The sequence below is a fragment of the Nyctibius grandis genome, chromosome 1 (genome assembly GCF_013368605.1).
Source record: "Nyctibius grandis isolate bNycGra1 chromosome 1, bNycGra1.pri, whole genome shotgun sequence".
Classification (NCBI taxonomy): Eukaryota; Metazoa; Chordata; class Aves; order Nyctibiiformes; family Nyctibiidae; genus Nyctibius; species Nyctibius grandis.
In genome coordinates, this window is record NC_090658.1 from 53,979,169 (window position 1) to 54,223,989 (window position 244,821).

Sequence of the window (244,821 nt, forward strand, 5' to 3'; positions counted from 1 at the left end):
GCTTCTCAAATCCTTTCAGCCAGTGAGGAACACTAGTGATACCTGAGCACAAACAGACAAAGCTGACAAAATATGCTCAGGGTCATTTTGCAGTGGGAAATTATTTCATACTGTGTTGTGCTCAGAAAGGTCTGACGAAAAGTCTACCACAAGAAACTTCTCTGCCTGCTGTCTTACGCAGCTTACTAGCTAACCAAAGGGACACAAATACTTTAAACATGAAATAATTCCAAATATTTTTGTTCAAGAGGTTTTATTCAGCCTTATATGAAAGACTTAAGACATCTGAATACCTGTCTTTTTATTGACAAAAAAGTCTGTTCAGTCTAATATTTGGACTGGAGACAGCCAGCTGTTAGATTGCTCTTGAAGTATCATCCTGTGACTGTACTCCAGTGTCTTGCAGTCATGTCCTCAGGCTGGAGCACCATGCCTGCACCGTTATCCCAGCTCCATAGGCTCTGTGAGAGCTCTGTGGCTTTGCCTGCACGACATGTGGATATGAGGGATGGCTGCTTATCCCTGCAGCTCTTGCAGAGTGAGGTGGCGCCTTGTGTATCCCCATGACTCCCCACAGACATCTACAAACCTTCCTAAGCCTGGGGTCACCAGCACTCACCAGACACAAGCTGTGGTGGGGAGGGGAGCAGGGAGGGACCCGCTCAGGGGCAACTGGGAGATGAGACACACAGGCGCAGCCATATGCTTTAGTGCTGGCAGGAATCAACACAAGGTTTTTTAGCCTAGCACAAAACCTCTTCTATCATCTCCTGCTTGAGAAATGTGATACAGGCAAAGAATCAGCATTGCCACGGGCGCAATGGCCAGGCGCTGCAAAATTCACCTTCTGGCCCCGACTGGAGTGTGCTGAGACAGTCACTTGACCAGAAATGAATCCTGCTTCAGCAAACTCCTGCCTAGGATCTCCCTTGGGGGTCCATCGGGGCAAGGTCTGGCAGCCAGGGCCCTTCCCACCCCCAGGGAGGAGCAGGCAGACAGGGGCACCGGGGCAGCCCCAGCCCCAGGCACCTCCCTGGGGATGGGTTGGGACATGGGCCTGGCTCTGCAGGAGCCATGGCTGGGCCAGGCAGGGCTGTGGGGAGCTGGAGACGACCCTGCCGCGGCATCGCTGGGGCAGGGGCTGATGGCCCTGGGGGCTGATGTGGGGTCCTGGGCTGTGGGGAGCCCGGGGGGGGGCAGGCAGGGACAGTCAGGGCTGGCGGTGTTGCCAGGCACCAGTTTTTTTGTATCAAATTGCTGTTCTCGGAGACTTTTCCCCATCTGGACATTCCATTGGTCTTTTACTGTGTCTTCCTCAGCCCTCCCTGACCACGCTTGGTCATACTTGCTCACTGTGGATCACACTCAATCACTGGTGACACTAAAGCAGCCACCTCTCCAAGACTTAACATGTCTTGATCCCTTATTGCACAGCTACCCAGCCCTACCGTCGGTCAGTGAGGTTGGTGCTGCAGTGAGGAGGTGTGCTGCGTCACACCTGCCTGCAGCTCCAGTAACAGGAATTCCTCGCCTCTCCCTCTCACTGGGTTTCCAGCTTTCTTCTGACTACCTCCCTTGTCACCAGCAGCTTCTCTGAATGAAAAAATCCTTATTTCCTGGGCTCAGAAGCAGTAGTCACTGCTTTGCCTCTCTGAGCTGCACCCGAGGGACCATTTCTGTGTCTCCTTGTCTACCCTGGCAGTATTGGCTACAGCCACCCCTGAGCTGCCATGCCCCGGGAGGCTATTTCACACCACTGCCTCGGCACTGGAGGTGTGTCTGCTTGAGTATCCGCCTTTCAGCCATCGAGTTTTATTTGAAGCTTTCTACTACAGGTTACAGAGGCTTCTTGCCAGACGCCTGCTCATTTACAAGTAATGGGTTAGCCTTCACCTGCCTTACTCACTGTTAACCCTCCCTGACTCACACTCTGGTTCAGAGAGTGCAATCCTGTTGTGCTCTGGTGATATTTTATTTTACATGCGTCCACATTTTGAGGGGAGTGACCTACTTGAAGTTAGACAGAAAGAGGGGTGGAACTAAGGTTCTTCCCTGCAAAAGGCCAACTTTGATAAACCAGGGGAACTAAGAGATGAAGGCCATTTAGCCAAGGATCAGAGCAAGAACTGAATGCTCACTGTGCTCCACAGTTTTTGAAGTAAAAGGTGAAAACTTATATAGAACTTTTCTTTTTCAAAAAAAGGAAAAAAGACACCAAAAAGGGATATAGACTTTAGTGGATGAATAGGCATACCAAAAAGGGTATTAGGACTAGGCAGGGAGACATGGGGGATGGATGGGAATTACAACTAGAGAAAGCTGTTTTGCAATATCAGTAGCAGAGTTGAAAAGACAGACCTGTCACCAGGCAAGCTAATTTAGCCCACACTAGATCTGAGCTCTGATGAAATCATCATTTCAGCAATATCTTGTAGCAATGACTCCTATGTGACAGTTATGCATTTACCCTTTACTTTCACAATTCAGTATTTTAAAATATATTTTGTTGCTATTAGTTTGACCGCCCCTAACATTAAATCACTGCTGCTCTGGCATTCAGTGCAGAACTGCCTTCTGAAATGTCTCACTTGGTAATTGCCTCCACTGCCCTTTCTTCCCAAGGCCATCGTTACTCTTTTACTCCCAGGTTTGCAAATCTGCCAGTGGCTTCCACAGTTGTCTCCCAACCGCACATTTCAGTGACCTCATCTCTGCAGGCCACAGTCTCCCTCACACTTGACATCAACTCAGATCAACAAATCCACGCCCCAAAGTACAGCTAATTATATTCCTCTACCACCAGGATCCTCCAGCACATCCCAGTGAACCGCAAATCAAACATGAAGCAAACCTAGATCTTTGCGAACGGATAAAAGTCAGTGGAGGAAGATCGCCAGTGGATTCCCACAGGAATACACTGATTGATCTAGTCCTAAGTGACCTGGAAAGTGGGACAAGATGAGGTAACAAAATTTGCTGGCAATACTAAGTTATTCAAAGAAGTAAATTTAAAGCCAACTGCTAAGAGCTGCAGAGGGATGTCGTAATACAGAATGACTTGGAAATAAAAAGGCAGCTGAATTCAATATTGACAAATGTAAAGTAATGCACATGGGAGAAAAAAGCCCAACTATACATATGCAATGATAGGCTCCAAAATAGCTGTTACCACTCTGGAAAGCAATCTTGAGGTTATTATAGAGAGGTCTATGAAAATGTCAGCTCAGTGCTCAGTAGCATTTAAAAAAGCAAATCAAATGTTAGGAAAGAAATGAAGACCAAACCAGAAAATATGATGTCACTGTACAGATTCACAGTGTGAATGCATTTGAATAGTGTGTGCTGTTCTGTCCCTAACCTCCCAGCTCAAAAAAGTGGATGGGAAAAACCAAAGATGGTCCAAAGTCTGAAATGCTTTTGGTGTGAGAAATGGTCAACGAGACCAGTAGCCTTTGTCTGGGAGAACAGAAAACCAGGAAGTGCACATGATAAAAGTCTAAACAATCTTAAGTGGCTAGAAGGATGCAAATGGTGAATAACTGTTCACTGTCTTCCAATATAACATCAAGTGAAATCAATAGTGATAGTTTCAAATAAAACAAAAGGAGGCAATTCTTCAAACTACAGTTCAGCTGTGTAACTCCTTGTCATACGAGGCTGCGGCACAAAAAGTCTCTGTGGGCTTAAAAGCTACATGGACAGGGAATCCATTTGAGAGTTACTGAATACAAAGACTCAAGAGTTTCCCAAAGATGCAGATCTTGGGAGTGTGAGAGAGGGGTCTGGCAGCGTGGCTGTGTCCTTGCTGTGTTTCTGTATCCCTTTTCTTGCTGGGCATCCATTATTGCCCAGTGCTGATGAGCTGTGGTGGGACCCGCTACAGAAGTTCTGGTGTTTTAAGGTTGTCCCCTTAGGGGATCAGAGTCAGCTCCAAAGCTCACCCTCTCCTCCTCGGAAGTGAGTGAGGCAAACTTAGATCTGATGTCTATTTTATGCTGGAATAAAATACAGTTTGGTCTAAGTCAGAAGGGAGGTGAGGTGTAAGCTGTGTGACTTGGATTAATTTGGCATTCAGTGGGTGTGCGAACGATGACATACCCACCAATGGAACAGATGGTCTGGGCAGCAGAAAAAATAACTAGATAGCTATAAAAGAAAGCAAGCTCCCTCCAGGCAAGTTCTGATCTTCAATTCACCGGGATGAACTTGGAACAATTTCATTGAAGGGACTGAGCTGTTTACCTCTTTCACTTGAGGTATATCTTAGGTCTTTGCCTAATTTGTCCCCTTACTGGAATTTACTTGCTGGAAATTAATCTCCTTCCTTCAGGCTGAATTTGTCTTCTTATGTTATTATCTCTCTTGTTGAATTTCTTATACCATGTCTAAGGAGCAGCATTTAGACTGATCTCCAGAAAGGTGAAATCAGCCTTACATACATACACCTCTCCTCAGCCTTGCGCATCTTGGGGGTGGCAGCTGGGGTGAAGAGGTCCCAAGGCCGAGAGGGCAGCGTAACACTCATGTCTCTGCAGGCATTGCTCAGCACCATGGGCAAGCAAAAACCCCTGAAACCTCTTTCACTTGAGCTAAATCAATCTTGAAGTGGTTGAAAGCCAGCTAAGGTATCAGTCCTTAAATAAAACCACAACCCTAGACTGCAGTAAAAATATATCCCTAACAGACGCATCCACTGTCTCTCCTTTTCTTCTCTTGCCCTTTCCATGCACTCCACATATTTCTTTGTGCTGTGGCTGCTTTGGTGTCAGAGGCAGCGACAGGGAGCACACAGGTAACACCCAGTATTGCACAAGGAATTTATCAGGTGGGTCCCAAAGCAAAAAACTTTTTACCTGCCCTAAAGTGACAGCAAGATAAATAATGACAATGTGATAAACAGAAGTATTCAGATTTTAAACATAATACTAAAAGGGAGAGCTCAGTGACAGAGCTTTACCCTAGAACAGTATTTTGCACGTTGTAGAATGCAGTTTTCTCTATTTTTGTGTAATCTGATAAACACAGTTTCTGCTATCCTAAGCATGAATGTTTGTCAATACCAACTTTAAGTAATAAGAGGCTGATTTGATTGCAGGAAAAAAGAATGAGTCATCCAGCTGCACATAAAAGACTTGATTCTTGTAAACGTATCCTGTATATCTGTATACTTAAACAAGCTTAAGATATGATGATGCTGTATTGTTTCCAAGTAGAAACAGTATCCAGATCTGTGTGTGGGTGGATAGGCAGTGGGTGGATATAATAAAAACCTCTATGACGTATTGTACATATCCCTCTGTTGTTTTCAAATATGGTTCTGAATTATTAATACCTAAAAATGGAATTGTCCGGTTCTGCCTTTATGCATCATTGTTTACTTCAATAAACCTAAATTTAGCAGGAAATGCTGAACATTTAATTGTGCAGCATAAGTAAAGAAGACTCCCAACCTTTCTGGAAAGTCCCTGTTTCAGAGATGGGAACAGTCTTGGAGTGAAGTGCTTAATTTTATTTTTTATTGCTATAATCTGCTGCTGAAGTCTTCTGATTCATGACTCAGCCACCTGATATGCTGTGATGATGTCCTCACTTTCACAAAGCAGGGGGAGAAAACAGAGGGGTCTCTGACTTCATCCTTCATATCCAGGGCATCATTTATCAAGCAGATGCAAACAAATACTCGTCTGCATCAGGCATCCTAATTTAACTTTGGCTTACCTTTTCCTTTGGGACCCACTAGTGGAAGATGCTGAGTCTTCTGCTTATTTTCCTTGGCTGGTTTTTGCAAACCAGGCCTCAGTGCCTGCCCCATCTGTGTTTTTCCCTTTGTGTGCTGCCTAGAAGGAAAGCTGCATGCCTGTCCACTGGGGAGGCCCCGTGCATTTTTGCCTGGCACCCTGGACAGTGGAGCCATGGCTGTGCTGGGAAGGCACCCTCAGAGCCAGCCATGAAGTGCCTGAGGTCGTTTGTAGAGCACAATCTGCCCAGCTTGTGATGGCAGGAGGTGTGTACTGATAGGAGAGGCACTGACAGAGGCGATGTTGATCTCCTTCCGTTTTTGTCTGTAATTCTTACACAGGCTTTTTTCCCCTTTGTTTTGGCACTAGCACCTGTCTAGTGCCTCTCCATCACTGCCTTTGATCTACACCTGAGTGCTTTACAGTTATGAAAAGTCTGTGGTTAAGGCATAACTGGGCTGTTTCCTTACCCTAGATCTCCAGGAAGTCCATGGCCTGTTCAAAAATCCAAGCGGGATTCATACGACTAGATAACTCAAGAAAAACGTACAAACAGGGCACATCTTGTTGTGAGCCAGCATGCAAATGCACAGTTGTATGCAGCGGGGCTGTGCTGGGGGCAATTAGATTTGTTAAAATCACAGAAGCATCCTGGAAGAGTTGCTAAACACCTCCAGCAAGCTCTGCTCTCCCCTGCCCCACAGCAGCCCTGCCCATCCCTAACGCAAGGGTGTTCTGGGCTAGTCGGAGGCTGCACAGCTCCTGTCTGTCCCCACATGCACCCCTAAAAACATCAGGATCCCTTGCCACCTGCTCACACAGGAACCAGTGCCGTGTCTGCCCCTTCAGTGCCGCAGCCTAAACCCCCCTCTGCACACTCAGGGCCTCCCCCACTGTACACACAGACATGCCCAGGGGGACAGTGTCGCCCGATCACACACAATCATGGCCACCCATTTAAATAAAACAGGAGGCTGAAGTTGGCCTCAGACTCCAGCATGCCGCTGCCCCGTCTGGAATACTAAATAAAGTCTGTATTTTGTGGGTCTGAGGAGATTGATCCCTGTGTATGAAAGGGCTTCACCGCTCATCTGCTCCCTATTCTGTATACACCCTCATCTACCTCACTGACTTTAGCCCTTTATTCACTACCATACAGCTTTTCTTCACTAGCAATGGATAGGTAGAACCAGAGAAAACTGCACATTTATTAGTCTTTTTAAGAAATTACCTGTGTGTCTTTGTACAAGTCAGTTGGCTGGCTCTGGATGCAACCTCCCCTTCCCAAAACCCATCAGCCACAGGGCAGTGCGCAGTTCGGCAACATGTTTGCGTGGGGCTCGTGAGTATGGCTTGGAGTTTCAGGGAGGTGGTGTCAGGAAAAGGATTCTACAGAAGGATGGATAAGCAGATACAAAGGCATGCTGCATGTTTCTTACACAGCAGATTGTATCTTAATAAGACTATCTAGGCAATTGTGAAACTTCCCCAAGCTAGCAGAGCTTTCTGCATATTATTTCTCTCCAGAACTTGAGAGATGTACAGATGACACCTTTTGATTTTCATTCACTTGTCCAAAACACGGCATACAAAATGGCCTACCTAAAAGTAAAACTATTTCTAAAACATATTTCTTAAGCACAAAGGAAAAAACCCTATTGATTATTTCTCATTACACTTACACTCACTTTATATGTCCTGCCAGTGCAATGCAAATTATGAATCCTGTAATTTCACACTTCCATTTGTAGATAATGATAAGCAATTTCAACATTATAGTTAGCGCACACAGTCTGTGTCAGATCTGCAGCTTCATCTCCAGTGAAGATAAAAGTGTTACATGTACATATTGTATCACAGAATCATATGCACAAAATATAACTTCCAGAGGGAGCAGATTGAAAGCAGTGCCCAAGTCAGGAGTTATGAAAATGTCTCTGAGTGTGATTGCAAAGCTAGAGATTGACAGAGAAAAAAACTGGAAATGAGTAGAGAACATTATTAATACCAGAAGATGCAGGAACTACTACTATATGATTTGGAAGGCACTTTCTAGGACCTGTTCAATCTTTTTCTATATAAAGAAAGGGAGCAGGGAGTGCTTGCTAACCTGGTAACAAGGCATATTATTGTGCTGAAGAAGGGTGAAGCAACAATAAATGAAACATGTTTGAATTATTCTTTCAGAGCCCACTGAGGAACGAGCAGTCACAAGGGTAATACAGAGTATGGTAAAGAGAGTTCACAGCAGTACTTTGCAATTACAGACCACACAACTATTGTTTGAAATGAAGGGCTTTAAAGTCTATACTCAGAGGTGCTGCACTAGGTGCTGCATGACTACTTGTAAAGTAGATGAGTTGCCTAGTCCTCAAATAGCTTGGATGCTCTCCACTCATTTATAGCACATAGTTCTGGCCTTGTACAGGTTAATTGCAATGTCTGAGGGCAGATAGGAAACACTTCTTTTAAAATATTACAGTAATCTTTTCTCACTCTCAGGTAGCTTACGCCTCAAATGCAAACCTGCCTTGTTTTTTAGGAACTCATTCAACCTATATTGGCGTTGTTATATTTGTCACAGCGGTCAAATAAAGACAGGAGACAGAAGGATAGTTCCAAGCAGGCAGCAAAGCAAAAGCAAAAGCAAAAGCTCCCGCGTTTATTTTGCTCCATTTTTTATATCTTCCCCTCTCACTGGCTAGCTTTGTGATTGGTTGCGCTCGCTGCTCACGCGCCCGACCACAGCCGCTGATTGGCCGTCACGCACCGGCCACGAGTCCATGGTTGGCAGCTGCAATGTCACTCCGTATCTTGTTTTTCTCACATCCTGTTTTCTTGCTAAATTCCTCTTCACTCCCAGGTTTAACCTTTTCAAGGACATCATAGCTCCATTCTTTCAAGGTCAGGGCCACCAGCAGCCCAGTCCAATCCCTCAATTCCTCCTTTTTGTTTTTCAACCAAAAAGGCCGTGTTTATCATCCGTTGCAGGGCCCTTTGCAAACAAGAAAACAAACACAGTAACACGAGCATGATGATACAAACTACAAACAATCCCATAAGTCCCATCTTTATCAATCCTGTCAGCCATCCCCCGAATCCTATGTGACCCAGCCAGTCATCTAAGAACCCATGACCCTCTCGTATTTTCTGCGTTGTGTCCATTAGTTCTTTGATTTGCTTATGAATTGATTTGGAGTGATCTTTCATATCCACACAACACATTCCATCAAAATCCTGACATCCATGACCATGCGCTAACAATAAAAAGTCTATAGCAGCTCTATTTTGCAAGGTAGCATATCAGATACTATCTACATTGTTGGTTAATGCTTCTAAAACTCTAGAAGTGTGGTTAGCTCTTTTTGCAACCCAGCAAGCTAAATTTTGCAGTTGCATCAACCCTTGGGCAGCATCGTTACATTCTATCCCTATGGTAGTGACACTTCTTTTTTGCCTGGCCTTATGTAGGTTAGTATGGTTTAGTATGACTTTTTGCGTAGGCATTAGTAGACTTAATTTACCTATGGTACACGGACCTCCCACCTTCTTACTGGGCAGCCCTGGCCAAGCCCTATTCCCCACAAATTAGGAATAAACCCTTTGGTAATTTTTGCTTTCAGATCCGTTTAAGGGGACCCCCACTAGACATGTATGAAAGGGTTGTTCAGGCTGAGCTAAGGAGGCACAAAACTGTGTCTGGTTCAGGCTCCGCATCAGTCACTCAAATGTCGTGACTCCCCTCCCAAGGTGTCGGTGGAAGGACTGTTGGCTGGTGTCCTCTTGTCAGCTCCAGGATCCAAAGCAGGCTTAACACACCTGGTGGGAAACCACCGTGGCCCTGCATCTGTGGAGACACAAGCATACCCACGTCCCCAGGTAATTAAATCCCACAGGCCTGTCCACTTTCCCGTTTGCAGGTCTCGTGCTAAAACCTTTGCCCTGACAAGAGGATCATCTCCCTGCAAAGACAAAAAATGAGAGATAACTACAGGACACTCTTTCCCGGTTGGCACAGTTAAATGATTCAATGTGTACACAGACTTCCATAGGTGAGCGTGCAGGGTCTCAGAGCTCATTCCCCCTTTTTGTTTTTCATGGCACCGGGCCTGCTTATGCTGGATGGGGAACAGCTGAATCAGAAGGGGAAAAGGGTTATGGCCCAGAAGTTGGCAGGGCTGGTTAAGAGGTCTTTAAACTAGGTTCGATGGGGGAGGGGGATAAGACCAGGGCAGCCACAAATGAACCTAGGGGTGACAGGCCTGCGTCGGGGGCAAGGCCGCTAGCCCAGCTGAAGTGCGTTTACACCAATGCACGCAGTATGGGCAACAAACAGGAAAAGCTAGAAGCCACTGTACAGCAGGAAGGTTATGATGTGGTTGCCATCACAGAAACGTGGTGGGATGACTCTCATGACTGGAGTGCTGCTATGGATGGCTATAAGCTCTTTAAGAGGGACAGGCGAAGCAGGAAAGGCAGTGGGGTAGCGCTGTATGTTAGGGAGTGCTTGGACTGTGTCAAAATTGAGGAAGATGGTGAGGATGACAAATTGAATGTTTATGGGTGAAGATCAGGGGGAAGGTCGGCAGGGCGGACATTACGGTGGGAGTCTGTTATAGACCACCCAACCAGGATGAGCAGGCAGACGAGGAGTTTTACAAGCGGCTGTCAGAAGCCGCCCAGTTGCCGGCCCTTGTACTCGTGGGCGACTTCAACTTGCCGGATGTCTGCTGGAAATACAACATGGCAGAGAGGAAGCAATCTAGGAGGTTCTTCGAATGTGTGGAGGACAACTTCCTCATGCAAGTGGTAAATGAGCCCACTAGAGGAGGGGCCCTGCTTGACCTGTTGTTTGTGAACAGAGAAGGACTAGTGGGAGATGTGAGGGTTGGTGTCCATCTTGGGAATAGCGACCACAAAATGTTAGAGTTTTCAAAAGTGGGGGAAGTAAGGAGGGGCAAGAGCAGAACTTCTGCCTTAGATTTCCGGCGGGCAGACTTTAGCCTGTTTAAGAGGCTGGTGGACCGAGTCCCTTGGGAGTCAGTCCTGAAGGGCAAAGGAGTCCAGGAAGGCTGGACATGCTTCAAAAGGGAATTGCTAAATATTCAGGAGCAGGCTGTCCCGGTGTGTAGGAAGACAAGCCGTCGGGGAAAAAGACCGGCCTGGTTAAACAGAGAACTTAGGCTAGAACTTAAGGAAAAAAAGAGAGCCTATTTGCACTGGAAGAAGGGTCGGGTAACTTGGGAGGTCTATAGGGACGTTGACAGGTCGTGTAGGGAGAAGATTAGAAGGGCCAAAGCTCAATTAGAGCTTGATTTGGCTGCTACGGTCAAAGATAACAAAAAAAGCTTCTACAAATACATTAACAGCAAAAGGAGGGTCAAGGAGAGCCTCCACCACTTGCTGAATGAGGAGGGTAGTGTAGTGTCAGGGGATGAGGAAAAGACAGAGGTGCTCAATGCCTTCTTTGCCTCAGTCTTTAATGACAGAACCGGTTGTCCTCAGGAGACTCGGCCCCCAGAGCCTGAAGTTAGGGACGGGCGGCTGTGTGAACCCCCCATAATCCAGGAGGAGACGGTTAGTGACCTGCTGTGCCAATTGGACACCCACAAGGCTATGGGCCCGGATGGGATTCACCCCAGAGTAATGAAGAAACTGGCAAATGAACTTGCCAAACCACTCTCTATTATCTACCGGCAGTCCTGGTTAACTGGAGAAGTTCCAGCTGACTGGAAATTAGCAAATGTAATGCCCATCTACAAGAAGGGACAGAAGGATGATCCAGGGAACTATAGGCCTGTCAGCCTGACCTCGGTGCCAGGCAAGGGGATAGAACAGATCATCCTGAGTGCCATTACACGGCACATGCAGGACAATTGGGGCATCGGGGCCAGCCAACATGGATTCATGAAAGGCAGGTCCTGCTTGACCAACCTGGTCTCCTTCTATGGCAAAGTGACCTGCTTAGTAGATGAGGGCAGGGCTGTGGATGTAGTCTATCTAGACTTCAGTAAGGCTTTCGACACTGTCTCCAACAGCATCCTCCTAGACAAACTGTCTGCCCGGGGCTTGGATGGGTGGACTCTTCAATGGGTTAAAAACTGGCTGGATGGCCGAGCCCAGAGAGTGGTGGTGAATGGGGCAAAGTCCAACTGGCGGCTGGTCACTAGCGGTGTTCCCCAGGGCTCAGTTCTGGGGCCGGTGCTGTTCAATATCCTTATAGATGATTTAGACATAGGGATTGAGTGCACCCTCAGCAAATTTGCCGATGACACCAAGCTGGGTGGGAGTGTCGATCTGCTGGAGGGTAGGAGGGCCCTACAGAGGGATCTGGACAGGTTAGATAGATGGGCTGAGACCAATGGCATGAGATTCAACAAGAACAAGTGCCGGGTCTTACACTTTGGCCACAACAACCCCATGCAGCGCTACAGGCTGGGGGAAGAGTGGTTAGAAAGCGGCCCGGTGGAAAGAGACCTCGGGGTGCTGATCGACAGCCAGCTAAACATGAGCCAGCAGTGTGCCCAGGTGGCCAAGAAGGCCAATGGCATCCTGGCCTCTATTAGGAATAGTGTAGCCAGCCGGTCTAGGGAAGCGATCGTCCCTCTCTACTCGGCACTGGTGAGGCCGCACCCTGAATACTGTGTCCAGTTCTGGGCCCCGCACTTCAAGAAAGATGTTGAGGTGTTGGAGCGAGTCCAGAGGAGGGTGACCAAGCTGGTGAAGGGTCTGGAGGGTCTGACGTATGAGGAACGACTGAGGGAGCTGGGGTTGTTTAGCCTGGAGAAGAGGAGGCTCACTGGTGACCTTATTGCAGTCTACAACTACCTGAAGGGAGGTTGTAGTGAAGTGGGAGTTGGCCTCTTCTCCCAGGCAACTAGCGATAGGACAAGAGGACACAGCCTCAAGCTTCGCCAGGGGAGGTTCAGGTTGGACATTAGGAAGAATTTCTTTTCAGAAAGGGTTATTAGACATTGGAATGGGCTGCCCAGGGAGGTGGTGGAGTCACCATCTCTGGATGTGTTTAAGAAAAGACTGGACATGGCACTTAGTGCCATGATCTAGTTGACAGGGTGGTGTCAGGGCAACGGTTGGACTCGATGATCCCTGAGGTCTCTTCCAACCTGATTGATTCTGTGATTCTGTGATTCAAGAAGTTGCTTCAGAGTGTGGTGCACTCGTTCCACAATGGCCTGGCCAGTCAGGGAATGAGGAATGCCAGTAACATGTTCCACCCGTGAGGAGGCGAGAAATTGGGTCATGCGTGCAGATACATACGCCGGCCCGTTGTCCGTCTTAATACGTTTCGGAATCCCAAGGGCAGCCCAGGCTTGTCGAAGATGTGAGATGGCGTCGATTGCTTTCTCGCCAGCATGGGCAGATGAACGTGAACATATTGTAGGTGACCAAAAGAAGGAATATGTGTTACATCCGTTTGCCACAGGTCCAAGGCTTGGCAGCCACGCGGGTTAACCCCGCGTGGAAACACCAGTCGGGTCCTAGGCGTTGACACTCTGGACAAGTGGTGGTGATAGATTTTGCATCTGCAAAAGAGATCTTGAATTGACGGACTAATGCTCGAGCCCCTTGGTGAAAAAACTGGTGAGACAGAAACGCTTGATGAACTAGGTCTGGCACTGGAGGGGTCCAAGCAGGGGCTGCGAGGGCGTCTGCATGCGCGTTCCCTTCATTAATGAATATATTGAATAGTACTGGTCCCAGTACCGACCCTTGAGGGACTCCGCTAGACACAGGCCTCCAACTGGACTCTGTCCCATTGACCACCACTCTCTGGCTTCTTTCCTTCAGCCAGTTCACAATCCACCTCACTATCCGATCATCCAGATCACACTTCCTCAGTTTAGCTGCGAGGATGCTGTGGGAGACTGTGTCAAAAGCTTTACTGAAATCGAGACAGACCACATCCACAGCTTTACCATCATCTGTCCACCGGGTAACATCCTCATAAAAGGCTATCAAGTTGGTTAAGCACGACTTCCCCTTGGTGAAGCCATATTGACTGCCCCTAATGATCCCCCTATCCTTGATGTGCCTAGAGACAGCACCAAGGACAAGTTGTTCCATTACCTTTCCAGGGATAGAGGTGAGGCTGACTGGTCTATAGTTACCCGGGTCCTCCTTCTTGCCCTTTTTGAAGACTGGCGTGACATTCGCTTTCCTCCAGTCCTCAGGCACCTCTCCCATTGCCCACGACTTAGCAAAGATAATGGAGAGTGGCCTAGCAATGACTTCCGCCAGCTCCCTCAGCACCAGTGGGTGCATCCCATCAGGGCCCATGGATTTATGGACGTCCAGATTGCTTAATTGGTCCCTGACCCAGCCCTCATCAACCAAGACAGACTCCTCCTCTATCCTGTCAGCAAGTTCGCTGATGACACCAAACTGGGAGGAGTGGCTGACACACTGTTAGGCTGCGCAGCCATTCAGAGAGACCTAGACAGGCTGGAGAGTTGGGCGGGGAGAAATTTAATGAAATATAACAAGGGCAAGTGTAGAGTCCTGCATCTGGGCAAGAACAACCCCATGTATGAGTACAAGTTGGGGGCAGACCTGTTGGAGACCAGCGTAAGGGAAAGGGACCTGGGGGTCCTAGTGGACAGCAGGATGACCATGAGCCAGCAGTGTGCCCTTGTGGCCAAGAAGGCCAATGGCATCCTGGGGTGTATTAGAAGGGGTGTGGTTAGCAGGTCGAGAGAGGTTCTCCTCCCCCTCTACTCTGCCCTGGTGAGGCCGCATCTGGAATATTGTGTCCAGTTCTGGGCCCCTCAGTTCAAGAAGGACAGGGAACTGCTCGAGAGAGTCCAGCGCAAAGCCACGAAGATGATTAAGGGGGTGGAACATCTCCCTTATGAGGAGAGGCTGAGGGAGCTGGGTCTCTTCTGCTTGGAGAAGAGGAGACTGAGGGATGACCTCATGAATGTTTATAAATATGTAAAGGGCAAGTGTCATGAGGATGGAGCCAGGCTCTTCTCAGTGACATCCATTGACAGGACAAGGGGCAATGGGTGCAAGCTGGAACACAGGAGGTTCCACATAAATATGAGGAAAAACTTCTTTACGGTGAGGGTAACTGAACACTGGAACAGGCTGCCCAGAGAGGTTGTGGAGTCTCCTTCTCTGGAGACATTCAAAACCCGCCTGGACGCGTTTCTGTGTGATATGGTCTAGGTAATCCTGCTCCGGCGGGGGGATTGGACTAGATGATCTTTCGGGGTCCCTTCCAATCCCTAATATTCTGTGATTCTGTGATTCCCTTCACATATGAATCCTGGCAGACCGGTGTGGCTGCGAATATGCAAGATATAATACCTATGCATACGTCGGTTCACTACAGTCCGTAGCACTTTTAGCAACAAAAATAATTGTTCTGAGTTTACCTCTTTGAGTAGCGCACGATCAACACGCTGCGCAATATCTGCTACATAAGCAGAGTCTGTAACGATGTTTACAGCACGATGCGAAAATGTTTTAAAAGCAACAATGGCAGCACTAAGTTCAACAAATTGAGGTGATCCCTGTACTAAATGCACCAATTCCTGCCATTGCCTTCTGTCATACCAGGTAACTACTGCTTTTCCCAATTTTCCAGAGCCGTCAGTAAAGACCGTGGGACCTTGTACTGGGCTATCTGCTGCCAGCGGCTTGTAACTCTTTTAACTTGAATCTCTTGTAACTCTGAATGAGCTTGTAATAATTTGTGACTGGGAAGATGATAAGATACCTGCCCTTCAAATCCTTCCAGGGCCAATTAAAATGGTAAAATGTTTGCCATACACCAGCTTACATAATCATGTTCAATGGGAATTATCAGTTGACCGGGGTCTCGGCCTGTGAGTTGAACGCATCGTGTGCGTCCTTTTGTGGTTATTTTCAATATCAGCTCAATCTGAGTGCTCACTGTTTTTTGTGGTTGAACGGATAAAAACAGCCACTCTAGAATGTGTAGCGGATCCTGCCAGCGTTCATTCCACTGGCCCAGTAATCCCATGGGATGATAGTTGTCAATGGCTACATATAAACTTACTGGCGTCTCTAAATCCACACGATGTACCTTTTTCTGCCGCATACCATTGGCCACTTCCTCTAAAGCCAAGGTGGCTTCCACTGTCAATGACCAGGGAGACATCAAATCAGTGTCTCCCTTCAATAGGTCAAAGAGCGGCTTCAATTGAGCAGTCGGGAGGCCCAAGTGTGGCCTTACCCAATAGATGATCCCCAATAATTTCTGCACATCATTCAGGGTTTTTACGTTTACTCGGAATTGGATGGATTGTGGCTCAATTGCCTGATCCAAGACCTTAACTCCCAAGTACTTCCGTGGGTCCTGCTGCTGAACTTTTTCCAGTGCTATACACAGCCCAAAAGTGGCCAATGATTGCCGCAGAACTGGATATACTCGTTGAAGTTCTTCTTTATCTGCAGCTGACACAAGAATATCGTCCATGTAATGATAACAGTATACCTGTGGAAATTGCTCCTGTACTGGTGTCAACACCTTTGCTACATACCATTGACATATTGTGGGACAGTTTTTCATGCCTTGTGGTAATACCGTCCACTGATATCGCTGACAAGGCGCCATGTTGTTCCTACTAGGTATTGAAAAAGCAAATTTGCATTTGTCAGTTTCATGTAAAGGGATGGTGAAAAAACAGTCTTTCAGATCAATAACCAAAATGTCCCAGTTTCGTGGGGTCATAGTCAGAGAGGGCATGCCTGGTTGTAAGGCTCCCATCCCCTCCATCACATCATTTACTTTCCGCAGATCCTGCAGTAGTCGCCATTTACCTGACTTTTTCTTAATTACAAACACAGGGGTGCTCCAGGGGCTATGGGAAGGTTCTAAGTGACTTTGTGCTACTTGTTCTTCCACTAATTGTCGGAGGGCTACACACTTTTCTTCAGGAAGAGGCCACTGCTCCACCCAAACAGGGGTGTTTGTTAGTCAAGTTAGAGGCAGAGTTGGTCTCTGTGCACCCTTCACAACAGCAGCCCCTATTAAAAATCCTTTTGTGCACCAATGACCACTCCCCATTGTCCCGTAACATCCTGTCCCCACAAATTCAAGGGGACATCAATCACGTAGGGTTGCACTGTCGCCGTCTGACCCTCAGGGCTTCGAACTTGCACCATAAATCGGCTCTGGACTCTCTGTGTCGTACCACCTACTCCTGCCAGCGTGGAGCCAGCCGAGCAGGTGGGCCAGGATCGAGGCCATATACATGCAGATATGATAGTCACATCTGCTCCCGTATCAATCATCCCAGTCACCTGTATTGTCGAGGGGGTTCCTTTGGCGAAGGTGGGTTCCTTGGCTGGGCTTCGCAAAATGCCCCAACTTCCCACAGCGATGACACATGAAAACAGAGTTACCTCCCCCACTCAGCTTCGACTTCTTAGGGCAATTTTTCTTAAAGTGACCTTCTTGCCCGCATGTACAACAACGATGAATTACCTTAACTGCTGCCGCGAATGTTTTTGCTAAATGCTCCATCTGAAACGTGGTGGTTCCCACTTTCCCGCAAGCATCCATTAGCTTCGGTTAAGGTGCGGTTGCGATTTGCCATCCCTGCAATAACTTTCCTGCAATCCTCATTTGCGTTGTCCTTTGCTAACTGTAGTAACAACGCTTCTTTAGCAGCCCCGTTTTGTATTTGTTTTTCTAAGGCATCTCTCAACCTATCTAAAAACGACACGTATCCCTCACCTGGTTCTTGTTTTATTGTGGTCCAAGATTGTTGAGGAGCACCGTTATCTGGGACCTGTAACAGGGCCTGGAGGGCCAGATTTTTTCCCTGTTGCAGGACTAAAGGATGCAAGTGAGCTTGTAATTGGGGAGAATTCATCGGAGGATCTCCCATCAACTGCGGTATCCCGGCCTCAAAACAGGGATCATCTTGTGGATATTCCAAATTCATTACTGCCTGTTCGTTAGCCAATTGCCTCCAGTTTGCCTCAAAAAGAAACATTTGCATAGGGGTCAGTATCACTTGAGCAATCGCATGGCAGTCATGGGCTGTCAAGTCTCCCGTAAAAATACTACGTAATAACGATTGAGCATAGGGCGAGCCCAGACCATGTTGCATACATGTAGCTCTTAACTCCTTAATCACTCCCCAGTTGAATGGCTCCCATTCGGATGGGCCGCTCCCATCCCCTCGATATACCGGGCGAGCCAATACCCCACCACCCATAGCAGCTGCGGCCCCGAAATCACCGTCCACAAGTGCGTGTTCTCTTAATTTTCTCCAGAACCTGGCCGGGTCCGGGCCAGACACAGTAACCCGGACTGGCTGCAGCGTGAATAACTCCTCCACGCTACCACCTGACTTTCCCGACCCTCGGGCTCTGCAGCAACTATGTCCCGCTTCCATCTCTTCAGAAAGGTCTATTAAGGGTGGCTCAGCCTCAGATTCGGGCAACGGGACGGTAGAAGGATCAATGTCCCGCTGCTGTTCTCTGGGAGGTGGGGGGGGCTCTGGCAGCGCGGAGGGCGGTGGGTGGGGCTCTGACGGCGCGGAGGGCGGTGGCGGGGGGGGGGGTCTGGCGGCCCGGAGGGTGATGGAGGAAGGGGGGGCTCTGGTGGCGCGGAGGGCAAAAGCACTGTGAAAGGAGCTGTAGCCGCCTCAGCCGCCGCCTTTGCCTCTCTGTCCGCCTTCAATTGCTCCAGTGAGTCTAAGACTAATCTCCACGTCGTCAACGACGCAGTGGCGATCTTGTCCCCTTTTGAGGCAGCCTCAAAGAGAGAAGTTCCAGCGCTTTGCCACGTACTAACTTTGAAAGCAGTCTGTGCCGTAGCTGGCAAATCATTCTTTTTACACCACACCAGCAATGTTCTCAGGGCATTCTCCTCATATTTGATGCCCCTCCTTTCTACGTCGGGCACCGCCGTCACGGCGCGTCGTCCGCGGTCTCTCAGCAACTCTAATTGCTCCGGTCGCGCCTCACACAGGGCACCATTTGTCGTTATATTTGTCACGGCGGTCAAATAAAGACAGGAGACAGAAGGATAGTTCCAAGCAGGCAGCAAAGCAAAAGCAAAAGCAAAAGCTCCCGCGTTTATTTTGCTCCATTTTTTATATCTCCCCCTCTCGCTGGCTAGCTTTGTGATTGGTTGCGCTCGCTGCTCACGCGCCCGACCGCAACCGCTGATTGGCCGTCACGCACCGGCCACGAGTCCGTGGTTGGCAGCTGCAATGTCACTCCGTATCTTGTTTTTCTCACATCCTGTTTTCTTGCTAAATTCCTCTTCACTCCCAGGTTTAACCTTTTCAAGGACATCATAGCTCCATTCCTTCAAGGTCAGGGCTGCCAGCAGCCCAGTCCAATCCCTCATACTGGAGTCAAAAGTCAGCCTGCCAACGGAGGTAGCTCATGATAACTTTTTGACCACTGGCAGCATCCCCGCTGATGATGGTTAACAAGACTTTTTAACAATAATTTCGGGTTTTCTGTTGTTCTTTAAAAGCAGGTGGGAGGGATAGCATAGTTTCTCATGCATTTGTATAAGATATAAAGACTGCAGTTAACAGCTCCATTCCTGAAATAAAGTTACAATTTCCACTGTAAGGATAAAGCCCACCTGTTAATATCATTTTCAGGACAGAGCCTGAGGCTAAAGAATGAACTCGTGCAGCCACCAAGAACCACCTTAAATATTACCATGTTCCACTTTTCAAAAGACATTCCTTTTGAGCCTTGCCTTCTCTGAAAAAAAAAAAAAAGTAAGTACGTTTACATAGATCTATACATACAAATATATGTATGTTTGGTTTATATATATATAAAACAAAACCAAGACGCTATTAAACGAGAAACAAAACCCTATTAAAACAAAGCATTACTCCAAACGCACAATTTTCCCCAAGAGAGTGATGCAGCAGAGCTGTTAGTGGCAAATAGCAGATCCATCACTTCAGGCTTGTGCTTGGATATTACTAAGAAGAAAGTAAAATGAAAAGCCACATTTAGCATAATGGAGCACTCAGTCTCCTTGTGCCAGAACCGCTGGCTGTGGAGGACACCCTCGTAAGAAAGTAGAGGTTGGCACAACTCCGAGCTGGACTTCCAGGCTGCCTGTGGGATTCAGGTAACCATGCACTGGGGTAATGATCATGAGGTGCTTAACCCTGTCACAAACCTGGAGGTTTTTTGCAGCACCCAAACTGACGAAGAATCAAGGGGACCACAAGATGTTACCCAGCAATACAGAGGCTGCTCCTTTCCCTCATCTTCAGAGAACAGAAGGGCAGCTTCTCTCTCTGTGTCTCTAATCAGGTCCTGTAACTGCACTTCTTCGAATGAGAACCTGTGCTGTGCAGGCAACTGTAACACTGCCCCAGCTCTTGGAGTGTTTGGCTGCCTGGAAGACAGGGTGGCTTTGTGTGAAGGTAGTGCTAGGTGGCATCTGGGGGACAGTGTGCAGGTTTGCATGTACGAGTTTGCTGGTGGGGCTGAGGACGAAGGTCAGGCGTATTTGTAGGGGTCTGTTAAGTGCAGGCTAAGGGGCAGAGCTGGGGTAACCTGTGTGGTGCAGGTGGTTTGGTGCAAAAAAGTGAATTTGGGGTGCAGAGGGAAGACTCAAGACCTGTCTAGCTGCTTCAGCCCCTTTCCTTCAGCTTGACTGAGCTGAGGATGGTCAGGCTTAACTGAAGTCTTCCCAGAGATGACTGGGAAGAGGTGGCGTGTGCCATGGGAGACAGTGGAAGGGAGGGCAGGGTGAAAAGGGAATAAAATGGTTGTGTCCTACTTGGCAGAGGTGAGGTGTGATATTGCCTGGGGTAGTGAAGGAGAGAAGATGCAGAAGGGTTGTGCCGTGCTTAAGAGAGATAGGGTGTGTAGCTAGGGAGCGGGGAAAAGAGCACAATGATATGAGGACTTCGGGTGTGAGGAATACACATTTATTTCTAGTATAAATTAAAGCTACATAATGAAGTGCAGGACCAGACTTTTCCAACAGAAAAGTCTTCACTTACACAGTCTCCTGATCTGGAACCAGAATATCCTAGGAGAATAGTTGCAACAACTGCACTGAGGATTTCCTTCAGGATGTGAAAGGTACCCAGGAATTCACTTGGAGAAAAAGTCATGCTGATAAACTGTTGAAGTGGAAGTTGTTTAAGCAGGTGTTTGCTTTATGCTTATTGTCTAATAAGTGCAAAATCCTGTAACTGAAAAAAAATACCCCAGATAAATAAACAAAAAAACAGCATGATATTTCTCAAATTCTAAAGATGAAGGGTTGTGCAGACATGTTCACAGTGTCTCCAGGTTTGTAAAGGCAACCTAGATTAGCGTGGCTACATGGATGTTGAAAGGCCATGAGCTAGCTGGGGCACAGCAGGGTGAAGGTTGGGCAATCTATTGCAAGGATTTGGCAGCTTTGTTACAGGAGAAAATTATACTGGGTATTCATGCAAGGCTATTGCTAAGCTGTTTAAAGCAATAGAAGATTAATAAATAATTGAAATAGCTTAAAGGGATAGGGGAATAAATTCATTGCAATCAAGTAACAAATGATGCAAAATATGGCAGGATCCCAAACTCCATTAAGAGCAGAGGTGCGTGACTAAGTGGCATCTCGACCAAATGCAACGCCAGCCTATGAATAGATGTGCTATTTTCACTGAACAGCCTCCAGATACTTAAGCAATACTTAAATGTATAATATGTCTATCATTCCCTTCCATGTCAGACCACTGGAGAGACAAAGGGTAAATATCCAGAGCCTTGTAGGAGGCCATGGAAGACCCAGACATCACTGAGTCAAATACCAGATTTTAAAAAGTCTTTACCTTGAGATGATATTCCGTCTCAGGACATACTGAATAGTGAGTAATACCAGTGAAATGATCCTCAGACTTGAAATTTCAGCAACAGCTCATGAAGAGTGAGTAAGCAAAGCTGAAATGCCCTATTAATATCATAGCTGACAAAACAACAAGCAAGTCATTCGCTCTTTGTCATGCATGCTGTAACCAAAACATGAACTGGCTAATGGCACCATTCTTGAAAAAATATTACATTAGTATTTTCCAGGAGGATGCCCACTCATAAAAATGTTATTTCCACTAAGGAGAGGAGAGTTTTGCTGCAGGAGCTGAGAGAATTTTCTACAAAGTACGGAAACTACCTTAATATATTTCACCTATTTTCTTCCTCAAAATAGGAGCTGAGTAACAGTTGTATAAATTAAATGTTATTAAAATATAGTTAAAATACTAATTCATATAAGCATTACATTACATGATTCTCCTGCCCCTTTTCTTGGAAAAAGGAAAAGGTAAACTCATTCTTGCCTCCTCTGGTTTAAAAAAGTTGCTGAAAATGCTAAGGAATGAGAGGAGAGATTTTTTTTTAACAACATTAAACAAAGCACATAATCTTTACTGAGAGATGCTCAAAGATACCAGAAAACCCTACAGCACATAACATTATCACTTTAATCTCTCTCTCAAGTAAACTGCCAATCCCACACACTATCCAAACTTTCCATACCATCTGGCAGGAAGTTTATACAGAACCTGAGAAAATTCCTCTGATTTCAGTCTGGATGGAGCTAACTGTGATTTGTGAGGTTGATCTAACTAAGCAATACATTTGGATACTTGTCCCACGCATAGCCAAATTTCTTGGCCCAGAAGACATTCAGTTTTTATTGAGAGAATGGAGGATGGAAAACAAAAAGTACGCATTCAAGTATTTATTCAAGTATTAGGAACCTGAACACTTGTAGACTATTTATCAGCAGAGAGCAAGAGGTTGAAGTTTGGCCCTGCTGGAAGAGATCCATCAAGATCTCTTCTGCAAGACTTACTTAGATTAGAAGAACAAATAAATTCAGTAGTTTTATCAGAACGAGCTATCGCACTGTATGCATGCTTTATAATCAAGCAATAACAATAATAATGTTCTACAATCAAGTAACTCCACATCCTATAGCAACACCTCAGTAACTCTTCTGGAGATGAACTGACTTCCACTCAGGAATATGAGTTACCAGCAACACACATCTCGGAGAGCGAACTTATTACATTGGTGATACAGTCTCAGGATTAGTCCTTTGGCTTTTCTGTAGCTGCTGGACATGTAAAAATATGGGTAGGCTTTCAACTCCAGAAGTGCCAAGCACCACACAGTAACCTGACTGTACAGGGAAAGCCTTTTAAAATGGCTTCATGATACAAATTGAATACATTCTTATTGTGAATTTTACTGCTTCTAATCAGTTACCAAGTTTCACACGCAAATAACTTCTGTACAATATTAGCAACAAGAAAAACACCTGAGTGAAAAGTATACTCCATAATGCATATAAACGGCATTCATTCACAGCCCCTTATGCTGACGGAAGCACTATCTGTCTAGTTAAGTAGGAATATAGTATCTTGATCAAATATATATACAAAAAGTTAGTATTGCTGAAGTCCAAGTATTTTCTTTTTCTCTCTCTAAAAGAAACACAAGAAGGGACAAACTGGTTTGGCCAAACCATGAACCTGCTGGAATCTTCACCTCCTGCCAGAACGGAGCTTCAGGGGAGTTGCTCCTGAGGGTCTGAAATAAATGGTTTTTCACTGCTAGTTTCCAGATTAGCCCAGATAAGAAGTGCAGAAACACCAAGAAAATGGTTGCTACCACAATATTTCCAGGGCACATTTGAAGCAAGAAAAAAAACCCTCTAATTTTAAAACTTTTTTTCAAGAATATTACCAGACAGTTCGGAAATTCGTAATCTGCAATAGCTCAGATCGATATGTATTCAGGGTCTGTGTGCTTATTAAATAATAATGCAGTCTGAAGTCTTGGGAACAATTGGAAACTTACACTCCTTGAAACAAAATCTATATCATATTTAGGACGTTTTTTGGTTAATGCAACCAGTGCACCTTCATTGCACAGTTACCCTGAGTAATCTGTATCTGAGCCTAACCAAAATCCAGATATTCTCCCATCACAGTTTATATACTGTGACGGTATTTAAATTATAGGCGACTGAGACACAATGGCTGGGTTTTTTTATGCTGACACCCTCTGTGGTATTTGCTTAGCCAAGTTTGTCACCTGTGAGGAAACATATGTGTCCTCTGAGACACACATGGGAGAACACTGGGAACAACATCGGAGGATTATCTGCACTCAAGTCATTTTGCCTCAAACTTCACTACAAAATGTGTGATTTGCAGCCTAATTTAAAGAAAATCCCACTCCCTCATCTGTCTAAGTTAATTTAACAGCCCTCCTGCTTTGAAGTCCAGAAAGACTTTTTAAATGAGGATAGAAGCAAAATGCTTGGGATAAAACTCATATAAGAGCTCCAATTAACAGGCCAGTTATGACACACCTAAAACCAATTTCTCCACCATTAGCGAAGCAGGGACACCACTAAACCACACCACTGATTTCACCTGGAGACATTTGTGCGTGTGACCTACACTGCAACGGTGACGGCAGGTCTAACATGGCAGCGGCCAGAAATACAAGGAAACTGCTAGAATTGTACAGAGTGCTTCAAAAAAACCCACACAGGTGCAAATATAGTAATCTAAGGCAAACACAGTCAGCTTAACATGCAAAAGAGGAATCAGATTGTACCAAGTGAAAAAACAGACGAATATTTTTAATTGCATCATCTATTCAATGCAATGACCTCAAAGTGTGTTATTAACATTAATTAATTTTCCTATTGCAGCTCTCCTTTTGTACATATCTATTAGTATTTCCAATGTGCACATAAGAGATGCAGATTATGAATCTGACCCAAAGCCTACTAAAGCCAGCAAAAGTCTTTTCTGAGAGCTGGGAGGGCAAGCTATGTGACCTGCTCTGCAATACAGAGAGAGGACCTACCGATCTTGTTTGTACACCTTCAGACTAAGAAAAAATGTTGTGCTTCCAGCTATCCTGAGTTCATTTTTTATGCCTACAACAGAAAAATACATCAGGTCCTAATTCTTTGACAAAATAATAGCTAGGCAAGCCAATGTGGTAAGGCCATAAGCTATCACTTTTAGAATTAAAAATTATGTGAAGACCTAAGAACAGTCTTTGGCTATTTTTGAACATTGTGGTTCGGAATTAAAACAATCCTTTACGTGAATTTTATTGTCTTTCCACCCAATCATGGCTGCATGCACTTAAGACAGTAGAAGAATATGAAAGTAGCAACTCAGGCTGCTGACTGAACTGAACCGAGCTGCACATTTTCCCCACATCAGCTGATTTATTAAACAAGCCAATGCATTCTCAGCATTAAGAGACAAAGCTTTATCCAAGAAATCGCTTTAGAAAACTCACTGGGAGATCTATCAGCCGTAACATAATGGGTTAAAACTACCCATAATGGTTGCTACACTCATTTCTATGGTTTAACATCCCCAAGAAAAAAAACAGAGAACAGAAGTGTCTGGGAAGAAAATGGAAGTAGATTTGAGTTTACGATGAGTTTTGTATTTTGCAATGGAGGTTAAAATGAAGCCTTAAAAAGAATGAAGTGAAGAAGGCTGATGTCTTCCACTGAAGGTCAAGCTGTCCAGTCAGCTCATGATTTCTACTGTTACCAGTAAATTAAACATTACCATTGTTATATTTCTGTTTTCCTGTAGAATCAATAAAGAAGCAAAGGGTTTGCTGCCCTTGCAAACATCCCTGAAGCCCTGTATTTTCTGAAGAGTTTGGAAATTGCCAAAAAGAAAGAAGAGCCAAGATGTTCAAAACTGTTCATTTAAGAGCAGCGTACTAAATGCAGAGAGTATAAATGAAGAATTCCATACAAAACCGCTCCAAATTACCAACCAATTGGCTTCCTTTTGCCCTTTGTATGAAAAATCACAAGGAGTTACTAACAGAAAAAGGAGTGCTGGTGGTCACGTCCAGTTTATTCACTAATTCAGCAGCATCTGCAGAGCCTGCTATTATTTTGTAACCAGTTACAAAATCTTGACATTGTTGATCAACATCAAGGCTGCCACCAGCTTCCATTGACTCACTATTCATGAGCTTATTACCCAACTGATTTTTATCAACATACCATACCACAGAAGAATGTATGGCTGAAATAGCCATGAGTAATTTTTTCAGCTAGATATTTTCCTTCTGGAAAGCGATCCTTTGTAGTTTTACGCATATCAAAGCTTTGTATATTTCAAAAAACTCAAGCATAAAGGCTTTAGGCTGTCAGTTATGTACTTTCAGCCAGTACATGAAACAGTTTTCCACATTTTCAATATTCAATAGGAAATTTTTTCATTGACTGGTGGACACAGATTATACAAATCTTTGCTGAGTTAACACCTGGGAGCACAAGTTGTTCTGCTCCAGTACAAATATAGGCAGGGTCAGTGTCTTCAAAGGTTATAACTGACTGTAAAAAAAATATATACTATTGACCCATACTTTCAACCATTCCCCTATTAATGGTGCTGTTTACAAGCAAAACGACTTTTTCTACTCCTAGCTTAACCTGGGCTCTGGCTGTTAAATTAGTTTTTTATTGTTTGTAAATCAGTGGTAACTTATTTCTACAGAACTGGCTGAAATTCTAGTTACAAATCTACTGCTCTCATATTGCCTTTCCCAGAGAGGTATTTTAATCATTTTTTTAAATAAAATCACAGCTGTCCTTCACCTCTCAGACTGCAGTTTTACAGCCTTCATGCCTGAAGAAGCAGCTGTCAGTGCTATTGCACTGACCAGAAGGATGCTGAAGGAGCATTTTGTGGATTCCAAGTTGAAAAGAAATGTTGTGTTTTTACTAGATCCAGCTAAGAAATGTGGTAAGAGTGGTACTATTCTGTCAGCAGTATTAGGATTTCTTTGCTTAGCTTTACTGTACCTCTTTTTTCCCTGTTCACATCCATGCATGATTTTGATGAAACAGTCAGTTCACCCTAGTAGTGCCTATTCCTTAGCAGCAATGAGCACAATTATTATGTGACCTCTCCTCTCACGGTGAATTTCACCTTACACTGGATAATAAACACAATTAATAAATTCACTTTACAGAAATGGCTCCCCACTTCTCACCCCTACCCATCCTCGTTCTTTGCAAGGAGGGGTTTTTTTAAAAAAAGATTTATCTCAGTACTAGAGCCTCGGTGCTTTTTCCATCAGAGTATCTGTGCTCATACCACGTGGTGCCTGGCTAATGCTGTGCAGTCAATTATGCAGTATCTGGGCAGAGAAGCAATCACACCACGTATGAACGTTATGTTAAAGTAATCACCCAATGTCTCTTTCTTAGTCTGATCCTTACCACTGCTGCTAGTGGGAAAGGGTCTCTAAGAAACAGTATCTCATGCCTTTTTTTTTTCTGTTCTCCGTCTCCTTCCCTGTTTTAGTAAAATACTTATTTTGTGTTAGGCACAATTACAGTCAGACATATAGAAAGAGGAGGGGTTTGTTCGTAATATTCTGCTTTATCAACTAGTAGAGCTCTCACTTTTTGTACACTGATATTTAATATGGTAGTAGAAAGACAAGCACAGTTATACACACTCACACACATTGCCAAAATTGGGCTTGGCTGTTTTTCTCTTCTTAAAGAGGGCAAGGAAACTGTTTTACCATATTTGGACTAACACCATCTCGAGCTGTAACTGGTCGTACCTTTTTAATTTGCATCACCGTGTGATGTACATATAATCAATACTATTTGAAACATTTTCATGATTACATTACATTTTTCATTTAGGAGTTTGAAAAATTATTCCTCTTGCTGCTTTCATAATACCGGTACCATGGCATTACACAATTTTGCTTGGGAGAGACAGGAAATACTAAAAAATGACAAAACACAAGAGCTGGGTTATATACCTGTAATTCATCCACTCCCACTGCTATCATTTACCACCCTACCCTCTGTAATTTCTGCTGAACACCTTGGCTCTCACTCTCATGGTCAGAAACCTGAATCTTCAAGCTGCAAAGAAAAGGTTATCACTTCAATTCATTTGTGGGCAAATTGCTTAAACTCAGCTGTCAATCAACAGTCCACTCCAGCATCCAAGCTGATATGTATCTATCATGGGTGTTTACTTGACAGATTCTCACAAGCAAGCTGGTGCAGAGAAAATGTGTTTAATGACAGCATCATGCCAATGACACAGTTTCTGCAGATAACATTGTGTGTTTACCGTTTGCAGAGCATCTGGAGGGCACCAAATGAAAAGGAAGAGATATTTCTTTTTCTTCATACTCCAAAAAAAAGAAAACACGAGTCCATAGGAAAGCACTTCAGATGGGGAAGCCTGGATGTACTTTGCCTTTTCTTCCCTCTCCCTTTCTGCCTTCTCCATTTCTTTCCATCCTACTCCATTACCTGTCTGTCCCCCGATTTTTTTATCCCTGTTCTTCTCTTTGGAAAAAAATATCTAAAGGAAGAGAAAAGCAGATGCACTCATATCTTATTCCCATAGTTTCAGTGATTTATGAATTTTGAATATGAATAGAGATTGAAACTAATCAACAGATGGTTGGAAACGTGAATATTCATGAATTCCAAATCCCTATATTACTCTGCCAGGTATTGTTTAGATGTAAAGAATATACGTGTTGACTAATCATCACTTTTGGAAAGGAAATCTAGCAGTCTCTTCAACTGTGCCATGGCTTATGAAGTGCTCATTTTGGACAATAAACTGTGGTACATGCATGTATCCTTTGAAAAGGGAAAAAGAACTAAAACTAGACAAATATCTTTATGAATCTCTAATGCCCTCTGCTTGAAAATCAAACTGTCCCAAAATTTCACTTTGATGATAGGCAGGAATAAAATATTTAGAGTATTACTATAAACTAAATATTAATTCAGATTTGCAACTCCACAACCTAAAGAAAATCTAAGGCATTCACAACAATGAACCACTTAGACGGACATAACATCTAGCAGCAATCTATTGCATACAAGTAATAAGCTGCTGCCACCTTCTGAATGAAGCTTAGCATGACTACCAATGTCATCTTTCTCACAAGGCCAAAGCAACATGAGACACGCGTTCTGAGCCAAGAAAATTCGGCAACAAAACAGGTTCTGCTCCAGCATCAATACAAAAAAATCTGCTGCACTTACACATTCTTGCTCAAGAAGCTAATCTGAGGGTGGGCTCAACACTTCCAGGCACAAATGTAAGCATGTCATCCTTATCCCAACTCAGGAAAAGACACATTGACATCTACTAACCATCAAACAGGCAAAAGTGCCACTGAAGCAAGCCAACAATACAGTTACCTCTTTAGCTGTACACTTCTTTACCTCTTAAATGCTCACCTGCTTGAAGAAGTGTCTACTCTCCTTGGGGACACCTTCCAACCATGTCTTCCTCATTATAAAACAACAGAAAGTCAACATTTCTCTCAGTGGTTTCTGCAAGGACAACCTGCCTCTCCAGAGGTGCTGTCACCATTGCTGACAACTAGGGGCTACCTTTCTGGTAGAACTGGGTACTGCAAGGGTGGTGGCATGAGTGACCCTCTATGCCCCATAAATGGGCCCCCTCTAATCCATGCTGGCTGTGTGCTGATCCAGAACTGGGAGCTTCTGCTCAGAGGGCCCCAGATCTTTGGTGGCTATGAGGAAGTGATGAACTGGTGCATTTGCTCCCTCTGCCAACTTCAACCGCCATAATGGTGGTACAAGTTTTATTTATTTTTCACATTCTGGCAGCACAAATAGTATCAGAAGGTACAACGGCAGAGCAATAGCAAAGCAGTGTCACTGCTGGCAAATCAGTGCTTCACAGTCAGTATCTGTTATGAATAGATGGATCACCTCTCCAAAATTTTCCTAAAGAATAAAATCAGGGCATTTTAGCCTGATTTTCAAAGCAAATGAGGATTATATCATCTTATTGTCTAGCTGCTCCATCTTCCTATAACATTTGAATGCATTGACCAGTTTCAACTAAATTTGATAGGAAATTGAAAGTCTCAAAAATATAGTTTCTAGAAATTTAGAGAACCTTTAGAGGACGTAGCCAGGGAAAAGCAATCTTCAAAAGCTGCACTGCTGATTGGCCAACCTGCTTCAAAGAATCACTGAACTACAGTCCTGTGATTTGGGGGAGGAGGAGGAAAAATCATAATCCGAACCACAAACTGCACGTGAATTTCCTGGGCAACACCCCACAATGGCAGAATATTAAAACAGATTTGTCTTAGAAGCAATTCTAAGTTATGCTGGGAACATGGCGTAAACCAACCCAAAAGTGCGAAGGACATTCAAAATGCCCTGCCATAATGATCATTTTTTTTGGATGCAGCTATTAAGACTTTTCCAGTAATTCAAGAAATCTATGAGTCTATACTTGAAGATGCTTGTAAGAATGAAACAGACCAATATGGAAACACAGAGCTACCGCTTGACCTCTTATTGCTAAAGAAAAAATACATACACCACCCCTTTGTATGCAGTACAAAGCCCATCACCATCTCTATATATTTACTGGCATGTTTATGTTTCTCAATGCTAGTAGATCGTTCTCCATGTGCCATTTGAAAGCTTTGAGGCTCCATTCATCTGACAAAAAAAAATAAGGCAGATGTTTTGAGGGTTGCTGACTTTCAGGGTGGTCTTACTGTTATTAATTTGTGTCATAGAATCAGCAAGGCCTTAATCTTGTGATAAAATTAAAACAAAAGTTATGACAGATGTAAAACTGATGATTTTTAATTTGAAGCATTTCTCTGAAACTCATTTAGCCTTTACTTCAAAAACTTGTGTGAGCAGCTCTTTACCACCATTCTGGGTTGTTAAGATCCCATGTGGGATGTTTTGCTAAAACTGGAGAAGTCACCGCTTTGCTCATTGGATCTTCGACTATTGGGCTTTTTGTCTTCATTTCTGAGCAACAACGCTACACCTGGGATGGAGCCTTCTGCAATTTCTTTTTTTCTGTGTTTCCTTATGTTCACACAACCACCAACAGTTTCAGTGACCACCTACCCCAGTTATCAGTAGGTGTTACCTCGCTGTATGGAGTCCCTTCCAAATATTTAAGCCCGGTGGCTTGCGCAAGTGGCAAATGACACGCGCAGAACTTGCCCCGACGCGTTCGCCAAAGGAGCGGTGTGCACTTCAGAGAATCACAGAATCACAGCATCAACCAGGTTGGAAGAGACCTCTGGGATCATCGAGTCCAACCGTTGCCCTGACACCACCCTGTCAACCAGACCATGGCACTAAGTACCATGTCCAGTCTTTTCTTAAACACATCCAGAGATGGTGACTCCACCACCTCCCTGGGCAGCCCATTCCAATGTCTAATAACCCTTTCTGAAAAGAAATTCTTCCTAATGTCCAACCTGAACCTCCCCTGGCGAAGCTTGAGGCTGTGTCCTCTTGTCCTATCGCTAGTTGCCTGGGAGAAGAGGCCAGCTCCCACTTCACTACAACCTCCCTTCAGGTAGTTGTAGACTGCAATAAGGTCACCAGTGAGCCTCCTCTTCTCCAGGCTAAACAACCCCAGCTCCCTCAGTCGTTCCTCATACGTCAGACCCTCCAGACCCTTCACCAGCTTGGTCACCCTCCTCTGGACTCGCTCCAACACCTCAACATCTTTCTTGAAGTGCGGGGCCCAGAACTGGACACAGTATTCAGGGTGCGGCCTCACCAGTGCCGAGTAGAGAGGGACGATCGCTTCCCTAGACCGGCTGGCTACACTATTCCTAATAGAGGCCAGGATGCCATTGGCCTTCTTGGCCACCTGGGCACACTGCTGGCTCATGTTTAGCCGGCTGTCGATCAGCACCCCCAGGTCTCTTTCCACCGGGCCGCTTTCTAACCACTCTTCCCCCAGCCTGTAGCGCTGCATGGGGTTGTTGTGGCCGAAGTGTAAGACCCGGCACTTGTTCTTGTTGAATCTCATGCCATTGGTCTCGGCCCATCTATCTAACCTGTCCAGATCCCTCTGTAGGGCCTTCCTACCCTCCAGCAGATCGACACTCCCACCCAGCTTGGTGTCATCTGCAAATTTACTGAGGGTGCACTCAATCCCTACGTCTAGATCATCTATAAAGATATTGAACAGCACCGGCCCCAGAACTGAGCCCTGGGGAACACCGCTAGTGACCGGCCGCCAGTTGGACTTTGCCCCATTCACCACCACTCTCTGGGCTCGGCCATCCAGCTCGGCCATTCAGAGAAACCCGCTGCTCTGTGGCGCTGGGAAGCGCCGGCGCGGAAGGGGGGCCGTGGCACGCCACCCCCCGCCCCTTGCCGAGGGGCTCGGCGCCGGAGCCGGGCGGGGCGGCCCGCGGGAGGGCGGGGACGGGGCGGGGCGGCCCCGCCCGGCGGAGCTGTTCAGGGCGGCGGGTGCTGAGCGCAGCCGCGCCGCCCCGTGCAGCCGGGCGGGGCCGGCGCCTCTCCGCGCCGCGCTCGCGGGTGCCGGCGGGGGGAGCCGGTCCCGCCGCTCCCGCCCTCGCCGCTCCCGCTCCGGCCTGCGCGTCGCCGCCGCCTGGGGCCATGGCGGCGCTGGTGCTGGTGCTGCTGGCGGCGCTGGGCGGGCGGGCCGTGCTGCCCGGCGGGCGGTGCGCGGCGCCGCTGGCCGACCTGCGCTCGCAGATCTCGGGCGTGGAGTCTCTGCTGGAGGAGTTCCGCCGGCAGCTGCAGCAGGAGGAGCCGGGGCCGCCGGCGGCGGCGGCGGGCGGCAGCGGCGGTGGGGAGCGGTGCGGCGGCAGCAGCGGCTTCTCCGCCAGGCCCGACTCCATTATCCGCACCAAGGACTCCATTGCTGCCGGCGCCACCTTCCTGCGGGCCCCCGCCGCCGTGGCGGGCTGGCGGCAGTGCCTGGACGCCTGCTGCGCCGAGCCGCGCTGCACGCTGGCCGTGGTGCAGGGGCCCGGCCGGCCGCGGGGGGCGGCGGCGGTGGAACTGGGCTGCTACCTCTTCAACTGCACGCACCGCGGCCGCCCCGTCTGCCGCTTCGCCCCGCACCGCGGCTACAGCACCTACAGCCGCCGGCCCGCCGGCCTCGCCCCGCCGCCGCCCGCCGCGCCGCCGGGTAAGGGCCGCCGCGGGCTTTGGGGCGCGGGGCCCGGCCCAAGACGGCTTCGGGCGGTGTCGGGCCCGGGGAGAGAGGGAGGGAAATGGCGGCAGCCGGGCCCGCTCGCCGCGGCGCCGCCGCCATTTGCCACCCCGCGCCGTGGGGCCGCTGGCGAGGAGGGGGAACCGTCCGTGCGGCTTCCCCGGCGCCGGGAACGGGCACCCGGGTCGTGAGGCATCGCCCACGGGAGGGGAGGAGGAGGAGGAGTGCCGGGGGCCGCCCTGAGCCGGGACAGGCGGCCCAGCCATGCGGAGGGTGCGGGGGCTTTGCGGGATGTGCGAGTTTGGGAAAACCTGGCGCTCGCACCTGTGCCTCCGCAGGAACCTCGGGAGTGACCGTGCCCGCCGGCCGGTAGTGGGGAGCCGGCCGGTAGTGGGGAGCCGGCCGGTGGGATGAGCGCGTCCACGGACCCCACAGCCCGGGGGGAGCAGACGGGCCCGGCTGCGCCGATCCGGTTCCCCAGGGGAGCTGCGGGTGCTGGGCACCCTGGGCTGTGTGAAACGCTGGTGCCCGCTGCGCCAGAACCTGGTGCAGTAGCTTGAGAGCAAGTACACACCCTTCTTGGGGTGCTGTCCAGATGTGATCACCTAAGCGGGTCTCACTCATTTAATTTAGAATTTTTCCTTCTTGAGAACTTGAGAGCCAGACTGAAGAAGAGAAAGTTATCTCACAGTAGTCCAGAAGCAGCATGGAGACTCTGTATAATCACCTCTGGAGTCTGGACCACATCAAAAGCAGCAATTTTTTCAGCCCTGAAGCGTATTTAAGAACAACATAATCCAGAGCAAGCAGCTGTAGATGAGAACAAGTCTGGATTTCTGAATTTGAAGTCTGTTTCCTAGCATCTGATCCAAAGAACTTACTCGCACTCCCCCACCTCCTGTTGTTAAACAGTTGCATCTTAATTCGTTTTGTGTTAATTTCATTACCTTCTGTTGACAGTACTTGCCTAAATGTCCTCCTCTTCACCTTCTTCAGCGACATATCTCAACTTAAGTGATTTAGTCACTGCATGCAACATGAAGAAGACCTAGTGGTGGTGGTGTGAATGAAAGCAGTGTGTCCAGATGGCACCTGCTATTACTACTCCCTTGGCAGGGGAGACCTCAGGCTTCATCCTCTGTCCAGTCCTGCCCGTCTCATGAGAATGCCAACGTGAACCCCCTGGAGATAAGAGAGAACAGGGGCTTAACTGTTAGAGGAGTTGCAATGCCTAAATATTTTTTGCAAAGTGCATGGGCAGGTAAACCAGAGAGCATAAGGAGGAACTTGTGGCAGTAAAGATGATTTTAAGATGCCAGAAAAACCCAGGGTATGATTTTCAATGGTGAAAGTATTAGATCCACAGTACTATTTATGTAGCAACTTTTGGGTAATTACGTTTTATAACCCTATATGCACTTGCAAGATAGAAGGCTTAAGACTGGATTTTGCATCAAAGTCACAGAGAATTAGGCTTCTTTGAAAACCTTTGAAAATATTTTAACATGTCTTTCATAATTTTGAACTGCCTTAATTCCATTATAACCTGGCCCTAATGTAGAGTGAAATTATAGCACGTTATAAATAATACTATTGTTCTGATGATTACCTATTAGAAATCTTGAATTTCTTGAGTTCTTTGAGTTCTTGAATTCTGGAATTCTTGAATGCCTTGCCTTTTTGGCAGCTCTCATGACTCTCAGCACTGGGCTTGCAAGGCAATTTCAGTTCTTAATCTGCAAATTGCTCTGTATCCTGTTGGGTTTATTTAAAAGTTTGCTCTGTGGGTGATGGGGGTGTCAGAAACAGGGGATTATGACTTCTTAACGCAATTACACTGGAGCTGCAGCAGAGTCACAAAGGAGAGTGAACTTTTATTCAAACATCTGTCAGCCGTGACATAGACCAGGAGAGATGAAATTAAGATTGAATTATTTTGCTGTCTGATGTTGTGTTACCACTGCATTCTTGAATTACATTCAAAAATTAGTCTGGACATCAGTGCATCATCACAGGACCATGAAGGAACATCTCTTTTCCCTTATGTCACCCCATGATTGAATTTAGGAAATTTAGGAAACAGCTTTTCACTTCAAGATTTTCTTTCACAAGGGGATCACATTTTACCCCTTCTTTTTTTTTTTTTTTTTTTCCCAGAGTCCTGTGGTGTTGAGTCTTCTGCTGTTTTCCTTTTGGTAATCCCAAACCAACATTTATCCATAAACATGGTGTCCTCATAATACCAAAATATTTCTGAGCATTAGTATACAGTGATCTCTAGGGTGTTGTGGTTTCATTTATGTTAAGGATCTTCAGTAAACCTAAACCAATTGCTTATTAATCCTGGGAGCAATTAATGACAGATATGTGTTCTTCAGATCAAGTGTATCTCTCTGTACTTCCAGAACAGTCAGCAGTGGGATGAATTTTTGAAACTGAACATTTCAGTGTAAATCCGAGTCCTTCACTTTACACCCGGTTTGTGCTGGTTTGGCTGTGGATTTACTTTGCGCTTCCAGGCAGTTTGTGCTGTGTTAACAATGAAACGCCATATGCCTATACTGAAAGAAGAGGTAGTTGGTTTTGTCTTTGTTAGGCAAATTTTAAAATTTTTGAGGTAGAAAGAAAGAGAACTTGTGTGCCTCGCAAGAAATGTCTGGCTTTCCTTTTGTGCTTCTCAGTAGTGGTGAGCAATGGGAGGATTCAATGTTAGGGTAAACTAATATCAAAGACATTTCTGTGACCTGCCCCAATGTGAAGTGGTGCTGCCGTTGCAACTCAGGCTGCTGCTGGAGTATAAAGTTAGTCCAGGAAGAGAATATCCTTATTAGTTAGGGCCCAAGGGAAAAGGGGCATTGATCGGATCAGGTGACATGAAAGCACTTTCCAAGGTAGAAGTGGAAGAATGGGCTGTGCTGTTTCAGACAGACCCAGGTCGGTCTCTTTTTGACAGCGATCGGTAAAGTAAAGTAAATAATCATGTGAAGACTGTACATAACTCATGTATATCAAATAAAAGTTGCCCTGGCACCGTAATGATGGTGTTTATTAACAATGAGTATTTGTTTTTGCACCTAAATGTTGCTTTTTAAACATAGTTGGTTTTGAGAACTGACTGTATACAAATTAGGCAAAGCTTCCTGTGCATTCCTGTTGGATGAGCAAGAACTGTTTCATAGTTTGTATTATTAGACCCTGTTTGCATTTATTTGTACGTTTTCCTAACTTAAGGCATTTACCTTGAAATTTTCTATGCCTTACCTACTTCTGAGAAAAACAAGAAATAAGAAGTTTGCTGTTTAGTCAGTGAAAAAAATTGTACCACTGCTGGGATGAGCTCCATGCCTTTGAGCAAGTCCTTGAAACTGGAGAGGAGCACGTGCAGGGGAGAATCCCCACACTGATGGGGAAGCGCCTTTTCTTCCCTTGTGCAGCTCTGCCCACACTGGGTGAAGTTACAGCCTTGTGTTCAGGAAATGATTTTCTGAGCTTCACATCAATATCCTTTCCAGGATGTCCTTTGCAGAGGTCAAAGAGCAGAAAGCACCCTGGCACTTCAGGGTGCCGGGAACATCCCATGCTCAGAGAAGGAATGAAACTTGAGCAGGGAACTGCAGAAAGATACGATCTTGTGGCTAAAGTTGTCAAATGATGACTTGTAGAACCAGATTTTATCCATCTATCTTCCCTGCACTGCGTGAAGGTTGCAGAGCAAATGACTTAAACGACTTCTCACAGGCCACATCACTTAACGTACCATGGGTTTTGTTAGTCTAACCTGAAAAACTTGGGGTCTGATTGGCAAAAGTACTTAGTACTCACAATTTTAATCAAGAAGAATTATACTTTGAATATAGCAAAATGCTACAAATCCTAAATAGTCTGAAAATCAAGATTTGAATGTCTTAAATTAGGCATTTAAAATCAGTGGTAATTTCTGGTGATTTTTAATCATTATGTGCACTGCTTCACCAGGATGCCAGCTTATGTTAAACAAGTCTTTCACTCCTGCAATGATGTATTATAGAAGAGAATAAAAGCATATTAGGTTATGCAGAGTGCTATGAAAGGTGTGCAGTAACTGCCATCTGAATATGTATGTAATTCGTATTTAAATCCATTTTCCTTAGTTCAGATTAAAAAACTACACTGATGCTAACAAACCTGTTGTTTGGTTGTATTAGTGAAACATCCATGTACATAGAGAGGTTTTCTATGCAATGTGCTTCTCATGTAGCCATTATTTCCTGAAGACATCATTGAATATGGAACGATTAACTAAAATTTAAGTAGGTACTACTTCATGTAACAAAATGTGCCCTAATGAACATGTCCTGTCTTTCAGTGGTGAATCAATATCTTGACCAAGAAAAAATATGTTTTATATAAATAATCACTCAGTTTCCCCTGATAAATAACTGAGCTTCTCTTTTTTTATTGAAGAAGAGGAAGAATACGACGAGCCTCCACGGTGCAAAGCGGGACAAGATATTGTGCTGCAGTCACCTGTTGACTGGGTGCTTTTGGATGGCCGAGAAAGCTCAGATGACCGTGGAATTGTGCAATACGAGTGGACGTTGCTGCAAGGTGACTCCTCAGTTGAAATGAAGGTACACGTGCAGTCTCGCACATGGCCAGTCATTCGCAGATTGTTGTGTTCATTATAGCGTAGTTTTAAATGTAGAGCTAAAAATATTAAATGTATTCAATTGATAAGGCTACCAGGCACCAAAATTAGGATGACTGTACAACTTGAGCATTTATTTCATAGAACCATAGAGCAGCCCAGGTTGGAAGGGATCTCAAAATATCATCTGGTCCAACATTTTGTGAGTCAGGGAGCCTAGGTGAGATTACCTAGTGCCCTGTCCAGTCACATCTTGAAAACCTCCATTGATGGGGACTCTACCGTGTCCCTGGGGAGGTTGTTCCAATGATTATTTCTGGTGTTTTATACAGTTCAGCTTATCCAGGATGGCATGAGATAGCCAGTAGCAAACAAGTAGATTCTAATACTTTACTGTATTTCAGCTCTGCTTTCTTCTGCTGTTGTTCGTGCTCACTGCACTCGGTTTTCGGCTTCTGTGATCCAGGTTAGAGACACCTCAGTAAATCAGTTACTAAAAATAATAAGGTATTTTCACCAACAGTCTTCTGTCAATGCTTATGGAGAAACTGCAGAGAAATCTGTGATGTAGACCTTATATCTTGGGATACTATTTTTTACATCCATACAATTTCTGCTGCATTTGGGTTTCAACTTAAAATTAACGATCAAGAGAGGGATTCTCCATCCTGCCCTTCTTTGTGAATGCTCAAGGAGCAGCAGAAAAGGAAAGGAAAAATGTCTCAAACCCATAGACTCTACTCACAGTCTGTTCACAGCCCACAATATTCGGGGCATGCTGGGAACTCCACCTAGATCAGGAGACAGTGTGGACCATAGACCTTACTGTTGCTGAGATGCTGACAATGGATAGGAAGAGTTTAAACAGGACAGGATCAGCAACAGGAACAGTCCGAAACCCAAGAGGCCATGTGTGCCAGTGCCACCATGAGCAGTACCTGACAGTTGCTGCTTATGTCTGTTCAGCTCGGTAATATCGAAGACAAAATACCAGTATCAGCAAAGTTACTCAAGGTGTGTAATGACGGAACAAACCAGAGTTTCGCCTAATACAAAGAGCTAGCTAAATGTATTGAAACCTAAAATTGTCGTCCATGGAAAAACCCAATGGAGCAATTGGTTATTCCTTAGTCTCCTGGAGGGCAGAGTAGATAATGTGTAGGTAACTGAAGATCACCATGTCACAGTTAGGAAACATGCCGCTGGATGAACCCTAAGAAGACAATTGGGTTTCTCTGGTGAATAGTTACTGAAATTTATGCACAAGTAACTTTTATAAACATACTCCTCACAGAAAACACAGCAGGGGTATTTAAAAGTATTAGTTAAGTCAGTACTGCGTGCTTTTGGAAGTTCTGTCTTCTACTGCAAGATCCACATCTTTGGAAGGGTGACTGCAGTCAGCCAGTTATGAATGACTTGAGGCTGTATTGCATTTTGAAGCTGTTTATCTTCATTTATTATTTTATTGGCTTGAAAATTAAAAGGTCAAAAGGATTTGATAAGAAGTGTGAACCATATAATACATAGAAAAGACTGAAGGAAGCTTTAAGAATGCTAGACATCATCTGGATAAAATGAACATTTTATTATCAAGAGTTGTTAATCTGACCCTTTGCAGCATTATTTTCTTTAAATATCAATTAAATACTCTTTCAATTAATCTGTGATGTAATAATATATCTAGAGTAAGACAAAAATTAGAAGTTAATTAAAAAATTTAAAGTTCATGTTTTTACTTTTACTAAAAGTCACTCCATAAAATAGAGACAAATCTTATATCCATTTAAACTTGCAAAATTGACATTAATCTCGGTGATTTCTTTATATTTGATAATGGAAAACAAATTTGACACACATTCATGCTTAAATAAATACTTGTCCATTGTGTTCAAATGAGCAGGGATTTCTCCTACAGATATGTACCCTGATGATTGTCCATGATAATTTAATTTTTAGAGTTGAATTAATAATTGTGATATTTTTTCATACAATCTTCAGTTGCTGTCTTTAGCGCTTTAGTTGCTGTCCTGAAGTTACTGGATTTCATGTCATTTATGCTTAGAAAGTGATATATGAATCCATAGCTACAAGGGAGCATGGGACTGTGTTTAAATAAGATGAAAGGCAGCTGTTGCATTGCACTTACGTACCAAAGAATAAATAGAAGGCAGGGGAGGGGGAAGGACTGCTTTAAAGAGATCTTATCATACTGTGGAAGGATGCCAGTGGAAAATTTTTATTCTGTTGTGACCGATTATTGCTTCTTAGATAATTTGCTGCTTCGATTGCTACCCACATGCTGTAGCTGCGCAGCTCCATGACACTTAGGGGCAATTATGGGTTGTTTCTTTTAAAATGCTGATTATCTGGAAATTTACTGTCTGGTTTGAGCCAAAGTCTGTCAGAAAGCAGGTACAATCCGGCATTCTTCAGGGCAGGATGGAGACAAAAAAAAAGGAAAGCAGAGAGGTCACCAGGAGGAGTGGCAGCGTATTCACAAGTCAGTGGCATTTCTCCGGCTCTGCACTGAGAAGAGAGTTGGACCCACGGCTCATGAGTTTCAAATACCGTATTTGCTCTCCCAGCAGTCAGGGTGAACAGCAGCAGGTGTTTTTTAGAGCATATTTGTTTCTGTAATATACTAAAGAATAAAATTCTAAGGCATCATATACTCCGTCAGGAGGTAATCGGATAACTGAGTACATTCGCATAAATAGAAAAGGAAAAAAATTTCAGTTAGGAAATCCACTTACCAGAAGAGAAAAATGCATTTATCAGTACACTCTGCTATAAAGCTAGATCTAGGACTCTATTATCATATTAATCGAAAATTCCTGTTCTCTTTTAGACATGAAAAGCAACTTTAAATAAGCAAACCAAAGATCTTTATTGAATGTTGTTAATAATAAAGATAATCTCAGAGGATTTTAATGTACCTTTCAATTACTTATGAAAATAGCCCTGTGTGCTTCATTTGTAAAAACGCACTACATGTCCAACAAACCTGCAGCGCTTTTTTGTAGTTACTGAAGTATATGTTACTGAATTCTCAGACAGCTGGATTTATTTGTGACTGGTAATTGTCACAAGGTTGAAAAACATTTACAAATATCACACTGATTTTATATAAACTTACTTCTAAATGACTATTGTACTAGTAATGCCAGTTTAGTACCTGTTTTAAGTTATCATAAAGTAAATTATTTTATTAATTTCTTAATGATCTAATCCAATTTAAGTTGTTTCTGTATTTCTATCACATGACTTTCTGAAACCTAATGTTTAGGTCACTCACTATAGATGAACTTATTTGTGGTTCAGAGCAAGGCACGGAAATGCAGCGTGGGGTGTGGAAAAACTCAGTCCAGCAATTTGTAGAAGTTGTAAGTAAGTGACTACATCAAATGTCATACCGGACAGAGGTGGGCAGTCTTATTAATAAAGCAATGCTATTGGTCACCTTATCGTAAATCAATATATAGCAAAAGTAACGTCTGTGGATACATGTACATTATCTACAAACTGACACGATAGAGAGCAAAGTACTCTAATGTTTTATTGTCTACCCTCTTAAAATTACAGTTCTAATTACTGAAAAATTGAGTTAAATGTATGTTTCCATTTATTCTCCAGGGCTAAGATCCACAGCTTCAGGTAACTGAGTGTACCGTGAAAAACAGTACATAAATGTTAAGTGTGTTTATTTTTACAAATGGATGCAAAAAAAATATCAAAACATTACATGTTGATACACATGCTTGAGTAGGCTGGCTAGGCTTAAGAGAAGTGTTAAATCTGTGTGAAAAGCATTGTATAGAAATGAGGTCCCTGTTCCTAGAAGGTTATGGACAGTTCCTTTGTACCAATATGGTTTTTTCTCTGTGTTTGTTTAATCAGGTACCACAACCAGGAACACTGAGACTATCTCACATCCAGGAAGGTGGGTACATTTTCCAGCTAACTGTGACAGACACTGCAGGTCAGCGGAGCTCTGACAACGTCTCTGTGACCATTCTGCCCATGGTTCATTCTGCAATAGGTGAGAAAATGACTGGAGCTGTTGCTTGTGTGACACCCAGGGTATGATATTCAGAGTAAGGGTCTTAGTGGAGGCAGAAATCTTATTCTCCATTTCTAGTGTTTTATTTTGCCCTTATTCATTACATAATGACATCTCTTTCAGTTTTGAATTGCTGTTTCAAAGTGTGCAAGCAAGCAAGCATCGCTTGTTTGTTAGAGCAATAATACTTTCAAGCATTTAAAGGTTCGTCCTTGTATTGCTAATAAGCATGCAGGGTTGGAAAAATGAAATACTGCCATATGTATCAGGCACATCCTAACAGTCCATTGTTTAGTCAGACGGTGTGTGGAACGTGACAAGGCTTGTACTATAGGGAAGACCCAGTTAAAAGCAGTTAATAGCAGGTGTGACACACAGACTAATAATAATATTGGCCTGCATCTGTAGTCTAAAAGATGGGATGGTTTCTTGTTTTCATGCATTTAAGCTTTTCTGTGTAATGGTTGTTATTGAAGTCTTGTCTTACTGTGGAAAGTGAAACTGGAATTGACCCATCGTTTTAAAACTCTGACCTCAAGAAACGTGTAAAAAGCATAAAAGGTAGAAAGTAAATTAGATTTCAATGGCTGTCAATTCTATGCTTTTACTGTAGTAACTTCTAATTACATTGTAATTAGCAAGTTGCTAATACGGATCTTATGCTCTGGCACAAAGTAAAGGTTAAATAGCCTCGTCACTATGTTCAGCTGAACCAGTGAAAGCTTTGCTCTGTGCCAGTGCAATATTTCTACATGAGAGGGTAGTCCCAGTGGCAATAAATTAGTGTTACAAAAAAAAGGTTGTGAATCTGTTTAGTAACACCTGTATTCCAATAATGGATGACAGAGTTGTATTCATTAATGTTGAATTCAGCTAAAGCAGCCAGAGAGGTTTGCTGATTTATTTATTTACTGCTGTGGGTGTCTGTGGTATCTTTTGGGTGGAGCACATAGAGGATTTGCTGCCTTTTTCTAATTCCCCACGTCCGTTTGCAATTCAGGTGCTACTGCTATAGTTAAAACAGTCCACAGTGCCTTAATGCATGCAAGACCAGTGCTATTATTAGTACTGAAATTTGGAAGATGCATTTTCTAAGCATGATTTTAGGGTTTTTAAACAGGCGCCTGTGTTCCTGCCATACTTTCCTTCACATTGCTCAGCTTTTTGGTACATAGCAGGATGAAGATCAAAGGCTGTGACTTGCTTGTGCAAATCGGGTTTCTATTACAACGTTAACCAAACACTGAATTTGATAGTGCTTTACAGATCGATGAACTACACCGCTGTTGGGAAGACAAAAGCATAGATGTAAACACTTGATAATTAGAAGGTCAGAATGGATTTCAGGAAAGCTTTGAGTATGCAAAATGAAATGTCCAGGGAAACTCTCCATTTCCAGGGGAATCTAAATCTAAAGCAGGCATCAATCAGTTCTTTCTGGTGCAGGTCACTTGTAAGACTTTGTGTTCACTCCTGTTCTGGCATGTGTTGTATTGGAGTCAATGGATTGCTCATGTGAATAAATGATGAGCATTCTTTCAGTATTTAATGATGTTGCAGAAAACATGCCACAAAAGATCCCATATTGTCCATATGCCTGCACGTAAAATAACATATTGTCAGAAATACAGAATGGGTATGTAGTAGGAACTATGTGTTGGAGAAATGCACTTACAACAATAGAGGTGTCATTTATTTATTTTCAGGATGGTTTTAGGTCTTTTAAGCCTGGGAAGATCTCCTTTCAGCTTAGGCCAGCAGAGTTTAAAGTGCTGTAGGGGGTGCTGCAAAAGGTGTAAGGTGCTACCACCTCCAGGTTGAGTATTCCTGTAATAAAGAGATTGCCGGGATAGTGATGAGGTGCAAGGGACACGAAGTTCACCATGAGCCAGCAATGTGCCCTTGTGGCCAGGAAGGCCAATGGTATCCTGGGGTGCATTAGGAAGAGTGTGGCCAGCAGGTCAAGGGAGGTTATCCTGCCCCTCTACACAGCCCTGGTGAGGCCACATCTGGAGTACTGTGTCCAGTTCTGGGCCCTCCAGTTCAAGAAAGATAAGGAATTACTGGAGAGAGTCCAGCAAAGGGCTACAAAGATGATCAGAGGACTGGACCATCTCTCTTATGAGGAGAGGCTGAGAGAGCTGGGTCTCTTCAGCTTGAAGAAGAGAAGACTGAGAGGGGATCTTATCAACACTTACAAATACCTTAGGGGCGGGTGTCAAGAGGATGGGGCCAGACTCTTCTCAGTGGTGCCCAGTGACAGGACAAGGGGCAATGGGCACAAGCTGAGACATAGGAAGTTCCATCTGAATATGAGGAGGAACTTCTTTACTTTGAGGGTGACAGAGCACTGGAACAGGCTGCCCAGGGAGGCTGTGGAGTCTCCTTCTCTAGAGATACTCAAAACCCGCCTGGACGCGACCCTGTGCAACCTGCTCTAGGTGAACCTGCTTTGGCAGGGGGTTGGACTAGATGATCTCCAGAGGTCCCTTCCAACCCTTAACCATTCTGTGATTCTGTGACAGCTATGAGCTGTATTAGCTTCTATGTCAATATAGCATCATATAGCTGAGCCTGGCCTTTCTTCAGCTTTCTACCTTGTTCGTGGTCCTTCTTGACATAGTGTGGTTTTGCTTTTTCTTTGGTACTGCTGACTTTAGTCAGTGATTCAGTATTTACTGCTTGGATTTTGGTAATTTGAGAATTGTTTCTCAACAGCCTGTGTCGGGGTTTGCTCTCGCTACCAGTTCCTCTGCGATGATGGCTGCTGCACTGACATCACATTTGCTTGCGATGGCGTGAGACAGTGCCCTGATGGATCGGATGAATCTTTCTGCCAGAACCGTAAGTGCACCGGGTCACAGTGTAGATGGTGAAAGTAACCGCAGCCTGAGTGACCGAAGGGAAATGATGCCCCTTCTGTGGTCTCTCTCCCTGTGAGGAAGCAGCTTGCGCCCACCATAGAGCCTTTCATTGGAAATAGTATGTGGGAAGGTTTCATGTCCACATACAGCAGATGCTCAGAAATTAACTCCCTTTTCCTCAAAGCAGATCAAAACTGTCCAAGGTCCCCAAATGACGGATTTTCTGTTAGAGTTCTCAACATTTAAAAGATTAGTTCTTTACTTGCATGATGATTCTGGAAACAAGGACCCTGGTCTTGATCGGAAAGGGTGTCTCAGAGATATGCTTCAAAGTGCAGTTACACACCTTGCAAGAATCTGAAACGCTGGAAATGTGAGCACGTAGGAGAACCAGTTGATTCACCATAACTCTGTTTGCTTTCATTAGTCATCCTCAATATGGGCTCATGCTCGGCTAAGTGAACAAAAAACATCAGCAGATGAATTGGCATGATGGCTCACCACTCTTTCATTGGTATTTCAGTTTCTGGATTTCACTTTAGGGTTCATGTGTACATTCTTGCTTAAGAACTGATAGCGGGCAACTGTTAGCTTGCTATGTATCTGGAACTCACATTTCATCATATGTCTGAACCTGATGAACTTGTTTAGCCTGCATCAAGGCCCACATCGCAGGGTCTTCCATCAGAACACTCCCATTCTCTCCAATTTTATATAAAAGTTATTATTTTTGTTTCTGTTAACATAGTCAGCCCGGGCCGGAAGACAGTGACTCACATGGCCCTTGGCACTACCCAGCAAAGGACTGTAGGACTGACAGAAAACACAGTTGAAAACTTCTCTGCAGAAAACACCCTGAAAGCCACTGCCAGAAATCAACCGCTCCTTTCAGTGGATGCAGACATGTCTAACCAATCGCTTTCTCAGGGACCAAAGAAACAAATCAGTGGATTTGTGCCAGGTAAGAATTGAAATGAACCAGTTTCAATAAATCTTTCTCTCTCAAGGAAGAAAATGTCTTGCACCTTAAATTTAACTAAATTGTCTTTTGGTGCCTGGCTAAGAGTAAAAATTGGCAAATGTACAAAATGCAAAACCAGCTTGTAATAATTAAGTTACAACGAGGTATTGCTTTATAAAGTTAAGTCTGGTTCATACCAGGTGCAGAAAGAAAGTTAAAATGTGGAAGGGACAAAACATGCAGTGAGATAAATAGAAATTCTGCCACAGGTTCATCTGTGTAAGCTAGTGTATAAGGCTCTTTAAATCTGTAGGGGGGTACCTTTAGCAGAACATAACAAAGTACCATTCAACTTGGGTGAGAGTAATTGCATCTCTCCTGGTGCTAACCAGTGACTTTTTTCCCCTCCGCGAAGTGCTATTTTGATTATTACGGGCACTTTTTTTTCTGAAGTGTGGCTCCAGGGCAGGAGAAATCTTTTCTCACTATAGGGAAGTCTCAGTCTTTGGTAAGAAACAACCCCAGGTCCCCAGTAGTATTCTCCGTAGTGGCTGCAAGCCTGTTGTGAGTCAGTCTGTAGTGATGTTAAGTCAGAGTCACCAACCCTTGCCTGGATAAAACTCCAGAAGCTGCAATGAAACTGGTGTGTCTTTTAAGGTTCTTGCTGGTGAATTAAAATGATCTGAAATGGCAAATGAATGAAAGCCAAACTGCGCCTAAAATGCATGCAAGACCTCCCACTTTTATTTCTTCAGAGTTCAGACTGATTCTTGCTGCCCAAGATGCAGCTAATTATAAACAGCTTTATTTTCTTGTTACAACAGAGCGGCGTTCAGTGCCCTCTGCTGCTGGCTCTTGTAAAAGGCACTTCCCTGGTTGGCACTTTAATGTTTCTTCAGATGCTTGTACTTCATCTGTGGAGACCGCAAAGGGAGTGAAAACAGCATTCTTCAAGGATTTAAATGCCTCGGTGAATGTGTAGGAACTGATAGCAAAACCCTCTCTCAAATGTTTCCCCCTTTTCTGGCAGTGTAGAGGACCTTGGTGCTCCTTATTGGAATGACTTAAAATTCTGAAGTCTGCCCCAAACCCTTCTCGCTCACGTAGTCCTGACTGACACCTGTTAAGGGGCCACCCAAACTAAACATCAAATTGCCAAAGGGCATTGCAGGCTCCAGTGGAAAGTCAGCTGCTAAGTAGGTCTCAAAAACCATTGAGCTTGTGAATCCAGAAGTAAAACCAGAACTGAGGTCACCAACTTTGGCAACCTATCATCAGAGGTTATAATTGGAAGTGCATGTAAAAGCATGGCACTTTTGCATAATCAGTTTCTCTGTTTACTGGTTGCACGGTGACTTACTTGCACTTTTTTGCTCTCAAGGTAGTCTTTTGCACAGCAATAGACAATAAAAGAAAAAAGTTATTATAAACCTAAAAAAAATGTGATGGGGCTTCAGTGATTAGTGTACTACCAGAAGCTGTTGTAATCTTTTTAATTTTAAATAGGCGAGATTTCCAGCTGACCATGTCTGGTTTTAATTCTTGTGGTTTTAATATTGGTCTTTTGACAAGGTTCAGCCAGAATTTAATTTCGGTTATATGATACTGAAGGATTTCCTTGTCGAATAGAAGGACCCAGTCCTTACTGACCCAGAAGCCCAATACTTTTAACCAAAAAAGCAGCAAACAGCTCAGCGAGTTTTTAAATCACCTACGGATCAGTTCCTAAGAGGGTGCACGTAGTGGGACATGAAGAGGTGCTAGGTACCTGGGTCCTAAGGGCAACTGCCAAAATCTGCTCTGAGTTGCTGTCTTCTCATGCAGACACTTAAGCTCCACAGGAGTCACATGCTGTACGTTAATGATTCCCAGAGGTCTAGAGAGGTTCAAGACCTACCCCATGGGCAAACACCACAGTCTTTATGGAGTTGAGGAGACAGACGTCTAACCTATTCCTAAAAAAAAAATCCACCCAGATCCATTAATTAGATTTCTCCCCATCACTGCTATCTCAAGGATGTTACAGACCAAATCTAATAATTAGATACTACAAAAATGAGAGAGACAGAAACACTGGAGCAGCTCCCTGAAGCCTGTCTGGAAAAGTATTCAGGAGGGCAGTAATTGCTAGACGCATTTTTGAGGAGAGGTAAGCAGCACTGAGCAGGAATCATACCAACAGCCTTAAAAGTTCAGCAATTACACTGGCAGAAATCCTGTTCTGGGATGGACTCTCTCCTGGAGACAGTGCTGGACCCGCTGCTGGTGCCAAGGCAGAACCTGTGCCTCTGAGTCGCACTGTAAAGGTCTTTGTTGGACCAAGACAATAATGTTGTATGTTGGCCTAGAGTTGACTTTGCAAGCATCCAGGCTCCTGATATACTATTATAAATAATTTTTTTAAATAAGCTGTAACGATTTTAATGTCAACGTGGTGAAAAGCTGTCTACTTAAGATACATATTAAGGGATATGGCTTTACAGCAGCAGCGTAGGTTCCAGCTTTTCACTTGAGAGCACTCCATTTAGGGCTACATTTGTCTTATTTCTTAGTTGGCATTTGCAGATCATAATGGAAATTCAAGCCAGGAAGGAAAACGTGATGCTCTTAGATCCAGTGACTGCAAGGCAGAGCAAGACAAGGTGTTAATATTAAGGGTAATTTACTTAGCAGAGGCAGCATGTGGCACATTCTAGGCAGCTGCTAGACATGATGCTTGATACAGGAGCTTTCAGCTGACTTTTAAAGAACAGAAGTTTTTCCCAAGAAGTTGCAGGACTTGGGAGTTGCTTTGTTTTCTTTCTTGCATTTTTTTTTATTACAGTGGTGGTTACAGTGCCAATACAGGCAGTTCCCTTCTGCTACCTAACTCCCCATAAGCAGCTTTCATCTCTGAGAACCCAATAAAGATGTCCAATAAAGGGACCTCCTTGTCAAGGACCACCATATTTGTCTTTTCTCCATTTTAAAAGGAGCTGGGCTAATCTGTAATGTTTTGGGCTGTAGGGTAGTTCCTCACAGCAGGAATATGAGCTTTCTGCCTATGAGAGTAATACTAGGGGAAATTTGTCCCAGAATCCATTTTCTCCTAACAGTTTCTCTGTTCCAAATTTCCCTTAACCTGCTTTCTTTACTCCAGTAGCCCCTCATGTTTGGCTCTGACTTGATACAAGCTTTTTAAGGCTTTATACTTAAATAGGAAAATGTGAAAATATGCAAGTCCAAGCTAAGGACTGTTTAAAACTTCTACCTGACCTAGCAGTATTCACAGTATTCACAGTAAAGAGGGGAAAAAAAAAAAACACAACCAAAAAACCGGAAGTCTTTCATTGTTGACAATGGGTGAATCTTGTTCTGCACTCCTGCCTTTCCAGTGGGATTCCTCTACAGCAGGGTGACTCCAGGGGAACACCGATTCCTTTACAGCAGGGTGACTCCAGGGGAACACCAAGTCCAACTTAGAGGTAACCTCCTGAGGCACTCAGGGCATGGAGTCTTCTGCAACAGACTCATGGTTTACTTTTGCCCAAGCTGGAAGGCCAAACATTTTCTTCCGTAGTTGGGAGTGGATACAGGAAGAGGCATTCGATGTCAATAAAGAAGTCCTTTCCCTTTGCAGACGTATCTCCAGAGTGAATTAACCCAGACTGCAGCTCCTCCAAAGGCCAGCACAGCGTTTCTGCATGGCTGTCCCCAAAGTGCCCCGGCATCCCTTTCCAGGGAAGTGCTCTCAAGCCCAGCTGCATGTTCTGGCACTGCTGCACTTGTAAATGAATACAGCAAAAATACAGTTGCAGCAAAGCACACTGGAGTGAGCAATGGGCTGGTTTCTAAGCAGCAATAGCCAGTCTAGCAAACATGGTCATGCAGACGGGTTGAATTCACAAGCAGCCTGAAGATTTGCACTCCCCAGCATAGCCAACTCGAGTGTATAAATCACCATAACAGCTTTGCATTCCCCTGGCACAGGATCTCTGCCTCTCCCCAGGCTGCCCGCGCCAGCCGTTGCACAGGGCTGTTCAGGGCTGGGATTACAACGTTTGACTGAGTGCCCAAGCCTTAGTCATGTCTTTGCTGTGGAGGCATCAACAGCGGTAGCCATAACCTAGATCTCTAATTAGGGCAACTGGAAAGGGCTATAAATTGCAATTTCCTAGGCACGGACTAGAAAATGAAGAGAAAGTGAAAACAAAACGAAACCCACATAACATGCTTTATGTCAGGCTCCTAAATCTGTTTGGGGAAATCTCTTTTTTTTTCTAGTTGATAACAGATAAGGTGCTGAGCAGTATTGACTCTGATAGCCCCTGCAGTCCTGTAAGAACAGCCACAGGTCTTAACAAAACCCTACAAGCTTTATTGAAAGGATTCTGTTATTCTTCTACCCTTCCAAAATTTTCCCGCTAAACTTCTCTCCATATTCAGATATATTTGCCAAAGTCTTTACAAACAGTTGACTTAAATATTCCCTTTACTCAAATGGCAGGGAAACAAATTTATAGAAGAGGCATTCAGATCTAGCCATGTCATACAGGCTGGAGCAGCTCTGAGAAGAGCCGGTATCTTTTGGGTATTTCCAAAATAAAGACAAATATTCATTTCATTTAGGGAAGATAGAAGCAGAAAACACCTGCTGTGTTTGGTCTCAGTTACATTTAGGTTATTTTGCACAGCTCTGATACCATACAGGTACCTTAAAGCCAGTAGAGTTTACATTTAGGATTTCCTTAAATCCCCTTTACATGCCAGAACAACTTAAAGAGCCCGAATGAGAAGGAGGGCTGCGGCTTGTTTCTAAGGCATTTCCTAGCAGGTGAAGTTAGTGTTTATGCCCCCTAGCCATAATGGCAGGGCAATAAAGCCAGAGCCTGGGAGGCTGTGTTGTGCCTTAGAGCGGGGACATGAGCACTAACCTCACGCCAGCATCAATGAAATAATTTAAGCTTTGATTAACAGTCGTGTATTTGCTGCTTCCACTGACAGGGACGCCTTCTACAGCGCTTCAGAGCTGGTGGTGGTGGGTGGGAGTTACGCGTGGTGCATGTTCCAAGCTAATTGACATAAACACTTCCTTAACACTCACCACTATATGTAATTCAAATTACAACATTTCACATTCAGAGTTTGCAGATCTTGTAGCATAGTATGTTTCCACTGGCATTGTCACAGTTCCGAGGGCTGCCAGCAAATATATCACAGCACAGTCAAAGCATTCTTCAATATTTATCAGTCAGTAAAAAACAAATATAGTCATTACATTTAAAAACATAGGCATATCTCTGATTTTTGCGAGGGTGTGTTGGTGGATTAATCTGTCACTCTTACACGAAGTGTCCCTGTAGCTCTTGGTGTAGGACTTCAGTAGGAGGGCAGGAGGAGGGAGTCCCAGCTCAGTTACTCTTTGCTCCTGTGAAGCAAAACTGCAGCCGCCTGCACTCCCAAGATGAACGCTTCTTGGGAGCAAACTACGCGTTGTCTCTTCTAGTGCAGTTACAATGCTCTGCTATTCTTCTTCAAAGCTGAAGTGACTCCAAGTCATCCTCTGTGAAACGTTTTCCCTACGTATTTTTATGTCTTCCAAGTGTGTAAGTTCTACATCTGTATGTGTCAGGTAACAGGCAAAATTAAGGTCATTTGTGTAGCCAGCCTATGTGTTTCCCACTTCACACGTTCCAAGGGTGGAGATCAACGTAATTTGAAATGGCCTCATGTTCACCTATATATAACTGCTTTAGTAATGTTTTAGCTCACATTGATCTATACCCCATTATAGAAGTTTGTAAAAGAGAATTTATATCCATCTTCTTTTCAGTGGAAAATGACCCACTTGGGTTTGGTTGAGATGCATTGTGGTTTGCAATGCAAAATTGAATTTCCATTTTAGCTTTAGTTTCACATTATTTCAAAAATTCAAGTTATACAATAGGAGTCAGAAGTTCCTAAACTTTTTTTTTTCTAAATTTAAGTGCTTTCACATTATTTTAGTGTCCTGTGGATAAGACTTCCTGAGTCACTGACCTGCAATATTCATTTATCTTGCCTGACTTTGTACAGATAACAGTTCCTCAGGGAAAAGAACAGATGATAAAAATGAGAACGGCATAACTGTGCCAAAGAGAGATCAGCTTGGAGGTGGTCGTCCAGTCCCAGAAACAGGTAAGACCGACCCTGTGAATTCATTTTTAATTGTATTAGTTTTTCAGTCAGGTGCTATAGATCCAGATACGATAGTCAAGAATTGAATAATGTACTTCCATATTCTGAACTGTTCCTAACTGGTATGCTTATACAGTTTAGTTTCTCAGCATGAGTTGCTCCAAATACTAGCACCTAAGTGATAGACTAGCTATATTTTTAAGGAAAAATGTCGGGTTTTCTCTACCAGTTTCTCACTGTATTAAATAAAGTGTAATTTCTCTTAACCTTGTAGGTGCTGTGTTACCCTTAGCCTTAGGCTTGGCCATCACTGCTTTACTGCTGCTTATGGTTGCTTGCAGACTGCGTTTAGTGAGACAGAAGCTTAAAAAAGCTCGACCCATTACATCTGAAGAGTCCGATTACCTCATCAATGGGATGTATCTCTAAAAATTGGATTTAGGTCAGATGTTTGCCCCCCTTTCGCCTGTGTCCACGAACCTCTGCCTCTATAAAAGGACCAAAACCTTTAGTTAAGTTTCAAGTGTAGAAGAAGCCTACGAGATGAGGATCATGTTCTTCCCCTTCGGTGATAAAGTACAAAAGTGGGTAGAAGCCCATGTTCAGAAAATAAGAATTGTTCAGACTCCAGAGAGTAGTTCTAGTTGGCTCTTGTGCAGAAGACTCTGCAAGGTGTGGACACCCCAAACTGGATGCGGGGTGCCCTTACCCTCCCTGCAGCAGTCAGGGTCCCGGCTGTGGCAGAGCGTGCCTTGGGGCCAGGGCATCAGCGCAACCAAGGCCCAGGAGCCCCAGCTGCACTGGCCGAGGCGTAGAGGGAAGCCTGTGCCACCTTGCTCTTCTCAGTGCTGCCACTGCTGTGCTTCGCTCTGGGGACCGAGACGCTTCAGACCAATGCATTACTTCACTGTCCAGCAGAGACTGATTTGTGTACTTTCCACCTGATGCACTGGGAGTATTTTCATTAAAGAATTTGTCTTGCTTTGTTGATTAAAAGCAGTCACTATCTAAGTACCAGCTTTTGTAACTAAATTTGTGATTTAAGGAACAAAGCATCTTTTTTTCATTCATAGTTTAAACCTCTGTGCAGCTAACAGAGTCATGCTTACTAAATGCTCAAATGAAAAAGTCCTCAGTGGATGAGTTTGGACTTACCAGTGCTCAACAGCGGCCATGTGCGATCCCAGAGCTATGTCTCTCCCCGGAGCTCAGGGCTTGTTCAGCCTTTTCCACCCCTAGCTCAACACCCTCGACGGCGTGAGAGAGCAGCACGCAGCAGCTTTTACCTGAGGCGCCGGAGCGTAGGATTCCTGCTGGTTATCCCATAGCTCCCTGCAAAGCTTGAAAGCTTCGGCGACCTGCCCTCACCCCAGCAAAATTCTCATAGAGTTAGAGCAAGTAATTGATATGTGTGAGTGAACTTCAGATGTGTTAACAGTAAAATGTGTACAGTACCCGTTATATATACACACATATATATACACACACCGTGCTGTCTGTCTTGTTTGACCATCCAAGGATGTCACATTCATCACGGGCCCCAATAAAAACAGAGGCAAATGAGGCATGCATCTTTTTGTTTGTGGTCTTTTGTACTTCAGTAACTTCAAGTCAGCAAGAATATTGCCATGGTATACAAATAGTTCTTCTAGTCACTCGGTCTTGATTACTTTATGTAAAATAGCTCTAATAAACCTATTTTATTCTTATATTTCTTGCATTGCCTTTATTTTCAGCTACCAGCTAAATTTCGTGCTACAAGACCATAGCATGAGAGCAGACAGAAGTACATTTCTCCTATCTGTGAAACGGCCTTAAAAGAAACTGAAACACATATGGTGGGGGGAGTTGTTGAGATATTTTGTTGTAGAAAGACTGAGAAGAACAGGTCGTCTGCCTCTATGACCTGTCTCTCGAGCAGTACTTGAGCTGGGCAGGACATCACTTAAATTTGTTTGGGATTTTAATTAAGTATCTAATTCTTCACCATCTTACCATAACAGCAAGAAAATTACTCTCTTCTCACTGTGCCCCTAGTGCTCCTATTACCAAAACCCATCACTCCGGCACGCAGCCAGCAGGAGAACAAAAGGTTTGGTTTTGTTCTCCCAGGCAGGACAACAGCGAGATCCCGCACGGAGCACAAGCCAGTCAGTATAGCCATGGTGCGAGAAGCTGCTCAGCTTTCCAGTCAGTTCACCCAACAGCAGGCTTTGTTGCTGTGCTGCTGCGAGTGGAATCAACCTTGATGGATTTCGCATATGACAGCCAAGAAGAAACACCTCCAAGCAGAGCTGGAGTGAAAGCAGCAGAGAGCAAGCGTGGCACAGGAGTCTAGCTATTGCTACGTTACAGTTGCCACAGTCTTCCCAGGGGCTGTTCTTTCTAGGAGGGGAGATGGTGACAGTTGCTGCTGTGCAGCCACCAGCCTGAGGCCTGTTACTTCTCGGGTAACTGCAAACTCCACAGCTGGACTGAAACAATAAGAAGTTTGCACCCTACCAGAGAGCCTGGGCATCGTCAGCTAGATGAAGAGCAAGACAAAGTTAGCAAAATAACAGATTGGCTTGGCAGCTCCTGCAATTAATACACACTGGTCTTAATAACGCATGTTTTCATTAAATAGCTTTTCATGCTATTTGACTTTAAATAAGTGATACTGAACTACTGAGCCAGAGCACATATGAGCACTAGCAGAAAAACCTGTGGCAAGACACCCTTGTCACTATGCTGGGGGTGCTGCCCATTTCTCCCCAGGCTGCTCCCAGCCGTTGCCTCCTGCTGACACCACTTCTGTAGCCCCTTCCCAGCCACTCCCAAGGTTGGGGCTCACTCTTGAATCGCAAAGGAGCGCTCAGAGACGGCACTGCTTCTACCCCAGCTTCATGGTTGCATTGCTAACTGCTTTCATGGCTTCTCATGCAAACTTCAGGAGCTAGGGAGTTTTACATAGTGTTTATACTGCAGCAGAAGTCAGATATTCTGTGAGAAAATCATCGCTATTTGAAGTCTGTCAGATCTGTTTTTCCTGTCCTAAACACTGATGTGTCTATCCACACACCTGGGAATGTGCTCAGTCCACCTATTTTTACTACCAGCATGCTTTAGACAGATAAGCAGAGAATATTGATTGCTCTGAGAGCATCTACCTGTGGATATTACTCCTTTGTGTATTAGGAGAGGTCATTAGAGTTTGTTTTGTCAGTGTATTTTAATGTTGATCAAGATGCGTATTTCGGTTAGGTCGCTTTTTTTTTTTTCAATTGTTTTGCCCTTTAGACCAATTTATGTACACTTAAGGGTACAAATTATTTCAAAGTAACAAATGATACTTACCTGAGTTTTATCCATAATTAGAAGTCAGGTTTTTTCCATAACGTGGGTTGCTCGCTGCCCACTTCTGCAGGGGATCCTTGCCTGAACAGCCCCGCTGTAGTCTTTCCATAGCGCTGCAGGATTATAGCAGGGGCAGTTCCAAAATCACATTTGCAAAACAAAAAGGCTGAAATAGGTCAGCGTGATGCTCCATTTGCTTTTTAAATCCTAGATAAAGCATAAGAGTTTCAACCGCAAACTCCACAGAGCGAGTCAGCAGCACGAACCAATAGCAACACAAACACACCACCCCAAAACAAAGAGAGCGCCATTCTAGTAAGCCCCAACAGAATTCACAGTCATGCATCACTGAGGTCTACGCCTGCTGCTTTCATGAGCATCAGGAATTGGGATTTTTTGGTTTCTAATGGCAAAAGCTAAAAGATTAAAAGCGAAGGGAAAAGCTAGAAAAGATTCAGAGAGAGCTGATGGGCATAAAGACCAGTCAGAGGCAATAAACATGTAGTAATTAGTACGAAAGAAAAGAGCACATGAAACAGTCAGCTTGACCTGAGTGAGAAAAGGGAAACATGTTGTAAACAGAAAAAAAAAAAAGGTCGTAGTGCCTTTGTTCTATATTTTCCAGCCAATAGTTACTTAAAACAAGTCAGAAAGTGAGACTGTAAGGTTACAAAAACAGAAACACTTGCTGAACGCTGCACTCTGCACTGGAGCTCTTGAAACACAAACGAAGAGAAGTCTAGGAGTGAATCAGCACAAGAAGCCAGTTCAGAAACAAGTTTTTAAAGATACCTGCTAGAATTCTGATTTTTGCATTTGCAAGGCTCCTGGCTGACAGTTACAAACCACTCAAAAATCAATGAAAAGTGTATTTTGAGCACGCTGAGAAAAAACAGACAAGGCAGAAAGGTTCAGTCCTGTGAAGGATTGAGAGTCACAGCTTGCAAGGATGTCATCAGCTGCTCGGCCAACAGAAGCATTTAATCCTGTTTTAAAGAGGGCAAAGTAAGAAATGTTAACATAGTTCTTCACAACTAGCAGATCTAATGCAGAAAAGAGATGCATTGAAGATATCTACATTCAAATGACTGAACAACACAGATACAGAGGGAGCAGGAAATTTGAATGGGTGCAGGACTGGAAAGGACTTGAAAGCAGGCAGAACAATGGACATTTGGGACTATGGGGAAAGCATCCCTGAAAGCTAATTCCATGCACAAGAGGACTTTCCTGAGGCTGCCTCTATAGCCAGAGGAGACGAGCTTCTCCAGAGCTCTGATCAGTGCATTAGCATAGGCAGATGCTCTGAATCACCCATTTCCCTAACCAGAGGCCTTTGAGAGCATCCTCCTAGTCTATAAGGCACCTGAAACAAAAGTTACTGATTAACCTCAGATTCCCTTTCTCCATTACAGCAAAAAAGAGGATCTAGCAGAACATGGTAAACAAGATACTTAATCTGTTCATAATAAAGACACATAAGATGCAAACATATGCCTAAACATGGCTGAAAATAGGACTTCAGCTTCTCAGTAGCTTCAGGGAACATTTTCAAGAATACATAGCAGGTCAGTTCCTCAGAAGCATATGATGAAAATGGCTGGACTACAAAGAAACATGAAAAGAAACATCCGAGATCGACGTGAGATCTCAGAGAAAGTCCGTCAACAATCTTTATGAAAATACGGGATTAAGTCTTCCCCGTTTTCAAGTTTGGTGAAAGTGAGCCCTTTCCGTTTCTCCTTCCTGAAGCTTTCAAGCAATTTTCAATGGGCAGCTGGAGCTCCTCCATACATGTTTCAGCAATAACTATGTCCATTCAATTCATGATTTAAAGAAATATGATTTTAGTTCCTGAGCACATTCTGCTGAGCGTCTCATTAACACCCTGCCAAGAGCGCGAGAGAACAATAACAGCCTTTCATAGGAAAACTCAGAATGCATCAGCTGCACTACGAATTTGTGCTGCCACCTGGAACAGAAAGCAGCCCTGTATGTCAAGGATGAAATGTGGGAGATAAGCAGGACACGTATAAGAAAGTTTATAGCAAGCTGATTTCCTCAGACCTGGCTGAGGCATGGAAACCCAAACCTGGCCACTGGGTGCTCTGAGCACACAAGTGCACAGCGATTATAGTAAAGGCAAAAGAGGTTATGATACCACAACTGGTCCTCAACCTTTCACAGTCACAAGCAGACAGACAAAAATCTCAAACAGAGACAACAAAAGCAAACTCTCTGAGCCTACAAAACCAACTTAAACCCCATGCTTGAACCCATCTATTGTACACCACAGCGTTTAAACTCTTAATTTACACTTCCTGATGTGTAAAGTCTGGACATCCTGAAATGCAAAAGACCAATTTCAGACCTCATCCTCTCCTGCATCCCCCTGCATACATGCTGCCTTTTGGGAAAACTTCCCCTCTGTGTTTTTTTTGTTTGGTTGTCGTTTTGTTCTGCACAATGTGCTTGCATGACCTCATCGTGCGTTTTTGCTGAGCCAGGACCACTGCTCACTCACTTGAGCAGAATACCTCTTCCACATTGTTTGGGACAAAGAACAAGGGTTCCACAAAGGTAATTAGTATTATTGATCTTTCTAACTGCATCATAACGTGTTCCACCTCAAAAATCAGCTAAATGGAACCCGAGATACAAATCATGAGCTTGGTTTGCATTACTCATCCTTTGCATCATGTCAAAAACAAGAAGGAATTGCAATCATACCCTCTTTCTGTGAACTTCATTTAAATCAAATGCAGCATGTCCTAGGGCACATTAATGAGTAAGAGGAAGAAAACATTGCTGTTGTAAGAATGGGTTGACACCCTTCTTTCTGGCAGGAATGGCACTATTAGTTCAGAATTTTCCTCTGGGCATTTTTTTTTACCTCTTTGTGCTGATGGTTAATTCTGCAGTCCCTCAACACTTGAAAACCCTGGAGCTTGTCACCCTGTCACAAAAACACTGCACAAATGAAGAGAACTGCTGCCAGCTGGATGCTCCGGAGCCTACCACACAGAGCCCCCTGCTCCAGGCGTTACTGCCCATTTCAAACTCGCTGACTACAAAACATTTCAGGAATCATCTAGGTGGCCTCGATCAGCAGTGCTGGTGCACACCCTATGTGTGCTAGTTTCCCTCCGAAAAAAAAAAAAAAAAAAAAATCATGTTATGGTCTCTATGCCCTCAAGTTAGCTGGCTAGTTTGAATGGAAATAGTAAATAAACAGGTAATTCCTGCTACATAAACAGAAAGCATCCATACAGCACACCAGACTGCTCTTCTCTGCCTGCAGAGCACTCACAGCTGTGTCTCTGTTTAGCCCACACCCAGGGCTAAACAATAAGCAGTGTTTCTCTCACCCAATCTCCCCTCCCCAGCTGAGGAAGGGGATTGGGAAAAGGAGGGAGACTCGTGGGTCAAAATTTAAACAGATTTAATAAAATAAGGAAAACAATATCAATGCTAATACAAAATATATAGAAAAATATAAGCTTTAATCCTTGCAAGTGGCAGATGACACACTCCTAGCTAGCTGTATTCAACCACAGACAGCAGGCAGAACGCATACACTGCACATGGAGCCTGTTCCCCCAAACACACAGATATGAACTAAAAGAAATTCCAAACAGCCAAGTAAAACTCCACTTATATCCCATATGGTATTACCAGGCTTGGTTACTGCTGCAATACATTGAAAATGGACACATAGTTCTGGTCATTTAGTAAACCAGTATTTTTAGACATGCTTGCTTGCTTTTTGGGCATGTGAAGTCCTGTGAAGATTAAAAAAAACAGACACCTATATACAGCTTCCTCTCAATTTGTTTTATTTGGCAAAGTAGCAATTCAGACAGTTCACACAGCATTTATTCAAGCTCTTCAAATCTTCTGCATTTCAACTTGTCCTCTTCTCCAAGAAGTTTTTACTTCAGAACCATTGCTCCATCATGGAGGGGTTTTCATTTTCCAATTCCTAAATGCTACTCCTGGATACTCCTTTCTGTCTGAGTACCTGGACTATCACCAACCCCTTCAGTGGAATGGGTGCACTAATCCCAACAGCCTTGGTCCCTGAAGTCTTACACCTCCTGAAGTGGTTCTCCCCAAAAAAGTTGTCACCGGGTCTCAGCTTTATCGCCTCTTCCAAGTTAGGCTAGCTTATTACACTGTGTCCAGAGACAAAAATTTGGATACAGTTGAGCTCATATCTTTCATTTAACTGATTAAATTAGTGAGAAGATGTAACTAAAGCTGAACTCAAATTGAATGATACAGTGACCAAAAGGTTGAACATTAGCATGCATCATTAAAGATATTTCACTTCAACACCAAGAACTAGATTCACAGTTGATTGTGGGTTAGCACAAATTTGTCAGACGCACGTCGGTTTTTCTGAATTGTATTTTCTAGAATACACGCTATATTAATTCCTTTATAAGAGTGATCTTTGTGTATGTGCTCCCAGGCTGCAATCACATCAGGAGGTGGTACATTAACTTCCAAACATCTAAATAAATTGATACATATCTTTTACACAGGAACAGGATGGGGCTGACCTTCAAAAGGAAGGTTATTTAAAATGTTCCTCTTTCATATTCAGAGGCCTTTGAATTTTAACCTTTATGCTTTCAGGGATTAATCCTATCACAAAATTATTGCTGTTCCATCACAAGAAGTCAAATATATTTTTGCAATAATCACTATGCGTTGTTTTATACAAGTTATTTTACTCTCCAATCCTTTTTACTATAAAAGAAGAAGATAATGACAACATGCTGTTTACTTTAATTCCTGGTTGCTCAAATCCAAGCAAGATGACTCAAGACACACTTCCCCCCTTTTCCAAAGCAGCTCACCTTACTGTACTGCTTTGCAATTTGATGTTGACATTTTACAGTACCAAAACAGAAAACCTGAGGCAGAAAAAAGGTTTATCACCTTCCAACTGTTCTTCTATATGAAAATTGAACAACTGCATCTCTCTTTGTGCTCAGGAGTCCAGGATTCCTTATCCCTTCTGCATGTATCATGCTTTCCTTGTATAGCAATTAACAATTCACCTTCTAAAAAGCCACAATTTTTCCTGGGTGCCCACAGTTAGAAAAATGAGAACATAATGCAGCAAATGGCTTTGCCAAAAGCAACTTTCTTTCAGAACCAAACTAGATCTTTTTTTCGTAAAGAATCTAGCAATCCGTATCTCAGTAGTCTACTACATACTGACCCTAATCTTCCACACAAGCACACAACCCCGCTTTTGCTTTTAACTTTATTTGGCAAAGCAGCATTGCATGAACTGTTCAGTGACTGGGACACAGCTTGTATCATATTTACGGAGTTAAATCCACGTGCATCACATCAGTAGTGACCTATAAACCAAAACAGAATTTCAAGACTCCATTAATTAATTTTAGAAAGAAAAGGAAACCCATGTCTGTTATGTCCAACTTGAATAGCAATGCTTGATAAGAGCAGCCACCCACCTCTGACGACTTCAAGTTTAATATATACAAATGCCTGGTTTTAAGGTAATAAAGCAGCTGATTGTATCTACTACATGCTAGTCTATGAGACCATGTCAAAAGCTTAAAAACGAAGTTCATCTCCTTTTAGTAGCATCTAGCAGACATTGGAACACAGAAAACCTGGTATTACCTATGTAGTGTCATAAGGTGCACAGAAGCAGTTTTACCAAGGGACACAGGAGCTGAGAGAAGTGAGTGTTCAAGTACTCCCATCAAAATTAGAGTTCACAAGCCATAGGTCTTTATCTGCAGTTTTGCAGAAATTCACTTCGAACAGATGAAAGTAAAATAAAGGCATGTTAAATAAAACAGTGCCCACATAAAACTTTCCACCATTTCTTTATCAGATTTGCCTTAGCATCTAAAAAAATAAAATAAACACCACGCTTTTCCATGCTGATAACAACAGTATAACAAAGTCCAAAACAAGCTGCAATGCTGTTGGTTTTCAAAAAGCTTTTAGAACTGGAGATGAGCAGTCCACTGTAACACTATGTTTGGGTCAAGATGATGTAGCTTTTACAATTCATCCCTGTAGAAAGAAAACACATGTAGTTATGTTTCTCCTCCCCTTGGAAATCATATCTGAAAAGTTTTAATACTGAATCAGATTACATTTAAGTGCTCAAGCACATTAGCAAAACCTCAGAAGTCACTTTAAGCATTTAAGACAAAAAAAAAAAAAGGAAAGGCAACAGCAATCCCATATCATCTCATACTATTATGTGATGTATTGTGAAATATGAGTCCCTCTATTTTACATTTAATGAATCATTTGCTTTAATGAACATCCCCCGCACCAGACAGCTAGTTACACAGCTACCTGTCATCCATACCCTGTTGGCTACATGCTGGCAAGAGACTGAGCCAACTTACTAGACAGAGTATTGGCAAAAAAAATTCTCTGTAGCTGCCAAAAAGGCAAGGTTAGCTTCATCAGCTGCAGTCTCTTAAGAAAGCTAGGAACACGATCTCACCTCAGCGTCATGCCGTTTGTACCATCTATTTTATTTATTTCACAGAGGAGCTCGATTAGCTCCTGAAGGAACTATGTTAAATCAGGACTAAGTTATGGAAAGGGTGTGGGGGGTGTGCACGTTAAAAGGAGCTTCAGGTAGGAGAAAAGATGCATCAAGAAGTCTCTCTAAATCACTATGAGGAATCTAGAAAATGCAGGCTTTTGTTCCTGCAGGACATTTAAAACACCTTGAAACAGGAAAGCCATGGAACCCATATTCCAACAGTGAAATTACAGAAATATTTAAACAAATCACTATTATATTCAAGCATTAACTTTAATGCAAAATGTCCTTCAACTGAAAGCTGCACACTGTGCCATTATGAATGTTGGAAAATTCAAACAGAAGAGTTTACTTTTTTTTCCCCCCAAGGCACAAGCAATCTATAAACTCACGAGGAGTTTGCTGCAATTTTTCTTTTAGTAGGTGCATCACCCTCATTAGCTAAAGCAAACGCTGTCTGAATTAAGAAAAACTTCACTAATGTGATTGCTGGCTCAATACACACTAGTATTTCCAGCTATCATGCAAACTAACCCACAAAAATATCGTGCTACATGCACACAAGCAAAAGCTTTAAAGCTACAAAGGCATTATCCTTCAGGAATCATAGAGCATGGAATGACAGCGTGCAAAACATTTGAAAAGCAACTGAAAAGGCTGTTGCAACTAGTGCTTAAATGACTAGTTTTCTGTCTAATGCAGCTGGGATGCAAACCCTGTGATTTGTTACTGGTAAATATTTGCATTCTTTGCACTTTGCACTGCCTTCTAATAGCGAGGTACTAATCATACAGCTTCAGTGTTGCAGTAATTACAGAAAGCAGAAAAAAGCAGAAGGAGGAAGAACACATCTTGGCAGGGATAAAGAAAAATTTGTTTCTAGCCAAAGGTTTGGAAGTTCTCCATATTTGCCTATTTCACAGAATGGGTATTTGCTTACTTTAAACAGATAAAAATAAATGAACATCTGATACTCAGTTTAAAATGCAGTGCTGGTGAACTTATGACAAGTACTTCATTCATCCTTAATGCTTCCAGGAGCTGCATCATCAGTTAATATTTACAACTTCAAAAAGCATATGCAAGTAATGACTACTGCTATTGCTGGTTGAGTCTCATACGCCTAATTGCTGATGTGATTTGCATCCTGATTCCTACTATATATTCTTCATAGCTTTGTAAAAGCCTGGCCTTTTACTGTGACAAATAATTGTTAATCCTTTAAACACAAGCTAGAATCTCAAGAAATTGTAAGCCTAACAAAAATTCCGTATTTACTCTGAAACTATTGAACATTTACCCAGCCACAGACGTTGCATAATGTTGCTAACGCACTTAATGTTTTAAGCGGGGTTGTTTAACCCCAGTTAAGTGTGGGGTTTTTTTCTTTTACAAAATGGTATTTGCACTTAGAATTCAAGTAAGTGATACTAATATGACGTTGGTATTTTGCATTGCTTTAAGCTACTCCTGACCACATAATAATGTAAGTTCAGTGACATCTGGGATATACTTTCAAAATAAACATTTTCATGTTCTGCTTATTAAACATTTACTGTATTAAGGGTATCAGCTTCCCTCAAGAGATTTTTCACTTGCTCTTCACTACTCGTTAATCTAACAACAGCTTGTCAGCCCAAAACAATCCATGATGTATGTGTTAAAATTATGCAGCATTTAATTTCTACTGTTATGAGAAGCTGAGCTTATATGTGCACAATTGGATTATATACGTTAGAAAGTTACAGAAAAGTCTTAGATCATCAGGTAGGTAACGCTTCTCAGCTTTCCACCTAATGTGAACAGCTTGCAGACTTAAATACATATTGCAAAACAGCATCAGTTGATCTGAACTTCAGCTGTATGGATCAGAAGCTGCCAAGCCATTAAATCTACCAGGTTTCAACTACTGGTAAAAAACAGGATACTTGCCTATCCTCCCAGCAGTAAAAAATATATCCTCCTACAAAGCTTAAAAGGAGACTCTGAAGATGACTGCTATTTCCTTCTTAAAAATATCCTGTTGTCCTCTAGAGCCACAGGAAAGATCTACTAATTAATTTGTATTTTTCTCCCTTTTTCTGGCTGCAACTATTTGCTGTGATTCTTACACAACTCATGTAATTTCCTCTCCACCTTCTTACAGGCACCCTTTCCAATCTGCTTACTAGCTCCTGCTCAGTAAGCAATATATATATATTTAGGTTTTAAGTCATCATAACAGTCCTTCTCAGGCCCTTGGAATTCTAGCAAGAGAATCACTCATCTAATATTGTCCATTGAGGCATCAAAGCAACTTTATAAGCTCAAGTTAAAGCAAATTTCAGAAGTCATTAGCTCAAAATTACTATTCTAAAAATAAATTTAAGAAAGTGTGAAAAATTTTGGCTTACTAGTAGGGAAAACATATACAAGAATATTCCATACTTCCCATTGGGAGTGTCCAACAACAAACTAAAAAACATTCTCAGAAAAATCGAATAGGTAGCGTTTCAAGTAAATGTCAGAGTTTATGATGAAAAAAAAAATCACAAATCTTATCAACAGTAAGAAATAACAGAAGTTTGGGATACAGGTAAGTCATGAAGTTCTGTGATCTGTCTCCACCTCTTTGATAGAAGGCACTCAAATCAAATATTTGAACAAGCATTTATAAGTTTATCTGAAAACTGTAACTCACTCTTTTTGATCCACTTCAATTTTCTTGTCATTAGGCAGCATTTGATGTTCCCTTTTTGACACATCATTCATCTATGAAGAATATGCTGTCATTACTGATACTGTATTTCTAATTCATATTAGGCTACACTCTGAATTTCAGTATCTAGTCAGTGTTTCAGCAGCCAATTATTTCTCTCTTTGTAATTCTAAAGGTAACTAGATGCAATATTTGGACTTGCAGTATTTTAATCTGGAAAGGTGCAGTTATAAAGTGTTTATTATTTGCTATTATCAATCATCAAATTGAGAGAGTAGGTTGAAATGACAAAGAAAAGGAATTTTCCCTGCAACCTATAATATCAGTTACACCACATGTATTTTTGCATAATACATAAATCTTAAAATTTAACCTAAAATATTTTGTGCAGAGATTGTTTTTGCCAAAGTAAAATAAAAACTTCAACTATAATGATCACTCTGCATAGCCTAAGGAATTCTGGGCAAACAGTTCCTGCTAATTTCAATTGAAATTAGACAACTAGCTCGTCAGGGGCATTTGAAACACTGAATAAGAAATTCTAAGCAGAAACATATTTAAAAATTTCCTAATAAATTTTTTCCAAAAGGGTGCTTAATCATCTTGTATGTACAGATAAGTGGGGTACAGTAACAGCCCCAGTCTAGTCACTGTAGTTTTTGCTCAGAAAGCTTATACTGTCATTATAATTTTGTATTTTATCAGCAAATACGAATTTAGCATGACATTTATAAAATATTTCATCAGTAGAAGTTATTTAAGTTAAAGAAAGTAGTTTGTTAACTTTTTAAAACAGCTCCCTGTTTGGAAATAAAACCCAAGATTGCAACAGAGACTCATTGCTAAGCGTTCCTTACATTGTCATTCTCTTTAAATTTTCTCTGCATATAAGTAGTAAGTGAACTCTCACAGAGAAGTAAAACCAGAGAGATCCTAATTTACACAAGAACTGCCAATAAGGTAGTCAATAAGCTGTGTTCTCAACTTTGCAGCACAAGAGGTCTTCTCTCCTCCCTACTTACCAGTAAGAAAAAAAACAATTAGTAATTGGGAAGTTTTATGTGAACATATAGACATCCTTACCAGCATAACCACATCAGTGGGCACCTACTGCTGGATCTCTGGTACACTAATGCATTTCATTTTGTACCAGAGGCAGGGTTCCTGTGTATATGCTACTTCCAAATGTCCCACGGAGTCACATTTGAGAAGATTCCCACTAAGATTTGGAACTTAAAAATACTACTGCAGCTGAACCCCAACTAGAAAATTACGGATGAACTTTAAAGAAATCCAATGATGTCCACAAAATAAGATTCTTTATTTAGCACCACAACATCAATTTATCAAAATCCACGGAGTCTTTTCTTTCCAGCTAGTCCAGATTTTCTTGTGCTAAAAGTTCCAGTTTTACATAGTCAAGAATGATGCAAAACATCTGAAGGTAGGTTTGACCTCAAACACCACTTAGAGATCAAGTCACTGTTGTGCTCCTTTGTAAAGAGCACCTTGCAGCCCTAGTAAGGAACTGTACTAACTTCTTCAACACGTGAATGGCTAAGCAAAAATTCAAGTGGCTTCTTTTTTGCCAACGGGAAGGTCTGCTAGCCTAGGAAAATGCTGCTGGCCTATCGATTGTATTTTGTGAAGGAACACCAATTCTTAACTTGATGAAACAGTTACCTGCATTAGGAATGAAACTGGATAACATAACAAACTAAGAGAACAACAAGCTAAACACATAGGATTCTTGAGCTACTCTAAAAAATGAAAGTTCAATGAATTTTAAATTTACAACAACTAGAGTCTCTCATACACTACAGCTCTTTATTACAGAAAGACTTAAAGATGGTCTTTCAGAGGAGTCACTGATCTCTGCTCTCAAGCCTTCAACAATTTAGGAAACAGACTGAAACCTAGGAAGCACAGAAAAATACCTCTTTCACCCTTGATGCTCACATAGATAATAAATACTGATTTATAATTAGAAGTGTCCTTAGCAGCAGCTGGCTGACCATACACTTAGGACTCATCAATAAGGAAAAACAACAAAAAAGGCAGATGTGACATCTTGTAAGGTCAGGAGTGCACTGTCAGTTACCCTTGAGAAGGGAATGGGAATTTTCTTCAGATCACAAAAAGGATAATTAAAGAAAAAACAAACATTATAAGAAGTGGACTTCTGAGATTTCCTTTAACAGAGATTTCCAAGTCTGAACCAAATTTAAATGTACGTAGCAAGAAACAGCCTCTATGCCACTGTAGTAATCAAGGTAACCCTTCAGGCTAAGCACTTACCTCTTCTGGTAACACCAACTTATGTTCTTAACACTTAAATTCAAAATAAATAAATAAAAATCAAGAAGTATTTCAGAAAAGAATAGAAACTGGTAAGAAACCCTGGGGAAAAGAACCCCACAATACTCATGACCAAAGGCGGCCCAAAGACAATCTATTACTTCTTCCTGAGCTAGCAGAGAAAATGCCGTACAAAACTGTACAGAACAGATGCAAAGACCTCAGAATCCTAGTCCTTGATACACTACACCACCTTCACTAGCAGCAAAGGATAACTACTGTCATTCCAGAAACCCTTCAATAAACACTATCTATAACAACAGGCACTGCTGCTACAAAAAAAAACAATTGCTACTATAATCAGATCAGGTGGAAATGCAGAAAAATCTAGAAAACCTCTCTGGGAAAAGGAAGGCTTAAGAATACTACTTCTCTTTTCTAGAGTAAGCAGAGCATAGACTCCAAACTTGAATAGAGTCCACTACATTTGCCAGAGGAGGAAACCGACCACAAAGCAAGACTTCCAAAGCCTTACAAGAGGCAGGAAACCCCTGAGTACCACGCTGAGGGAATACTGGCAATATTTGAGGACAAAGTATTAATTTGCATAACAAATACAAAACATCTGAATAGCGAGCACATCTTACAAGCTTTGAACTAAGCAGTAACTCATTAAAGTTGTTCTAGGAGTAATTTGTACATGGTGGCTCTACAGTAATCCAAGAAACACTGAAATGAGGTTTCAGTAAGCAGCAGTAGTGCAAACCGCTTTATTTGTACTTTTTATGGACAGTTTGATAGCTTAAACTCTAAGTATTCATGTATCAAAATCACAAGCTATACTCCAGAGTATCAGGGGGAAAAAAAAAACCCAAAAATCTAAAGTTAGGAGTTACAAAGCTCAAAAGTTGTTTTCAGAACGCAATACACATCCATGCACTTCATTAACGCAGATAATACATTCAAAAGCGTTTTCTGCCAGGAGGCAAAACAGGACTGCTGCTTTGTTCATTCGCATAACTAATGCCTTGTATGGTTTGAGCTGACAGCTGTGTTATGTCTATGTTACTGGCCATTCAATTCAGCAAATTGAAAGGTTTACCACCTCTAGAAAGGCCTTTAGAGTTTGCTGTGTTGGCGAACACAAATACGTCCCCATCAGAGACAGATGACAGACTTTTCTCTGACATGTTATTAAAATTTTCTGAACACTACTCAACTACATTTATACTTCAGGGAAGAAGGGATTACCTTCTCCACTCTCTGCTACTTGGAGGCTGAGCGAAAAGTGCTCGCAAGAATATCTGTATTTCCAACACAGGATTTTACAAAGATTTTTCTTAATTTGTGACATTTCAGAAAAATAAAAAATGAACACCCAATTACCACTAACTTACAGGACAAAACAATATTTATTCTTAAGTAGTATTTTACACTTTACCCCAATTACTGGGCAAGCTAGTTGTAAGAAGTTCATTAGAAGGGAAATTCAAATTTAGAAAATACTGTGTTCAAAACAACAAATAAGAAACTTCAACACACCAAAGACTAAAGAAAACATGTTTGAAAGAGGCAAAGTGCAACCCATGCAATATTTTTCTTCTGCTTTTAATTTAAACTCAAACTTAGCATAACCTCCTTTTGGTGATGTAGTAATGCAAACTGAGTCACTTTTCATGGTATGGAGGAGCAGAAAGCAATGACAGCAGCAAAGGCAGGCCTTGCAGTCTATCTGCTTAAAATTCACACCCTTTCACCTTGCGTGTGTGTGGAAGAAGTAAGTGGAACAGAAAATCACTTCCACCTGGACCACTGCTTCTCTTTATCTGTTAAAGGCACATATATCACTCCCATGAGAGGCTTCATTTTGACACTGCCATCTTCTAGTTTGTCATACTGTTCGAGCATCTGGTTTCCCCCTGCAGGACCAACTGGTAATATCAATCTTCCGCCAGGTTTTAACTGATCTATAAGCTAGAACACAACACAGAAATTAGAATGTAACCAGCCACTTCAGAGAAGCTGGATACAAAGTTTGTTACGTTAGATTAATAGCTTTGCCACAATTTAGTTATCTACTGCATAATAGTAGATAGATACTTCAGTTAGGAAAAATAAAAAATGCACTGAAAATAAGAGTATCACAACAACATGGTACAACAACTGGTATAACAGAAACATTCACAATAATTTCACATCATTCCAAAAGAAGGTAAAATAGTAATTGAATTAACTGGGTTGGTTGCAGTTTTCATTTCTACATAAGAGGGGAAAAATATGTAAATCAAATTATTTTTACAGTAGATTCAATCTTTTTAAACTGCCAGTTTTAACTGTTTGATACTTATTGTGCATCAGTACAGGCCCATCGTCTAACATTTTTGGGGTTACTGATCTCCCCTTAAGTCCTCAGAATCAGATTTGAGATTTGTGACTCTTTTTTTGTTTATCTTCCTGGAATAATTTTAAGTTCTCTATAATACACTTACTATCCCACAGCTCCTCTTTCATTCTGTGCATAGAACAGCATTTTATGAAACTAGTCCAAAATGAGTAATAATTAAAGGAGGAGTCTAATCACAGTAGTCTCAAGGAAAATTCAGTACTTCCCAAATGCCATGAAAAAAAATCTTAATCCCTGTTACTAACAAAAGTTATAATTAAGAACTGTTTCATTCACTAATAAGATTTAAATCACCTTTTTAATTGTAATCTGTCAACACTTTGCTGGGAACACCAACCCACACACCCACCCCAAAATAAAAAAAAAAACCAAAACCAAACACCAAAACACACCACAAAGAAAACAACAGCCAATGTCTGGAAATGTCTAACCTGTCTACAGCACCTCAAACCTCCAGTCCTTCACTATCTCTCATTAAAATTGAGATTTAAAAACAACTTAACTGGTATCTAGCATATCAAAATCATGCTATATATTCCCATTCACCTGATGAAAGGAAGAGGGGAAAAAAAAAAAAAACCTTATCTGCAAGAATGGACTTCATGTATGTACACTCTAAAGTCCCTAGTTACTCTTTAGCTTCTCTAGCAAGAACTGCCCCGTATCCAACTCTCAAAGCTACGAACACACATAGCAATTCCAGCTGAGCACAATACTTTTCCAAAAGGCTCAATGCCTTGGAACCTGGAAAACAAATACTTAAATGTTGTAATTCAATGTTTTATAAAACCAAATTAAATAAAATGCTCCAGTTCATTGTTGTAATAGAGGGCTGTGCACAAGTAATTTTAAAATATTATTATTTAGAGGAGAGTTATTAGAACATACAGCTTTTGCAAACCAATAGGAAGCCCAATTATAACAGACACAAAAAACCCACAACACACAGTAATAGCACCCTGCACACTGATATTCCCAGCAGTGCAAGTCTACCAAGTATTTTACATATATATGTACGTAAAGTGTTCTTTATAGCTAAGAGATTACTGAATCACATGCATAAAACATAAAAGCTTACTGCTTGGGGCACAACTGGTGCTGCAGCTCCTACATGAATTGCATCATAGGGAGCTTCTTCTGCATATCCCATTCTTCCATCTCCCACTGCAAGAAAACACTTTTTTTAAAAAAAAAACATTTTTAAAAGGAGTGGAGAAAATAGCTGATCTGCCATATCTATATGTAGATAAAAAGCTACGCTCAGTTTTCAACTAAAATTCTGCTGAGCAGTAATAACACGATGAAGCCAGTTTAAAAATGTTAACACAATTTTAAAATAGATGCAACAAAACACCCTCACATGTACGTACACACACTTACAAGAGAAATTAAATACTAGTGAAGCACCTGAAATTAGAAAGCATGGATTTATAATGAAAGTTCTGGGAGACACGTGGTCCACTCAGAAAAGATACTTAAGTATTTATGTGCCCTATCATTCCAATGCAGGTGACTTTTCCCCTCATTTACCCTCTTAGAATATACGCTTTGCTTTGCCTTGCCTTCATGTGTACCGTTCCTAAATATAATGCAAATCATAAGTCTTAAGCACAAATCAGAAGACTCCAAAGGTGAGGAAAAGACGAAGCAAGTATTCACATGGACTAGACATCTATAACTGCATACTGGTTGTAATGAAAGTCCACACCTACATTCATACATTAATGCAGTACCAGACTAATGCCCACACATCCCTCTTTGCCAGCAGATGGGTCTTACTATCCTTCCTGCAGACAACTGCTGGAGTAACAATGATAGCCAGGTCAGGCCTGTGGCTAAAGGTCCAGGTGGCTGCTTGGAAGATCTTAGGAGTAATTAATGTTAGGAGTTACAGGCTACCCAGGGAGGTTGTGGAGTCTCCTTCTCTGGAGATATTCAAAACCCGCCTGGACGCGACCCTGTGCAACCTGCTCTTGGTGAACCTGCTTTGGCAGGGGGTTGGACTAGGTGATCTCCAGAGGTTCCTTCCAACCCTTAACCATTCTGTGATTCTGTGAAGTTATTCAGAGGGATACCAATGAACCTTCAGCTCCAGTGGAGAACTCATGGAGGAGCACTCTATCACAGATGTCTCATACCATCCCAGTTATGCAGGATGAAAGGGGAACAGATTGGGTTTTTTAATCCACTGAATTGTAGCAAGCTAAACTAGACCCTGAGCTAAGTTTTGAAAGAAGATGATGTGAATGTGGCATCCACAGCATTTACAGGAAACCAACAGGAAATTCAGAGCAAGTTAGGCAAGCTCTCTCTGGAGTTATTTAGGAACTAAAGAAGTAAATGAGGCTAAACCATTTATAAATTCACACTCAGTGAGTGCAGAAGTCCCAGTAAACAGTCAAGAAGAAATAGCAAGGAGTTAATGAACATAACCCTCTGTTCAGCACAAGTAGTCGTTTGGGGTTTCCTGTCTTCAGACTGAGCTTCAACTTCTGTGCAATCACTATTATCACAGGTTTAATTAAAGGCTGAATGAGTCAAAAGAAGTTCTAAGCCCCTGCCAGAGATGAAAATTTGTCAACTTTTTGCCTTCCAACAACTCACAAGGCACGAAAAGTACATGGTGACCATAGCAGATTTCATTTTGATGTCAGTGATAGACAAGGCCATCTGGACAGTAACAACACCCTTAAGTACCCAAGAGTATACAGGAAGATCTGGACAGCTCCTTGAAACAATTAAAATTGGGAAGTTTGTCATCTTTCATATTAGGTCCTGAAACAAGACCCTGCAAGGACCTTTTACACCCAAAGCTTATGAACTATAAGAAGAGAGCACATTTCCTCAGTAGCTGAGAAGCACCTTAAAGCTCAGTGACTTATTTCCTCCAACCAAGGGCCACAGCCAGAAGCTGCCAAGCAAGAACTACCAATGCTTCAGGAGAACTCATGCCTATCCATCACCAGTTCCACTAAGTTAGCTTTTATTACTGTTGCCAGTAATGAAAGTTCCCATATTTCCAGGGCTTAATCTGACTCTGCCGAAGTGGGTTCTACTGGAACAACTACCTCAATGCAGTCAAATATATAATTTATATTTGCTTATATCTTGGTAGCACTGTACACCTCCTCTAAAGAGGAAGTAGTGATGTGTTACTGTATCAAGCTGCTGTTCCATCAGAGAAGGCAATGGAGAGAGACTTCTTTAGCTCAAACATACAGATACTGCTTTGAATGATGTTAGTTACACACAGAGACAGACCCTCATTCCCTAAGATGCAGCAGTAGGCATTGGAAGCAGTGATCTCCAGTACTGATGGCAAAAGAAGAGATTGCTAAGTTGAAGAAACAGCTGTGAAAGAAACTGCTAAGTTGTCTTCTGAAGAACAACGCACATATTCTGAGACTTAAATGCACCCTGTGCGCTGTCCAAAGAAGTCTGAATGTGACTTCTGCACATTTTGTCACTCCACTGACTGGTAAAAAGGACCCAAAACATCTAAATCCTTGGCTTTTAGAATCAATAGTCCAAACCAAAGCTACCACCTTCAGAATCAGCACACATCCACATAAAAAAAAAAAACAACCCAAAAACATGCTCCTTTATATGTATCAAGCACAGCATGGCTCATCCCTTTTAACATCCACAAACATTCTCCTGGCTATAGCAGTCAGGTATATATCCATGCACAATGGGAACACACATTTAGATATCCAGAAGTTTTTTTTAAAAAAAAAGTTGTCATTCATATATTCAATGTGATACAAATTATATTATTCAATGTCCAAGGGGAAATAGCAGCCCAAATTTTGAGCTTGTGCTTACATCCTGAATAACATCACCTATCCTACTCAGATCTCCAGTTACATGCAGCTGGTTAATAAAGTAATCACGGTGGTGGGTGGCGGGTGGTGATGAGGGGGGAAGTAGTGTCAGGACTTTCTGACATAAAAGGGTTTTGTACCTTGTTTTTGAACCTAGACCTGATTTGGTGATTATGGTACTCAAGACCTCAGTGTGCCTATGCAGACCTGTTTCACACAAAATTGTAGCATGAGCACAGAAACAGAAGAAAACTACTTCACTGTGGTTAGAATACCCTCACATCCCCTCTGGCTATGTCCACATCAGCAAATAGTGCAGTACAATAGAAGCAGATCTGTAGAGCAAAACACTTTTTGCTGAGAACCTGATGTCCATGCAACATATGCATTTCTGAATGATCACTCTGGTCTAGTTCAAGTCTTATTGGCTTAATATCCATTAATATATCAAACATATTTGGTTGCTTCTCAGATCACAAAACCCAGTCTAGTTTCATTCAAAAGGAATCAAAGATTTTGCTCTCCAGGAGTACTCTCATGTGAGCCAAAGTGTGGTAAGTGGAAGCAGTTGAGAGATTCACCTCAAAGGCACCTCCCTGATTTTAAGAAAAAACAAAAAACAAACCACACAAAAAAACACCCCCACAAACTAATATACACATACCCTAAGTATATCTATTCCCAAGTTCTCAGTGCAGTTCTATTACTGGGACACCCCAAAATAACGCTGACGCTTCTGAAATGCACTTACGGCATATCTGAGGTGTGACAAAGCAATTGAGAATGTCTGAAGCATAATTGTGAAGAGCCAGCAACTGACTTACCTAGTCTTAATTCATACAGTTCCCATCACCAGTCAACCCTGGGTTTTCAGGGGTTTTTTTGTTTGTGTGTTGGGGAGGAATGTGTTTGGGGGTTTAAGACATAAGTGTTCTCAGGGAAGGACTCTGCATTTTATACACGTGTATGAGTACGTGTGTTGATTGGCTTATTAAAAAAAGATTTTAAAAAGTCCCTCAGTTACAAAAAAGACCAAGAATCAAAATGGTAATTAAGGTAAGAGACAAACATCACATAATAGTAATTTTTCCAAGTGCTCTTGTAAGAAGCCTCAAAATAATACAGGCCTTCAACTTCTTTTTTAAGCTTAACTAATAGAATGATAATGAAGGGAATGCTTTCCTCCTGTCAGCTTTGCATCTTCTTAAAAAAAAAAAAAAAAAAGCATGTTTTTCTTTTTAGTCAAAAAAGTACTATCTAAAACAATTCACTGTCCTTGTATAATTTTAGCTTTATTTCCTCTCAGTAACTCTGATTGAATTAAAGTAGTTTGGTGTCAATTAATCACTTCCCTAACATACAAATACTGTTAATTTTAAAAATAAGTGAAATAAACTTGTGATACATACTGCCAGTCTAGTACTTTTTCCACTCGACTCTTTGCTTGCAGCTTTCTCAATTACTATATCAGAAGTACGAAGGCTTCCTTAAAACGCTCAAATTTAGATGACAGTACATTTATTCAAGAAAAGTTGTGAATTCAAACTCAATTTTAAATAGCAAATTTAACATGACAGACCCTCAGCATGTAAAGTATCTCCACCAGAAAACACTTCCCTGTCAAGCTTCTCTAATAGCATGTTTACATATTCTTTAAGATTACCAGAAGCCATATTCTCAAAACTGTGTGAAGATTATATTTTTCCAAAGCCTAAAGACAACTTGGATTTTAAAATCTTCATTTGTCTCTTCTTTCTCTGGTTTAACTTCTTAAATCAGAATTTTTAATCACATCCAATTCCAGTCATTTTCAACCAGCTGCTAGAAAGAATATCAGTTTAATTAGTAAGTATATCAGTCTGATGCTCACCAATCAGTTTCACTCTTCCTGAAGACAGCAATGTGGGATCATCTTTTTTGACATTATTTATTGAGTCATCTACTAGTTCTTTGATATGATCAATTCCTACAACTTGTCCTTTGGGACCAACCTGGAATAAAAATATACAGTTGAATAATTTCTGCTAGTTTTGCTTTATTTATAGAATGAGTATTTCTATCTCCTGAGCCCATTTACCTAAAATAAAAACAAAACCAGTAAAGTGGTAGTATATTCTCCCAATGTTATTAAAACTACTGCTTGGAATGACATATCCTGACTGCTAGAAGCAACTAGTAATTAAAGTTTGTCAGTACAGTCTTATAAATGCTTGTTATAGTCATCTTTTTGAGATGTGATTCAGTTAAGTTATACTATTAGTGGAGATTTCTTCTCTGAATTTTTGGAAGTTAAATTTGATCATGAGTGTCGGCATGACCTGCAATAGAAAGTAACAACTTCAAGGACGAAGACTAGAACTGATCTCCTTTCATGTTGAATAAACTTACTTAAAGATTAAGGTTTTTCTGGAGAAGACCTTACTTCAAGAAAAATAGTAAGACGTGCATTTTATTCTACGTTATCTCAAGAGTCCTATTCTTTCAGAAGCAAATGCAGCAATTAACAGTCAGGGACAAACTACCTTCCACCTACCCTTGCTTTCACGAATCTACTTTAAGATTTAAAGCTCTCTTCCACATGAAGAGTGGAACTTTTGAGAGCTCATAATTCACAAAAGGTCACAAAAGATCTGTGTATTCTGAGGGGAAAAAAGGCCTACTAACAAAAACTTCTCCATTACAGGTATTTCTTCTGGAATTGTGTCTTTATTCCAGAAAAATTATTCCGATTTTGGAGAGAGGAGAAAAAGAATCCAAATCTTAAAATCTGACCATTTTTAAAAGGATCCAGCTCAAAGAACACAATGGCAGAGTACGTCCTAGCAGCCCATGTCATCATACAGCTTTGTCTTTGGATACATTTGAATGCATTGGTTATGTTTCTGTATCTTACATTTTAATGTTGCTAAGACATGGAAAATTAATAACTCATTATCGATATCACAGGGATATTTTCTGGTTTATTATGGACAAGTCCTATGTTAAAAAACAACAAAAGAGCAGTGTTATCTCTTCTTATTCAAGTGGAAGACCACCAGCCTAGCCTTTGAAACAGAGCAAGATACACGGCAAGTTTTCACTATGACAACCACAGGTTGCTATTTGGAGGAATGCCTGGCAGTCAGTTGTTACCGGAAGCTGGCAAAAGATCCAGTGTAGTCCAACAAAGGGTAACGTCACAGAAATTAAAATTTAGCAAAATGGTCATAGCATGAAATAGCCTGATATAAAGTAAGAGAACCTCCTGCTGCACGTCACAGTCCGCTATGCTATTTCTGAGTCCTCATCAATTACCTCTATTGCCCTGGAACTTTGAAGTGCGTGCAATCGAGCCAATAGCAAAACGGCACAATTTTTGGGATCTCCATAGTCTCTTTGGAATAAAAATATACTCCACACTTTTTATAATTCCAGTACTAACAGGATGAAAACTACAATTCATTTGATTTGCCAGCAACCTTTAAAAGCAAATAAACTTAAGTTTGTATGCTGTGTAGATAAGTTTAATGTGAAAACTCAAGCAAAAATCTTAAAGGTGCTTTACTAGTCTAAGTAAACATAAAGCTTTCCCAGAAGTACCACAAATGAGTGGTACTCATCATCACAGGAGTAAAGCTGTCACGACATCAATGAGCACTCAGGTACTTGTGCCACAAATGCGAGCTATTCATTCCAGATCTCAAGTAGACTGAAAAGCAACACCCACATGATCCGATAAGCACATCCCCAATTGAATTTTGATAGCAAAACACTTTACCATCATTCCCTATAACATACTTCTTTCAAGCTTTTGTCACTGTTAGAAAGAACTTTGCAGAGAAAGTCAGAGCAGTACATATTGTCTTATCTACATTCATTCAAGTGACTGAAGTGAGATCCATATTGCACAGTGGTAATGCTATCAAACAGAACAAAAGCATTTATCCAATGTTTCACAAAACAGATGTCTGCAAGGCATTCCACAGCATACCACCAAGGAGGATTCAGAAGAGGAACATGACATTCATATGGCAATAAAAAGATAGTGTGATTAACCTCAGCAAAATTGGAAAGATATTTCTTTTTTTGTGGTAATTCTGACTTTTCTGAAGATGTTTTCAGCTTTTCTTATACAGCTGTTTTAAGAGAAAAAAGTGCACAATCACAACTTATCATGTTTTATTGAAAATGGCTATTCCTCTATGCTTTCATGACTTTTTAGTGAGAAATACACATAACTGACAAAAGTTTTAACACTTGTAGGATTGGAGTTCCCATGCATGCTACTAGCACTTGATTATTGACTACAAAGTTAGATCAAAAATAACAGGTAGAAAGTTGAATAAGTGACATTTAAGATTTCCTCTAAACTGCCGTTTGGTTAACTTACTTAAACTACAATTTTTTTTTTTAAATTTTGCAGCTAGCACTTAAAAAACCTCAATACTTTTGCTAGTGCATTGCCCAGTCCTAAACATTCTTATCTAATTCGTAACACAGGAAACCAGAATTGATTGCAGAGTCAACAGATCAGTGCTTGAAAACAGAAAACTAAGTAGCAAAAAACCCATATGAGAATTTATCATAGGCATCATCATACTCCAAATTAACTTCTCAGAAAGACAAAAAAAAAAAAATTAGTTGGCAGTTTAATGAAGGTCTCTGCTAGTTATAAAGGAATGATAAAGTCCTGAAATGGAGAAAAACTGATTATATTCCACTACATAAATCAGTCTAACAGTACTGTAGTCATAGCCGTCATAAAACAAGTTTTTTCATCTTTTTTTCCTGATGTAAGTAAGATAGGGTGGAACCACAGAGAATTCCTTACGTACAGGTTGAACAACCCAGAGATTAAGTTAGTTGGAGAAGATGTAAAAAGAATATAAATTAATATCTAACTTAGAAAAGATTAAATGGATACTTATAGTGATGCTCACACAACATAGTAACAAGAAAAAAAAAGAAGTTAAATTCAAAGACAATTTATATACATACAATATATTTTCCCGTGGAAATAGGATTCTTTTTGGTCTCACTAAGCTCTCATCATAGCAGGAAGACATGAGAATTGATCACAACAAGAACATTCATAGCCATACAAAATAACGTGAAAATTTGTCTGGACAAGACAAACACCTCCTTTCTTCAAGCTATAATGCAACCACTAAAATGTAATCAAGAAAAAAAGCCTTCCCCTCTAGGCAGTTTCTTCATCACACGATTTACTGGTCTCAACCATCTAGTATCAGCTAGGGTAAGAAATGGGTATTAATTACACCACTGTATGAAGGATGCTTTTTTACCCCTTTAATTCAGAGTTATGCTGCAGTTCAAGCAGTTCTGATGGTCAAGTGATTAAAGTATCTCACCATTCGTGAAAAGCACGCTGTAAGGATTCCACTTCCAGACCCCACATCAAGGGCTTTGGCTCCTTCATGTAACTGATCAGACAGAAGTTCAAGAGCATATGCATGCTAAGAGAAGAAGACAGAGACAGAAAATTTCAAAATATTTTAAGTGTCTGTTTTACCCAATGCATGCTCATTTCTTTAGTGATTTTGGGCAATGCACTGAGGATTCGTGTAAGAAATTTCAGAATTATTTTCTGTTACAAAAAAGCAGGGGGGAGTTAACTACATGATATAATCATTGTTATTTCATTGACTTCAACAAATTTTGTGTGTGTGTATATACATATATATTTTTTTTTAGTCTATATATACTCATCTGACCATTCAAGCTTCTAGCACACACTGAATTTCTATAAAGTTATTGAGAGAGACAACATAAATCAATTTAATTCTCTTCAGGTCTGGTAGCTCTTACTGTTCCAGCAGTATATGGCCCATAAAGAATTTAGCTTATCATTATGCTATATACATTGGAATAAGCTGGAACAAAGGCTAGCTAGGAAGGTGGCAGCTCTGGAGCATCAAGGAAAATGGCTGTTAAAACTACCTCTTGTATTACCTGCACACTTGTTGAACCAGAGTAGGAAAAAGAAATTGTCTTTTACTAAGGCAGATTGCCAGGCTCATATATGAAATGCAGTAGTCTACAGACACATTTCATGAGTTTTGTTCTCCTACATGGTGGACCAGTATGCAAACTAAGCTTAGGTCACAGACTAAAAAAACAATTTGTTCTTTAATGTTTCAGAGACAGCCATTACCACACACTTACATCTCAATCCGTCACACCCAGAAACCAGAAATAATTAGAACGTTTATTGTTAGAACATTTATTGTTAACATTTGCTTAGAGGATACCTTTCCTTTTTGCTCTAACACTTCATATACTACTAGTGCTAAGCACAGGATAATTCAAAGATAATGACTGAGGTGAATTAAAATTTTGAAAACATAATTAATACTTATTTTTTCCCTTAGCCACAATACTTTTTTCTCTGTCTTTCCCTGAATAAAATCATTAACATTTCTATATGAAATTAATGATTTTTTAATATTGATAACTAAGTAAATTCTAGTAGTATTTAGTTTTTAGTCAAGAGGAGCAGACTTTTACTATGTTTCGACACTTTCCAAACATTGCAAGGACAAAATATATGCTTCTATTTATCCTTCATCTCAAATAAAAAAACACAGAAAAATTATGTCTGTGCTAGCTCTACGTACTGAAATCCCTTCTTAGCGCTCAGTCATGAATGTCCTGGTCTCAAACCACTTGGTAAAAAATCTGTATGTATTTCAGTATAATGTATTTTTTTTCCTGTCCAAAGCATTGAAGGCATTACAGAAATACCATACCATAGAAATCACTGTTATCCACTCCTGAATTCTTACATTTTAATAAATTCCAGAGTCAGAGTAATTTAGGTTGGAAAGGATCTCTGCAAATCCTGCAGTCCAATCCTGTTTCAACACAGGGGCAACTTAAATTAGGCTGCTTAGAGCCCTGTCCAGTCAGCTTCTTTGTATATCGAAGAACAGAATTTCTACAGTCTGCAAAACCTGTTCCAGTGCTTAACTACCCTCAATGGGATTTCTTTTTTCACCCTAGAAACTAATCAGAATTTCCCATTTTTTTGTCCACTCATCCTATCACTGTGGACCTCCAAGAAAAGTCTGGTTCAATCTTCTCTGTGCCCTCCTACAAGGCAGTTCACAATGGCACCACTGCAATCATCTGTTCATTAAATTTGCTAGGATGAATATTTTATTTCAGAAGCATTTGGATGTTTATAAAATCACCTATACTAATCACATAACTTTAAAGCTTACCATATGTGGAGCACTGATTGTTGCTTGGAAACCTGTAAAACAAGAGAATGGAAGAACATGTTGATCGTTGTTCAGACAGCAACCCTACAATCTTTGTTACCTTGACTGAAAAATGCAATACCTTAACTGTTGCTCTCATTCAGGGCACTACACACCCATCGCCCCCCCCCCCCCCAGCCCTGCCGCCACCAACAGCTACATAGGCACTCTACTTCAGAAGTGGGTTAAGGTACATCATCTGAAAGCTATGCTATGTCAACTCTGGACAGGAAAAAAAAAGGTTCTATTCTTGATCTCAGTTACAATCTCCGTTTTGTCACTATATTGCCTTAGCTTGATCAAGTATGTTGAATTCAGAAGAGTAATGTCTCCCAGAATAACGTAATGTCTTTTTCATTCAGTCCGTATGTAAAAACCTGAATTTGTTAGCTTGAGTTTGATGGGGTGGGGATTGTAGAACTTCTGGAGACAATGACCTCATCTATTTTGTAAAGATATATAAGCTTTTGAGTATGTACGTATCTTAAAAGATTTTTGAGTTTTCTTATATAACTAGTAAAATCCTAACACAATTTATAATTTTCACCACCCACTATTAAAGAAAAAAATTAAAGAAAGAATTTTCCTATACAAATAATAAAATCCCATTACAATTCATAGTTCTCACCACCCACTATTAAAGGAATAAAAAAAAACAATAAAGAAAAAAAAAATTAGTACATTCACATAATTCATTCTCCTGCCTTGGAAAGATAAAACTGGGATTTGGATGGGAAACAACTGTCCTAAAAAACTGTCCTATCAGTAGATGCTCCCATTTAAAGCCTATTTCTGTATTAAAAAGTTATCATGTAAAGGTTTAAGAAACTCTGCATTGACCTCAACTGAATCACTTCTGTGAAGAGAGAGACTGTTTCTGACATAAACTGGATACAAATGATTTTTAAGTATTTAATCATCAGCTGCACCACCACACATTGCTGTGGTTTAAAAAATACATATTTACACATATTAATATTGACTAAAGAACATCTATCTACTTGATGTATCCAAGTACGCCAATTGCATTCCATAACAAATTGAAACTTTGTTAAAAGGTATTGAATAAACTGATAAAGAAGTAAACAAGCTTTCAAATTAAAAAAATTATGTTCACATTCTTAACATATATATGACAAAGGCAGTCACAGTTATGCATATTAGAACAATCTCAATCATTTTTACAAGATGCTCTTACCTATAGACTGTGGAGAATCCATATAAGGGTTGTATTTTGCATAGTGGCAACGGTCTGTAGCCAGCATTACTTCAAATACCTTGTCTGATTTGATTATTCCATTTTCTGTAAATAAACAGACAAATAAAAATTGAAGGCGTTGTTTCCCTTCTGCAACACAAGAGCGTATGAAATACATTAATATATTCCTAATATTGTGAGAAATCACGCTACCTTACCCTCTCTAACACTCTAATCCTCATCATACCAGAATTTAAGCTGTGGTCCATAGATCAAACAATACTTAAGTCAGTGAACTTTGAACAAGACTTTCACAGCAGTTACAGATGCTTTTCTGAAACAGCAGAGACCACTTGCAAAGATCTATGCCCTAGAAAAATTCAACTTCATGCACACCTTTGGTATTCGTAAAAATGTCATCAGTAAGAAACTGGCATTACTCTGCATACCAAACAAGACATACTTCACATTTCTAAGATATATAAGTGAGTAGTTATTAAAAAATGTACAAACGCAGGTTCGAAATGTGAAGCTGCAGCATCCTTGCTCAGTATTTTATTTTCAAGATCTGTTTCTCTTTTGTGTTGCCAAAAGAAAAAAAAAAATCCTTTTGTAAAGAAACTCCTACAGAATTTTGAATCTTTGAATCTTTGCTCACTTTTCAAAATAAAATGTAAATTCACATGCATGTATAATGTCATAAGCACTGTGCAGCGCAGCCATTTTTCCTTTCAATTTTATTGAAGTTTTTTAACATTGATAATTCTTTTTTTAAAGTTCTGAAGAGACATTTCTGAGTAACAGAAAACTTCAGAAAATGAATGGAATAAATTAATCACTTGCATTAAAATGCACAGTATAAACTACAAATAACTGAAATTTCAATAATGGATTGCTTCATTAGTGCCATGGTCTAGTTGACAGGGGGGTGTCATGGCAACGGTTGGACTCGATGATCCCAGAGGTCTCTTCCAACCTGGTTGATTCTGTGATTCTGTGATTGAACTACTTAAACAAGGAAAATTTATTTGGAAAATTATTCTTAACAGGAAAAAAAAAATAGGTATTTTGAGTACCTTTAAAATCTAACCCAAATGCAGTAACATCAAAATCAGATTAAGGAGCTATTATAACATTGTCCTAACTGAAGTCGCACCAGTGTTTTTTTTAAAGTACTACCAATACTGACACACCTGTGCCCAGGCCTGAGCTAACTTCTGCAGAGGCTTCCCCGACTGTTTACAGTGTGCTCCCAACTACCCTTATCAATCATGTTTTTTCTTATCCACTACCTGCGTCCAGGGTTTAATTACCCTATATAACAGAGGCTTGAATTCAGAGAGCAAAATAATCCCCCCAAAACATTTTGCTTTTTGGTCTGAAGACAAAGTATCAAATAGAACTGCAATAGGAATATACTACCAAATTATTAAGGAAAAGAACAATTATTTTGAAAAAATATATTATTTTTTAGAATTATTGCTATACCTGATAAGTCCCAGAAAAAGCATATACTCCCCTCACAGACCACACACATTACACATATCCTGTGCTTTGACTTCATTTAGAACTGTATACTACAGTTCCAGTTAGAGGAAACTCCTCATTTCAATGCAAGTTTTTTAGTCTGAGACAGCAGGCATTTGCAGCAGTTCATAAGTCTACTTACTGAGCAAAATTGTACCCCAAAAGAAAACAAATAAATCAATCCATTAACACACTGGCACTGACAATGTAGGACAGTAAGGAAAAAAAAAAATTTGTTTTCCTCTAATCACTCAAAATTAGTTGTATATCAGTTCTGTGAACAAAGCATAGAAACAACAAAAACAAACAAACAAAAGTCAAACTTTTACCGTTAGATTCTTATTAGGTATCACCAAGAAATTAGTATCTCTAAAACAAATGTACTTTAAAAAAAAAAAAAAAGAGAGAGGCAGAAGAATAAGCAAAGCTGATTATAACAGGAGTGAAGAGATAAAGGTTCTGGGGGACAGAAGGGAGGTCAAAAAGCAGCAGCTGAAAAGCACTCAGGAAAGGTCTAAAATAGCAATTTATTCACTGAGATTGTGTCTTGTGCAGATGAATGCATATATTCTAGAAGCTATAGATAGCCATCTACTCTTTCCTTTTGTGCCTTGGGGAAAAAAAACATTCAGAGAATGCACAGATCAAGCTTCCAGCTTGAAAGAGCACCTGCAGGGCCCTATGGTAAGGCAGAGAACCTCCCCTAGTTTTCAGGGGACCTCCTCTGTCCTGCTGTGACTGCAGGCTTCTTCCAAACTTCTTCTTTCACACTACCCATAATCCGTTTCCCCTTTTTACAAAAATCCCTGCCTGACACCTCTCTCATCTACTCCTGTCATCTCTCTACTTAGAGTATCAGTAAGTAAATTAACCTCTCAGCATTTACAAATCGTATTCTGCCTCCATTCTATTATTTTACTTATATATTTTACCCATTCTTCCCCCAACTTGTTTAATCAGAGTATAAGAGCTCTATGGAAGAGATTGTGGATGTCTGTACAAAACAAATGACAAAACTTTGTTTCAGCCAAAGTACGTACATTTTTATCAAGTGTGATGCTTACACTGACAGGCATGTGACCAAAAATATTTGAAAACAGTAGCTACTAATATTCTACAAATTCTGAGCATTCAAGATGCTCTCATTCAGCAAACACTCGCAAGATTTGCTGACTGCTGGACTGTCTTTGATTAGTGTCATCTTTTTCATCGGTAAATAAGAAGTTAAGCAAGTAACCCACACTCAGAGTCCCCAGCAGAACCAGTGGGAGAAGCTGGATCTTGTCTCAGCCACGTACTTCAATTATTGAATAATGCTCCCTCTTCATAAAAAAAACATCCTCTCAGCGATGAATGTGGAATTACAGGGCATCACATTATCCCCTCATAGATTAAGTCTGCTTTTCAAATTTGCTTATTATACAATGGAGACAACAACAAATTTTAGGTGGGAATTAAGAACAACAATCAAGCCCTAAACAGTAAAGTCAGTATTGACTTCATAGCAATTTTTTCTGTGCTTATAACAAAAAGAATTTTTCTTAATCTCATGGTTGAATATAGAGAAACACAGCAACTGCAAGGTACTGAACTCCAATGAAAGCCCTTTCCTTCCCATAGCAGTCAGTCCCAAGATGACCAACTCCCAGGATCTTAATTCTACCTGGAACAAATCTCTGTCAGATTCTGAATTAAGTCCAGAAAACAAGTATATACCCTAAAAAAGCCAATAATAAAAGTTCATATTGTAAAGACGACATTCTAATTTCATGCCATCTCTAAGTGCCAAAAAAACAAGACAATCAACAGTAAATCATTTAGTAATAAAATGCCGATGCAAATTATTTTCTAAATTTTAAAAGGAAGCAATATATAGCAGGCAAATAATCCGTAATAAAATATATATAGGTCAATTATCCTTTCCAGTGATAACACGCACAGAAGACTCTCCTTGAGGAGGCTGATGAGTTTCAAGACTCTGATAATCAGTACCGCAAACAAATCAGATATTAAAGTGTTTACAAGCAAAGGCTAATACACAAACACACTAGCTTACAGCTTAAAATCAAAAGTAAACTCTGTTCATTAGCATTATATCAGCACAACTCCTAAGCTTCAAAGGGCTGAACTCGAAAAGTAACCACTTCAGAGTGGAGCACAGCCTGCAGAGTGCAAGAGTTACTCTGTGCAGAGGCTGCGTCAACAGACAACTTGACATAATTGGAGCATGTTTTGAAAACTCACTCTGGTCTGCTGCTTTTCCACAAATAACACCATGAAAACAGGAAAAGAGCTCACAGAGCAGTCCTTGGATTGGAAGGTGGAAATATACCAACTGTTGAATGTAACCTGGGAAACTGGGCAGTTGGCTGTCAGAGAGCATGGAAAAAAGAGCTAAAGTCTGAAAAGACACCATGGACCTGCAACAAGTAAACAACCTATCTTCTTATTTAGCAAGAAATGCATTACTGAAGTGCTTATCTTTCAAAGAACTGCCTACATCACTGATGGTATCCTGACTGTTAATCAAACAAGTTTCCAACCAGACCATAAAATACTAGCAGTCAACATTTACGCCAACACTAGCTTCCAGATCAGAAAAAGGATGTCTCATTGCCACATGATAAAATCCAGCACACAAGCTTACTATACAAACTATAAACAGCTACTCAAACACCTCCTGTTGCCGGCCTTACATAAACAAGATGCTCATGCAGATCCCAAAACCATTTACTGTGGGACTATCTCAGCATCCATATAGTTCAGTTTCTCCCCAGATGAGTTTCTCCATAACCACTGCAGAGCACTTCACTTATGAAGATGACTTTTCAGCAAAACAGTGTTATTTTTAAATCATATAGGGTCTTAAAGCATGATGCAAAGCACATACAGCTCTATATTACAAAAGATTAAATCAAGTAGATTAAAGTTACTCAAGTGACAAATAATGGTTTCCAGATGTCTCCATCTGACCCAGGCAAACCAGCTAGCAACTTTCAAGAGGGAAGTGGGCTGGAACAGAACCACATCTTGATTTTCAAGCAATGTGAATTTAGTTGGTTTTAAGCAACTGATCAACCAATGCTTTTAAGGTTGGGGTCTTTTTGTGTTGGGAGAGGAAGGAAAAAGATGGGAAAGCAAGCAATTCAGTTAATCGAATTTTACTTAAGTAATGAGCATAAGAAGATTTCACTGTAAACCACGAACACAAAGAAAGCACTTTGAACAAGAAGTGATGGGTCAGCATCCCAGGATCTGATAAAGGACACTGACTCCAAAACATACAAAGCTCTTTGTGCTAAAGAAACTGAAAGTAGGTGTTTGCAAACAAGTGTTTTTTAAACCACTAATACATACAAACCTCTTGTGCTTTGCTGATAATTTAAGAGTATCTGCCTCAAACATACAGCTGCACTTCTGTTATCACTACGATTTAGATTCACAATAACATGTTATTCAAACACAATATTGCATACGGTTAACTGGAAGGAATCAGTTGAGAGTCTGTCGTTCAGAGACACGATGACAGAAAGATTGAGGAAAGTAAGGGTCCATCAGAACTAATCTTAGAATTCAGAAATTAAACACAAAGATCAAATCCCATGACAATCCCAAAGAGGCAGAAATTAAAAATAAAATAAAAATTTTTAAAAATATATATTAAGGTAGCATGTAAATGCTACTCAACACATGCAGGGGTAAAACCACATGGGAACCAAAAGCTAGGTTCAACACAACAAACTACAGGGCATATCTTTATCACAAAAGCCATCCGTAACATACTCACATTTATCAAAATGGTTATGTTGATTTCGTCTACATCTATATCAGCAGCTGATTAAGGAAACTTTTGGGAGTACGTGAAAGAAAAAAAGTGACTCTAAGGTTGGGTTCAGCCTGCGAGAACACAGAACTGCACTTTCCAATAAACTTTAACGCCTGTGTGCAGATGAGGGAGGCTTCACATCTGAGCACACCTTGATCCCTCTACATTTGAGAGGGCTGAACTGCACTTACCAGTCACATGGAATGTCAAAACTGAAGAGTTCAATACAAAGTGGCAACCACCATCAGTAATAACTAAAAGCTGTTGCAGAGATTAAGATAAACTTAGCTGGATAGGGCAGATAGATAAGGAACTCTCTTCACAGTAAGGCTTGAGGAAAGACTACTTCAACAGCTTTAGTAGATCTTAAAGAAAGGCAGATGCTGCACATCTTACACCTTACTGAGCAGATTCCATGCAACCACTTTGCTGATCTGTTTTCAGAAAAACCAATGCTATCAAGACCAGCAGCCAGACCACATGAACAGTCTGTTATTATGCAGGCGGTTTCATTAAAACAGGCACTAGTACTATACAAAAGCTGAGGAAGATCAAAAGATCAGCAAAACACAACCCTGACTCTTAGGACAAACTGACACAAAGCTGTCATACTAGCAGAAATAAGGAACAATTTCTAAAGTTGTGTTTGTCCGACCACCTCTTTTACATTTCAACAGTGCGAGCATTTAAAACTATTTTGTGCTCAAGCCCAATGTTGCAGTATTCAGGTTCTGAAGTCTCAAAACATAACTCACAAGTCAACCAGACCAGGAGAGATGTTATTCCAAAAGTTTACTGGTCTCAAGCTCTGAAGGAGTTTACTCTGTTTTTGCCAAAATTTGGTAATTTAAATCAAAATTAAAAACATTAATAAAATGAACCTCAGCTTATAACAGTCATAAGAAAAATTTTTACTTAAAAAAGTGTTATCATAACACTAACAAACATGACTTTGAGGTATTAGAATCACAGAAACAATCATTCAAAAGAACACGAACATTACTCATTTCTTTCCAAACTTACTAATAGCTCTTAGAGAGTTCTTGATACTACTTCAGGATGAAAGAAACAGTAGCATTAAAAGAAAAGCTTGGAGTTACACTGAAACTAAAATATACAAGATTCCCTCTTTTTAACATGCCCACAAGCAATGGTAATCACCTGTAAGGGACAGATTTGCAAAATTATTTCCATTTTACTATAGATTATTAGGCTGCTTCAGACTACTACAAAAATAGTATTATGCTATTAAACTCAGAGGCAAAAAAAAAAATATATCTTCAAGTAAAAGAACTAAACATTTTTAAATTAAAATGACTCATTATAAAGTGTTGTGATATAAATAAGAGCCAAAAATATGCTCTCTTCTTCTCCTGGATGACTGAGGACTTGGACTTCGTTGCACTGAATTTTGGGGTTGTTGTGGGAAAGAATTGGTATGTTTTTAACGTTACATCAACACCTTGTCTAACATTAAGGGAAAAAAATGCCAATAAAAAAGAACCAGTTAAGAACACAATCCTGATTTACACACAGATAAAGTGTCATTAATGGTTTTGAAGTTATTTTTCCTTTCTGTTAACATTTCTTATTTTCTGGGATGTTAAGTTGTCTTGATTTATTTGAAGGCCACCCTCTTAGAAGGTCAAGGGTGTAGAAGTTTCTTCAAAACATTTTACAGACATGGGCAAATCACTAACAAATACTTAAATAGCTAATAAAAATGTCTTGTGGTGACTCTTTTAGGCAATTACTCGCTAACAAAATAAAAAAAAAAAATCTCAATGTTCCAAAAAATAGCATCACAGATTTCAACTCTATGCCACCTGAGACATTAACTAAATTTAAGAAATTTCAGATATTCTTAAACTAACATATCAGTGGATGTGTTAATTTTTAATTTAAAAAAGCAGTTTCATTTTCAACTGTTTCACTCTCCGGCCATGAGTTACAATGCTTAGTCACTCAAGGTTCAATACAACATACATGTTGAAGGAAAGCTTGTTCACTGAATGTACACAACAGGCTGCATAACTGCTTGTACAGGGGAGGTACTAAATTTGGGTTAAGCAGGTCTTATTGGTCTAATTTTCCATTTCTATTTCCCTTCTTCATGTTCATCCAAGTTACATTACTCTTCCTTGAGCAAAATTAGACAGATGTAGAAGAGACTTGGATAAACCAAGGGAAGTGACATGGCAGAGGAAAAACAATGTTTAGTTCTTGCTGAACCTAGCTTAGGCTTAGCAATGCCATATTCAATGCCTTCACATTCATGGCAGTTCCCAAAGAGATTTGTCCTCAGCAATCAGAAACCTGCAACAAAGGTGCAGGTTCATTGCAGATAAGCCTTCACACTGATGAAACTTGTTGAGATGTCATTTTTAATTATTTAACATCTAAACAACAAAACGCTCAGAGAAATATCTTGAGCATGTCTAAGTGTAGAATTTGCAAAGCATGGCAATATTTGAATACATACTGATTCAAAATACCATTCACACTGAAAAAATAGGAATCTGGTCTCAAGTGAAGCACAAAATTCTATGGAGTTTGTGGTATCTCACAAGTTACAGTTGTTAACTTTTGTGATACAAGTTTATTAGATGAGGAAGAGAAAAGAATGTAGCAGGAAACAAACCCATAGATGGTTAACAACATTATGCAGCACTTTAGCCACAGTCCTGTTAATTCACCTTTACTTTCACCTGGAAATGTGGATTCAAAAGCATGTATACCTGGTTACAACACCATTGGCACAACATGATCAGAGGAATCAGCAAAGAAATATTGTCATGTGGCAGCATACCACATCAATTGGAGGAGAGAAAGAGAGGTGCGAAAAGGAGACTTAATTAACTTTGATGGATTGTGAATTGGACAGGGACCAATTTTTCAAATCTGCAGGTGGGGAAGAAAAGCTGATTTCTAAGATGTTGGCGTGTAAAGTAACAGGACTTGGCAAGAGCCCAAGTATGAAAGACAGAAGGAGATTAAAATAACCAAATAATGAGACAAGAGAACAGTGGATAACTGAAGATAGAGAGGGGGAAAAAATGATACAGATTTAGAATACAAAGATTTTCAACCAAGCAAGGTAACAGTAAATAAGTCACTAATTACCCAGTCTTTTCCTGTTTTCTCAGCATCCCTGTACAGTAGGTTCACAACAAAAAGAAAGTCAATTATTTCTACATTTAGCATTATTTCTAACCCTACTGTAACCTGCGTTTAGTTTCCTAGAAGTGTTGTCTGCTAAAAGATTTTCATTTTAATATTTTTAGGGGGAAAGTTTGCTCAAGTTTTAAGGCACATGTTCAATTATTTTCCATTAGAAAGAAGGAAAGATTGAAATAATTACTCTGTAAAGGTGAAAAATGTTGGTTTTTATAGCTTTAATGCTGGAAGAACTAAACATTAGAGAAAAAAAAGCATTTTTTAAAATGAGCAGTAGTTTCGAGAATCACTGGAAAACAAAACAGCTGAACACGTCATGGAAACAGCACATTCAAGGACAGCATTTTTGTTGTGAAGAGTGCATTTTAAGCAAGTTTATTTTGTGTATGTGACAAATTGTGCATCTATGATGCCTCAAATGAACAGTGCAAGAACCTGCTTACAGTGCAACAAGCAGCTAAAAAATCAAAACAACAGAACAAAGTCATGCAACATTGTTCAGTCAGTTGTCTCTAAGCATGCACTGAAAAATACGCAGAGTTCCAGGGCCTTCTTCGTTAGTTTGTCCCTTTTAAAACATGAAAGCAAATAGAAGGCTTATAAAGAATACTCGTCTAAATCTGCATGCAAATACAGAAAAGCACTTACCACTGCTCTAACACAATGATCATTACCATTATAGAAAAGTTAATTCTATAGTTAAGGCAACAGTGAAATGAGCAATGAGCATACGTTAATATAGTTCCATGAAATTAGAGCACTTTATTGTCACAAAATAGAAGCATTAGTAACTGTCAATAACAACTTGTAATAAAGAATAATCTTTATAGCTGTTTTAAAGGAAAAGAATAAGTAGCCTACAGGAGTTTTCCACTGATGTTTTTATTCGGAAACAAAACCAGCTTAAGAAGTTCCCATTTGCCCCAGCTCACATCCATAACAAAATTCACTGCTTCTCTAACCACAATAGTACAACAGCTTACAGATACTGAGTTTAAACCTCAATGTTTCACAAGAGGAATAATGAGAAAGTGACCCAATCTTACAACACAGCCTCCCTCACAAGCAGTTCTATAAGCACAGTGAAGAGAAGACTTGTGGCATAAGGGCAGGAGCACAGGCTTTGCTGCAGAAGAAAACATATTGTGTCACTACAACCCGCATTATTGCCATTATTTTAAGTTATGCAAATTACACACTAAATTACACAGTTACTAAGGTACACACCATATAAACACTCGGACAACATCAAATTAACCTCATCTGCCTTGCATTCTTACTTCTAGCATAAAAATGCTAGAAATGCTATGCTGTTTTTAGAGAAAAAAAGTTAAATACGTTGAGGGATCTACTGCTCAAAAGGAATTCTCTAGAACATTTTCGTTTTTCTGTAACCAACGATTTTTACATTTGTTAAAAACGTATCAGAGAGAATTACATATCACATGAAGCCATACTTTCTTCTAAACTTGTTCCCAACTTTAGCAACAAGGTATCATCTTATCTGGGGAACTCTTACTTAAAAATTACAGTCTTAATCCTACAACTGCTCTGCACTGATAAAGCCCTGCGCCATCGCTGGAGTCCCACCGAGGTCAACAACATAATCTCGCTACAAGATCAAAAACCTCTGTGCCTCTACAACATTTCCAATACACTATTTAACACCCCTCAAAATATTCTGGCATACATATGCAAAATGGGGAGGAGGGGAATTACAGACTGCAATTTTCCAGGTAAATACCATCAATGTATATTTTGAGACTACACTATTAAATATTTTTAGTTTACTTTCCTCTTCCTATACAAGCTGTTATTGTGGTGTACTAACTATAATGATTCTTAGCTTTTTTAAAAATTATTATTATCTGCAAAGCCCTAAGCAGTTTCCACGTGTTGAGAAACACTGTCATTGTTTTCTTCAACAAAGAAATCAGTTCTGCCTTCAGATTCTCAGAGCCATAAACAATTCTGGCAATAACCCCTCTTTGAATATATTTTGGAGCTTGACATTTATTTTTACGTCAGAAAGTTTTCCCCTGCTGCGTAAGGGAACAGAACTTCACTAAAACACTATTTCTTGCCCTTACAGTTGCAAAACAAAACAAAACAAAAAAGCACTCCAACTCTCATAACTAGATAAGTTATTATTTATTTGTTAAACAGGCAGTTTTTACAGTGAAACTGAAAGTCACTTCAGCATACATTGCTCTATTGGATGCAAGAGTTCTCAAAAGACTGGCAAAAGAAAACGCTGGAAAGGACCACAGGATCAGAGGATCTAACGTAAGCAGACTGGAGAAAACAACAAGGATGATTCTCCGACGTCTCCAAAATAACAAGAAGGCCAAACAGGTGAAGTTGCCTGTGCTCTTGCAGCATCACTAAAATAGGAGACAACTGCCATAATACAGGCTCCAAATCTACATCCTTTTATGTCTAGGACACGGACTTGATGAGAGGAAGGGAAAGACCAGGAGTAAAGAGAAGACACACTACAAGTGTATCTAATACAGCTTAATCCGAGGCTAATATGAAAAACTGAAGCTCTGAATGTGGCAGGTGTTATCTTACTACCCTGTCCTCTGAGCCTGAATCACATATATTGACCCTGCAGACTTGTCCTGAAGAACATCCGTGAAGAGCACCCCCTCGATAGCTTCCACATGCAACACAGGGACAGCACAAACCTTCGGCAGGGACAAGGAACGCCAAGTCCCGGGCAGTCACCGGAAAGCTCGGTGACAGCATGAGCCTGTAACCCCGACTGCTCCTCTCCTCCCTCCCAGCGCCCCAGCCCACCTCCTCGAAAGGAGCAACTCGGGGCTGGGGCCAAACGCGAGCATGTCGGACCTCACGAATGGACTGCTGCCCCACGCCCCTTTCACCCAACAAAAACCTCGGCCTCTTCGGTGCGTTTCCCAAACCCGGGCAGCTCCCACCGCGTTTAGCCGGGGACTGAAAGACCGAAGGACGGTCACTGCGCGCCCGCCGACACCACCGTTCCCCTGCCCGCCCTGCGAGGGGCCCCGGGGCGCCGCTCCCCACCGCCCGGCGGCCGTGCTGACCCGGCTGAGGCGGCCGGAGCGCAGCCGGAGGGACGCCGAGCCCCGTGCGCGCGGCGGGTCACGGGCCGCCGGAGCCGCCGCCGCGGCCCCGCCTCAGCTCGCACACGAGCGTTACGGGCAGGCGGGGAAGAGGCGGCGGGAACGGGGACGGGCAGGGGGGGGAGGCGGCGGGCTGACAACAGCCAAAGCCGCCGCACAGCGCTTCCCCTTCGGGCCCGCCATCGGCGCCGCCCCTCCCGCCGCATCTCCTCCCGCAACAGCCCGGGCCCGCCCTGCGCCAGCGGCCGCCGCCCTCCGCCCGGCTGCGGGACGGCGGCGGCGCTCGCTGCGCCCTCCCGGGAGGGACCCGGACGGACACCCAGACACACACCCCCCGGCTGGGCGCCGCCTTCGCCTCCTCCCCCCGCCGGCGCTGCTCCTTGACAGTTGGCGGCGGGGCGGGCGCCGCGGGAATGCGAAGTGCGTGCGGCCGGTAACGGTCACCCCGCGGCTGAGGCGAGAGGGGGCCCCGCCCGCGCCCTCGCCCTCGCCCCGGACTCACTGCGGAGGTTGTGGATGAGCTCGGAGTGGCTGGCGCCGCCCGACTTCCAGGCCATGGCTAGGCACACTCTGCGGAGCAGGTACAGAGCCGCCTTCAGCGCCGCGACTGCGCACAGCAGCTTCCCCAGGAAGGACACAACCTCCAGCGCCGACACAGGCGCCGCCTCCTCGCCTCCTCCCACCCCCCCCGCCGCCACCGCCGCTGCGGCTGCCGCGCGCCCGCCGGGGGGAGGGGCCACGCGCCCACTGCCCCGCGCGCCTGACATTCTCCGGCCGCCGCCGCCGCTCAGCCGGCCCGCGCTGGCCTCCGCGCATGCGCGCCCGTCGCCCCCGGGGGCGCGCGTGGGGAGATCCTCGCGCGCGGGCGGTTTGGTAGGGTGGGGTTCCCCTGCCGCCGCCCGTCAGGGGCCGGTACCCACCCCCCCCTCCCCGCCGATGTCCGGGACCTGCAGGCGAGGGGAGCGCGGCCGGACCGCCCCTCCGCTACTCCAACAGCCCGCGCGGGGGAGCCGGCCGTGCCCCCCCCGCGGTGGCAGTGCCACGGTGAGCGCCCGGTAACACATGAGCGCGCTTACCGCCGCAGCGCGTCGTGGCCACGCGCACGGCGCTGGGGGTGAGGAAAGGCCTCGGGACGTGCCTGGGGTGGCGGAGCACACGGGTGGCCCGAGCCGCGGTGCCGGTAGCGCCCTCCGGAGCCCAGCCGCCCGGAGCCGGGGCCCGAGCCCGCCTCCTCCCACAACCGCAGCCTGCGGCGCTAGTTGCGCGGGCTCAGCGGCGGTTCCCGGTTCGCGGGTTTGGTTGGAGGGGCCGCGCTGGCGGCGAGTACGCGGCGCTGCCCTCGGCCCAGAAGCGGCAGGGCTGCGGGCGCCGGGAGGGGACGGGTCTGTGGGCGCGGGTCCGTGATCTTAGGAGCTCCGTTAATGAATGAGTTAGCGAAACGGCACGTCGGTACTGCCCGCCCCGGCTTTGGCCGCTCTCGTGAAATGAGCCGGTACACGCCGTGCACTAGAAGCGGGGGCGGTGAGCCCCGGCCCCGGTCCCGGTCCCCCGCCCCCGCCTGCCGGCCACGGCGGTGCCGCCAGGCCTCCGCAGCGGCCCAGCGCGCGCCCCACCGCCCTTGCGACAGAGCCAATTACCGCCGTCCCGCGGCGCGGTGCTTTGCATGGGGTGCGCCTATTGGCCGCGGCCAGTCTGCGCGGGCCAGGCCTGCGTGTTGGAGGCTGCCATTGGTCAGGTGCCGCGGGCGCGTCGGCGGCCCCACCGCCCCTGCCCCGGCGGCGGCCGGTGTCAGCGGGGAGCAGGGGGGTGTGAGGCTGCCGGGGCAGGCAGGTGTGACCGAACACCTGGGAAACAGCACGGCAAATGGGGAGGGATGGAAGGTGGTGAGAGCTGGCACCTTCAGCGTGTGCGGCTGAAGGCTGCCCGAGCACCGGTAAGCTACAGCAGCGCGGTGCTGTGGTAGGACAAAGTTACGAACTAAAATTCCTTTTAAAAGGTGTCCAGGTCACAGAATCACAAACTCGGAATTTAATAAACGCCACACGGATGCTGCCGATGTGGCCTTCGCTCTGTCCCAGCGTAGGCACGCGACGCAGTAGCAATCTGGAGGGAGAAGCAGCACCTCGGGTTCCTCCCGCAGCCTGTAGCATAGTGCAGAAAAACAGAGAATCAACCTCCTACAGTCATGCGGTGTTCCTGGGTACTCCCCAACTCCTTAATGATTAATTTAGCCACCAATATTCATTTGCCACCTGTTCTTTATATGTGTTTCTATTGTTTTTAAGGGAAAGCAAATTCCATTATTGCAGACAATTTTGGGGAACCTACTGTCAGTGCTGTGACTTTCGCAGTCGAGCCCCCTTCTGGTCGCTGTGAAGGAGCTGCCACACGCCGGGAACTGCAATTTTACAGCGCTTCCTCTTAACCAGGTGCAAGAGCTCAGGTATACCTGCTTGGTACCAGGCAGCACAGTTTTCAGTTCTTTGCTTTTGAAACATGAGAATAGTGATACATAACTATGAATAGGTAGGCCCTATCAGTAGTACGTTGTATAAACATTAGAGAAAATAAGGTATCATGCAGCAGATATAATTTCAGGTATTACATTGTTTCTTAAAAGCATTCCTGATACAAGGACACACACAGCCTAACATACCACCATGGCAGATACAGATAACATCATCTTCTGTGCGAGAACCCATCCTGGGAGGGATGAGCCTGTTCCAGCTCCACACAACACATATACTCCATCCCATCATTGCCAGTTCAGGTGAAGAAACTGAGGTGAAGGCGGGAATCTGCTTTTCTGGCTAGCAGTCAGTCCAGGGCAAATCTGGCAGTTGCCCAATGCATACACCAGGTCCTATCCATAGACTTCCCAGACCTTTCCCATCTGATTCTTTTAATCTTGGAGACAGATCCACTGCTTCATTCTGATTTCTCCATCTAACTTCTAACCGCTCTACAGTTTGTGAGAGACTCCCAGCCTGCCCCAGAATATAAAAGGTCTCCCTGTTACATCCAGTGGGCTGGGAGAGAAGGAAAGAAGCCATGGAGTTAGAGGAATTCCCAGAGGGCAGCAAGTACAGAGAACAGACTGACATTGTAAAAATACACACACAAAAATACTTCATTGTTTTAAATGCAAAAGACATTCTCTGTTGTAGGATGCAAGCAAACAGCATTGCTCTCACATAGAGAGGTTGTTGGCAAGAAACTAGCTGGCCCATGTTTAAAAGCATTCCAGGGATACTTACCCCCTTGGGAGACCAGAAACACAAGAGAAACCATTTACATACAAACTGATGCTGCTTACCAAGACCAGCTTGAATTAGGGTTAACCTTGTCACAGAGCACAGAGAAAGAGCCCACCTTTATCTCCTAGGAACTTGCAGACTTGCCCAGGAGCTTTCAGACTGAATGTACCTATTGGCCATCTCTTGGCTATGTTCTTGGCATGACTATTCAGAGAATGACAACGACATAAGTGTGAGCCTTCCTAAGCGATATCTGGGGTGTCTTAGATGGATACCAGGCATGTGTGAAGGAAAGAGCATTTGGCTCTGCAGGTTTCCAGGAGCTTTAAGACAAGCCAAGTTGCCTCAAAGGGCCCAGAGAAACTAACATGCACCAATAGCAGCAGGATGCACCCGTTTGTGCAGTAAACAAACATGAAGGTCCCTTGCTCTTTCTGCTCTATAACCCCAGGCCATGAGCCCACTTTTTAAAATTTACTAAGAGCTCATCCATTAAGATAAAACTAAAAGGAACATAGACATTCTACACTAGAGTAAAAGACAAGCAGAAATTAAAAAAAAAATATGTTTTCTGGCAATCAGCATTCACATGGAACCACTCCATCTGCTCTGACACACAGCATTCCTGTACCCTCTTCCCCCTCACTTGTCCAAACCAGTGTGAGCATCTTGGTCCCTGGATGCCCACTGTCAGTTGCAGGCAACTCCATCTTCCACAGGTACAACCATCTCCCTAGACTCTCCAGGGAGCTGGTGCATGGACGGCCCTGTTAGGGAAGAGACACGCGAATGCCAGCAGTCAGAGTGGGCCATCACTTGATTGTTCTGACATGGAGGAGATTCCACTAATTTTAAGCACGTCGGATCTCTCTCCTTTTCCGCATGTTCACCCACATCTCAATCCCTTAGCTGTACTTACATACATATATATATAAACCTCTCCGTGTTACTATTTCTGTTTCATCTTTTCCCTCCTACTTCATGAACCCATTAGTTTTTTTAAATTCTCTGAATTTAAAAAGCATATGAAAAGTTGATCATCACTGTCTGATCCCATCTGCTTCTGCATATACATACCACAAGCAGAAATTTCCTTGTGAAATGTTCCTGCTGAATATTTCCGCAGTTATGTCCCAAACCTCACACTAATTGGCTTCTACACCTACACTCACTCTTTTCCCTGTCTCCATTCTGTTTTTAACTTAATCACTCTCCTTCATCTAATTTCTTTTCCTGTAACCTCAAGCCAGTTTGGTGGGTACCTTTGTTTTGTATTTCCATTTCAGAAGTCTACATTATTTTGAACTAAGCATCCTTCTTTTCCTAGCCCTGCACTCAAAGAGGAGGTGAGAAGGACCCAGGCACATCAGTGACTTTCCACATTAGGGAGCAGCAGGGCTGGGACCCCTCCGTGAGGGAAGATGAGCCTGGAGCCAGGGATGGCAACACCACACAGCAGGACACCATCCCACGGTGTCCGAGCAAGGCAAGCAGAGCAGGGCTGGGGACGGTAATGGTTTTGCCATCAAGCAAAAGAAAAGTGACAAGTCAGGCCCCAAGTCAAGCCACTCACCGAGTCAGGGTCATGGCCCAGCACAGGCCTTTCTACAGCACAGCTCAGGCCAGGAGTGGGTGCCCCAGCCCAGGCAGGAGCCCCAGGTGAGGGCAAGTAAGGCTCATGAATGCACTCAGGGCCCTGGCACTCTGCTCTTAAATCTGCTCTGCAGTACCCTGCGTAGTGACTGCGCTTGATTAAGAGATCAAACTGGGCACAACTCCAGGAATTGTGACCCGCAGTAAATATTATTTTGGCATCTCCAAATAACTTTCTTAAAAATATTGTTCAGTGGTAATTGGAGGAAAGCAGATTAGCTTTATCCTGCCCTAGTACATCCACTGATCTAGTAAGTGGCTACGTTCCCAGGCCCCCTAACCTCTGGCACAGACACAGGCATGCTTTCAGTTTTCTTCCCTTTCACTCACACTCCTAGCTTTAGCCACATTTAAGGATAATCCATAGATGCTCCTTGTTGTCTCAGCTAATGTGTTTGGACCCAATGCCCAGAGTCAGCTTCATCTAGACTTAGCATCCTTTTTGACAACCTCAGAAATATTTGATGAGGCATATTTTCTTCCGGTGTTTGTCGCCTCCTTTTATTTGTTTATTTAAATCTGCTATTACACTGAAACAACATACTGACACAGTACACATCTTTCATAGTGATCAAACACAGAGAATATATTTAAAGGTTTACTGAGCAGCCCTAAATCCATCACAGCTCTCACCTCCATCACATAACATGCTGCCAACATTTTCTTAAAAAAAAGTAAGATGGGGAAGAAAAATTGTGAAACTTATTTCCCTCTTAATGAAAATAAGCCTCTATGTCCAACCTACTCCCCTTAATACTTCCCAAATGCCTTTGAATAAGCAATCCTGAGCAAAGAAAAAAACGTCCTAGAACAGGAGATAAAAAATACACACAGAAATCACAAAGTAACCAACAAAAATATTTGCCTGATAAAACATTACAATAATCCCAAAGTGTTACCTCTTCCACTTTTAGCTGTCTGGTCTGTAGCTGTATTCTGAGGCTGCCTATTGACCTTTCTCACAAGTGTTACTAGAATTCGCTGAAAATACCCTTGGAGTTGACAGTGACTTGCAGGATTGCTGTTGGCAGCTTAATACAAGGCGCCAGAGGTATTGGCTAGTGTAGAATAATAGTGCTACTGCAACAGAGCTGTTGTAAGGCTTGCAGTATGGTAGACTACAACAGCATCCAGCTTTTTGAATATGTTCAGTGTTGGATTCTGATGTACATAATTATTAAAAAAAAGTTCCACACAATTGAAGTTCAAATGGTGCATAAAGCATATAAAATATCACTGATTTGGTATTGCATCTGGAGGATTACAAAATGGCATAGCAGACTTGATGAGGAACTTAAGAATGCTGTATAGAAAAAATCTGACAGAGGGCTTTAGCAGGAAAGCTGCAGTAACACAGGTGAAATTTTGACCAAGCCACTGCTGCTAATGCTGGTAAATCCACCTGGCAGAACTTCAGAGAGCTGGTAGGGGCAGCTTTGAAAAAAAAAATGCATCAGAAAATTAGGTTGTAAAAGTAGGAAGGTGCTTGTGAGAAAGTCCCTGATTGCACTGCAGTGACTGGACAGATGGTCCCATTCCCTGAAATCACAACGTAGCTATGTCAGCCTTCAGCTCATTTTACAACTAACCTCTGAACTTTTTACTGCACAGTTGTTCAGGTCTCACGTGCAATACGACAAAGGAAGTACACGTGTGCTCGTTTGATTTAATGTGCTGTTTGGGGAAAAAAAAAAAAATCATTGTACTTCTGAAGAGGTAGGAATCTGACAGAGGCAGGAGAGTATCACTCGCAGATATTTAAAAGCAAATATAGACCAGAGACGATTCGTTGGTGTAAAAGTCATTGATTTGAGAAAATAAAAGCTGGCGGCCTTGCAAAGATGATATACGTGGGTACCCTCCGCGGGGAGGCGGGCCCAGCGGAGCGGCCAGGTAAGAACCCCGGGGAATTCACCTCGCCCTTTATTTCTCCCTCCCCCGGACCCGATTCTGCACCTAACGCCTGGGCGATACGCGCGGGTTTAGCGGCTGGCTGGCTTTGCCGGCGGGGCTGAACGTGCAGCGGCACGGCGGGGCGGGGCAGGGCAGGGCAAGGCACGGCGGGGCAGGGCGGGGCAGGGCAGGGCAAGGCACGGCGGGGCAGGGCGGGGCAGGGCAGGCCAGGCCACCCCGCTGCGGCCGCCCCCCGGCCTCTGCAGGGCCTCGCGTCGTTACCGCAAGACGGGCACACGGCCCCCGCGCGCGCTTCCCTCGGCTGCCGGTTAAAGAACGGCCGGGGCTGGTGGGGCGCGGCCCACCCCGGCCTGTCCGTCTCGGTAAACGCCGGCAGCTGGTGCCGTGCGGCTGCTACATACGGCGGGGCCGGGCAGGCCACCGCCCCGCTCCCCCGCCATGACTAGCCCCGGCCCCAGCGCGCCCGGACGCGCTTGCCGCCGCGCCCCAAGCCTGTCCCTCCGTGCTCGCCGTCGCGCCGCAGCCAATCAGCAGGCGCGCGGCGGGGCGGGCGGCAGCGGCGGGAGTCGGCGCGCGGCGGGGCAGGCCATGGAGGCCGTGTGCGCCAGGTTCGTGTCGCAGAAGATCAGCAAGACGCGCTGGCGTCCCCTGCCCGCCGCCGCGCTCCAGCCGCCCGACCTCTTCGCCACCGGCTCCTGGGACAATGAGGTAGCGGGCGGGCGGGCAGGCCCGGAGGTGCGTCGCGTCGCGTCCTTCCCGCCGGGGCGTGGGACCGGCGGCGGCGCTCCCTTCCCGCTTGCCCCCCTCAAGCGTCCGCCGCCTCGTGTGGGAGAGCGGGGCCGGAGCTTGCCGTGGGCGCTGCCCGTCCCGGCGATCCCTTCACTATAGCTTGCTCGCGTCCCTGAGGAAGGCGGGGGCCGTCCCGCTGCTCGGCAGGGTTATCCCGCCGGGAGAGCGCTTCCCTCCGGAGCGGTGCGCGGCCTGCGGCCTGTCGCTTTCCCTGGCCGTAGCGAAGAGGCCGTGACATCTAGTCTGGCTTATTGTTAGATACTTTCAAAGACATTTGCGAGTAAAACTGGTGGTGTCGTTTTCATACAGGATAACAGGATCTCCATTTGGTCTGTCGGAGATCTTGGAAATGTGGGCCTCAGTGGTGAATATCAAGGAGAACCTCAGCTGCTGTGTGACATCCGGCACAACGGTGATGTTATGGACATGCAGGTAAAATAGATGTGTTGAATAGATCCGAGTTTTTTTAGGACTTGTCACTTAGGATAAATGAAGTGATAGTGAACTGTCAAAATGCTGAGATTCACCAAAAAAAAATTCTTATGAAGAAGAAGGGCAAAACCAACCAGTATCAGTTTGTGGATTTGTTTTATTTAGTTCTTTTTACTATACCTACCAATAATTTAGGTTACTCTGAAATCAAGACAGTCATCTTGCTATTGACATAAACTAATAGCACGTTTATTATCTCCCTTTAGTTTTTGGATCAAGAGAGAATTGTGGTTGCTTCATCAACAGGAACTGTAACTGTATTCCGTCATCATCAAAATAACCAGGTAAGTAACTTGCACTAGCTTTAAGCTGCTATTCTGTGTAATACATGTCACTTTGATCTTAGCATAAGACTTCTCAAAACTACTAGAGCAAGAAACATCTGCATACCAAAATCAAAGTTTTGAAGTCTGTTAGAAAAAGCTTTGGCTTTATACATACAAAGAAAGAAAAAAGCATTTTGCACACATACTACATAAATTAGATTTCAGAGCCACATAGACTGGGGTATATGTTAGTATATATCTGCAACCAAATAGTCAATTTACTGAAAACATACTTTAAGAGTTTAGATTATTTTGGGGGATTGAGTATTAATGGACTTGCACCTGCCTTATTAGAGTTTTTGCATTCTTGAGCTAAATGACTCATGTTGAATTTCTTCTCATAAGTGTCATGTGAGGGAAGATATGTAAACTCTGTAATCTTTTGCTTTGGTTATAAATTACTGAAAATAAATGCATAGTGACTTTTTTATATATTCATAATGACACAATAGACTAATATCTATTAGTAGTTTGAAGTGGTACCTAAAATAAAATAAATTCCTTGCAATCTAAAACTGACCTCATATTTTGTAAAGGCCTCAGCTCTTTTCCCTTGGCCTGGGGAAAGAGTGAAGGGATAAGTCTAGTGAAAGGCATTTCACAGTTCATAAATAGATTGTGTTCTTTCTGATTTGTAGCTCATGTGAAAAAGGTCGTTCAGAGAAGAAATAATCAGTGTTTCATTGAAGGGTTGTGTACTCAAGAGTTGAGGAAAATTTAGATTCCTGATTCTTATTTGTACCGGAAAGTCTTGTTCCTGTGAGGTAGTGTGGCTTTCCTGGAGCTTGTTTCTGGTTTCATGAGTATTCTGGAAGCTTTGGTCTATCGGGATCATTATTTAACAGCAGAATTTCATGTCTGGTTACTACTTAGACTTTATCAGCCAACCAGCGGTGGGAGAAAGCCCATTATCATGTAGATCAAGACACATCTTGTGGTGGAGCAGCATGTACTGGAGTCATCTGCAACAACACAGAAATTGTCACTGTTGGAGAAGATGGTAGAATAAATCTCTTCAGAGCTGACCAAAAGGATGCAGTACGGACTATAAGTATGTCAAATAACTGTTCAGATTAGTTTGGAGTGGTTTGTTTGCTTTTTAACTTCTCAAATGATAACCAACAAAAAAAAGGGAAGTCAGTTGAGAATGGAATTAAATATTCCAGGCTGGGTGTGTTTGCTCCAGATTATTCCTGTATTCCTCCAAACTTCAGATACTTGAAGTGTATTTCAGATGTATTTCTATATTCATTCAGATATTTGCAAGTTAATGTTTTAACTGATGGAGAAGTTTCAAGCCTAACATTCTCTGTAGGCTTCATCTAGAATTGTTAAATGCTATGACAGTATACATGAAATATGGTTAGATTTCACAAAGTATTTTGTCCCAAGTTCTTCATAACTGAAGTCAGTGAAATCGTCATTTCAATTTGCTATTTGTACTAAGATTAACCCTCATAGCGTCCATATTCAAAACCATCTATTTCTCTGTCTAAGGGAACACCAAGACAGAAACCACTTTACCCTGTTCTTCTGCCAGATATCATGGCTTGCAGTGATCATTTCTCCCTTAATGAAAAAGCTCCATATTTCCTAGAATAAGAGATCATGTGATAGAGTAAGATGTTTGTGAAAGTTAACAAAACTTGGTTATTCTCAACTCTTCTATCATGCTAGTCCCACTGAAATAGAATACAAGTTTGTAGCATCTGTTGGAAATGAAACTTAAAAGCATAAATAACTTAAAGGACAGTAACACCATGTTTGATAGTGGCATTACTAAACTGGGACTTTCTCCCTGAAACTTCAGTTTGACACAGCATCTGTGTTTCTCCTCAAGGAATATCTTGCCTCTAACGGATGAAGGAATTTGCACAGTGATAAGCCAATTAAGGAAGGAAGTGCTCTGGGATTTCTAGAGGAGGTACTTGTGTGTGCACGGCTGTATATACACACACAAGGTAAATCCTATTAATTGCATACACTCCTTTACTGATCCTAGAGAATTCCTGTAGGAAACCTTTCTATGCTTAAAAAAAAAAAAAAAACGTCTTAGGGCATGAGGCAGATTTTATTAGCACATGCGCACAAAACACAGTAACTTCCCCTTTGAAGGGTGAGAACAGTAACTAGTTTAAAAGGATTATTTTATTTTTAAATTTTTACTTGTATACAGATATTAACACGGAGTGTTCTGGTACAGTTTAATAGAGTAGAATGTTTTGCTGACTCACAGGAAACAGATGTCCACAAAAAAAAAATCCATATTTTTCTCTGGGCAATTGCTCAGATGCTTACAGATTTAATAAGGTGCAGGATGCAAGTTGTTAGTTTTCTTAGTGCTCACTTGATAGTACTGTGTAAAAATGCTTGCTTTGTAGTGGTAGCATCAGCCAGTGTTACGCTGCAGTAAGACTTTGCATTGAGATTTGCTGGCACATAAACATTTAAGAAATCACATGTGAATTAATCGAGAAATGTCCTTTTGGAAATGGGAAGGGAAATGTTAAAATAGGAATGGTCTGTAAATAAGTCAGTCATACCCATGACCTGGTAAGTGAAGCTTACCTGGAGTTATGTGGAAGGGACTAGCACAAACTCATTGACTAGAGATTGTTTTACAGTGAAAGCTGGAGAGGGGGGAGAGAACATAGAATCATAGAACATCTTGGAAGATGCTTTCAAGTTCTTCAGGATGGAGTTCTATAGTGTAAGCAATCCTTTGTACTGGTTCCCAGTTCAATGACGTCTTGACATTTCCCAGGCACTGAGCTGAATCCTCAACATGTTTTAACATGAAGACAGAACTCTTGTATCTTATGAAATATTTGTAAAGGAGTACCTTGCCATTTTGTTATTGTTTAATGGATTTAAGAGTATAACACAAAGGTGATATGTTTATAGTCAGTCGTGCTAGGAAAAAATCTCCAAAGTTAGAGATGATGTAAAAAATCTTTTGAAGCCATAAAGATGTATCATTGCTAAATCACTTACTGTTGTTCTGTCACAAAATTATAAATCCTTTAGAACTTCAGTGTTCAGTAATCTGACATTTCTTTTTGAAGGTGTTTTGGTGTTTGGTTGGTTTTTTGTTTTTTTTTTTTTTTCCTTCCCCTCAGCTTTCATTTAAATAGTAGGCAGCAAAGAAAACTCATTCAAATATCTGTAACCAGGCATCAATGTAACTTGTCTGTCCCAATATCGGAAATGGTGTGCATCTTTATGCAGTAAAAAACTCACCTATATTTTCAATATAGACTCACACAAAGAATTTTAAAATACTTGAGATGAAAATAGACTTAACAATGTTACCCCATCAGAATCAAGATGAAAAGTTTATATACAGTAACAGAATAGAAATAAAAGAATTACGGTGTCTGTTATTCTCTCCTAAAGCCTCAAAAATTTCACCTCAATGCTGTGAAGTGTTTAACATTGTAAACTATTCTGATCAAAAGAAGCACTCAAGAAAAGGACCTGAAAAAAGAGCTTTTCCATTTAGTTATTAAGACTAACAAGCAAAGCATAATTCTGGTTTGGCTTTAGGGACAGGGATGGATATCACACTGACAGTTCTTGGAAAAGGTCTAAAAAAGTTGCTGAGTTAAGTGCTGCTGTATACAACTGCTTAATGTTCTCAGCCAGAGGTACTGTTTCTTGTGTTCAAAAGAAGAGCTGCATTATAAACAGCTCCATAGCTTGCCTCCTGTCAGTAGATGCAGAGCATATAAAGAAAACTCTTATGAAAACCATGGACCTGGCTAAATTGCTTCTTCTACTTAGGAACTATAGAAAGAAATCTTATGGATCAACAAGTAGTTCTGTAAGCACCGTAGCTAATTAAATATAGCTTCTTACAGATTTCTCTTGGTAATATTTGATATAGGAAGCAGGACTCCTTTTTCATAGGGTACCCCTGCAGCACTTAAAATTTCACATGACACTGGTCTGTCTCTGCCCCTGAAAATGCAGAGAGGTTGTAACCATGTTTAAGCAGCTATGTTCTGTTTTGTAAAAAGAGTTATTTTGTCATAATTAAATCAAGACTAGCATTCTGTAGGTTTACCTGAATGCTTTCCTCATCTTTCTTGCAGACAATGCAGATAGCAGTACGCTCCATGCAGTGACTTTCCTTCGCACAACTGAGATCTTGACAGTAAATTCAATTGGACAGTTAAAAATATGGGACCTCAAACAGCAAAGAAATGAGCCATCGCAAATATTTTCTCTGTAAGACCTTCATTTTTTTACATATTTACTGAGAAGCATGTGCTACTTTATATAATCTTATTTAAATCTTTCTTGATACCTTGGCAATGGGATGATAAATGATTGATATATTTTTTTAAAAGGTTTTAAACTTCTTTGGAATTTAAATAATCAAAAGCAGACTCTGCTTAATGGCTGAATTACTATTCTGTCTGAGCATTGTATTTAGGTGGTCTGGTTTATGATTTAACTCTTGAAGGACTATTGTACCTGTATGCTTGATCTTTTTTTTGAGGGAAAAAAACCCACAACCCTCAACCCAAAACTCTTTCTCTTTCCCTAATTAAATATACTTTACATCTGTTTTTTCTCCACAGGCCTAATATAAAGTTTCTGGCATTTGAAATGTATTTGAATGATAACTTTGTGCCTTATAAGGCATTGTGAGAAAACAAACTGAGCTGGATTCAAACCCTCTTGTTGTCTGTGGAATAATTCCCATTGTCAATAGGCTGTGGTTTAGGTACCTGGTTTTGTTAGTGCCCAGTCTCCCTTTGTAACTCTTAGTATATGTTGAAACTGTAATTATAACATGAATTTCAGAGTAACCTTCTTCTGATTGTAGGTATACTTAGAGTATTATCTATATGCAGGGTTTTCTCACTCCTATAAAGCTGTCAGATACCTTGTGGATGCCTGTATACCATAGGGCACAGAACCTGACGTTCATTCAATTGTAGCTTCATGTTATTGCCATACGTCTGATGTCCAGTAGATGTCATGCAGCTTCAGCCTGTAGTGACCAGATGTTGCAGGAATTGAAGCTGCAGTCGATACAGTTACCTTGTTCATCAATGCTCCTAGGGATTAAGAAGGAGAAAATAGAAGCTGAATGAAGAATTCATGTTCAGTTTGGGTTTGAGGTTTGTCTTTGGTTTTTTTTTTTTTCCTTCTCCTTGGCAGGACAGGTGACAGAGTTCCACTGCACTGTGTGGACAGGCATCCCAATCAGCAGCATATTGTGGCCACAGGCGGCCAGGATGGGATGCTGAGTATATGGGACATCAGGCAGGGTACTATGCCAGTGTCCCTGCTAAATGCTCATGAAGCAGAAAGTAAGTATCTGAAATGGAGGAGGGAGAAGAAGGTGGCATTTTAGAAAAGATTCTAATTTCTGTAAGTCCTGATTAAAAAATTAAGTGTTGTAGCTATGATAGAAAGCAATCACATAGTTGCTACTTAAATCTGTTGTCATCCAGTTAGCTTCAGTTTGTTCCTTCTCTGTATATGAGACTGTTCTTACCTAAAAGCCAACTCTGTCTAAACGAAAGCTAGAATTAGTAAACAGGTCTTTAATGACTCATTAGATGCATTTAATCAGAATGGCTGTGTTTTTAGAAGGGTAGGTATATTAATAGTCATAGAAATTGATGCTATGGTATGCAGGCAGAGTAAAGCAAGAATGCAGTTACTAACAAACTTGAGAATGTGAGGTAGGAGGGGTAACTGAAGATAGTACAGATCCATTTGGTGCCTCCACGATGCTGAAACAGCTCACTTTCCTGGTAACTTTGTATGAACAAAATAGCAACTCATATTGTGCTGAAAATTTCTTGACTTGATGCCACAATTATATTTAAGAAGTAAAAATATTTATTGAGTTGTAAGTTTTACTGACTTAAGTATCTTTTCTACAGTTGTGGTATTTAGACACAAGATAATGATGTGTGTGCTGGGAAGGAATGCATGCTGCGTGCAGATTTCAACTTAATAGTAGGGAAGATGCCATGAAAAAGTATTCAGAATGCCTGAATTCAGATAAGACTTTAACCTTAAACAATTTTCACAGTACTGAAAATGCTCTCTGTTTTTTGTTGGTTTTGTTTTTTTTTGTTGTGTTTTTTTTTTTTTGCCCCCCCCTCCCAGGGGAGGGAAAACTGTAGTAAACAACTAAGGGTGGGTTTTAGGTCTTCTACCCACACACACTTAAGAATAGAAGGTCTTCGTGGGGGCCTGGGTTCTTTTAAGTGCATGTCCACATCATAGTAGCCAAAGTGCACTGAGTGAAGTACTTGATACTTGTTCTGAAGTGGTTTTGGTTTGATACTTCCAGTGTGGGAAGTTCACTTCCATCCCTCCAATCCCGATCACTTATTTACGTGTTCTGAAGATGGATCTCTTTGGCACTGGGATACTTCCACAGACATATCTGAAAAAACATCTTTTCTTCATCAAGGTAAGGATGTTTAAAGTCAATCTGCACTGAATTTGTCAGTTGGCAATATAATTAAAGTCGATGTTCTCACATGACCCAACTAATAACACAATCCTAATACAGAAAATTAAAAGCTGGTTTCTTTTCTTAGAAAGAAAGCCCTGATAGGCACTTCAGGAAAACTACTTATAAGGCTAACAGTTGTGTGAGTTTTTTGTGGTCTGTGTTTTTTTTTAAATCTGCTGTACTCTGTCCAGTGTGTGAAGGGGCATATCTAGTATTTCAAAGATAGATCACGTTCACTTAAAAATCATCTGCATATAGAAAAGACATGAAGGCAGCCTAAATGACACGTTGCTATCTAGTCTGAGGGAGATACACAAAATGTTACAATACCAAAATAATTGATATGCTAATAGGATAGTGGAATTACAAATTTACTATTCAAAGTCATAATTGGAACTTTTGGAGAATGAAACTGAATCCCTTTGTATCGTAGCAGGATTTTAATTAAAGATATGATACTGACTTAATATAAACATTTCTTTTCACATTCTAGTCACAAAGACTGCTTAATTGCTTGCCATTTCAGACTGTAAACAGCAGAGAAACTTTCAGATGTCATCTACTGCCTTTGGCCTTAGAGTTGCCATTCAAAGCTCAATTCTATGTAGGGAAATAATAGGATAAGGAATTCAAGTTGCATTTTACATGTTTTCAGGTATATTAAATATAAGCCCTTTAGCATCGCTTCAGCCACATGTTAATTTTATGCTGAATGATGTTTCTCAAACTGTGAGACTTCAGTTTGAATGTAAAATGTTATGTGGAAAAAATTCAAAGTCAAATCCAGGTATATCAGATGTTGCAGAATAAGTAGGGAGAAGGGACGGTAGGGAATAAGTGTTATTAAAGCAAAGCCAGTGCCCCAAATATAGCAACACACTGTATAAACAGACTTTTGTTCTTAGGTCTGTCCTTGCTTTAGTCCCTGGCTAGAAAGGCTTGTAGATACTTACACTGTTCAGCAAGATGAGTTCATAGCTGTACCAACCTATTTGTCTTAACTGAGGATAGAGCTGGTAACAGGTTTCTGTAATCACTTCAAGTACTTGATTTTTTTTTTTTTAAGCTATTTTTTCCTTCTTTAACCAAAGAGACGACAACATCTGTTAACTAATCTGAAAACTGACTTAAATGTAAAATGATATTCCCATTATGTCTGTCCCATACCTCCTATGTTTCTCCAAATTCTGAGAATATATGAACTAAATTGGAATTTACTTCCCTCTCTTCCCTCTTTCCCTCTCTTTCTTTTAGGAGGAAGAAGTACTACCTATTTTTCCCACAATACCATTAACCAGTCTGTAGTAAGTGCCTGGCTAAGCAACGATCCTACCAAAGACCGCATGGAAATCACCAACTTAATTTCAAATCAGACTTTGTCTGTGAATAGTTTAGATATTTTAGGACCATGCCTAGTATATGGTACTGATGCAGAGGCTATTTACGTGAACAGACAACTTTTTGCGTGAAACGACTCCAGTATCCCTTTGAAGTACTGATCACCTTGAACTGCTGGGAGATGTCAGGTTCATTCTTAATGATACTCATTAGTCTGTTATCAGCGTGTGGGGGAGAGGCCTACAGCTTGGTCCTGGTACTGCAGAAGAAATGTAAGGTACCTCAGGTTCTGAAAGCTGTCAGTCATTACTGATGCTTCAGGATGGGTAACTGAGCCAGCTTACGTGTAAGCTTGCTCTCATTTCTTCCCCGATGCCCATTTGGTTTTGGTAAGCAGGAAGGTGGTCACTAGGGCAAGATATTTGCTGTAAACCGATGTCGATAATACACACATGCATACAAAGTGACAAAAAGGTAAATCCTCAATTTTTATTTTTTTTTTTAAACTTTTTCCCAGTAAAGATATTTTTCAGATATTAATTCTAAGGCCAGACTATATGGTTCTTTTGAAATTCTTTTCATGTCACCTGAGAGAGATGGGGTTTTTTAATCTGAGGGGTTTTTTATATATTTAGGGGACATAACTTTTTATGTTAGTTCATGAGAATTGGAAAGGAAAACTGTTAAAGCTGTGAAATGTTAAAGGTTCTGGAAGAATCTTAGCATTTTAATAACATTATTTTGGATTATTTACAGTCTCATCATGGATGCTGCATGTTAAAACTTGATCTTGATAATGTGCTGGTAACTCTCTCAACAAAGTGTTTTTTATAGTTAAGACGTCATAATTGCCAGATGTGTTGGCTGTGGTTTCAGGTGTTAGAATAAGACTTTCTAAACTTGTGACATAGTCTTTGTCACAATCAAAATTTCACATCTGGTCTGTTGCAATCTTTGAAAAGTTACATTTTATGATTAGTGTTGTACCTACCTTTTGTTGCAGAGGACCCTTTCTCTTTTTAATAAAAAGTTTTGCGCAACAATACTGGTCTGACTTACCACATTATTTCGGATGGATGTACTTGTAGCCATCTTTGCAGGAAGGTAAATAATGATAAGTTATTTGGACTGATCTGAAGGAGGGAGGGGAAACCTCAGGATTTGGGCAGCAGCAGATTAAGTTACAAGGTTTTACATGGCATTTTCCATCAAAACACTGCTTTAGAGCGTGCTTTAATTCCAGCGAGAACAGCGCTTTTGATCTCTTGTGATAAGAATACCTTACCTGATCCGAATGCCTTGTGTCTGGCCCGAGGAGGTGGCTGGTGCGCTGGGGACAGGGCTGTTCGCCCTTCGTACAGGAATGGACGGAGCTGCCAAGAGGCGCCTTAGAGCATCTTAAATTTTGCTTCGCCCTTTGTTTGAAAGGCAACGGTCAAGATGAGTCTCTGAGTGATAATTTATGGGTTTTCCTTCCTGGCGACTTGGTCCGTAACGGGGGCTTCGTTCAGGCGTTAACGATCACTTTTTTTTTTTTCCCATTAGAAACCGCTGTTTATCCCTCCGCCTCGGTACTGCCACGGAAGAAAAAAGCAGTGCCTGAAGCCTGGCAGGGGCTCTGTCTGGTTTCTGTGGGGCTCCTCCGGGCAGGTCAGCACCCCGCCGCCGTACCCGGGGCAGGGCAGGCGGTGTGAGCTCTTTCCCTCCCCGCCGGGGCGGGCGGCGGCCGCCGCGCTCAGCCGGGCCGCGGCCGCGGGGGGAACGCCAGATGCGCAAAGCAGGCCGGGAGCTGACCATATCCGGGAAGCCCTCCGCGGCGGAGGCACCGACAAAATGGCGGCGCCGAACTGAGAGGCCCGTGGCGGCGGCGGCTGGCGGAGGGACCGAGGAGCCGCTGCCGGCATCGCGGAAGGCCGTGGCGGTCGTCGCCGCGGGGGCGGGGCCGAGGCCGAGCTCCGTGCGCACACGCCCGGGCCCGGGGCGCTGCTGCTACTGCTGCCGCCGCCGCCGCCTTCTCGCCGCAGGTAGGTCCGCTGTGTCGTGGTGGCGGAGGGGGGGCGGCGGCGGGTTGCGGGCGGGAGGCCGAGGCGCGGCCGCAGTGCGGGGGCGATAACGAGCCCTCTCGTCACGGCCGGCCGGGGGGGTCGTGGGCTCTTTTCTCCCCGCCGGGAGCGGGTGCCTCCGAAGGCGGTTCCTTGCTCGCCAGGGAACGGCTCCTCGGGAGGGGCGGCAGGGCCCGCGCCACCCGCTCCCCCGGCGCGGCGGGTTGGGCCCGTGTGCCGCCGCCGGTGAGGGTCCCGCCGCCCCCGCGGTGGTGCTTGGCTGCGCTCGCCCCGCCGGCCTGCGCGGGGAGGAGCGGCGGTGCGGGGAGACAGCGCTGCACCGGACCGACCGCGGGTCATGGCCTGGGTCTGGCCGGGCGGCAGCAGCGCAGGTGTCCCCGTGCCTTGGGACAGAGTCGGGATAATCGTGGTTGTCGTATGCCTGGCACTCAACCCGGCGCTGGGACTCGCCTGAGATGGTTGGTCCTTGTAGCGCTGGGTCCTGCTGAGCTGTAGGAATTACCTCTGTGCCTGTCTGTGCCAACGCACCTTACACTTTGGTCCTCGGTGGCTGTCCTGCTGGTAGCCATAAAGATCACTCCTATGTGCGCTCGAAATTACTGCTACTGCTACCGAGAATAACTAAGAATACATTTGTACGTACAAGAGCTGTATCCTGTTAAAGGAGATAGCAGAGCGTGAGAATGGAAACAAGCAGAGCGAATGCAAAATGTTCCCAGTGTTCAGCTAGCCTCTGGTCATTTCCAGCTCAGTCTTCCCTGGCCGTATGTAGTTGTATTTACTAATTTCAGGGTCCACTTTTCTCCTCATCCTGTGGAAACTTTTAGCATTGGAAATGCATCCTTTGGCAAATTACTTAATGGCTCAGTGATCTGTTATCTGAAGAACAGCTTCCTTTTGTTGGTTTGAACCAAGTCCCTACAAACTCAATTTTATGTCTCCCAAATTCTTGATTATTTTTTTTTTTAATCCATAGCAATAAAATGTTGTGATTACATGTAAAATAAGTTACTAGAATAGGTACATGAGAGAGACAACCAAAACAGATTAATGTGGCATTGGATATTTAATTGGAAATATGAGTATTTAAAAGTATGTTCAGAACTTTTGGAGATAAGAAATGTTACAGATCTATTAAAAACCTGTGTATTTTTTCCCCAGAAAAACTTGGAAGTCATTGACAGTTGCATGCAGCCATTATGTGTTTTCATTCAAATGCCTATTTTTAAGTCAGTCTTTCATGATTTATAAAGACAAGGAGGTTTTTTTGTCCTTATAGTTTGACCTGTAGAGGAAAATACTTTATCTTCATATTTTGAAAAGAAATGAAAAATTATTTTTTTAACTCCTATAAGGAAGAGGAGAACTTAATCAGTGGAAAGAGCTGCTTTAACAGACAGATCTATGATTTACATTTAGTGACACAAAACTGCAAGGGGGAATAGACATCAGTTCCCTTGGATACAATTAGTGTTTGCTACTTAGAAGTACAACATTGAGATAGGTTTCTTACTGAGCACTCGAAACTTTCTGGCTTCAAAATGCGTGCAGATGTCTGTAAGAGGAGTGGCTTCTGAATTTTGAGGTTTGTATGTAAAGCAAGGTGAACTGTAGTCAATGGTAATACTTGCTTTCTTGTACTTCATTAAACTGGAGGACCAAATTAATTGGGTTTCTGAGCAATTAAGACTGTAGTTTCAAGTATACATCAAACTGCTATTACCCAACACTGCTGCCAAAAGAAACAACCCACCAAAAAAATGTTACTATTTATCTGGGTAAGTTCCTTAGCTTGATTCGTTCAGTGTGGCCTTACAAACAATTATGCTGCTGCTAGTAAGTGGTGGGAGGTAAGTGGACAGGCTGGTTTACACTGGTAAAGTTCTGCTTCTGCTAAAAGTTTATGTGAAAGTGCAGCCTTATTTTCCAAGACTGCTAGTCCATATCCTGTTAGGCTGCAGTTACTAGCAAAATAATAGTTATCAAACGCTTAGAGCATCCCTTGTCTTAAAGTTCTCAAAGCACTGTAAAAAGAAATACAGTTCTTTCAGTTTTGCACCTAAAGAAATTGGAGGACAAGTTGATTTTTTTCCCCCTAGGTGGTAGACTCTAGGTCTCCTGAGTTATGGTTTAAGTGTCCTGTTAATTTAACCTTGATTTCTCTGAGGCGTTACCTTTGTTTATCTCAGCTACCCATGGTGTAACCATAAAGTGAATATTGAAATACCAGATGAAATTATGGTAAAATACATAGGTACAAAACAACTTTTCTCCTGAATTCTAGGCCTTTGGGACTTGTTAAAAGGAATAACTCGTGTATGGACATTTCTTTCTTCTCTCATTGGTATTTGTGTGACACAAGATCAATACCAACTGTTTTATCCAGATTACCCTGGCAATGGTGAACTAGGCATTACTCCTAATTTTGACTGAATTTGAACAAGTAATCTAGATTACTAAGCCTCTAAGATATTTAGCCTTGTTGTCCTATGTTTTGGGATGAGTTTATGCTAGAGGTTTCGCTTTGCTGGAGGTGGTGATTCTGTCAAGTGTTGTTAGCGTATCTCCTTGCACTTGGGTATCCAACGTGTGTTTTTTTGAAGCAGGTCTCTTGGAAAGAACAGGAACATCCATAGCAAAACTAAATTCTAGTAAAATGGTCTAAATATAGTTACTCCCCTTTCTTTGGAAAAGGTGTTTTTGACAAAGTATTTTCAACGTGGTCTTAAATATGGCGTGTTTTGAATATGATTTTGAAAGCAGCCAAAATTAAATTACAGTTTAATTGCTCTCATGATGTACTTCTTGCCGAATCTAGATTTCTTAGTACCTTGAGCAAAACTTGATTGTTTATTATTAAAGTTCACTTACATGTCTGATGATCAGTGAGCACTGAAGAATTGTATGCTACCAGACTGCAGGAAAAAGCTTTAATATAACTACCAAATTACATTTATTTAAGGTTTCAAACCCATCACAGGGCAAAGAAAGCTTGTGGCTGCAGTTACAGCACCTAAGATTTAGGTAGTTCCATTAGAGAAATATTATTTCTTAAGTGGTTTCCAAGGACAACGAGATTTAGTGGGTGTCCCTTGTGTTTCTTTTCACAGGCCTTATTTATGTATTACTTCAGGCTTTCAGGTTTTATTCATATATGGGTAGCATGAGTATTTAATTAGTATAATTTGCATATGTATTAGAGGGCTCTTTTTCCTATGAACTTCTTGCCATATTCTTCCTCAGTCACTGAATCATTAATTGGTTTATGATAGTGCAAATATTGTAGAAGTGAAACCTGGATGAAGAAAGAGTGACTTTTATGTAGACTGTGTAAAACTTAGACACCTGTTTACTTCATGTCTAATATGAGAAACACTTATCTGCACAATACTTACTTTAAGAGACAAAAGAGACATCTGAATCCTTCAGAAAACTAGGAATGCAAATTTTTGACACTTTGAGAAACAGAAACAAGAAAATAAGAACGTTTCAGTATTGCTACTGTTAGACATTGCATTATAATAGAGGAACAGTGTGAGTTGAGCTTCACCATTCTTCTAGTTGCCTGTGAATAAAAGAGTGCTAAAATATGTAATTTTTGTGTTTTGCACTATCTTAGTAACTGATCTTCCTCTGTGGAGCAGTAGAGACTGCAAAAGTTTTATTGCATTATACTCTGAAGAGGCAAATGCTTTGTAACTTCTTCCAAGTTTCACCTTGGTTGCTCTGTCCTTTGCCATACCAGTTACTAGTTACAGTACTAACTAGTGCGTAGCACGAATGCAGAGATTTGAGTTCTTTGCAGAGACAGGGTTCTTTCCCTGATGAGTCAGCACCTTCAGAATGCAAAACGTATTTATTTGTTTTTTGGCAGAAAGTTCAAATGTCACAGCTATGCTCTCAGTGGATTTGATACTTGAGTTGTTAAAAAATTTTGCAGTAAAAAAGTTTGATTAAATATTCTTTGTTTTCTTTTCCCCCCTGCTCTCATCTTCATTTATATAAAATAAATTTAAAAATTACTTAACTATTGACGAAGACTGGTTCAAGGAGTCTTGAGCTAAGAGACTGTGACAGCCTTAGAAAACTGAACCCTTAAACAGGTCTAAATGGCAGATGGTAGAAGAAATCATAAAGTTGCATGTGATGAGCTGGGCAAGTGTTTACTTTTTACGTATGTGACTGCTAAAGAATGGATAAAAACATGGTAATTGTATGCTTTCACTGATGTACTTTGTACTTCTCACTTCCATCTGTTTGTGGAGCTTGATGTCAGAGTTGTTGAACGACTAGGGTGTTTGGTCCATATCCTAGCTAACTGGATAGTAGAGTTGGCACCTTCAGCAATGGAAGTGTTGGTGGCAAGAATGTGGGTGATGAACGGAGACAGCACCTGGCAGAGAGGGAAGGCAAAGCAGCAGTGATGGGGTAGCACACACAGCAGTTTGTATCTGCCCTTGAAAGCTTTGTCCACCACACTGAGTTCCTCTCTACTCTCTTCACACCCTTTGCAATTCAGGACAGTTTGGACTTGAGGCACCTAAAACATTTTTTTGTTAATGGACTGTTAGAAGCCCAACACAGTTTTTAATTGAGGTTGAGTAAAGACTTCCTGAAGAAGTTGCTTAGCATGCTTTTAATAACTGTGAAGGCAGTGCTGCCTGTGAACATTTCACTGCCACCAATGCTGCATTGTGAACATTGTCACTGTTGGACATGTAATGGGATGTTTTTTTGTTTTGTTAACAGGATAGCAGTTTTGGGTTGTGACAAACTCCAGCAGTACAGGAACCAGGATTTCACAGTGAAGAGCCACTGCTGTCACAAGTTCTGAAACTACCAGCCAGTTTTCCTTGCATTTTGGTGTGTGCGAGTCCTTGGTGGAGGTTGCATATATACATGTTTTCATGAAGAGAAGCGAGAAGCCAGAAGGTTATAGACAAATGAGGCCTAAGACTTTTCCTGCCAGTAACTATACTGGCAGCAGCCAGCAGATGCTACAGGAAATACGAGAGAGCCTCAGGAATTTACCTAAACCCTCAGATGCTGCTAAAGCTGATCACAGCATGGGCAAAATGTTATCTGAAGAACCTAGACAAGGCCGGAATCCCCCCAAATTTGTAACATATCATAAAGTTTTGCAGGAGATAAGAAATTCACTTCTGCCTTTTGCAAATGAAACAACCTCAGCTGTCAAAGGAACATCAGAAGTTAATCGACAAATGCTGCAAGACTTACAAGCTGCTGGCTTTGATGAGGTGAAATATTTTATTTTCAAGATTTATGTTCTGCTAACTATAAACTATTAGTACATGTCAAAGGTGGTGTTGATCATGGAATATTTGAACAGCATATGATAAGCAAAATATCATCTTCAAAATCTGGTAGGTTTCTAATTAGGACATAGTGAAATGTAATAATGGACGATGAAGAAGAGGAATAGAAGGATTTAGAGAGGCTTGGCTTTTGGTTTTTTTTTTCTTTTTTTTAAGGATCTTGCACCATTTGTTCTTATGTGGTAGTGTTATGTTGTTTTAATTATTTATATCATTTTAGGCAGAGAGAACTGGACTCTAGAACATGGATTTTGCCTCTGATACTCAAGGGAATTTTGGATTGTGCTCAATTAAAATATGTTGATACAATATGGCCATTCTAAATTGAAAGGCAGTACCAAATATTTCAGGAATTAATTTAATGAGCTTTTTATATCTGTGGCTTATAGAAACTCAGACTTCGTGGAGAAAGAAATTTGCCTATCCTTACTTTATGCACTTTGTCAGATACAGATAAAATAACAAGGTACATGACAAAACCAGTCGCAGAGTGTCTTCTCTGCAGTATACTCTCAAGACAGAAATGTCAAGTCTCTTGAAAATCTTGGACATAAGTAATTATTCTGCTGTTATTTTCGTTATAAGAACAGGGAACTAAATAATTGTTCAATTTATTTATTTTTTACATTATTGAATAAACTTATTTTAATTCATTCATTTTCATAAGTAAAAGGAGTCTGAAAAGTGGTTTCCAGGAATAAAAAAACAATGCACTTATAGCTCCCCTGTTTTTACTGGGATTTGCACACAAAATTACACTTTTTTTTTTTTTTTTTTTTTACAAAAAAGCTAGCAAACCACTCATCTTTCCAAAGGAAAAAGGCACAGTACCACAACAGGGATTGCCTTTACAGGAGTGCCCTACTTGCAGTAGTGACCAGCTCACGAGTTCTGCTGGCTGCGATGCTTCGGTATTTACAGAGAGATCTATCTCTACCAAGAGTGAGCTTCTCCAAAACTATCAACTGGCTTTTCCTCAACAATGTCCCAGTGTCAGGTGCTGATAGTGGTTTTTCATATTCCTTTTGCTTGCTCAGACACAGTCCAGGCTGTGTTTTCAGTAAGAATGGAAGGATTTTATAATGATAAATTATTTTGTAATGATTTGTTCCTGCTCTGTGGTTTGTTGCTGAGGTTGGTTGTGTTTTTTTTTTTGTTTGGGTTTGTTTTTTTTTTTTTCTAAAGTAGATCAGTTCTCAGATTCATTTTTACGGATTGAACCTGCAGTCATTTTTGCAACCTGAAGAATAAACTAGAAAGGTATCTTAAGTTGGTATTTTTATTGGAGCCTTTTGCTCCTACCCTTTGTTCTTGGGTACAGCTGAGAATTCCCAGGACACTTACCGTTATGTGGACCTTTTTTCAGGCACAGTGCCAGCATAAGCCATTTCTGCCATGTGTTAACTCACAGTTGTGTTGCCACAATAGTCCATATGGCTTTGGCCTGTGAACACCACTGGGAACAGATACAGCTGAAGTAGGAAAGCATTTTTCTTGGTGGAGGGTATTTGCCACAGCAAGTAGGAATGAAATGAGAATGTATTTTGAGCTGGGGCTGTTTTATGGACTGGATCATAGCTGGGGTGTGTTGGCCAGCTGTAAGCGGCTGATTTTTACTGGTGGTTTTTTTTGTTTTTTCTTTTTTTAATGAATGTCACAATCGTTTTGGTTGTTCCTCCCACCCCTGAAGTAGTAGGTAGTGTTCAGGGTTAAAACTGAACAGATAGATATCTGTCAATATCAGGTGTGTGTGTATATATATAGTGTGTATATAGATAGAAATATGTATATGTATAGTAATTATGGGAGAATGCAGTTCGTTATGTTTTGTTTTTTTTTGTTTTTTTGTTTTTTTTTTTTTAAAAAAAAAACAACCTAAATAGCTTACAGGAAATCTCTCTTGCTTATTAGGATTCAGGTGCAGTCCTCATATGTTTTGTGTAAGGTGGTACTCTTCAAGACATTGAATACTTCATGTCATGTAGGTGACCAAGGTTTTTGTTCTTTAGCTACAGGGGAGAGAGATCCTTTGGCTTTTACTCAGGTCCTCTGGTTAGTGGAGAGCAAACTAAAGAGAGACTATTTTGTCTTTCAAAATATTTCTGATTCTGTACTTTGAGATTCTGTGTGTCTTTATGGCTTGCTGATGTGAACTTGTGCGTTTAGGTTTATATATTGTAGAATTACTTGGCTAAAAGACAGTAAATTATGTTTTGAAACTGATTAAGAAGAAAATGGAAGTCGATAGGTAGAAATGAATGACAGGTCCTATAAAAGTATATTCAAATTGGAAATTAAATACTCTGGACAGCTTAGCCTTCTGTTTGCACAATGATCAGATAGCATATGGGTGCTAAAAATGCACTTCTTTGCAACAAATCAGTCTTGCCTATAATAGTAGAAGCATTGCAGACATAACTGTCTGGTGAAGGAGCTATGAGAGCAAAGTTGTATCTGCTTTTTCCAACAATGTCAGCTGGTCTGTAAACATTGTGACAACATTATTATATGTATTTTTTAATTTTAAAATCTGTTTTAAAGGTTCTGCTTGTTCACTGAATTTAATTATTGTTTCTGAAGGCTTTATGTAGTTTTGAATGTTTGTAGTGTTAAAAATGTACACAGGCATGGTGAAATTAAAAATGTGTTTGAATTTGAAATTGATACTGACTACTTCCCTTCTGAGCCATAATACATTTTCCATTGACAGAGCTGGGATTGGCCACCAGATCAAAACTTGTGTTTGGATCTCTAAGAACACAGAGCCCAAATCTACGGCAAAAATAATAGAATTTCTGGCAATAATGTCTTCTTCAGGAAGAATTCTTAGGGAGAAACTAAGGGATATTTGTTGACAAGAAGTCATGCTGAGTTGAAGGAAAAAGAGCAAAAATCCAAAGTTCCGAGTTTCACGTTAGGGTATCTTTCATAGAACAACCTGGGTTAGGAGAGACCTCTGGTCATCCTGTAACTACCTGTTGCCTGGGTAGCGCGTATCAGTGCGTATAAGCAAACTGTTTGTACAGATAGCGATGTGACACGATTTACATCAAACTACAGTGCTTCAACAAGTTAACTTTTTTTTCCTGAAGATCCAGACTGTATTAGTATTTTAGAGGATCTGTTGTGGAGAAAATATTTTAAAATTAGTTTTAAATCGATAGAAATCAGTTATGTACTTTGGCAAAATTACTGGAGGGTATCTGGCTATATAACCATGATTTTTGGTATTTTTGCCATTTTCTTGTAATTTATTTTTTGTATATAATTTTCTCTTTAGGATATGGTTATACAAGCTCTTAGACAAACTAACAACCGTAGTATAGAAGCCGCCATTGAGTTTATAAGTAAAATGAGCTACCAGGATCCTCGTCGGGAACAGATGGTTGCAGCAGCAGCAAGACCTGTAAACACAGGTATGAAACCACCAGGTAGGTGTATCCATGGTAACTCAGTAACTCATTGAGTGTATTCTTATAGATGAAAAATATAAAATAGCAAATTCCTCCTTCGTGTGCTCACAATGGAACAGAGATGTTGAGATACAGTTTTTTGCTTTTAAAAATAGCATGTAAAGTATATAATGTAATTTTTCTGAGAGATAGGTGCATTTGACAAGAATTTCTTAAACATTTCTTTTTATAACTGCATGGTTTTAGTATTGAATGTAAGTATTTTATACAAGGAATGGCATTCAGATCTCATTATAGTAATCTTTGTCCCTCATTGGTGTGATGCACATATTTTGTTCTCGGTGTCAGGTGCCATTTAGAAGTCAGTGGTGAGCACTGAATTCTTATTTTAGTTTTTTGTTTCTCTTTCCACACATTCTTCCACACAGCAGCACTACATATGTGTACTTTTGTGTATATATGGGGGTTTTGTGTGTATATACATATATTTATATATCATATGGCTACAATATTTTTATTTTAGTATGTCCTGTTTCAGGATCCCGCTCTCTACCTCTGCGTGGTTCCAGATTTCGTTTGTGTGGTTTTTAAGGCAGACTTCATGTTTTTATAGAAGTTAGGGGGCACACTATAGCTTTAGTAGCAACAGAGTCAGAATTTTGCTACTTGCTCTCTTAACACATGCAAGCGCATTTTTGATTCATCTTGATGTTTTTCTTTTTTTACCAGGTTTTAGTAGCATGTACCTAAACAAACAATAACTTTCAGATGCAGCAGAAATACTGAACTTCTGTTTGACTGAAGTTGGGTGCTGAGCTGCTAGCTCTGTAAAGTTACATTTTAAATCGACCATATAGGTATGAGGAAAAATCAGTAGTCAAGAGTAGCAAAGTACAGTATTATTTTCATTTAGTCTGTGAGGCAGGCTTAGTCAGTGCTTGTATGAAGCTGCTGGCTAAATGCCACCATTTACCCATGATTTTCATTGTTACTTGGAAAGATACCGTAACTAACACGTTCTTCTACTGAAGATATAGTGACTTTCAGCAGTTACAGTACTGTGTGTGTTTACAAGTATCGCAATAATAACATTGTAAAAAGCACAATAAGAAGGCATGCACTGTCAGTTCCTTGTATATTATTTTGTTTATATGATACAAAATAACATCTGTGAAGTAAATATATTGTAGAGTTTGGCTCTGTAAGTTTTACTTTCATACAGTTTAATTCTTGCCTCTATACAACACTTTTACCCATAAAGACATAACTTTTAAAATTGAAGTACGTAATCAACTTTCACATGCAAAGAATATAACAATTTTGTATGAACTCTATGCATACAAGGGTGTAAGGCTGTTAGATTTTACAGCATTCAGTTACATTTTCATTTAAGAACACTTCATTTATTCTAAGTGTTAAACTGGAAGGAATAGCAACACGACTAAACCTATTTTTCTGTGCTGTTGCTTTTTTGCATTTGTACTGAATACCTCTTCTGAGAGTTATTTGTATGCATGATTAAAAATACAGAGTATGCCTAATAATTCTGCATGTTACCGTTTTTTTCAATTAAAAATTGAATACATCTGTAATTGAAGCAAAATGCATCTTCAGGAAAGTGATTTCTAAAAACTCATACTATAGTTTCATTGCATTTTTTTGCACTTATAGTATGTACTGAGCATATTGCCATAGCATGCTGTATATTACTAGATAGAGATAAATTTTTTATGTGAAATACAGTGGATTATGCTATGTTGGAGAATTCCCGTCCTGTTTCTGTAGTAGTTAATGCAGAAGAATAAAATATTCGAAGCAGTAAATAGAAATAATTTCTAATAATATAAATGCTGTGTTTTCTTCTTGTAAAAGCAGGGACTGTACAGCAGTCAGTTAACCGCAGGCAGAGCTGGAAGGGTTCTAAGGAGTCCTTGGTTCCTCAGAGGCATGGCCCTTCCCTGGGAGACGGTGTAGTTTATCGCTCAGAAAGTCCCAGCTCTCAGCCTGATGTAGGAAGGCCATTATCTGGATCTGGCATTGCAGCATTTGCTCAGGCTCATCCTGGCAATGGACAAAGAGTGAATCCCCCGCCTCTACCCCAGATAAGGAGCGTCACTCCTCCTCCTCCACCTCCTCGAGGACAGACACCCCCTCCAAGGGGAACTACTCCTCCACCTCCTTCCTGGGAGCCAAACTCTCAAACAAAGCGTTACTCTGGAAACATGGAATATGTGATCTCCCGTATTTCTCCAGTGCCACCAGGAGCATGGCAGGATGGTTATCCACCTCCACCTATGAATCCTTCACCCATGAATTCTTCCACACAGGGTCAGAGAGGCATGAGCGCTGTGCCCATTGGCAGGCAACCAATAATCATGCAGAGTTCTGCCAACAGCAAATTTAGTTTTCCCTCAGGAAGAGCTGGAATGCAAAATGGCAACTGTCAGGCAGAATTCATAGTTCACCAGAATGTGGTGTCTGGGAACTCAGTGGGTCGCCAGCCACCCCCATACCCCATGAATCCAACTAACAGGCAAAGTCCCACAGCACTACAGATGCAGGCAGGAGGATCTGCTCCTCCTTCAGCATACACCAATGGGAATCTTCCTCAGGCAATGATGGTGCCAAATAGGAATAGTCACAACATGGAAGTTTATAATACAAATGTAGCTGGAATACCTGCGTCCTGGTCACAGCCTTCCCCTGTGCAACCACAGTCATCTCCTGGCAATGGGCACGACATGCCTACATGGCAACCCAACGTTCCTGTACGGTCAAATTCTTTCAACAACCATCATGGAAGCAGGCAGAGTCACTCTAGCAGCTCTCAGCCTTCGGCTACAACAGTAACAGCTATAACGCCAGCTCCCATTCAGCAACCAGTAAAAAGTATGCGTGTGTTAAAACCAGAGCTACAGACAGCCTTAGCGCCTACTCACCCTTCATGGATGCCACAACCAGTGCAAACCGTTCAGACCATTCCCTTCTCTGAGAGTCCGTCTACAAACATGGCAGTTATGTCTCCTGTTGCAGAGGCTCCAAATTACCAGGGTCCCCCACCACCTTACCCAAAACACTTGTTACACCAGAATCCCTCTGTCAATCTGTATGAGACTGGACCCAAGCTCAACAAGGAGGAACCACCTATTTTATCCAAGGAGGACGAGAATGAGAAGAATTCTGAATGTGTTGATTCAACAGATAAAGAAAAGAAACAAATTACAACATCACCTGTTCCTGTTAGAAAAAACAAGAAAGATGAAGAAAGAAGGGAGTCTCGCATTCAAAGCTATTCCCCTCAGGCCTTCAAATTCTTCATGGAGCAGCATGTGGAGAATATACTCAAGTCACATCAGCAGCGTTTGCATCGGAAAAAACAACTAGAGAATGAAATGATGCGGGTAAACTCTTTCTTCTTTCTAAATCTGTGACTAGAGAACTGTTCCTGTATTAATTTTAAGAAATATGTCTTAATTGTAGAATGTTTAAATGGTACAGATAAATAGAACATTGTGGTACATCGTTGTATTGAAATTGATTTTTAGTTTTTGTGTTTGAGAAGTGGCAAATTCTTCATTGCTTTGTTTACGTACTTCATTGTCATCTTAGAAATTAATTTTTTGAAGTAGGATTTTTGCGTGTCTAAATGTAGCTTATCTGGCTCATGTATGATAAGGCCGCAGAAGCAAAATTGTTGTTGCATGAACTGAGATTTAACTACATGGCTTTATAGCTTTTTGTTATGGGTTCTATTTAATCATGATTTTTTGAGTGAGTTGTATGCAATATTTTAATGTTTTTTTTTAAATATTTTATTTTTTTTTAAATAAACACTGCAGGTGTAATTAGCAAAGCAGGGACAAGCAGTAGGCTGGTTAGTGCATTTATATAGTCACCGAAACAGTGATACCTTTTACATTCTGCAGTTTGTTTCCAGTAGTGATAGGGTTTTTTAAGTTCAAATCCAAGAAAATCAGCATTTAAAAGTTACATTTTTAGAATGGAGGAGCCGTGGTACCTTTTGCCTAAGTATTTTACAATCCAGGCTGTAAAGGTATCTGTTTAAACAAGGGGTAATTGAATGGGATAAAAAACAGACATCAAAAACATGTAAAATCAGCAACTTTGTTACCTACGTGAAGTCAGTGGTCTATTTCTGGGATTTCAGTGTTCTACTAAACCAAATCAAAAGGGTAAAAACCTGGAGCTGGTGTGTACATATGTCATTTCAAAAGGGAAGATAGTGAGAAGTAGTGAAATTTAAGATTGGCAGAAATGGAAATTTGAGATGTATTACTTAACAATTGTAGTTGAAAATTGACGTAAGCACGATGTACCTTTTAATTTATTCTATGAAAGAATGTATTTGACTATGCCACTTTCTTGAAGTGCTGTTTTTTAAAGCCATGCTTTCTTACTCTCTGAAAATTCTTACTGTAAGCTGTAGTGTTTTATAAGTTTTTGCATAATCACAAATATGTAAATGTTAGCAAGATTTCTTCCTGGAACTCTTTCTAGATCTTTATTCTTAGTCTTCTCTCTTTCCTTTTCACTTCCACTAACAGCTGGTTTAAACTGTTAAGGTGTGGGAAGCTTTCCTGAACTCTGTAGCCTCCATCCCTGTGTAGACAAGTAAGATTTTGGAGCAACAGTATTTATTAAGAATAGCATGATCCCTTTTTAGAGGGCTTTGCATGTAATCCTGCATCAAAATTAAGCATGAATTTATTTTGACTATTTTTGAATACTTAAATGTAAGATTATGATTAATGTTGATTTGCAAACTTCACTTTCCTTTCTTACTGTGTTGTGTTCCATAGTAAGCATTACTTATATGAAAGCACTGATACCACTTTTCTTGATATTTTTCTTGTGCCTTTACTAGCACCCTAGTAAATCTCTTTTCTATATGAAATGCAATTTATAATATTTATACTAGATATAAAGCTGGGATGTTTAATTACAGGCTGACGGGTGGCAAATGGGGTATTATGCTGCGGCAGACATCTCTGCTTTTTCATGAGGGTACAGGAGAGGAGTCCCACAGTAGTGAAGTATATTTTGGGTCTTTATGAGAAGGAAAAAGGGAAACTAGTTCATTACTTATTTTCAGGAAGTTTAAGAGGATTAAACAAGTATTGAATCCCTTCTTTTCTCTGCTTTGGTAGGAATTTTGAAAGAAAAAAAGAATACTAGAATGGATCCCTACAGAAATACCTCCCTTCACAGGATGCTGTATTTCTAGCATAGGTGACATATTTCTATGCTGTTGGGGTTCCTAGGGAATAGAGTGGAGCTGTCTCAAAAATACTTGATTTAGATGTGTGAATTTGCCCAAGAATTATGCTAGATGTCTTGTCCACAAAGAGAAACTTAAATAATGCTTTAAGGCGCAGCAAGATGAGAAGGGAGCAAAACGAGTGAATTGTGTGATACCATACAGCAATTCAGGAAGCTCTTGTGTCTGGCATTGACTAGAACTAAGTGGAGGTGTGTGTGCGTGAGCATTTGTGCAGCTGACCAAGTTGGTTAATTTTTGGTAAATGCTGTAGCAGAGGAGAGTTCTAGGGAAAATACAGCAATGTAGAGAGTGATCAGTTTGTGGTGAACATTTAGTGGATGGCATAGGAAAAAGTGAAGACGAGTTGGGGGAAGAGATGGCAAATTGGGGTACTTGAGCTATTTTTTACAACAGAATTGTTAGGATGCAACAGCTAGAGAGCAGGTACTAGAAGGTAAAGCTAAAAGGTTTTTGGAGACTCTGTGTCTTGCAGTGATTGATTACTCTATTGGGTCTCACTCCCTCTAGGGTTTTGTTGCATCTAGATTAAGTTCTTTGTCAGTTTTGTAACTAATCAGTGGGGTTCGGTTTGTGTGCAAGTGGGGCACATGAAGCAGACTTCATGGTTCAGATGGGACTTGAGAAGGTGTTCCATTGTTGGCTGAACTTTAACAGGGTCAGGTCTTCAAATGTCTTTTGACATTTGTAAGTCTCAAAAAAATCCCTCCTTCTGCATTGCAGTGTGCCTCAAGAATGTTAATTCACAGAAAACTTGAGATGTTTTGGTCCTGGAAGACAGTGCCCGGGTATTCCTGCAGTAATGTGGTGAGAAAGGCAGTTTCTTGATTCAGAGTAGGGAGTTGAACCAATTACTCACATCCAGTCTTGAAACTACTGCTATCCAGTCCTAACTACTGCCTGTCTGATGTTGACAAAAAATTTCATCTCAAATTTGAGACAGCCTTCCCCATGTAAATCTTACTGAATTGATATTCCTTATGAAGTTTGTTTGGGTAGACAAGCATTTTGTATGCATTTTTGTAATTGTATCTCCTTTGGATCCATTTTTGTTATGATGCCTGTAAGAAATCTGTGTTCTAACAGTATTTTCTTTAATAGGTGACATATAGTATCCTGAAAGCATTTTTAAGATGCTGAATGATACCTAATTGATCTTTTATCTGGCCTGTTTTCTGGTCACATCTATTATATTTTGTTTCAGGTTATGTTGTAAGTTAGGCAAAGTAGAAGTCATCTATTAACATGCAGTTCTGCAGGCTTAGACTAGTGGTTACCTAATCCTGATGATGGTCCTGAGTACTGTTATGCAGACAGTATCTTAAACATTTGCAACGTTCAGGAGATGTAAGCAGCAAGATTTAGTATCAAGAATCAATAAGGTGTGACAATAAGAAATTGAAAACTTCTAGAATAGTGCTTGAGTAACAGTTGCGATGTTTGCAGGGATTCAGTTTGGCCATGTTCAATTTTATGATCAGAATGTTCAGGAAAAAATAAGCAAATATACTGTAGGTTGAACTTGGAAAGCATTGCTGTAGGATGGTGGTTTCAAGCCAGGTAGGCAGATAAAGTAATTGAGATGCTATGAAAAAGGGAACATATAAGATTTTGAAAATGCTGACAGAAAACAAAAGGAGGAATGAACATAAAGCTATGTGGCAGTAGTGTCACAGAGAAAAGAATATAAAAAATGAAAGAAAGATTCTGCTCACATTAAAACCAAAAAGAAGGGATATTCTGATTCCAGGGACTGGAATTTGCAAAGAAAGATGGCACTGGAATTGAATGGCACTTTAAAGGAATTGAAGCCAGAAAAAATACACTAGGGGGAAACCCAGGTTGGAATATGACAAGAACGCTTAGTGTGGTTTTTGTAGATAAGCGTTTCCAGGCTGTAGAGGATGAGTTGTGGCCTGTGAGTGTTTTGGCTGTCAGAATGTTAGTGGTGTTGGCCGGAACACCAGGGATGTTAATTCAAGATAGGGATACGTACACAGATGGGAGCCAAGAACTGATACCGTGGGGAGGAGTGAGCCACTGCAGAGAAGTTGCTCTGCTCAACTTGTTGGTCTGTAGAGTGGAGAGCAGTAGAGAGAGTGTGGCTGAAGTCCTGTTAGAAAAAGGTGGGTTATGTGGTAAGAAGGAAGATCAGGTCTTGGCTTGTGGCAGAGGCACGCACTTGGTGTGGGTGGGCAGTAGGAAACAGTGCCATGTGGATCTGGTTTGTGTAGATCCACAGGGAAGTGTGAGAGAGTTGCGTGCTCCCTCCTGCAACTGAAATTCCACTGTCATGGTCAGGAAGTTTAGTGACTTCTGCTCCAGCTAGTCTAGAGAGCGAAAGCCTTTCCCACTGCAGCTCCTTAGTTAGCCCTCAATGACTTACTGCTCCTAGGCACATCTAGGCTTCCTTTAGCTCTGCAAAGAGAATCAAGGAGGCAGTTGATGCGCACTGTTACTGAGACAAGTATTATTTGCAGTGGCTTTTATCAGTAGTTTGTAAATTACCCTTTTTCTTCTTGAGAACGTACTCCCTTCTCAAGAACCTTATGGTGCATGGCACCTCATGCATTTTGCTGTTGAAAGTGATCACGTTTTGTTTTGTACCACTCCTATATGTTTTCATAGAATCCTGATGTGTAAATTAAAAAAAAAAAAGGAAAACAAAAACCCTTAAAGTGTTATTTTCCATGCTGTATATAAGTATTTGGTTTGTTTTGCCTAAGCCTTGTAATTATAAGAAGATTGCCAAGGATTAAGAGTACTGTTCACTCTTCGGATTTAATTCTGTTTGCTGCACAGGTTGGATTGTCACCAGAAGCCCGAGATCAAATGAGGAAAATGTTGTGCCAGAAAGAGTCTAATTATATTCGGCTAAGAAGAGCTAAAATGGACAAGTCGATGTTTGTAAAAATTAAAACCCTGGGAGTTGGTGCATTTGGAGAAGTTTGCCTAGCAAGAAAAGTGGATACTAATGCTTTATATGCAACAAAAACTCTGAGGAAAAAAGATGTATTGCTTAGAAATCAAGTTGCTCATGTTAAAGCTGAGCGGGATATCCTTGCAGAAGCTGATAATGAATGGGTGGTTCGCCTGTACTATTCATTCCAAGATAAGGACAATTTGTATTTTGTAATGGACTACATTCCAGGAGGTGATATGATGAGTCTCCTAATTAGAATGGGTGTCTTTCCAGAAAATCTGGCACGGTTCTACACAGCAGAACTGACCTGCGCAGTTGAAAGTGTTCATAAAATGGGCTTCATCCACAGAGATATTAAACCTGATAATATCTTGATAGACCGTGATGGTCATATTAAATTGACTGACTTTGGGCTCTGTACAGGTTTTCGATGGACCCACGATTCAAAATACTACCAGAGTGGTAAGAAAAACCTTTGTAATTTTGTTGATGTGTCATTCTTTGCAAGGAATCAAATAGTAAATGAGTAGAAAGATGACTGTGCTGTTTCCTTTCTGAATAAGAATGCATCTAACAATATGTTTGGACACCACTCAAATGATAGAAGGCAACATTTAGTTGGGGAGTGTTTGTAAGTGTGAGCGTTGATGCCTTAAGTGAGAAGGAATGAGGTATGCTGCTGTAAGTTTGTCCCATTAGTGGCTTCTGAAATTGGAGACAGAAAATCACCACAGTAGCAAGATAATTACATAGACAACAGCCTGAACTCTGTTTGGAAGATAGGACTGAAGTTTTAAAATTAATTGTTCTTGGAAACCTTGCCCCAAGTTCCGAGTGTCTCAAGTACTTCCTTTTAGTGTAACCTACTGATTTCTGAGAAAGGTTGAAGTCGGCTTTTAAATATCCTACTTGATTACTTAAAACAACAGCTAAAAAAAGTTAGAGCAAAAAAATTTTCACAGTTCTGAGTGTGATAAAATACAGATTTTTGTAATAACCTATTTTTAATTTTCAAAAATAAGAACATATCTTCGAAAACAATTTTTGAGTCACTTTTGACTTGTTTTTATCAAAAGATCATGTATCTTAGGCCAGACTGTTACACAGTCTCCAGAGAGAAGTTGAAGGTTTAAAATCTGATTTTATTTTTTGATGGTTTAAATATTTTTTTTTTTCTGTTTACATAAGAGCAAGAACAATATACACCCTGTACCCCCAATGTGGTTATGTTAAGGAAAAACTGAGAAAAGATCAAACTTGATACTTTCTCATAATTATGTCAAAAATTAACTTAAAAAAACAATGTCCTTGGAAGTTGGTATTTTATATCATAAGCAAAAAGTCAAAATCCTGATGTTGATGACCTTTTTAGCTCTCAAATTGAGTGTTGAAATTGAAACAGAATCTGTCTTCTAACAAGAAATGTTAACAGATAAAGAAAACTTCGTACTAGTTAAGAACTAAAGTGATCTTCCTCAATTTCAGCATCTTTCTCACTCAATTATAGGTGATCATGCGCGTCAAGACAGTATGGATTTCAGCAATGAATGGGGTGACCCAGCAAACTGCAGGTGTGGAGATCGGCTGAAGCCACTTGAACGTAGAGCTGCACGTCAGCATCAGCGTTGTCTGGCCCATTCCCTTGTTGGCACACCCAATTATATTGCTCCAGAAGTATTGTTACGAACAGGTAATACATTTTTGTACTGTAATCTCGCTGCAAAGTAGCTGGCATTCAGGTAGCTTGCTTCACCTTTCTTACACTGCCACTTTTCCCAAGTATATAATATTTTGACAAAAAATAAATAGTTGTTAATATGGAAATCTTAAACAAGTATTGAATAGAATTCTCTTGTGAACCTTTTTTCTTCTTAGAAATACAAGATTAAAATTATACTAAGGCTTTGACTACCTTGTTTTGGTTTCATTTCAGGTTACACACAGTTGTGTGACTGGTGGAGTGTTGGAGTAATTCTGTTTGAAATGTTAGTGGGGCAGCCTCCATTCCTGGCACAAACACCACTGGAAACACAAATGAAGGTAACTTTAAAAGTCTGGTATTAGCAGTCTGAAAAAACAGGCTTGAAATTTACATAGTCTTTTTAATTTGTAGTGGAATCAAAGGTGTTTTTTGAGAGTGCTGCTCTATCCAAGCATGTTACAAACTAACAAGATTTTAAACTTTACATTACTGTGGCAGTGCATTTAATTTGTAAAGCGACTTCAGGGATCACATTAATCTCTTTTATCTGGTCATACAGTAAACATGCCAACTAAAAATCACATTTCAGACCTCAGCCATTCCCTTTCACTTCTTGCACCTGTTCCAGTTATTATTTCCACTTTCTTTTCTTCTCCTCTTCCAGCATCTGGGTGTTCTTTTCCCATCACTTGGCTTCCATGTCCATTTACCTGCAGAGGATTTCCTTTGGTGATGTATCTGCAGGTGCTCAGTGTGCAGACGTGGAGGAGCAGCAGATGACTGTGGCTGCTCAGGGTTACTGGCAGCTCAGAGCCATTGGTCCCTTCCTTCCTGAGCCCCAAGCGTTTCAGAGAACCCACCAGGGCAATCTTCTGCAGGTGCCATTTTTGCAAAACTGCATTCAGCTTGCAAGATATTAGTTGGCTCAAATGTATTGCAGTATTGCTTTTTTTTTTAAACTTTAAATCTGTTAATCAGTGCATCAAATAAATCAAAATTCGTTTGCCTCACCTTCTTTTTAAGATTGTAAGCCATGTGCCCAATCTCAGGTTCCAGGGGCTGGATTTTTTGGTATTTTCGTTGGTTTATAGCAGCTGCTGCTCACTCACATCCTCCCTCGCACCCCGGTGGATGGGGGAGAGAATCGGAAAAGTAAAAGTGAGAAAACTCATGCGTTGAGATAAAGACAGTTAAGTAAAGCAAAAGCCACACACACCAGGAAGCAAACCAAGGAATTCATTCACTGCTTCCGTGGGCAGGCAGGTGTTCAGCCATATCCAGGACAGCAGGCTCCATCATGTATAACTGTATACTTGGGAAGACAAAAAGCCATCACTCCAAATGTCCCTCCCTTCCTTCTTCCCCCAGGCTTATATGGCAGAGCATGACATCATATGGTGTGGGAATATCCCTTGGTCAGTTGGGGTCAGCTGTCCCAGCTGTGTCCCCTCCAAGCTTCTTGTGCACCCCCAGCCTACTCGCTGGTGGGATGGTGTGAGAAGCAGAAAGGGCCTTGACTCTGTGTCAGCACTGCTCAGCAGTAATGAAAACATCCCTGTGTTATCAACACTGTTTCCAGCACAAATCCAAAACACAGCCCCATACCAGTTACTGGGAAGAAATTAAACTCTACCCCAGCCAAAACCAGCACACAGGGGTATTCTGTGCCAGACTCTAGTTTTGGAATGTGAATAAACTTTACCTGGATTTTGCCAGATTTCCAGACAAAATATTCCTTGTGTTTCTGAAAGAGCAGCTTCACGTTTTCCCCTCTCTACTGTGAAAAGACTTACATGTGTTGAATGATGACTTTGTGGCTGTTTTTTTGTTTTGTTTTGTTTTAATTTTCACTGTGTTTTTTCCTTTTTATGAAATTGTAAATAGAATAACACCTCTTTTTGCTTTAAAGGTTATCAACTGGCAAACTGCACTTCATATTCCACCTCAAGCTAAATTGACTCCAGAGGCCTCTGACCTTATTATTAAACTCTGCCGAGGGCCAGAAGATCGTTTAGGCAAAAACGGTGCAGATGAAATAAAAGCTCATCCCTTTTTTAAAACAATTGACTTTTCAAGCGACCTACGGCGGCAGTCTGCTTTCTACATTCCCAAAATCGCTCATCCTACAGATACGTCAAACTTTGATCCAGTTGATCCAGACAAATTGTGGAGTGATGATGATAAGGAAGGGAACAGAAATGATACGCTTAACGGGTGGTACAAAAATGGAAAGCATCCTGAACATGCTTTTTATGAGTTCACCTTTCGAAGGTTTTTTGATGATAATGGCTACCCATACAACAATCCAAAGCCCATTGAGTATGAGTATGGTAGTTCCCAAAACTCAGAACAGCAATCAGATGATGATGATGATGAACAGGCAGGTAGAGGAGTTCAGAGTCGTGACCTGGTTTATGTTTAAATATAAAAAACTAAATAAACTTATTTTGCAGCTGCAGTTTTTGAAAAGTCTCTTCTCTTAAGAGAATTGAGAGAAGATTGCTAGGGTAAATACATGCACGCTTTCTTTTTTAAAACACTAAGAAAATGGTGTATTCTCTTTCCTTTTCTCTACATTTTGTTTCCCCAAAATACAGGGACATCCTTCTCAAATATTAATTTATTCCAGCATTGTTAATTGTTTAATTTAGAAGAGATTTGATGTTAGGTGAAAAAAAAAATCACTTGAATTTTATTATTTGTTCTCTGTACTCTAAGTACTCAAAATAGGAAATAGTGATGTTTATTTTTTTCCCCCCTAAGATGATGCCCGGTATCTATTTGTACAGGTACTGAATAATTTTAGAAAACAAATCTCTGCTTCAGAATTTTTAATGACAGTTTTTCCTTGTATTGACCAAATATAAAACCTATTTTACACTAATAAAGCTCTCTGATACATTTCTGAAGAGAAAAAAAAAAAAAAAAAGGCTGCTGTACCCTCACTTCTTCCTGTGTTAAGCCTAATTATTCACAGTGTTGGAAAAACTGAACCATCTCTCTGCTGAGATGTTTCCAGATGCTGTGGTAGTGGCATAGTTCTCAGCTTTGGAACAAGAAAGTGTCAGTCTTGGCTACAATATGACTGTAAAGTGATAAAGTATTAGAACTAGCATTTTATTAAATAGTAATTGAATTTGACATTAGTAACACTGTAGCATGTGACTGGTACTCAAAGCAGAAGGACTGCTCAGTCAGAAACAACTTCATTGTCACCTGTCATCAGTTTTCCCATAGTTATGAGAGGAAAAGAGCTTTCAGAAAAACACTTTCTGAAATCTAGTTTAATTTTCTGACTACAAGCAAACTGTAAAGTGTGTACAGTTCTGCTTTAGTTGGAATTTTTAGTTTGAAAAATAGATTTTAGAATAGTTTATTATATGTTTGAGATAGTATGGGAAAAGATTATAAATTATGGCTTTTGAGACTGTTGTGGAGACCAGTTTCACTTGGCTTTAACAGTTTTCCTCCTAGTTACACAGACAGTGAGGAGAAATGTCATGCAGCAGTTCCTCTGAGCCATCAGTGCAGTTTCAGTGGTCCATCTTTCACAGCCCAATTCAGAACAGAATTAGGAAGTTAGGGCTGTATCTGCTGCCTTCTGCATGACTTTTCATCATTCCCGCAGCAGGTGAGCAGGCATCCCCTTGGTCTCATGGTGGGAAGGTACTGGGCCTGTTCAGGTTACTGGGAGCAGGGAGGGGGGCAACTCTCTAAGCAGGTTCCTTGAAACAGGACCAGGAGTTACAGGTGAGAAGCAGAAAGAATTATGTTTTTTTTCTCTCTCTCTCTCCCCTCCTTTCTCCTGAAGCTAACACAGTGGTAAAGAAAATGCACTATTTTTAGTAAACTTCATGTCTTTTAAAACATTTCCTCCTTGGAATTGAATTCCAATGGATAATCTAATAATGTGCCTGGAAGCATTACTGCTTCCTTAAGTTATTATTTGTGCCATTGCACTGGCATTGTGACTATCTAAATATCGTGAAATCGGTGTTCATAGCTGTTCTTGCAGCAAATGGCAGTTACTGGTTTACTTAAAAGCTGGTTAAACCAAGCTGGTTTAAGAAATTCTTGTGCGCTTATGGCCATTCGTTCCCTTTCTGTGCTCTGGTTCGGTGTCTCTCTTTGTGCCAGTGCATCTGTCTGTAGTGCTGTGCTAAATCTGGATCTGTGAAAAAACTGTTTGGTGTTTAGCGCTTGGAGGTTTCCTCCCTGTAAACATGTTCATTTGAGTGATCTGGTTTCCAGTGGGGTCCAAAAAATGGTTTATATTGGCATAACTGAGGAAGGAGTGAACTGCAATAAAGAGAGTTGGCAGTGGGGAAACTTCTTAAATAGAAATTTGTCACGGGAGAGAACATCTGTGGAAGTTGACCGTCTTACTGTGAAGTGCTGCTCATGGTTAGAAGATGGTTATGAAAAATTGTTTTCTTTTCTCAAGCAGTAATTAGTTATGCTCTATAGTGAAAATGGGTTTGTAGCTTAATAAAACAGTTCATGTTCTGTCTGCCTGTTCCACAGCTGTTGAAAAAGAATAGTTTTTAAGATTCATTTCATTTAGCTTAAATATTCTAAAATGGCTGCAGTGTATAACTACTCCATTTTATATATTATGTAAAAAAGATTGTTTTCCATGTAAATAAACCTTTAAAGATTATCCTCCTTCATAGTAAGTATCCCAGTAAAACTGGCCTATTTGACTTGGAGTAAAGTATAATATATTACTGGTTAAAGGTAATTTAATCAAGCCTGCCTTACCATTTGTGAAGTGTGCAGAGAAAATAATGTCAATTCTTCATTAAACTGACTGTTAAATTTGCCTTTTTATCTATTTCTCCTCTGCCTGAATTTTATTATGTTATATTCCTGTTTAAGGCTATAACTGGTCTTTAGCCAATGTATTTAAAAAAATTTTTTAAAAAAGAGTCTGTAAAAGCACCACAGTTCTATACAAGCAAACCCAGTCTCTTTTATTAGAGGAAATTATTGAGTCTTAAGGACATGTGCAAGCACTGAAAATTTTACCATTTTAAACAAATACAGGAAGAGCTCACATCTTTAGAATTTGGTAGATGCTTCTAGCATTTTCTGTTATCTTGTGTTAGAAGTTGCAATGTACGTTCTTTGAATTTTGCCACCTATATGCTGCAGTATTATGTATTTCCTTGCAAAAATGCAGTGTGTTACAGTCTTGAGTTCTCTGAGAAAGTTAGTTATATGTAAATGTTGTCACCACTCTTCAACATGCCTTACCCATGTTTTGAAATGTCACGTTTCATATGTAGATTCAGAGTCTATTGAGATTCTTCATAGCTGCTGCTTAAAACATGGGTGTGTCACTGGGGACCTACGATAGGCATTGGTTTGTACAGGCAGTTGAGAAAAGAGGCTCCTAACCAGCAGCTGTGGAATTCTGCAGTAAGTTTTAGTTCAGGTTACTTTCACTTTGAAAAGAAATTTCTCTTTTATGTGCCCTTGTACACATATTAATTGTATTTATAAAATGTTCTATAATCCCATAACCGTACTGTAAATAGATTTGATATTCAGTGGCATTCTATCCTAGGGCAGGCCCTCTTGCTGTATCTTTTTTATCCTCAATTTGTAACAGAATCTGTAGAATATATAGCTAGAAAGTCTCTTTGAGACTGACGTATCTTCTGCTGTTGCAAAGCTATGAGTGGGAATGATTTATTTAGACTCCTTTTAATATTATTCAGCTAATAGGCAGTGCAGTGGATGGGTTCTCGGATGATGGTGCTGTCCCCCAAGATACTATTAGGCTTTGGTTTCACGTGTCTTTGGTGTTTCAGATCAGACCTTTAATCTGTTTGCTTTAATTCAGCCAAAGCAAAAAAGATAATAAATGGGGTCAGTGTCGTAGTAAAATAGTTGAATGCCTTAAGATGCTCCTGAGAAAGGCACTATTCAAGTTTACTGAGTTATATATATCTACATAGATATATATAGATATATTCCATGTGTGTATATGTATATATAATGTCTTTTTTGTATTATAAATATCCTTCTGTCAGTTCTTTTGAATCTTTCAATTAAATACATAGACCACCGCACAACTCCGCTTGAGCAAATTATTCACTTATTATGTGCCTAGTTAGTAAACCTAACAATCTTGCATTATCTCATGGCCATAGCGAGTTACTCACTGGTCTTTTGAGTATTGTGTACTCATCTCTGTCATGACATGGGCATCCCCTTTTTCCAGGTCTCTGTATACCTGTAGCCTAGCTACATGTGTGGCATGTGATCTCTGAATGCTTACTGGTATGTTTGGGTCTTCCAGGGTTACATGGTGGTGGTTTGGACCATAATCTCCCTGTTATTCGTATGAAAAGAACATGTTATCTCTTAAGATGGCTTTTCCAGTAGGTACCCTGAGTGTCTGTCCCTTTCGTGCAGGAGCACCAGCTTTCCTGTTTGTCTGTCTGTGCCTGTGTCTTCATTTAGCCTGCACCCGGGGCTAAACAATAGCAGTTTTTCTCTCACCCAATATCCCTTCCCCAAATGAGGAAGGGAATTGGGAAAAGGAGGGAGACTCGTAGGTTGAAGTTAACCAGATTTTAATGAAATGAAGAAATCAATATAAATGACAACACAAAACAGACAAAAGTATACTTATCCACATATGACTGGCAAGTTGCTCCAGGAATCACGGTGAGAGAGACAAAAGGAGAGGAGAAAGAGCCCCCACCTCTTCCCAGCAAGCCCTCTCTTTTATAGTGAACTTGATGTTAATGACATAGAATACACCTGTGGGCCAGCCAGGGTCAGCTGCCCTGGATTTAACTTCTAAGGGCCTTGATCACCATGGCTGGCCACAAACTGAAACAAAATCCCAATGAAACCAGGACAGCCTGATAGTTGAGGAGCTGAGGCTTCCTTGCCTCTGCTGACTGAACTGTTAGTGCAGCATGCATATTTGACCTGGGGGATGTGAGTGGATGGTTACATTGACACTTATTTAAAAGTTACTTCAGAATAAGTGAAAGAATTCCAGCACTTGTGTACAGCCTAACTGAATTATCAGCTACTGGTAATGAGCGACATTCGTTCCGAGTTCTAGAAACCATTTCTGTTTTCTCATAATCAGTTTCTGTAGTGTAACACCTGCTGGGGTAATAAAAAATACAATGGATCTTTATAAGAAGTGAAAATCAAATTCTTGTTTTGGCTAATCAAACACGAAATACAAACATTAGTTGCCCAAACGCATTTATTTTTCTTTCCTTCACACCCCTCTCCCCTAAGTACCCTTTATGCTGCAACAGCTCTACTGATTAACAAAAAATTTGCGTATGTTTAATAGCAGAAATGTTATTGCGCTTAGCTGTCATCTCATGTTTGTAACCTGTTGTCAAAAGTATATATTTTCATGTTCAAGAGTTCAATTTATTGGTGCTCTTTCTCTGTCCTCTGCTGCCTCTTTCATCAAAATTATTAAATCTTCGTTATTTATTATGCATACATTATGTATCATGAAGCTGTTCCTTCTCTTAAGAGAGATAGGGCAACACATTACAGCTTTCATGTTTATTAGGAGGGAAAATTGTCTTTGAGAAAGTCCACTTCTTTAAGTGTATGTCTCAAACTGCTGATGCAGAAACCAGTGTCTCATTGTCCTAATTCTTCTGCCTTTGGGTGGGGGCGGTGGGGTGGAAGTACTACTGCAAGGTTTTTCATTCATTAGCAACCTATAAGCAGAAGAAGAGTAATCCCTCCAGCTCTAATCAACCAGGTGATGCGATACCATAACACTTAGAATTTTAAAAACACATCAACAGTTTGCTTTATCTTATAACTGATGTAGAAATGATTGTTTTACATTTGGGCACTCATTAAAGGGATAGACTAAAGTTGCCAATTTAACAATGTTAAATGGGTAAAAATATAAGAGCAAAAGGGTGAGAAAGGATGTGGTAAACTTAATTAAAAGACTACATAATGCTGCAGGTCTTCTAAGTTCACCCTAATGTACTAGCATAAACCTGCTGCACTGTGCCCAACCTGTTGATCCTATTTGTTGCTAGGCAGCTGAGGCTATTTAGACCAGTGGTAAGTTGCTGCTCCATGAGGGACACTGTATTCAAGGACAGTTTCCTGTGGCTTACTGAGTTCGGGATCTGGTTTTCCTAAGCCCTGTAGTACCCGATGTGTTCTCTTTCCCAGAATGCCACCATTTGTAACAGTTTGAAGAGCTGGAGACAGTCACAAAGCAATGAATACGTGGAAAAAATGGACACACGCTCTTCACTAGGCAAAACCCCATCTTTGTGAATTATGGAAAGTAAATAGCTCAATGAAGCCCCTCTTCACCAATTGATCCAAGTCCACCTGCTCAGCCTGCTCTCCCTCAGGGCGGGCCCAGTCTCTGCTGGTAGCACCTGATTCTTCACCATCCTGTATCTCTCCTCCTTGGAGGTATGAGCATGTTTTCTTTGGCCTGTCTGCGCTGCCAAGCCTCTCACGTGCTGCTGGCAGGTTACGCCTGTGGCAGCATAGACCAACTCTGACCACAGTCCTACGTGAAACACACTTAAAAAATCAAACGCTGTTTCACAGCAACGTTTCTGATACAACTGGAATTGCTGAGGTGGCTACGGTGTCTTTCCACTGTCGTTATTCTTTCAATGCCTCTGAGACAAATTTAATCCCCCCTTAAAAAGAAATACAGCAACAGCCGCAGTCCGCCCTTGTCACCTTCAACTGACGGAGGTGGCAAAACACTACTGCATCCGCATTGGTGGTTCAGTGGTAGAATTCTCGCCTGCCACGCGGGAGGCCCGGGTTCGATTCCCGGCCAATGCAGCTGCTGTTCGGTTTTTTTTTCCCCTCTACTGCTGTGTTGCCCGCCTTTTTTTTTTTTTTTTTTTTTTTTTTTTCTTTCTGGAAGTGACGCAGCCGGATTTGCCTTCAAACTGCCGGCGGCGGCGGGAGGAGGCGGGCAAAGCCGGGGGTGGGGTTAGCGCCGCTGGAGGAGGAAGGGGGAGGAAGAAGCGAAGGGGTCGTGGCTGCTGGGAGCTGCTGCTGCGGTGGGGCCGAGCTCTGGGGAGGAGTAAGTGAGAAAGAGAGAGCGACCCGCGGTATCTTCCCTCGTTATGGCGGCCAGGCTGCCCGTTCCGTCCCCCTCCTGCCCCAATGTGGCCGTTGTGGGGTGCCCCCCCCCGCCTGGCGGGGGCCGCGCACTGCCCCGCTCGGCCTGAGGCGAGGGGCGACGCCCGCGCCCCTCCTGGCATGGGCCGCCCCGAGGGGAACCGGGCACCTCTGCGCCCGGGCGGGAGGGGAGTTTCTCGGCTCTTCTGTCCCGCGGCCCTGGAACCGGGCACTCCTGGGGACCGTGAGTCGCCGCGGTCGTTGCTGTCGTGACACCCGTGACCATTACGCCGTGCTCGTCGGTGTTATGTCACTGCTGTAGCTGGGAGCCCCACGGGGCATCGCCGTGGCGTCCATAAAGTCGTCGAAAGGCGACGGCCCGCAGGTGTGTGGCTGCTCAGCGCCCAGCCCCTGGGGAGCCGTGCTGGGTGGGCGGCTGTGGGACGGCACCGGTGCCACTAGTTCAAACACTGAACTTCGGTTCGTGCTTCTCCCTTCCCCCCACCCGTTTCCCTCAATGAAGTGAGCTCTGTGCAGTTACGCTAGTTTTCTCTCCAGAGAGAAGCAGTAGGCATCAGTTCTAGATATCCGTTCTGCTGCAGACCCTTCTAAGTTTTCTGAGAAATTTTCTGACTTAACATTGGCCATCTAAAAGAATGCCAGCCCCTGTGAAACGGGGAGTAAGTAATAGGATTAATTTTTTTTAAGCCTTTTGAAAGGCTTAGCCTTCAAAACAAGATCATCTGCCAACAGTGTATCTCTAATGACTTTTTTTTTTTGCATAAACAGCTAGGTATGCTTATGTTTGTCGCTGCTGGTGTTTTTTCTTTTGTTACCGTTACTGTTAAATACAATAAGTGGATGAGAACCAGTTTGTTTAGTATCCAATAAGTCTGGCGACTCTTCTATTTTCCAAGTAATTACACAATTGCTTGTTGATACCAAATGTTGCTAGGAGTGGATGTTATGAAGAGTATTAAAGCTGGAAGGGAGCTCAGAGGTGATGCAGGCCACCATGTCATCAGTAAAAGCTGATTCCTGAAAGTATTACTTTGGTTTTTTTTTTCTCTTCTGGCTTGATGAGAGACCTTTCCGAATTTTACGAGGTTGCTTTGATGTCAGAGCCTGTATAGCAGGCTGAAATAATGGAAACATGTACACTCTGCCAAAATTCAGGCTCTGGCTAAGTCCAGACATCAAGGTTGGACTGAAGGACTCTTTGGAAGTATTTTCCTTGTATGGCTTGTGCTGTTCTGAGTCAGCAGAATAGCTGATGGTTCCCCCGTAGTGACTGGTAGACCCCAACTTTAGTCTTCCCTCCCAACATCTGCATATCCACCTCTTTTAAAGTTGCAGGGGACTTCTTTGTGAAACGGGTTTGATACTGGGTTCAGTTGCAGCTTCCCAAATTCTAATGTATGAATGCAAGCAGAAATTACTTACAGTCATTCCTTATGATAATTCGTTAAAGTCATTGTGGGAAACGTGATATATCCCTAGTGTTTTCTTGATGATGGTCAGGCTGTTATCTTTAAAATAGAATATAAAAATGAGTTCCAAAACTTCATTCTCAAAAGTTGTAGGTAACATGAACCTTCATAAGGTTTCAACTCCCACCACTCTGGGCTGTTCAAAACTCTAGAAATATTTTAGCTGCTTGAAGCAAATGATAAAATGTATTCTGTAGTTACTAGAGAAGGGTTAATGTGACAGGTTTCTGTTGTGTTAATTTCAGGGACCCATATATACTCACAGCTAGTGTAGAGAGTGAGTATTCTTATTGTGAAGTGTGTGTTTGTACACAGTGTAGAATTAAACTTGCAAGACAGAGTGCTTAGGTTATTTTCCTTATATCCTGTTTGCTGTAAACTTTACGAGCTCATTACTATTTCAGTTGCTGTTGGAACATAGATAACTTCACTGGGCACGATTCATGAAAAGATCATAGCTGATAAGTGCAGCTTCGCTGCTTTGACGTCCTGATACGTGATAGTACTAGGTATTTGTAAATACTTTAAAAATTTTTAAGTGGTGCAGGATTAGTTTTGCGTTTTGTTTTTGTTTTTTGGGTTTTTATTCCTTCAGGTCTGGTTTAAGTCTGGATTTGTGCCTACTCATGCCTCTCCCACATGTGTCCTACACCCTACTCTGAGCTGTCTACTCTGACTTTCTGATGCAAACTTTAATCTGGTTTCAGATTAGTACTCTAACTCCATTTTTTTCCCCGTCTTAGAACTGCTTCAGCATCTTCAGTTGCAGGTGCAGTAAGCCTATAGGCTCGCATTAGTGTATCAGCTCTTAACACTGCCTGTATTCAAGTGGCAGCAGCAGTGGCATGTCCAGACATAAGCAGAGCCAGCAGCTTTTGCTGCCCCGCTTGTACACAAGAGCCTTGTACTTGGAAGCCATTTAAAGCTCTTCTGCTCTTATGACTCAACATGAAACAACAAATTAAATTTGTTTTCTAGTTTAAACTAAATTCTCTTGCATTTTCAGTACCACTGATGAAACGGATAGATTCCTGGGTTTTCGTTGGAATTACTCCTTTTGGTTACGTTGAAAGCATTATAAACTTAGGTGAGCACCTTCTTTTTTTATTTTTCTTCCCCATATGAGATGTTAGTTCATTCTTCTTATGTGTCTGTTTATCCTTTCTGTCCTTCCTTTGTCTTCTCTCACCTGAAAATCACATTTACTCTTGCTATGTGCATACTGTCATTTTGGTCCCAAGCTTTCATATCTTTCCGACTTAGGCTCTTTATGTTTTTCTTTATTCTTGCTATTTTCACATTTCCAGATGAAAACTACTCTTATAAGCTTTTTCCTCCCCCCCGGACATTTAAACAGAAGTGCTGTTCTGCTTGGATTGCTCTACAGCATTCAGTGTAAAAAAAGTTATCTATGACTTCTCTCTGTGTTTGAAAGTCTAGTTTGGCTTTAGTGACTTGCTATTACTTGATTTTTAAAATGTTTATTAGCATCTTGCTCAACTTGTGATTTCAGTTGTGTTAGTCATTGGTTTGAGTTCTCAGGACAGGCAAACGGGTGTATCTGGTAGGATGAGCAGGAGTGGAAAAGCTTGCTCCTAAATATAGCAGGGAAAACTTCGGTCATATCTGTGTGATGATCCATACAGCAGTTGACAGACATCTTCAGGCTCTTTCTCCTGAGGTAAAAACCAACAAAACTCCCAAGTCAAACTGTGTCTCCAAAGCCTAATTAGACTGGGATACGGTAGCCTTTGTAGTTGCTGGTCACATCAGTTATATCAGCTTGTAGACATCGTTTTGGCCAGCTCAGCGAGTCTCTGGCCAGAGTGAGATTATGTAGGGTAGGTTCTTATGATAGCAGGTTTCCAGACTCAACCCCATGGGTCCCTTCTGTGTGGATAGGTGTGGGCTGTCAGAGGCCTGTCTTCAGCTCTGCTGCTGCCAGAGTTTTGCTGGTTTGGGCTGAAACTTTTCACAGCAGCTGTCTGCTTTAAGGGAAACTGGGGAAGGAACAGTAAGGAAGGAAAAAGAAGAGGTTGTTGGCTCAGGAGTAGATCAGCTGTGTCTGTGCATAAAGCTACTTGGGAAGGGGACAGAAAAAGGAGTGGAAGTTTAAAATGTTTGATTTGTACTTAGCAGCACCTCTTTACAATGGGGACCTAATACTTTAGCGATAGATTGTCTGGTGTCTGCAAAGTGTGGCTTCTGAAACCTCTTATAATGCATCCGAATTTGACCATGACCTGGTCTCGAAATGTGTTCAGTCTTAAGTCTGTTTATTGTACATGTGAGTTTCATACCTCTTACGTTCTTTAAATAGTTGATCTGTATCAAGTATGCTTCATCCCAGGGCTTAGCTGTAATTGCTTGTCTGCAATTGCTCCTTACTGGTACTGAGTACAAGTACTGAAATGAGAGCAAGATGACTGTTGCAGGCATGTTTATTTGCTTATTTTAACATTTTCTGTGCTTGGTTCTACAAAATTAGGAGAAGAGGGGGAAATTCTTGATGTGCAAGAGACGGAAAAGTGGAGACAGTGCAGGTATCTTAGAGAAGAAGGGGATGGGATGTGTAAGTAATGGATAAGAACATAGGATGACTGCTATATGGACAGTGGCTGTACCATAAAGAATAAGTCTACTGCTTCTACTTATTACTGTATTTGTACAAATAATAATTCTGTGCTATTCTAATCTAAAAGTGCAGATTCTGCTAGTGGTACAAAGTGGAAGTGGTCACAGTCCATGATGTTTGCTCCAAAAAAAAAAACCCAAAAACCCACTGATGGGGAAAAGTAGCATGGTTTGAACAATATGTTAAATAAAGTGGGTAGCTACACATGAAGTGTTTAATTGTGGCCTTTCCCTACCGTTCAGTGATAACTTAGCATCCTCAGGGTTTTTCAGGAGTCTTCTTTCAACTGTGAAAATGAAGGTGATAGGAAAGTGCAAGCTGGGCATGGAAGGTGGGTATTTGTTTCAAAGAAACATTAAATAAAACTGAAGAATTGTGGAATCATACAAACGGAAAAATAGTGTTCTCCACAATGCAAAGTCAGACTGTTAAACTTGTATGCATGGCATGTTAAGGCAAAAAAATTAACAAAACTTAATGCATCTGAAAGAAGGGCTTTGGTTTATTGTTTGTTGGGTTTTTTTAAACCACAGGCCATTATAGTATGGACAATGTTGTAGTGCTAACAGTAAAATACCAATTTATCTTACAATAGAATAAAGAGGGAAGGAGAGTACGCAACTGTGTCTTGCAACAGTGTGCTTGAAGAGCATATACAAGACGTGCAGATTTAACAGAATCTTCATTGCATGAAAAAATTGTATGAAATGAAGAGTTTCATTTCTAAGAGAACCAATTATCTCTTTGTTGGATGACATTCGTTCTAGGACCTTTTTCTAACCAGTATATTTCCAGCTTCTGTATTTTTGATATGCCAAATGAGGTAATGAGCGTATAAAAATAGTTGTAAAAATCTGTTCTGGTCCTGGGATTTTTTTTTTCCTTAATATCTCCTATTTTTTTTTAGCTTCATGTTGAACATGAGCCTTGTTATGATCAGTGAGAATGTAAAGCTGGCTCGTGAATATGCCTTACTGGGAAATTATGACTCTGCGATGGTCTACTACCAAGGAGTTCTTGACCAAATGAATAAGTACCTGTACTCTGTCAGAGATACATATCTGCAACAGAAATGGCAACAGGTAAATAGTATTTTTCTGGGACATTTTGAGGGAAAAGCATTAAAGCAGCAAAAACTGCCTATCTTATGGTAAACAAAAGTATAAAAATACTTACACCATTCTTTAATAAACTGTAGTGCTGTTATATATAGGCACTTTCATTATTGTATAGACTTTTAAAGTCGTCTTTATGACTTCTTGCTCTGACAGTGACAAAACAGGCAATGGAACACAGCCCTGGGGAGCCAGTGCACTGTCTGACTTGTCAGCTTCTTGCTGATAAGTGCCCCTGCTATGCTGAAGTTTTTTAGGCTGGTACCATTTTGAATAGTCTTATTTCCTTCTCAATGTTTTAGTAGTGTGACTTATAGATCCTTAGTAGAAACTGAGTTGTGGCTACCATGTTAATTTACCCTTAACACAAACCATCATTTTTTTCATCGACATTCAGTCTTATTAGGTTGTGCTCTTTTCTGTCATACTTGTTTAATATGCAAAATTTGTCAAAAGTCTCTTTGGTGTTAAATCCAAAATTTATTTGTTTATTCTTTAAATGTGCTGAGGAAGGCCGAAAAGCGTACTTAGTATCTGATGTGCATTATTCTTGGCTATTGTAGTAGAATCAGGTAGCTTGTGAAACCTTGTGGAATCCATCCAGGCATTACATGGGTTTGAACAGAGGACTGTTACAAACTTATTTGCAATGTGGTTAATCTGCTTTTTTTTTAAATCAGGTTTGGCAGGAGATAAGTGTGGAAGCTAAGCATGTGAAAGATATAATGAAAACACTAGAGAGTTTTAAACTAGACAGTACTCCATTGAAAGCTTCACAACAAGAATTACCAGCTCATGATGCAGAAGTCTGGTCTTTGCCAGTACCTGCTGAACGTAGGTAAGAGGAAACCTGAAGACCTAAGTGAATGTTTAACATGGCCAAGTGTGCTTTGACTTCAGCCTGTTCCTGTGTAATTTTTGTTCTAGAACATAGATATGTAACTCTTAAACCAGCAGATTGCCACCGTTTATGGTGAAGGAGATGCCATTTTGAGGCAGGCTACTTCAGAACGTTCTGGGGCTTTTATCTTATGTAGGTTTGACTAATGTCAAGCTGCCTTTTTTTTTTTTTGTTTTCTCTTCCATGACTTAAGGTGAACTTGTCATTTCATGGAATAGAGCTCACCTCTATTTCTGAATTGATCTTCTCATCAACTTTAAAATAATTCTGCATGTAGCTGATATGAAAAGGATGAAGAAGTATTAATCAGAGTAACAGTAAAATCTAAAAGCGTCCAAGCTCAGTTCCTTTTGTGTACCAAGGTGGTTCCCTGATCTCCTTCATGAACTGGTCAGTTAGACTAGCATAAGCTCAAGGGAAGGGGTGGGAACAAGCAGCTGCAGGCAAGCCTGCTTATTTCAGAAGTAGTTTTGAATTGTGCTGGGTTAGTGTCTGTGAAACCGAGGCCTTGCAGTGTGATTTGACAATGTAGCTGCTGCTGAAAGGATAGTCCTACCCTCCACAGTTGCCTGAGTTTTTTTCGCTTTTGTCTTTTTTGGCATTCTTTAGCTAGTTCAGGATGCTGAACTGGCAAAAAAGACACTGTTTTGTGGGGCTAGTGTTTTTTTGTTTGGGTTTTGTTGTTTTTTTTTCCCTGAGATTAGCTATCATCTAAGCTGGTTAATTGGAGATTCTAACACATGCCAGTGGTAGCACGAAGGATGGAATAGGAGTGCATGCAAAGCAGGCATGGAACTCTGCATTTTGACAGGAAGTGACCATTAGATCAGCTTAGCTGTACTGTCAAACTGCTCTTTGAGGCTTTGAACTTGCAAGCTGTTTCTCGCAGACAAATAACTTCAGTCTTTACAGGTACATTTTAAATTGTTTTTTAAATGATTTATTTTAAGCCTGCTTTCTGAAAGGAATGGGTCTTGTGTGATCACGCTGTTTCTGTTTGTCTCATTTAATAACTTTGGAACACTGCTAGCCAATTACTTTCAAACCTTCTGGAAGAATAGAGTCTGGGAGGTAGAACTTTCCTAATGTTTTGAAGCTTTTGAGAGAAGAAATAACACAAACTCATGTTTCTAAAAAGGGAGAGACTTGAGACAACTCTTTCTGTTCTATTTGTCTTGCCAGCTGGTGAAGTATTGAGTTGTGGTAATATGAAAAAGCCACAGTGAAAACTTGGGCCATGTTGTGTTGGAATAACTACAGTGAATTCCTATACTAAGATAGCAGAACTCACAAATTTAAGTGGAAATTAGATGTGTAATCACCCTATTCCTTTATTTTGAGCTTTAGGGTGGAATTCAAAGGTGGCTAGGTGTTCGTAAATAGAAGTATAGGTTGGTAGATACTCCATTGGAGAGTGAAAAGACTTTAACACTTACGATCTTATCATTAGCATATTCATGTTACCTAATATGCATTTCACAATGAAGAGGTATGTACAGTTCTGACAAACTTGCTGCTGTGAATCAAAGACAACTTTTATGAAGGTACTGAATCCTCATATATCTTAAATTATATGTCAAAACACATCTTCTGGTTCAAGTAAATGCTCTCCAAATCAGAATCTTCCATTTTCTGTTCTCTAGAAATATCCCTGAACTTAAACTTGACTGATTGATAGCTTATTAATGCTGGAATTTTGGAAAGGCCCATGGAAAAAGTGTATCTGTGAGAGTAACAGATTTGTATGGGGAAGAAACTGAATTTTAAAAAAGAAATCCATAATACCAATCATGATACTGGTTTATTCATATGTGCTTCTAAAAGTAGTCTAGTTTCAAACAACTGGAGGCCTCAGATACAGATTTTCTTTCCCAAGAAGTGAAAATAATAGGAAGTGAAAATAAAACTGTCATTCCTAAGAAACCTTTACATTTTCTTTGGGTAGGAGAGTGGGGACCATTGTGATAATGAGAAAATATATTAGAGGTTTTGTTTTGTTTTTTCTGAGCTCCATAATACTAGCATTACTTTTATTTATGAAATATACAAAGCAAGGAGCTTGTTTCAATCAAATGAACCCTGAGCTTGTGGCAAAGGGAAAATGGATTTTTAGTGACTATCTAAAAATGTCTGTCTTGTTTCTGACATATGGATTTTTATCTTGAGCAAAATGGCTTTTCAGTTTGTAACCACTTGATTTGGTTATGTAATGCTCACCCCTGACTTTACACTGAGGCTTTTTGCATATGTTACAACTAATTAGACCTTCACCAGGACCCAGAAAACGTCAGTCTGCTCAGTGCAGTGATTGCAGAGGTCACAATAATCGTGTAAGTGCAGCTGTCAGAGGCCCTCACCGTCCATCCTCTCGAAATCCCAATGATAAAGGGAAGGTGGTCCGCAGCCGGGAAAAAAAGGATCAGCAAAATAAAGGAAAAGAGGAAAAGGTAAGCTTGCAAATAACTTCATGAAGTTCAGAAAATCAGTCTTTCTTTCTTAATATTGAGTGTGTTGTAAAATTAGATGCCTATAAAATGTTTCTTCTGTTCAAGTCAGTGTGCTCATTTGAATCTCACCTTCTAAGGTGTCTTTGCTTTATGGACAGTCTTGGTTACCAATTAATTAAAAAAAAAAAAAAAACACAGGAAAAAAAAAAAAAACAAACAAGCCCTCATCTGGAGGAAGTGATCTGGTAAATGTGGGCTTGTTTACTGCAACTTGGAGATAGTTGTTTAAAATTATACTACTGAATTACTGAAACTGAGGCTGATGGAGCTCACTCAAATGGGATGTCCGTGTGGGTTCTTTATTTGTTTTCGTACATTTTAGACTGAGATTGACTCACCTGTTCCAAAGCATTTCAAGATTTATTTAATCTTAAGGGGAGACCTTTACTTTATTTTCTTGAGATCTGGTATTAGCTCCAGACTCTTTTCAGTTTAAAGCAAACAAAAACCCAACATGCTTCACAAGAGAGAATGATCTATGATCTGTTCTTTGCAATCAGAGTGCTTTAATTTTTGCTTGTGCTCTGGTCTCCATAAATTTAGCTGATGACCAGAATAAGAGATCATACTGAAAACACTAAATTCATAGTTTTCCAGAGTCTCAATAAATCAAATATGCGTGTAATAGAGTTTGTTAGCTTCAGCAACCTTATGTTGTGGCAAGGTGTCATGGCCTGTGGAAATGGCATTGACTGCAAGGGTGGAATGGTTTAGCTATGTAAGCTACTACTTTTATTAGGAGCTAAATTACATTGTCTTTGAGTGATAATCCTTTCTCACTAAGGATCTACACACACAGAGACAGGATAGGTCTTTTTTCTTGTTTACAGTTGTTCTGTCATCACCAGTGCTTCCTGTTAAGTGTATAAAAAAACAGGGTATGTCTAGTGCGTTTTATTTCCTTTCAGTTGCATGGTCTCTGCTGTTTGAGCCCTTTCAACTGTGTAGCTTTTTTGCTTCTGCTCTACTGCAGAGCTGCTTGTCTGCTATGCTTGTCCATGCTTCTGTATCAGTTAATTAGCTCTTTTTTACTTCTGTGGTCTTCCTGCAGATCACCTTTTCTCATCCTACATATGGAAGTCCTGCTTATTTTTTTGTGTGTCACATATATATGGCATATTTATGACACTTACAGGATTTGAGATACTCTAGCTCAGTATGACGCTTTCTGATCCACTCACTTGCATAATTCGCCCTACCCAGCTACTATCTCGGATAGTTGTTGATTTCTCTGGGAGAAGAGGCAAACACTGTTACACTGGGATAGGTGTGTGCAGTTTTGATTACCTACTAAAGCAAAGAAACTGCATCAGTACAATATGCTGGCTTCGGGGAAAAGGAAACAGGACCAGGGCAGTACAGAAGTCTCGGTGAACCACGTAAATCCTGCAGTGCAGCAGTAATGTAGATGCTTCATAATTTTCATGCTGGTTTATGTTGCCGCCTTCTAGAAATATGATGCTATTGTGGACTTGTAATAAAAATCTATTAGTAGCATAACCATTGGTATGTATTTATGTTGTTTTATCCTTTATATGTAGAACAAATCCACATCTGAGATCTCAGAGTCTGAACCAAAGAAATTTGATAGTACTGGATATGATAAAGATTTAGTAGAAGCTTTGGAAAGAGATATAATTTCTCAGAATCCCAACATTCGATGGTAAGTTTGAATACTGCTGCCAGTCTTTCTGAGTTGTTTCTTTTTCCTCTTATACAATATGACGAGAATTAAGTATTTTAGCATATGCTTACATATAAAAAGTACCTACAGGTTTTCTTTGCTCATTAAATAGACAACTAAACTTCTCGTTAGTTGAGTATTTTTAGAACTTTTTTTTCCACCCATAGATTCATAGGATAGTTTGGGTCAGAAGGGACCTTTAAAGATCAGCTAGTCTAACCCCCTGCCATGGGCAGGGACATCTTTCCTTAGATCAGGTTGCTCAAAGCCCTGTCCAACCTGACCATACAAAGCTTCTTAAACTTTTCTAAGAGTCTTGAAATAAATTTTTGAGATGTTCTTTTGCAATGTATAAAATTCTAGTGTCTCTTCATTTAAAAACTTGTTTTACTACCCAGGGGCGTACCAAGATAGAAAACTAATTAACAAAGAAGTTGTATCAATATAGAAACCCTTTGAAATCTTGCTGGACGTGATGTGACCGCCAGTATAAAATATAACCATGTGTCAGTACCTTTACATAAATGTTAAATATTAAACCTTATACAAAGGTTGGTTTGTGTGCCACATGTTTCCAAGCTTAGGTGATTTTGTGAGGATTAAATGAGCAAAAATCTTCTGGCAAATAGAGTAGGCTTTAAAAAAAACCTGAACAATCCCACAAACAACTTTGTATGCATGCAACTGTCATGTGTTTCAGTTTAATATGTAAATTATGTTTCAGTTTTTATATTGAACCTTAAATTACAACTTCAGATTTTAAACTAATTCTCCATATAGATATGTTTTGAAACCAAAATGATACTTGGGCACATGCTGATAAGTGGAATGCCCTAAGAGTTACCCTCAAGAAAATAAGACCAGCCTATAAGGTATCTAAGAATTAATACATTTGTGATTCTGAAAAAGAATTCTAAAAAATTTTTTTAATTCAGCTCCATTTACTAGTCTTCAGTAAATTCTCATAACGATGAAAGATGATATTCAAGTTTCAGGGACAGACAACCTGTCATCAAAAGAAGGCGGTGTCATCTATAACTAGCATAAGTTCTACCAACTTGCCTTATTCTGCTTATTCTTTCTGTGAATAAGAACAACAGTGCTCTAGTGAAATACTTAATGTGTCTCTCTTTGCTTTCGCATCCAGCTTGAGTCTGCTAGCTGGATGTCAGCTGTAGTTGTTGTAGGCTTTTGCCACTAGAATGTAAATAAATCCAACTAATTTTCCTGAATTATGGAAGAGCCATTACATAACAGTAAGTTTAACTGCATGTTGTTTTCAGCTGTGGACTGATTCTTTTGCAGCCTGTCTGAATCTGTCAAACCACTTTTTCTTGTCAGGGATGACATTGCTGATTTAGTAGAAGCCAAAAAACTGCTTAAGGAAGCTGTAGTTTTACCGATGTGGATGCCGGAGTTTTTTAAGGGAATTAGAAGACCATGGAAGGTATGAAAAAATCTGATCCTGTGGTCATAAGTAGGATTCTGAGATTGGATCTTGGCGGAACAAGAAATTTCAGGTGTTCTACAGTTAAATTCTTTCTACTTTTTAGTAACAAAATTTATGGTGAATGGTACTAACAAAGATGTCAGCCAGATAAATACACTGTCTGCAGCTATATTGTTTCAAGTAAGCAATAGTAATTACTTACTTACCTTTGAATAACTTTTCAACCTAGTATTTTAATATTATACTATTAAACAAACTGAAATTGTCTGTGTTTTGATTCTTGTCCGAAAACTGGTTCTTTTTGCATTTTAATAGGGTGTGCTGATGGTTGGTCCTCCTGGTACTGGCAAGACCCTTCTGGCAAAAGCTGTAGCCACTGAGTGCAAGACTACTTTTTTCAATGTTTCTTCTTCCACGCTTACCTCAAAATACAGAGGAGAATCTGAGAAACTTGTTCGTCTGCTGTTTGAAATGGTGATTGACGTTTCTGAACATAGTGAGATAATGAAGTAGAATTACTTCTGGGGTAGTGAAACCTTGCCAAGATTTAGAACTCGTAGCATACATAAACAGTTCTCCAAGCTTCAAACACTTTAAGACCTTCTGATTTGGCCATGTACATTCAAGATCAGTTATTCCTAAATAGCTTTATAAAAACTGAAAAATTAGGTCATCTTTATTTTCAGGGTTAGCTTGTTACGTTAGAGGTAGCTTGCTATAAGATGATGAGTGCTGTAGAACATACTTGAATGTAAAACTGGAGGTGGAATCTAATTGCTTTCTGGGTAAGAACCCTACTTAGGCTGTGTGTGTTTTGTTGTTGTTGTGGGTGGTTTTTTTGTTTGTTTGTGCTTAAAATAAGAGGGCTTCCAAACCCTTGAAATTGGCTCAGAATGTGTAGTCTTTTTTTTCATGTGTTACCAGGCTTGCATGCAGTATTTGCTAGGGTGCCCAGTACTGAAGGGGGCAGCAGAGTTGCAATTACAGTAGTCAGCAAATAAAAGATCTTTTACAATATAGTTTGATCGTATTAAATGAGTTGATATCATGCCAATCAATCAAAAATTCATATACAAACTGGACAGCATCTCAACTGCTGTAGGACAGTAGCTTTTATTATCGCAGATCCTTGCCTTTGACCTGTCTTGTTTTCAGAAAGGTTAGAGTTATTTTGCAGTTGACCTGTCTCTTGGACAGGTTCCATATCATGGTGTCTTAGCTTAATGTTTGTCCTAGCTTTAACAGTTCTTATTCAAGCAATCTGTGATGACTTTCACAGTTATAAATGTTATTCCTAATGTGTAAAACTGCCTTTAGCTTATTAAACATTTGCTTATAGCCCTAACAATTATAGGACTTTGCCAAAAACTGTTCTGCTCAAATGTTACTAATGAATGCAGAGCTGCTCTATAGTTGTGTGCAGTGGTCAGAGACAGAAAGTTAGGTATTGTTTGATACTTATGAGCTGATACATTGGGGTAATTGTGTCATTACCTAGCTCTGAATATGCTGCTATTTCTTAAATGTGAGTAGACTGTATTTCAGTTTCTGCTTTATCTTTTGCTTTTTTTAGGCTCGATTTTATGCCCCGACAACTATATTTATTGATGAGATAGACTCTATCTGTAGTCGCAGGGGAACTTCAGAGGAGCATGAAGCTAGCCGACGTGTGAAAGCAGAACTGCTAGTTCAAATGGATGGTAAATAACCTGATCACTAGGAAGTGCTGGACTGGAAGAAACTTGAGGGAGGAAAAAATAATAATCAAAATGTCATTCTCAGCAATTTGTTTGAAAGCCTTACATAAAATTGGGGTAAAAAGATACAAATGTACTGTTCCAACTGTCAGTGTGGAAGGAAAAAAGATACCAGTTATTTAACAATCTTTTAGCTTTTGAGCAATGACCTTATATTACTGACCCAGAATAAGGAAGATTCAATGGAGAACACAAGATTTAAAAACTGCAGAAGAAAAAAAGTATTGATTGCTTCTCTCAGCTTTACATAGCAAATCACTTACTTCTCCAAAACCAAGTAAAAAGTGGTTCAAAAGAACTGTCACCTGTTCCAATTTAAACTTCAAAGGCAATTGTTACACTTAACTTTTTTGGGATCTCTTCCTCCCCCTGCCCCCCCTAAAGACAGAAATAAGAAATTTATTATAGAAGTGTTTGGGAGAGTTTTCTTTTTAAAACACTGAGTTCATTACAGCTATTTGGTTAATATTTTGCAAACCAACAAAGTTTAAAAGTAGTTAACACTGTACGAAGTTGCTATAGAAGCATCCTTTTTGTACTCTTTTGGTGAGCAGGGAGAGGGAAAGGAGCAACTGAAAAGTGGTAATCTGTGGAGTAATTTGTGATAGAATTCCATGAGTCAGAAGATTTGTATATTTCTGGTTCTCTGATGTTGATACCCTTTTATGTCTGACTTTAAATAGTAGCAGAGCTGTAATGCCATTGTCATAGCTGAAGTATGTACATAAGCTAATTTTATTAGTAACAACTACTGGAAGTCCTTTTACTTGAGCGTTCATAAATGGTGTTTTATATGCAAATTTTCAAGCAGGCTAAGTACAATGGCTATTCTACAGCCCAATCGTGTGATTATAAACAGGAACAGTAAATGCAGAGGGTAGCAAGTTAATTTCATTAAACTTATTCATATAGCAGCAATTTCACAGTGCTTTAGAGACTGAGGTGTGCTCTCTGCCTCTAAGAAGTTGTGATTCAGTCCACCAAATGTAAACATTCACTTCAGCAGTTTGTGAGAATCCACCTGAGTACATGAAACATTTGGCCTGAATTCAGAAGTGAAGAAACTTTGTAGGGGAGTAATGCTGCTTTTGCATGGCTGTTAGTGAGTACTGTTGGGGAAGGGGGGGCCGTCTGTGTTTTGGTGTGGTGATGGTTTTGCGGGGTTGTTTTGTTTTTCTTCACATGCTGTTACAGGACATTGATGTGCAGATTCAAACACTGTAATGGCACAAATACAAATAATTCCGCTGTAAAAGTGTTCCATCCATGACAGAAACTTCCTGATCTGAACAGTGGCCTATGCCACTGCTTCTAATTAAAGTGAGTCTCCATTTTTGCTTGCAGGCTGTCATACAGATGAAAAACTCAACTCTGTTGTGCTTAGTGATTCTTTTGCACTTGGACTCACTAAAGTGCAATAGAGCAGCTCCTTTAATATTATAGAATTATGGCTATTGTTCTCTCTATACTTTATGCAAGTTCATAAAATATATGTACATTTTACTTCCTCTTTTCTCTAATGCAGGTGTTGGAGGGGCTACTGAAAACGATGATCCTTCTAAGATGGTCATGGTACTTGCTGCTACTAATTTTCCTTGGGATATTGATGAAGCCCTAAGACGGAGACTAGAAAAGAGAATTTACATCCCTTTACCATCAGGTATGAAGACTTAGGGAGAGGAGCAGTTGAAAAGACTAAAATCTAAAGTTTATCAATATTCAATCAGTTTTGATTACCTGGTTTAAAAGTCTGGTTGATACATGTATGCAAATTCATTTATGAATTCAGGACCAGGTTAAATCTAAACATTAAACATTTACCTTTGTAGCAAGTACAATGTCCTTTTCTCATTCTTCCCTCTTATCCCTCTTCAATTCATTATTTATTTTCAGAAAGTTAATTGTACAGATTCAATTTTCTGTTCTTTCATTAGCAAAAGGTAGAGAGGAACTCCTAAGAATAAATCTGCGAGAGCTGGAACTGGCTGATGATGTTGACCTTGCAAATATAGCTGAGAAAATGGAGGGTTATTCAGGTGCAGACATTACCAACGTATGCAGGTATGTTCACATTGCATCATTTGTGTTGCTACTGCTGCAGACTCTGAGAAAACTGTTTGTAAAGTAACTAATTTACATGATTAAAGTTGTTGGATAAAAACAGACTGTAACTCGTCTTTTATGTATGGCTAAAAGGTAAAATACTGCATTAATATTTGCCTAGATTTCCATTTGATATTTTCATATAGTAATGACAAAGAGCAGTTGCAATATAGTAATCTAAACAAGCTGTGACTTAGGTAAAATTTCATGTTCTTTCATGTACCCCAAATTCCTTGCATGAGGAATATCCACAGGATGGTAGACTTTAACTTGTAGAGCTGCAGTCATTCCATTGAGGTTCTACTCCTTCAACAGAACATTCACGTGTAAGAGGTGATAGTGGCAGAGGCCAGAATAACTGAAGTAAAAATGCGGAGTGTTCTTCCTTCATGACACAGAAAGGGTGGTATACCATGTCGTGTGACAGTACAAGAGCTGGATACTCAGCACATTGGCTTTAGTGATGAAGCTGACTTAAGTTTTCTTCAGCCTCCTCCATCTCCCCTTCTCCTCGGTACTGTTTGCATACAATCATTTGTGGACCTGTTCTGTAACCTAGATTCCTGAAATAATTGACTAAAAATACTTTCTAACCTTTCCCCCAGTCTTTTCTTCCAAAAATTGAAAAGGGAAGGAAAGGACTGCTCTTTTAAGAGATTAGTATCAGTTATCTGGTTTACATCTAAAGATTTACACTAGCACATTTGCAGTGGTGGCAAATTGTGGAATCAGCAGTATGGGACAAAGAACTGAAAGTTCTTGAGATGCTGTTGTCATCTAATAAGCACCTGTGTAACCATGCTTTCAGGCTTTGGAGGGATCACTAAAGTGTGGCAGTGCAAGGCTTGAGCTCCAGCTTGTGCCAGCACAACTGTTGTGGGGCTGTACTTTGAACAGGATAAGAGAACTGTTCGGGATTAAAAACATCTCATCACTTTCCTCAAACACAGATCCATTTCTTGCCTTGATTCCTAATACAGCTCTGCAAACACTTCTCAGCACAACTGAGAGGACAGCATGCTGTGCTGCAGGGATGAATGCGAGTGGCCTGTATGCAAAACTGCCACCAAAGGCTCTATCAGCAGGGTCCCCTAAGGCTGAACTAAGAGTTTGGAGGCTCAATACTATTTCCTGAACAGTGTCTGGGAAAAGAATGGTATGTTAGTTGCTCTGAATCAGTGTTGTGCAGGTTTATTTCATTTGTAGGTTAGTGAGATGAATTTGTGGTGTTCTTTTGCTGAGTCTTGGTGTTGGTCGTGCTTTGAAAGGAGTTTGTTTTAATATGTCCATGTTATATGAAAGAGAGTTTTTGGCCTGCTGCTTTGTGCATTTTAGCTGCAGTTTGTCTCCTCCGGTCTGTTTAGTGTTTGTTATTTGTAATTAGTTTTATACTGGATACCAATACACTTGTTTTAAAAGTCAGAATGCTTGTAATGTTTTTTAGTGAATTTCATATGTATACATATATTTTTACATGCACACCCTGTTGCTTTTTATTTTTTAATCAAAGCCTATTTGTACAAATACTATTAAAAAACAAAACAAAACAAAAGCAAACAAACAAAAAACCACAAAGAAACACCCCAGTCTTTCATTTGTGTCAGTCTCCTTACAGATGACTGAGGTGGCAGCAACCAGAAATCCAGACAAACTGGGGTTTGGATGTGCATGATTTGAAATCAGTAAGAAAGTACTCATACTAGGCCGTGTATTTACACTTTGTTAATGGTGTCGGGAAAAACAGATCTTAAACGTGATTGTTTCATTTACATTGAGACAAAAACATATGGCTGATTTAAAAGTGCTTTTATATGGTTCAGACATAGAGTATATAAGCACAGTAAAGTTCAAACTTGTAGACTATAATAGTCTTTGCTAGTGACACAAGCAAAACTTAAGAAAAAGTGAGCCAAGAACTCTGATTGGCTTAAGTTATTCTCCTACCTTAAAGAATTTGAGGTGAAATCCAAAGTCTGCTGAGCCGGAATGAGGTGAGTCCGCATCTGGAATATTGTGTCCAGTTCTGGGCCCCTCAGTTCAAGAAGGACAGGGAACTGCTAGAGAGAGTCCAGCGCAGAGCCACAAAGATGATTAAGGGGGTGGAACATCTCCCTTATGAGGAGAGGCTGAGGGAGGTGGGTCTCTTTAGCCTGGAGAAGAGGAGCCTGAGGGGTGACCTCATTAATGTTTATAAATATGTAAAGGGCAAGTGTCATGAGGATGGAGCCAGGCTCTTCTCAGTGACATCCCTTGACAGGACAAGGGGCAATGGGTGCAAGCTGGAACACAGGAGGTTCCACATAAATATGAGGAAAAACTTCTTTACGGTGAGGGTAACCGAACACTGGAACAGGCTGCCCAGAGAGGTTGTGGAGTCTCCTTCTCTGGAGACATTCAAAACCCACCTGGACGCATTCCTGTGTGATATGGTCTAGGTAATCCTGCTCCAGCAGGGGGATTGGACTAGATGATCTTTCGGGGTCCCTTCCAATCCCTAACATTCTGTGATTCTGTGTGATTCTGTAACCATGGAAAATGAAGGTGAAACTTTATTTTAAAAAGACATTCAGGAAATGTAAAATGCATCTAAATTGCATTTTAGATGTGGGTACGAACTGACATTGAATCGTTGCTCTGAGCGGACTGTGAAGGTTGAAAGGCCTTTGGAATGGAACTGACCTCCGCTGCCTGTTCCAGTGGGTGGCTGCTTATTTTTTTAATATAGCTGTGGTGCTTCTCCAGGCACTAAGCATGCATTTGAGAAAGCACGAAGAGTTGATGTTGGAATGACTGTCAGCAGAATGACTTTACAGCAGAAAGTGGTGGCAGCTGCACTTGAACTTTGTGGGTGTGTTGGGGTATGGTGGGTGGTGGTTGGTTGATTGGTTGGGTTCGTTTTGTTGGGGTTTTTTTGTAAACTGCTGTCTGGAAGCAAATTAGATGTATGGGATGCTTCCCCCCAATCCCTGCTCCCTCCCCCTGACTGTGTAACACTGGCTTTTAGTTCACAAGTTATGATGTAACAGCAAAGCATGGTGATATTTGACTAAGGTAGAGGTCAACAAGGCAACTTCTTTGGGTTGTTCTGAAATTCTAGTTATTGTGTTATGTATTCTAATTGCTAACAACTATTTAGTAAATCCATGAAGTCTGTCAGTTATGGTTTCCTTTGTGGGGAGGGGATGGAACTGAAACAGAATATGCTGAAACCATCTTTCTAAATCCTCCAAGAAGACAATATGTAAGTTTTTCTCTTTGGATTCTCACCTACTAATATGACATGATACTGTTGTGGTATCACCAGGATTACCCTTCCGTCTTTTTTACTGCTAGACAAAATAAGTAGTATTTTCTTATTATTCGAAGCTATATAACAATGAATTAGCAGGAACTTCAGTCTTTTCAGTGTTACCCGTTTATCACCCAGCTCATCACCTGCTGCTGCTGATACTATTGTTGGAAATCCAAATGCAGTCAAACTGAATGCAGCAAGAAAATGTCTCACTTGTAAAGACACTTAATGCTTATTGAGGCCAGAAGTGTGAGGAGCCACGGGCTGAACAGATTTTGTAGTTTAACATTTAGCTGTGATGAATGTATAGGTTGGAAGTAGATAGTGTAGACCTCTCTGTCTCTAAAGTGGGATTCCTCTTTGGACCAGGAAACGTTCCAAACATTCCAGCTACTTCTCCTATACATAGGAGGAGTGAAACCATTACTTTGCCTTGTTCTTGTTTAAAAATACTATAAACAGCAGATACATCATAGGCATGCAGTGGCATCAGGTAAACCAGTTAGTCTTCACCTCTTTTGCCTAACCTCTGAATAGTGGCTATTCAGAGATCCAGGGAGGATAAATCCATGTTTGAAAAATATGGATGGGATAGCATGGTATTGTAGGTTGTACAAGCACTTGGAGATCTTCCCATAGAAGTTTACAATACTTTATCTTTTTGAACGCAACAGCTTAACTGTAACGCTGTGTTGAGCCTTTCAAACAACTGAACTCACTGTCCTCTATTGAGCATCTTTTTTTTTTTTTTTTTATCCTTTAATAGAGATGCGTCGTTGATGGCTATGAGAAGGCGTATAGAAGGCTTGACACCAGAAGAAATAAGAAATCTTTCCCGAGATGAAATGCATATGCCAACAACTATGGAAGACTTTGAAATAGCTTTGAAGAAAGTTTCTAAATCTGTATCTGCTGCGGACATTGAGAAATACGAGAAATGGATAGTTGAATTTGGATCATGCTGAGTTGTCTTATCTTGAAGAAGCCACCTTAAGTCTTAAAGCAGCTTTAGAAGTAATAAGTAGTGTCTCAGTGCACTGCGTGCTCTTTTTAACTTTTGTAATTTAAGAGCAACAGAGGTCTAAATAAATCTTTTTTAAAATGCAAATTCTCTCTAGCTCTCTTTGAACTAGCTCAGAAGTTACCCATTTTTCTCCAATGTGAAAGGTACTGACAGGATCTGCTTTGATCAAGATTCTTAAATGCAACTTAAATTTAATACTAGAACTTTTGCATCAGAGGGTTTACTCTGGAAAAAACAGCTATTATATAAAAAAAAAAATCAAAAGCAAACCAGCTCTGCTAAATGAGTTAAGGGATGCTGAGAACTAGAAAATGGGATGAATAAGAGGCAGTTATTTAGAGGATCTTGCTAGCTGATCTTGGAGAATTTGACCCTTAAACTGTTTCTAAGCTATTAATAAAGAACCTGTACAAAGGATGAGATTTAGAACATCAACTCTTGCGCTGCTAACAGTCAATAGATCCAGCTGAAGTTTAAGCAAGGGGTAGGATCATCGCTGGCTTACAGTATCTATTCACAAGTGGAATGTACCAGCAGTTCTCTGAGAATGGTTCTGCAGTGAACTCAGGTCATGATTTTAGATTTTGCTCAACAGTGCTCATTGTGACTGAAACACAATTTCTGTCTTCTTTAAAATACCTGTTATTTTGGAAACACTTCTTCCTGCTAGCTCGTCTCGGAGGAGCCAGCTGTAGTTCTGCTTACAGACGAGCTTCATGTTTTTTCATGGATCAAATACATCTAGACTTGTTTCAGCTGGTAGATACATGCTGTACAAAACTGACTGTGGAATTCCTGCTCATGTGTCTCTTCAGATGCTGCAAGGCAGATGGGAAGGATGAATGATAACCGTAAGTTGCAGTCCGAGTAGAAGGCAAATGAGTCCCAAGTACACGGTTGTGTAAATGCCATTATCGTGGACATCTTGTTTATGTACTTAAAATTCACCGCTATGTTGTGACAGCTGGACACACTGAAGAGGCCCTTTCAGCAGTGCCGGCGATGAGACTTATAGACTTTCATCTCCAAAACAGAAAACAAATTTACCTCTTCCCTTTCAAGAGGATAGCCATATGTGTCTGAGGTAAGAAAAAGATGCGGTATTTTGAAGAAGTGGGTTCGCTTAATACTGATTTTTCTGTTTGTATGTTGAGTGTATAGCTGTCAGCTGTGTTGCAGGAGATTTCTTCTCATAAATCAATTCATTGCAAGCAAACCAAAATACTCCATCACCTGAGTAAGAAGGGAAAGTACACAAGCTTTAGTCATTGGAAGCAGTCCAGTAAGGGGCCACTTAAGACTGAAAGCATGATATGTTTTGAGAATTTCTAAAGTAAACCTCATTGTAAAAGCAGTAGTTTAGTTTTAGAGATGTGGCCTTTCCTAAAAACCTACTGCCATCTTACAGAGGGGGGGTTTTGGGGGGAGTTAGGTTGTTTGGGTTTTTATTTTTAGTTCCGTCCCCCCTTGCCCCTAGCTGGCCCCTGTATCCTTGTCAGCACCTGTCCTGGGAAAGTAAGACCTACCATGGCTGGCATGCAGGGCAGTTGCCCTTTCCTAACTGTGTTAGTTGGGGTAAGGAGTTTTTAAACTGGTTTACAAAATGGTTCAGAGTGGTCCCAGCTCAAAGTAACACTCCTCTGAAAGGCATGAGACTTGTTATGACTCGAGAAAACCACGTGCATGCTAACACAGAACACTAGTGCTTTAACTTTTCAAGACTTGATAGCTCCAGCTCCATAGCACAGCAACGTTGTCTGGCAATTACTGTGTTCAAGATTTGCACTGTGTTTTTAATTTAATTCTGTTAACCTGATGGTAGTATTTATTTCCTTGTGCTTCGTAACTTTGTAGAACACAATACAGAAGAGGATTACTTAGCTCATGGAAATCAGCCAAGTTGTGAAGCAGTACCAACACATTTTCAGGCTTAACCACTCTATGTTGCAGCTGTTTAGAACAGAGTTAAATCTCCTTGTTGCTGTGCAGGTGCTTGGTTTACAGTTTCATAAGTAGGGATGCAAAGAGCACATGCTGACAGCTGCCAAATTTCCATCTTTGTTGCAGTTCATCCTATGCTTGTGCAGTAAGGAAGAACTGTCATATATCGTGTCCATCCTCCTCCTTGTTTTTTTTGGTTTTTTTTTTCCCCTAAGCAGCTAAACTTCAGCCTTATACATCACTCCTGTTTGAACTATGTTAATGAAGGGATCAGGGCTGTGTTCATAAAGTGGAAAGAACATTAATTTTTACACACATGGAAGAGGAGTTTGTCTATGACTGTTTGAAGACTTGCTTCAACAGTTCCTCTTCTCTGTGCAGTCACCATCCCTGTGCCAGAGTCTCAGTGGCTTCCTGTTTAGCCACAGATGACAACCACCCCTATGCCCTGTGTTTTCTTTTACTACGTTGCATTCTTCATTCGGATGCCTCTCTAGCTCTAGCATCCCCTCTCTTACGTGGTAACGTTATCGTTATGGTAGCTCTCTTGTGGTAGTGTCCTGGACAGCACTGCCTGGGGCTCCAGGGATGTCAGTCACTGCCACGCACTCCAGATCAGCAGAGTAGGGGCCCTGGTCCTGTGTTCTGTGGCTCCACACCTGCCTGAAGCACCCAGCCAGTTGTGACACATCCCCCACTTCTATCATTCTTCCTCGGCTGGGTATCTGGCAAATGTTTGGGATCCTACGCTCTGATGACACTGAGCTTGAGGAATTAAATGGAAAGTACAAACCCACATGGTGCTACAACAGAAAATAAAAAAAAAAAAAAGGGAAGTTTAGCAGTGTCCCTGTTCTCTTGAGCTGCTGGGTGGTGGTTTTTGGTTTGTTTTTTTTTTTTTTGCAAGGCAAGTCAGTGTTGTTAGAAATGTTTCTTCTACCACTGCAGTGCTGTCAGTTTAGTGAGACAACTCTTGAGGTGTTCCTGTCACAGAGCAGCTCTAAGGACAAGTATCTGAATAACAGAGAGAGATCTCATTAAACTTATGATAATGTTTCCTTAAGGGGGGAGGGGAATTGTGTGGGAAATCCTAGCTTTCCTCCCTCACTCTAACAACTTAAGCTGAACATGGATAATTCTGATCACTCAAATGATAACGGTGCTCAGTCTAATGCCAGGTAGTTAAGGTTCTTTTTTTTTTTTCCTAGTCATTCTTCTGGCAAACAATTTTTGTAATTAAGAACAATGAAAAGCTTAAAAAAACCAAATAGTACCCTGCATCTAACACGTTTGGCAAACTGCTGTTTTATGTAACTAAATATAGATGCACACATGAACGCAGTCTAATAAACAAATGTTTATTTGAAAAACGTTAACAGTACAAATTGGCATGGGCAGACTGGACCTCCTTAGCAACAGTAAGATGGTACTCTTGTAGAATTTTCTTTTGAGACTTCACATAGTACTGCTGTCACAGATACAAAAAGCACATTGTTTACAAGTGCTAACACTTTTTATGAGTGGAAGGGGTCATAAAAGTGTAAAGTGCTTGAAATATAAATCTGCCTTTTTAGGTTTTGTTTTGCATGTATATAAAATGTCAAATTACTTGAGTAACACAAATGTTTGGTAGTGATATTTTCCTTGCAAGGCACACTCAACCCTAAGAGACCTGAAACCAGGCTGGGCAGCTTTGTTTAGGCTTGCAGGCACAGCTGATGTTGGCGATACTCCTTCATCCTTTTCTGAATACTACTACCTGGAGACTTCAGGACACCCTGAACTTCATCATCTCGCTATTCAGGATAGCTGACCTGGTTTATCTGTGGGCATGAAGGCAGCCAGCATACTGTCCAAAGTGTGGAAAAGTGACTTCACAGAAGTTAAAACCAATGGTAGTCCTCAGGGTGGAAAGCTGTTTTATTTTGAAGCTTCTGAAAAGGCTGCATATTTACGGAGAGGCACAGGGAAGTCAGCTTTGGGTCTCGGCCTGAGTGTCCCTTCACCGATTAATCAACTGACTTAGTTTTCTTAGTAGGAAACAAACAAGGTATTAAGATCAAGTGCCAAATTTCAGGTCAACTAAAAACTTGTTTTTAAAAAACAGGAACTCCAAAGTAAACACAGTATTAAGTACATGCTTTCTCATCTAAATTATTTTTCCTATCTGGAAGATCTGAAGGCAAGCTGATGGTAATCACAGGTACAAAGCTGACTTGATCCAGGAGAAGGATGCCTCTGAAAGGTAAGATTACCCAGCATTAGAAAACAATATACAAAACAAATCCATGTTCTAAAAATCAGATTTATTCCTAAACTCCCCAAACTTAGTTTAAATCAATGCATCAAGTTAAGTATTACCCTCATAATAACTCTTTTATGAAGCTAGAATGAAAACTTGATGGAAACCTGGTTCCAAAATGTACTAGCTGTGGTTTCAGAGGGGTCCCTTCACCCAGTCTCTACATCTGAAATACGAGCAGTGTAGGCTCTATATGCTCTGTTTCATAGTAGCCTAAAACTGTCTGCCCTCAGGAGCTACTTGCACCTAATTCTCCTAAGACGAGCTAAAGCCTCTAGTTTACATCAGTGTGCTGTAGAATGGCATTTAAGACTTGGGATGAGGTCGTGATTCACATCTGCAACTGTGTCATTCACCAAATGAGACCGCCTACTCATTCTTACTGGTTTACAATCACGAATTAAACCTTTACCACTTTATTCAGGTACCAAGAAAATGACTGTGTGGTTTGGGGGTTTGTTTCGGTTTTTAAGAAGTGGGGCGAGGACCATCCTTCCAGTGTTACAATTTCTTGAAATGCTCTGACAAGCCGTGCACAAGCCCTGCGTCTCCAACTGGAAAAGAAATTACTGCAGGCTGGCTCCTCTGCTCTGTACTGACCTCTGCCATGGACAGGCCGTCAGACACTTGGTTGAATGGCTTACAGGGATTAGAATTTTTTTGCTAGTTCTACTTAGTTCAAAGTTTCACATGTGGCAGTGTTAAGCTACTTAACTGCTGTGAGGGTACACAGTGTTTCTTTTTCTGCTTTAACAAGTTAGTTACAAGAAGTACTCCAGTACTTCTTGTGACAGCACGCTTTATGAAATGTCACAGCAAAGCATGGTCTCTTTTGTCACGGCAGTTCCCAACCTTCCTCATCATCCAACCCTCCGTTTTTCTAGCTCTGTCAGAAGGCCTAAGGCCACTTGTATCCCTGGGTGGATACATAAATTAACTGCACTCAGGGCCATTCAGAAGCACAGCAGGTCAGTTGCATTTGAAGACATCAGGTGTGCAAGTAGGTGATGAAGCATGCTATGCTGTCAGTCCCTTGTCTTAAAAGAATGTATGGTTCCAAGGGTTAGGTCTTCTAGAACTAACTTGGTTGCTTTAATATGTACATGCTTGCCCATTCCAGCACTAAATCTATCCTGATTTCTTAGCTTGCTTCTCTGAAAAATATGAGTGTTCCTGGTAACACACTAACTGAGAGAATAAAGCCATCTGCAGTCAACCGATCAACTTCATTTACAACCTTTTGCCACCAATGCTAGCACCAAGCGCTATGGCTTGTAAGCTGCCTAGATAGGCAGCTCCTCCTTGGAGAATTCCCATACAAATTTACAAAGCCAAAGTTGAGGCCTTTCATAACTACTTACAACAACTCCAACACAGTAGGAGTATAAAAAGATTGAGAGTTGTTGGAGTGGTTTAGCTCTAGCTTCTACCCTTGTCTCTCAGAGCTATGTTAATGATGTCTCACAATGTCATCCTTAGAAGACTTGATAAAAATTTGGCAGTATAACAGCCAAGCTAAAGACATTTGCAATGAAAGATTTTCCCATGTTCCTCTGAAATGGCTATGTGTCAAAAGGTCACTTGGAATGGCAAGTTACTAGCAGCCTTTTCACTGAATTGTTGCCACTATCTTCCTACAGAATGGGGCTGCTTCTTGAAAGATTTTTGTAGTTAATGTTTTTGCCTTCATCACAGAAAAAAAAATAGCAAAAATTACTTACTTGTTTTCACAGGAAGGGAAAATGACCTTTAAGACTTTAAGAATAAGAGCTGCTCCAACAACTCCAACTACAATGACTTCCATCAAACTAAAGAAGATGGGTAAAGATCGAAACCAGAATCTGCACAACCCTTTTCTCAAGTCTTCCACCCACTGGCACATCACCTACAACCAAACAGGTAAAAATAAAATGACAGGTTGCAAAACATAGCAAGTGCAGTTTTTGTAGCTACTGGCGAATCACATTACATGGTGATAGTTCCACTTAAATTTTTGTATGCTTAAACATACATAAAGGCAGGATGGAATTGACAGGTGACTCAGAGCTCGCTCTTCTGTGAAGTTTGGATCAGGTGAAGGTTTAGTTCTCCGCTCATCCTAGCAGAGTTCCCTGAAAGGAAGGGCCACTTTGGGAAATAAAGGACGCTTGAACAGAGCAGGTGAAGGGTGAGCTATTTGGCCTAGGCATAGGGAAGCTATAACACCATGTCATTGTACAGCAGGGAAAGGGTTACTGACCGCCCAGGAGAGGGGGAGCACCTTCTCTAGCCCATCTGTAACTTTCAGCCTACTATCGTGGCCCTTCTGTGTCAGCAGTGGGTTATAAAGTGTTTCTGCCACAGAGGAGGCCATCAAGACCATCCTTACTTAATCTGGAACTGAAACTTCTCAAGCTGTTACTGTGTTTCTTACAGCAGGTGAGACCAATGGCCCATCTCCCAGTGGGGTGAGCACTCAAGCAGAGTCAGAAAAAAATGATGTAATTTAAAGCTAAACAACATTTGAAATTGTTATAAATGCTTAGCTTGGTCAAATGTAACTATCCCAATTCACTGTCATGAAGCATCTGTGAGGTCAGGACACTGCAGGATTTAGAAACCCACTTGATTCCTAGTGGAGTAAAAAAACCCAACAATTTCCCACCACTAAGGGGTAATTTAGGAAGGTTTTTTTTTAAGTTTTCTAGAGTAGTCTGTAAAAGTCTGTTCTTCTTAGTGGCTGGCTGTGGGGATTTCTTAGACTTCTGTGGAAGTCGGTTACTGTCAGATACCTCCCACAATAGAAAATCCTGGTCTTCAACAACTATAAAGCAGAAAAACAGTCCTCTGAGAAGTCATCACTAGCTTTAGTAGGAATGGCAATTCTCTCTTCCAGAAATGAGTTATTACATACTATGTGGCTCTTTTTCAAATTAAAAATAAAGGACCAAAGACAAAGGCTTAGGAATGTTATATACCTTCTTACAATCTTTAAATGGATGTTGTGCTTGATCTTTACATGAGGAAAAGCTGCTGTCTGAACCCTAACAGTGCTGGGTTTGTTTGGTTTGTTCTGTAAACATCCACAAAGGAGGAAAGCAGAATATTTGTATGTATTTCTGTAGACAATACTACAAATGGGGAAGGAAGTTTATTCACTCAAACTGTAATACTGAATAACATTCAGCTCTATCTGCAGCATATTACTACAACTTTTCCTCCTAGAAATGTCACCAAGCTGTATGCATTTCATTGCTGGGGAAATAGGGAGGGGAAAAAACCTGCTTCTCCTTTTTAGACCAGTCTTTAAAGATATAAACTAACAATTAAAACAAACAACAACAAAACTACCTTGTAAGAAGATGGAGGTTCTATCCTAAGAGGGGTCTCTGGTAACTTGCCAGGTAATGTCTCTTTATCTATTGTAGTTTCTACTTGCCGGATGAGGTACTGACTGGTAGTTTGCAGCGGATCTTGAATATCTGAAGAAGAAAAGCTAGATTTAGCAGGGGGCTTGCTTTTTATTTGACTCCCTATTCAGGAAAACAAAGACATACTGCATTTCTGTATTTACGCTACAGTTCTCACATAAGGCTGACTTTTTTTTTTTTTGACTTGAGTAGTGAACTTGATTAGAAGCAGCAGCAGTGTTACAGTGCAGCCTTTAGCTGTGCCCTTAGCTGTAAATTTCAGCTGTCGTCAGATTAAAAGGTGATGAACTAGATCAAAATACTCATCTCCTATGAAATCCTTGAGAGTTTTTGATTACACAAAACTGAAATAAGATTAAGGCATCAAATAGCTTCCCTTGCTTTTAAGTTATTCAAGTTTAATAACATAAATTCTGGTTTGGAAGTGACCCAGACAGGTATTTCCTCTCCAGTTTTCGCTTTCATTCTCAGGAAAAAGGGGGAGCTTTAGAGAAACTTCCATCATAGCACTGAGAGAAATTTATTCCTGTGAGATGTCTGGGTTGCAGATTTACAAGTGCTTCAAAGGAGAACAGATTTGAAAACAAACAAACAAAATACCTAGAATGTAGAAGAGCTGAATTTAGATTTTTTTTTTTTTAAAAAAAAAAAACAAAAAAAAAAACAAAAAAAACCAAACTACATAAAACAAAACGCTTCCCTGTTCATGAAGAAACTGTTTTTCACTGTCAAACACAGGAATAATGATGTTCTTTCACCCTTGTAAAGACTACATCAACTATGGATAAAAATATTAAGTAACAGCTAAGAGAGATACCTTTTCCTGAGAGGTTGGGAAGTGTAAATGACACGTCGTTGTCCCTTGGGATGGAATACAGCATGCTCTCTTTCAAAGGGACGGTGTAGTTTGAATGTCTAAGTACTCTCAGGTCCTTTACTAAAATATCTATTTCTGTTACTTCTTCCTGCTGAACCTACAAGAGATGCAAACATGTTGATATTACTGAGTATAAAGTAAGAGTGAAGTAGGCTGGCACAGAAAACCAATACATCACAGAAAACTCCAAGCCATAAAGATTTAGACATAGGGATGTTACAACATGAATTAGTATTCTTTGTTTTTACTTACCACACTTCTATAGGCTATACCACATTAGAAAATATGCTGTACAGACTGGGTCTCTCTCTCCCTGCAAAAGCATGTGGTAGTCACTCTACAGGCTTTTAACCAAGTCTTACATAGCTCATTACGATCCTCTTTCAGGGAAGCATTTTAGGGCATGGAAAACTCAAGTACATAGTGAAGGAGCACTTGCAAACATTGAAAGTGTTGCTGAGGCAAGACTGACACTTCTGCTTTTGCAGTAATGTTGCTTTTTTCCAACAACTGAAAGAATAGTTTTCTTCCTCCTCTTGCAGTGATGCACTGGACCCATTTCATTTACTAATAACTGCAGGCATCGCTTATATAGAACACATTCAGCATAACTCCTACTAACATCAATAACTGCATTGTGAGACCAAGAACTGACTGAAATCCAGAGTGTTTGTGACCACAATTATAACTGCTACATAGAAATCTAACTACAAAAGAGGAATGCAGCATGTGATAGTTTCACTCATGCTTTCAGAGCCATAGGCCAAGGGTCTCCTTTTGCTTCAAACATGCGCAGATCAATGCAATGAAACAGATGATTGTTACTGTCAGCTGGTAACTAATGAGAAAGATTGAAAGCTTTTGACTTAAAGGAACAATTAAGGAAACAGCATTAGCTTTCTGGTTGTTCTCACCAGGTCCCTATGAAAATATGAAATGAATTGTGATGTCTAATTTGAGATCTGAAATACAACAATGCTACTGTGTAATAACTGAATCAAACCAGGATATATTAGCCTCCTAACAGTGGGATAAACACCTCTTTAGAAAAGCTTCAAACCTCTTAGTGGGCCTGTTCATTAACAGAGTAAAATCTTGACATGATGCAGATCCCTATAAAAAATACTACATGCTGAGCATGCAGTTAATTAAGGATCAATGGTATTATCATCGTTCTCCTTTTTAAAAAAAAAAAAAAGCAGCAGAACATAAGCCAGCTTCAAAAAAGCCTGGCCACATGTAAGATGCAGACGTGTACTCAAAACAAAAATGTGACGCTTTTGCTGGCTTCAGCAGCTGTATCTTCTCTCCAGAACCTCTCTGGTTGGAAAAATAACTGTACCTTATAGGTGATTTTGAGAACTCCGTTCTGCACATTTCAATCTCAGACAGAATTGTAACCCCTCACATTCACTGGTATTTGTGCAAATACAGTTAGAATTTGGGGGTATTTTTTCTGCTCGTCTCTAAATCTCCATGCTCATTAACAAGATTTTTATTCAAAGGAATTAATCATCTTACATGCTAAATATTCTAAGGCTAAGCTCTCAGGTGTTGTGGGCTTTCACAACAAGCCCACCTGCCATAAGATTTTGCTGCTGCAAGCTGTTCCTCATGCTACATGCTTGAAACGCTTTGTTACCTTGGAATAAACAATGGGGAAAACCTCAGGACTCAGAACAAGCCCATGCCCCTTTTATTGATTTTGTACGTTATTTTGTAAATGAAGTATTGCTTGCAAGTCTGACTTTGCTTGCATAAATGCATGTGTTGATAGAGCATGTGACAGAGTTAAATGATATTCTAACAAGCTTAAGGGAAAGTCATCCATCTTAAAATAAGAATAGAAGCATTAAAACTTGAAGTCTCCTCATGAAACACCCCCGCTACGACACAGGCAACTTAGGTTGGTATTGTCTCCCTCAGTACTGTGCTAGCTAGCATTATATATATATAAAATATATATATTATATATACTTTGTGCTCTAACCACCAGCCAGATACATATAAACCTTTTAATCCTTGGTAACTACTTGCCTTTCCTAAATTAAAAACAAGCAGTGGGTTGGTTTGTTTGGTTTTTTTTTACCTGTTTTCCATCAATTTCTGTCAGTTCTTCCTGAATGACAATCAGGTGCAAATCAGAACTGGATGCCAAAGGCCACTCATGAACCATGATGCGAACACTGACGGTTCCCTGGTGCTGCTGATCTGGTAAGTTACCCACGTTTCCGTTCTCCACTGTTAACACACAATGTCACAGTTTTCAAAGTGAAACCACCCCAACCAGAAAGCAGCATACAGCCATGGGGCAAACAATTGCAACTCCGACATAGATGCCCTTGCGCACGTAGCATCTGAATGGAAAAGTCATTACAACTACAGAGGACCACTCACATCAAACTAGAGATGCCTGAACAGCTGTACCAAAGTCCTATGCTGATGTCCTTAACACTTCCAGTAACTGCTATTATAAGCAGTATTAATCTGGGCAACAGGTACAACAGATGTCATGATTTTTTTACCAGTATATCACCAACTCAAACTCAGAGCGGGTCTCATGATGCAACACAGAAGCACTGTACGATCTCCAGACTGAGAGAGTTTGCAAACAATGTTGCATCCCTGCCTTTGATGTTTGCATTTAAGCACTCTAAGCAGCACTCTTTGGCTTCAGTATTGCTGCATTCTTATTTTAGTTGTCCAAAGGAGTTCATAAGAGTAATGCCACAGCCCAGCCAGCCACCTGTGTAAGCATCTTCATTCGCACAACGTTCCCCTTCCTCTCAGTACAAAACCAAGTGTGCTCTTTTCCACGCACACCGCATACACTACTCAAGATGAGTGTCAGTTCCCTCGTGCATGTTTTCTCTGCCCTCCCGCCCCGTTTTCATATGCAACTGTGATGCCTCCAACTCTCTTCCTACCCAAAAGCTTTCAGCTATTTTGACAACCTAAGGCTGTACCACAGGTACACAGAGAACTGCCTTTCTACCCTCGGTGTTTTTGCATAGAGTTAGTATCCTTTTCCCAACTACCATGCCTACTACAGGTGAGGGCATGCTAGAACTTGGGTGCTGCAGAAGTACAAAAGTGGAGGTGACAGATCTCACCAGCATGCAAGAGGGCAACGCACGTGAACTGAGACTGAACTGGCCCCTGTTTCTAAGCCACTAGTGCTGTGTCACTTGCAGTGCTGAGCCTAAGAGGCAACATGGGGGAATGTCAGACTGCTGCCTTTCGGGTACACAGCAACAACTCAGTGTGTTCATTACTTTTATGCTATGACCCCTTTCCCCTTAAAGCTATTTTGCTTATTTTAAATACAGAAAAATACTTTTTGGCATCATTTAGCAATATCTTCCATTGCGAAAATAAGTGGCAGAAGGAGAGAAAGAGAAAGGTTCCCTATAGGTGTGAGCCAGAGTACTAACCTGGTTGCTGAGTGTCTTCTGACTCACAGCAGCAAGCATACATTAAAGGACCAAAGCCTGAAAGATGCGAAGTAGCTGAAGCTCACTGTGGTCCCAACCTTTCATGTGTCAGGCTGCTCAATCCCCACTACATTCAACAGGAGTGAAAGACACTCATGCTTCCAAAATAGACATTTGTGGGAACTTCAAGTGGGGATATAGGTGCCAGGCATGATCTGACAACAGTGTCAAGACAATACCATTCAGGAGGCTCGGTCTCTACTTGAATATTCAAGAGCATGGATATTTGGCTCAAGACTGGTTTTCACATACATTCAGGAGTATTTTTCCCCTCTGTTAACGGGTAACAAGTATCTTGATAGTCCTTTAGCATTTTACAAACATTACCTGAGTCTGTTGTTGAGGATTTAGTAAGTAAATAGTACAAACATTACAGATAACAGAGAGAGGTACTGCCCTGAGGACTCACTCAAACACAGACACGGAACCTGGAACTCTCTTAGCTCCCAGGTCAAATCAGTATTTTTCTCACTGTTTCAGATTCACATTCATAATTGTAGTCACTGCAAGCTATACAGCTATCTTTTGGGCAATTAATAGGAACTACAATAGACTGCTCAGTATCTCTCAAAATGTCAATAAAATCATATCTATTTTTTTGGAGTCAATTATCTTGCAGGTAAATGACATTTTGCCATGTTTTTCTACCCTAGGGCAGAAAAAAATAGAAGCGATAGGAACATAACTGTCCTAGAAAGAAAGAAATGAATTACTGCTCTCCTTCTTCAGAAAAGAAATAGTGTCAAATTAATAATTGATCATGCTTGGGAAGGAAGGGTTCAAGAAACAAGGTCATGGCTCAGAGAAGCAATTTAGAAAAAGCATTAGTACTTTCTAAATAAATGCCTGATTGTAAGAAGAGGATGACCTCAGAAACCAAGCTAGAGACTGACTGCACCTGATCAATCGAGATCATGCTGAATACAACAGAAGCTTAAATCAAATGAGCATAATGGCCTTTGTTTAATTAATTATACGGTATGCTCTGTGTATCTCAAAAAAAATCACAGTACTTTCTGGTCTTTCACAAAAGGTGTAGCATTGAATCAGTGGAAAAAAATAGCAGTTTCAAGATAATTCGAAGTCATTAACCACTGCAGAACACTAGCAAAACTGCAGTATTTGTGCTATAATATCCTCTCCAGCAGAAACTTGTTTGTCCAATAGACACAGAAATGAGATAATTAGATCTTGCTAACAATAATTCATACTTTTGTTATTGAATTTCTTTTTGGCTATATGCCAGCCAACCTAGGGACACAGCCATTAGCAGGGTGGAGTTGCATCCTTCTGTTTACATTGTCTAGCTTGTAGTGCAAAACATTCTTTTGAAAAGATAGGCAGAGTCTGGACTTCAGATTAGACCATTTACATATAAGCATGTGAATGTGACTTGAAAACAAGGCAGTAAGATTTTTTTTTTCCCCTCATTTTAGTAGCAAAATTATCCTACCTTGCAAAACAATTTGCTTCTACAATGCTCAGGTTTGCAGAGTATGAGAACATGTAGTCATTGTGAGCTTTGGTTACTAGATAACAGGGAAGCCAAATACCCCGGGGGAGGGGGGGGGAAGAGAGAGTACTCACATATTACTGTTTGACATGTTACGTGGGCAACCCCGCTTTTCATAGGAAAATCATTTAGATATACCTGTCCATTAACATAGGTGATATTAAAAACAACCTGAAAGAAAGACAGACAGACAGAATGAGTGCGTGGTTCCTGGCCCTATGCTACAGTTCTGTTCTCAGAGGAACATACTTCATACTGACTGACATCAGACAAAATATATTTGCATCCACACGCAGACTTTGTTTCACTGCATATTAATTCACTGAATAAATAGAAAAACTGGCCAAACCTGTCCTTTGTGAAATTCTCCATTGGTTTTCAACATCGTAACATTGACTCTGATCATTTCCTGGAAAACAACAGTGAGAAGAGATGTAAGTTTCTGAGGAAACACATAAGCCACAGGCAGCTTTCACACACTGTCCTGACAGAATGACAACACATGATCCCCAGAGCACATTCACAGGCTTTCTATCCGGCAGACAGAAGAAAGAGGAATATGCTTACTTGTTTCATGTAAGGGTTGGTGTTTTTTTCCCCCTCTCCTTTAATAAAGAGGATTGATGAAAAAGAATGACAGCTGCATCCCCTTATGTATAAAGGGCTTTTAAAAATAAAGATAAAATAATAATAATCAATCAAGGTAAATTCTCGGGAGAACTTGTTTCACATGGATATAATGGAAAAGAAGTCTCTCAGCTGAAAAGTAATAGACAATACAAGGTAAAAATCAGATTCTCTGTAAATGTTTTTCTAAGCGCTCCATTTAGTCTTCAAAGTGAAGTATAATTTAATACATGTTAGCCTATACTAAAGAACACTCAGTTTTGCCAGTGTTAGCAGTAATCCTGTCTCTTTTCTTTGGTTATCCTTCCATAATTACGCCACACGGGACACCTCCAAACTCACAGCTAATGGGGATTTGATTCCTTCTTTCAAACCCTAATTGCTGTAATTTATCGACTCACTCATTCTGTCCTCTCATTTCACTCTTATAATTTCAGGGGCTCTTTTGCAGATGGGACCTTAAATCTCCCAGGCCTGCCCCTGACAAAACCTACATACAAAAGCCAAACCTCTCTTGGACATCGCCCAAAGTAATGATTGCCACACTTCTTTCCTGAATCACCTCTTCAAAAATAATGTTAAGCTCCCTATTTGCCTTTTGGGAGCCTTAAATGATTCTAATTGCATTTCATTTTCATCTGGAAAACTTCTCCATACCTTCAGCATCTTTAGCACTATGTTTGAGCCATGGTTTCACAACTAACAGCTAAAGAGTGAGTCATGTCTCAATAAAAAGTTGAACTTGCTCAGAATTTAAAATAAATAAATAAAAATTTAAATACATAAAAAGGCTTTTCATTTAGGATTTTTATAAAACACTGGATTTTCAGCCAGGAAATAACTGAAATATACAGTACCTAGCATAATATAGTTCCAATTCATGAACAGAGAGCTTCTGAAGTGCAACTATAATGTAAAAAAAAAATCTTTAAAACAATGGGTAGGTAGCCCGGACTGCCAAAACCTGATAAACAACATACAAATCTGATTCAGCAGAAATCTGGCATCATGAGCAGCATGGTCTAAAATCTAACACAGTCGACCTTTTGGTTGGAAATGACTTGTCATTGATGCTTCAGACACATTTGTCAAATCAGTAGGAAAACTCTCTGGCCACTGAGACCAAAGAGAAATCTGTTTCTCAGTTCCCCTTCTAGGAAACAGGTGTTTATACTGACTTTTCTTCAAAACTTAAATCCTAGCTATTCAAAGTAAATGAAAATTACCAATTTACTTAGAGAACTGGAAGTCTGTAACTGAAAATATAAACCAGATTAATAATGTAATCATAGGATGTAATCTATTCTGTCATCCTGTAATTTCCTCAAGCCACTTATTTTCTTCTCATGTTTTATGAATTCTGTATATTAAAAAATAAAAAAAATCCGCCAAACTTTTAGCTCTTTCAGCTCTAGAATTCTGAGCTGTACGTCTTTTACACCCTCAAACTGTTTAACACATTACCAAAACCTTGTGTCATTATTTCCTAGGTTTTTCTGTTTTCTGGGAATTCAAAGGGCATAAAAGATGGATTTTCCAGGCGGTCTTAACAGACGTTCGGTTTTAAGCCTCAAATGAAATTTGAGTTATTTTACACAGAAAATATTTTGCAATCTTTTCTCAACATCTACGAAGTGACTCACTGAGATTACAAGAAAAAGGAAATGACTGGTAGCCTGAGACTGCTGAAAAAAAGAAAAATATTCCCTACTTTTTGTTTTTTAAATCATAAGGGCATGGGTCAAGATAGGTGTGCTCAACAACTGAGCATTAAATGTACAAAGTGAGCTATATACATGATGGTTCATTTTCTTCAAAACAGATGTCAATTCTGTTGACGTAGTATCCACAAGCACTATCATGAATTCCGGTACATGCTTAAAAGTTGCACTAGAAGAGCATATTACATGTTTAAGAAATTAAAATATTGCAGTGGATCACTTCCGTGCTGTCAAAGTTACAAAAAACAGATCATAGCTTGCAGACAAACAGGACAGCTTAACCGCTTGCTGCCTCTGCCACTAAAAGAGAGTGTGCAGATCTCTCCCTCACATCATCCTTCCCTCTCATTTATGCCAAGTCAGTGAGCCAATGTAGCTCATTAAATTGGCAGGAAAACTTTCCCTTTTTTTGCCAGGCTATTTTTCTGTCAGTTGAACAAGCAAGGAAGAGCCAGACAAGCACGAGAGACTCAGGAACGCAGCTGGGAGGAGGGAGGCGGGCTACTTGTTCTGATGGCCACAGGCTGTTGGATTGGCTCTGCTGCACAGTCTGCCTGTCCTCACAACAACTGCTTAGGAGATGTCCATCCTCACCATCATCTCAGGAGATGGTGGTGCATCTCCTGAATGGCACAGGTTCATAAAGCTACTCAATAGAGCAATGATTAATACTCCACTACAGCGGCTACGCCATGACCCTTGCAATTTTGTGTTCACCATCAACAGAGAACTCTCATTCTTGCCATTCCCGTGACCAGTCTGTTCACATCTGGATCCAACAAATTCTACTGATAACTTCCCATATTCTGTACATCCATTCTCCTGAATTGTCATATGTTCTTCGTTTGCCCCTTCACTAAGCAGTCTCACAAGACTTGATGCCAGTCTTGCTAAGAAACATTTCAAGTAGATCTCAAAGTTTTGGTGCTAAAAAATAATCAGTTTTCAATTGTTCTTGCTCGAAACATTCCTGAACTGATACAGAAACATCTCAAGGACCAGACAAAGACCAACTTTTCCAGAGTCAGAATCAACTATATCAATGTCATTCCTGACAGACTTATTCTTAAAGCTCTCCAGTGATGTCCAAAAATTTCACTCTCTCCTCGACTATTTACTCTAGTACTCAGCTACCTTTAACATTAAAAGTTTTCCTAATGTCTAACCTGAAGCTTCCTTGCTGCAAGTTATGAACAGGTCGTTTATTACTCTTCACAATGTCTTCCAATGGAAAATAACAGTCCTCCCAACTCAGTCTTCCTGATTTTATGCTAATGGCCCCAGCTCACATAATCCTTCCTTGGAAGTGAGTTCCTCACTGCTGTCTTCCCATGGCTTCCCACTGGTCTTTCCTGCAGTGCCACATCCAAAACTCAACATGTCCTGCTGTTGCCAATCTTCCTGACCCTACACACTCCATACCAACACCTACATGAGGGCAAGAACCACAAGATGCATGCCAAATGCAATGAAAAGCTGGGCAGGAGAGCTGGGGAAAAGAGGAAGGGACTATTGCAAGCAGCTCACAGGAGAGCAGAGCGCCATCCCAGCTGACCCACTGTCACCCACAGCAGGGAATGGGTGATGCACAGCATCCCCCCGTTAACACAGCCCTGGTTGGTATCCCCTAGGTATCTGCCTGGGAGTAAGTGCTCAAGAGGCATATGTTTTTAATGCTCGTTAAACTGGGAAGAAAACAGACTGGGAAGGCCAATAGCTCTTGTACCATGCTTTCATGGTGAAATGCCTGGCCTGACAAGCCATATTTGCTAGAAAGTCCTCCACTGATAACTCAAATACCCATCTTTCCAACCCTAGGGGTGAAGACTCACCGACTTACAAAACATCCTTTAATTTCAACAGAGAAAATACTTTGTTATGTTACCATAATAAAACTCACTACTTAGGAAAAAAAAAAGTGTTTTATAGATATGTCTTATGGCTGTACACTTCAGTACTAAGAAAAGTAAATAACCCCGCATCACTTATTTTGTATATCAAAAGCATAGTAAACCAACCCTGTAGTAACAAAGTCACTGAGAGCAGGACATGGGTCCTCTGCAGTAATCCACAGTATTGCATGGTCAAGTTCTGGATAAGCCTGAACTATGAGTATAAAACTTGTTTGTATAACTTACAATACACTTTTCAGTATTAACAATATCATGAAAGCTCGCATAAATTTCAGACAGTCCTGTGATTTAAAAGGTCCTGAATTCATTGGAATATTTGAGAAAGCTGCACATTGACAGAGTCAGAATCGAAGGACTGCCCCAAGAAGCAATTCAGGTCCCTAGATATCAGGTTGTGCTTTCAACTTACCATTGACACCCGTTCCGCCATTCGCAGCACCTTATCCCTTCCTGTTCTGGTGAATGCCTTCACAAAAAACTCTCCAATTTGCACTAGAAATGGCCCCATCATTCTCAATGCTCTTATAGGATGTAGATGTATCTCCTGAGTTTTCCTACAATTTCTCATCACTGTTCTGGTGCTCCAGCAGTGACATGTACAGTGGTAATGGCTGCAGTACCTGTAAAGAGGGCAGCAGTCCTACCACAAATGTATGTCATTCTGTTCTAGAACAGCTAGGCAACAGCTGTAATAGTGTGGCAACACACATTACAGTGAACTAGTGAATTTTTGTGAACTTGGATCAATAGAGATAAGCAAGTAGTAATCATTTTCTAATCCTTTCTCTTTCACCATGTGCTGCAACAAAACCCAGGAGTGTTAACTGGGGCAGTATAATCGCACTAGTAGCGCAAGTGCAAGATGGGGAAAAGATGGCTGCAAAGATGGCATAAGTTAAAAGGGAATATTAATTAATTCTTAAAGACTTGCCATATCCATGCCACACAAATCTACAGAGAACATTTCACCTAATCCTAGCCTTTTATGAAAAATGCCACACAAGACAAAGCTGTGGGTCTAATACCGCAGGAACTTCAAACAGATCTGATTACAAAATCACAGAAAAATTTCTTCCACAGGCAGTGGGTACCCAGCGGGGTGCACTGTACGGTTTCTCCCAGTACAGGGTAACTAACTGTTCAGTGCTACACAACTCCATTAGTCATGTACACGCTATCTAGATTCAGCTGCTAGCAACCAACCCACTTAAAGCACAGCTGTTCTCTATTGAGGCTCTCCGAACAAGGCTCTTTCTGCGCTAGAAGGCCTGTGGGAAGCGGAGTGGGCAGCACTAGGAACAGATGGCATAGCGCCTTGCAAGATGGCCAGCTGTACAGAGACTTGGAAGACAGACAATCCCCTTGCAGCGATTACGCAGGCACTGCTGGGATATCCTGTTCGTGACAGGAAAATATAAAGTCCAATGAAGGCTGCCAAACAGATAAGAAATAGACAAAACTAATAACTTGGTTTCTAAATTTGAAAAGAGAATATGGGAAAAAAAGTGTTCGAACAGACAAACAAAACTACCACCTAAACTCATACCATTTGAGTCCTGGCACTCACATGGACAACTGGCTCCAAATAGTGTAACGCTATATTTGCAACCCAGGGCTCTGTGATCTGTGCTGCTCATAGTTCTTTCATCGGACTCAAAACAGAGCTATGTTGTAGGATGTGTCTTAGCTGCATCAGGCATAACTGACTTAAGGAATAATCATGGTACAAGTTTGACTTGACAAGTTTGCAGGACAATAATTAGGCCCTCACATTTTACAAAATTTTAGTATAAAGTCTTCTCCAATAAGGTTTGGCATTTAATAACGTTTGCCGTTTAATAACGGCATGACAATATTTGGGGTAAGATAATGAAATCCAGTATTTGCTTAAGTAACTAAAGCTGAACTACCTTTGTTAATATAAAAATCTAACACGATGCTTTTGCTTTACTTTTCTTTTCTGAACAAGCACACTTATATTCTTTCCTTGCTTTGTGATGATTCTTAGTATAATATTGCTTATCCTTTCCTTTGCCCTACGTATGTTGCTAGAATTAATCGCCTTTGCTTTCTCCCTATTAAATCAACTCATACTATGAATATTTTTTCAGGAGTTTTAGAGGTGAACACTTGGTCTCACATCACCAGGACATGGCTTCATCACACTGCTTTAATTTAATCAAAAATGATGTCAGATCTTTTAAGCATAAAGTTCAGAACATGTGCCAGGCTGTTAACACAGAAACTGGCATAGAGCAATGAAAGAAACATTTCGGCATGTCACTACTGAGAAGTTTCTTCTTTGATTAAAATACATTACACCCACTGCATGCGTACTCAAATGGTTGATGTAGCGAAGATTACTTTCTTCTGTTGTGAACTAATCCATCCACACAGAGGTTTCTTGCAGCCAACAAATAATCTGAAAACAATGTTTTTCAGGCAACTAAACTAAAAAAAGAAAAGTCTCGTAGGCAAGTATGCCATTTAGAAAGAACACAGCTAAACCTAAATTATCAAGAGGCAAACAGAGTAAGGAAATAACACGGCATTAGCATTCAGCCCGCTGTGCTTTTAGCCAGTTCCTATCAGCACATTAAAAAAAAACTTTAAAACATAAAACCTAATTCTGGACCTTGCACCAGAAAAACACGTTACTTTAATACGAAGGTCAGTTGTCTTACTGCATCATTCCCTCCCCTTTTTTTAAAAAAAAAAAAAACTTTGTCTAATATCAATCAAGTTTAGCTCATCCAAATTTCAGGAGGAGAAAGAAAAATCAAAACACACATGCTAGTGTTTAAAAGAAAAGTCCAGATTTCAAAACAGCTTATTTAACAAATGACAAGTATTGCACAACAACGGAGGCGTACACATTCCAGAGCCGAACAAAAGTGTTTCAGCCTTACAAAACGTTATTCCAACGTTTCAAGGTTTTTCCTCAGTCCTTCCATTATGGTTTCTGTAACATCATGGCCATCAACTTGGAGGTGAACTTTAATACCATGTACAAGAATGACAAAATGTGAAGCTATCAGCAGTATGCTGCCAGTGGGCTCACAGAATTGTAGAGGGCACAGTCATATCCAGCCAAAGAAAAGCTGAACATGTTGATGCTGCCTGCTCCCAGCCAGTCTGCAGTCCCAAGCCATTCTGAGGCAAGACCACAATTATTCTGACCCCATCACCCACTGTCATCAAGCTCGTGGCTTCTGAAGCCAACCCGACAGCGCGGCATTCCCACTCTGCCTATTGCTGCTGCCTAGGCACTTCCCTTCCTACCAGGCCAGCATAAACCAGCTCATGCTCAAAAAACAGCAATTCTTTTACTCAAAACTTTCTCAAGATGCATTGTTCCTTCAACATCAAGAACGATCCCGTATGTACAAAAAGCAGTGCAGTAGGAACACAAGTTCTAATTTTTTTGAGATTTAAGAAGAAAAAATACTAAAGTAAAAATGTATATGTTCCCTTTTTGACTCTTAAAAGAGCTTTTCTGCATATGCTTATGCCACCACACCAGCACAAAGCTAGAAAAGTGCAGACACTTCCAACTAGCAAAACCAGAGCTGACAGACCACCTAAGCAGTATGACACAAATGGACAAACTCAACCCCACAAACAGCACAGCTATGCCCGCAAGGCATTACACCCCAGTTACTAAGTCAGGCCCTATTAGCATTCTAAAACACACCTGTTCTATTTCTGACCCCAAGCTGGCTTCCACGGGACCGCTCTGGCACCCCTGTGCCATGCTCACTCAGGCTTTCAGATCCAAAGATAGCATGTCCAGATGTGCCTCCACATCCTGTACAACTGCCAGCTGTGACAACCAACCGTAGTGCTATTAAGCTGAAGTTCTGGTGTGAAAGTGTGATGGTTTCCAGGTAGAAGGTAAGGAATAGCAGAGGTCTATATTCCATTGTCACTTCATGTGTCTTTTGGCAGATTCAAGCTAGCGCTCCCTTTCTCAGAGGCATAAGCAAAGTACCTGAGGACTGAGCTCTCTCTGGTCTATTTAGTGCACCTGACTTCCATCCCTCATGCACTTTTATGGGTATCTGAAGACCTAGATCCCCATTTTGAAACCAGAGCTAAGCAGATCTCTCTTCAGATGTTCATACAGAGAAGCAGAAACCAGGAAGTAAGCCCAGGAATGCTGGTTTGTAGCACAGGATGTGCCACTGCAGGGCCTCTGTCAGGCTTTCTTGGAAAGGTTTTACTTAGATTAAAAAAAAACAAACACCAAAAACCAAAACAAAACCTCTGGTGGAAAAAAAAAAGCCATAATAAATTTAGTTACATGACAGCAACATTGGCTAGACAAGTGACTACAAACCCAACACACCTCTTCCCTCTTTGCAATCTCACACTTTGGAGTTCACAATTATAACAATTAGAGGATATATTTAGTCATGATTCAAGTACAGACAGAATTACCCAGTTCTCTTCTGTAATTCTAGAGGTCAAAGCTCACTAGTGACACAGCATATCTTTTTAATCCCACTGAGAAGATCTCCTACGTAGTAGACAAAAAAATTCCTTCCACTCTCTAAAAAGCCACCAAATTTAATTTAAAACTAATCTTATCAAGATACAGCATAGGTACCGGAATGCAAAAACAAACAGCGCGACGGCCCCTAATATACCAATACATCAAAACCCTTTTCTTGGTTCAAGAGTACAGAAATCACTAGGAGTAAACGTGGACCTAATGCACCGCGTACTTCTATAGCACTGAACCATCAAAATGTGGGTACGCTGGCATAAAAATACAATATAAATACAACTACATTGCACAGAAGTAACTTTCTCCCCCCCTCAACCTGTCCTATTTATTTCAGCATATCAAACTCTCTATAAATTAAAGGGAGGAGGGAAACACTGCATGCACGGTAACCGAGTTTGTGGCCGATTGACATAATTCTGTCCTTTTGTACCATTTTTGTACATTTTAGACGGAAACGTACTGGAGCAGCAGGACAAGCACTGTAAGTAGGGGTGATACACCTCAGGCTGTCAAGCGCTACACCCGCACAAAACCCCTTGTACCCGGCACGCCGCCCTTCGCTGCCACCGCCTTCGCCCGCTGCCTCCCGCCCGGCGGTGCCAGCCTGCGGCCGCGGCGGCCAGCAGCCGCCCGCCCAGCGCCCCGGCGGGGGCCGGCTCACCCCTCGGAGGCAGAGCGACAGGGGCTTGCGACTGGCCCCGGCCCCGGCCCCGGCCCCGGCCCCGGCCGTACCTGGCCCAGCTGCAGCGGCGCGGCCGGGCCCAGCAGCGCGGCGGACAGCAGCAGCAACAGCAGCTCTCGCTGTCCCAGCGCCGCCTCCATCTTGCGACCCAGGAATTAAAACAAAGTGAAACATCAACAAGCGGCGGCAGGGGCGGGGCGGGATGAAGCAGGGGAGGCGGCGGGAGGGGGCCGGGCCCGGCCGGGGAGCCGCGGCCGTCTGCGGCAGGCCGCTTCCCTCCCTCCCCGCCCGCCCGCCGGCCGTGAGCAAGGCGCAGCCCCCCAGGCCATCGCACCGGCTTTTTCCCTGGAAGGGGCCAGGCCACCCTGCCCGCTCCCCGCTGAGGGCGGGTGTCGGCTCGGGAATGACTTTTTTTTTTTTTTTGGAAGAGGGACAGAAGTTTAGGGAGAGAAACAGCTGAATTTGTGCCCTCCTGCGACCGCTGCCGGCAGCGGCGGCCAGGCTGGCCCGGCCCGGCTGCCCTGCCCTCGCCCGGCTACCCTGGCCCGGCCCGGCCCGGCCCGGCTGCCCTGGCCCGGCCCCGCCCTGCCCTGCCAGATCCCGAATTAGGTGTTGCAGATCAACGCGTGGACACGCGTCTGCTTCTACAAATGCCCGTTACCGCTAATAGATGATTACAGCCTTTGAAAGCACTTCACATAGTAAGAGAATTACCCACGTAGCTAATGTTAGTAATTGCTACTATTTATGAAATGGCCAACGTACGCTTGTCACACCGACCTACTTCCTTCGCACCCTTAAGACACCTGCCATGGTCCACCTGCACGGTGTGTAAACGGCAAGGGTTATGTGGCCAGAGTAATACTGGGCTGAGTTGAGAGCACTGCACGTCAAGAAAGGCTTCTTGAAAGCAAAAGCAGGCCGCGTACTCCAGTGGAGAGCAGAAAGAGTCATCAGAAAGGAAGAAAGCACAAGATAGATAGTTTTAAAGAGCTACAGGTCTTCAGCCTAGAGAAGAGGAAAGAGAGGGAAACTCAACAGCGGCAGTCTAAACAACGGAAGTCTTGGGCAAAGAGAAAGGAAACAACCTCGATCTCCAAGTCCTCGGTGGATATGAAGATAAAAAGTGCTTGATTTCACAGAATCACAGAATCAATCAGGTTGGAAGAGACCTCTGAGATCATCGAGTCCAACCATTGCCCTGACACCACCATGTCCAGTCTTTTCTTAAACACATCCAGAGATGGTGGCTCCACCACCTCCCCGGGCAGCCTGTTCCAATGTCTAATGCCCTTTCCTTGCAACAAGAAAGGCTGACGTTCTCTGTTAGCAAAAACCTTTCTAGCGGTAAGGGTGGCAAACACCTTAACAGCTTGTCCAGGGAGGTTTTAATATAGCCAGGGCAGGGCAATAAATTAGCTGTCCTGTTGGAGCAATCTGTAGCACGATTTTATATTGCTCTAAGACTCCCACTTGGTTGATAGTGAACATAAATCATAAAACCCACAGAAACTGAGTATTTTATACACAGTTTGCATTCATGAGACACTGGTATAAACATCTAGCACAAGATACAAGGCACTGGAAAATGAGGCCTAAGAGAGTTGTATATTGTGAAGTGTATTTCATACGTATTACACCAAAACCTCAAATACACTAAATACATTTATTATCAGTAGTTAGTACTATTTTAGAGATTAGAAAAAATAAAGTGGATTAACTGACTTCTCCATAATCACACAAGTCAGTAATGGAACAAGGGATAAAAACTCTGATGTCTTAATTTCTACCGTCTCTCTTTACCATCACCTAGTTTGCATAGTTTCTTTTAGACCTGTCCTTGAGCTATTTTTTGCCTTTTTTATCTGTTGTGTTTGATAAACTAAAAGAAACAGATAAAGGGTCTGTTCACTGTGCAGTCTCACAGGGCAGAAAACTACATGGCAAGTCAGCTCCCCAACAAGATGTTTTTCTGAATCTCGTAAAGGGCACATAAGAGTCTTCCGGGATACGATGGCAGCTACAAGAATGCAGCTCTTGTTGGTGCTTGCAGTCATTTGCATGTGCTGGTGGGAGGAAGTTTAAATTACCTAATTTCCTAACTATGAGTTGCACTCTGTGCATCAGAGTGGGGGTTACCTCCCAACAGGACTGGTGAATCCTGGATGAGCAAAAGCAAGCTCCGATAATACAGTGTTTTGTGTATTAAATTCATGATTAAAATGTTTACAAAATGTACCAGAGGCATAATAATGTATCAGAGTATATACAAATACAGGGAAGCAAGGATTGCTGACCTGCAGAATTAGATTTAAAATTAGAATTAGAATTAAATTTGCAGATTTAGCAAAGTTCAGGCTGGGTTCTCAGCTGACCTCGAGGAATGTAGCGACTCACTGAAATGGAACAGGAGATGAATATCTGTTCCTTTTTAACTGTCTCCTTTTATAAGTTTCCTGGTAAACTACTTATCAAGTAATGGTTTCCTTCCATTTTTGTTTCCTTCGTTCTTTCCTTTTTCTCCCAATCTTTTGTACCCCCTTTTCTTCAATCCTCTTTCTTCCTTTCTTTTTGTTCTGAAACTTAATTAAGACTGCAAAAATTATGCAGTAAAAATGCTTTGAACATACTTCTGTTCTCCCCAAATTTCAAAGCTTTCATTATTCCTACAGCACAATGAATGTCTAACAGTTTTATTTAACATAAAAAGTAAAATTCCTAGCAATAACTAAATAACTAGTGATCTAGTTTCAGAAGTGATCTGTCCTTGGGTGGTTCAATAACTACTCAGTGCTGGGACAGGCTCGAAGCATAAGAGGGCTTTCCCTTTTGGCTCAGACGCATGCCTCCTAGGCTCCTCTAGTCTACTGGTGAACATGTCCTGACATTTGTAACTATTAAAATGTGCAACATTTTTAAGGATTTTGTAGCGAGACTGACTACTGCTCGAGCTGCTGAGTGTGCCAGAAGTGCTGTATTTCAGTGGTTTTATATTTAAGTTGGAAGTGATATTTCTGACTTTTTAAACTGATCATGAAAAGCCATTTTTTCTTTGAACCTTCATTATATATGTGGGTTATTAGAAGGCAAAAGCCAGTATAAAGAATAAGGAAATTATTATTTAATTTCTTTTATGACTAAAAAAGAGTGATAAAAGGCCAGCCGAAGTAAGTTGGATGCTTTCTTATTGAAGTGCAAAGTAAGAGTTCTCAAAGTAGTAAGTAAATAGTTAAACTTCAGTCAGCATGGGCTTGCATAAAACTGATGTACTGTTTACATCCCTCTTAAAGTTTCAGAGTAATAAATGTAATGTGTGCTTTCTTCTATCAATAACTGCCATACAGGATGGCTTAAGAACAGCCTCGAATCAATTCAGGATTGATGTGCAGACTGGGAATAAGCTCACAAAAACAATACAACACTGCAAAATGCTTGGTGATAGCACAAACAGACTATGGAGGCAGAATACAACTCCCTGCAGTGCAGATCTTGGTCCCTGGACCAGCGCACTATGTCTCCAGGACAATCACACAGCAGGATAGTGATGAACAGAAAAAAGAGTAAATTCCCTGCTTGGCTATTTATAAAGGTGCTGATATATAATGTGGTGATCTGGTATTGCTTTTGCTGCTTCTTAGAGAGGAGATCCTGCTCTTACCAATGTACATGCACCTCTTGGTACTGCCAGCTGTGCATTCCTGCTCCCCCCCTTCCCCTTCGCTGGTTCTCTTTTACTGTACGGCGAGTCAATTCAGGTCGCTAATCTGGCAAAAAAACAAATTCAGCAATAAAAAATAAATTGTTTCCCAACAGATTAGTGACTTGAATCGACTCATTGTGCGATGAGTACCAGAGCACGATCTGGAAGGCGGTGAAGACAGCGCAGCCTGAAGTGGAAGCTCTCTGCGCAGGCGAGCAGGATCCCTTGGTTTGAAGGTAACGAGCATTTAGGTTCATTCAGCTGTAACACGTAAGCCCAAGAACACGCCATGGCATCAAGTGGAAGGGAATAAACCCGTTTGCTTGTCTGTTTTTTTCAGTGTCGCCCCCCGTGCTACAGGCTGTGTCCTAGCCGTGCGCTGCAGGCAAATATTGGGACTGCTAATCAATTAATAACCCTCTAATTAATAACTGTGAGGTAAAAGTGGTTTTCTTGGACCCCCCTCAGTGAGCACCATTCTCAGAAGCCGCATGATCAGTCACAAAACGTCTGTTTCACCGGACGAGGTTGCTCCTGGGGGTCTGCATTTTCCCCCATCCCCCTCAGGAAGGGCTCCCTGGGCGCCTGCCCCCGCTGCCCGCCGCCCGCCGCCCTGTCCCCGCCGGAGGGGAGCGGCGTTTGGGGCGCAGCCGCGCCGTATCTTCCCGTAGCCCCTGGGCTGACGAGAACCGGGGAAGCAGGCGCGCCCGCGGGTGTGTGCCACACGCACCTTTCCTCACGCCGGGCACGACTGCGGCGTGGAGGCGAGCAGGGGCGAGGGCCAGCTCGGCCCCGTGGTTCGTCCCGCTACGAGGCCGACGCGCTTACGGCGCCATCCAGCCCCGAGGCGGGGAGGCATTTGCAGCGGGGGCCTGTCCGGGGCACCTCCCCGCAGCCTGCGGCGGGGCAGCACGGCCGCGGTGCCTCGGCGCCAGCTCCTCCTCCTCCGCTCCGGCAGAGGGCGGCCCAGCGAGGGCGGCCCGCGCCGCCGTGCGGAGGCGGGTGGCGGCCATGGCCGTGTTGGTGGAGACCACGCTGGGAGACCTGGTGATCGACCTGTACACGGAGGAGCGGCCCCGCGGTAGGAGCGCGGCGGGCCGGAGTCGGGGGAGCTGAGGTGGCCGCGGCCAGGGACGGGCGCGGTTTTGCCCCTTGCGCGGGCAGGTGGAAGCCCCGAATAAAGCAGCGGGCGGGCTGTAGGCAGCGCCTGCCGCCGCTCTCCGCGCCCGGATGGCGGCTGGCCCGTCAGGAAGTGCCGGTGCTCCGCCGCCCGGCCCTGCTGGGGGCCGCCGCTGTGGCGCTGGGGGAGGACGCGTGTGTCGCTCCCTTGCGGCTCCCGGGGCTCTGGGAGCTGCGAGGGTCCCCGAGGTTTCCGAAGGCCGTTCGGGGAAGGAGGCGGGGCCGTTGGGCCGCCCCGCCGCTCCCCCCCGCCCGCAGCCCTGGTAGCGAAGCGGGCCGTGGGCTGGGGCTGTCGCAGCTTGAAGTTTCGCTGCTGGCACGGCCTCCCGAGGAGCCAGGCGTCCAGCAGGGGTGCAGTCAGCAGTGCACCTTCTCCCGCCCTGTGCTTTGGCCTGTCACGTCGGACCTCAGTCCTGGGAATCGCTCCAGATGTGTGCCAGGGTTCCCGTGGCTGTCAGCAGTCCCGTGGGCTGCTTGTATGTGTGGGTTTGAAATGCTTACAAGCAGCGAGTGCTGTTGGGAAGTTTGTTTTTTTTTTTTATTATGGGTTTATTACACATGTAATGCATATTTATTAACAAAAATAGAGAAAACGCAATATATTCTAAATTGAAAGACAACTGTGATCTTTCGTAGGTGTTTGGAAAGAAACTGGGGAGAAAAAACCTGCGTGTTTTCGTACAAGTAGCTGTATTTAGGGTTCTCCGAATCACTAGGGGTAGGCTTTAGGGAGGGAGGAAGTGTTACCTCTCCTTAGAGCATTTCTCACAGCGTTTATAGGTGGTACGCTGATAAGTCTTAACAGTCTCCTCCAAAAACACTTTTCTAGACATTGAGCTGGATATCTATTCTATCTATACTTATCATATCTGGGGGTTTTGTTAGTAAATGTTGGTATAATTTCTTACAGCTTGTCTGAATTTTCTGAAGCTCTGCAAAGTCAAGTACTACAACTATTGTCTTATTCATAATGTCCAGGTGAGTATTCTCAGTTCCTTATTTTTTTTTTGGTTTAAATTCACAAACATGAAAGCAATATCTTGTGTATTCTGCTTTGTGACAGAGGGATTTTATTATACAGACTGGTGACCCTATGGGAACTGGCCGCGGAGGGGAATCCATATTTTGGTAAGTAAAACTTTTGTGTTACTTAATTGACAGAGAAGTTGTATAGGGGAATAGGGGATCCGATTAGATTGTCTTTAGCTCTCTTGGGGTGGAATTACTGATGGGAAGTAAAAATGTTGATGCATAAGCTGCTTTGGTTGTCATACCTAAATACCTTTTTAATTCCTACGCTATCTTTGGCCATTCAGATTTTTTTTCTAGGCAATATTCTTTCTCTCACCTTAGAAGCAAAGTTGCAACTAACAAGTTGTACATAAATTTCTGTTTATTTAAAAGTTAGGAAATAACTATTGGTTTGGTTTTGTAAGAAAAGTATCATAACTAAGTGCTCTGTAGAAGGCAAAATCATTAGCAGTTTTTTACTACTTTCATTTATGTAACAAAATGTATTTATTGAGTGCGAAGGGAATACAGAGGCTGTACTTGATTTCTGCTGTGTGTGAGAAAGCAATCCTGTTGCTCTAAAAATTTACTTGAGTTCATTTTAGTCATGTTGAATGTGTATAAGGAAATAACTTCTTTGTTTAAGATGTTTTCAGTGGTCATGCATATGAAAGTTGAGTAAATCATTCTGACAGCTAGGATGGAGGTTAGCAAAGTGCATATGTTCTATATGATTCCTTTGAAACTGTTGTTAAAAGAATTAAAGTTGCAGAGCAGAACTAAGCCCGGAGTGCTGGGAAGCACAGCATACAGAGGTAAATAGCTCAGCTTGAACAGAGACAGTGTTGCTACACCAATATTGACTTCTGTAAGTCTGGTCTGTCAGAGCCTCTTAAATACAAAACCTTGAAAACCTGGATACATGGATCACCACTCTGGTGATCGTGGAAGCAGTATAATTGTGCTAAGGAGATGGAAGTCTAGGTAGGTGAACTTGGCAGACTTGAGCTGTCTCTGCAAATGGGTAGATCAAGTTTATTTTGACATTCTGCTCTTTTGTAAGGATTGGTCTTCTGAGGCGCTTTGGTATGGCAAAATACCGTGGCATAGTGTGATGAGAGGGTGGCAGATTCTGTTCTACTGCTAGCATGTAGAATGGCAGTATGTCTTTTCTACCTGTTCATTACTGCTGAAGTCCACAAAATTGGAGTTTCTGTTCTTGCTACCCAGGAAACTGATGCAGACAAAGTTTAATTTGAATCCTCTCTTCATAGAGTCTTACAGCTTAGCAAAATGAGTTCAAACAGAACACTGTCTTTAAATTTGGGCAAATGTGTGTGTTGACCATGCCTCTTGTCAGTTATGGAGGGAGATAAAATGCGTAATATCAGGGTTAGACTTAAAAATGAAAAAGAATTTAACAGTTTGCCGTATCCTGTGTATCTGAAATTACTGTATGGAGTACTGTCTATGTGATGAACTAAGTTTACACATAGATTTAGTGGCTTTCCACTTATTTTGGAAGAGAAATTTGTGATATAAATTACTAAGTTTTTACAGTGTGGATTAACGTATTTTTACGGAGCCTTCTTATCAAAATACGTATTCGCTTAATGCCTTAGAAAAATGTTATATACTGTATTTAAAAACATATAAGTACACCCCTCCACCCCCTCAAAAAAAGCCGCTGTAGAATGCCTCAGAGAAAAATCTGTTGTTCCTTGTAATACAAAGTGAATTATGTAAGTCCATAAAAATGTGTATGGTTGCAGTGTAAATTCTGGGTTTATTTGAATATCAATGTAAAAATTTTTAAAGTGTTTTATTTACTGTTTCACAGCATTTGTTTATCTCACTTTTTTAAATTCCTTTGCCTTGTAACATATTTGTTGTATATATTTTCAGTCAACTGTACGGTGATCAAGCTAGATTTTTTGAGGCAGAAAAAGTACCAAGAATTAAGCACAAGAAAAAGGGAACCGTATCAATGGTGAACAATGGCAACGATCAGCATGGATCACAGGTCAGCATACAGTGTTGGAAAGCCTTGGTACACATCTAAGTTACTAAAATGAAAATTCCTTGAATTTACAAAAGAGGCATAACAATGACAGCATCATCTCACTAGCATCTTCTCGTAATGTGGTCAAAAGGCATGTAAAAAACCAGCCATAGGTAAGGTAAGTATTTTGCATAGTGTCGCAGGTGCCAGTGGGTATTTGATTACAGACAAGAAAGAGATTAAAATGCTCAGATTCAAATCCTGTCCTAGATTAATTTTATAAATTTTATTTGTTAGAATTCAGTCCTCTATTTTTTTCTTTTGTTTATTCATTTCTTTTAATACCTTGATGTTATTTTGCTAATTTATAGAATGGGCAGGAAAAAATCCTGTAGTTAAATGGAAGTGAACAGTAAGGAAATTGGTTTTTGAAATAATATTAAAACTTTCTGTTTGTAACTTCATGTTAGTTTGGAAACTGGAATCATACCACAGTTTCCTCTGTATGGTTACATAAAAGTGTGCATTAATAGTACAATGTAAATTTACAGTTTATCCCAGTGCTGTTATAAAACATTTTCTCGATGTGGTGGTGTTCCCTTTGCTGTTCACTGTTCATATGCAGAAAGTTTTTGCTGTATGTGTATTTAAAGCTCTAATCTCATAGAATGATATTATTTCTAAATTATTATTTTAGATCATTGTCACTTTTATGTATTAAAATGCCTCACTTGTAATATCCATATGTTTTAATTTTAAAAAGAAGGGTTTTCTAATAATGGAAGAGCAATTTAAAAAAACTATGATTTTATTCCAGCTAGAGCTTGTAATATATGGAGTTAATTTTGCTGCTTCCCTGCATTGTATGTATAAAATTGTTTGTTTGGGTGGGGGGTTTAGAAAGAAGAGATTACATTTATATTTACATTTAAGAATGCAGCCTGCTAGCATATACACAGGCATATGGGAATTAATGCAGTTCCCAGGAACATTATTGCAGCTTCTTCCTTGGGAAAGAAAAATTCCAGTAAGGAATTAATGTGGAGTTGGCTTACAAGTACAATGTAGCTTAGCATAACCTATACCAAATACTAACGAGCCTTAACTGTGTTGCAGAGAACAAGGAGTGAGATGTTACCAGTCAGGTTGTAAAGCATGGATGTAATGGTTGTGTTCTGTTATCTGTGCATAGCTGCCTTCTTCCTCCTTCGTTCATTACCGAGTGTCCTCCATCTTTAATTTGTTACCAAGTGTTCAGTTGCTATCAATTTTCATAGCTTCAGTTTTGCCCTAAAGTGAAACACCTGATTTGTGTTAGGGTACATTTCAGTGCCAATTCAAGCTGATCTAAGTCAATGCTATTGTGTTCTAGTTCTCCTCTCAATGCTACGACATCCTGTTTTTTGGGAGAGAAGGGTTCATGATACAAGGGAAGGCAGGACAAATGTCTAGATAGAAGCGGGTGAAGGTAGAAGTATGGAAGCTTTTGCCAAAATTGTGAAAGTGCACCTGCTGAATGCAGGTGGATGAACAGGTGATTGGAGCTCAGCTCACTGCTACCCAGAGGGGTAGCCTTGCTCTTTCTGTCTTCTCCCTTCTGTCAGCTGTGATGCCTGTCACATCCTTTGCTGATCTTGCTCAACAAACCTACCTGGCAGATAACTATCTGCTCTTCCTCTGCTGGTCTGTTTTTCTGCCAGATTACTGAATCAAATCAATTCACAGAACGGTCCAGTGAGCCAGAGCTGCGAGCTCATGCGGAGGGAGGCTTTTTGAGAGAGCCTCTGTTCCTCAGGCAGTGGCTGTGAGCTGTAGGTTGTCTCACCATGTTCTCAGACCTGATGGAAGAATATTAATCCTCTCCCTTAGAAGTCAGGAAGAGTTGTTTTTTTTCCCCCCACTGACTTCAGTGAGAGTTGTACCTCTCCTAAGGTAAAACTCAAGCCCTGAATTTTTCTGTTTACTGTTACTGGTTTTGTATCTTCTTTTGTAGTTTCTTATTACTACAGGGGAAAACTTGGATTACCTTGATGGTGTGCATACAGTATTTGGAGAAGTGACAGAAGGCATGGATGTATTGAAGACAATTAATGAAACCTTTGTAGACAAGGATTTTATCCCGTATCAAGATATCAGGTGTGACTGCTTTTAACTTCCCTTTTTGAGGAATACATTATAATTAAACAAATTTATCCTTTTTGAAACTAGATTAATATAGCAATGTCAGGTGACCTGTACATGGTATCTTAAATACTCTTTTATTCCAGTATTATTGGTAAAATAAGCAGGTACTAAAATAAACAAGCATATAAGAAGTGTGCAACTATGTTGCCTTTGCAAAAGCATCAGTACTAGTATTTACACACATACAGTATGTTTGGCTGTTTGGGATGTAACTGAGAATCTGCAAGGCTGGTTTCCTGTTACTTGGGTAAAGAGAGTTTTATTTGCATGTGACTGATGCTTGATTTTGTTTGATGTCTTGATTTTGTTTTCTATAAGGATAAATCATACAGTAATTTTAGATGATCCATTTGAAGATCCACCTGGCTTGTCTATTCCTGATCGCTCACCAGAACCTACTAAGGAACAGCTAGATGTGAGTGTTTATGATTAGCTTCTTGGGGAAAAGTTGGAAGAAATAATTAAATAAATGTATCCTGATCATTGGGCAGCACCGACTTGATCAAAATAATAATTCTGTCTTTAAGACTTTGTCTGTCAAATCAGTATCCTAAAAGAACTAGGCATTTTTAGCATAGGAGGATAAGAGATGCCCTTCTACTACGCCAGCTTGAGTTCAGATACGTCAAATGCTTCTCTGTTATTTGGGGCTATTGCCGTGTTTAATCAAATGCGGCTGCTTAATATTTCAAGAAAAGGATAAAAGGGTGACTTGAGTGCTCGCCCTTTTGACTATGGTGGAGTTAGGTTGGAAAGCCATATTTTTGATTTCTAATTACAGTGCAGTTAAGCAGAACATTCAGAATATTCACCTGTGGCATTACTGTTTTTTTGTATACTCTGGTAGAAGACAAAATATAACATTTATTTAATATTAAAGTGCTTACTGCTGTTTTGCTTTTAAATGTGAAATAGTCTGTGTCTCAGTGGAAGTAATCTTGGTCATTCTTTGAGTTACATCTGCAAGCATGCATACTGTTGTGTATTTGTTCAAACAGAAGGAACCTGCTAAAAATATAATTGTAATTATTCATAACACTCATAGCATGCAGTTATGGAAGCTGCTATGTGAGATTATCTCCTTGTATGGAAACAGTTGTTTCAAGCAGTGAATAAATTTACTAGAGAGAATATTGTTTATTTTTAAGCTTAATAGATATAATTACAGGATTGGAATTAGGCTTTCATAGTACATCTGCACTGTGGTTACCCACTGATGTACCTTCAGATATGTTAAATGGTATAAGGAGTTTAATAGCTCACTGCCACCTGTGTAGAGATTTGAAAGCTTATACTTAGTTTTCTTCCCCCATAGCCTGTCTGAAGATACACCTTTTGGTGTAGAAATGTTTGTAAGAAGGGCAGCATACTAGAGATTCTGATGAGGAGGAAAAAATCAAATGTCAAATCCTGCCTAGATGTAGATGTGTAAAAAATAAAATTCATTTTGTGATATACTATGTTTAATGTTTGAGTCTTATTAGACACCACAGATACTTGCGGTGTTCCTTATCTTCATTTCTGGTAGGAGCTATCTAGAATTAGAAGTGAGTTGACACTTGTGGTGAGATGTTGAGTATGAGATGGGAGTATAAAAGAATAAATAAGGTTCAAATTGGGTCTGAAAGTTCCTACGTAGTTCATAGTGCCTGAAACACATGAGGATAGCACCTCCTCTCTTTTTTTAAGTGAAGAACAGAATGAAAGCCCAGTTCTGCAGAGGTGCAGTGCTTAAGCATTTTTCATGTCTTGAAGGGTGAGGGTTGAGGTCATCCAAATAATACTTGGAAACTGGGAAAGAATTTTTGGCCTTGGCTTGGTAATAAATAACTTTTTCCTTAATTTTCAGAGTGGCAGAATAGGAGCAGATGAAGAAATTGATGACTTGAAAGGACTGTCTGCAGAAGAAATAGAAGAAATTCAGGCAGAAAAAGAAGCAAAAACTCGTGCCATTCTTCTGGAAATGGTGAACATCTTTCTGTATTTACGTTTTAGATGTTATTCCTGTGTGTGTGCATGTTATATTAAGTATAGGTGGATGTGTACTATTTGTCTTGAAATTGCTTGTCTGATGATGTTGTCATGGCTCAGAATCTGTGCAGTTAAATGTCTGTGGTACAATGAAAAGGATTGAGCATGAGCACTGGAGGTGGTTTTCTGATAAAACTGGTAATATTTCATTTTCAAAGCCAGGATTAAAAGTGGACCAGTGGAGGCTTTATAAAAACTTGCTAGAAACGCATCCAATTAAAAAACATAACATACATAATATGATGCTGAGTGTCTTTAATCCTGGAAAAGGTTTAGCATGTGTGGGAGGGAGCTGAGCTAATTTGAGACAGTCTCTTCCCAGTACAGGTAGTGGCATTGAGATTTCTGTATTCGTATATGTAATGGCCGTCTTCCTTCTATGGGGTTAGTTGAATTTAACATTGGTTAACTTTGTGTTCTTTCTTCTCAAATATGATGTTTGGTAACTGTTGGCAGTTGTAAACTCCATATAGTAACAAAAATTGTGAATAGGCTTTGAAGTTTTTTTTCTAAAAAAAAAAAACAAACCAGAACACCCACACACACTTGAAGGATGGGTGAATCCAACACACTTCTTTACAACTACCAAATTCAAATTTATGGTGAATAGTTTGCAGCAGAGACTAATACCAAGGTCAGTTCAGATGTGGCCACAGTGTTGCAGAAGATCTGCACGTGTGGGCTCTTGTTTTGCAGCTGCAGTAGTGGGGCTAATGACTTGTTTTCCAGATAAAGTTACGGTCAGCTAAAAAAGGCAAGTGGGGTATGTGAGCCAATGAAGTAATTTTCAGTGAGTATTGCTGGGTAGTATGCAGTAGGGAGCTACATTATATATCTGAAGAGATGAAAAGGTAAGTGTAGTGCTAGTTTCACTGATTTGAAAAAGCCCAACTATTAATTCCATTGTTCTTTTGTCGAAACAGTAAACTCCTCTGAGAGCGTCATGTGCTTAAACTTTTGTGTTCTCTTTTGTGGAATCTGCTTCTTTAGCTTAGAGAAGAGGAGACTGAGGGGTGACCTCATTAATGTTTATAAATATGTAAAGGGCAAGTGTCATGAGGATGGAGCCAGGCTCTTCTCAGTGACATCCCTTGACAGGACAAGGGGCAATGGGTGCAAGCTGGAACACAGGAGGTTCCACATAAATATGAGGAAAAACTTCTTTACAGTGAGGGTGACCGAACACTGGAACAGGCTGCCCAGAGAGGTTGTGGAGTCTCCTTCTCTGGAGACATTCAAAACCCGCCTGGACGCGTTCCTGTGTGATATGGTCTAGGCAATCCTGCTTTGGCAGGGGGATTGGACTAGATGATCTTTTGAGGTCCCTTCCAATCCCTAACATTCTGTGATTCTGTGATTCTTTCTGCTATCAAACTGGTGTGCGTTACCTTTTTATTAGCGTATTAAGTAAAAGATGGACTTAAATTGTTTAAATATCACTAGTCTTTTGTTCAGGTTTTAAAAAGTGCTACAATTCAACAGGAGGTGGCATGTGTGTTTGCATTTTCCTCTGTAACTTAATTTGCTAGTTCGAGGATGGGAATTTTGATCAACGGTTGCAAGCATCAACGCTGTGTGTACTGTAAGCAAGTCTTACTTCTTAGTGAGCATGAGTGCTTTCTCCCTTCTGTCTATCTGAACAAAGTTGTGTAATTGTAACTTCTCATCCTTATCAAGCTATCTTAAATTTAAGCTTATCCTAGCTGTTGCCAGATTTCAAGGAAAGGCGAGTTTATCTTGGGTACAGACAGAGACTAAGGAATGGATCTGGTCCCTTTTTATAAGAATGGCTCTAAAGGTACACTTTCACCTTTTAGATCTGTGTATTTGTTATATTATGAACAGGGAAAGCAAAGTAGAAAGTATTTGTGACTTTCATGAAGTCCCAGTGGTGGAATTGCAAATAGATAATTTTTAGGTGCTATGAAAAACACTTTATTTGTGACATTGAATAGGAAAAAATTTTATTAGTTTTTGATTCTGTGATAGGAATGTGTCTGAGATCATCCAAAAGATGTGTTGCCAGTGTGCTTGTGGCAGTAAAATGGGGAGAACTTTAGGCAGAATGGTCGAAAATCTTTTTCTGTATGTCACAGGTGGGAGACTTACCAGATGCAGAGGTCAAGCCGCCAGAAAATGTGCTGTTTGTTTGTAAACTGAATCCGGTGACCACAGATGAAGACCTAGAGATAATATTTTCACGATTTGGTCCCGTTAAAAGGTAATTATTGTAAAATGAAAAAGAAAACCTTCTTTGTTGAAACTGAACTTGATTCCCACCAGTCTATTTAGGTTTGACTGTTAAGCAGTATTCTAGTGTCTCTGGAGGTTTATCCTGTGCCTGCATGTATCTGTATAGAGACCACAACAACGGTGGTACAAAGTCAGATCTTGCTAGATGAGTATCCTGTCCCAGCAGTGGTTTAAGTGAAAGCCTAGGGAAGTGTAGGAACAAGGAAAGCATGTGATACTCTCCCCAGTCCCCTGTCCTCTCCTTCCTTTCAGCAGTTTTTATCTCAGATGCTACATGAGCTAGGTACAGTCTCTGGGTTTCTGTTTTCCATGGGAATATGTATGGTTTTGGGACAAAGCGACAAACATTTCTGGCATCCGGATGGACTCCTTGTTAAGGTGTTCCTCATGCCTGCTGCATTTTGCAGTTCTGAACTTGACTCCTAGTAGTTTCAGTTGATTCCTCCTAGTACTGGTATCAAAAGACATGATGGGCAATGAAGCCTGCTTTCCTACATTTCTCTATCCTGTACCCCAGTCATCTTTTTTCTTGCTAGGAGTACTAGCCTACATACTCATGCTTTGTAGAGGAATTTTCCTTACCTTGCTTCCCTTTTCTCAACCTTTTTCTGTTCTTTTGTTTTCACCTCAAGATGAGAAGACCAGAACTGCACACGGTATTAAAGTACAGATTTACAGTGGCACAGTGGTATTCTTTGCTTTGCTCTCAACTCCTTTTCTAGTTAATGCTAAAGATATTTTTTTTTTTTACAGTGCACAATTAGGATTTGCCCCCCCCGGCTCATCTTGTTGCATTTATCTACATTGAACATAATTTGCTATTTTATTGTTCAGTTGGTCTCCTAAGAACTTTCTGCAATTTTTTCGGTCTTTATTTTTGCCACCTTTAACAATTCAGTATCATCAGCGAACTCCACTGGTGACCTCTTTACTTTCTCAGTGAGAAGTGACTGTTTACTCTTACCTGGTCTTTCACATGTTTATCAAGGTGAAGATATTTCTCATGCCATTGCTGCTTAGTTTCCCCAAAAGCCTTTGGTGCAGGAGTTTATTAGAATTTCCAGAGGGATTTCAAAAGACTGCATCAAATAGATCATCATGACACATAAGCATATTGACTCTTTCAGAGAACTTCACTGAGGTTTATTCAGATGTGCCTGAGTAGGTCCTGTTTATTCAGATGCAGGCTAACTCTGTTCTGGGTTGAGTTTCTGCTGGTTGATGCAGTACTGGCATACAGGCCTGCAGACTCCCAGATCCTTCACTAGACTCTGTGTGTGAGTGAAACTGGCATTGTGTTTGCCACTCTTACAACTTCAGCATGATTTCTGTGTGTCCTGGGGATTTCTTATACTTTTTTTTTCCCCTCTTATCAGTTTGTTCAGTACTTCTTCTGCAGTCCTTCCACTTTCAGATAGATTCTCTGAATAATCCACAAAGGAGGGTTCTGGCACAAGGCTGTCCTACCTCCTTCTTTGCTGATGGCTGCTGCAAAGAATTCATATAGTTTGTCTGAATAGCCTTGTCTTCTCCTTTTTTTCTTTTTTTTTCTTTTTTTTTTTTTTTTTTTGGTATTGGATCATCTTTTGGATTGTGTATCCTAATCCTGATTTGTCACTTCGTCAGTACACATGGGGGAGGCCTCACCTTATTAAGTCTCACCTTAATACTACATTTCCTGCCTTTGTTGCCTGTCTTACCTCCTTCAACATCCTGTAATCAGAATTCTCATGTCATATACAAGAGTTTGGTAATACTGATGCAATACTGTATTGTTCCCATTTTGCGTCTACTGATTCAGTACTTCAGGCTTCTTATATTTGCCCAGTGGACTGCCTGATAAGAAGATGACTGCTAAAGAGGTGCTTGCTAAGAAGAGAAAGTTTGTCACATGGTGTTTGTTTAAACTTTCCTTAAAATTACTGAGAAAACAGAATATGAAATTTCTTGTCTTGTATTAGTGAAAGGCAAAGAATCAGTAACAAACAGTAATGTTGGAAAGTAGATTTTGTTTCATTAATCAGAAATTCATCCCTAGATCTACACTTCATGTTAACCACTTGTGAGTTAAGTGTAATAATTATCAAGTAATGTCACATGTATTTTTTTCTGTGCAGACACCTCCACATCAGTAGGGATCTCAGAATCAAGTGTTACAGTACTTTCAAGGGTTTGTTTTTTGTGTTTGTGTTTGGGTTTTTTTGGTGTGGTTTTTTTTTTTTTTTTACTGTTACTCTGCCTTTTAAGCAGTGCTTGCCTATCCTATGTTTTTTGGTTCAAGAGCATTGACATTTAATTTCGTATCAATTTTTCAGCTGTGAAGTGATTCGAGACTGGAAGACTGGTGAATCTCTTTGTTATGCTTTCATTGAGTTTGAAAAGGTATGTTTTGTAGGTATGCTGTATGTAGATTCTGCTTATAAAAGTTCATTTTCAGTATACTTCCATTAAGGAAAAACAATGAAATCTTCAAGTGTGGGGTAGCTAATATTTTCTCTTACTGACTTATTTATAGAAGTTGTAGGTCTTAAATGAGGCAAACATTTAAGTCTTTCTCTGTTCAACCAAGCAATACAGATATGTTCTTCTTAGGTTGTCTTGAAACCAGTGGGAGGGGAGCAGGTCCCTTTTTTCTTTTTCCCAGGACACATTAGTTCTTTGAAGAGTTAAAGAAGGGAATGCTAGGAGAAAAAGGAGGCATGTTGCATAAAGAGAGGAAAGCATATGAAAGAAAGTAGATCGATGTGTACAATAGTGTCCTGTATTGGGCTTGTAAATGATACTTGCTTTATCAATATGCTGCTCTTACTGTGAGATTGATAGTAAAAGTTCTCTTGATGGTGCATAGCTTCTTGTTTGTATCTACTAATCTCTCTAATCTGTGAGGAAAACTGGAAAACACTGGAAAAGTGTTCTCACTTTTCTTTAGCCTACTTATGTACTTAAAATGGAGCTTTTATTAATTGTTGTCCTTTTTTCCCTTGTGTTTCTGAATGTATTACATGTGCCAGACATGTGTCTGGATTGGCAAATTTTTAAAATAGTGAAATGAACTGAAGAAACGGAGTTTGAAATGCTTATATTCAGACAAAGCGTAACTTACTTCTTTTGGAATGGCACAATGCAAGAATTGCTGTGCTTTAGGCAATTTTAGAAAAAAAACCTATGCCATAAGCAGTTGGATTTGTGTTTGAGCTCTTCAGTGAATATTCCTATGAGATAATCACGACTAAAAATTTTCTGTGAACATTAATATCAGGAGGAAGACTGTGAGAAAGCGTACTTCAAAATGGACAATGTGCTGATAGATGACAGACGGATACATGTGGATTTTAGCCAGTCTGTTGCAAAGATTAAGTGGAAGGGAAAAGGTAGGTACACTTGTGATTCTTTGACCCTCATAACTTAATAAGCCATGACTTCTAAACTGTAAGTATTATATAAAGAGAAGCAATTTTTATGAGCTTAAATCATCTCATCTTCAGGGATATAAATTTTCCTGATACCGTAATAAATAGAGCAACACGGTTGCTAGCTTTTCTCTTCGCTTGTTCCATGAGGAAGAGTAGAAAGGTTTTCTACTGTTATATTTACATTACATTGCCATGGATTGCCTTTTTATCAGATGTATTTTTGCCAGTAAATAATTTGTTCCTCTCAAGCTTTGAAAGTGTTGGTTTTTCTTATTACTTATTGAGAGGGGATCTTATCCACACTTACATATACCTTAGGGGTGGGTGTCAAGAGGAGGGGGCCAGACTCTTCTCAGTAGTGCCCAGTGACAGGACAAGGGGCAATGGGCACAAGCTGAAACGTGGGAAGTTCCATCTGAATACGAGGAGGAACTTCTTTACTTTGAGGGTGACAGAGCACTAGAACAGGCTGCCCAGGGAGGCTGTGGAGTCTCCTTCTCTGGAGATACTCAAAACCCGCCTGGATGCAACCCTGTGCAACCTGCTCTAGGTGAACCTGCTTTGGCAGGGGGTTGGACTAGATGATCTCCAGAGGTCCCTTCCAACCCTTAACTATTCTGTGATTCTGTGATTAGCAAATTAGTGCGGCAATACATTGTTACTTTCTAGTTTCTTTTCTTTATTCACTGTATGACAGTTGGGTGTACACAGGGAAAAGTCAGTATTCAGGTCAGGGATTTCCCTTCTTTACCTCCTGTAGGTCAAGCATATTGTATAAGCAGGCTGTGTGTTATAAAACCCAATTTCAGGTGTTTGAGGATATTTTGAGAGGAAAAAGATGATGGGAGAGGTGGATACAGTGTTTTTTTGGTTGTTGGGGATGTGAGGAAAACACTGGACTTGAAGAGAGGTGACTGTGCATTGCAGTGGTGATGTACTTGTGTGTCTTCGCCTAAAAATGCAGTCAGCCCTCAATTGTTTGCATACGATTTCTCCAGGTTGGGGACTAGTCATGGACACTGAAGTACTAGAACTTTTCCTGCACAGAACTGAGATGACTTTGTAATCTGTACCATGCTCTGCAGTGCATCCTGTACTAACTGACTACATGGAAAACTTTTCTTTATCTGGGTAACTTAGGTCTAAATTGTCCTAAGTGTTGGAAAGCTAACTATATTGTCATGTTGTTGTGCTTATATGGTACCCAGAAAATGACCTAGGGGAAGTATCGTCCTTCCACCTTCAGCAGCGATTTCTGACCTAGCCAGTTAATATTGCAGTTTTAAGCATGACCGTGAGATGGCAGCAGGTTGCTGTAGAATAGTTTATTAATCTGTGAGCTGGTACTTTCAAGTGAATGGATGGAAAATGAAATCTGTCATGCCCCTCTTTAAATCAAGACATGACAGTTTTTTTATGGTTTTCCATTTGAATTCCTAAGCTGTAGCTGTATCAGAGATTTCCCTTTGTGCAGCCTAGAGCAAAAAGTCATTTAATAATGAGAATAGTCTGTGGGATTTCATGGTAACAGCATTTTAAGTAGTGTGACATAGGACTTGTAATCAGAGTGGGACTAAAGCAGTTGCTAAGTCCTGCTTTGTCATCCTGTTCATGCATTGTCTCCACTGGAGATGAGTTGTTCAATGGGACCTGCAAGCAAGGGAAGGACAGAAAATAACAACTTGTCCTCCTCTCTCCTACTCTGTTGCCAAGATGTCAGTGTTGTTTCTGGAACTGTATCCCACTATGGATCTCTGTATGGTTATGAAGAGCCCTTAAATTCATAAGCAGAACTTAGTGATAGGTGTGGATCTTGTTTTTTTTTTTAAGTTGGAGTGAAATGAACATATTTTTCTGTGGACAGGTGGGCGGTATTCCAAGGATGATTTCAAAGAGTATGAAAAGGAACGTGACAAACCTTCAAAACTTGCTCTGAAAGAGAAGGTAAAACCAAAGCAGGAGTATCCTTTTCTGGTCAAAGGTATTTTTTGCACTAAGTACAGTTGATGAAAACAGCCTGGAAAAGTCTTCTTATTCTTAAAGCTTCCCAAATGGTTGTTTTGCTGCTGCTTCATATAACTATTTTGGTGCTTGAGATGGAATTCAGCATTTTGCATTTTTCATTTGATGACTTCGATGAATTTAGTCAAATCAGAATGAGCTGTTTCACTTCCGTGTCGTGTGCAGGTAAATAATGTTCCCAGTCTAGAGCCCTGGAATGACATATGGCGTAACAGAGTTTTAAGTAGTTTCACAGGGAACCTGCTGCATCCAAAGCGACACCATAGTAGTAACTAAATCATGCTCTGCAATTCTACTTTGCATGTGGTGAGCATGAGAGAAGAGAAGACCATAGCTTGTTCAGATATCCACAGATAGAAAAGAAAGGAGAACTGGGACCTGGCTGTACTGTTTGACAAGATGGAATTCAGTCATTTTAGCACAGATGATTTTTTCAATGTGAATGATCCTTTTCTGACTGAAATAATAGTGAGTCTTGGTAAACCCTGGTCTGATAAATGGGGGTTTGTTTGCTTCGTAAGCTTTTATGTTCTGCTATTTATTGATAATAAGTAACAGATCTGTCCTTAACCAACATCATCAGTGCCAAGTATGACCTTGTGCTGGATGACGATTTAGAAGAGTCTCAAACAAGTCAGTCACACTTGGCTAAAAAACAAAAGAAGAAAAAGCACCACCACTCTGAAGATGAAGATGACAAAAGGACCAAAAAATCTAAGGTACTAACCTCTTTGTGTATTAACTTTATACACGTTTATTGTTCTCCTAATGAGAGAAGCCGGGAAAAAAGAAGTCTGATATTGAACGGAGGACATGGCATGCAAAGTCCTGTAAAATACAGCAGTTTTAAATGTACAGAAGGCTGATGTTAGTATCTGATTATGAAAGAGGCTTTCAAAATCTTCCTGGACTTTTGAAGCTAGGCATGTCTGAATGGCTTTTTGCCAAAACATCCTGAAGAGGCAGCATAGCCTCTCATGAAGTAGGAGACCTTCAGCACTTTGAACCTGTTGTTCACATACTCCCAGTCATAAACTAGTAGTTAATCATATCTCATGAATGCAAACTATTTCTCATTTTCTTGCCAGACCAGCATGTGTTGGCTTTTTCCCATATGGAATCAGAAACACAATCTCTTTGCATTATCTGTTTTTATTTTTCTTTAACTGTTTTGGAAGCGTTTTTGTAAAATCTGTATGCAGGTTTGCTTGCATCTGTATTGAGCAAGCATATGGTGCTGTAAGATTCTGACTGCAGAGGAGATCATCACAAGGCAGCAGTTTGGTCATTCGTTAGTTCCATTGCAGCCTGTCAGGTCAGCATTCTCACGTTTCTGTGAACTTGGGATAGCTGAGTTGTTGATGTTTCATGGAAACAATGTCTGCAATGGTAAAGTGGAGAGTTAACCACCATTGGAGTGTGAGCATTAGGGAGAATTCAGATAAGCTGGAAAAAAACCCCCAATATTTTAACAATGCAAGCTTTATGAGTGAGAACAAAGCTGTCTTCTAGCAATTTTGCAGAAAGTGATAAGGTTCCAGCCACAGTAAATAAAGCCGTTGTCCTGGCATGAGTTTTGAGTAGTGCTTTAAGTTCTGTGTACAGGGAGTATACATGATCCTGTTGTTCCATTGCATCACTTCTTGCTGTGATGCTAAAAATAACTTTTTTCATTAACGCTAGCAGTTCAGTTTTTTCAGTGCCACCAGTAAGCCCTATTACTCATTCGTGGTACAAGTCTTTTTGTCACTGTATACTAATTCAGTTGGGATCCTTTGGGTGGAGGGGAGGGAACTGTTCAGATAATTAAAGTCTCACAGAACATTTACATATAAGAAGTCTGAACTAATGTTAGTTTAGACTTCCTCCTATCTTTTTGGCCGATTGACGTTGTTGCTTTAACATCTTTGAAACAGATATATTTGTGGAAGTAGTCTTGATGGTTCAGAAATTATGTGTGTCTAACTGGCTGGTCATGCATTACTAGCAGAGAGTGTCACTCAGTTGTCTCCACCCCTGCAGGTGATACAAGTACTGGCAGCAATAGACTGTTAACCTCTGTGTGTTATAATTGTTATAAGGGGACTGCGAGACACATTAGCAGTGGATTTCATAGCACAAAAATGTGAGGACACAGGGATTCCTGGTGCTATTTCCAGGTTCTGGAAAATAGTATATTCTTGTAATTGATTCTGTGTCTCTGTATATCTTTTTGTGATTTAGTCACCTGCCCCTATTGTGGTTTGTTCCTGTAGTCTACTGCTGCTGTACTGTGGTATCTTCTTCTTTCCCACTGCCTTCCTCTCTTGCTCACCTTTACCCGTTTCGGTGTAAATAGCTTAGCCTTCTTACGCCCAAAATCACAGGTGGAGGCTTACTTCTATTCTCTGATGGCAAGCAACATAGTTCTCTCTTGCAGCTGTGAAAATTAATTTACAGGAAGAGTCTTTCTCTGTGTCTGTACTTGAATATTCTTGTTAGTGTGTACTGTATAGTGTGTACATACTGAGCAGTATGTACTCAGTCTGACTTAGCGATTCAGTAAGTGCCTTGGGCATGGCCCTTTCCAGTTGAAATCTGCAGGCAGCTTAGCTGACAAATCCTGTTTAGCATATACAAAATGTAATGTTTTAATTTTTTTTTTAGATTTACAATTTTAGCATAATCTCTGGAATTTGTACAAGAACAAGGGAAGGAGGCCTGTTCTTGAGGCAGAGTATGTTCAGTGTGAATATCGAGACCAGAACAAAGCATAACAGTATGGAAACTTTTTTGAAGAATGGTAGCATTTTTAGTATAGGCAAACAAAGCATTTTCCCTTAACCCTATTTTGGAAATAGTAGAATGTATTTGAGGTAAGAACCTTAAAAGAAAACAACAGCAGACCTTCCACAATTAATTGGCCAAAGACCACAACAGCCATGCTTCATACATAAACTTCCACCTGAGCCCCTAGTGTGGCAGAGATTTTAATTAACTGAGAACAAGGTCTTATAATGGGAAGTTCCGGCAACTGAAACTGCAGTTTGTGCTAGCAGCTCCAGCTATGACTGAAGGGGTTTTATTTTCTGAATAGTTTCCATGACGTTAAGTTGTTTTTCTGTTCTCTTGCTGTTTTCTTTTTCTTTAGTATATTTTGACTCATACTTTTCTTAGTCTGATGCCCATTTCCTGAATCTTCAGCCTTTGTATTGATGTTTTAAGAACATATTTTCGAATCTTGTGCTGTTCGACTTGATTCCAGAGGGTAGAAGAGGTGTAGGGTGTTGTGGTTTGCTTTTAGTAGGTAACAGGATGTGGGTCTGGAGCAGGAGGCTGCACTACCATGTGGGTTTGTGAATAGAATTTGATAGAGGTTTTTTGAATACAGGTCATGCTTCTGCTTGAGATCTATATTATGCCAGTTTTCCCTGTGTTTTTGGGTTCCTTGGATTTTTTTAAATTTACTTTTATTTATTTATTTATTTATTAAGGTAACTGGATTAGTGGAGGAGTGTAGCCTATCCAATGGATTTTTGTGAGACATAGGGGCTTCCTGACTTCCAGGTTTCGGTAGTGCATGGTTTTGGCAAATATATTGATTTTCCCATTTTTAATTTCCTGTTCTTACTGCTTACTGGACACTTTTTATAGTCAGGGTCAAGCTGATCAAAATCTGCCTCCTGAAAAGGCTGTCTCTGTATGTTTGCTCCTTTTAGCCTTTAACTAGTGTGCTTGATGTATGTAGAGGTGGCGTATTTGTTCTGCTTTTGTGATCGTGGTATTTCTAGCTGATTTACCTGCAAGCGCAGTTCGGCAAGTTACCACTTCTGGCAAAACCAGCCATGAACTTCCAGAGCAGTGTCTTTCCCTCTCTTCATATTTCTTTCCTCATGTGTGTTCACCGATACACATGGATTAAGAATTGGGATGATCATCACTTACCCATTGACTGATAAGAGGCTGTGATCCTGGACTGAGAAATCTGAACTTCAGCAGTAAGAGAGAGCCTGTGTTTAAGTGGGAATCTCTTTCTTCATCTTCCAATGGGAAAACAGCATGTTTCTGACTTGGATACAGCATAAAAGATTTTATTTCAAAATACTGTTATTTTTAGTAGGTTAGAGTATTTAAAAATTTACCTTTTTCTGTGCCAAAGACTTTAAAAAGGTAAAATCTTTTTTAAGGGGAAACGTAACTCATTTTTTGGGGGAACTAAGATGAAATTCATTCTATTAATTCAAATTACTACCATTTTTTTCTTTATGCTGTCATCATATTAGCTGCTGCGGCGACCTTTTTGTGGCACTTTCAGGTTTGCTCTGTACACCTATATCCTAAATGCATCTGTGGGGGTCATGGTGCTTAGCTGGCTCTGTGCTCATATGACCTTTTTTAATGCTTTCAGCAAGTTTCCCTTTTCTGTGGCATTCAACATAGGCTATTTGTCTTCACTTTCAAGTCTTCACTAACCTGTTCCCTGCCCTGACCTGGCTGGTAGCCTGGCTCCAGCGTTGGCTTGGTAGATTTTTTTAACTGAGTGCTGTTCTGCTTTTCTCCAGTTTCTCCTCGTGCTAGAAGAAACTTCCATCATCTGTTTTTCTGGCCAATATTTTTGTGTTGTTCTTCTCCACTCCACCACTAGTCTGTCCGTCCTCTGATGTTCGCTCAGGCCCTGCCACGAAGGGCCTTGAAACCTGTCTTCTTGTTCAAACAGATGGAGACTGAGGCTTTTGGGTACAAGGGTAATATGGCTGTGCATTGTTCAGAAGATGAAGGGACAAACCTCTTATAAACAGCTGGAATCACGTAATTTTTTGTTACGTAGATAAAGATCAAATTTGTGGTTATTGATGTATGCGTTGTGCCAGGGTTTTATGTTGCTTATTTTAACTCTAGTATTTCAGCATTATCTACATAATTCTAAAGGTGGTCTTTGCTCTGGAAACCATCCTGATCACTGCCTTTCTGGATAAAAGCTCTGCTTCGCATAGTTTTTTTCACCGTTCTTTTAAATAAATAAAGTTTGCTTTTTGTACATGCATTATAAGTTTTTAGCTATACAATTGTAAATGCTACTGCCATGAGTACATATTTAGAAAAATGAAAATTGTATCTGAAATTAAGAAAGAAATACCGTGTAATTTAATGCACACGTTTTTCATAGTTCATAATGATCTGTGTTTTAATTGTGGTGTTATTAAAATCCCATTAAATGGTATCCGTTTACTAGAGCATTTAAAAGGTTCGGTTTCTCCATGTTGCCTTTTCTTGTGGACTTCTAGCCTCAAGGAATTGAAGTAGTTTGCGCGCGCGTGTATGTGTGTGTGTGTGTAGCTTTGGTCTTTGTAATGGTGTAGTTTATTTTTCCAAAGCCTAGAATTTAGGCCAGTATGGATTATTACAGGCAGGTCTTAAAAAGTGTTCTGCATCTTCATAGCACTGGAATGCTTGTGGGGCTTGAACCGAAACCTATGATCGAAATACTTCCATTGCTTGGATAAGAAGTCAAAATCCAGATCTAGCTTAGAAGCTTGTGTGATGCTTATGAAGAGTTTGATAATATCCATCTGAGTTGAATCCCTGGTATAACCAGTTTCTGCTAAAGCTCCTTAGGAAGTACAAGCAACAGCATGCCTGGCAGCCATGCTTTTTTCCATAAATGCTGACAAGAGCTGTAGACTTTTCTTCATATAGTTACAGTGGAGACTTTTTATGTGTTACCTTTTTCAAATCATGATGGATGTGTATCTATTTCAGGTAGTACCAGCCTTAGCTAAGGAACCAACCATGCTTGACTCTTTTCTGGTTCGCTTCATGTCTTTGTATATTTTCCCCTTTTTGTCTGTAACTGCATATCTATCCAATTCCTTTAACAGGATTCTAGTCGAAAACATGAAGGAGAACGCAGTAGAGAGGAGAAGAAGAGTGAGAAGAAAGACAGGCATCGGAGTCGCAGCCGATCTCAAGAGAGAGAGTACACTTACAGCAAACAAAGAGACAAATACAAAGATGACTTCCGAGTAAGAGACTGGGATAAAAAAGCAGACAGAAGTAGAAGTCCTAAGAAATCAAAAAACAAAGAGAGGTCCAAGTACAGATGAAGGACGAGGAAAAGAGAGAGGGGAACTAAAATATGTTTTCTTCCAGCATTTCCAACGTTCTTTCAAATGGATGTGCAGTTACTGGATAAAAGCAGTTGCCTTCTGTTGGCAGCTTGGTCTTATAATTCTATGAATGCTCAGTGTGTGACTGTCGGAATAAGCCTTGATTCCGAAAGGCTGTTTCAATAAAGTATTTCACGTTAGTGAAATGGTTTGAGTTTCCAGTAAGGAATGTTATCTAAAGCTTTTTGGAAATGTAAGCATGCACTAACAAGTGAATTGCCCTTCTGCACCATAAAGAGATTTGCAGGGCATACCTCCTTTCTGCAAGGAGGTTGCATTTATGTTTCATCACTTTCAGATGCTCTGGTAATGAGTGTGATAGAAGACCTGGGGAGACAGAAATGTGCTGTGCACCCCTCCTTCCAGAATGTGGGCAGATACCATTTGTATATGAATACTTAAAACTCCATTTCCTTCCTTTAAAATTAAGTGTTTCTGGTTGGTTAGTCCCGTCAGCTCTATTTGCTGGCACCCCTGTGCTGCAGTGGTTAAAGGTGCTGAAGTACTGCTGTGCTGCTTGCAAGGGCAGTGGAAGTGCTGCACCATACTAAATCAATAGCACTTACTTGCTCACTTATTTACACAGATGACTTGGCATTGTGGCATTGCTGGAGGATGCCTCTCAGAACTGAGATTCATTTGATACTCGGCCCATCTGGGCTCTGTAGTGGCAGGGGGATCCAGCTATGGTGTCAGGCAGGTTATGTTGGGTGGGTAAGAAAAAAGAAAATAGTCACTAGCAGAATTAGCAGAAAAACAGAAATTGTAACTTGCATTGTGTTTGCTAAAGCCTAGATGGGATTAATTTTCAGGTTTTGTGACAGAAGTAGGCCAGTTAATAACTCTTTATCTCCAGAGGAATGCAGGTGACATTATCAGAGCCCAGGTCCTAGTGAAAGCTGGCGGGCTCTTAAATGTCTGGCTTGCTCTAATAAACAAGACCTCACCATTTAAACAGTGTTAGCCAATATGCATATATTTTAAGAACATGTATGTCTTCTTTCTCTCCAGAGGAGGAGAGATCTCGCATTGTTAGGAGGGAAGGGGAGACATGGGGAATAGTATTTGTCTTTTCTTCCCTTCCATAGAATGTGTGGTGGCTCGGAGGCAGTCTGTTTGATGAATAAGTTTAACATTTTTCTTTTGTGATCACGGTTTTCCTGTAGTATTTGCTGTAGTGTCTGATTGTAATATGTAATAAGATTTTATAGCTTGATACTTCTCATTGGAATGTGATCTGCAGGACAAAGGCTAAAATTCAAGGCAGCCAAGAGTCACTGCAAATTGTTGTGCCCTGGAGGGCCAGTAGCTGTACCTGGCTAGTGCATTTGTGTGCAGAAAGTGAACTTCTGATTAAGATGCTTCTATGGGAAGGCTGGTACTACAGGAACAAAAGCAGCTGTTTACCCCATGGCAGAAAATTCTGACTAAGCGGCCCAGGCCAGATGCCTAGAATATCCAGCCCCAAGCTGAGTGAGGACAGTGAGGGTATTGTATACAGGAATGTGCTTTCCAGCAGCATCTATCCCATCTTCGGTTTGTTTAAAGTTTAAGTGTATTTGGCTAAGAAGCTGCCTTTTGCTGAATCTCTCTTTTCTAACTTTTGTGTGCTTCAAAGCATGGAGCTGGGAATCCAGCATTTCCATAACTGTTCTGGCAAAACATTTCTAAGCCATGGGGGCTTTGGCAGGGGCCTGTGGAGTCCTTGTGGAGTCTGAGCAAGAGTGCAGGGCGCGCTGTCCCAGAGGAGAAGTAAACAGGAAGCCTGCTCTTGGAAGTCTGTCAGGGGGCCTGGGGCTGAGGGCTGCTCACTGTTCCCGTCAAGAAAGTTTCTGCCTTCAGTCTGGGCATAAGAAGACTTCCAAAGAACTGTACTAGACCAGGATAGGATACGTTTAGGGTAGTGCTGCGGCTGCAGTAGGTTTTCTCTAGCTCTTCCTGCTTTTAGCCTGCTCTGTTAAAGAAACAAGGTTTGCACTGCCACACTGTCCTCAGTTCTTCTTTTTCACGGTATGCTTTTAACATGCAAAAAACATGGGCCAAATTTGACAAGGATGTGGAGATGTTAAAGCACTTAAGTTCTTGCTGCTTTTAGGATATGGCAGAGAGAGAGGGGAAAAAAGCTTCCACTCTGAGAAAAAGCTGGATTCCTGCTGAACACCAGAGGTCCTCTTACGGGAGAGAAGAGTGACTCAAGAGCATGAAGAGTATCAGCAGACATTCCCAGGCTTCAGCTAGCCCCCAACCACCTGTGGGACCTACAGAACTTGGTGTTTAAAAAGAAACACCCTATTTCTGGTGAATGTGCTCACTTCTCAGCAGCAGAAATGGCTTTTTTTCTCACAACAGGTAAATGCTGAAGAACTGAACGTTTATATGAGTAGTGTATGGAAGTAAATAGTCAATTTGCGTAGGCAGCCAAAGAGTCTTCAGAATAAAGGGTTAAACAATAAATACATCCAAAAGGTTTCAAGTCTCTGATTTTCCATATGCCTTAGTGCTTTTAAAAACGTATCCAGTATCTTCAGATGGATTAAGCTACAACATTCAAATGTGGATCGTCAAAAATGAGGTGACAGCATAAAAGCTCCCTCTTTGGAGGTAGGTACTTAATTTCAGGTACTGCTAAATAAGACAATTTCTGGGCTACTCTCCTAACGCTGTGGAGGGATTGCAGTTCACCTGGTACACACATGAAGTGCTGAGCACTCCGAGTTAGATGGGGTCTACTGCTGCGGTCATCGGAAGTTATCATTATGTACATGTGGTTCTTCTGGAAATGACACAAACGAGCCTTATGGTCAGCTGAAACCACAAACATTTCCTGCTATTCCTGTCCTGCCAGAGGTGTTGGAGCGGACAGGACTTTTTCTTATCTAGGAGTTGAAAGAGTTGGCTTGTTTTATTCTAATGAGAGTTCACATTTCCCTGTCCTCGTATCATCAATGCTATCTCCAACCTCAGTTTCAGTATTGACCTTTGGTGCTTGTGGTAGTTAAGAAACAAAACACAACGAAAACCCCCACCTTCCTCTATAATGTTGAGAATAACATTGAAAATGTTGCAGCAGAAACATCAGTTTCCTCACTTTGACTTAGCTGAGGCCTGTATGATGGGGAACTCTGCATGCTTTAGGTTCTCTGTTCAGAGGTTAATGGCTTAAAAATCAGCTCCTTATAGTTTTCTATTGGATTCCCTTCTCTGTAACAACTTAAAAATAACAACATAAACTCTGCATACAGTTTTAGTCCATGGATAAGAGGAAGTTAGAGACCTATTTTGTAGTCAGGCATTGCAGTTCCTTTAGTTCTCTGTAGCCTTGAGGTAGACTTGACCCAAACCATGTTATGAATGGGGTCTGGCCTTAAAGCACTAAAGTCAAGTGAGAGAGGCTAGGGTTTTGCAACAGAGATATCTCTTCAATCTCATGGATGTCTCACAAGCCAGTAGGAGTAGCATAAGGATTCTGTACAAGTGGTTGTTGTTGCAGCATGGGTGATGTAAGTGCTTACCCAAAAACATTATAACCCTGCATTCATCCTGGTGTGTGCTCTGCCTGATGGCTGTCGGCCTTCTTTCTGATGGCTTCCTGTTCATTAGTGTGTTTATGAAACTCCGTCAGCATAAGCCGGGTTGTGCTCTGTGTGAGTTAGGGAGCTGGCAACACATAAGCATTCTTCGTCAAAATCCCATTTTGGCACAACGCCTTGGTGTGTTTGCTCTTCCTTCGGGATGTGTGCTGAAAGAGTTCTTCTGTGTAGTCCCATGCATAGATGGAAGAGCATGCCATGTATCCCTGGTTCTGGGCTGCCAAGAATCTTTACTGTCAGTAGGTAAAGCTGTACCTGCTTCCTTCCACTTGTCCAAAAAACCCCACCCAAACAAAAAAAACAAAACAAAACACATCCCACCCTCCACCCCCAGTTATATGGACAAGCATTTTTAATTGGACATTTAAGAATCACAGAATGACAGAATCAATCAGGTTGGAAGAGACCTCTGGGATCATCGAGTCCAACCGTTGTCCTGACACCACCATGTCAACTAGGCCATGGCACTAAGTGCCATGTCCAGTCTTTTCTTAAACACGTTCCAGAGATGGTGACTCCACCACCTCCCTGGGCAGCCCATTCCAATGTCTAATGACCCTTTCTGAAAAGAAATGCTTCCTAATGTTCAACCTGAACCTCCCCTGGCGAAGCTTGAGGCTATGTCCTCTTGTCCTATCGCTAGTTGCCTGGGAGAAGAGGCAGACTCCCACTCCACTACAACCTCCCTTCAGGTAGTTGTAGACGGCAATAAGGTCACCTCTGAGCCTCCTCTTCTCCAGGCTAAACAACCCCAGCTCCCTCAGCCATTCCTCGTAGGACAGACCCTACAGATCCTTCACCAGCTTGGTCACCCTCCTCTGGACTCGCTCCAACACCTCAACATCTTTGTTGAAGTGCGGGGCCCAGAACTGGACACAGTATTCGAGGTACGGCTTCACCAGTGCCGAGTACAGAGGGACGATCACTTCCCTGGACCGGCTGGCTACACTATTCCTAATAGAGGCCAGGATGCCATTGGCCTTCTTGGCCACCTGGGCACACTGCTGGCTCATGTTTAGCCGGCTGTCGATCAGCACCCCCAGGTCTCTTTCCACTGGGCCGCTTTCTAACCACTCTTCCCCCAGCCTGTAGCGCTGCATGGGGTTGTTGTGGCTGAAGTGTAAGACCCGGCACTTGTTCTTGTTGAACCTCATGCCGTTGGTCTCTGCCCATCTATCCAACCTGTCCAGATCGCTCTGTAGGGCCTTCCTACCCTCCAGCAGATCAGTTCAGAAGCATTTCTGAATCTGTTGCTGCTCTTATCTTTGTTCATCTCACCCTTCTATAGCCTGGTTTTTTCACATAAATCTTGTATGTTATTGACAATGGGATTACAGGTTTTGCTTGTAAGCTTCCTAGAGCATGGATAATGTCAATCCTATTCTATCAGTCACCTGTTGCATACATAAGGATAGTATAAGCAATTTGAAAAATGTTAAATTACACTAAAAATTATGTAAATATTTGCTACAGGATGGTATTTTTGTGTAAAACTCTTGTTCTGCTTACTGACAGAATGTGCTTTTTCTCAGTGAGCAAGCCAGCAGCATCTTGGTTACAAGCAGTAGCTGTGTTAAAAGGCAGCAGTAAACGGTATTAAGGTTTAGGTCTTATAAGCATACGGTAAATCATTGAAGCTGAAAGACAGTTCCAAGAGCTTGCTGAAATCTTAAGCTGAACAGCAGTAAACTTTTGAACTTGAAACTTGTTTGGGACTTTCTGATTGTAAAAGGTACTTTTTTATAAGAAGTCCAGCGGAAAACACTTGAGTAATAGCAGTATCTTTTTATATAAAAGGCAGAGGAAAATAGATATTTTAGGCAAAACCAAGCTGGGATCCTGTTACATCAGATCTTCAGATGGGATTGTAATTTTCCAAGAAGTAAAAGAAGTTACCATTGGCTGTACTATTGAAATCAGTTTTCTGTTCTCCCTGTTCTGTGGTCAGATGGAGTGCTCGCTACTGTGGCATAGTTTTGGGGAGGGAGGAAAGGTGGTCGTTTTGGCAAGCACGTAAAAATACCTCTTCTAAAGATACTGTCTCTTTGCCAGCCTGAATACAGGATTGCCCATCAATAACTGATCTGGCATTCTAGCAGGACCTGTTAAGTTAGTGATGTAAAGTTTTTGGGGTGAACACCTGTCTCCAAGTCAAAATTTCCAGTGTCTCCAACAGGGAGAGAATTTCACTGGCAGAAAACATCTAGACTTTGCCTAATAATGTGTAAAAATTGTCTTTAAAATTGTGAATGTAGCTTGTACTGTGTAATGGTGACTTCTTGTTCTTAGTGAACCAGGAGACTGAATTGAGGGAGTATGGCTTGAGGGTCTGACCCAAGCCTTGTAGAAGGCAGTAGGGAGATATTCTCACTCAAGGCAGGATGGGGAATATATTAGTTCCAGGAAGTATTTAAAATATTCCTGGCTATAGACCTGCATTTGATTAAGCACTTGCTTTATCCTGACTGTCTTCTGCTGGTTAGGGGCTAAAGAATTTTCACTGTGATACTACGGCCAACTACACTTGTTTGATTTTCCCAGCAGGTGACCTTTTTCAGATGAGGAAGATGGTAATAACGCTTTTCTCTGGTGCTGATGCAATAAATGACTGTTTCCTTTAGCAAAGCAAATAGCTCACTGGGGTGTATAGACCAAAACACCTGCGGTGTTCCACACTACCAGTTTCAAGAGAATGTTTATCCATATGAAAGTCTGACACCATCAGGAAAGTGGTTTTGCACAGGAAGCCTCCTTGAAAGTCATGCCTGGTCCTCTCCATAGCCTCCAGGAGCTGCCACAACCAGGCTGTCTTGCTTTGAGGTTGGTAATGGTTCTGGTGAAGCTCTAGTTTTTTCACAAACCAGTAAATCCTCAGTCTTCAGCTCAACATAGGAACATCCATTAGTGGGGGGATCTTCCCCTCTGAAACGTCTCCCAGTGCAGCTCTTTCCCTCTTGAACACAACAATGCCATTGAGCAGCAACAAATCGTTGTGCTGGGAAAACTCAGCGTGCTTGTCAGCCCAAGGGAGCACAGCAGAGAAAGGAAATATCTATGAAACCACAGCCTTGGGCTCTCAAATATTTGTCTGCACTGGTGAGCGAAAGGGTTTGAGACCATCCGGAAAATTAAACACAATCCTTTATTTTTCATGGTCTTCTGTCTTGCTCAACTCGCAAGCACCTAGGTAAAGGCCCTTAACAGATTTCAGGAATTGGGTAAGGGTCTTCCTGGCTGGCTGCGGTTTGAATGACGTTGAAGTTTTTTGCTCATGGCTTTTAACAGTAGGTGGGTTTAGTCATTTCATTGTAAATGAAAGACAAGTGCAAAATTCTCTTATCTGATTTTCTTCTCGTTTCTTTTTATAAGCTCTGGTTTGTTCTTATTGATGTAGTAAAAAAAAAACATTTTACTGAGAAGTAGGAGTTAAAACGATACTATGCAATGTCCTGTGCTTTGCTCTGTTGCCTTCCTGGATTATAAATAACACAGCAAATTTCTCTTTCCTTTCCAATAGCACTGCTCCGTGGCGGTCTTGTGATGAGGTATGTGGCATTCTGCAAGTTTAAATGGAGCAGAGAAGATCCTTCTTCTCCAGGGATGTGGATTCAAAGGCTCTGGGCATTCTGCTCTTATAGCTATTCCGGGCAGCAGAAAACTAACATGTTTCTTTAGTGGTGACCTCAGGAACACTTTCCTAGTTCTGTAGCCACTAACCAGCCCAGCCAGGCCTTGGTGGTTAGAGGAAGTTTTGTGCCAGAGGCAGGACGGGTGAGGCGGTGTGCTGCCCTTGCGTCCTGTGACGGCCTGGGCACTGCTTTGCACAGCAGCAGGGCAGCCTGGGTCCCAAAGAGTTCCCGGGAGCCTGGGCACAATGCAAAGGCATAACCATTGACTGGAACCGTCTGGGAAGCGGTGGCAAGGCTTGCTTACTACCAACCAGGCTTCGGATTAAACAGGATGCCAATACAAAGGGTTTGGCCACCCTGCTTCCTCCCACAACGTGCGCAAGTAGGGGGGAATTTCTGGCTGGGAAAGGGCAGCCCTGCTCTGGTGTGTCACCTTGCGACAGTGGCAGAGGTGCTCTCCTTCCTCAGAGGGGTACTCCCACCCTCCCTGGCCCTGTTCGCAGAGGGCACCACGCCTGCAGAGCTGCCTGCAGCACCCAAAGGGTCCCAGGCATTAACCTCACCTTAAGTCTCCAACCCTTCCTGCTGCCTAAAAGTGGATTTGGGGCACGTTTATTTACAGCAAGGTAAGGAACAAGCAGAAGAAAACCTCAGGTTTCTATTGACAAGTGCCTGTTGGTCCTTGCTGTGGGCAGGCTGTGTGTCTCTGAAGTAGCCTTTCAATCGAGGCACCAGTAGGTTAGGGGGTTTGGTTTGGGTTTTGATATTTGACTGTAGTCTCCCAGAGCAGGTTCCCTCAGATGTGGAGGTGTTTGGATGAGGCTTTGCAATACCAGCTGCTAAGCAAAATGTTGATTTTTTAAAAATAATTATTTTTCCATGTGTCCCTGAAGGTCAGAAATTTGCCAGACACAAGGGGAATGAGGCTGAAATAACTTGGTGAAGCATCCCTGGTGGAAAACTTTTCACTTGCCCCAGAATTCATGTGCCATTTTCTTACTGCCCAGTGTCGTGGATCCCTGTCAGAATGGGTTTGACTAATCTTTGTGCGTGACTCAGAACAGAGATGTGTTGGGAACCTCCTTCCCCCTCCCCCCTCCCCCCCCCCTTTTGAAAAATGAAGTGAAAGTTTATCATCAACCTATAGAGTTAAATGAGAACTCAGCCAGCCAAATGAGGAAGTAAAACCTTCCTACAGAATGAGCTCTAACCTGCTCACTGCACTTGTTTGCTCTCAGTTGACATCAGCCTTGCCATAAAACCTCTAAATACGGGCTGACGACTTCCTTGTGAGCCCCGTACTGCTCTGGATCCAGCTTCTGGCTCACGAATGGTGGGACAGTATTGCTGGGACACAGAAATCACAGCTGCCAGGTAAGGTGCAGAGCAAGTGGGGCTACCTGTGAGCATGGCTCGCTCTCTGGGGTGTTTGCTTTTATTATTTTTGGCAAATGCATCAGGGAAGGTGGGGAAGAAGAAGGTGAATCTTTTCTTAGTCATCCAGACAACAAATGACTGGACTTGTTATTAAGAGTTTATGTGCACGTCTAATTTGTGAAAGTAAAAATTGTTATTTTTCTGAAAGCAGAGCAGCCCATCTTCTTTCAGAGAAACAGCTCATGGAAGGGCTCAAATGGGCTGGCAGGCTCAGGTGGTTTGCAGCATGATTCTCAGGGGCAGAGGAAGGAGAAGAGGTGGCCCAGACCTAAGGTGTGAGGGAGAGCACTGTCATGGCAGGGAGCTGTTGCTGCCCTCGTGGTGTTACTTGACATGTCTAGTTTAGAGAAGATCCAAACCTGCTCTGCCTTGACCAATGCCAGGTCCAGCTGGGGCCATGTCCCCTCTGCTCCTGCTCCGGCAGGACAGGGCTTTGGTGGGGGTTTTGAGGAGCCCCAGCTCCCTCTGAGTCAAGCTGGTCCCTATTGTGGTCCTGTGGCCTGAGGCTGGAGGAGATGCTGCTTAAACACACACCTGCAGGGCGCCTGGTCCTCTCTGACTGTTCGCAAGGGGAGCAAACACCCGGCAAAATTTATTATTTAAAGTAATTTAAGATGAGGAGTATAACTACTACTTTTTTTGAAAGTTTTTTTCAAAAATTTCAAATTATTTTTTTCTAATCTTCCAAATCTGTCAAAATACAGAAAAGACAGAAGACCTTAACAGATTTCTCAATTTTTTGTCAAAAGTATTTTTTTTAATAGCTAAAATTTTAAGATTAAAATAGAATTTTGGAAATGTCACTAAAGCTAATCCCTCTCTCTCTCTGTGTGTGTGTGTGTGCGCGCGCGCGTGCAAGAGGAGGCACACCACCACAGACAGAAAGGGATGCTGTTTAAGCCAGAACATAGGATGGGCACACAATTACCCGTGGATGAATTTAGCAGGGAAATGAAAATACTTTGGCTCTCAGTGGAGGGAAAAGAAGAGCAGCTTCCCAACAGTGTTTGCTGAGGTGAGGAGGGGAAAGTGGCAGGAGGAAATCTTAGTTTGAAAACGAAAGTCATAATTATAAATGAGATTTCACAACCTGTTCATCCGTGATAGCAAAAGCTGGACTCTGTGATGCACACTTTCTCCTCTTGTCATAGGTTTTTGTGCTGGTTATAAGCACCCAGCTGACCTACTGGTCTTGGGCACACTACTGGGTGTTTACTAATGTGTAAGCTAGGTGGCCCCAGTGTTGGCTATGACCAAGGCTTTTACCTGAGGGTTGCAAGCTTGTTCTCTCTGTGGTGAAAAACCCTGCAGTCACGATATTACTAATTTTTGCAGTAGGAGCTGCAGCAGAAATCCAGTGGTTAACTTTGCAGAACTAGCATGTTGCTGGTGATGGCTGATACTGCATCGTGTCAACCCCAGGCAACAACCCCGAGCTTGGCATTTCCCAGGCATTGCCTCAGCTCACCAAGCTGAAGGGGTTCATCACTTGTGCAGAAGGGCCAAGCCTTGCAAAATGCTGACTCTGCCTGTTGGGAAGCAAAGGGTGCAGATGTGGACCGTGGGCTCAGGGCTTCCTGGGATGGGGGCTGGAAAAGTGATCTGGTGAGCAGCCTTCATCCAGCATTGTGCTCTGGTGTGCTGCTGCTGACGGGGGCTGTGGGGTGCACGCTGCGAGACGGACGTCGCCTCTGTATCCTCTGCAGCTGGAAAGCTCTCTGGTAAAATTCTGGATTGAATTGAACCTACTTTCTGATGAAGCCAGGATAAACAACGCACACAACACAATGTGATGCTAGTGTGGGAAACTGCTCTGATATTAAAAAAAATAAAATAAAGAAAAATCATCAGAATAGATAGAAGTACAGGTTTACAAAATAATAGTGATAGTTATTAAAATACATTAAATATATTATTTTCAACCTGAGGACAGACAGCAACTAACGTTTTTCATTTACAATAATTTATTAAAATAATCTAGACATGAAAAAAATCAAGTAGTACGTGTTAAGTGTTTGGAGCCACTGACCACACACCTGGAAGCAGAGTTTGCTACATCACCAGCCTAGCTGTGACACCTTCAGCTATGTTTGGGAACAAAGATACATTAACGTGTTTCAGTTCAGAGAGTAGTTATTTCAAAGCTGAGAAACCATTTCAGCAACAAAAAAGCAGGCAAATTCCTTTTCATCTTTGGTCCATTAATTAAAAGCAAGGATTAGATGTAAAAAAACTGTTACACTTGTGGAGTTCACTGTGAGAAAAACCAGTTGAGTCCACTGGCCAAAATAAGCAACACTTTGGTTCAGATAGAAAAATACACATGGTAACTGCTTTCCCCTTATGTATATGACACATTTCAGGTGTTATTTTATTTTACTGATGCTATTTGTGACTTTTAACAGAGTGCCAGATTTCTTCCACAGAAGAATAACTGAAAGTTACAAGGCTACGCAGAAAAGTAAAGGTCGAAGTTGTACGAGGTGGAGTTATTAACTAATTATCAGGTTTTCCTGCTGAACTAATCAGTTTTAAATTAACTGAACCCAATGTGGATTTCTTCCCCAAAGCCTGGGGAGGCTCTTAATGCCTCGGGGAGGAGCTGCACTCAGGTTCCTTTGCTGTCTCCAGTACCTCCGTGCCTTCCTCCAGCTGCTTTTGGCTTCAGAGCTCCTGGGGTGGCCCACTGCTGGGCAGGGAGTGGCCAGCGGCATGCAGGGCAGGCTGGGAAGGGGAGCTGGTGGGTGCACTGTGGTTATGGCTCTGGGCTTGTCATGGAGGTGGCTGTTTGGTCAGTTAATCCTGTGTCACTTGCTGGCCACAATTAGTGAAGGCAAGAGGGCCACTCTTACATCCTACATGTGGGTAGATGAATGAGCCACAGGCTTCATCCAGGTAGCACAAATAATTGCAGAGACATGGAGAGAGAAGCTTCAGCGCAAGCATGCCAACAGTGACCGAAGATGCAAGCATCTTCGGGTGGATGAGTGGTCACCCTGTATGTCCTCCTGCTGTCACGCTTGTTGGGCTGAAGCAGCTCTGGGTATGCCTGTGTATGCTGCCCATCACCTTCATTTACTGGGTAGACCAGAAATGTAAATAGTGCAGTTTTGGAGAAGCTTGAAGTAGCTTTCTGCTACTTCTGCATGCTCATTTCTGAATTGCCAATTTCTCTTGACAACAAATATAAGTGAAATTGAAACCGCTTTTCAGATTGCCTGATTCTAACCACTGCCCCGACAGCTTTCAAAAAACAAGCTGCTTCTCTCTATACAAAAGTCCTCACTGACATAGCAAATAACAGGAAAAGAGTAAGTCAGGCATCATCGGAACAGACGAGTGACAGAATTTCATAAGGTATGTCTGTGTATACACAGACGAACACATACTAGGAAAGACAAAACTAACAAAAGAAGTTCAGAGTTCCCAGCTACTTTGCAAACACGTTTCCTTAAATCACTCAATGAAGTTTGCTATACTTGTTAAGTTGCTATGGCATCTGAGTACATTCAACAGATTTTTATCTGTGGCTCACAAACCACACTGAGCAAATTGAAAATCCCCGGGTACACCGTCCTTTATATCATTTCCTGTGACATAAGTCTGAAGAACAAACTTACGCATACAGTGTGTCTGTGTTCAGACAGGCTTGTGTAGCTCATGAGGTAGAATGACACCTGTCTGACATAATGCCTGGATAGTGACAAACATTGCATGGGACACTCCAGTGCTTTTATAAAGAGCGGACCAGAAAAATGCTTTAATGCTGAGAGAAGACTGGACGGCCTCTTCAGAGAGAAGACAGCTGACCAGATAGTCTCTTTGCTGGGCACTAGGCAAACAGCTGAGGTTGCATGTTCTTCCTTAATGCTCGTGTTTTGTTGTTTCTAATCTTTCCCCCACCTAAAGCTGATGCCTGTTGGATAAGGCTGGGAAGACAGGAGCACTGGGTTTAAAGGAATGTAAATGCCTGCTAAGATGGCACTGGCCAGTTCACTTTCCAGCAAACCAGTACCACCACACTCCAAAAAAGTTTCTACGGCAGGGGTGGAAGTGCAGCAGAGCAAGCTGGATTTTTTCTGCAAGCTGGGCTATGGTAAGCAGGACATCTGCAAAGTGCTGGAGAACCTGGGCCAGGAGGCCCTGGAGGATGATGTGCTGAAAGAGCTGATTCGGATGGGGAGCAAACCTCAAGTTCTGGAGAGCCAGCCTCAGCCTTCCCCACTAAAACTTGTTGCCCGTGGATCATGTAGCACTACACCAGGGCCAAAGTGGCTTGGAGAAGATGACAGTGATTCTTCTGATCACTTCAGACCCATTGTGATTGATGGAAGCAATGTTGCAATGAGGTAAGCTCTGTTTCCTAAAAGGGATCTCTCTTCCTCTGAAGCTTTCAAATTTTGAAGCTGATGGCTTGAACTATGTGTTTTCTTCAGGTGAGCGGTGCATTGATGTATTTAATGTATAATCTACGAACCACCTGCTTATTCCTGTTCTTGGCTGAGGCACACCTTCTAGGGACCTGTAGTCTCTATGCCCATAAAGACGCATGCCAAATGCATCACTGGCTCGCTCTGCATTTTGACCTTTTATAAGCCACCAGCTAGCTAACCACTGCTGTTTATGGCAGTATGATTCAGCAGCTACTCTCCCTTTTAGTTCACCGTTGATGTTTCCCTGCCTTTTCAAATGGGTATGTAGGATTTCTAAACCTATATGCTGAGGTGTTTCCAGGAAAAACTGATGAACAGAACAGCCCAACTAACCTAAGAAGGAGAGGGAAAATAAAGACAGGTGACTGTGGTTCCTAACACAGTTGTACTGTTTTGACTTGCAAGTAAACCCCAACAATGTTCCCAGCTTATATAGTTTAGTTGGTTTTTGGTTTGGCTTCATTTTTATGGAAATATCAGGGAATTGATAGTTGACTTGTACCGAATAGTCTCATTTCCTCAATTAATTCTGTTTCTGGGAAATGTCATAGCAACCCACCGTGGCCAATTACATCTCCTAAGCAGAGTCCTGACACTGTGAAAGCACTCTTACTGATGGGGAGCCTGGCACGGCCGCATGGATGGGAAGTCCAAAGACAGCGGTGGGTTGGCCTCTGTTCAACCTGAGCCGTACGACTGGCCAGAGGCCTTGGCAGTCCAGAGTCCAGGATGTGCTGGCTATCCACTGGCTATCCCTGTTAACTTCCCTTCCTGCTCAGCATGGCCCATCCCATCCCTGCAGGCTGGGACAGGGCGGAGGAGGGCTTCCTCCTTCCCTTATCTTTGGTGTGAGGTGAGACCACATCCCCTCTGCTTAGAGGGCAAAGAGGACAAGCACATCCAGAGCAGCTGAAGACTAGGCAAATTATGCCATCTTCTGGATGAAGGGAGAAATCCCAGCCGAAAAAGAAGGGTTCCTTGGTCAGGGCAGCTCATGAGGAGTGAGAAATGCACAACAGAGCAAAGTCGCTTAGCCTCGTCTGGGCCATGAGCTCGGTACCCAGGTGTTAGGATCTCCTGCCCCCATTAGCCGTCTGCCAGCCCATCCATGGGAAGTGGGCAGGACGGTTTAGTAAGGCTAGTGTCAAAAATTAAATTGAATTGTGTTAATATGAAAAGGGAACCATCATAACCCTATTTGCTGCGCACCGAAGAGACTGTCTAATCTAGTGCTTGCACTTACACCTGTTTTTTAAGCTGTGATAGGTACAGAGGCCTTTTCCCAGGCCTGAGGAACCCTGTGTTAGGCTCTCTCCCTTCTGCCAAAGCTGTGGCTGATGCTGTGTCACGCCCAGGTGGAGACAGGGCCATTTTAAGTTTTCAAAAGTTGTTGTTTTGAATAAACTTCTTCTCAAAGGGACTGGAATTGCACAATTTAAAAAGGATCCATTTCACGCTAATTATGGATTAATTGCCGGAGTCAGAGCCAGGCCAAATTGCTGCTTTGGTCTCTGAGAGAGGGGCCCTGCTGATCTGTGACCCAAGGGCAATGTACCCTGCTGCTGACAGGTCAGAGGGTGATGGGACAGAGTTACAGCAGATCAGTTAAGGTCCATGGAATATGGGGGTGCATGGGAAAGTGACTGACAGGAGCCAATCTGTTGTCAGGCAACACAAATTCACCACGCAAGGAGAATGAAAAGTTTTAAAGCCCCTGCTCCATTGCGGGGCAGACACAGTGTTCCGTTGTGTCGACCACACTGCAGCGCACCATGTGTGCTGCTGGGGATATGTATTTGAGATATACACCCTCCCCAGGTTTGGCTGTAGCAACAGAGCAGCAACTGGATTAAGTGGTAACGCTGAGAAACAATTCCAGGTGCCTCTTCTTGCTTGTTCTGCTTGTCCTTTTGGCCAACTCACTTGTGCTTGAGTGCTTTACCTTCTGCACTGGGAATACGTCTAGAATTACTTTCCTAAAGCTGACAAGGTTATATATATATATGGGTAGTCAATGTTAAAGCAGGCTGTTGCTGAACTTTGTTTGAGTCATGGCATAAAAGATGTAGCTAGACTTCCTTTTAAAGGCAGTTATCTGAAAAAGACACTTGCGCTTCCAATTCACCTGTCCAGGTGACTTTATACCTATCCTGGGTAGATCCTATCCTTTAAAACAAACAGTTGCTCTAGAATGGAGATGATTAGATGTGTCGAGCACTTCAGACCATTTATTATTGGTAGGGTTTTTTTTTTTAAGACTTCCTATTGCCTACATAGCTATTAATAAACAACCAGGTTTCTTCCTCTAAACTGCACTAGCTTTCATTTGTGGTCACCATTCCAGCACTGAAACTTTTATTAGATGTAAGACAGAGCTTTGATTATGAGGCTGATGTAGGCAGAACCTAGACTTGAATTTCTGGGGGATGGTGGGGAGAGAAGCATTTAAGATTGTGGCATCGTCCTCGACTCATCCATCAGGGCAGGCAGGTGTAGTAACCAAGAGAGTCATTTACAAGTATGTTTTGCAGAGGTGAAAGCCTGGGTGAGACTGTGGTGATACTATCCAGAAAGCTCAAAGTACAAGGATGAGGTTTCTGTAGATACTGTGAGGGCGTTTATCCATTTTAGGACTTTGTGTAGAGTTTATTTCTGTTTCCTTGTGCAGAGGTGGTTAACAAATTACCTTCCTTTACATGTGCACTGCACTGTAGTCAAATTTTAGATAAGAGAATGACAAGCAGTAAGAACTTTCAAGGCGGGGGGGAGAAACTCAGAAAGGATATCACCCCTAATTGTTTTTCTTGAGGTTGTTCTCTCTGTCTTGCTCTGAATATTGATAATTCTCCAGAACCCGCCTTGCTTGCATCCTCTACAGTGACTGTCCTAGGGCTTTCCTACCTCTCTGTGCAATGAAGGCAAAATTCACCAACTAGAGCAAGATAAAGATGGGCCTGAGGTGCCTGTGGCCATCTCCACTGAGGTCTCATCCCTTTTTTGGAGTCCTGGGTTAGGTTCTCCATATTTCCCACCTTGCCTCTTACAGTTTTCCTTCCCCCATAGTTTGAGTCCTGTTTGCAAAAGAGAGCAGCAGCTGAATGACCTCTGATCACACTTGCAGCTGCTTCAGACATTAAAATCCCTAATGTCATTGTTACCACAGAAGAAAACTACCACATTTTGTTTTGCATAGGAGAGCCTCATGGGTTTCTGCTTGTGCTAGAAGAAACTCTCACTCTTCAAACCATTATCAGACAAGGTATGTGAAGGCTCTGACACAGCCTAAGATCTTGTTGGTACTATAGGACCCAAGTCCATCCAGACACAGATGGAAGCAACAGGTTTGGGTAGCAGCAGGACATAGAAATGGGGGATAGGATACCTCTGTTTCTAAGTATCCAAACTGCTTCAGATAACAAGTTTCTGGTTCTGCTGGAGGAGGTGTTTGGATCTGTCCAACCAGGACACCCTGCCAGGTTGTTTTCTTGGGACGTGGTGAATGACACAAAAGCTGTTTGTTTTACCTTTTCGTTACTGGCTCTGTTATAGAGAACTCTAAGCTTCTCAAAAGCTTTGCCTCACCATCTTCCTCCTTTTTTATAGTCACGGAAACAAAGAGGTATTCTCCTGCTGGGGGATCCAGCTGGCGGTGGATTGGTTTCGAGAAAGGGGGCACACATACATCAAGGTTTTTGTCCCGCTCTGGAGAAAGGAGTCCCCTCGACAAGACAGTCCAATTGCAGGTAGGTCACTGTTCAGGGCATAATTTGTCAACCATTAGGTGCAGTATGGAGGCAGGGGGTGTGAAGAGTCCAGTATGGTTTTGCCCTGTAAAAACAAGCATGGTGCAAGTTGTATATCAGGTTTCCATCACTTAAATTAGTCGCTAATTTATTGCCTCATGCTCCTGGCTAGCAACTAAAATGGCATACAAGTCTTTGTTACACTGCATTGAGCATTCTGCTTTAGAAGCACAAGTTGCTGCCAGCTAAGTTAAACAAAGAGTGAGTTTGTCAGCTTGCAACGAGCTCTTAAGGCCAGCCAGGAGACAGCGACATCGTTTCACCCATTATCCAAAGGCAGCAGTATCCAAAGCTTTCACTACTGTGTGACTGTTATCTGTTAGCCTGTTATCCTGATACAGGACCTACATGGGTTCCTCTTCCAGAAGGAAACGTATCATCTGAAGTCTGTGGAGGGCTGTGAGATTTAGTTTGTATGGAAATAGATGTGCCCGATTGGTGCCAGCAGCTTGGCACCTGCAGCTGCAGATGAGGCGGCTGGGGATCCGCCTTGCTGCGTAGCAGGAATGACAAGAAGCCGGAGCATCCTCAATGGCAGCAAAAGAAGTTTATTTATTTATTTTATCAAGCATATTTTAGCTCCCAGTAACACTCATACAAGGGCTGGTTAGGAGCCTTCCAGCATCTAGTGGGGCAAAAAGTGAACTACAGGTGTTCAGCGTATCACTGGTGTAGAATTCAAGCCATCCTCCTATGGATAAGACTTAAAAATTTAAAAAGGTATCTCAAATTTTAAGATTAGTTGCTTTTGTAAAAGACCTAATTTTCAAGTTGCCAAATAACCATCAGATATCAGTGCACCTGAAAATCACACCACTTTAAGTTGCCTAACGTGCAGGAACATCTTTAGATTCCTGTAGGTTACTATCACATGATTGAGACATGGTCATTATTAATCAATTTTTTTTTTCCCCCTTCTATTTCTGCCAACCATCCGACCAGATCAGCACATTCTTGAAGAGCTTGAAAAGCAATCGATCCTTGTGTACACCCCATCCCGGAAGGTGAAAGGCAAGAGGGTGGTTTGCTACGATGATCGCTATATAGTGAAAGTTGCATATGAGAAAGATGGAGTCATTGTTTCCAATGACCGTTACCGGGATCTCCAGAATGAAAACCCCGAGTGGAAATGGTTTATTGAGCAGCGACTACTCATGTACTCTTTTGTCAGTAACAGGTAAGAGATAGTTGTTGTTAAACAATCTTCAATTTAAACATTATGGGCCAAGTCAGCTCCAACATCAGTGCACCTCCCACCAGTAGCAGAGTACACGAGACTTCCTGTTGCCTCAGCTTTGGTATTAAACCCCCCATGTCACTCTTCAATGAACTTCTCTATTTGAATGGCAGTATTAGTGACCAGCTTTGCTTCTTTCCAGTCCAAACAGGGATGTTAACCCAAGGCTTGGTATCTTTTAATTTCTATTTCCTATAAGAAATAGAATGAAATCCATGAGAGGAAGCTGGCTATCTTGCAGTATTTTTAATTCCCCTACAAGGCAGAACAGCACTTTTTCCAATGCTTTTGTAATCGTAACTTTCTAGAAGAAGAGAGATGAGAAGCTGGTCTCTCAGGCACTTAACCGTCCCCATTGGAAGGTTTTCATTAAGGCACTCGCACCGTGCCTGCGAGGCTGAGCTATGTGCTTCTCAGCCTGTACGTACTAACCTTGTCTGAGTTTCCTAGAGTTTCCTCATTAGCCATCGGTCTGCCTGGGGAAATGTGCTCAGAGACATCCAGTGTGCATGGACGAGTGCGAGCAGAGGAGCTGCCTCATGCAGTGGCACTCTCCATGGGTCAGGATGGAGACTTGGCTCTCCTGCCACCAAAATTTTCCTTCTTCTTTCGCAGGGATTGCCAGACCTTCTCAGAACCCTTCCCTCAGAGAGTCTAGCTGTTACTGTGGAGGTCGTTTGAATAGCTCCAGCAGGACCTTCTTGCACAGTTTTGGGAACCTCTCTAAAACCACGGCCTGAAGTTGGAGGTTTCATTCCCATGATGTGGATAACCCAACTCCCTGAGTGCCTCCCTTCCCCTCCTACCTGCGACTCCCTTCATCCGACAGCGAGCTGTTCCATGGGTGCAATGCAGATTCATTTGCAAACAAGTCCAGAGGTGCTAATTAGTTTTCTTCCTGAAGCACCACATTCAGGCACTGGCATAGAAGAATAAACATCTTTTTCTAAGCATTTTGCAGGCCTTGTAGCAGGAAGCCTTTACTGAATCCTTGAAGAAGGCTGGGCTTGTTTACCACACCACGTGCATGATCAGCTGTAGCTCTGAATTAACTGCTGGCTTTTTAATCCTTATTCTCCAACAAGTATTTAGTAAAAGAAAAGTGAATTTGCTGTGTAAGGGAGCTGATGGTGAGGATTGTAGTGCTGGGAATGCAGAAGAGTTTGCTGCTGCTGCTGCTGCTGCTTCAGAGAAAAAGGAAGCGATGCTGCAATGGCTGGGCTGCTGGCCGGCCAGAGCTACGCCAAGCCACACAAGAATTTTCTGCCCTAAGCTTGTACCACAAGCTGTGATGGCACTTTAGCTCGAAAAGCTCGAGGTATTTTTGTTACCCCTGTGACTTTTTCCTTTTTCAGGTTTATGCCTCCTGATGATCCATTAGGCCGGCATGGACCAACTCTTAATAACTTCCTCAGCAAAAAGCCAGTGCTTCCTGAACACAAATGGCAGCCTTGTCCCTATGGTGGGTTTCTCTCCCTGCTGTGAACTGCCACCTCTCTTCCTGCTGCCCCTTGCTTCCTAGTGGCACTTTCCTTCAGCTGAGGGCAAGCGCTGCTGCCATGTGCTGTCCTGCTTTGTGTGTTAGGGACTTGGGTCAGGGCTGCTCAAATGTCTGATGCTTTTTTCCTCTCCTGCTTAAGTGGCTTCAGCCTCAGCAAAGGCAGCAGGTGTTTCTGGGTCCTCCATCCTTGCCCGCACACAGTCCCCAAAACAGGTGCCGTGGCCGTGCTGACCCCCCAGCCTGCAACCACTTTCCACTTTGCAGAGTCGACGTGCATCGTAGCACTTGGGAAAGGCCGTCCAAACACTTCCCCTCTGTCCCCTCCCAACAGCTTTCCAGTAGTGTGGAGGTTTCTCAGAGGTAAATCCCTACACCATTTTTTAAAGCAAGCCTTTGTAGCATCAGGTCTCCCAGCCCACTGAGTGCAGCAACAGGAACATAAATGAATTTCAGACACTTCCAAAATAGCAGAAACTTCCTTTCACTGCTGCTTCACCCTGCTATTTAGGTCAGCAATGTTTAAATCTGGGGTCAAAAGTATTGAACTGGAAAATAGCACTTCCCCTCTTCGCTGTTTGTGCTTATCACACCCCTGCAAACACACAGCGCTGGGGAGAAGCGATGGGTATGTTAATGGATGTGGGTGGTAGCGACAACCTCCTGTTTGATTTTTTTGATTCTTTCAGGTAAAAAATGCACCTATGGCAATAAATGCAAATTTTACCACCCAGAGAGGCCACATCAAGCTCAGCTCTCGGTTGCTGATGAGCTCAGGGCCAAAATAAAGGTCCCGTTAAGCCTGGGGAAAGAGGAGGAGAAACATAACCGTTCACCGTACAGGACCAGAGGGGAGCCTGCAGGGCCTGATGCCAGCACAGAAATGCTACGAGAAGCCAGTGGCTGTGCAGGGGCTTCCTGCCACCCAGGGTGGTCCCGGGGCAGCTGTCCTGAGCAGTCGTCTGGAGCCTGGGCCGGTGGTCCCAGCTCTGACCTGGGACTGGACCAGTGGCTGCTACTGGCAGAGCCGCTGCGAGACCAGCCGCTCCTGGGGAAGATGTCAGCGCTATCCATTGGTGATGACACCTACAGCTACAATCGTTCCATACATACCTCTCAGGACAGAGCGGTGACGGACAGACCTCATTGCTGCAGTGGCCTCAGGCACAACCCATACTTGTGTCATCACTCCCATAGCTGGGACCACACCTGCTCACTGCGATGCCCTTTCCAGCAAACAGTGCTCCCACTTGAGCAGGGCTGGATGCGCCCAGACCACAGCTGGCCTGGGGAGTGCTGCAGCGTGCATGGGATGGGTCAGAGGAGCTGCTACGTCCCTGATGGTGCTCAGCACAAAGAGGCCCTGGAGACTCAGCACCATGTTTTGCCACAGTCCGCAGCTCTTCCCCCCAACCCACTTCACTTGTACAGCAACCACCAGCAGCAGCAGCACTGTTTCCCCAGCCGGCCCCCACGGCAGCCCCTTCTGTTAGACGCCAGCAACGGGCTGGGCTTCTTCCAGAAAGCCCATGCTTACCCTCATGCCTCTTACAGTGACTGCTGGCCCACCCCAGCTGCAAGGCCACCCTCTGCCCAGCAAGCAAACACACACAGGGAGCTGTGCTCCCTTTTCCCTTATGGCGAGGTGAACCATGTCATGGCTTTGTACCCTGATATCAAGGACATTGCTAGCTTGACTTTACTGATTCAAAGACACAGAAACTTGTGAAGCCTCTAGCTCAAACCTTTCCCAACGAGCACAAGTCCTGGGGCAACAAGTTGCTACTCTGAGGCTTAGCTAAGTGTTATTAAAGGGCTTTATGGCAAGGGTTATAGCTGTTCCAGGAGCACAAGTCTAAGCATGAATCAGCTGTGTCGCATGAGGCACCAAGGCAAGGAAAAGGAGTGGGTTATCATTCACCTCCCATGGAAGTGAATGGGAGTGGTCAGGGTAACTGGGCTGTCAGCATTTGACCCTCACTAGTGACTGGGTTCAGGATGGCATAGGTCTTCATTAACGCCTTGAAACACTAGATGTGTTTTTAAAGTCCTAACCTATTGTTCAACTACCATAAAAGAGCCATGCTCTACTGTCTCCAGTAAAGGGCTCTCCATGACCCCTCCACGACTACTTGCTCAGTTAGCATAAAAAATAATTTGGACTGTGTTATTTCCTCTAACCCAGGGCTGTGCTCTCTGCTAGAAGACATTTTTGGGTCCATATTATTGCCTGATACAGGCCCAGTCCTGTGTCAGTGAGCTTTCAAAGATATATCTCGTGTTTATAAATCAATGCTGTGAACACATAACAGCACTAGCAGAGGTGGTGGAGGTACACCAGGGCACTTGATGATAGCTGCAGGCATATTTCTCAGGGATCATGCACAATGTAAGCCAAATCAGGGAAGTCACCTTCAGTGTAAGTCCTGATGTGGACTGAGGCCTTGGGGTTGTTAATTTAAAAAAGAAGAAACCCAGATAAAGCCAAGGGGAAAAAAAAAAGGTTTCAAGTGTCTCTGTTGTACCAAACAAGAAAACTATTGCTGACTTAACCCTTAATTACCGAATGTATAATGCAATTATACAGCTAATTTATGATTACAAGCATTTAAACTGTGTTCTGTTGGGACATGTTTGATTTTCAGTAAGCTGTAAAGCTGCTAATCTCTGCATTATTTAAGTTGAATTTTTCAGGTTATACTTCAAATATTAAGGTTGGTCCTGAAGGTTTTTGGCATAATATGTAGAGAAGTGGTGCTTAGGGACATGGTTTGTTGACACAGTGGTGTTAGGTCAAAGGTTGGACTCAATGATCCCAGGGGTCTCTTCCAACCTAGTTGATTCTGTGATTCTATGGTTTAGTGGTGGACTTGGCAGTGCTAGGTTAACAATTGGACTTGATGATCTCAAAGGTCTTTTCCAACCAAAATGATTCTATGATCCTATCATACCAAAGTTTAAGTACGTCAGTATGACATGTTTTAAAAATGCTTTAACACATTATAAAAAGGTCATCTAGAACACTTTGTTCTGAACGTAATATTTTTTTCTTCTTTATTTTTATTTTTTTACTTTTTTTTCCGTTACTCTTAGCACTGATACTTCACCAAGTCCAACATTCAGGTGGGATTTACGAACTCTCTGACCCTGCAGTATTTCTGTTAAGTTCTTCTCTGAAGTGCAATCGGTGATGTCAGTCCCAGGCAGGAATTAAACATGGCTTTCAGTGACAGTTCTGCATTCTCTTGCTTTCCAAAACATGAGTAAGGAGTAGTAATTTACCTTTAGTGGCATTATCATATGATGCATTTTTTTTTTGAAGTGGTGATAGTTTGACCTGTTTCCCTCTGGAAACCACCAGCAGCTTTTTTTTGGTGGTGGTGTTTCAAGAATCTTCAGGAAGTATACTGTATCAGTTCAGTCTTCTATGGCCATGTGGGGTCATGTGGTTGGCTCCAAGACATTCTAGTTTGGAATTTGGAGGTATGACTTATCTTCACAGAACATGACAGTTTTTTCTATGTGTCATGAATTTCCTACTAATTATAGTCATTATATATAACTGGATCACCAGAATGGCTTATAAATTTGTCCACTGCATATTACATAAAGATTAGAAATGACATTAAAACAAAACTGTGGAATAAATGCCATGTGAATTGATTTGAAAAGTATTTGAGTTCTACAGCCATTGTAAGTTGCGATGAAATATGCCACGCACCACTCAACACATTGAAGCATTGAAGGGATTAAATACCTGTATTGCACCTATGCAAGGCCAGGCTCATTCGCTTGCCCAGCATCCTGTACGGGAGCTTTCCCAGCCACTGCTGTACACACTATACACTGCTGTACACATACATATACACATTCGCAGAGAAAGTGCGATGCGGAGCAGAAAAATACCTTCCATATACTGAAACAGAGCGAGTCCCAAATGGCAGCATTCAGAAAACAGACACACAGCAACAAAGCAGGATATAACCGTACATGTCAACATTTGGTTTTATGTCTGGAATGTATGTTACATATTTCAATACAGAAAGCATTTAAAATCTATAGGAAAACTGGCACGCTGCCTTTATATAGTGCCCTCGGCTTGCTGGAGACATGTGCATAAGCTTATCTCCTTTTCCTTTGAGGATGCACAGGAATTTGGTGGTCATTCAAAACCCTCTCTTGATGTTTAATAACTTTTCTTTCATTTCTGTCTTATTTACTGGGGAATCTTTCAGTAAAATACATAGAATGTGCATTCTGCTGAGAAAGCGTCTGAGAAAATAAATCAGACTTTGGCACTAAACAGAACTTGATTTCTCTTGGCTCACCAGAGGGTTTTTTCTCATGGAGCTTTTGTTCGAAGGGCAGCTCAGCAGCAGTGCTGTGTCACCGCCTGCTTGAGAGGAACTCTGCCGCTGGCTGAGAGCCCACGGAAAGCACAGACTGTCTCCTCATTTCACCACAGCACAAGCATCTGGGACTCAGGGCTCTGCTGCAGAGCCTTTTGCACTTTCCAGCACAGGAGGATTTCTTTTTGGCTTTGTCAGCTCCTGAGGTGAGGGAAGGGGCTGCCAACAGGAAGGAGCAGGCAGCTTTTGCACAGGCAGGGTAGGAGGCTGTTGCTATTTGGTATCTCTGTGGAGATGCATTCGAGTCCCGCTCTTGCTGCCAAGTTGAAAATGAATCCATAAATCCCAACAGGCTTGGGAAGCCCTTGAGATGTTCTTTGCTTTTTGGTTGTCAAGACTCTTTTAGAAGAGGACTGAAACAGTGGGAGCAAACCTCCAGGAGATGGGCTGCTTTCCTAAGGGGGATTTACAGAGTTGCCAAGTTAATTTTAAGATTAAAAAATAATAAACAAATTAAAAAAAATCATAAAAGAAACTCCTCTTCCCTTCTTTACTCTCACCCTTTCCCAAAAAGTTAGGAAGCCGTAGACACCCTCCTTTGTGAGGGGCTAGGGAAACTAGATAAAAATATGTCACTGAAAACTCTTGGAGGGAAGCCACCCCTGCAACAGCTTCTCAGTATAAAAAGGAGGAAAGAGGGTGGTACTCTGCCCCGCTGTAGTCCTGGGCAGCTCACAGTACCTTCCTCCCGCCTCTTCTCAAATACAGAAATTTCTTCCTCACAGAACATTGATGGCAAGTCTACTAATTCAGTGAGATACCACAGAAATCATAGACCATCTTATGGCATTAAAGTAGATAATAATCTTGCTCTGTATCAAACACTTGTATTTGCCAATTGTTCTGAGAAGTTTTGCTAATATTTTAACTCACTTCCCATTAAGAGCTGGCACAATTTATAAGCAAACATTTGAACTAATCACAAACAACTAAATAGAACAAGACAAGTTTCATGGCTTCTCTCCTCCTTAAAAATGTTGGATTGCTAGGGAAGAACAAGCAAGCCCTGTACTTCACCACGTGTGACAGACCACCTCAGCAAGTCAAAAAAAACCCCAAAGCCTCCGGTGAAAACCTTTAACAGACTCCTACATTGGACACAGGTACTTTACATACATATCTCTAAGATAACAATTCAGATATTATCTTTCACCTTTTGCATGGTCTTCCCCACAAGCCAGGAGGCAGAACAGCTCAGTTTTACTCCTGGAGCTGTAACTCATTCCCTATAGCACCGTAAGCCCTTTGCTTCTCTGCCTCAGGGTACGTCTGCTCTGCATTCAATCACGTACATACAAGATCGCTGCAGTATTCACCTCCTACGTGCTGGTGGGACTGGGATGCTTTGAACTCGTGAGAAGAACAGTTTAATATCACAGCACCACTTGTCATTAGTGTTATTAAGAAAGCACTGTGACTTGCAGTCGATAGTGAAGGGATTTTTATAGCGTTTTAGCCACATCCCTTCTCCGCCCCAAGTTGGGCTTGCTGCCTTGAATTCTTGCAGCAGGCTCAGAGGAGCTCTTTAGTAAGACATACTGTTGTGCTGACTTGGCAAATGCAACCAAAACGGCCGTACAAATGAAGCAAAGCTGTGAAGACAGCGATTTGTGGGGACAGGAAGATGCAAAGCGGCAAGCCAGAAAGTTAGGACAATGCACGAAGGGTTTGCAGGCCTTTAAACACAGCAAGGAAATTAGACAGCATGCCTCTGCTGATAAATGGCGGCACCAGATTTGCTCACTGTAACCACACCGCCAGCTCCTCCTCTTTGGCTTTCCCCTGTGTCACACAATTTCCTCAGCTTCCCTAGTTTTTCTGCATTTTTTTCCTCCCGTTCTTGCTGGGCTCGGGATTTCCATCCCAACCTTTATGGAACAGGTCACAAGTTACAAAACACTTCCCTGTCCCAACTGCTCTCCTTCCACCTCCGCAAAACCACATGCCCCCACCCACTCCCGCCCCAAACTCTTGTTTCATGCTCCCTTCTCTTCCCTGCTCCCTTCCCTCCCCAGGTGCTCACCTCCTGCCGCTCATGCCCAGATAGCTCCTATCTCTCCCTTCAATCCTGCCCTCCAGCTGAAGGCGTTGTTGGTGGTTTCTTTTCTTTTTTTTCCCCTTCTTTTTTTTCTTTTATTTTTTTTTACACTGTTGGTTTTTGGGTTTTGTTGTTGTTGTTAAAACCTTGACATGGATACCTTTAGCCTAGCAGAGATCTGATATGCTCAGGCCACTTCCCCATCCTGCCATAAAGCAGTCTTCCTAGCAAAAGTTGTTTGGGGCAGGAAACAGGCAAAGTTAACACTCACGTGCTTGTGCTGACTTCGTTCAGCTTTCTCTTCTTTAAGGATCGAAAGGGATGCTAGCAGAAACTCAGCCACCATACGCTCTTAACTACCTTAAATCCTACTGAAAAGCAACATTTATCCTTCACCTACCACCTCCAAAATAGCACATTTGAGGGAGTTACTAGCACCACTGGTTTCACACAGAAGACAAATGGGCATTAGGACACTGAGTGGCAGAATAAAACCATAAACTAGAAGCACACAACAAAGCATGGATGGCACAAAAACCAGTCAAACTGGACAAACGGAAATAAATTTTCTCATAGAAGACCAAAGAGGTATGAAATAAGATAAAGGAAATCTAGAGCTGGTAGAAGCAAGTATTGTATGTTATGCAAGGTACGAATATTGCCATGCAAAGTAAGATTCAAAAGGGTGGCTTCCATCCGTCTGTACCCTTGCAACATTGAGCAAAGCGGGGTCCAGCTCACTCCTGTCATGTCAGCTTGCTGAATTTGATACCCATACTGCAGAGACTTCAAACAACTGAGGAGACCGCTAAATAAGCAGCAGTATCAACTACAGTAACTGAATGAGCTACAGCGTTGAACACGAGGGCAAGACAAAGACATCATCACCATCTGGCAATCTGGTTTCCAGATTAGATCTAGTTTTACTTCAGGAACAATGTTTTCCTCACATTGTCAGTGGAAGAGCTGCAAAGAGATGAGAACTGCCTAACAGGACTAAAGAGCAGCCAACACTTGCTATGGTGGGTTGCAGGAGAAGCGCAGAGGAACGGGAAGGCTTTTACCACTTGAAATGGTAAACGGCAAAATGCACTTCACAAATAAAACCACATTCGGCAGCTCCAGGGAAACCGAAGGCATAAACGCCACGACAGCCTGGCAAAGGCTGCAGTCCAGCTGATCACCGCTCCAAAAGCGGTACTAAAGAAATTTTAGCTGGGAAGCAAACTTGACTATGATTTGTTATTGCCAAAAAATACACAGCCATTGGCAGACAATTATAACTGTTACTCAAAACTATCATCGGAATGAGAAATACCAAGTTCTCCCCACAGGAGGTCCTGTTAGGAAGAGACTGAAGGGAATACAGAAGCTTGTAAAAATGTTATTTCCAGCAGCGAAACATTCTTCAAGGAGAACTTCAGTATCTGAATATCCTTTTGCTCATAACGTAATATATGACGTGGTGGATTTGGAGCCCTGGCTTCACTTAAAGAAGCAGCTGGATGATCTTTAAACCTTTAGAGCATCTTTCTTAGGTTACATAGGTCATATTTAAGCCTGGCAGAAGAGGAAAAAAAAGTGAGTATCAGTTTAAGTTGAAGACAAAATAACAATATTATGGAAAAAAGGGGCAGAGAATCCAAGTTCTAGATGAGTAGAAAATTAGAAAAAAATACTCTCCAGTGGTTCTGTTCATCTTTTATGATATTGATATGCAACTGGGGATGGTATTTGGGAGACACTGGTTTAGGTCAGCCTCTGCACTTTGCTCTTTGATATTCTAACGCTTGTATTTGTCCAACGGAGCTTAAATGGTGCTGTTGAAAGAAAAAGTATAAACAGACAAGTGGAATGCCTCTAGGAAATTTCTAGCAATTGACATCTGTACATGAATCAGCCTGCAAGAATATATATTTAAAACACATGATGGCCAAAGCCCACCACAAGGTGTCAATGTGGTAGCACTACACCCAGGGTTTGCTCCTCTAGGCTAACTCTCACAAGGCAGCCCCATCCACTCGCACACCCCATGAGCAGGGCTGCCTGCACCGCAGCCGGGCTTGGAGCGCGTTTCAGGAGACAGCACCTTGCAACAGAACCGACACGACATGGCAGCACGCGTTGGAGGGCTGTGCAGCAGAGTTTCATAGAATCATAGCATCATTTAGGTTGGAAAGGACCTTTAAGATCATCAAGTCCGACCGTCAACCTAGCTCTGCCAAATCCACCACTAAACCATGTCCCTAAGCACCACATCTACATGGCTTTTAAATACCTCCAGGGATGGTGACTCAATCACTTCCCTGGGCAGCCTGTTCCACTGCTTGATAACCCTTTCAGTGAAGAAATGTTCCCTGATATCCAGTCTAAACCTCCCTGGCACAACTTTTCCTCTTGTCCTATCATTTGTTACTTGGGAGAAGAGACCGACACCTGCCTCGCTACAACCTCCTTTGGGCTCTTCTCAGCACGAAGACAGCTTTGCCTGGGCCTCCTGGCCAGGTCTGCTCCCACAGGTTGAAAGAAATTCCTGTGCCCACAGGCGAGGCTTGGTCACACCGGCTGAACTGATTCTGCCACCTTCTGCTAACTGCTGCTTCGTACCTGGAGCTGAAAAACACTGCATTGTCAAGCATTTGCACTGCACCTTAACTTCAGCATGTTTTATGTTTAAACAGCCCTAAAGGTGCACATTGCAGCTCTGAGAGGCTTAGAAGCAGCAGCACCATGTCAGACCATGGAGCAGTGAGAGCCCAAAGCAGGATCACTTGAATAATGGGTTTCAGAAAGCGGGCATTTTACAAAATTTATTCCGACTTTTTATCCTCCCCTCACCTGTGGTTCAAGCTACGGCTACCCTGATATCGGCGGCTCAGGATTTATCTTGGCCCGGGCCCAGGCGCTGCTGCCAGGCTTCCCTTTCAGGGCAGCGGCCCTGGGAAAGTCACTCGGGGTCAAGTTTAGAGTTCCAGGTTGGCACATTCTTAAGGTAAGCCAAAAATAAGTGTGAATGGGGATCAATTTTATGAATTTGCTGAGCTGCCAATTATATTTTAAAGCTGAAATCTGAAACTAGGTTTGCCAATTGGATAAGTATCACAGCCAACCCTTAGACAGAAACTAATTGGAAAAACACTTTTTTCTTCCAGTCCAGAAAACACTGCCTTACAAACGTTATCTCTGAAGTCTTTCCAGGTGTACTTTGGACATTATTGGTCAATCTGAACATAGGGCATTTTAACTAATTATTATCTTGCTTATATGTCAATCAAGAGTTAAGCAGATATACAACAAGTATTCCAGGCATGCAACTGTAAGGCAGCATTAAGGGGGGTGGCAGGGAAGCTTCTTCCAAAGGAATTCAAAACGCCACAACTTCCTATTGCATTCCTTTTACCCCTTCTTTCCTTGCATTTTTGGGGAGCTGTACAATTGCCTAAGCCAGGTAGCTGGGTTGTGCACCCACATCTTTGTAAAACCGAAAATAAAACTGTCCGCTAGCCAGGCGGAGGCTGGATGTGCAACACAGCACATACAAGCTGGAGCTCACAGCTATCTGAAACCTGCTTGCAGCCTTGTTTCCAAGCTCCTTGCCAGAGGCACAAATAACCCCCTCGGGTCCTGCTATCGCATCCCTGGCGCAGCAGCAATGCTGGCTTGAAGGCAGGATTTCCTGAGCCTCTTGACAGAGACCATATTTGCCCACAGGCCAGCAGCTGAGTCCCAATGCTGTGCCATCCTTGCTTCCATTTATTCAGGCTTGCTTTAAATACTGCATCTGTGGTACCCAGCAGAGCTCAAACTCTGATTACAAACTGCATTCTGGAAAATGCAATTTCTGTTCCATTTCAAGGCAGAATTGCATCACAGCCATTAGTAATGATACTACAAAAGTTACACATGCTTTCTAGACTTTACTGTATATACAAGAATCTGTAAAAACAAAAGACACCTCCATCCTTTTTGCACACATCTAATTAACAGGAGACTTTTACATATTTTTAGTAAAATTGCTCTTAAGAGATTGCCATGGTGAAAGCAAAGACTGCAAGAGGAATCAGAAACAAATATGCTTCAATTATAACTGATTTCTTGAACAGTTAATACTGAGTTGTACAGAGTATTCAATTCTAAACTATGTAAATCCACTGGGAAACTTCCAGAGCAAATCTTCTGGAGGACACAGACAATGCTATGGTGTATATAACCCCTGCACAAAGCCAGGTTACATTGCAGCGACACAGAGCTTGGACCCGAAAGGACACACAACCCTGGCTGCATGGAAGGTTTTGCTGGAACATCCCCAGGGGTGCTGCTGTGGCCCTGCCTGGAAACGCTGCTCTTCAGCACACGGCATCCGAAGTGTAGGGTAATCTGTGCTGAAAGCTGCACGCAGCTGAAAGCAAAGCTTCCCACAGGCTGGCCTTGGCGTGATTCTGAATGAAGCAGGAAACACTGGCTCCTCTCCTGCCCACTCAGGGATCAGACAGCTCTATATGGGGTTGAGAGTGCAATAAAACATTGTCAGCTCAGGGCTGACTCAGCAGCTTGTGTGCGTTACATCAAGCCCTGCACCATCACACACACTAGCAGGGAAGTCAAGCAAGAATGACAAAAATAAGTGGTTTGGGAGCTCTCCGTGCCCATACCATGGTATAACCCCTCACAACCCTGCACCAGGCTTACCTACTCCAGACTGGAAAGGGTTAAAAATATAGGGGAAGGAAACTCCATCAGCCCCAATATTGGAGGCTGATGAAAAAACATCTGGAAAAGGTCAGCGAGCACACTGGCTTGCATTACTTCTTGAGGACATGCAGAGAGAACTAACTGTGCCCATGCCCTGACTGCTGGCAGGCAGCCTCTCAAACCACCAAATAAAACACATCTAGAAGCAGCCAATAGAAACTGCAGGTACGGAGCTGATTTGTAGCTAAATACGATGCAGCAGGGTTTGAGGGTGGAGATCACCACAGAAAACGACTCTTTCCAAACATAAGCAATGGCTGTTGTTTTAGAGGATCACGCATGAGTTGCTGACAGATGACCAATGACAGACAAAACAAGCCTCTGAGCAATCCAGTTTATGCCACCTACCTCAGGCCTCTGTCCACAACTTCTTCACTGGTGTGTTTTACTTGGTCTTTTATAAGTTTGCAGTTAAATGTGTTTGCTCTTGAAAAAGATGAAAAGAAAAAGGGTTACGGTAGTAACAGCAGAATGCAATTGCACTGTGAAATGAGCTGTGACACCTTTCTGAGACTTAGCTAGTCACACAATTACAATTCAGAAAAAAATTAGTTTAATCAACACTTGATAACATCTTTTGGCCCCAGAACTAGAAGCCCCTCCATACTAGTTAGAGAATGGCAGCTGTGACCGAGCAGTGGGCAATGCTGAGAGTAGACTTTCCCTGTCACCCCTAGAGAGGGTGTGCCCTTCTGATGCCAAGGATTAATGGCTCATTAATAGTTCTATAGAGAATGGCAACATCACGGAGTACGACTCTGTAAACCAGTAACGAGGACACTTCCAGCTGGGGGGGTGATGCATCCATGCTCCAAAGCCTTACTAATGCATTTTGTCTTAAAGTCTCATAAGATGAATTTCATATGTGAAATTAAAAGATACTGAGTTGAAATCACCCACTGTCTGGGGCAGTACCAGAACTAATAAAAGTGTTTTAAAAAACAAGAGAAAAGCATGGTTGCCACGGGGTGACACACTGATGTTCAGGTGAGATCTAGATGCTGATTCAAGTCTTGAACTAAACCACTGTGTGCAATCAAATATCAATAGGTTCAATTCTGATATCAGGATACAGGTATTGGTCCAGGAAAAGAACGGGATTAAAAGATAGGAGAGTATCAAATAAGTGAAAGAAGATGAACGCCAACATGAAGCAGTAGATCAGGAGAGAGATGATATAACTTTCAACAAAACTACATTAAGACATACCTTTGGATGTTACTTATTTTATATCCACTTTGAACACAGCTGGGCTCTTGCAGTGGGAAGGAAGTTTCTGAGCACAGCACCACACGGCACAGCTGTGCCTGACAGTTGTTTTGGGTGCCACTGTAAATCACGCAAACAGTAAAGTATTTCTCTCCGTCACCCAACTCCACTGTTGCTTCAGGAAGTATCGAAAACTGGAACGTGTCACAGTTGCCTTGAAAAATTGTAAAGCCTGTTTTTCAGAGCAAAACTACTGGTAAGTTTAGAGCATGGAGCTGGATGGGCAGGGTTGTGGGGCTGCCAGAAAAGCACTCCCTGGTGAGACCCCCAGGGGCAGCTGCAGGGCCCAGTAACAAAAGGACTTTTAGTCTCTGCCCTTGCTAGCTGCCTGTTGTGCCTCATGTACTCCAGAGTCTCAGGGCCAGAAGTGAGGCTCGCAGGGGCAGAACACCAGCCAGGCAGCACAGCACTCGGTTTCCTTAGGGGTTCAAAAAGCCTAAGCAATTTAATTTAAAAGTATCAAGCTCAGCAGAAAAAATCCCACGTTACTAATCATTATTAAAAAAGGAACGCTTTTGCCATGTCCTTCAGCTCAAAAAATACCGTGACATTATTTTCTCTCTCATGTACAGGGCATACTGCCTTTTCATTTTTTTTATTTTTTATTTTTTTAATTTTTTTTTTTTAGTTAAGTACAGCAGCATAGTTGCACTGGCATAGTATGAACCTCTAGAACACAGCCCCAACTTCCTGAAAACCTTAAGATTCAGGAACATGGACAGAAGACCTGACAAGAGGTACACACCTCCAAATGCTGTCACAATTGCAGGAGAATTGCGTAAGAAACTGCAAAAATGAGTAAGGTCATACTGCCCAGATAGACAAGGACCTGGGCAACTTTCTCCAAACCACCAAACAAGTTCTGTGACACAGCATCAAACAACACTTAGACTTCAAGCTGGATGCCTGATGACAGCTTCCAACATCCTCTCCATGACAGCAATTTTAATCCGTAGAGTTTGGCTACCACAAAGTGATTCTTGCAGACAGAAAAGACACCTCATGACAATCTCTTCATAATTGTGTCAAGTGTCTCTGTCAGAATACAGTATTTTCTTTCCTTAGGTTGTATTTAAATTTGATTTCTGTCCCCAAAACACAGAGGGAAGGAAAAGGCTCACAAAAGAAAACAAAAAATGCATCCCAGTTTTAATCCAAATTTTCACTGTAGCTACCGGATAGCTGCAGCAAAATGTAGGAAACTTGTCTTGAGTGGATGTTCAAGTTTCTAATTAGAAAGGGGAAAAAGGAAAGCTGAAAAGACAGACAGGGGCAGAGATACGGACAGAGATGAATGAAGGCACAGGGAACAGCAAAATCTCGGATTCACATCCCGCGCACTGGTCAGAGCAGAGCTGCCACGTCACCAGAGCAGAGCACCTTTTAGGAAGCGAGCCAGTGACTTCTCCTCCAATCGCTGTGGTGGTCCCAGCACCTGTGGTATATTTATAATTATTTAGTATTGTCTGTGATCCTTTGACTATTTCCCTGCCCTGTTCCACCCCCATTAGCAGCAAAAAATGCTATTGCAAGATAAAGACTGCAAGCAGAAATGTATTTTTTTTAGGATGTCTTTACAGGTTACACACGAGAGGAAGCATACAAACCCTAACGTGGTGTCATAAATCTTCCAGCAGAAAGAAGCGCCGGACCTGCTGCTGCTTCAGAAGGAGGTTCTTCTCCCTACAACTTCCTTGATTTGCTTTCCCTGTCCTCTCCAACACGTCCCTTCAGACAAACATAGTTTTGGCCAAATGCCTTGAGTGGCGTTTCACACTTTTTCACTACTGTCCACAGGCTCTCAGTCAGCTCCAGCCCCAAAGCCACCAGAGGAGTGGGAAGGGGTGCAAATCATCCAAGTATCTTCTGCATCTTTTTTCCAAAGAGCAGCTCCCCAGACTTGGTGTCAGTAAGCCTCCAGTTACAATACTGTAAGACACTAAGCAAGTCATTCTGGAAATCTGACGAACACAAAACAAAACCAAACAACATAAGCAAAGCTGAGAAAAGATTTTGTAACAAATAAATCCATCCATCCAATTATGTTCTACCCAGTATACAACACATGAAATGCCAAATATTAAAAATAAAAAAATAAAGGGCCCCTCAACAATTCACAGCTAACCATGAAGTACAGAGTTGCTACCGTGAACAGTGTTTGTAAATGAAGTAATATTTTTTTTTGTATCAGCTGGTAAGAAACATTCTGTGAATACAAACATTTGCTTTGCTTATAATCTTAGATCAACATAAAGGACCATAATTCTTTATTTGAAGTTCCTGGGATGATAATTTCCTAATCAAGCTTTAATCAACCTCAAACAAACATTCCTCCTCTCATCTGAAATACACGTTTCTTGTCACATCAGAAGAGCTATCAATAGTCACTAATCTGTTTTGAGCTCACTTCTAGGCTTACTGCTTTAATTAGAAACCACCACATTTTTAAGGGTTTATTATTGCCGCAAATCAACTACATCAAACTTGTATTGGCACTGTGCTCCTGTAAATGGTGTGGAAAAATAGCATGCAATCACAGAGTTCAAAACCATAACACAATGCACATCCATAAACCACGGAATTATGTTTACACAAGCATTTCAAATTGCTCATTTGAGTAATACCCAAATAGACAGGCTACTCTTCTCCTACAAAATCTGCACTCACATGCAATGTGACAGTATTTTATTATTTTAAATAAACTTGCAAATAACAGGCAGTTTGAATCCATGTAAATAATCATTTTGTCTCAAAGTCCCCTGTAACTACACATAAATATCTGCTACGTAAATCAATGAAGAGAATGGGACACTGGTAAAAAATAGTCAGCTAAACTCATGCCCGCAGCAGTATTGTATTGGCTGGAGATTGTTACATTTTGGTTAAATATTAAACATATCTGTATATTGATGAAAACATAATTACATCCGCTTACCCCGCTGGGAATCAACAGGTCAAAAATCCAACTGAAGCAAGCACTTCTGTGACTTCTACCAGTGCTGCCTCTGAAGATGGTACTATTTGAGAAGCTCTACTGTAGAAGTGAGCACATCACTGATACAGAACTGCTCAAAGAAAAACAAAAAACCCCATTGACAATTGTGTCAAAAAAGCTGAAATTTACTCTGACCATATCATGCTCAATGTTTATCATCATTCTCAATTGTTCCTACAGCACTTAAGCTTGTCAAGAAGCCTGAAACCCTCAAACATTTCATACTAACTCTTCCTGTTCTCTCACTCTCCAGTAGTTTTAAAGTAGTTTACACAAAATATGAGCTTCACGAGGCACTTTGGACCACATAAAATCAATGACTGTTCCTCAAAGTTAGCAATAAAAGAGTTATTCAAGAGTCAGGCTTGAAAAAGGAATGCACTGTAATCATACTACTCTGTACCAGTAAAGGAATCACAAGTTTAAAGCTAAATTGTATTTTCTGTTCAAATTCTAAGGACTTTTTTTTAACAAATAAGAGATAAGTAAAATAAAGTACGTCAAAGCATTTCCTTCCTCTTAAAAGTTAGAGTTGAATATTAGTAAGAGTTGGTATGGATTCACAGGATATACTATAGATGCTGTTAATTAACTGTAAAAAGTTTCTGCCACTGTTTTACAGCAACACTCCCATTTCAGAATACCAAAGAAGTAGTATGGAAAAGAGTAAATAGTCAGTAATTTCAATACTTGGCAGCTTTTTTTTTTTTATGCTTGTTCAACATCTTTAATCAAGTCTTTAATTTGTGTCCAGGCTCCAATGTACATTTCAAGGTAGAGGAATTTGATTGAAGAAATGCAGTACTGGTAAGGACACTTCGCTTAAAGTAAGAAACATATTCGCCCATGGCACCTACAAAATATTCTGAAGGCAGACATTTCAAGATCATAAAATTGATTAAGCTCACACAAGTCAAACAAATACACATAGGCAGGCACAAATACCAACAATGCAGTTTTAAAATCAATCATTAGCTTGAGACTGAAGATATCAAATCTCACAATCTGAATTTCAGGTTGCCCTGAAATACCTGATAACCATAGTCCTGGGCAACAGAATAACTCTACTGATCAGAGACTGCAGAAGACAGATGTTTTTCTAATTTATCTAGAAAGCCAGCAGTGCGAACTGAAGGCAGTTCCATGGAGCTGACGTGACACAGCAGTTTGGTTACCAGCTCTTTGTCTCAGTTTTGCTGCCTGCCATTTCTAAAGGTATCCCAATTCTGAAGCTTGGCCAAGCGATGAATATTTCACATACTCACAAAAAATAAGCAGGAGCATCTCTAAAAGCCAAGAAGCGTACTTCTCCCTTCCTGCTAAAGAGTGAAATAATCTATGGTGTTTTTTTTTTTTAAAAATTATAGAGATCCCTGACAAAGTACAAAAATGTAAAGTCATAAGCCAGCATCCAAGATAAACTACTTACTGCAAATGTTTCATTTTTTGTATTTATATTCTATGAGAAAAAAGAAAAATTCATCAGTGAAATCTAGTTCTATTTCATTCTTCAAAACATAAACCTTTAAAAACCTACCCTTTAAAAACATACAATAGTGATATGCCCATATACTGGCATCAGCTTGAAGGGAGAGCTAATGATATACATGATCTGAAATACAGGAAGACCATAAAACACAGGAAGACCATAAAACCCCTAAAGGTGGAGGTAAAAGTCTGTGGAACAGACAACACTGGAGATGTCATTTCTCTTGTCCCACTATTCCAGGATCAGTTACTGAAATTACTGCCTGATACACTCTCATACTAGTGTGCTGATGGCTCTGCATAGCTAACTGGAGCTAGGATTTAAATATTTATTTTTTCCTCCAGAAAATAAACACTCAAATAAATGCAGAGAAAAGATCAATTACACATTTGACAGGATGAGCAGAATTCCATTTTACTTATTTCCCAAAACATGCTTTTTCCACCCTACAGCTGATGGGATTTTGTTGTTTCCTTTTTAAATACAGTTGCCCTCCTCACTCCAAACACTATTTTTCATACAGTAGGTTAAGGCATTCCACTTATCAATCTGCATTAAGGAATGTTTTTTGCTGCATCTGT

At 41.7% G+C, this 244,821-nt stretch overlaps 8 protein-coding genes, 1 long non-coding RNA gene and 1 other non-coding gene across 20 annotated transcripts; 7 read left to right on the plus strand and 3 right to left on the minus strand.

Moving 5' to 3' along the window:
- Window positions 1-32,217: 32,217 nt before the first annotated feature.
- Window positions 32,218-53,110, plus strand: LRP11 (LDL receptor related protein 11). The gene is made up of 7 exons (XM_068407514.1): window positions 32,218-32,755; window positions 37,223-37,389; window positions 41,307-41,448; window positions 44,188-44,313; window positions 45,082-45,294; window positions 51,349-51,450; window positions 51,725-53,110. The coding sequence occupies exons 1-7, from the start codon at window positions 32,218-32,220 to the stop codon at window positions 51,877-51,879; spliced, it is 1,443 nt and encodes a 480-aa protein (XP_068263615.1). The 3' UTR covers window positions 51,880-53,110.
- A 5,489-nt stretch (window positions 53,111-58,599) lies between these two features.
- PCMT1 (protein-L-isoaspartate (D-aspartate) O-methyltransferase) lies at window positions 58,600-93,430 on the minus strand. Of its 2 annotated transcripts, none has more exons than XM_068405531.1 (8): window positions 93,166-93,430; window positions 81,027-81,131; window positions 79,790-79,821; window positions 77,918-78,022; window positions 74,437-74,557; window positions 69,821-69,906; window positions 68,143-68,312; window positions 58,600-60,852 (listed from the first exon to the last, which is right to left on the minus strand). In XM_068405531.1, the coding sequence occupies exons 1-8, from the start codon at window positions 93,428-93,430 to the stop codon at window positions 60,840-60,842; spliced, it is 897 nt and encodes a 298-aa protein (XP_068261632.1). In that variant the 3' UTR covers window positions 58,600-60,839. The 2 variants fall into 2 exon arrangements, with proteins under 2 accessions (XP_068261632.1, XP_068261641.1); XM_068405540.1 differs by having other exon boundaries at window positions 68,096-68,312.
- Window positions 93,431-100,025: 6,595 nt separating this feature from the next.
- Window positions 100,026-109,965, plus strand: NUP43 (nucleoporin 43). Of its 2 annotated transcripts, none has more exons than XM_068402365.1 (8): window positions 100,026-100,222; window positions 100,586-100,708; window positions 100,975-101,052; window positions 101,968-102,145; window positions 105,189-105,324; window positions 106,267-106,418; window positions 107,417-107,539; window positions 108,839-109,965. In XM_068402365.1, the coding sequence occupies exons 1-8, from the start codon at window positions 100,076-100,078 to the stop codon at window positions 109,051-109,053; spliced, it is 1,152 nt and encodes a 383-aa protein (XP_068258466.1). In that variant the 5' UTR covers window positions 100,026-100,075; the 3' UTR covers window positions 109,054-109,965. The 2 variants fall into 2 exon arrangements, with proteins under 2 accessions (XP_068258466.1, XP_068258476.1); XM_068402375.1 differs by having other exon boundaries at window positions 100,026-100,195.
- LOC137664411 (uncharacterized) lies at window positions 100,861-110,679 on the minus strand. Its single transcript, XR_011048289.1, has 3 exons — window positions 110,208-110,679; window positions 105,989-106,163; window positions 100,861-102,056 (listed from the first exon to the last, which is right to left on the minus strand). It is a non-coding gene; the product is annotated as an uncharacterized lncRNA (long non-coding RNA).
- A 101-nt stretch (window positions 110,680-110,780) lies between these two features.
- LATS1 (large tumor suppressor kinase 1) lies at window positions 110,781-135,738 on the plus strand. 6 transcript variants are annotated; one of them, XM_068402231.1, is made up of 9 exons: window positions 116,177-116,243; window positions 117,111-117,318; window positions 118,233-118,302; window positions 119,602-119,752; window positions 121,607-123,135; window positions 127,836-128,418; window positions 129,464-129,646; window positions 129,890-129,996; window positions 131,568-135,738. In XM_068402231.1, exons 4-9 carry the CDS (start codon window positions 119,605-119,607, stop codon window positions 132,078-132,080), a joined length of 3,063 nt encoding a protein of 1,020 aa, XP_068258332.1. In that variant the 5' UTR covers window positions 116,177-116,243; window positions 117,111-117,318; window positions 118,233-118,302; window positions 119,602-119,604; the 3' UTR covers window positions 132,081-135,738. The 6 variants fall into 6 exon arrangements, with proteins under 6 accessions (XP_068258293.1, XP_068258301.1, XP_068258308.1 ...); XM_068402192.1 differs by lacking the exons at window positions 117,111-117,318; window positions 118,233-118,302 and adding an exon at window positions 110,781-110,946 and having other exon boundaries at window positions 115,735-116,243; XM_068402200.1 differs by lacking the exons at window positions 117,111-117,318; window positions 118,233-118,302 and adding an exon at window positions 110,781-110,946 and having other exon boundaries at window positions 115,735-116,243; window positions 121,610-123,135.
- A 2,678-nt stretch (window positions 135,739-138,416) lies between these two features.
- TRNAG-GCC (transfer RNA glycine (anticodon GCC)) lies at window positions 138,417-138,487 on the plus strand. Its single transcript has one exon. It is a non-coding gene; the product is annotated as a tRNA-Gly (tRNA).
- A 165-nt stretch (window positions 138,488-138,652) lies between these two features.
- KATNA1 (katanin catalytic subunit A1) lies at window positions 138,653-159,207 on the plus strand. Of its 3 annotated transcripts, XM_068395725.1 has the most exons (12): window positions 138,658-138,734; window positions 141,269-141,349; window positions 143,805-143,979; window positions 144,693-144,850; window positions 147,177-147,360; window positions 148,962-149,083; window positions 150,446-150,551; window positions 150,870-151,028; window positions 152,128-152,254; window positions 153,837-153,971; window positions 154,246-154,372; window positions 158,473-159,207. In XM_068395725.1, the coding sequence occupies exons 3-12, from the start codon at window positions 143,809-143,811 to the stop codon at window positions 158,669-158,671; spliced, it is 1,488 nt and encodes a 495-aa protein (XP_068251826.1). In that variant the 5' UTR covers window positions 138,658-138,734; window positions 141,269-141,349; window positions 143,805-143,808; the 3' UTR covers window positions 158,672-159,207. The 3 variants fall into 3 exon arrangements, with proteins under 3 accessions (XP_068251834.1, XP_068251826.1, XP_068251843.1); XM_068395733.1 differs by lacking the exon at window positions 141,269-141,349 and having other exon boundaries at window positions 138,653-138,734; XM_068395742.1 differs by lacking the exons at window positions 138,658-138,734; window positions 141,269-141,349; window positions 143,805-143,979 and having other exon boundaries at window positions 144,712-144,850; window positions 147,188-147,360.
- Window positions 159,208-162,021: 2,814 nt separating this feature from the next.
- Window positions 162,022-181,959, minus strand: GINM1 (glycosylated integral membrane protein 1). The gene is made up of 8 exons (XM_068412761.1): window positions 181,771-181,959; window positions 172,617-172,676; window positions 172,342-172,438; window positions 169,350-169,501; window positions 167,201-167,357; window positions 166,304-166,434; window positions 164,695-164,858; window positions 162,022-162,909 (listed from the first exon to the last, which is right to left on the minus strand). The coding sequence occupies exons 1-8, from the start codon at window positions 181,858-181,860 to the stop codon at window positions 162,801-162,803; spliced, it is 960 nt and encodes a 319-aa protein (XP_068268862.1). The 5' UTR covers window positions 181,861-181,959; the 3' UTR covers window positions 162,022-162,800.
- A 4,440-nt stretch (window positions 181,960-186,399) lies between these two features.
- PPIL4 (peptidylprolyl isomerase like 4) lies at window positions 186,400-207,807 on the plus strand. 2 transcript variants are annotated; one of them, XM_068413903.1, is made up of 13 exons: window positions 186,400-186,501; window positions 187,510-187,577; window positions 187,663-187,727; window positions 189,516-189,633; window positions 191,606-191,748; window positions 192,115-192,211; window positions 193,646-193,762; window positions 195,924-196,048; window positions 198,396-198,462; window positions 199,340-199,451; window positions 201,358-201,454; window positions 202,099-202,234; window positions 207,374-207,807. In XM_068413903.1, exons 1-13 carry the CDS (start codon window positions 186,432-186,434, stop codon window positions 207,596-207,598), a joined length of 1,440 nt encoding a protein of 479 aa, XP_068270004.1. In that variant the 5' UTR covers window positions 186,400-186,431; the 3' UTR covers window positions 207,599-207,807. The 2 variants fall into 2 exon arrangements, with proteins under 2 accessions (XP_068270004.1, XP_068270012.1); XM_068413911.1 differs by having other exon boundaries at window positions 187,681-187,727.
- Window positions 207,808-220,283: 12,476 nt separating this feature from the next.
- ZC3H12D (zinc finger CCCH-type containing 12D) lies at window positions 220,284-229,017 on the plus strand. The gene is made up of 5 exons (XM_068414109.1): window positions 220,284-220,666; window positions 224,354-224,493; window positions 225,496-225,730; window positions 227,146-227,252; window positions 227,978-229,017. Exons 1-5 carry the CDS (start codon window positions 220,284-220,286, stop codon window positions 229,015-229,017), a joined length of 1,905 nt encoding a protein of 634 aa, XP_068270210.1.
- Window positions 229,018-244,821: the final 15,804 nt, after the last annotated feature.

What these genes read in the sequence shown, in the direction of transcription:
- LRP11 (XM_068407514.1), top strand. Translation starts at nt 32,218, where the DNA reads ATGGCGGCGCTGGTGCTGGTGCTGCTGGCGGCGCTGGGCGGGCGGGCC. An exon ending in GCCGCCCGCCGCGCCGCCGG is followed by an intron (nt 32,756 to 37,222) that starts GTAAGGGCCGCC and finishes TTTTTATTGAAG; the next exon opens with AAGAGGAAGAATACGACGAG. An exon ending in TGAATCTTTCTGCCAGAACC is followed by an intron (nt 44,314 to 45,081) that starts GTAAGTGCACCG and finishes CTGTTAACATAG; the next exon opens with TCAGCCCGGGCCGGAAGACA.
- PCMT1 (XM_068405531.1), bottom strand. Translation starts at nt 93,430, where the DNA reads ATGTCAGGCGCGCGGGGCAGTGGGCGCGTGGCCCCTCCCCCCGGCGGG. An exon ending in GGATTCTCCACAGTCTATAG is followed by an intron (nt 79,822 to 81,026) that starts GTAAGAGCATCT and finishes CTTGTTTTACAG; the next exon opens with GTTTCCAAGCAACAATCAGT. An exon ending in CAGCGTGCTTTTCACGAATG is followed by an intron (nt 74,558 to 77,917) that starts GTGAGATACTTT and finishes TTTTTATTCCAG; the next exon opens with GTTGGTCCCAAAGGACAAGT.
- NUP43 (XM_068402365.1), top strand. Translation starts at nt 100,076, where the DNA reads ATGGAGGCCGTGTGCGCCAGGTTCGTGTCGCAGAAGATCAGCAAGACG. An exon ending in GGATGCAGTACGGACTATAA is followed by an intron (nt 102,146 to 105,188) that starts GTATGTCAAATA and finishes TCTTTCTTGCAG; the next exon opens with ACAATGCAGATAGCAGTACG. An exon ending in AACATCTTTTCTTCATCAAG is followed by an intron (nt 107,540 to 108,838) that starts GTAAGGATGTTT and finishes TCTTTCTTTTAG; the next exon opens with GAGGAAGAAGTACTACCTAT.
- LATS1 (XM_068402192.1), top strand. Translation starts at nt 115,893, where the DNA reads ATGAAGAGAAGCGAGAAGCCAGAAGGTTATAGACAAATGAGGCCTAAG. An exon ending in AGAAGTATTGTTACGAACAG is followed by an intron (nt 129,647 to 129,889) that starts GTAATACATTTT and finishes GTTTCATTTCAG; the next exon opens with GTTACACACAGTTGTGTGAC. An exon ending in CACTGGAAACACAAATGAAG is followed by an intron (nt 129,997 to 131,567) that starts GTAACTTTAAAA and finishes TTTGCTTTAAAG; the next exon opens with GTTATCAACTGGCAAACTGC.
- KATNA1 (XM_068395733.1), top strand. Translation starts at nt 143,809, where the DNA reads ATGTTGAACATGAGCCTTGTTATGATCAGTGAGAATGTAAAGCTGGCT. An exon ending in ATAAAGGAAAAGAGGAAAAG is followed by an intron (nt 147,361 to 148,961) that starts GTAAGCTTGCAA and finishes CTTTATATGTAG; the next exon opens with AACAAATCCACATCTGAGAT. An exon ending in CAGAATCCCAACATTCGATG is followed by an intron (nt 149,084 to 150,445) that starts GTAAGTTTGAAT and finishes TTTTCTTGTCAG; the next exon opens with GGATGACATTGCTGATTTAG.
- GINM1 (XM_068412761.1), bottom strand. Translation starts at nt 181,860, where the DNA reads ATGGAGGCGGCGCTGGGACAGCGAGAGCTGCTGTTGCTGCTGCTGTCC. An exon ending in AACCTCCATCTTCTTACAAG is followed by an intron (nt 164,859 to 166,303) that starts GTAGTTTTGTTG and finishes GTTTGGTTGTAG; the next exon opens with GTGATGTGCCAGTGGGTGGA. An exon ending in TTCCCTTCCTGTGAAAACAA is followed by an intron (nt 162,910 to 164,694) that starts GTAAGTAATTTT and finishes CTTACCTTTCAG; the next exon opens with AGGCATCCTTCTCCTGGATC.
- PPIL4 (XM_068413903.1), top strand. Translation starts at nt 186,432, where the DNA reads ATGGCCGTGTTGGTGGAGACCACGCTGGGAGACCTGGTGATCGACCTG. An exon ending in CACGGAGGAGCGGCCCCGCG is followed by an intron (nt 186,502 to 187,509) that starts GTAGGAGCGCGG and finishes AATTTCTTACAG; the next exon opens with CTTGTCTGAATTTTCTGAAG. An exon ending in CTTTCATTGAGTTTGAAAAG is followed by an intron (nt 198,463 to 199,339) that starts GTATGTTTTGTA and finishes CATTAATATCAG; the next exon opens with GAGGAAGACTGTGAGAAAGC.
- ZC3H12D (XM_068414109.1), top strand. Translation starts at nt 220,284, where the DNA reads ATGCCTGCTAAGATGGCACTGGCCAGTTCACTTTCCAGCAAACCAGTA. An exon ending in GGAAGCAATGTTGCAATGAG is followed by an intron (nt 220,667 to 224,353) that starts GTAAGCTCTGTT and finishes CCTTTTTTATAG; the next exon opens with TCACGGAAACAAAGAGGTAT. An exon ending in ACAAGACAGTCCAATTGCAG is followed by an intron (nt 224,494 to 225,495) that starts GTAGGTCACTGT and finishes CCATCCGACCAG; the next exon opens with ATCAGCACATTCTTGAAGAG.